Here is a 275,649-nt window from a genome sequence, read left to right as displayed (position 1 = left end):
ATTTTGTCTTGATCTTGTTACTGCAGCGTCTGCTTTACAGTATGCATATTCTTTAAAATGAGACCACATCATTTCTATCACATTTATATTTTAGTGCACAGTTAGCAATATATTATATTGTTTTCATAACCTGTGTGCATATACAGTGCGACACCTCACAATATATATATATAATGAGTCCCCATTGCCATTATATTAAAGCTACATGACTACTGTTGTGTGTTTATTATGCCGGGTCACATCACAAACCATAATCATTCCTATCATAACTTTAGTATTATTACCCTTTGATATTGTCAGCCATCCCTCTTTTAAAATGATATAACTTTAATCATTTTTTGAATATTTTATTCATTATTTAAATATTAGTATAAAACTTTGGGCTAACCTTTATTTGATTACCCACTGTCTCACTATCGGTTTGGGAAAACCCATTAAGGAGATTAATCCATGGCAACCACACCACATGCATTCTATGTTACATTATTAAATTTCATTGAATTATATTGTCACATACACATTTCACTAGGCATACTACATTATTGTATGTTTATATGATCTATGTATGACAGTACCCGCAATATGCACACTTTAATGATTGATTGCTTGTATACGATACTCATACAATTTATTGATTAACCAGGGACCAAAATTATGGTGGTCAACACTATGGATCAGCCTATGGATCACTGAGCCACATGCTTATGGTGACAAAGATTTAGTCCGAACGATAATCTCTTGTCCGACCGAACACCCACTTGCTCAGACACTCACTTATAATGAGCGCACGCTGACGTCGAGTGCATACTCGCAATGAGGAACGCCACAAGCCGAGTTGCCTTGCAATGAGCACCACCTCTAGCCGAGCAATCGTTTCGTCGAGAGCATTGCCTCTAGCCGAGCAGCCTCGCAACGTATGCTACCTCTAGCTGAGTATTGCTTGACGTTAAGCATCGTCTCATGTCGAGTACCAGATCTAGACGACATCTAGTCACTTCGGCCCGTACATGGATTGGATTTGAAGTCTCCAGCCAACACATAGACCCATATACAAACCCAACAAGCGGATCCAAGTCATGTCGAGAATTAACTCATAATGAGCTCATGCTGATGTCGAGTGCATACTCGCAACGAGGAATGCCACAAGCCAAGCTGTCTCGCAATGAGCACCACCTTCAGCTGAGCAACCGCGTCGCCGAGAGCATTGCCTTTAGCTGAGCAGCCTCGCAACGTGTGTTACCTCTAGCTGAGTATTGCTTGACGTTAAGCACCGTCTCATGTTGAGTACTAGTTCTGAACGACATCTAGTCATTTCGGTCCACACATAGATTGAATTTGAAGTCTCCAGCCAAAAGACTCTCTTAACAGAAAACTTGGGGGACTCCTGTTGTACCATATATTGGGCCTCGATATTTAGGCTTATATTTGTGCTTCACCAATAAGCCCATGATTTATGTAAGAGGGGAGGGAACCCTTACTTTATAAAAGGGATTATCCTCACCTTCACTTATAGGGGACTGAGCGGGAAAGGCAAACAGATAGAGAGGCAGAGAATAATACAGAGAGCAAATACTAAGCCTTTATAGCCTCCATGCATACTGTAACCTTCATCAACATTTATTGACATTAGTGTGGTAGCCCAACTTGAGGTGAACCACGATATATCTTTGTGTTCTCGTGCGTTTGTATGATTTACGGTCGGATTTACGTTGGTCCAAGATCCGTCGGATTTTGTGCATCAACACAAACATTTAAAATACTTGCAAGAGTATAAGGTAATCGTAGTATGGTTGGCACTAACAAGATTGTTCTCCACAAAGATTGAATGAATAATTTATGTAAAACCAAATCTTAATTAATTATTTGAAAACAAAGTTTGAAAAAGTATGATTTTATAAGCTAAAATATTAAAAATGAATTAAATTAAAAACAATTAAATAAATTGACAAAGTACATAAAAGAAAAGAAAATAGTTTTGAAAATCTATTTAAGCACTAGGGTTCCGCCGTCACCTTAACAATCCTATGTAGTTCTTCCAATTATTTATGAATTACAAATGCATATTTTGAAGTTTAGGTTTTCCTGAAGTATGTCCTACTTGGAACCTCCAACATAGAACGTATATCTAACATGCAACCCGTTCGTGGTGTCCGGATTGAATGTGAACATGCAAGACTAATTAAGTTTTGTGAAAACCTTTTGAAAAACCATGTAACCCTTAAGATGTGTTGTTCATCCTAAGAAATTGCACATATTAACCACAAGAAGCCTTAGTCAATTTTAGGGACAGCCCTCAGCCAAAATTGCATCAAATTACTTTTCTAAATATTCTAATGGTGGCCAATCATCAAGACAATTAGATAGTTTCAAACACAGTGATTAACAATTCAAAACTTGCATGCATAATATCATAAGCAAATTGAAAAGAAACTGCATATTCTTGGTACGGTTTGTGGCCTCACCCTAACAAACGAAATTAGTTACTAACAATCATAAAACAAAATATTATTCAAAACATAGATAGAAAATACATTGAAAATAAACTTGAATCGTCAAAAGCTCTCTACAGCCAAAGTATTGTGTTCTCCATCTCCCTTTCTTCAAACTCTAATAGCTAAAAAGCTTTATTTATACTAATACAAAATAAAACCCTACCTAAAAAAAGTCTTAGAATCAAACAAGGAAACATAATAGAATAAGATAACTAGAAAATAAAAGGTTTCCTATTTAAACTGAAATTCAGACTTCTAAAAAAATCAGACTTTTAACCGACCAAATCAACACCGATTTGGTCCCAAAAGGTCTCTTTTGAAAGCTTAAGTTGTTCCCAACAAATACTCTCGTTGATGCACAAAACCGAAGGGGTCTTGGAACAACGGAAATCCGACCGTGATCGTGGTTCACCCCAATGTTTGGGCTACGTCCACACTGATATTGTATTTCTGAGGGAGATAGAGCTCTGCATATGAGAGTGAGAGCTTTGAGAGAGCTTAGAGCTTAGGGGATGTGAGGAGGCTTAGGGTTTGTGAGGGTGATGATGCCCTTTTATAGAATAAGGGCTCTTCCCCTTTTTACATATTTGCCCCTCCATTTATTACATAATTACATTTGAGTCCTCCGAGTATTTATACGAGGTCTAAATACAGAGGCCCTAAGTATGGTATAAACAGTAGTCCCCCAAGTCTTCAGTCAAGAGAGTCTTTTGGCTGGAGACTTGAAATTCAGTCTATGTGTGTGCCGAAGTAACTAGATGTCGTCTAGAACTGATACTCGATATGAGGCGGTGCCCAATCTGAAATGATGCTCAACTAGAAGTAACATATGTTGCGAGGTTGTTCTGCTTGTGGCTTATGTTACCTTGGTTGGCTCGGCTTGTGGCGTTGAAGGTGAGGGAGTCCCTTTTATAGAATAATGGCTCGCTCCTCAATACATAAATATGGGCTAAGGTTGATGCTTGCGGCGAGGCGGTTGCTCAGTAGGCGGCGATGCTCTCTAATGATGGTGAGGGAGTCCCCTTTTATAGAATAAGGGCTCGGTTCTCAATACATAAGTGATGGGTTAGGAGTGATGCTCGCAACGAAGTGGTTGCTCAGCTGGCGGCGATGCTCTCTAATGAAGGTGAGGGAATCCCTTTTATAAAATAAAGGCTCGCTCCTCAGTACATGAATAATGGGTTATGAGTGATGCTCGCGGCGAGGCGGTTGCTCAGCTGGCGGCGATGCTCTCTAATGAAGGTGAGGGAGTCCCTTTTATAAAATAAGGGCTCGCTTCTCAATACATAAATGATAGGCTAGAGTTGATGCTCTCTAATGATGGTGAGAGAGTCTCTTTTATAAAATAAGGGCTCGCTCCTCAATACATAAATGATGGGCTAGAGTTGATGCTAGCGGCGAGGCGGTTGCTCAGCAGGCGGCGATGCTCTCTAATGAAGGTGAGGGAGTCCCTTTTATAGAATAAGGGCTCGCTCCTCAATACATAAATGATGGGTGCTTTCTAATGAAAGTGAGGGAGTCATTTTTATAGAATAATGGCTCGCTCCTCAGTACATAAATAATGGGCTAAGTCCCCCAAGTATTTTTCATGAGGCCCAATATATGGTACATAGTGTAGCCCCCCAAGTCTTCGGTCAATAGAGGCTGTTGGCTGGATACTTTAAATTCAATCCATGTATGGGCCGAAATAACGGTTATTCGGAGGCGGTCTTTGTAGACCATGCACTGAAGCTTTATAGGTGAAGCTTTGCAAGTTGAAGCTTTGAAGCTAGAGCTCTGTAAATGAAGTTTTTGAAGTTAGAGCTCTGTAAATGAAGCTTTTGAAGCTGATTGACATAAGTGATGCTCATGAATGTTTATGTTGATTAACATGAGTGATGCTCATGGATGTTGACATGAGTGATACTCATGAATGTTGACATGAGTGATGCTTATGAATGTTGACATGAATGATGGTCATGAATGTTTATGTATGATTGACATGAGTGATGCTTATGAAATGTTTATGTATGATTGACATGAGTAATGCTCATGTATAATTTTGGAGTACTGGGTGTACTTTTGATCACCTGGTTGGTGATAATAGCGGTAGGGTGCCAAATAATTTTGGAGTACTGGGCGTACTTTTGATCACCTGGTTGGTGATAACAGTGGCAGGCTGCTGAATAATTTTTTGTAGTATTGGATGTACTTTTGATCACCTGGTTGGTGATAATAGAGGGTCTGGCTCTTTTAGGCATATAGGTCTTCGCCCTCCACATAACCTTCTAGCCCATTATTCCTTTTTTTTACTCTCTGATGGGGTTTATACAGATGTCTCCGAAAGATAAGAAAAAAAAATTACATCATTCAAAAATAAATAAAGCAGTCGTTGGTCCGTACTGGGTTGTTGCAGATCTTTTTCCATGTGCGTCTTCCAGTGGCTTCTTCAGAAAAATGGGAACATACATGATGAAAGTTTTCTTTTTTTAAAAGTTGATGACATCTTCTGCTTTGGTGGTCGACAAAAGCAAAAGTATAATCCTGGATTTTCCTTTCTGTATTCATTTTCTTCCCTTTTTCTTTTTCTGCTGTCTGAACACCAGCTGGTGTACTCCAGCTGTAAAACCCCATTAGAGTGCTTTTATTGATCTCATCCAGCAGGTCGTTGTCCATGATCCTGGGTGCTGAGTGAAAGGCTGTTGTCCGATCTACTTCGAGCCAACCATAGGAGGGTTGATGTGGGACCTGGTGGAAGGTGTAGCGTTGCACAACTTTCGAGTGTCGCCAAGACCCGGTCCATGACCCGACCCATTCGTCTCATCCGTTAGGTTCGAGAGTGAATCCCCTATATCTTTTTCTCCTAGATTTCACTGTATTTACAGTTACTATTGTGGTCCTGCTCGAGATCGGCGAGACGTGGAGCTCTTCTCCTCATCCAGGCCAAGGGACTGCAGAGCTCTTCTTCTGCTATCAACAGTGTGACGGCGAAACCAGGGAGAGACTTGATGGGGTCGAAGCTCTCGACAGTGGAGAGGGGCTCGAGCTGGAGGTGGCCACTGTGATCGAAGAACCCGACCCGGAACGAGAGCCCGTTCGCTATTTCCTGAGCTTTCTGCTTGGCCAGTAAGATGCTGATGCTGCTGCTGTCTTCTAGTTTCTGCTTTTCGCTTTTGGCGCTGTGCCCTTTCCGATGAAGACTCAGATTTTGGTTCATCATCTGGGACAAAACCAGTACCACTAACTGATGGACCTTGGTATAAAATCTTGGTTCCTTGTAATGAGTTGGGTTGGATTTTCGTTTGGAGTCTCCAGATTGGTGGAAATAAGATTCTCTAAAAAAGATATATCCACCGACCTTCAACCATCCCATCATCTTTTCCACCAAATACTCTACCTCCTTATCTGACAGATACATAAGAAGCCAATTTGAGAATACCAAATCCACCGAGTTTTCAGAAATCTTCAGATCAGGTGATGTCACATCAGCCCATATGAACTTGACGTTCTTATGGTGTCCATTAATGCTTTCATTCTTCTTTATCACACTATCAATGAAGTCCAATGTGAAAAGCTGACTGGCATTTTCAGCTAATTCTCCAGTGAAACGACCAATCCCAGCCCTGAGTTCTACAACCGATTTGCCCTCATAGGGAGGGAGCAACGAAAGCACCTCAGGTCGTTCTTCCTTGTCGAGATCAGAGGCCTTGGAGTCGAGCATCATGGCCTCAACGGTCAAATCGGTGGAGTGCTCCACCCAATAATTCTTCTGCACCTCCCACTCTTGCCCATTAGCAAAAGCAGCCATTGTTGACAGAAATGGCGATCGAGAGAGTTGAGAATTCAAATTCGAACGAGAGCGAGTGAGATGAGGAGAGGAAGAAGACCCGGGCTAAGATCCCTCAACCGCAATGCGTGATCTCGAAAAGCTCCTGGATCTTCGGTTGTTCGCTCTGCCTCGCTGCTGCATATATATATATGCGTATATCTAGATAGAGAAACAGGGGAAAGAGAGAGATGAGAAGGAGTCGGGAAAGCGAGAGTTTGTAAGTTTCTGGGTTTTTTTTTTTTAGGAAAACTCTGGGTTCTTGATTTTTACAGATTCACGGTGGAGGTGAAAAAATGAAAGAGAACCGACATGATTTTTTTTATGTCGTTTCCCACAGACGGCGCCAAATGTTGATGCACAAAACTGGAGGGGTCTTGGAACAACGTAAATCCGACCGTGAATCTGCAAAAAAGTAAATAACACAAGATGTATCGTGGTTCACCCCAATGTTTGGACTACGTCCACACTAATATTGTATTTCTGAGGGAGATAGAGCTCTGCATATGAGAGTGAGAGCTTTTAGAGAGCTTAGAGCTTAGGGGATATGAGGAGGCTTAGGGTTTGTGAGGGTGAGGATGCCCTTTTATAGAATAAGGGCTCCTCCCCTTTTTACATATTTGCCCCTCCATTTATTACATAATTACATTTGAGTTCCCCGAGTATTTATACGAGATCTAAATACGGAGACCCTAAGTATGGTATAAACAACTCTGAAGGAATCTTCCTCAAAATATGCCATATTGACCTTGAAAATACCTAAAACGTCCAAAAACGTCAATATGGGAAAGCTGCGCGCTGTGCCATTATTTCATTGTCACGGTCAAAAGACATGGTAGAAAAATCTAAAACTTTGACACAATCATCTTGAAAGATCATGAACATCCTCCAATTGGAATCACTCGAAAATTCATCCATTTGGTCACTTTTTGCTTAAGAGGAAGTCGAATGTCTTACATTGAAAATACATAACGAAGTATCAAAGTTCACACAAAATAACCAATAGATTAACACTAAGTATAGGGTAAAATATATAGTATAATATTGACTTATCACAACCTTAAAATGAAATTAGTAAAAGAAACCTTTGGGAGGTTCCGAAGAAAGTTCTCAGATACTTGAAGAAGACACATCAGTATGTACTGTGTTACAGTCATGTTGATAACTTAAAATTGATTACACTGATGCTGATTGGGAGGTTGTGTAGATTATAGAATGTCTACCAGTGGCTACATTTTCATGTTTGTTGGAGGGGGCAATATCTTGGAGAAGTAAAAAGCAATAGGGCAGTGTTAACCATGGAATCAGAATCTATAGTATGTTTTGAAGCAATGAGACAAGGGAATTGGATGAAGGATTTGATCTATCACATGAAAATTGTAAGAAGTATAGAGAGACCAGTGAAGATTTTCTGTGATAACACTGCAGCAGTCTTCTTTGCAAAGAACAAGAAGAGGTCAGAGGCTTCGAAATTGATGGACATCAAATATTTGAAGGTGCAAGACAAAGTGAGGGGAGGAGTCATATAGATTGAACACATCAGTACTCATGACACGATTGCAGATCCATTAACTAAGCCCTGAATGTCATAGTCTTCAACAAACATGTCTTGAAAATGGGATTGCAGCCTTCACTGGATCATTATTAATGTGGGAGTAAGTTACTTAAGAATGAAAACCTTACTATTTTTTTTATATTACATGCTAAGAAATGTACTGAGTTGATTTGTTTCATCTATTATGCAATGCACAATTTCTGAACATGTTAATTATATGAAGTAAATCTTTGCAAGGTTAATATGAATGAGATATTCATGATATATTTGGACCAAAAATGTGGGAGTTTACATATTAGTATACTATTTTGATCCCAATTTATGTTTTCTCGATGACAATAGCTATAATATATTGTATGAGTATGTGACTATGGAAACTGATGCAAGAATTTGATATCATGGTTTCTTGAGTCCTGCAAGTATGATGTTTTGGTTAATTGTCGAAGTCGATTAGTTAAAGTAACTCAGTGATCACTTTTATCCAAGCAAATGCAATACTGTTGAGCATGTTTGATCTCACTCATGTGCGAGAATGTAGAGTTCCTTATGTGAGCTCATCAAACATTGTAAGAAGCATGAGCTAACTAAGATGAGTTATGATAACTATAGGACTTCACTAGGGTTATAATGTCTGGATATTAAATAACTATATTGGACGGAAATATCATTAATTAAGTATAATTTGAACTTAATAAGCAGATAATTGATAACAAACTGCAAGGCACTACCTCCTTAATTGGAGGAGGCAGTTGCCAAAAGATATAGACAAAAAGGTTCGTCCCTCCACTCGGTATAAATTGTGATTTTCCGTATAGAACACTTGCCCCTACAGGTTAGTATGCTTGTTCTTGTTTTGATTCTTAAAACTAACTGCAATAAACAATGCAGTGATTGTGCATTAGGGTTTACTCAAGCTGGTGTCATCATCATCCTGTTCCTGAGCAGTGAGAGAAATCCGAGCGACTTCATCGAGAATGACCATTTTTGTTCCGCAAGATAACAATGTCTGATCTAGCACGAAATCAATCAGATCCTCTATGTATCTTGGAGTTCTTCCAATCTAAATATTGGTGTACACCACAACTAATCACATTCCTAAAGAGGAAGCAATATCTACTTTTAGATATCTTCTAGAATTCTCCTGGCTTAGCACGAGGATTCTATCCTAAAAATGTCTCTCTCCCGACTGGTATAAATACACCCATCTAGAGTTTGTCTCTGGTAACACAATCATCGCACTCTAATTCTCTTACCCATTGCTTGAGTCTTATACTTGCTTACTAACTTTACTATCGGAGAACCTTTGACCAATACACCCTCGCATCTTAGGCTGTTGCTCACGGTTGTTTGCTGTTTTACATGTTACTTGGATTTTTGCCCCAACCACGGCAGTGCACTAATTTGGTTCCAACACCCAAATTGGCATTTTTCTTAAAATTTAAATATAAAAATATAGGTCTAAAATTTGCATTAAGAATGCTCTAAATCACAAAAATGATTTTAGATCACACTCGTTTGTTCTACTTTGTTGTCGTGGCTGTAATTTAAATTGATGAGTTTGCATGAGCTTTGTACGAAAAGCAAAGACTTCGCATTATTTCAGTTGAATTATTAAATTGTGTTTTTCTTTTTTTTCTTTTCAAACTTTGTAAATAAGAAAGTGAACATGTAGTGGTGGGATTTGTATGAAAAGCAAGACCGTCTGCATCAGCTTGGACGTTGATCCGACCCCTTTTCTTTTTCCAAAGGACAATAATGGAAGACTAACTTTATTTAAATATTTTTGTAGCAATTGTATGGTGAATGATAGTCCAGCACTTAAAAGGGCATTGTGTAGCTGCAAAACCATATGACTACAGAATAAGAGAACATAATTTATATCAAAATATAATTCAACATAAAAGAACTGAAATCCAAAACGAGACAGTATCACTTCCAAAATAACAATACATAACAGAACATAGTCCAAATCCAAAACCAAAGGTACAATAGATCTAGACAGGAACCTTCAAACAAAAGTCCTAGATTACATAACATCTAAAAAGTTTGAAACCCAAAACTACATAGGTCATTAATTACATTACATTACCAGGTAAGCAAAACAAAATATCATTCAGAAACAAACACAAACAAACACCTCGTAGAAAATTCAGACTGTTCATTCCATAATACTTGCAGTTGAAGTGCAAATAAAGTTGAGGTGTTCACGCTTCATTCTTATCAAGGAACACGGTGGTCAGAACCAAGTTTGACAGCAATGATACCCTCAGCAATTTGACACCCTACGTACAAGGTTTAGATCACACATTAGGTCGATTGCAAAATATGGACTCATAAAATTGAGAGAACAGTAAAAAAAAACGGGTGTGATTAGGTACTTTTCAGACCTCTTCCATGGTAAGATGGACCTCCTTCTCTTCAAGGGCACCGACATCCTTGACGTTGAACGTGTTGAGCATGGTTACGCTTGAAATGGTAGACATAGGCTTCACCTCCAGGTCATCCATAATCATATAAGTCACAACACCTTTCACATACCCTCCCTCGCCGGACGTTGTTCTTTCAGCAGCGGATCGATGGACAAAAGTCGCCGGTGAAGTTATGCTTGAACGGCAGTGCGGACAAGTGGCTTTAGGGTCGTCGGTTACAACGATTGGCCGGTTGCTGTAATTACAACAACAATTACGACAACCATAGATTGACTTTTCAGCAGAGGAGTCATCTATCGTCAGCATATGAAGGACATCAGCACCAACATCACTTGTTGCAGTTGCCTTAGGTTTCAGAAGGGATTCCTTGTTAAAGTGTGGTTGCATGTATGTGCTGCTTAGGCTTTCGACACTGCCATAAAGCTTGCCTAACGAGCCAACCATGCCATCTTTGGAGAGGAGGCGGATGACAGTGCCAAGAGGCAAAGACAGGATTGTGAGGAGAAAGTCCACAAAGTCTTTGCCAGCTTCAGCAAAGAGAACTCGTTTACCCTTTGTATCGATGAGGAGCTTCAAACAAACACTTGGATTGGAGGTTGCCATGTACACAGAGAGCTTTGAGTATATTTTTCAAGCAACGTAAGTTTAGTGCATCGTACTTGCAATAATGGATCTATTTATAGAATTTTAACCCTTCATTAAAAATACTTAGGCCACCAAAATGATTGATAAGTTTTAGTTGGTTTAGGGCTAGTTTGGTGTTATGTTTTTTCGAAAAAAATTTGTTTTTGTTGTGCAGTGAGAATAACCATCTCTAAAATAAAGTTATTGAGTGTTTGTTAAACTTTTGTTGTTGTTGTTGTTGTTTTGTTTTGGTGAAAGTGCTTTTAACAAAACAAAATAGTGTCTTAGTGTTTGATAAACTTTCATAAAAATGTTGTTAATATGTTTAATGACTAAAAAGGATGTGGTGTTGAATGTGATATAATAATTATCAAAGAGAATAATGCAGGGGTAAATATTGTAATTTTGTAAAATATGCATGGGTATACTTGCTATTTGAAATTTTCATTAAATGGGCACTGTTCACAATAACAACAACAACAACAACAAAGCCTTTTCCCACTAAGTGGGGTCGGCTATATGAATCCTAGAACGCCATTGCGCTCGGTTTTGTGTCATGTCCTCCGTTAGATCCAAGTACTCTAAGTCTTTTCTTAGAGTCTCTTCCAAAGTTTTCCTAGGTCTTCCTCTACCCCTTTGGCCCTGAACCTCTGTCCCGTAGTCACATCTTCGAACCGGAGCGTCAGTCGGCCTTCTTTGCCCATGTCCAAATCACCGGAACCGATTTTCTCTCATCTTTCCTTCAATTTCGGCTACTCCTACTTTACCTCGGATATCCTCATGCCCAATCTTATCCTTTCTCGTGTGCCCACACATCCCACGAAGCATCCTCATCTCCGCTACACCCATTTTGTGTACGTGTTGATGCTTCACCGTCCAACATTCGGTGCCATACAACATCGTTGGCCTTATTGTCGTCCTATAAAATTTTCCCTTGAGCTTCAGTGGCCTACGACGGTCACATAACACGCCGGATGCACTCTTACACTTCATCCATCCAGCTCGTATTCTATGGTTGAGATCTCCATCTAATTCTCCGTTCTCTTGCAAGATAGATCCTAGGCAGCAAAAACGGTCGCTTTTTGTGATCTTCGCTAGATTGCTCCGGTCATTAGTGTGGATAAGTATATAAATGAATAGAGATAGGAAAGCAAACACAAGATGTACGTGGTTCACCCAGATTGGCTACGTCCACGGAATAGAAGAGTTCTCATTAATTGTGAAGGGTTTACACAAGTACATAGGTTCAAGCTCTCCTTTAGTGAGTACAAGTGAATAATTTAGTACAAATGACATTAGGAAATATTGTGAGAGAATGATCTCGTAATCACGAAACTTCTAAGTATCGGAGTGTGGTATCGTCTTGACTTGCCTTATCTGTCTCATAGGTAGATGTGGCATCTTCTCTGGAAGTACTCTTCCTCCATCCAGGGGTGGTATCTTTAACTGGTGGAGATGCACAAGGTAATGTATCAATTTCACTTGAAGCTTACTTGTAGTTTCAGGCTTGGTCAAGCGCGATACAAACCATGTAGTAGGAGTCCCCCAAGTCGCCGAGCTAGGGGATCTGCTGAAAGAGGTGACAGACAAGGTAAGCAATCAGAGCTCCGGCTGATTGTTCACCTTCTCCCCATCTTGCAGCAGCATGAAGGATAAAGAGAAGAAAAATGAGAAGAGATGATATGGGATACTTTTGCTTTTGAAGAAGTAACTTTCCACAGGCTTATTCTTGAACTGAGCTGGAGGGTTTTCTGGTTTCCTCCAGAGCCGACTGAAGAATTTGAGGGTCAAAACAAGTCCATCAAATCTAGAGTACGTTCGACCCTGCTGATATGGGATACTTTTGCTTTTGACAGAGTAATGGATGTATCGGCACGTGTGCTGTTACGCTTGTCTCCACATGCTTCCTTGTATCCTTCGCACTTGCCCTATCTGTTCCTCAAGCAGATGCGGTATCTTCCCTGGAAACATAAGATGTTGAAGATGAGTACTCGAGAGCAATGCCAGGTAAGTAATCAGGTAAGGGGTTCCAGGCAGTCAGTTCCTGGCTGGAAGCTTGATTCCAAGTGCTGACTGATTGCTCTCTTTCTCCTTGTCTTGCAGGTACAAACAAGGCCAAAGGAAAAGACAGGGAAAAAGCATGATATGGGATACTCTTGCTTTTAACCCTGATGATATGAGATATTCTTGCTCTAGTATAGCTTGTTTGTAGAGGTATTATCGGGGGGAAAGAAAGCTGAATATTTCGAAAGGCTTCGTTGGGAGTGCCCTCTCAGATATGAGGAAGGGTTGAGCATTTTTGCAGGTCTGCCTGTCCGTTGGGGATGGAGGTCGACATATATAGGAGTCTCCCTAACAACAAGTAGTAATGCTATTCCTTTACCCTGCTTGGTCATAGCACGGTAGTGGGAGCTGTCAGCTTCACATGTTTTAACTCTGTCAGAGCACTTTGAAAAAGTGGTCTGTGGTATCTGGCTCTCGAGAAGTCTTCGACAGAATGCCCATAATTTCCGCAAAGCTGAGTGTGCGTGTGACAGGTGCTGACAAGGCTAGAAAAGTAGGTGTCTCTTCGATATCTGAGATCGGCCCTCGTGGTCTCTGAGCAGCCCAGCTTTTGAGAAAGCGAGCGTCTCTTCGATTGATTCGGAGAACGATGCATCTTCGAGTTTTAAGAAAGCAATCATGCTGGGGGTCTGGCTCTCGAGATTCGGGGAGCAGTGTCACTTCGATTTTTGAGAAAGTAATCATGTTGGGAGTCTGGCTCTCGAGATTCGGAGGGCGGTGCCTCTTCGATTTTGGAGCAAGCAATCTTGTTGGGAGTGTTTTCTCGAATGTGAGTAAAGGTTGGGCATGTTTGCTAGTCTACCTTGCCACGAAGCACAGAGGTTGACACACAGGGATTTTCCAATTATCCAGCAATGGTACTGTTCCTTTACCCTCTCTTCGATTTTTGAGAAAGTAGTCATGTTGGGAGTCTAGCTCTCGAGATTCGGAGGACGGTGCCTCTTCGATTTTGGAGCAAGCAATCTTATTGGTAGTGTTTTCTTGAGTGTGAGTAAAGGTTGGGCATGTTTGCTAGTCTACCTTGCCACGAAGCACAGAGGTTGACACACAGGGACTTTCCAATTATCCAGCAGTGGTACTGTTCCTTTACCATTGTGGGTAATAATATGGTAGCTAGACCTTCAAAATTTATGGATCTAAACTTTGTTAGTGCTGTTTCTTTGCTATTCTTTTACCTTTCTTGGTCAGAGCGATGTAGTGGGAGCTGCAAGCTTTACGTGCTCAATTTTGGCAGAGAACTTTGGCAAAGTTATCTGTGGTACCCATGAGCTATTGTTGCGTGTGGGAAGTGGGTGATTGAACAGTAAGATTCATGTGTTTTCTACTTCCTCAGAAGTCTTCGACAGAATGCCCATAATTTCCGCAAAGCTGAGTGTGCGTGTGACAGGTGCTGACAAGGCTGGAAAAGTAGGTGCATCTTCGATTTCTGAGATCGGCCCTCGTGGTCTCTGAGAAGCCCAGCTTTTGAGAAAGCGAGCGCCTCTTCGATTTCTGAGATCGGCCTTCGTGGTCTTTGAGCAGCCTAACTTTTGAGAAAGCAAACGCCTCTTTGATTTCTGAGATCAACCCTCGTGGTCTCTAAGCAGCCCAACTTTTGAGAAAGCAAACGCCTCTTCGATTTCTGAGCAGGCGCCTCTTCGATTTCTGGAGCTCCGTCGAGTGCAGATTTTTATAGGGGCTGGCATTAAGTTCCAAAGCACACTTGAATCTCCACCAGTAGAAGCTCCATTCTTGCACTTCTAAGATCTTGATTTGTCCAACCTCTTCTCTCTTCAACACCTTTGAAAATGTCTGGCCCCTCCGACCGTCGTTTTGACTTGAACCTTGTTGAAGAGGCAGCCCCGCCTTCTCCAGACAACATATGGCGCCCATCCTTCGTCTCCCCTACTGGTCCTCTTACCGTTGGGGATTCCGTGATGAAGAATGATATGACTGCTGCGGTGGTGGCCAGGAACCTTCTTACTCCCAAAGATAACAGACTACTTTCCAAACGGTCTGATGAGTTAGCTGTTAAGGATTCGCTGGCTCTCAGTGTTCAGTGTGCAGGTTCTGTGTCTAATATGGCCCAACGCCTATTTGCTCGAACCCGCCAAGTTGAATCATTGGCGGCTGAGGTGATGAGTCTCAAACAGGAGATTAGAGGGCTCAAGCATGAGAATAAACAGTTGCACCGGCTCGCACATGACTATGCTACAAACATGAAGAGGAAGCTTGACCAGATGAAGGAAACTGATGGTCAGGTTTTACTTGATCATCAGAGATTTGTGGGTTTGTTCCAAAGGAATTTATTGCCTTCGTCTTCTGGGGCTGTACCGCGTAATGAAGCTCCAAATGATCAACCTCTGATGCCTCCTCCTTCTAGGGTTCTGTCCAGTACTGAGGCTCCGAATGATCCCCCTCCGGTGCCTTCTCTTTCTGGGGCTCTACCGACTGCTGAGACTTCTCCTAAGCAACCCTTGTGAAGGCTCCCTCTTGTTTGTTTATTTTGACTCATGTATATGTACATATTTGTAGCTTATCGGGGATATCAATAAATAAATTTTCCTTCATTTCAACGTATTGTGTTAAATACACCAAAACCTTCTTCGCTAAGTTCTTTGAATTTTCTTTTGTTGAAGCTTGTATGTTGAAGCTTTCTGAGTGGAGCATGTAGGTTGGGGTAGTGTTCCCTTAATTTCCCGAGTGAGGAAAACTTCTCGGTTGGAGACTTGGAAAATCCAAGTCACTGAGTGGGATCGGCTATATGAATCTTAGAACGCCATTGTGCTCGGTCCTGTGTCATGTCCTTCGTTAGATCCAAGTACTTTAAGTCTTTTCTTAGAGTCTCTTCCAAAGTTTTCCTAGGTCTTCCTCTACCCCTTCGGCCCTGAACCTCTGTCCCATAGTCGCATCTTCTAATCGGAGCGTCAGTAGGCCTTCGTTGCACATGTCCAAACCACCGTAACCGATTTTCTCTCATCTTGCCTTCAATTTCGGCTACTCCTACTTTACCCCGGATATCCTCATTCTTAATCTTATCCTTTCTCGTGTGCCCACACATCCAACGAAGCATCCTCATCTCCGCTACACCCATTTTGTGTATGTGTTGATGTTTCACCGCCCAACATTCTGTGCCATACAGCATCGCTGGCCTTATTGCCGTCCTATAAAATTTTTCCCTTGAGCTTCAGTGGCATACGGCGGTCACACAACACGCCGGATGCACTCTTCCACTTCATCCATCCAGCTTGTATTCTATGGTTGAGATCTCCATCTAATTCTCCGTTCTTTTGCAAGATAGATCCTAGGTAACGAAAACGGTCGCTCTTTGGTATTTCTTGATCTCCGATCCTCACCCCTAACTCGTTTTGGCCTCCATTTGCACTGAACTTGCACTCCATATATTCTGTCTTTGATTGGCTTAGGCGAAGACCTTTAGATTCCAACACTTCTCTCCAAAGGTTAAGCTTTGCATTTACCCCTTCCTGAGTTTCATCTATCAACACTATATCGTCTGCGAAAAGCATACACCAAGGAATATCATCTTGAATATGTCCTGTTAACTCATCCATTACCAACGCAAAAAGGTAAGGACTTAAGGATGAGCCTTAATGTAATCCTACAGTTATGGGAAAGCTTTCGGTTTGTCCTTCATGAGTTCTTACGGCAGTCTTTGCTCCTTCATACATATCCTTTATAGCTTGGATATATGCTACTCGTACTCCTTTCTTCTCTAAAATCCTCCAAAGAATGTCTCTTGGGACCCTATCATACGCTTTTTCCAAATCTATAAAGACCATGTGTAAATCCTTTTTCCCATCTCTATATCTTTCCATCAATCTTCGTAAGAGATAGATTGCCTCCATGGTTGAGCGCCCTGACATGAACCCGAATTGGTTGTCCGAAACCCGTGTCTCTTGCCTCAATCTATGCTCAATGACTCTCTCCCAGAGCTTCATTGTATGACTCATTAGCTTAATACCCCTATAGTTCATGGAATTTTGTACGTCGCCCTTATTCTTGTAGATAGGCACCAAAGTGCTCGTTCGCCACTCATTTGGCATCTTCTTCATTTTCAAAATCCTATTGAAAAGGTCAGTGAGCCATGTTATACCTGTCTCTCCCAAAACTTTCCACACTTCGATTGGTATATCGTCTGGGCCTACTGCTTTTCTATACTTCATCTTCTTCAAAGCTACAACCACTTCTTCCTTCCGGATTCTACGATAAAAAGAGTAGTTTCTACACTCTTCTGAGTTACTCAACTCCCCTAAAGAAGCACTCATTTCATGTCCTTCATTGAAAAGATTATGAAAATAACCTTTCCATCTGTCTTTAACCGCGTTCTCTGTAGCAAGAACCTTTCCATCCTCATCCTTGATGCACCTCACTTGGTTTAGGTCCTTTGTCTTCTTTTCCCTTGCTCTAGCTAATTTATAGATATCCAACTCTCCTTCTTTGGTATCTAGTCGCTTATACATATCGTCATAAGCCGCTAACTTAGCTTCTCTCACAGCTTTCTTCGCTTCTTGCTTCGCTTTTCTATACCTTTCACTATTTTCATCGGTCCTATCCTTGTATAAGGCTTTACAACATTCCTTCTTAGCCTTCACCTTTGTTTGTACCTCCTCATTCCACCACCAAGATTCCTTTTGGTGTGGGGCAAAACCTTTGGACTCTCCTAATACCTCTTTTGCTACTTTTCGAATACAACTAGCCATGGAATCCCACATTTGGCTAGCTTCCCTCTCTCTATCCCACACACACTGGGTGATTACTTTCTCTTTGAAAATGGCTTGTTTTTCTTCTTTTAGATTCCACCATCTAGTCCTTGGGCACTTCCAAGTCTTGTTCTTTTGTCTCACTCTTTTGATATGTACATCCATCACCAACAAGCGATGTTGATTAGCCACGCTCTCTCCTGGTATAACTTTGCAATCCTTACAAGTTATACGATCCCCTTTCCTCATTAGGAGAAAATCTATTTGTGTTTTTGACGATCCACTCTTGTAGGTGATCACATGTTCTTCTCTCTTCTTATTATTATTTTTTGTTTATTCATTTTTCAATATATTAGTATTTTTTTTCCATGTAACATGAATTATTTAAGTAGATAGCCTAATTTACTACAAGATTAATTTGAGAGCACATATAAAAAGACCTCACAGATCCTCATTTTGAGGACCTTAGGAGAGCAGTTCTCATGGGCCGATAGTGCAAAATGAGCACTGGTGATCTTTTGGAATCAATTGGCAAAGGAACCTTGATAGTTGAGACAAAGAAAGGCACTAGGTACATCTAGAAGTCATGATTGTTATTGACCAAAAAAAAAAAAAGAAGTCATGATTGTACCTGATCTTAATGAGAACCTACTTAGTGTAAGAGAAATTGTTGAGCAAGGATATTGGCTACCATTTGGAGATTTCATGGTCTGCATATTTGGAGACAGGAATTTACAGGATCATACTGACATAGTATAAATGAAAGGAAACAAGTGCTTCCCACTTACATTTGAGTGTATGAAGCATTTGATGGCAAATAGAGTTACTGTTGTATGCTTTTCTTGGAGGTGGCACAAGAGATTTGGACATCTTAACTATGAAAGTTGAAGTTGATTCAGGCAAGGTGTTATAGCAGGCGGATTCATTGCAGCTCGGCTCTGGCTTGGTTTGACTTCAGATTTTTGTTACATTAGATTCAATTTTTCTACATGCCTCTCTCTCATTTTTCAACGGCAAAGCCCTGATTACGGGAAAACAAACTGATACTCAGAAAACACATATACGAACAATTTGATATACAACTTGGTACTCATTAAGAGCAAATTAAACTCCGAATGATCAAACTTGCTATGATACCAAGTTGAAAATAAACCGACGAACAGACAAACGAATTATAAGTATGAACATTATTTTATTAAATGGAAAACAAATAAACGAGATTGTGGAGACGACTCCAAACTCATAATTACATGTTGACTAATTTATTTCTCACAATAAACTAACAACTATATTAATAGAGAGCAAAACCTAAAAAAATCCCTAATTCAGATGGACTAACCCCAAACCCAAACAATTAAATAAACTTAAATATTATATTTTCCAAGAAGAGGTCGCACTTGGTGCGATGGCAAGTGTCTTCGCCCATGAGCGGTAGGTCTCGGGTTCGAGACTTGGGAGCAGCCTCTTCATAAAATGGGGGTAAGGCTAGCTGACATTCACCTCTCCCAGACCATGCGTAAAGCGAGAGTTTTGTGTACTGGGTACGACTTTTTTTATTATATTTTCCAAGACAATGTGCATCAATTATTACAACATATGTTCAAGGGTAAGGATGTATCCAAGGGAATTAATCTAGATAGATAATGATGTGGCATATGGTGTCGCTGGGGTCAAGATCCTTTCCGATCTTTCTTTGCGGATCCTGAACGACTAAGAATTTATTTTAGTTTTCTTTGTCGCCGAACGAGACACTTGCCTACCCATATCTTCTTCTTTCCTCTTCCTCCAACCTGCAGAAATCCTAAGTTCTAAATTCTCTTTTTTCATTCACTGATTTGCGAGATTGGAAGGCAAAGGGGGTAAAGGAAAAACGGGGGAACAAGATGCAACATACGCCTTCACCAGTCACCACTATTCTTTTAGGTCGCCTTCACCACGAGGGATGGGTCAAACTCGTCGGGGGTGACGGAGGCCCAGGTTACGCTATTGTCAAAGAAGATATAGGTGCAACGCCGCTCTCTCATTTCTTTCACTTTTTCCCATGTCGTTCTTGTTCTCTCCAATTTTTATTTTTAAATTTATAAAGAACCAAGGTTTTGTTATTTCCTCAAGGCAATTGCCAAACTTTTATTTCTCGAAATAAATGAAGAAAAAAAATTAATGATAGGAGTGATATGGAATCGAAAATTTTCCCATGTCCACTTCGTCTAGTCATCATTTTCTGTGATTGTTACTTCAATTTTTTATCTGGGAGAAAGGGGAGAAGGAGCGACAAAGCAGGTTGCAGAAGTGAGGATGAAGTGAGAATGGAAGAAAAAGATCTTGTTTTGCATAAAGGAGTAAACAAATTAAAGAAAATATGGCCGCACGATCTACGTCAACAGTCAAGATGCATTAGCGCGACGGATCTGCACAAAAAGATTTGAAGAGGATCCTGATCCGTTGTTTAAGCTGCAGTCTTGAGTAGTGGAAATAGAAATAGGAAGTAGGGGTGAGCACGGTGCTGTGCAGTTTTACCCTCAAACCCGAATAGAAACTGAGAAATATCAACCGTTCGGTTTGGTGCGGTTTCACTTAAATTTATTAATAAAATTGTACGATTCGATTCACATCAGTTCCAGTTCGATTCATGCCAGTTTACGGTTTCGAATATCAAATAATTTCAATACCAAATCAAAATGGTATTTAAAGTTTACTTGTTTTTTGCATGCTTGCATTCAAATACGACTTTTAAAATGGTTATACAAAGTTATAGACAAAACATATCATTTTCGATTCTCGTCAAAAGCAAATTTGAACCACATTATTGCTAACCCATTGTGAGACTAAGCCTACACTCCCCCATAGTGTAAATGATATTGTTTGTTAAAATTGTAAATGTCTTTGGCACGAAGCAAACAAAGGAAACACAATTCAAATGTACATACAAATATACATCCACTCGTACAAATATACCCACTATGCATAAGAATGTTAGTATGAATACAATAATTTAAGTTCAAAAGGGACTTATCAAGAGATTAAGAAAAAACCCCAGGAAAAAGGGAAGAAAAAAAAGGGATGTAACTTAACACCTTAGGATCATTTTATCCAAGAAAAATATGAAATCGAAACTTGAATGTCAAATTTGGAGATTTAGAAGAGAAAATGACCTCCTGTTTTTTAAATATGTGCCTTATCTCAATAGGTGAACCGTAAAAGCGAAAGACCTAATTGAGAAATGCTCCCATGCACTTGCACTAAGCAAAACTAGTTTGATTTTCGCCACTCATTTAGTGACACTTGTATATAGCTACTAAATTTAGTTAATTATTTATATTCACGGATTGGTTTGGTTTTAAGTGGTTCTACCAACATCAGAACCGAAACAGAAACTGATATGAACTGTTTGGTTCGGTTCTTGAACCTACGTTGACTTTTTTGGTCAACATGGTTTTTAACGGTTTATTTTGTCATAGTTCGTTTCGATTTTGCGGTTCCACAATTTTTATGCCCACCCCTAATGGGAATTTCAAGACTTCACTCTTTTTTATGTCACTCCTTGGTCACCTGGGGTGGATGTGGATGTTACTAGTGTGGATGGTAGTGATGAACATGTTATGGAAGTTGCGGTTCCAAGAAACAGCAGGCTTCCCACAAAAAAGAACATTAATTTGGTAAATGTTCATAAAATTAAATAAGGATAGTCTACATATTTTTTTTTAAGTTACTGTAAGAAAAAAATTATTTTAAATTTATTTTTTAATAATCTTGGGCTAAAAATTTAACCCAGAAGAATTAGAGTGGAAAAACTGCTTTTGAGTTAAAAAATTTAGGTTTTAACCCAAGAGTTGGGGATAGTCTGTTAGCACCATTCTATTTCAATTGAATTATTAAATTGCATTTCTTTTTCTTTTCAAACTTGTAAAATAAGAAAGTGAAGGGAAACGTAGTGGTAAATAAATAGTGGTGTGCAAGTGGCAACTTACTACAGTAATGGAAAGGATTGCATCATGTTGGTGGCTAATCTAACATTTAATCTAACAAAAATCTATTGTTTGAAAAAAAAAATAGTGGTGCGATTTGTATGTAAAGCAAAACGGAACGGATTGCATTAGCTTGGATGCTGATTTGACCTTTAAATCATCTCCAAATGAGATGTCAAGTTTTAAGTATAAAATTTAAATTTGAAGACTTATGTAGCACATTAATTTTTTTTTTAATTTTGTTCTCCAACCGATATGTCAAATTTAAACTATTATATATTACATTATTTACTTTTTATAGTTACAATTAGTATTTTAAAACAAAAGATAAGTATAATAATTACGAAAAGCATTTATTAATTACTGAAAATAGATTTGATGTAACATCCCACATCACCCAGAAGAGTGGATCCTGAAAGCCTTATATGTATATTCCCTTCTCTACCTAGCACGAGGCATTTTGGGAGTTCATTGGCTTCGGGTTCCATTGGAACTCCGAAGTTAAGCGAGTTCGGGTAAGAGCAATCCAAGGATGGGTGACCCACTGGGAAGTTCTTGTGTGAGTTCCCATAAACAAAACCGTGAGGGCGTGGTCGGGGCCCAAAGCGGACAATATCGTGCTACGGCAGAGTAGAGCCCGGGATGTGGTAGGGGATCGGGCCGGGATGTGACAATTTGGTATGAGAGCCAATCTCTGGTCGGAAGTGTGCCGACAAGGACGTCGGGCCCCTAAGGAGGGTGGATTGTAACATCCCACATCGCCCAGAGGAGTGGATCATGTAAGCCTTATATGTATATTCCCATCTCTACTTAGCACGAGGCCTTTTGGGAGCTCATTGGCTTCGGGTTCCATCGAAACTCTGAAGTTAAGCGAGTTCGCACGAGAGTAATCCTAGAATGGGTGACCCATTGAGAAGTTCTCGAGTGAGTTCCTAGAAACAAAACCGTGAAGGCGTGGTCGGGGCCCAAAACTGACAATATCGTGTTACGGCGGAGTCGAGCCCGGGATGTGGTGGGGGCCCGGGCCAGGATGTGACATTTGAAGCTACTGCTAAATTTGACAGTAACTTCCTTTGCTGCATTTCCATGTCATATCACATAGGAATTGACATTTTGGTTGGAAAACATAAATAATGTTTTTTTACCGTTATTGCTAATGTGAAATTTTTGACATCTCATTTGAAGACGTTCTTATCCACAACTTTTCTTTTTACAAAGGACATTAATTGAAGGCTCAAATTATGGTCTAGCTGATGATTTTCATTATATTTAGAATATGGGTAGTATATCACATGTCAACGTATTTATCAAGAAAAAATTTATTTTTAATACAAATATCTCACTACTTATATAGTGATACATAGTGTATTACTTTGTATTTCAAGTACAAAAAAAAATCTATTAATAACGCACTCAGTATTATATTTTTTTTATATTTTACATTATTACAGTTGTTTTATATAAAAATTTATCTATAACACTATCTTTTTTAGCTAAGAGCATCTTCAAAGGAGATGCCAAAATGTACACATCAGCTATAACAGTAAAAAAAGGCTACACTAATATTCTCCAACCGAAGTGCCAAATCCTATGTGGTGATGAGATGGATTGGCAGCAAAAGAGGTTGCTGTCAAATTTGACAGCAGTTTCAAATGTTTTTTTATTAATTATTAAATGTATTTTATTAATTTTTAATTGGTTTAATCATTTATTATAATTAATTTTGAGTTGACCAATGCAATTATCCTACTTTTTTCTTCTTTTCAATCAAGAAAGATGAATAGATTACTAATTAAACTTTAAATGTCCTTTAATAAATTGAATTACTTTAATAATTTATTTTATAAAATAATAAAATAATAATTTAATTTGACATATCGGTTGGAGAACAAAACCTTAAAATATGTCAAAATGCCATATAAGCTGTCAAAATTTAAATTTTATATTCAAAATTTGACATCTCTTTGAAGATGGTCTAAAATCATTAATAATGAAATTTGTACGAAAAGCAAGATTGATTGCATCAGCTTGGACGCTGATTCGACAACTTTTCTTTTTCTAAAGGACATAATGGAAGGGACAAGGATTGTTTGCCCTCCCACTTCTGGTGCCCTCCTGTGTCTTCCTGTTTGTATGGTTACGGTTAAGTCACGTCAACATTTTATATTACTATCCATTTTTGTCTTATTATCTCTATAAAAAAACAATATAAAATGTTGACGTGGTTTAACCGTGACCACACAAAACAGGAGGGCACGGGAGGGCACCGGAAGTAGGAGGGCAGACAATCCTTGTCCTAATGGAAGACTCACTTTACCTTATTGTCTAGCTGAAGACTTGTAGTTGAGAAGGTTCCAAGTTACTATTAAGTTTTAATCAAAGTTTAGTGTAAATAGTATAAAGTTAATTATAAAACAAGTCTTGTTCAAACATAATCATTTCGTGTGGCTATTTGAGCTTGAATTTGAATAAAGTACGCATTCGTATGTATTAGGTTTTGCGTCAAAACATAACCCAACCATGCATAATATCCTTAGTAACCATGTGTCGGCTAAGATTAGTGAAAGAAGCTTAAAATTAAATAGAAGAATCTTTGTTCAACTAAACCGACAAATTGGTGAGAACTGCCTTTGAATGCATGTTATCTTCCCTCTGAGGAACACATTGGTGATATTCCTTAAGCAATTACACACCCTAAAGATAATATTATCATCAACCTTGAACACATAAAATCGCATATCGTGTCAATTAAAAATTTAACGGTTAAAATAGTTAAAATAATTAAAAAAAATTCAACATTTAAAATAATAATAAAAAATTCAATGGCTAAATAGTTATAAAAAAATTCACGTATTTCATATTCTTTCATAGCGTTTCACGAGTTTCATGGTGTCAGTTTAATGATTTTTCAATATTTATCAGAATCTAAATATTTTTTAGTTAAAATGTTCATAAAATAGTCTACATAATTGTTTTTAAAGTTACTATAAAAAATATCCTAAATTTATTTTTTAACAATCTCGGATTATAAATTTAACCTCAAAGAGTTAGCAAAAAAATTATTTCTGACTTAAAAATCTTAGATTTTAACCAAAAATTGGAGATAATCTGATAGGACATTCTGTTTCAATTGAATTATTAAATTGCTTTTCTTTTTCTTTTCAAACTCGTAATATAAGAAGGTGAAGGAAACATGTAGTGGTAAATAAATAGTAGTGTGATTTGTACGTAAAGCAAAACGTTAAGGATTGCATCAGCTTGGACGCTGATTCGACCTTTATCCACAACTTTTCTTTTTCCAAAAAGGACATTAATTGAAGACTCACTATATGGTCTAGCTGAAGATTTTCATTGTTTTTAAGTTGTTAATTTTTTAACACAAGTATTTCACTACTTGTATAGTGGCACATAATGTCTCACTTCGTATATCAAGCACAATTAAAAATCTCTCGAAAACTTGTAGTTGTTATCATTTATCATAGGGAATTACCTAGAGCTCTCTCTCTATCTAACCCACTCATCTTCCTCAATTTTTACATTTTTATTTGTAGGTTTTGTGAATTGGGTTTGCTTAATTTTGCTTTTTGATTGATTAGTATTTGAAGTTAAAGTGATTGGTTTGGTGTTTCTTGGAGGAGACCAAAATCCTTCAATTTTTATTTTTTTATAATTTTTTTATCATTTCTTTGATTTATATGCGAGTTTTCATTTCTTCTGTCTTCTCCCTCCCTTTGCTCCCTCTCTCGATCCAAATTTACAAGCACTGAAATAGGGTTTCCCTTTTGCTGCAATTAAATGAAAAAAATGTATTAAAGGTCAGTTGCCTTTTGGAGAAGAGATAAATTTGAGGGAAAAGAGAGAAATCAGAGTGGAAATAAGGAAGAGAAAAGGATATGGAATAAATTGTTTCGTGTACTCATTTGCTCTCTTCGTATTAAGCTCACTCATACACTGTATGTACATGACATGTACACAACATGCATATGACGTGCACATGTTATGCTCACAGATCTGAGCTCAGCCCAAAAGCCCATAGCTCACAACTCTCTCTTCGAAATCAGAAAAATAACGCAATCAGATAAATGACCCTACGAAGAATCGAAGATTCATTCATTTGAATTTGGTATCGAATTTGATTGGTTTCAAATATTTCAAGGATTTTAAAATTGCAGTTTGAATGGGTACAAAAGAACCCAACTGAATCTAAGGAAATTGTTTCACGAATTTGTTCGTTTTTTTTTTCATATTTGTAGGGCTTGCCTTTGAATCAAAGGAAAATGTAGTAAACTACATTAATGCGAAGAGTATCAAAGATGTAAATACGCACCATGTACACTATATGCAAACCACATGCACATAATATGCATAGAACGGGAGAAACTTTAGCGGCAACATATTGGTATAGTGGATACAATTAAAACATAACTGTTACATATATAAGGTTACCGTGACAGTTTGAAAAGTCTTGTTACGTATATCAACAACCGCTTAACCGTGCATGTGGAAAACATGATACTCGTTGTCGTTATTTCATGGACACGAATGACCCTTAACGTCCTCTAACTTTTTCTTAATTTTTTTTTTCGCCAAGGCCAACTAGGTTGTGGTTATATTTGCTAAATTCCAGGGTACAATATACGTGCATCATAATTAGGGATGGGCAAAATACCCGCGGTTAAGGATAACCGTGGTTACCCGCCCATTTAAATTTCACGGTTACGGTTATGGGTAACCGTTTAGATAATTAAACGGTTATGGGTATAACCGTTTACCCGTGAAATTTAAATGAGTGGTTATGGGTATTAACCGTGGTTATAAACGGGTAACCATTTACCCATTTATTTTATATATGTAATGTTGAATATTTAAAATAAATAAATAAATATGTATATATATAGATATATATAGACACACACATACGGGGCTGTTTGACAGGGGATGAGAATATATATATATATATATACACACACAAACACATACGGGGCTGTTTGACAGGGGATGGAAAGTTGGGTTATTAACCCAACAATCATCTCTCTTCAATTTGAATACTACATCTTTCTATTTTTTTTTTTTTTTGAAAACTGGAACAACAGAACCTGGGCTAAGAAGCCAACCAAACAGAAAGCCAACACAAGGCAAACAACAAGCAGAAGCTAGAAAATCCTTGGAGGGATTAATATTATGACAATTTTTTTTTTAATTTTTAAATTGTTAAAAAACATGTAGACGGGTGAAAAATGGGTTATGGTAAAAAAAAAAAAGAATAAATGGGTTAAAAAGGATAAATGGGTTAAAAAGGAAAAATGGGTAAACGGGTATTAAACGGTTACGGTTAAATGGGTATGCGGTTATGGGTATGGTTAACCGTTTATAAATGGTTATGGGTATGGATATAACCGTTTAGGCAATTACCCAACGAGTAAACGGTTATGCGGGTATGAGCATAAACGGTTATGGGTAAATTAACCGCGGTTACCCGCCCGCATAACCATTGCCCATCCCTAATCATAACTAGTGAACATTCCCGCTTCTCATATTAAGATGTAACCATGCACACCATATGCACACCACATGCACATTACGAAAACAATTTCACAAATTTCTGCAATTGAATACTTGAATAAAAACTGTTCCATCCCAGTTTGCAACACGTCAAAATTTGAAATTTATTCCACAACTCGTACGCCTCAATGTGAAACACAAACCCTATTTTAACTTTTAATTTTTAATTCATCTTACAAACAATCCATTTATTCCATAAATCATTGATGAAGGAATTTAGAACTAAACACTCTACCTTACTAAGCCTGCCGAAACTTTAGTCGACGGAAAAAATGGAACTTTCCAGCCAAAATATAAAATATGGTACAAAACCCAGCTCACTCTTCTCACCTCTCTCTCTCTCATCCATTTGTTCGAAATCAGAGGTATGAGGTCAATAAAAAACCCAGCTCACTCTTCTCGCCTCTCTTTGAACTTCCCTCTCTTCAAAATCGAAGCTCAACCCAAAAACCTAGAGCTCACAAAGCTCTCTCGACATCCCTCTTCCAAAGAACAATGATGCAATAGGCTGTTGATTTTTAGTATTTATATGTGGGTATTTTAGTAACTTCAGTTTTGTACATAGTATGCATGGCTTGTGCATAGCTGATTTGTTCTATTTTTGTCTTAAGATTCAAAAATTGTCCCATTTTGAAGTATTTTCCTTTATCATATGGTTTTAGATGAAGGCTAGTACTTGTCATCATTAATAGCATATTCAATATTATTATTTTTTTTATATTTTACATTGTTGCTGTTGTTTTATATAAAGGTTCATCTATAACATTGTTTTCTTTTTCTTTTTTGCCAAAAGCGCTTATATAATTATATTTTACCAAACACTTTTCCTATTACTTAAGCCTTTCAGAGCAAAAATAGATTTTTATTTCGAAGCAAAGTAAATATCAACCTAGCCCTTAATAATGAAATTTGTACGAAAAGCAAGACTGATTGCATTAGCTTGGACTTGATTCGATCACTTTTCTTTGTCCACAACTTTTCTTTTTCCACAAATTTTCTTTTACCGAAGTACACAGTGGAAAACTCACTTTACCTTACGGTCTAGCTGAAACTTGTAGTTAGAAGAGGTTTCAAGTATGAAAAAATTGTTACTATCAAGGTTCTAAAAGATGCTAGGTACTAGTCGAGTTGCGGACTAAATCTAGCGTTTAGGCAGCTAGACAAGATTTAGATGGATTTAAGTAAATTTATTCTATATTATATAAATAAGTGCGTATTTATATTTAAAAACACACATAATTGTTTTGAGATACATAAATTGCAAAATAAAATAACATAAATTATAAAGTATTTGAAACATGGGAATAATTATATAAATTATAATGAGTGTTCATCCAAGTTGGATTTGGATCCCATCCGGATCCAAATTGTAGGGGTTATAGGATTCTCACATCCTAGCCATTCATTGTATATCGTGTGACCATAAATTATTTTGAATTTTTTTATTTAAAATTAAATGGAAATAGCACCTAACAAAAACTGGTCGCTCGATATACGATAAACGACTAAGATGTGAGGATCCGGATAGGATCCTCATCCCAATAAGTCTCCTACATTTTATTGAAAACTTAAAATGTAAAATGAAAGATTTCATTTTCTATTTAATTGAGTCTCGACCTAGTCGGGTGCCTAAGTGGATCTAGACACACTTTCTTAATTTTCAAAGGCTTAGGAACTAATCAGGACAATAGCCAGCCACCTAAAACCGAGAATTCTTAGAACAATGGTTACTATTAAGTTCTAATTAAAGTTGAGTGTGAATAGTATAAGGTTAATTATAAAACAAGTCTTGTTCAAATATGACCATTTCGTGGTAGGCCATCTGAGCTTGAATTCGAATAAAGCATGCATTCATATGTATTAAGTTTTGCGTCAAAACACAACCCAACCATGCACAATATCCTTAGTAACCATGTGTGGGCTAAGATTAGTGAAAGAAATTTAAAATTTAGCAAAAGAATTTTGTTCAACTAAACCGACAAATGCATGTGATCTTCCCTCCGAGGAACACATTGGTGATATTCCTTAAGCAATTTGACACCCTTAACATAGTATTATCATCAACCTTGAATACATAAAATCAAATTAGCTAGTTTACAAACTTGGAGTGTATATAGATCTGCTGTCTGCACCAACTCCCAGTCTAGAACATCCGTCCTATGTTACTATATTTTGTACCGATGATGTCTATAGTATATCCACAACAATCGATTGGTTTTGTTATTAATTTAACATTTATCAACAATGTAAGCAACGCATTATGCACCCCATATTGACAGTTAGACCTTTAATATTAAAAAAAGAAGAAGGTTTAATTATAAAGTCAATTGGTAATATGAAAAGTAGTTCAATTTACTTATAAGGATTCATTCTCAACAGACTCTCTCACATATGACGAATTTTCAAGTCTAATACATGAACAACACATATCGAGTGACGTGTCTGTAAGTATTATATACATACCTTGTCCCTGCTAAACTCAACGACTTTCTCTTGAAAGACACCGACCTCTGTAATATTAATGGTATGTTTACGTACCCGTAATCAGAAGCAAAACACGGAATTGAATTCCGATTACGGGACACTCCTTTGTTTATCTAATATGGAGGAATCAAAATTTATGTGGGTCCCATCCAAATTCTGGAATCCAATTCCTATTTTTGGAGAATTTCGATTCCCTATATGAGGGAAGGATTTGGATTCCGAAAGAAGTGGGTAATCGGAATGGACTTATTTACCAATTGTGTCCTCAGTTGATTTTTATTATTCCAACATGGCCCTTCATCTCTCCAGAGAGACATTGCCCAGCTCTAAAAAATTTTCATGTCCTCACCACCGCACCCTCCCCTCGCCCAGGGCCACATCTCATGCCCATTGCAACCACTCCCAACCATTGTGGATGCAAATTTTCTCCTCCTCGATCTTGGATGATTTTGCACCTACAAAACAACTAGCACCTTAGGTTAAGGCCAAAAGCCTCACGCGCCCACGATGAATGGGGGGGCTTTGGCCGAAGAACCTCCGATGCCAAAGTTATAATTTTAGAGAGAAATAGTGTTTAGAGTATTTGGGATTTTTTTGTAAGAGAATTGGAATCTATTTATAGGGATAGGGGTGGCCGGCCTAGCTAGGGTTTTTGTGTTTGATTTAGGTTTAATTAGCCAATTTATTTGGCTATTAAACATAAAATGAATGTTTTGGTGGTTTTTGGAATTAATTGGCTAGTTAATTAGGGCAATTAAAAAGGGAAAATAGTGGAAAAGGTGGAGAATAAGATGGTTTACTTTTCTTGATGGGATTGGCTGGCCACTTTAGTAGTTTTAGGTTTGGATGGGTGTTTCAATTGATAATTAAGGGATTGATTAGGTAATTAATCCCTTAATTAGTCAATTATTATGATTTTAGGAAATATGAAAGGAATAAGTATATTATTTAGCTAATTGATTAGCTAAATAATGAAATGGGAAATATATGAATAAATTAGGTTTTAAGTTGATACCTATTTTGGGCACTTTTGACTTGGTTGAGGGATAATTGCATACTGCTTGCGCATAGGAATCCCGGTATGCCTCAAGGGTAGTTTTGTCTTCTTTTGTCAAAAATCCACGTGTCGTCTTGTGATTATTTTTGGCTCCACAAATACCCCCACACTTGTTGGGCTGCTTGTAGGAAAGGGCAACAGGTGTAGAGATTTTCTTGCTTTAGGAAACTTAAGACTGCTTCCTATTTTGATGTTGATTCTCTCTTTAATAGGAAATTAGATCCTTCTAGGAAAGGGAAATAAATTTCTCCCAAAGCCTATTTAAGTCCACCTTAAGTGGGTTATTAAATCAACTTTGGAAAGCGATTTATTCTACCATACAAGAGAGAGAGAGCTTAGAGGATATTTGTTCCCCCTCTTCTAGCAATCTTCTACATCTTGCCCGTGCAAAGGACCGTTTTTCGTTGATTTCTTCGTCTTCTCCATGTCGTACCAATGTAAGAAAATTTTAAGTTTTCTTATCTTCTTTTTGGATAGTGCTGTAGCAGGGCAGTCATCGGGGTGGTGCAACACGTCGACTGGCAATGGCCAGGAGTCTGCTCGGCATGGGCCGATGAGGTGTTGTGGCAGGGACCACTGGTTGGGTTGTTCAATTTGGCTAAAGCCATAGGCATTTTATGTGGCTGGGGCCACAGATTGTGGCACTGGGGTGCAGTGTTAGGCGAGTCACAAGTCTCGTTTCCTTTGGGCTCTTGGATCTAACACGGGCTAGGCCGGTGATTGAGAGAAATGAGGAGGTCGCGGGCCTCATGGGCTGCTGGAATGTTGGGCATACAGGCCTCCTGCCTACTGGAATGCTGGGTTGAGTTCCCCTGCTGAGTACCATGAATGTCGTTGGCTGCTTAGTCCTCTTCGCTGAGAGAAAGGTAAGCTGCTCCCGAAAGAGGAGGTGAGTAGGATCAAGGTGGATGCATTGGCTCATCCAATCACTGTTGTGGATCTTGCTGCAAGTGTAGGTGGGAAAATGGATATTCCCTGCCTGCTCAAGACTTCTTTCGCTCGCGTGGGTTCGCCGACTGCCTCCAGGCTTGTGATTGACTTGACTTTTTTCAAGGGGACGAAAAATGAGGCTGCTAGATCTGAGCATGTGGCGCCTTCCATGTCAATAATGGCTAGTATGATTGCTGATAGGATTGTTCGGCATAAAGGTCCTATCATGTCCCTAGTGTTGAATTTTGTACCAAGACTTCTGTTGGGAGCAAAGTCCGGTTCACCTTTGGAGAGGCTTGCTATTATGAAGAGCGATAAGGTGGACTCTGCTGCTAAAGTGGCGCCAAGGCTCATTCCTTATGCTGCTGAGACTGATTCGCCTGCTGGAAATGAGGAGACTACTCGCGTAGGCAGCTGTGAGAAATCCACTAAGCCTGCTTTTAGGGAGGCTGCTAAGATATATATGCTTTTGAAACCAGATCTCTTGAAAACATGGACGCTTATGCCAAGTTTGTTGATGGCGTCAGAAAGGTGTTTGCCTAAGCTCGTTTGCGAAGCATACGACCCAATTATAGAAAGACTGCTCTGTTTGCTATGATGCAGATATAGCAAGGCTACTAAGGAGACGACAAATACTATGGCAGATTCTGAGCTCGTTGCTTTGAAGGGGTCTCATATGTCTGTCCTCACTCCTTTGCAGCTTGAGACTCAGATTCAAGATCTTGAGTTTGCAGTTTCTGAGCTTTGTTTCGCTGCTTATGCAAAGGATGAAAAGTTGATTGCTGCTTATAATCAAGTGATCCACTTCAAGAGAATCGTCGATAGACTTGAACTTCAAGTGTTGGAACTTTAAGGTGTATTGAAGATCAACGAAAGTCTTCTTTATTTCTCCGGAAGACTTGCTTGATTTTACTTTTGAAGCTTCCATTGGTGAATTAGTTGGAGAAGTTAGTGCCCAGGCTGGGGCAGCCGGGGGTGAAGCGCCGGATGATGCCGCTGCTAAGAGCGTTACGGCTGCTGAAGGTGTGGCGACCGAGTAGTTGTGGGATGTCCAAGCTGCTATAGTGTAGTATTCTAGGTAGCCTTTAGGATTTTCTTTGTTTTTCCTTGTAGCTCTTGTTTTGCTTGAACTCCTTCGGCCTTTACTAGTTGTTTATAAACATGTTTTCCTTCGTTTTTCTTCATCTTCGCTTATTTTGTTCATGCCCTAACCTTTAGACTTGATAGACTAGTGGCAGACATGCTACTTTTTTATAAGCAGACAAGCTCGCGTAGCCTATGCAGCAGTAGGTGTTGGTGTAGAACTTTGCAAAGTTGTTAGCCATAGGGTTGGCAGCCGGATGCCTTACTTACAGAAGCAGACAAGTCCGCGTAACCACTAGGCTGTTAACCTTGACTTTCTTCAATTCCGTAGGTTGCGTAGCAAGTATCACAACACTTTAGGACTTGGTGTAAGTTGTTCCGCTCTTGGCAGAGGTGAAGCTTATCGACTACGTAGCATGTCGGCAGTGGATAAAACTTCGTATATGCGCGCTAGCTTGTTTAACCTTTCACAAGAATGTGCAGTTGTATAAGTCTAGCGCGGCTTTACTGCTCGAAGGGCAAGCCGTAGGCAGTCTTCCGAAATCCGTAGGCTACCTTAGTGCATTCGGTAGAAGCTTTAGGGTTCCAGGGCAGCCGTCTATAAGGTGTACTGTATAATGTGCCCCTTCTGTCTCTATGGCCCGGTTTCCTGCGGATTAGGCCAAGAGACCCAAAATCCTTCAGTTAGCTAAGCCTTGAAAAAGACCATTGTGGCTAATTCTAGGAATTCTGGCGCAAGCCATCATGCATCTAGTTATGCTAGGGCAGCCAGGCTCATCCACGTCTGGATATTCGGAGTGTAAAGTTTACCCTCTCATCTTGGAGAGCTGACCCATATGGGTGTCGGGGAATTGGTTTACCCTCTCGCACTGGAGAGCAATTAGTTTACCCTCTCGCACTGGAGAGCATGGTTGGTCCGTCGGGGGGTGCAATTCCTGCGATGGGTCCCTAAGAAGGGAACAATCTTCTTTTGAAGTGCCGAAGTGATCAGTTGTTGTAAGCATGCAGCCGGGCCAAGTTGTGATTACTTCTAAATTCCTTATTGAAAAACGAGTGAAACGAACGAGAACTTAGCTGTAAGGTATGAACTGCATAACAACTGGATAGCCCTCGACTTGTGAGGTGGTGCCCGTCGAGCCTCTTAAGTCTTCGAGCTTTGATGTAGTGGGAGGTCACACATGGTACTTCTTCAGATTGTAAGTGTTCCACTACTTTTCGATCTTTTTATCGTTTCATGGTGGTGAGGGTGTAATTACTCTTGCTGCCTATTCTGCTGATCTTGTACGAACCTTCCCAAATGAGATCCATCTTTTTGGAGCCTTCTTTGTGGGCAATGATGAAGGCTTTTCTTAGGACTAGATCTTTGGGCTGGAAATGCCGGATCTTGGCCCTTTTGTTGTAGCTGGAAAGGAACTACTGCTGGTAAGCTGCGATGCGGATGATAGTCTGCTCGCACTTCTCCTCTGCCAGATTTAAGCTTGTGGCCATCTCTTTTTGGTTGCTCGTCTTTTGGTGGTGCAATATGCCCATAGACATCTAGGGAGTTCGTCTGGCCATTTCTTTTCTTACTGGCAGGGGATTTCTTGTGGCAGTCGAGGATCATCTTGGTGGATACTTTGGCCTACTTATTGCCTTGAGAATATCTTGGCGTAGACATGTGCTGCTTGATGCCATATTTTTGGAAGAACTTTGCTAAATCTTTGCCTACGAATTACGGGCTGTTGTTGGTGACGATGGATTAAGGGATGCCAAATCGGTAAATGATGTTCCTCCATATGAAGCGCTTTATGTCCATCTGAATCGTGGTCAACATGGGCTCTGCTTCTACCTATTTGGTGAAGTAGTCGGTTGCCACGATCATCATGCCTTTGATCCTAGTAGTCTGGCTGGTGATTAGCTGGGAATCGGAATGAATTGAAAGCTTTTTCACCGCCAAGTCTTTTGTCATTCGAAGGCCTGCTAGTGGGGCTTCGTACTCTACTTCGTTGTTAGATGCTTTGAAACCTAGAATGATCGCCTGCTCGGGCATCGAACCGCCTGGGGTGACAAGGACCACGTCTACTCTGAACCTTTGTAGTTGGATGCACTGTTGACATGCAAATGCCAAAAGTCTTCATCGGGTGGAGCAAGCGCGGCTGAAGTGTGCTCAGCTACCTTCGGGGCGTCATTGGGCCGCTCTGTTACGTTGTCAAGGCTAGGCGTGAAGGTGTTGTAGGGAGCCATGAAACTAGAGCCATGTTACATGTGGCAGGAAATGCTCAACTGCCAGTATTGGGCCACTCTAGAGCTGAATAATGGAGCAAGGGTCAGCTAGGGCCGTGTGACACGCAGCAGAATGTAGTGTTCAACTGCCGGTACATGTTGCTCTTATGTAGAATTTTCTGGGGCGACGAGGATAAAACTTGCTTATGAGTGTTCCTTCTAGTGTTCGTCTGCCCTTGGCGTGTCTTTTGGGCCGAGTTGTTGCGTTTCTCAGAAAACTTTGCATTTGCCAAGTTCTACGCCTTTATTGTCGTGCATCTGGATTCGGCGGAATAGTGTGTCATGATGATGACTGCGTGCGTTTGAAGGTAAAACTTGAACTTTCAGGTTACAACAAATATTGCCAAAGTTAACTTTTGAATTTCTAATAGCATCGATGAGAGCTTTTAAATTGTAAAATACAGGTAGTCGGGCCCTCAGCTCTTCTCGCATGATAATAGAGCTTATTGCTGCTCTAGATACCGTCAAACACGTGAATAAGTCCTCAGCTGCTTCCGCTTTGGATAGTAGGGATGTGACGTCGGGTACTTCTTCAAGTCTTTGAATGTGCATTGGCGAGCCTCGTTCCAAAGTGCATGCTTTTCTGCCAGAGCGAAAGAGTCTGCTAGAGTTAGATCTTCTTTCATGATCAATTTTCTGAATAACGGGTGGTCTACTGGAAGTCCTTTTTGGAAGGCTGCTCTAGCTATCGAGTCGTTGCATCCGACTATCCTTGCCTTCTCTACTTTGAACCTCCTCACATAGTCGCGAAGCGACTCCTTTAGGTTCTTCTTGACGTCGAACAAATGGTCAGACTTCTTTTTGATCGAGCGATAGGATGAATATTCTTTGGTGAAAACCAAAGAAAGTTAGTAGAAATTCCGGATGGATTGTGGCGGCAGGGTGTAGAACCAATCTTGCGTCTCGCCTTGTAAAGTGGTGGCGAATATCTTGCACATGAGATCATCATTGTTTCGATAAAGGATCATTGCGCTTCGGTAGCGTTTTAAGTGTCTCTCCGGGTCTTCATCCCCTTTGAAAGATGTGAAATGTGGCATGCTGAACTCGTGTGGAGGCTCTGCCTGCTCGATCTCGTCTGTGAAGGGTGACTTAGTTATGTTGGTCATGTTCCGTTGTAGTGCCTCGTCGGTGACCTCATTGCGTTGGAAATCATGCAATCGCTTGGTCAAGAGTCTCTCTACTTCTTCTTGAATTTGTCTTTGTTGGGGTAGCGGAGCTCTTGGCTGCCCCTAGCCATGACTTGCTGGTCTAGGCTGCTCTTCCATGTGTTTGGCTCGTCTATACCGCGAATGCAGTGCATGTGGTGCGTTCCTAGCAGGCGAGCGAGTTCTTCGCAGGCTGCTGATTGAACTTGAGCTGGATTGAGTGACTGCTTCTCTCCATTCGTCATGCTACCTACTCCAATGTGAGGTGGATGATACTTCTTGCGGGCTTAGCCACGAATGAACACTTTGCCTGGAAGGTTGCTCATGTTGACTATCGAAGTGTGACCCCAACCGTGAATGTATGCTCATCTGTGGGCCTCATCGAGAGTGCACGCTCATCCGCGCGCTAAAACAGGAATATATACTATCTAGGGGGCCCAATCAGGAATGTACACTGCCCGAACGCTCAGCTCGTGGCTGGTCGAGTGGCTACTTACCAGGACGCTGCTGGAAAGGTTCGTTTACCCTTGTTCTACTTCGGGATACCTCGTCCGGGGCACGTTGGATCTCGATGCGTTGCAAAAGTTGATTCACCAAGGTTGTCTGTTGTGCAAGGGCGCTCGTCAACTCTATGACTTGTCGAGACAAGTGTTGTTCGCCATTTGGATTGGAAGAGCTTGGAAGGAATGCGCCTCCTTGGGCAGTGGAAGGGTGGTAGACTCTGTGCGCGAGATTTGAGTTGGGAAATGTCAAATCCGCGAAAAAATATGGTGAGAATGCCCCCAGCTCGATGGTAGGTCTAGATGGTTGAGATAGTCTTGGGCCGACTTGGGCTGTTTGGAAAGCCACGAGAGTAGGCTAGGCCACGAGAGCAGGCTAGGCCGTGAGAATGGGCTGCTCGACGGGAGCAGGCTGAACCACATGAGTGGGTTGCTCGTCGTGAGCAGGCTGGGCCACGAGAGCAGGCTGCTCGGCGGGAGCAGGCTGCTCGGCGGGAGCAAGCTGAACAACGAGAGTGGGCTGCTCGTCGAAAGCAGGTTGCTCAGCGCGTGATGCATGCGAATGAGAGGCTTGGGCTCGGACGCGTGCAAGCTTGGATGGCACGGCTTGGGTCGTGGCCTTGGTGCCGTGAGCCTTGGATGGCACGGCTCGAGCCGTGGTGAAAGCACCATGGACCTCGCCACGGGTGGCTACCCACCGTGGTGGTTCCCATGGTGGAAACTCGTGGTGGTGGTGCTGCTCCACTTATTGTCACATTTAGCCTCACGGATCTCCGCAATCCCATTTCTTGAACATTAGAATTTTCACTTGTGGAATTTTCTAAATTTCTAGCCATTATATTTTGCTTATACGTTTTATCAAAGAACCTTTGCAAGTAAAAAATTCTAATAATAAGAACGTATGAAAAATATTCAAATGGACTAGAAAATAAAGAAAAAACATTTTCATCACCAAATATACAAAACAAAATATCATTCAGAAACAAACACATCTTAGAAAATTCAGATTGTTCATTCCACAATACTTGCAGTTGAAGTGCACGCTTCATTCTTTTTTTTGAAAGAAACACGATATTTTATAGAAAGAACCAACACATTACAAAAGATCCTGGTTGAGAAGGTCCTGAACGAAATCAGGAGTATCCTCTAACCATACAAATTCATTGCCAATTGAGATGGCAAACTTAGCTAATCTATGGGCAACTCCATGCACGTTTCATTCTTATCAAGGAACACGGTGGTCAGAACCAAGTTTGACTGCAACGATACCCTCAGCAATTTGACACCCTACGTACAAGGTTCAGATCACACATTAGGTCGACTGCAAAATATGGACTCACAAAATTGAGAGAACTAAAGAAAAAAAAAAAAACCAGATGTGATTAGGTACTTTTCAGACCTCTTCCATGGTAAGATGGACCTCCTTCTCTTCAAGGGCACCGACATCCTTGACGTTGAACCTGTTTAGCATGGTTATGCATGAAATGCTAGACAAGGGCTTCACTTCCAGGTCATCCGTAATCATATACGTCACAACACCTTTCACATACCCTCTCTCGCCGGACGTTGTTCTTTCAGCAGTGGATCGATGGACAAAAGTCGCCGGGGAAGTTATGCTTAAACGGCAGCGCGGACAAGTGGCTTTAGGGTCGTCGGTTACAACGATTGGCCAGCCGCTGTAGTTACAACAACAATTACGACAACCATAGATTGACTTTTCAGCAGAGGAGTCATCTATCGTCAGCATTTGAAGGACATCAGCACCAACATCAATTGTTGCTGTTGCCTTAGGTTTCAGGAGGGATTCCTTGTTAAAGTGTGGTTGCATGTATGTGCTGCTTAGGCTTTCGACACTGCCGTAAAGCTTGCCTAACGAGCCAACCATGCCATCTTTGGAGAGGAGGCGGATGACAGTGCCAAGAGGCAAAGACAGGATTGTGAGGAGAAAGTCCACAAAGTCTTGGCCAGCTTCAGCAAAGAGAACTCGTTGACCCTTTGTATCGATGAGGAGCTTCAAACAAACACTTGGATTGGAGGTTGCCATGTACACAGAGAGCTTTGAGTATATTTTTCAAGCAACGTAAGTTTAGTGCATCGTACTTGCAATAATGGATCTATTTATAGAATTTTAACCCTTCATTAAAAATACTTAGGCCACAAAAATGATTGATAAGTTTTAGTCGGTTTAGGGCTAGTTTGGTGTTGTGTTTTTTTGTTGTGTAGTGAGAATAACCATCTGTAAAATAAAATTGTTGGGTGTTTCGTAATTTTTTTTTTTGTAAAAGTGTTTTTAACAAAATAAAACAGTGTCTAAGTGTTTGATAAACTTTCATAAAACTGTTGTTAATATGGTAAATGATTAAAAAGGATATGGTGTTGAATGTGATATAATAATTATCAAAGATAATAATGCAGAGAAGCTGCCCGAGAAGCCTGCGGGCTAGTCACATCTGAGACCACAAGGATCTCAAGGACTACGGGCTCCCCAAAAGCAGATGCTGCTGGTTGATGAGATTTTTGTGTTGGGGATGGCTAAAAAGAAAAAGAAAAAATGGCAAAAGATGATAAGTATAGTAGAAAAAAGGAACTTTGAACATAAGAAGGACAAGATAAGTACTCACTGGGTTGCTACTGTCTTCTACAAAGTGTAGTATCTCTCTAGTGCTTGGATCAAATTGAGAAGTGGACTCTCCAACCTTAGCCTACAAAAGTAAAAGACAGGTGTTAAAGCTCTAAGATTGGTAAAGATACAAGTCTAAAGAATGAAAAAGAGATATACTTTTGAAGACTTAGCCCGATGAGGATAAGCTTATACCATTCGGGCTGGAGGTGAAGAGGCCTCGGGCGGAGAAATCCTTTCTTCCCTTATGGCCTATTTCAGAAATCGTGCGGAGAGTCAAGAAGAGAGTAGTAAAGAAGAAAAAGGAAGAACTCAAATGAGTGAAACTTAAGGTGCAAGCTATACCTCCAGTGCTTCCAAGGTGGAATCTTGCAGATTTTTGGCCTGTTGATACATCTCGGCCCCCAGGGGATCCTCCTTTGAGACGACAGTCGGCTTTTTGGTCGCTTGATGCCTTAGATTAGAAGAAAATGAAGTTGTTAGCTCTTAATCACAAAATGTAAGTAAGAAGGAAGGGTTGAAACATGATTCACTTACAGGAAGCCTTCTGCTTTTTTCTGCCCGCTTCAACGGGAAGAGCAGTGAAAGACTTGGAAGACTTTGAGGGTTTGGTGGTTTGTGCCCTTGTTCTTTTCTTTTGGGTTGCCCGCTGATTAGGTATAGAGATTTGAGCTCGAGGTTGCTCCTCAGGCTCAGACTCTGAAGAATTTATCACCAATGCATGAGTCCAACGAGTTGCCCGAGTTTCCATAACAGGCTCAACCTCGCCTTTTGAGTCCCCAAGCGATTCAAAAACATCCCCACCTACTCCAGCACATTCCCACCAAGAAGCAAAGCTTGAAGTACATTCGAAGTTAAACGCCATAGGTTTTCTGGCAACCTTGCTCATGACTTTAAGACTGTGTCGGGCAACTCGGAAAGTGACTTCTAGAGGAGAGTGGAGATGGTAGGAGGTGCCACATTGAACAGAGTCAAAAAATGAGATTGGAATAGCTTGTTTGAAGCCCAGCTACCTGCTACAGAAGTTTGGATGATAAACTTCTAGCCCACGCTCGTAGCGGTCGCTTCTCACACCCAAAGCCAGGTCTCTCGACTGGATGCATCTGATAAATTTCTCTACAGAATGGGTTGGTGTCTTCTCCAAAAGCATCTTGGAATGCTTGGTCAGAAAACCAAAGGTATCTCCTCAGCACTAAAGTTTCCCACTCCAAGTTTGCTCGAGTCTTGCAGGCTCTAAAGAAATAGAGACAAGCGAATGTAGAGTGATTGGTTGGAGAACCTTCAACTAGAATTCGGGCAGGAACAACACCTTCGGGGAATTCAAGGTTGGGAGCCCGAAGCTCGGGGAAATACCATTGAAGCCAAAGCTGAATCATCCAAGTTGGACCATTAAGGTTGGTTTCGAATGGTTTACCTTTGGTAATCTCATACAAGAGATGGTAGAAATGAGAGAGAAGGAATGGGCCAGTGGCTACATCATCGAAGTTGTGCAGTGCATCCACTAGGGGGATCCATTTAACCTTTACTCTCTTGGACTTGTTAGGGAAGACGTGCTTGTTGAGCCAGTATAGTAGAAAATACATGTGCTCTTGGTTTCTGTTAGCGTTAGGGGATGATGGGCCAAATTCCTTCTTGGAAAACGGGATAAAACTTGTGAAGGAAGTTCTATAACTTTTGAAAGTTGCAGAGTTATACTCTAATTGAATCATGGGACCAGAACTGCTCGATCTCTCAGCGGTCGGGCGAGAAGGAGGTTCTTGATCATGGGTAACATCTACGACCCTGCCTGAAGGCCTTAGCTCGAAGACCTGTGCCATATCGAGAATGGTCGGGGACATTGGGCCTATCCTGAAGCCAAAAGTGTTTGTTCTCGAATTCTAAAAGAGGAGTGCAGTTGTCAGTAGCTCAGGTTTGGCAATGACAGTAGTTTTCGAGAGCATTATCAACTCGTAGATACTGTTGTTCATCCACTTTTGTTTGAAGGTAGGCTCGAGCTCATTTATCCATTGTGTCCAGCCTTCATCTTTCATCAGAGGGAACCCACAATGGTGGTTTGACCATTTAGATGAAGAAATGCTCGACTTAGCCTGAAATGGGTTGGGAGTGAACCATTTTTCCTTGGGCATGTTGTTTTCAATAGCAATAGGAACATGAAAAGTCCATGTAGGCCCCAATGAGTGCGCTCATCCTTTCTCGAAGAAGAGTTCAGTGTGCAGGCCTGCCCGAGGGCGATGACGGCCATTGAGTAAACGGCACAAGGTGGTAATCCCATCACCAGTCTTATAGGGAAATTAAGTTCGAGCAACTTTGGGTGCCATTGAATGATTTGAAGGCTCGAAATTGCTAAGATACTTTGCCGAGGAGTTTAAGTGAGGATTATATAGTAAGTGGTTAATTAACGATGGAATTTGTGGGTTAGTGCAAGAGTTTTGTTAAACAACTACTTCTCTAAATGGTGCAAGTCCTGAGTAAAGGCGTGTGACGACTATTAATCATTATTAGCATCTTGGGTTGCAGACTCAACAATGATTAAAGGGGGTACTATTTGGGTTAATATTTGAACATTGGACTTAGATGAAGGAAAACCCAAGGGTACCAAATTAAAGGGGACTTGCCCGAGGCCCAACACCAAGCCTTAAGGCAAAGTAAAGCATTCTCAGCCAAGATACAAGCCACGTGCTTACCACTGAAGTGACAAGTGATGAAGACTAACTTACTACCAGCCAAAGAACACTTTCTAGTGGCATTCCAATTAAAAAGCTGATGACTCACTACCCTTCATATGATTTCGGGTAAGAACAAAGTTACACCAGTTGGGCTAATTTGTCTATAAAATGAGGAAGAGGCCCCAGAAACAAGGACACTCAACTAATCAAACAAACATACATACAAACTCTGCTTTCAAGCCAGATTTGCATCCAAAAGCTTAAATCAACCCGGATTCAGTCATTTTTACCGACAAGTTATCTCTTGTCCAGTTTAAAGCTTTGTTATCTCCCTTAGTGGCGTATTATCGATTTCCTTGTGTAAATTTGTTTACCATCCATCCCGTTTTAGCATATAAACCCCTGTTAAGTCAAAGAAAAGTGATTGCAAGAGGTTCAATCTTGACAGACAAGGTGAAATCTTGTCCGACGCTCTTTGTTTGTTTTCTAAATTTATAGATCTATTACTTAATGCATTCTCCAGTATGTATTCGAGTTATTTCCATCAGCAAGCAAGAGCCTCAAGGCTTACACCTAAGGCCCCACAAAGGCATCTTTCAGAACTAACTTTGTCCTCTTCTTGTAGCACATCAACAAGTAAAAGCCCGACTACACATCTAAAGTGCCAATCCCTTGGGGAGTTGTGCTAAGGTCAGAGGATCTCTCTCCAGAGAAATCTTCGCCTGAACATAATTTTGGCACGTCCTGTGGGACCCCATTTAGTCTTGTATGCCAAGAATGAGAAGGAATGATAAAACCTTTAGGTGGAACACAGAATATGGGCCACCCTTGTGTTTACCAAGATCGAGCATGAGAAATCATCCAAAGGATTTTCCTTCCCTTCAAGGACCAGCTATTCTGAAAGCCCGACTTCATCCGAAAAGTCAGGAAGGAATGTAACCAATGAAGATTTGCAAGCCACCTTAGTACAAGTGCCGAAAAGTATGGAGAAGATCACTCTGGAAACCAGATGAGAAGTAAGTAGATTATGTTCCTTAACAGGGAGTCTACAAAGAAGATTAGATCTGGAGTACTCTACTTCAAAGAATGGATATGCCAGGGAAATGATGAGGGAAACAAGCCTTGAGAAAGAACCAGTTATCCCCCTATTTCCTTTGCTTGAGGAAAAAAGGGATAAAGGAAAAAACAAGGAATGATCTACAGCCAGTGTTTGAGGAAATCCTAGAAGCAGAGTTGCCCGACCTTCTATTATTTTCACTGGATAGTAGGGGGCAGAGTGGGCAAGAAAGCAAGAAAGTATGGGATGCCCCAGTTAAACGAAGAATCCAGTGGAAAAGGCTAGCCTACCAAGGAAGACAAGTTTCCTCCTTATAGGCCCCCACCATTGGCCAGCAAGGGAGGGGATGCTAAGTGGAGAAAGCCCGAACCAAGAAAAGAGACTTTCTCGGGCAATGATCGTAGCTTGAAATGGGAACTTCCTCATACCCTCCTTAATTGCAGCTAACCAGCAACTCAGAGATGAATTGGCTGAGTTAAAAAGGATGATAGTCCAGAATGCTCAACCCCAAGCTCGCCCGCTGTTCAGAGTCACCTACCAGAAGCCATACCCGGAGTATATTGATGAACAGAATCTCTTTCCACTCAACTTCAAGATGCTCGCGTTTCTAACTTCCAGTGGAGAAAATGGCAGTGTGTCCTCTAGAGATCACATTTTCAAGTTTTCCAACCATTGCATGGCATTTGAAGACAATCCTAATTATAAGTTAAGATTGTTTGGAAACTCGTTGGTTGGCCTAGCATCTTAATGGTATTCTCTGTTGCCTTCCAATTCTATTGCTAACTGGGGGCAAATAGAGATGGTTTTTCATGAACAGTTCTATAGAATGGAGCCTGAGATGACTATCAATGATTTAGTTGAAGTGAAGCAATACGAACATGAGTCTACTGAGAACTTCATGATAAGGTTTAGGAAGACAAGGATGACGTGTCAATTCCTTATCAATCATGCCCAACTTATATCCATTGCTCAAAAGGCCTTGAGGCTGCTTTTAAGGAAGAAGTTTTGTGATGTACAGTTCAATGAGTTGCAAGAGTTGGTGATTGCTGCTACAAAGTATGAGAAACTGTTGCTTGAAGAACAATAAGCGAAACAAAACACTCATATAAGGTGCCTCATTTCTACAAAAGTAAAGCTGCAATTCACCAATTAGAGTTTGAAGGAGCAGAACCAGAACAAAATGATGGTCATGGAAGAGAAGGGATGGACATGTGTGCGGCAGAGATGACTAACCCCTTCAAACTTTTAATAGTGAAGGGGTTAGTCCAACCAGTCAATGAACAGAAAATGGTGATGAATGATGGTGGATTTGTCCCTATGAAACCCCATAAATACCAGAGTTATTCTTTTGATCTAACCAAGGCTTTGGAGATCTATGAAGAGTTGGTGTGGGCAAGAGTGATCATGCCCAACAGTACAAAAAAGATGCCTAAGCCAGAAGAGCTAAGAGAAAAGAAGTATTGCAAGCTGCACTATACCTTTAATCACTCTATAACCAACTGTGTTCAGTTCAGGGATTGGATACAATACCTCATAATGAAGGGGAAGTTGTTGTTGGAAAAACCCCAAACCAATATGATGATTGCCACGGATCCCTTCCCAAAAGCGCCAATAAACATGATCAACCTAACTTGGGCTGAAAAAAGGAAAGGAAATGCCATCTGGGAAGTGAAAGTAAAAAGAAGACAAGTTGACAGACCAACATAAGTAACTATCAAGCGGCCCGAGAAACCCAAAGCAGCCATAGTTAAAGGGCTGGTTTTGTGTAGCAAGTGTCAGTGTGAATGTGAGTTAGAAGTACCAGCATCAAGGGCGATTATTTATCAGGAGTTTATCATAAGAAATGAGAGTTATACTCTAATTGCATCATGGGACTAGAGCTGTCCGTGCTCTCAGCGGTCGGGCGAGAAAGAGGTGCCCGATCATATATAACATCTACGACCCTGCCCGAGGGCCTCAACCCGAAGACCTGCACCATATCGAGCATGATTGGGGACATTGGGCCCAGGTTTGGCAATGATAGTAGTCTTCGAGAGCATTATCAGCTCGTAGATACCGTTGTTCATCCACTTCTGTTTGAAAATGGGCTCGAGCTCATTTATCCATTGGGTCCAGCCTTCATCTTTCATCAAAGGGAACCCACGGCGATGGTTTGACCATTTGGAGGAAGAAATGCCCGACTTAGCCTGAAATGGGTTGAGAGGGAACCATTTTTTCTTGGGCATGTTGTTTTCAATAGCAATGGGGACTTAAGAAGTCCATGTAGGCCCCAAGGAGTGCGATCCTCCCTTTTCGAAAAAGAGTTCAGTAGGCTTGCCCGAGGGTGATGAAGGTCGTTGAGTAAACGGCGCATGGTGGTAATCCCCTCACCAGTCTTGCAGGGAAATTGAGTTCAAGTAACTTTGGGTGTCATTGGATGAAGAAAATCGGAACTAGGGGGCAAGAACTGAAGAACGAGAGAAGTTTCGGGAAAGATCTGAAGGCTCTGAGAATTCTGAGAAATTATGGGAATTTGAAGGCTCAAAATTGCTAAGATACTTTGCCGAGGAGTTTAAGTGAGGATTATATAGTAAGTGGTTAATTAACGATGGAATTCGTGAGTTAGTGCAAGGGTTTTGTTAAACAACAGCTGCTTTAAATGGTGCAAGTCCCGAGTGAAGGCGTGCGACGACTATTTAATCATTATTAGCATCTTGGGTTGCAGACTCAACAATGATTAAAGGGGGTACTATTTGGGTTAATTGGACTTAGATGAAAGAAAGCCCAAGGGTGCCAAATTAAAGGGGACTTGCCCGAAGCCTAACACCAAGCCCAAAGGCAAAGTGAAGCCTTCTTAGCCAAGATACAAGCCACGTGCTTACCACTAAAGTGACAAGTGATGAAGACTAACCTACTATCAGCCAAAGAACACTTTCTAGTGGCATTCCAAGTAAAAAGCTGATGACTCACTACCCTTCAGATGCTTTCGGGTAAGAACAAAGTTACACCAGTCGGGCTAATTTGCCTATAAAATGAGGAAAAGGCCCCAGAAACAGGGACACTCAACCAATCAAACAAACTTTGCTCTCAAGCCAAATTTGCATCCAAAAGCTGAAATCAACCCAGATTCAGTCATTTTTAGCGACAAGCTATCTCTTGTCCAATTTAAAGCTCTGCTATCTCCCTTAGTGGCGTAGAATCGATTCCCTTGTGTAAACTTGTTTACCATCTATCCTTTTTTAGCATATAAACCCCTGTTAATTCAAAGAGAAGTGATTACAAGAGATTCAACCTTGACAGATAAGGTGAAATCTTGCCCGACGTTCTTTGTTTGTTTTCTAAATTTGTAGATCTATTACTTAATGCATTCTCCAGTATGTATTCAAGTTATTTCCATCAGTTTTCCTACTTTGAGAGTTCCATTTGCATTTGGATCTTGTTAGTTTCATGGATATGTCATCATTAAAATCAATCAAGAACCAAGCAAACGGCTTAAAGGGATTTGGACTCCCTTCATTCAAACATACAAGACTATGACTAAAAGTCCTTGTTTACAAGGCAAGAAAAATAACTTAATGTGGACTAAACTCATCCACGACAATCCTTTGATAACAAGAACTTCGAGTAACTTGGGGCGCGAGTAATTGACTAAAAACACTCTTGTTCTACATCTGCTATACTGAGATAGCAATGGCACGCCTAGCTCTTGGGGAGCGAACAAACAAACGAATTATAAGTATGAACATTATTTTATTAAACGGAAAACAAATAAATGAGATTGCCGAGACGATTCCAAACTCATGATTACATATTGACTAACTTATTTCTCACACTAAACTAAATATTATATTAATGGAGAGCAAAATCTAAAAAAACCCCTAATTCGGATGGACTAACCCCCAAACCCAAACAATTAAATAAACCTAAATATTATATTTTCCAAGACAATGTGCATCAATTATTACGACATATGTTCAAGGGTAAGGATATATCCAAGGGAGTTAATCTAGATAACGATGACGTGGCATATGGTGTCGCTGGTGTCTATAACCTCTCCGGATCTTTCTTTGTTGATCCGTCAGGATAAGAATTTGGCTTATTGTATTTGCATCCCACAAATTATTGAATAAACATCACATACTTAATACACCACACATTTGCTTTTTCAATTAAAAATTATCTAAATACACCCCACATACTTCGTCATAATACACATCCCACATTCTCAACATACACCTTACATTTTCTACATACACCCCACATTCTCTATGCACCCCACATTTTCATACAAACACTGTTTTTTATATCTCATTTCGTTTTCTTTTTTCGAACAGAAATTTAGCAGAGTTGCTGCTTTCCATGGGGCGGAAAATGAGATTGAATCGTAACTTCAAATTTGTGGGTAAATTATAAGGTGTCTGGATTTGTAAATATCTTAAAGGCTCTCTGTCCAGGAGGGAGGATTACCTTCTATAAAGTGCATCCATTTTCATCTGTCTAAGCTTCTGTGTTATTTTTCTATTAACAAAGATTTCATAATTCTGATTGGAAATCATTCTCCTTCTACTTTTGTCATATTTTTTAGGTGTGTTATTGTGTCATTGTGTTCCCAATTTAACTAGTATATATGGCTGGAAAAGGCCAGATTCTTTGATTCTATTTCAATATATAATATTTGTCAATACTCGTCATTTTCTCGGGATGCATTCTCTAAATGATTCTTGCACGCTTTCAGTTTACCTCATGTGAAGCTTTTGAAACATCGATTTGGTGTTCCATTCGTCAAAAATAATTTTTCTCAAGCACCGTGTTGTAGTTTCGTTAGTTAGGGTTTTGTTCAACAATGGAAGGTGGAAAGAGGTTTTGATAGTTGAAGATAAATAATACATTAAGTGATTTAGGGTGTATTTAGAACCTAATAAGGTTGAAATTGTCATTCCACAATAAGGAACACAAGTGATTTAATATTAAATTTTAATGTGTAGTGCATTTAACATTATGTGGGATGCTAATAAAAAAAAAACTAAGAACTTATTTGAATTTATTTTTGTTTTCTTTCGCGCAAACGATACACTTGCCTACCCATATCTTCTTCTTTCCTCTTCCTATAACCTGCAGAAGTTCAAAATTTTCTTTTTTCATTCACTGATTTGCGAGATTGGGAGGCAAATGGTAAAGGAAAAACGGGGGAACAAGATGCAACATACGCCTTCACCAGTCACCACTATTCTTTTAGGTCGCCTTCATCACGAGGGATGCGGTCAAACTTGTCGGGGGTGACGGAGGCCCAGGTTACGATATTGTCAAAGAAGATACAGGTGCAACGCCGCTCTCTCATTTCTTCCACTTCTCCTTCGTCTCTGTCCCATGTCTTTCTTGTTCTCTCCAATTTTTATTTTTAAATTTATAAAGAACCAAAGTTTTGTTCTTTTCTCAAGGCAATTGCCAAACTTTTATTTCTCGAAATAAATGAAGAAAAAAAATTAATGAAAGGAGTGATATGGAATCGAAAATTTTCCCATGTCCACTTCGTCTAGTCATCATTTTCTGTGATTGTTACTTCAATTTTTTATCTGGGAGAAGGGGGAGAATGGGGAGAAGGAGCGACAAAGCAGGTTGCAGAAGTGAGGATGAAGTGAGAAAGGAAGAAAGAGATCTTGTTTTGCATACACGAGCTAAAAAATTAAAGAAATTATGGCCGCATGATCTACGTCAACAATCAAGATGCATTGGCCCGACGGATCTGCACAAAAAGATTCAAAGAGGATCCTAGTCCGTTGTTCAAGCTGCAGTCTTGAGTGGTGGAAATAGAAATAGGAAGTAGGTGTGAGCACGGTGCGGTTCTTGAACCTATGTTGACTTTTTTGGTCAACACTGTTTATAACAGTTTATTTTGTCACGGTTCAATTCGATTTTGCAGTTCCATAGTTTTTATGCACACACCTAATGGGAAGTTCAAGACTTCACTTTTTTTTTATGTCACTCCTTGGTCACTTGGGGTGGATGTGGATGGTAGTGATGAACATGATATGAAAGTTGCGGTTCCAAGAAACAACAGGCTTCCCACAAAAAAAAAAACATTAATTTGGTACTTCGGTTGACACCAAATTGGGATCTGATTCCGTATTTTTAAGGGTGAAAGTTTTTGACAAAAAAAAGGGTGAGAGTTCCATTTACTTTTGAACCAAGGATTTTGCCATACAACAATAATTGACGTTGAATGAACAAGAACTCCCTTGTATATGAAAGTGGTCCTTTGTGTTAGTGTGCTCTTCTTGCAAAAATAGAGCAAGTCACTTTAAACTTGAAGTCTTAATAAGGTTTAATGTCAATTCTAATGCATCAAAAATTTGGATTTCTTAAATATAAGTATAAACTTATGTAATGCACTCATACTCAAAACTCTTATAAGCTTCATGTCAAAGTGAGTCTCAAATTTGGATTTTAGTAATGATATTTGAGTTTGAGGTAGAGCTTACACCAACAAACAAAAATGTTATTCACTTAAAAAATATTAAGATTTGAGTTTGACTCCAATCATCTTCAATACCCATATCCAAATTGTTAAAACTCAAATTTTGAGTTAAGTTTTGACTTAAATAGGCTTTTTTTAATCAAAATGATCCTTGAAATTGGCATAACTCTTCACCATGGTCCTGAGATTTGAAATCGATAAAAGTGGTCCTTGAGTTTGTCCACTGTTAATCATTTTTGTCATTTCGTAAAAAATCTACAATAATGACCAAAATGATAAAAATGTCCTCATTTTTTGTTAAATCATTTTGGCTCACTCGTTACTAAATTGAGGGCATTTTTGTTGTTTTGATCCTTATTTAGCAGAGAATTTTTACGAATGACCAAAAATATTAACGGTGGACAAATACAGGGATCACTTCTATCAATTTCAAATCTTAGGAACCAAAGTGAGTAGTTATATCGGTCATACCTCGATTTCAAGATACATCCAAAATCGACATGTGTTGTCACAACGTACATGTACGTCTATTATGCCTCGCCTCCGAGACATGATCGAGAACACAAACAAATGGTTCCACAGTGCAATAACCTTTTCTTTATTTCATGGCTACATTTGACATTTGTGTTAGACTGGCTACGTATCCTAAGTAAGGATAAAATCATTCGTAGTTTACCATTAATAAGGTCCAACTTCTCTTGTGATGGTGAGTGGCAAGAAACATGATGTTTCTGAATCCCTGAAGGGAACTCATCGATCATGACCTACTGGATTCTAGATTATATAACGAAAACATATGACAACCAAAATTTTCATTCAACAATCATATATATCACTATGTTTTCATACACAACCCCGCAATCATTGACATATAACATTTCACATAACCAATGAAGCACAATATTATTCTCTAACCACATTAATCAACTAATTTGATTGTATTAATAACATTCAAAACCATACTTATAAAATCATGAACAATTCGCCGAAAATCTTGAATGAGTCACACAGACATCCATCGACCTTTCTAAATCAAACCATAAAGGTTTTCAAATCTTTTGTTATAAACATGAAGAAAATTAAGCTATAGTGATACAGATGGACCCTAAAGATTTCTAAAGGTCTAATTTCCAAACCAACTCCCAACTCAATGGAACCAAAGGGAAAGAAGGATCACATACCACTCAACAGAATCTCAATCAAGAATACGTATAGTTTCTCAATGTGGATTAACCAGGAGAAACCATAGGCATTCATCCGATAGCGTGGTCCCCCAATGCGGATTAACCAGGCGAAACCACCTATGGATATAATGTGATTAAGTAGGCAGTGACCCTCTAATGCGAATGAGTCACTCCTATGATGCATATGATGCCTCAATGAGGATTAACCAAGCAAGACCATAGGCAAGCGTTCAATAGTGTGGTCCCTTAATGTGGATTAACCAAACGGGACCACCTATGGAAGTAACTAACTGACTAGGCAGTGACCCCCTAATGAGAATTAATCAGGCGGAGTCACCCTTAGGGTGCACATGGTCTCATTAACCAGACGTCACCATCATTAGAGTGTGCATGGTCCCCTTAATGCGGATTAACCAGGCGGGACCACCCCTAGGCTGCGCATAGTTCCCCAATGTGATTAACAAGGCATGACCACATGTATGTATCCAACAGTGTGGTTCCTCAATGCAAGCGAAACCACATATGAGAGTACTATAACCAGGTAGGCAGTGATTCCCTAATGCAAATTAACTAGGCGGAGTCACCCTACAATGCGTATGGTCCCCCAATACAGATTAATCAGGCAGAACCATAGGCAAACACATAATAGTATGGTTCCCCAATGCGGATTAACTAGATGGGACCATCCATGTACCACTGGTACATGGTGTAGTCATATCATCACACAACATACATCAAATCAACATGAATTATAATTGCTAGCATACACATTATCGATTACATAAGACAAACGAACATCAGCCACACATGCATACAAGTTCTACGAAATAATTCTAAGATGGCCCACGACTTATTACTTCATACTAGTTGTCATTTATATCATTTAGAAGTCCAATACACACGTACACCGTATTAAGGTGCCATTTGTACGTAAACCAAGGTGCACATCTCCAGGATGGCTGTTGATTAAAATAAGCTCGCTAAACTCTATTGAGTCTCTAATAATACTAATTTCAGTATTTAAAAGCGATTGGGACATTTGAGCAAAAGTCAATCCTTGGTCAACGTGGTCAACTGTAGTGTTGACAACCCTACGTAACACGACCCAGAAGATTCGTCCATCGAATTTCATACCCATAACTTCCTAAGAATCTCAATATGTTTCTAAAACAACGTAATAAAGTTAGTGACGATCCAACGATCGGATATCCGTTAATCGCAAATATAAGTAGCGGTCAATAATCGATTCAACAAACTTAGAAATTCAATCCGAAAAGATTTGTATGTCGGATTTCCGATTTGTAAGTTTCTAATGTCCTCAAACAATACATGCAATAACACTTTGTAAATTGGTGAGGGTCCAACGATCAGATCATCGACTATTTACAAAGGACAATAATCTAAGATTCTTCAATCCTGAAGATCCGTGCATCAGATTTTCGATCCATGAATTCCCAAGATCCTCAAATATTATGTGCAACAGGATATAAATTTCGTGACCAACCAACGGTCAAATCGTCGTTTGTTATAAAAGGCCACGCAACAGACCTTTATAGAATTAGGATTACACGTCAAATCCTGGCAAACGGATGAAAAATTTAAGTTCAAGGCATCACATTTAGTCTAGGAAGGCAAGATAAGTCAATGGGCTTGCGCGCTGACATACGCAGCGGCCGGCTGCTAAAACTCACCAGAAATTCCAATCAGTGCCAAATTTGCTCAAATTATACCAATACTTAGCTTATGAGACGTAGAACAAGTTTTATACCTGTCACGACGGTCAAATCCGCTATAAATTTTGGGAAAACGGCGAAATAGCACCCAAAACCCTAGAATCTAGATTCGCCTTGAATGGAGCTCCACTTAAAAACCAGTTGGGTTTTGATGCCCAGGTTCAGGTGAGTCTGTGCCTAGTAATGGTCAACGACGTGGTGGCCGGAGTATGATAGTACTCGGCCTAGAACGTAGAAGGGGTGGGTTCCGTCCACCAAGAAACAATGACCCAATGGGGTTAAGTTTGTGTGAAAAATATTTATGGGGCGTCGCTGATTTGACTGATGGTGGTGGATCATCTCATTGTCATCGAGATTCGTCGAAGTTGGCATCGGATTGTCGTAGGAAAACGGATCGAAACCCTGGTCCTATAGGTAAATGGGTCTTCCCCGCTGACCCCTTATCCTCATTTTCTTTTCTTTTTTTCCCTTTCCTTCCTTTGCTTATGCCCATTTTCCCCACTCAGAAGCTGCCATTTGGCAGTTCTAGAATTCCCACTTTTGGAAATCCCAATTTATGTAAAAAAAATGGTAAGATACCAAAATGTCATCTAACTAAAACGCTTCTAATTTCCTCGTTTCACGAACGATTTTCGCCTATGCACTCGTGGAATCGAGCTTTATCTAAAAATACTAAGAGTGACTCCGAAATGTCTACGGATTTTAAATGATTAACTACGAAAATTCAAACTTTATAACCAAATAATTAAAATTCTAAAACTGATGAAATTAAAATAAAATAATAAGGTATATGAGAAATATGTAAGTTGATAATGAAATCCGGAGACAAGATTTGAACAATACAATCTCAAAAACTATTTTAACTAAAATGTCACTCAAATATCTTCTCTTGTAATGCAAAAACTCTGATTTTAAGCTTAAATATATAATAATTCTTTCCATTAAGACTTGAGAGAGAAAACCAAAAACCTCAAACTGGCCAATTTTTTAATTTAAATAAAAATATAGGTCTAAAATATAAATCTTGCATTGAGAATGCTCTAAATCAGAAAAAATTGGATGTTGGATCACACTCATTTATTCTACTTTGTTGCGGTCGTTTTAATTTTAATCGATGTTTAAGCATGAGCTTTATGAGAAAAGCAAATACTTTGCATTATTTTACGAGTTGTGTTTCCACACCCTTTATTTTTTTTTTTATATGTCTCTTAATTTTCGGTAATAAATTAAAGAGAATTAAATGAAAAAATTTATAAAACATGCGTAAGCGATAAATCTTGCATTGAGAATGCTCTAATTCTACTTTGTTGTGTTCGCTTTAATTTTAATCGATGAGTATGCATGAGCTTTATGCTAAAAGCAAATAATTTGTATTATTTTAAGAGTTGTTATCCACTCTTTATTACCTTTTACATTTCTTAATTTTCGATCTTCAGAACAAATTGAAGAGAATTAATTACAAAAATTAATAAAACATGTGTGAGAGATAGAAAGAATGTGCTAAGACCTATTACAACCCTTGGAGTAAAACTCACATTTTAGGTTCTAAATCTACCCCAACTTGCTCTAAACATTGGGCAAAATATGAGTTTTAACTCAAAACTAATTTTCAGGGCAAATTTATGCCAGAATTCCCCCTGAGTTAGTGGGATGGCCCACCATATATGTGTATTTTGTTTTAATTTTATATTTATAAATTTATTGAATCCAACGGTTAAGATCTAATATGATGAAATCCAACGGTAAAAAAAAAAATCTAACTATCCAAATTTAAAAATCCAACGCCAAAAATAATCTTTCATATGTTTCGTATTCTTTCATGGTGTCGGTTTAGTAATTTTTCAATATTTATCGGAATCTAAATATTTTAACTTAAAATGTTCATAAAATTACATTAGGATAGTCTACATAATTTTTTTTTAAGTTACTATAAGAAAAAAAAATTCTAAATTTATTTTTTAATAATATTGGGCTGAAAATTTAACTCAGAAGAATTAGAGTAGAAAAACTGTTTTTGAGTTAAAAAATTTAAATTTTAGCCCAAGGGTTGGAGATAGTCTGATAGCACCATTCGATTTCAATTGAATTATTAAATTGCATTTCTTTTTCTTTTCAAACTTGTAAAATAAGAAAGTGAAGGGAAACGTAGTGGTAAATAAATAGTGGTGTGCAAGTGGCCACTTACTACAATAATGGAAATGTGTCGAGCCGACGTGAATTCGAATCATGTCGATAGCTAATCTAACATTTAATCTAACAAAAATATATTGTTTGTAAAAATAAAAAATAAATAGTGGTGTGATTTGTGCGTAAAGCAAAACGGAACGGATTGCATCAGCTTGGATGCTGATTAGACCTTTAGACCATCTCCAAAAGAGATGTCAAGTTTTAAGTATAAAATTTAAATTTGAAGGCTTGTGTCATACCACATAGGAATTGACATTTCGGTTAGAAAACATTAGTAATATTTTTTTTACTGTTATTGCTCATGTTGACTTTTTGAAATCTCCTTTGAAGACGTTCTTATCCACAACTTTTCTTTTTCCAAAGGACATTAATTGAAGGCTCACATTATGGTCTAGCGGAGATTTTCATTGTATTCAAAATATGAGTAGTATATCACGTGTCAATTAAGAAAAAAATTATTTTTTAATACAAATATCTCACTACTTATATAGTGACACATAATATACCACTCTATATTTCAAGCACAATAAAAAAATATGTCGAAAATTTGTAGTTGTCATCATTTATCATATGGTCTAGATGAAGACTTGTACTTGTCATCATTAATAACGCACTCAATATTGTTTTTTTTATATTTTACATTATTACAGTTGTTTTATATAAAAATTTATCTATAACACTATCTTTTTTTAAAGTAGGATTCTCTCTCTTTTTCTTTCCCTCACATTTCCTTCCCTCCTATTTGAACGGTCACGATTTTTATAATCACTTAGTCTTCCATCTTTTTTAGTCCATCTTTTTTAGCTAAAGTCTTTTTTATAATTATATTTTAACAAACACTTTCACAATTACTTAGTCTTCCAGCAGAGCAAAAATGGTTTTTTTTTTTTTTTTAAAAGCAAAGTAAATATCAACCTACCCTTAATAATGAAATTTGAACGAAAAGATTGCATCAGCTTGGACGCTGATTCGAACACCTTTCTTTTTCCACAACTTTTCTTTTTCCGAAGGACATAATGGAAGACTCACTTTACCTTATGGTCTAGCTGAAGTCCCGTAGTTGAGAAGGTTTCAAGTTACTGTTAAGTTTTAATCAAAGTTTAGTGTGAATAGTATAAAGTTAATTATAAAACAAGTCTTGTTCAAACATAATCATTTCGTGTTAGGCTATTTGAGCTTTAATTTGAATAAAGTATGCATTCGTATGTGTTAGGTTTTGCGTCAAAACATAACCCAACCGTGCACAATATCCTTAGTAACCATGTGTGGACGAAGATTAGTGAAAGAAACTTAAAATTAAGTAGAAGAACCTTCGTTCAACTAAACCGACAAACTGGTGAGAAGTGCCTTTGAATGCATGTTATCTTCCCTCCGAGGAACACATTGGTGATATTCCTTAAGCAATTTCACACCCTAAAGATAATATTATCATCAACCTTGAACACATAAAATGACATAAATTCAACTGCTAAAATAATTAAAATAATTCAACGGTTAAAATAATAATAAAAATTCAATGGCTAAAATAATTATAAAAAATATTAAAAAAAATTATGTGTTTCATATTCTTTCATAATGTTTCACGAGTTCCATGATGTTGGTTTAGTGATTTTTCAATATTTATCGGAATCTAAATAATTTTTTGTTAAAATGTTCATAAAATAGTCTACATAATTTTTTTTTTTTAAAGTTACTATAAAAAAAATATCCTAAATTTATTTTTTTAACAATCTTGGATTATAAATTTAACCCGAAAGAATTAACGAAAAAACTGTTTCTGAGTTAAAAAATATTAGATTTTAACCAAAAATTGGAGATAGTTTGATACCACCATTCTGTTTCAATTGAATTATTAAATTGTGTTTCTTTTTCTTTTCAAACTCTTAAAATAAGAAAGTGAAGGGAAACATGTAGTGGTAAATAAATAGTAGTGTGATTTGTACGTAAAGCGAAACGGAACAGATTGCATCAGCTTGGATGCTGATTCGACCTTTATCCACTACTTTTCTTTTTCCAAAGGACATTAATTGAAGAGTCACTCTATGGTCTAGCCGAAGATTTTCATTGCATTCAGAATATGAATAATATATTATGTATCATTATATAAGTAAAAAAATACTTTATTTTTTAAGTTGTTAATTTTTTTAATACAAGTATTCGTATATCAAGCACAATAAAAAAATATCTCGAAAACTTGTAGTTGTTATCATTTACCATAGGAAAATACCTAGAAATAGGATAATTTCTTAATATTGGGAAATAAATAGGACATTTTGAATATGCACACACCATGCACAACAATCAGATAAAAAAAGGATTTTTCCTACACATTTAAATGACCATATTGCCCTCCTATATAAATGGTTATCTAAAAATTTCAACCCTTATTTCTCATTTTGTAGAGAGAGAAACAGAGAAGAGAGAGAGAGAGAGAGATAAAATCTCTCTCGCCCAATTCCAGTTCAAAGAACCCTAACCCACCCATCTTCTTCATCTAAGAGCTCTTTCTCAGCCACCCATCTTTTTTATCCAAGCTCTCTCTCTCTTTCTTTCTCTCTTTCTCTCTTTCTCTCTCCTCTCTCTACATCACCAAGAGCTCTCTCTCTCTAACCCACTCATCTTCTTCAATTTTTACATTTTCATTTGTAGGTTTTGTGAACTGAGTTTGCTTAATTTTGCTTTTTGATTTATCTATTTTTGAAGTTAAAGTAATTGGTTTGGTGTTTCTTAGAGAGACCAAAATCCTTCAATTTTTTTTTTTAATTTTTTATCATTTCTCTTATTTATATGTGGGTTTTCATTTCTTCTGTCTTCTCCCTCCCTCTGCTCCCTCTCTTGATTCAATTTACAAGCATTAAAATAGGGTTTGGCTTTTGCAGCAATTAAATGGAAAAAAAACGTATTAAAAATAAGTTGCCTTTTGGAGAAGAGATAAATTTGAGGGAAATCAGAGAAATCAGAGTGGAAAGAAGGAAGAGAGAAAGATATGGACGAAATTGTTTCGCATACTCGTTTGCTCTCTTTGTATTAAGCTCACTCATACACTGTATATACACAACATGTACACAACATGCGTATGACGTGCACATGACATGCGCATGTTATGCTCACATATCTGAGCTCAACCCAAAAACTCATAGCTCACAGCTCTCTCTTTGAAATCAGAAAAATAAAGCAATCAGATAAATGACACTATGAAGAATCAAAAATTTATTAAGTTGAATTTGGTATCAAATTTGATTGGGTTCAAATATTTCAAGGATTTGAAAATTGCAGTTTGAATGGGTACGAAAGAACCCAACTGAATCAAAGGAAATTGTTTCACGAACTCGTTCATTTTTTTTATATTTGCAATCTTGCCTTTGAATCAAAGGAAAATGTAGTAAACTACGTTAATGCGAAGAGTATCAAAGTTGTAAATACGCACCATATACACTATATGCACACCACATACACATAATATGTACAGTACATGCACATGATATGCACAAAATGGGAGAAACTTTAGCGGCAACATATTGGTATAGTGGATACAATGAAAACACAATTGTTACGTATATAAGGTTACAATTACAGTTTAAAAAGTCTTGTTACGTATATCAACCACCATTTAATCGTGCATGTGAAAAACATGATACTCGTTGTCGTTATTTCATAGACACACATGACCCTTAACGTCCTCTAACTTTTTCTTTATTTTGTTTTTCGCCGAGACCAACTAGGTTGTGGTCATACTCGCTAAATTCCAGGGCACAATATACATGCATCATAACTAGTGAACATTCCCGCTTCTCATATTAAGATGTATCCATATGCACACCACATGCACATTACAAAAATAATTTCACAAATTTCTGCAATTGAAACCAAATATTGTTCCATCCCAGTTTTGCAACACATCAAAACTTGAAATTTATTTCACAACTCATACGCCGCAACATGAAACACAAACCTTATTTTAAATTTTAAGTATTAATTCATCTTACAAACAATCCATTTATTCTATAAATCATTGATGAAGGAAGTTGGAACTAAACATCCTACCTTACTATGCCTGCTGAAGCTTTAGTCGCTGGAAAAAATGGAACTTTTTTGCCAAAACAGAAAATATGGTACAAAATCCAGCTCACTCTTCTCACCTCTCTCTCGCATCCATTTGTTCAAAATCAGAGGTATAAGGTTAATCCAAAACCCAGCTCACTCTTCTCGCCTTTCTTTGTACTTCCCTCTCTTCAAAATCAGAGCTCAGAGATCTGAGCTCAACCAAAAAATCCAGAGCTCACAGAGCTCTCTCGACATCCCTCTTCCAAATGAGAACAGTGATGCAATGAACCGATGACTTTTCGTATTTATATGTGGGTATTTTAATAATTTTATTTTTGTGCATGATGTGTATGACTTGTGCATGGTCAGTTTATCCTATTTTTATTCCAAGTTTAAGAAATTATCCTATTTTAGAGTATTTCCCTTTATCATATGGTCTAGATGTAGACTTGAACTTGTCATCATTAATAGCACATTCAATATTATTATCTTGTTTTTATATTTTACATTGTTGCAGTTATTTTCTATAAAAGTTTATCTGTAATACTATATTTTTTTTTTTTTGCCAAAAGCCCTTATATAATTATATTTTACCAAACATTTTTCCTGTTACTTCGTCGTTCAGAGCAAAAATAGTTTTTTTTGCAGTTATTTTATATTAAAGTTTCTCCATAACAGTGTCTTTTTTTTTTTTTTTTTTTTTTGCCAAAAGCCCTCATATAATTATATTTTACCAAACATTTTTCCTGTTACTTAGTCTTTCAGAGCAAAAATAATTTTTTTCAAAGCAAAGTAAATATCAACCGAGCCCTTAATAATGAAATTTGTACGAAAAGCAAGACTGATTGCATCAGCTTGGACCTGTTTCGACCACCTTTTTTTTTTTCCAAAGGACACCGTGGAAGACTCACTTTACCTTACGGTCTACCTGAAACTTGTAGTTAGAAAAGGTTTCAAGTAAGACAAAATTGTTACTATCAAGGTTCTAAAAGATGTTAGACATTAGTTGAGTTGCGGATTAGACTTAGTGCTTAGGCAGCTAGACGGAATTTAGGCGGATTTAAGTAAATTTATTTTTTTTATATAAATAATTGCCTATTTATACTTAAAAACACACACATAATTGTATTGATATACATAAATTTCAAAATAAAATAACATAAATTATAAAGTATTAGAAACATGGGGAACAAGCATATAAATTATAATGAGTGTTCATCCAAGTATTCGATAAGTTGGATTTGGATCCCATCCAGATGCAATTTGTAGGGATCCTAGGATTCTCACATCCTAACCGCTCATTATACATCGTGTTGCCAGAAATTATTTTGAATTTTTTTAATTTAAAATTAAACATAAATAGCACCTAACGAAAATTGACCTCACGATGTACGATAAACGATTAGAGTGTGAGGATCCGGATATGATCCTCATCCCAATAAGTCTCCTACATTTTATTGAAAACTTAAAATGTAAAATGAAAGTTTTTTATTTTCTATTTAAACGAGAGTCGCGACCTAGGCAGGCGCCTGAGCGGGTCTAGACACACTTTCTTAATTTTCAAACGCTTAGAAACTAATCGGGGCAGTGACCAACCACCTAACATCGAGGATTTTTAGAACAATGGTTACTATTAAGTTTTAATCAAAGTTGAGTGTGAATGGTATAAAGTTAAGAAAAGGGGTTTTTGAACATTAGTCCTTGCAAAAGATTAAAATTTAAAAAAAACCTGATGCTAGATTAAATATTCAATTTAATCCCTTGAGTGTACTTTTATCAAAATTTACATTCAATTTTTCTTATTTAATGTGTATTTTTATTTAATCTCTCCATATTAAATTTTAATTTTATTAATATGCACATATTTAATTTTTTAATTAGAAATGAACGTAAATGAGAAAATATTTAAAAAAAATTGTGATACAAAAATATATAGATACATAAGTGCACAGAAATGATTGTGCCAAAATATATAAAATTGACTTTTTTGTACCAAAATATTTGTACCTACATGATTGTACCGAAATATATTATAATGAACCTAAATGTATGTACTGAAATGTATTATATTGAATTAATGTACCTAAATGTCAATACCAAAATGTATGTACCAAAATGTACAAACCTAAATGTTAATACCGAAAACGCATGTACCTAAATATCAATACCAAAATGTATGTACCTAAATGTATTTACCGAAATAATAATTGAATTAATGTACCTAAAAGTCAATACTCAAATGTGTATATCAAAGTGTACGTAACAAAATGCATTATATTGAATCAATGTAACTACATGTTTGTACCGATAGATATACCAAAATATTCAAATGTATTAATGTACCTAAATGAAGAACATACAAAATTGTTATCGGAATATATATTATAAAAAATTTAGTTGCCTAAATGTAGACATTAAAATATATTATGATGAATGAAATAAAAATTAAATTTAAATGTAATTAATACATTAAAATAAAAATAAAAAGATAAAATAAAACATCAAAATACAACTAATAAATGATATGATTAAATGTGCTAGGGACTAAAATTGAATTTTAATATTACATATGGTTATAATCTAAAACTCATCTGTTTTAGGGATTAAAATGAAGTTTTCTAAAAGAAAATCTACAACTTCCTTTGTCGCTTCAGCAAACAGAACCTTGCGACCCCTTGAACTCACACTGGTGGCATTGGTGGTTGCTATTGATGCATTATTGAGGACGGTGGAGGAGCACCTCAATTTGTAGGCTTTGAAAACCATTTCAATTCATGCATCCACGGCTTTTGCAGAACGAAAGTGTTAATGAAACGGAAGAAGGCAGAGTGTTAACTAATAAATGGCCCATTTGTTTTGACCAGAAGATTCAGAACTGAAGGATCTTGATTCATGAACCAAGAAGACAGAGGGTTACCAAATTAATTCCTTGTTCGCCTCCCCGTTCTATATGATACTTGTGTTAATTAACTAGAAAACTTTTTTTTTTTCTTTTTTTTTTAATTTTATGTCGAGTAGATTGGTTCAAAGTCCAAAATTATCTTTGATGCAGCTATGTCTTCTGCTGAGTCTGAAAAAGGCTCAACAAATTGTCCTACGACCGCAAGACTTATTCCAATTTGGGCGATTAACCATAACTACTCGACATGTATGCATGAAACTTAGGGCTGGGGCGCAGTTTGGGTTAGCTCAGTTTTGGGTCTAAAGTATAAACAAACTACACTTTTGAGTTGCTTAAATTCTAAACCACAACCGAATTATAATGGCTTAAAACTGATGTAATCAGTTCATTAATGTTGCGGTTTGGTTGGATTCAATTTTCAGTTTAACATGCATCTACTACGAAATACAATTTAGAGCTATGCCAAAGTAATTATTAGAAATCATTTGTAAACCTATCAATTTATAAAAAGTGGTGTTAGGTCCATAATTTCCTAAGTAGAGTGCCCCGCAAGTTGCCCCAAAAGAGTTGCAAATTAAACAATAAATAAAGTTCTTAGGTGATAGAGACTGGAATGAAGCCAATGTTCTTACTAGCAATACCTAAAATTTCAAACTTCTTCTTTAAAGTTTTGGAGAGACTTTTTAGTATGTCTGGAACACAAAATGGTATATCACATATTATTTTATAATTGGAGGGACACTTGATAAAAAATATATATATAATAAAAAAAAAGGTTCCAATAGTATAATGATATGTCGTATACTACTTCGTGTTTCAGACACAATAAAAAATTTCTTCCTGCAATGGGGTGGGTGGATACAGGAGTCGAATTATCCACCTTTCAAATTATTTTTTTAATTTTAATTTTTGTTTTGTTTTGTTTTTTAGGTTGTGGGATGATTGAGTTTCCAAAGGTACCTTTTATATTTATTTTTAAATTGAAGTTTTATTTCTACTCCAAATTAGGCAATCTATCACTTGCAATTTTACCTTTTATACTTTACTTAAAAATGTATGAAGTTAATGAAAATAACAAAAATGCGAGAAACAGTTTGAGTACAATAGGAAAAAGAAAAGAAAAAAAGTTCAAGGACAAAAGCAAAACTTGCTGACAAGTTTGGAAACCATTGCAAGTACTTTTAAATGACTGAAAATGTTTTTTAGAAAAAATGTTTTAGAAATCAATCCTTAATAAAAATGCAAGTTAATCATGGAAAAGAACTTCAAGTGCTTTTGAAATCCAAAAACATTTTCTCTAAAAATGCTTTCAGTCGTTTAAAAGCACTTACCAAACAAGCTCGTAATTAGTCCCAATGGAATTCCTGTTTTTATTGACAAAGTAAATTGGAAGAAAACAACCAAAAACATAACAAAGACTGAATCCAAAGTGCAAAAGATAAGAAGAATTTAAAAGATTTGAACTGGGAACTGGGGTTCATAGTATTGTATCTTTACGCTTCACCCTTCAAGAATTTAGGGAACCACTTAGCGGAGTCTTTAGGAATGCGCTTAAGATTGTCTTTGTAATCGATGTAGTAAAGCCCGAATCTTGAGGTATAACCATCACCCCATTCAAAGTCATCAAACAAACTCCAGTAGAAATATCCTTTCAAATTCACACCATTCTTTCTTGCCTTATTGATCCAGTACAAATGCCGAAGAGTATTTTCGATTCTATGTTGATCCTTGAGCGCTTCACCAAGTCCGCGTTTATCATCCTTTGGCTCGGTAATTCCATTTTCTGTAATGTACATCTTCGGACTTTGATAGTGTTCCTTCATGAACTCCAACAATTTCTCCAGACCTTGCGGATAAATGTAGATGAAAGTACTCCCATTAGCCGGAGGTCCGATTAGGACTCCATTTCTTTGTTCTGTCAGTGAAGCTAAAGCATCGTTGTGGTAGCATGTTGGTTTCTTTGGACTTGCTGGATCGTTTTTACCATATCTTGATGTATAATAGTTGATGCCAATAAAATCAAAAGACCCCTTTAACAATATCTTTTCCTTCTGTCTGAACTTGGGTAGCCTTTCCTTGACCAAATCTCTCATACTCTTCGGATAGTTTCCGTATACTAATGGTTCCATGAACCACCCGAGGTTGAAGTCCAAACCTCGTTTTGCTGCAGCTCTATCGTCCACCGAGTCTGAAAAAGGCTCGACATACACTCCTACAAGACTTATTCCAATTTGTCCGCCTTGTTTTTCTTGGAACTTCTTTCGGTATAGCTTAACAACGGTGGCATGCGCGAGGAGAAGGTTATGGGTCACAATGTAAGGTTCAGTGGCTGAATTACCAGCCGTACATTTAAAAAATGAGTCTACAGAACACCTGCCTGGTGCAGAAATTCCAACATCATACCCCATGAAGGCAACAACATATGGTTCGTTGATCGTGATCCAATTTTTAACCCTGTCTCCAAATGTTTTAAAACAAATTTCACTGTAATCCTTCAAATCATTCACAAACGAACGGTTCAAAGGGCCTCCGTACTTGTCTTCCAACGCTTGTGGCCAGTCAAAGTGCAATATGGTCACATAGGGTGTAATGCCGTTCTTGATTAATTCATCGATGAGGCTGTTATAGTGATCGATACCCTCTTGGTTTATTCCGCCACTTAAGGTTCCCTTGGGCAGAATCCTTGTCCAGGCGATCGAAAATCTGTAGTGGTCAACTCCAGTGTCCTTGAGAAGCTTCACGTCATCCTTGTATCGCTTGTATGAATCCAGGGCAGTAGACAAGTTCGACCGGTCCACGATTCTTTCTGGGAATTGCTTTACAAACGTGTCCCAAACACTTGGTCCTTTTCCTGCTGATTGTGCTGATCCTTCCATTTGTGCTGCAGCAGTGGACACTCCAAACACAAAATCGCGTGGGAAGTCGGCCCTCTTAACTTGGAGTTCTTTCGGGTTAAATGCAACGACGTGAACTTGTGACAAACGGGCAAACAAACCGATGATACACATCCACTTTAAAAACCTTAAGAAAGGTGGCGAGGACGCCATGGTTAAATTTTTTCAGCAAGGATGCCTTGAAATTTCAGCAACAGAGAACTGAGCTTGGCTTGATTAAGGATGCCTGGAGCAACTCCAACTACTAATAGCAGTAGCATTAATGTGTCCAGCATTTGAGTTACAAGAATATCTAGACAGTTGCCCTTTCTTTGATCAAATTTATTTATTGAGTAGTAAAAGTAGTAAATGTTTGACAGTTTCAGTCGCTTAAATTGTTGTTAATGCTCCTATGCATTCGGTATTAAATTGTTGGAGCTGTTATTCGCACTCTAAAGTAACCATCAATTTATGATGAAAGAAAAGAAATAAAACAGGAAAGAGCGTTCATCAAAGTGATTATTATGACATCTTGTAGGACATGGTTTCACTCTGGCCTGGCAAAATCTCTTTAGGGCTGCTCGGGCTTTGGATTGCCGTTGGTAAAAATCGACCGGAGTAAGCTCCGGCAGCCAACATCCTAGGGTTCAGAAGGGTATCCTTTATAACAAGGTGTTTGTATGTGTCACTAGGGTCTCCTAATTAAGCTGCTTAGAAGGTGAGGAATGAGCATCCTCGTTCTTCCGCAACTACCGAGTCTCCATTTTGTTCGAGATATGACGAGTTGTAGTAGTTAAGTTAGCTCTACAATTTATTCGAGAACATACACATAGAACCAAATGGTTACAACTTACAGCCATTTCTTTGGAGAGAGAGAGAGAGAGAGAGAGAGAGAGAAAGAGAGAGAGAGAGAGAGAGAGAGAGAGAGAGCATTTCGAATGGAACGTTTAATATAAATTGCTTGTTTACCAGAAAAGACATCAAGGATTTGATCCTTGTATTAGTGAATATACAAGAAAAATCCTACGAGTAACCAGGGAGGGCGTTAAAGCGCTGTACAACCGGTAAAGATTAGCAACGAGGCAGTTAGGAGTTGAGAGGGCGGCCTACTGCACAGCATAGTACAAAACACACCATGTCAGGATTACAAAAACACCCATAAAAGAACACACTTGTAAACGTAGACAACAATGAACAGTCCTTAAATGGAATTCCTACGGACCTAGCTATGCAAAACCCTTGTTTTATGAAAACTTCATCTTCCCTTGGATCGACAGAAAAAGGCATCAAGAAAAGATCACAAAGTGCTTTAAAATGGAGCCTTTATCATATGTATGCATTTCACCGTTGTTTTACGGCAACTTTTAAAACTATTAGGATTAAAATGGACATCAGAATACATAAGGGACAGGCATATGCACAGTGTTTACGCCAACCATGCATAAATCTTCCTTTAGTTTTGTTTTCGTTTTGATTGATTTACTCGCAGTAGCAGAAGCTAGCATCCAATCAAAGTTCACTCCTCAAGGGAGATTTTTCAAGAAATGGGCATTAATAGACTCTTCGAGGGACAACTACTGCAGCTGCCCTACTTGCAAATAAGGTTTCTGTACATTTAGTACGTGATTCAGCAACTTCGAACAGAAAAGATGCATACACAAAAACATGTTTAAATGCAGGCAATGGAATAAAATCAAGTGAAACGGACCAAGGGTGCATGTGCTGTTTAGTAAAACCTTGTATTTAGTGCAGCAAAACAGCTCATACTAAGATGGTTGGTTCACTAGTGACATGCCACCCAAAGCCTCCAAGACAAAGCTACTATCCCAATCGCAGTACCAAAAAAATAGTTGACTAGCATGTCTTTAGATATGAAGGAATCAGTTTAATAATGGTTACCAACTACTTCATTACCTTAATGTTTTAGCCGCTGGCGTTTATCCTGATGCCTGGAAAATGTTGGACTGCAAATTAAGTCAGGAGAAACAGAAAATTGATTTGGGCAACATGTCCATAAAGAATCTCCCCTAATTGCACTGGCACTACAACCGACTCAATAATTCAAGAAACTCCACTGGTTCTTCATTTTCTTTAACAATCTGTTCATACAGCATTCAGTGTTCACAGTTAGAAACCCCATACATTTCACAACAATTGACAAGCATGCATTCACGGGCTTTAATCCAACAGAAAATTACACTTTGAATGAATGAACACAAACAAATCGACATAGATACCTTAAACCCCAAATGAGCCAAAAATGAACAGCTTATCGAAGAATATAATTAGTCACTGCTGAGTAATGACATCAGGCTAATAATCAAAGGAAAGTCAAAGACAATAATAGCACCATAGATCTTTTAGCTGAGGGTAGATTATGTTAAAAACATAAAAGGGAAAGAATCAAACAATGTTAGAAAATCAGATTATAACAGATAAAGGATCAGAAATCATAAACGTAAAAAGAGACAACCTAATGCAAAATGTAAGAAACTGCAACTAACCATGCCAAAAAATCAGATTTAAAAGAGGAAAATAAAAAACCCTAACAGCTGTCAAGTAACTCACTAATCAAAAGTCAAAGCCCCTGAGACCCAAAAATAGTTCGGATGCATAAGTAGATGGCAACAGAAATCTTATAGCAAACATACGTAATTTACAAGAAGCCACATTAACCGAGCCCTAGAGACACAAGCACCAAAAATAAAGACGAAATCACATAAAAAGTAGAGGTAAACACAGATTCATATTCCATACCTTAATGATTGTGTCCTTTGGCAGACCCATTTGAACAAGAACATGAAAACCAACTTGATCCCAGTCACTCTCTTCTACATCAGTTCTCTCTCTTCCACTATCTAGTTGAATGGAAAACTTATCACTGTTGAAAAATCTCCCCACCCAGAGGTACAAAACCCGGTCTTTACTTTTTCCAAAATCTGTATTTGGTGAGAAAATAGTGTAAGCAGCTTTAGAATCTAGTTCCCTCACACCAAATGTCGCAATCTTCTCTAAACTGGGCCAACGGCACACAAAAGGTTGGATAAAATTGCATTGCGCTGGACAACTTTCCACAATCTCCTTTGAGGCAGAAGATTCTGTACCTTCCTTCAAAGGGTTCCAAGCCTCAGTGGAATGTTTGATAAAAGAAGTTTCCTTCTGGCATGAGTCTATACTATCTTCCCTACACGGGGATTTGTTGCATTGATGTGTTGAATCTCCCCCTCCATTTTGAACATCATCCTTCGACTCTAAGGCATTGTCAATATTATCTACGTAACCTATAGAACAAGTACTGTCATTTATCCGAACACCATCTTCTTTACTGGGAAGAAATTTTGACGAAGGACTCATCAGCCTCATCTCATCACTCATTACAGGTAATTTAAGAGATAAATTACCTCTGCGCTTTGCAAGCGAAGATGAAATTCTTTTAGATGGTAATGAGATTGATTGTGAATAAGGCTGTGAACTACAACTGGAAACAGCATTTTCTAGTGTGTTAGACATGGGTTGATGAGTTGATTTAGCTGAGAGGAGTGACACATCAGAATCATCTGACGATGTTGAAGATACCGGAAGAGAGCATGAAGCTGCAGATGGCGAATCCGTAGAGGATTCTGAAAAGTACTTTGAATTAGTGCTTGATTCAGAAGAAATGGAATCTGGTGATAGATATGAAGGTGACGAAGAAGAAGCTGATGAAGATGAAGACGGCGCTGATACAGGTGATGACGAATTTTTAGCTGAATGAACTAACATCATAGAATCTGAATAGACCCTGGAGAGGGATATCCTGGGTGCTGACATAAAGTCCTTCATATTTTCAGAGGCAAACTTACGCCTGAGAGCACTCCAGCTGCTCTCTCTAGCAGGAAGATGGGTTTCGTGTTCGTTCTCTGAGGATGCAATTGGAGGTACAAAACCACCACTAATAGCTTTCTGGAAAATTTCATAATCAATATTATACATGTCTGTTTTTCTTTCACCTGGGCGAATCTTAACTACTGACTCCCCAACGTCCCCTTCATTGCCAGACCTATCCATCAAAGGTAAAATGTTTGAGAAAGCATCCCAAAAGTACGCTGGTTCTTCCCCTTCCTTGATTATTGTTATTGGACCTTGCACTCTCTCATACCGAACAATCTGACAAACAGCCCCTCTTGCATCCCTTTCCATGATGGCCTCACAATTCTTACCAATCCAAACATATATGGCAGAAGGTATATGAACAATAAATGCACCTCTAGAATCCAACGCAGACTGCGAAGGATCATTCAACATTTTTGGAACAAGATGCAAAGGATCATATGGTGAATGTGGGGCAATTCTGTACATCCTCAATAGTGAACTCGGGCTAAGAGGGAAAGCATGGACCCTCTTTTGGCACTGTAACAACTGACAAGCAAAACCCATATTTGGATCAGCAATACCTCTTGCTGCTTTCACATACTGAAACGCATCATCGAAACTCTGTCCTTCTCTCCACATAAGATACGCAATCACCAACGATGTGGACCGAGACACACCTTGACAACAATGAACCAAAACTCTTCCACGTTGTTCCCTAACGTCTTCAAAGTAATCAAAAACATCATATAAAATACTTGTAATATCCTCAGTCGGACTATCCTGCAACCACAGAGTTCTGTACACAAAATCCGCCTTGAAATACTCGGGACAAACAAAACCCACACAATTCAGAACATGGGTGATCCCGCTCTGCTTAAGTATGTCCCTATCCCTTGCAACAGCATCTCCGCCAAGATAAATGTGTTCAGCCACTTTGGAACACTCTTTATCAAAGAAAGCAATCTTATCCCTCCTCACAAGCCCGCCATTCTTTTCAGGATTTCGCTGAATCGCTGACAAATCAAGCTTCAACCTCTCCCCACCACTTCTTCCACTCGGGGTAGGAGGTTGTGACCACTCACCAATATCATCTGAACCTGCCTTGGGCCACTCATCTAAGCTACGCCGAGCAATGGGCAACTGCAAGGGGGGCAAACCAGATCTAGCCTTGCTATTCTGCTGGGACCGAGGGGTTAAGGGTACAGGAAACCTACGATGGTTTGGGACACTGTTTCCTACAATGGCATTTGGATCTGCTAGGTCTCTTTCCTCAGTCTCAGGGTTGGTCCGGGAAGCAGACCACGACGCTGAGCGCCAGAACATCTTCCGAGAGCTCGAAAGCTGGGCCGGAGGCCGTGAAGTAGCGGAGGCATCCTCCTTACTCACCATGCCCAACTGAAATTCTTAGTGAAAAAAAACCCAGAAATCCGAAACACCCCTTAATTCGATTCCATTTCGCTTCACTACGCTCCAAATAAAGAGAAGAGCGTGGGGTTTTGATTTACAAGAATGTCAGGAATCAAAACCCTATCAGATCAAGCGTCAGCAACAAACCCACTCTGAAGAAGAAGAACACAAAATCGTACTAATCTCATTAATTAACACCAAATCAAAATTCCCATATAAATTAGCGGTAAATCAGACCAATAAGGTGCTAAAAATAGAGAGAAATTAAACGGTAAAACTCATTAGGGTAGAATGGAAATCCCAATCTTAAGCTAAATCCTGAGTTTTTTTGTCGGCAATAAGAAATTGAATTAAAAACGTGCAATTTCTGAGTTTCTAGGGTTCTATGTGATGCAAAACTTACAGAGAGAGAGAGAAGATTTGTGACTTACAGATTGAGATGTGAGAGAGGCGGAGCAGAGCAGAGCTACGGAGGAGTGAGAAGGCTTGAGAGTGAAGAGAGAGAAGGCGGGAGGGGGGAGAGAGAGAGAGAGAGAGGGAAGGAGGGAGGCAAAAGCACAGGAGGGAAAAGGGGGAAGAAGAAAGATTCACAGTAGGAAAATGGCAGTGGGTTTCAATTTAATTCCTCGTTTTGTTTATTTGACTGCTTCAGAGAGACTGACATTTACATACCCATTCTCTAACCCGCCCAATATCCATATTCCCATGCCCATTTCTACCATACAATATTTGTCAATACAAGTGTGGGTGGAGAAAATTGAACTCGGGACCTCGGTGCAAAAATAATGTAAATAGTATATGAAGCAAGAAATTGCACCCGGAATTCAGATGCAAAGTGAATATTCTTAATCAATTGAATGAGAAAATTAAACTTTAGAGCTCAAGATGGGAGAATGATACAAACAGTTAAGGTAAGGAGATCGCACTCGAATGTCGAGTACAGTATTGTTTTGGTTATATTTTTATGGTGAAAATTTAGAATTGTAAATTTGGTAATTGGTTGGTCCAAAAGAATTGGTTATTGGTAGTCAAAAAACAAAAGTCCCAGGATTAGCAATGTTTGAATTTTGGCCACTGACTGACTAGTGAATATTCATATAATCAAATCCTTGCATTCCAAGTCAGAATGGAAACGACTTTGATTGGTACTTGGCAATATCATAAAACTTGGATTCAAAATATGGATTTGAAGTTTGAACGTCATTGTTACTTACCAAAGTGAAATTGCATATTCAAAATGGTTTGTTTAGAAACTAATTATTCAAACAATTGTGTTAGTATCAATCGCTCGCGCGTGCATGGATGTTTGCAAGTCATTTATTCATGTGGGACTTGCTTGCGTAACAATTACTGTGAATAGTTGACCACTATTTTTCTTTTAATGACAAAAAAATGAGGGATGAGAGTAGTCGATAGAGCTATATGTTTGTTGGCTCGTGCTGAACTGGATTAATCCATTAAATTGGATTAATGTTAGGGTTGGTTGTTTTTTATGAACTTTTAAACATTGGGCTTGACCTTATTTTTATAACAGTTCAACGTATTATATCTTAAACACACATTCCTGAAATTTAGCGACCACAATTTCAATCTTGTCCAATCACAACATCCAACGTAATAATTGAGAATATCGTCATAAGTTCTTAAAGGTTTTCCTATCATTAGGAAACAAGAGATTCGAACTAGGAGTAAGTTTACGAAGTTATTAAACTACAAATCTATAAGGTTGATGATTGATAGTTTTATAAAGTCCTAATTGCTTTGAATTTGGTAGTGCCAAATTCCCAACACAACAAAAGTCTCCCAATTTGGGTAAAATGCAGATTATTTCTACTTTTTACTAGTTTTCCACATTCAATTCAATGAGGAAAGGGACTTCATGAACCTAAAGTCCCCAAAAATCACACATTTCCTAAAGCTTAGAATATGACCCTTCAGAAACCCGTCTGTGATGAAAATTTGGGATTTGACGTCACATATATTCAGTGTTTAAAATACTTGTATAAGTGAAATTATCGATATGCAAATTTGTAGAAATATCAATACATTGACATCAGTTGCCTTCAAGGGAAATGATGGAAATTATCTCAAAAACCTGGAAATTTAAAATGAAACTTAATGTCAAACACTGGTTTAGAGAAAATATAAGAATTTCTCCGATCTTTAACCCATATGTTTGAAATATTGACAAATCTATCGATTTTAGCTAAAACTACGGAATAAAGTTTAGACTTCACCTCCCCTCCCCTTCCTCCATATCTTTCAATAATTTTTCGGATATTTCCATGGAAATTTAGAAGCTAATAGTGAGGAGTACAATGACATCCATAACACGAAAGAAGATCGGATGCTAACGCGAATCATATCGATTTGATTTCAATAAGAATAGTAACTACATTTACAACAAATCAACAACATCAAATGTTGCCAAATACAACGAGTCGTTCAAATCTGGCTCATCAAACTGACAGCAATAGCTACCATAAATAGGCAATGCATGTTCAAACAAGAGAAACACTGAATTCTGTAACGGTTCGTTTGTTTGTAGAAGAGTGGAAGGGAATCTTACGACGCATGAAATCACTTAATATAACAGTTGGAAGTGTTATTGATCGTAGCATGATCCAGACCAAGTTGGAGGACTTCGAGCATAGAAGTTCGTCACCGGAGCGGCTTGAACTCCACGTCTATTTAAGAGACATCTAAAGTATTGTAGCCGAGGCAGTGCTGTTGCGATATTCTTTCCACCAGATGTTGCCTCCCTCCTGCTCCACAAGCGTTCTACAGGGAAAACGAAATGCCATTAAATCAAATTAGACAGGCATCAAAAGATATCCACGGTGTAACAAGTTTACGTGTACGTTGTAATGGTGAACTATTTTTCACTGCTTACCTGCAGCAGCTGCTGCTCGAGGCCAAATTGTTTGCTGAACATCTGATGTATCGGCTTTCTCACCCCACATGCATACTTCTCCTCCAATGACAAGCTTCTGCTGAGAAATATCCGTAATTCCTTCAAGTGGTTCAGCATTGTAAGTAACATTCCAAGGGACATCTAGATGGTCAAGATACCAAACACCCTGATTGCTAAAAATACATCTGAAACCTTTGGCAACAGCCTTCGGACAAACTCCTGAGCCCAACCTGTTGCATTTAGAAAGTTAGAAAGTGCTTGAAACGATTAGAGCTTCACTTGATGCCATCACAAAAAAAAATGTGCATAGGGAAGAAAATCACCAGTTATGCACTACGGTCTTGGGATTGAGCTTCGTTGGGAAGGTATCGAAGGTTTCTTCCCTGCGTAGATAAAAATTACGTTTGTCAAATGATGCTTTACAGTATTGAGGAACAAAAACGATGATCATTCATTGATTTTAACCCCTTTATTTAACAACCAATGATTCATAACTGGAACCTGATGAAGATCCTAGCACGAACTTATGGGTGAGAAAGAAAAAAAACACTACCTTCAAATTTTCCATGAAAGCCAATGCAAGGGAAGGAAAAAAAAAACTTTAAAAGGACGGTAGCAAGTCAATGATATGATTTTTAGCATACCAGTTTACTGGGGACCAATTTTTTGAAACTGCTACTTCTTGGGCCTTGACAACGAAATACTGATATGCATCTTTAGTAGTCATGTTCCGCTCTTTAAGCCTACAGATATGAAGTCCAATAAACATATCAAACACAAATCAAGCTTGGCTAAACAAATCATCTGAGGTTGGCGTGATGGTTGTAATTAATTCAGTACATGCTCAATAGAAACATTAGCCAGTTTAAGATTGCGTGACTGTAAGACGAAGTTGTTTGAGTATTTTGTTGTGATTTTAAGTTATCATTGCTTGAAAGGTGCAAGAATTACATGCAAACAGTAATCAATCATATAAGATCTGAAAGATGATGAACAAAGCCAAACGAAGTAGGTACCATTGCTTCACATGTCGAGTGGTGCTCCAACAAGCTGCCAATATTGAAATAACATCAGATGGTATATAAGGATGGGGAGAGAGAGAGAGAGAGATTATGCACATGACATATAATTACAGGGGTGAGTAAGGGGAGAAAGGGGTGCCGGAAATCATTTCCTAAAAACAAATGCCCTTAAGGTGAAACCAATGTAACAGCAAAGAAGTTTTAAAAGAAGAGAGAACTATGTTCCCTTCGTATTAGTTCTTCGTAAACAACATGATTGCAGAATGTTAGTTTAGAACAAATGTTAGTTTTAACTTACTTGTATCAACTTCATCACCGCCCAAGTGGAACAGCTCGAAGGGAAAAATCTTTCTCATATCTGTATAATAGAAGTTAAATTTCATAGGTATATGCAAGATAAAGGCAAAACTTTCCCCAGTACTTACACAGAGAGAGAGAGAGAGAGAGAGAGATGTTATCACGAGGTTAACCTGTCAGAATTCCAGAAATCACATCTAAACTTAATTCCTTCGAAACATCAAGTGGCTCTTTGCAGGAAGGGGAAGGCCAAAGATCAGGATACCCGGTGCCCCTGCACATGGGGATCAAGAAAAGGTAGAAGTTACATGAATAAGTAGTTTTCAATAGTTAACCGAAAAGAATAATTCTTCAAGGATAATGAAATGTCAGCAAGTTCTGATTTTTTTTGCTAATTCTAGATTTAAGTTCCCAGAAAGCAAGGCACAAAAATAAATTACCGAAGACGAAAAGATTCAGTTCAGCCAGACCCAGTAATAAATGAGAAAGAATTTTCTCCATAAGATGAAACTATATAATGGTATGCAGTAAGCTCGTTCTCGTTCTCTCAAACTCATTTTAACTTTTAGCAAAGGGAGTTATTCAAGAATCAAGATTACAGTATGATCTCCATAGAAAAAAGTTTACCCTTTTACATAGAAATAATTGAATAAGAGATTGAAAGGGAAGTATCTTCTTCACACGTGAAGATCCTAGAAAGCCATGAGACTATAATTACTGAAGCAACCAAAGGCGAGTAAGCTAGGTCTTTTCATTTGGTACAACCACCACACTAATGAACCATCAACTTCTAGCTCAGAGAAAAAAGCTACTTGATAGGAAACGCTGAAATCCACTTCCTTAATTTTTACTTGCAATATTTTAGCCACAATGATACGCTCATAGCCTTAGTTTAAGACAACAGTTGATATTGAGAGAGGTTTTTACCAAGACGCTGCATGACCAGGGACATCTACTTCTGCCATAACATTGACGCCTGCCACAAAACATCCACAATGATTAAGTAAAATATGAAAAATCTTTTTACACCTTATGCAATAGGATGTCAATAGGATGTCCTGCATCCAGGCTATATAAACAGAAAGGAATAGTGAAGAACGTAAGCTTGTTTTCTGGCCCAGTAAGGAAACAAAGATTATGCGCACCTCTTGTTTTGGCAAAGCTTCACGTTAACATGTCAAAATGTGGAAAGAAAACACACTATTAGTCTCTGTAAGAGTAAGAAAGCATGAATTGCACATAAGAAATGTAGATAAAGGTTTTCTTTTCTTTTCTTTACAAAGCATTTACAGTTCAAAAGCTAACGAGGATTAGATAATCTACAGAAACCTTACTTGACGATTTCAATTGCATCCTCAACCGTGTAGCGCTCCCATTTTGTGTATGCTCCGTTCCACAACTTTGGATATGAAGGTACTTCTAGAGGAAAAGCCTCTCTATCTATGACGTGCCAATGAAGAACATTCTACTTAATGAAATTCTCAACATCAGTATTACATGAAAAATAATTAGAGAAACAGATCGGGATTCAAAATAAGTGAAAAATCCTTCGGATAGCATAGCTTACAAGTTTAGCATACGACATCGACTGAATTATTTGCTTAATCACTTCAATTGGTAAATAGTGCCTTGATGTATCTGGAAAAGTATCAACAAGATAGGCGCTCAGAAATATTATAGAACAGACTACTTAATGAACTTTGCATAGAATTTTATCTTCACAGGAAAAATTGCAGCTTACCAATCAAAAGCCCTCGGTATTGAAACCTTGGACTGTCCTTTATGTACCAGGGTGCCTTATATACTTGTACAGATTTACTCCCGTAATCAAAAGTACACAACTGGCTGAATGTCTAGAAAATGGAAGAAGAAAATGACGAATAAGGAAGAGACAGGAACAAGACAGGACCCCGCCTATTTGTGAAAAATCAGAGATTTTTTAAGCATCCTACAATGCATACAAATTTTAGCAGCTTATCCAACAGTTTGGTCTCAAGTACTAGTCCAGCTATGTCGATCTAGTTTCTCTATAACTAAAGCACTAAATATATCATCATTTCAAGCAAGTTTTTTTTTCTCAACCACCAGATTTAGAAGAGGATCATATGACATCATTCTACAATTTCTAAATGGCAACAGTTGAGCACCCATCATATGCATCCCGTTAGGTATTTCAGGAATCCAGTATTGTAATTACACCCATCTAGAATCATACCAAAAACTCTAACGTTACAGGAATGGATGTTAAGACAAGACACTGCCAAGCTGACGTAAGGAGAGACCAGTAAGAGGAAGACGTCATCACAATGCACGCATGACCCTTTACCCTAATTGCCGGACTAGAGCACCAGTACCACAGTAACATTTAACTGGCAGCTGCAAACCGAACAAAGGTTCAGGTATGCATTCGCTCATGTCATGCACCTCAGTTTGGGGGAGCAGAGATAGAGGAAACATGATTTCCATTTGTTCGGCGTCTATGCAAAGTTTAGTGTTATTGAATTGGAACGAGGATGGAAACCTCAACCACTTCCTCGCTTGCCTTAATGAAAGTAATGTTGCAGTCCTATGTCCTAACTGACTATTAAAGAAACCCTCTAAATTATGTACATGTGCTTATACATCCATGCCTAATTCGTAATGAAATTAGCAACAATCACACATACCTCCAAAGCCCGCAGAGCTCCATACACAGTGTTCGCCTGCAACCAAAAAGGGATAAAAAAAATCAACATCCATGGAACTACTGCACAACCATACCATTATCTTTGGCATGTAAGTCAAGATTAATTAATTATGATAACAATGCAACCTATGCTAGTCAAAGCCACAGGATCTACTACAGAACTGCAATACACAATGCTAGAATTGTTGCACTTATAGTCATAGAAAGCCGTTTCAGTGAAACGGAAGTAAATTCTGTTAGCTTGATTACATTGTTGATTCATTCAACAAAGCTTAAACTTTTCAGACAGAGTGATAGTCTAAAATGGTGCCAGAGCTCTAGTTCTTTGATTTGAAGCCTCTCGTCCCCATTTCGAGTTCTCTGTTAACCCCAAGCAGTGCAGTCAATGCAAGCTGGGACATCATATATATGTTCTGCTTTATATGCATTGCTCCCCATTCAAGCTTAAGCTTTTTGGGACACGGTACCGCAGAAAAATTAACCATTTAGACATCAAATGCACAACAAACAATCATCTGCTTCCGCACCAAATTGCCATCAATCACCAAAAAATGAAAAAACCATAACATCCAACCATCAATTTACCTCGATCGTCGCCTCCCCAACAACCGATGTCCCATCTTTCTTCGCCACAAACAAAGTATAGCTCTCATCCACACCAAGTTGCAGCTGCAAAAACACACAAAACCCACAATTATTTTCTCAGAAAACCAAAAACAAACTATAAATTTCAGCAAAAACCCAACTCACATCTTCGTTGCTCGATTGAACCACAATTCTCAGCTTATTAATATCAAAACTCTGTCTCTTTCCCCTCAGTGTATTCAAAGCTAAAACCTCATGACTGTTCTCGAATATAATCTCTCTGTACCGATCAAAACCCAGCTTCAGAATGCCGGAGCCGCCGCCACTCCCGCCAACAACCAGCGACAGCGCCGGGTCGACGGATAGGGTCTTGTTCCCGAAGGTGAACTTGGCCGGCAGCGGCCATAATAACGTCCGAGAGTCGTCAACTTTGCCGGCTGAAGTAACAAAAACACAGAGGGAGTGGGAGAGTAAGAACAGGATAAGGAACAAGGAGGACATGGTTTTCGGGGATTTTCAGAGGTTTTGGATTTGAGGTTTTTGAGTGTTCGACGAGAACTACGATGTTTTTGGTAACGGAAGAGTGGAGTAGGTCATGTGGAGCGTCTTACGATGTTGTGAGGAGAAAACAAAGTTGGTGATGATATTTACGATGATACAGTGTTTTATGATTGAATGTTTGTCTCCGTGACGCTGTATTTATGACGGAATTTCTGCAATTATTGCCGCCGTTAGACTTTTGGTGGCTGCAAAAAGGCAGGTAGCGGTTGACTTTTAAAAATAAAGTTTCAAAGAAGATAATATTTCGGGGAAAGGGATCGTCAAGTTCACCAAACCTACAAATCCGAGTTTTTAAAATTTAATTCAACGATTAAAGTTATTATAATTTTTAAAATGAATTTATGTTTATAGGCGTGGGATCAAATTTCAATAACTCGAATCGGTGAATTTGATGGAAGAGATAAAAAAATGATCACTTTCCATATTTCGGAACACTAGAGAATTTTTATTAATTTTTTTTTAAATTGCAATATAAAATTGTAAAATAGTTTATCATTCTTTACATTAACGAAAATCAATTACACAATTTAGTTTTATAGTAAAGTGTGGTTTTTATGTCAACATGCAAACGAGTCTCTTATCTTTCATAACGTTAAATAAGTGGGGAATTTAAGAACACTTCTTCATTGCTAAAAAAAATAGCAGCAGTTGCTGAACTTGCAACCACATATGGGCACGTGTTAATTTATAGTTTCCAATTTTAATTATTCATCGATAATTAAATCTAAAACCTCTCATTTATAAATATATAAAAAATCATTAAATTATAGTATTAAGTGACGAAAATCAATTACACAATTTAGTTTTATAGTAAAGTGTGGTTTTTATGTCAACATGCAAACGAGTCTCTTATCTTTCATAACGTTAAATAAGTGGGGAATTTAAGAACACTTCTTCATTGCTAAAAAAAATAGCAGCAGTTGCTGAACTTGCAACCACATATGGGCACGTGTTAATTTATAGTTTCCAATTTTAATTATTCATCGATAATTAAATCTAAAACCTCTCGTTTATAAATATAAAAAAAATCATTAAATTATAGTATTAAATGACAAATAATGTTCGAATTAAAAAACTATAATGCAATGTGAGAATATCACGTGGAATAGAAAAACTCAACCAAAGTAGCAATAGTGATAATAATGATAAGATTCGTTATCACCTTAAACAACTAAGCAGTGGGTGCGCAGATATCAGATATTGTGCAATCTACTGTTGTCACTTGTCATGCGTGCCACCATGAATAACCAACCCATAATTTGTTTTGTTGGGGAAAAAATCCCGCATCATCCGTTTTGAATTTTTCTTTAACAAACGATTACATCCATTTGACTATTTTGTTTAGCCATATAAACTTGTGTCTTATCTTCATTGATGTACACAATTCCGGTAGGGGAATACAATTCACACACCTTGTTTTAGCTCTCACACGCTCTTGTTAATTTTATTATTTGATCTTTTTCAATTTATTTCATATGCCCAATCAAAAATTAAGAGATGTGTGTAAAGAGTAAAAATGAGTATGTGAATAACACCATCTATTAAAGTATGTAAAATTATATAATGATGTGACATACTGTCTACTTAATTTTCTCATTTAACATTATGTCACACCATTCTAGAATGAACTAAATAGGTAAGGTTGTATCTGTTATAAAAATGTAAAAGTTATAGAGAGATAACCTTTATTCAGGACAAGAACGAAGCAGTTGCAGAGTATTATACCAACACAAGCTGTTGCAGAGGAAGTAATGTATATTATTACTATTAGATATTTTTCTCTTCCTTTTCTCTCCGTGCTTTGTTGAACATTCGTAAAGCTCTATTTATAGAGCATCACCGTGGAAACAAACAAAAACACTATTAAACATATGACATGTTCACTGTATGCATGTGGGCATACATATTATACTATTTACAACACTCCCCCTTGGATGCCCACATATCAACATCAGTTGCCTCATTAAAACCTTGCTTGGAAAAACCCTGTGGGAAAAAAAACATAGCGAAGGAAAAAGAGTACAACTTTATCCGGATGGTGTTGAGCATGCTTATTTTGCCTCGTTAAAACCTTGATAGGAAAAACCCAGTGGGAAAAATCCTACTGGATGCTCCCTCTGAATTGGATCTCCCCCTGATTCTGCATTCTTCAAATTTGTAAGCCGACGTAATCCGATTCCCTGCACCAGCTTCTGAAATATGCACTTTGGTAGAGATTTGGTGAACAAGTCTGCTAAATTTTCATTGGAACGGATTTGTCTGACTTCAATAACTTTAGCCTTCTGAAGCTTATGTGCGCTGAAAAATCTTGGAGATATGTGTTTAGTCTTATCACCTTTGATAAATCCTTCCTTCATCTGGGCGACACAGGCTGCATTATCTTCATGGATAACAGTTGGAGTGTCTGTCTTTGAAGGTAGACCACATGAATTCCGGATGTGATGGATCATTGATCTTAACCAAGAACATTCACGACTTGCTTCATGTAGAGCAATTATTTCCGAATAATTGGAAGATGTTGCAACTAGCGTTTGCTTCGTTGATCGCCATGAAATTGCAGTATCTCCATTAGTGAACACATATCCATTTTGTGAGCGGGCTTTATACGGATCTGACAGAAAACCAGCATCTGCGTATCCAACAAGGATTTGTTCATTTGTGGGCTTGTCTGAGTAGAAGAGACTCATATCTGTTGTCCCACGAAGGTATCGTAGAACATCTTTGACTCCCTTCCAATGACGAATTGTTGGAGCAGAGTTGTACCTGGCTAACAAGTTAACTGAAAAAGCTATATCTGATCTAGTACATTGTGCTAAATACAATAAAACACCTATTACGCTCAAATATGGTACTTCTGGACCAATGACCAGTTCATCATCTTCCTTTGGACGGAATGGATCTTTCTTAATGTCTAAAGAACAAACGACCATTGGGGTGCTAAGTGGATAAGCCTTGTCTATGCCAAATCGCTTCAGTATTTTTTCAATGTAAGCTGATTGATGGACCAAAATTCCACTAACACAATGCTCGATCTGCAGGCCTAGACAATATTTGGTTTTCCCAAGGTCTTTCATTTCAAATTCGCTTTTCAGATATTCAGCAGTTTTATGGAGCTCTTCAGGAGTCCCAACTAAGTTCATATCATCAACATATACTGCCACTATAGCAAATCCAGAGTTGGATTTCTTAATGAACACACAAGGGCAGATGACATTGTTGATATATCCTTCTTTAATCAAATACTCACTGAAACAATTATACCACATTCGCCCAGATTGTTTCAGCCCATATAGTGATCGCCTTAATTTGAATGAGAACATACCCCGTGGTTTGTTTGTTGCTTCAGGCAACTTAAGTCATTCTGGGACTTTCATATATATGTCAGTATCTAATTCTCCATATAGATACGCGGTGATGACATCCATAAGTCGCATGTCAAGTTTTTCTGAAATCACCAAACTTATTAAGTAACGGAACGTAATTGTGTCCATTACAGGAGAGTATGTCTCCTCATAATCAATTCCAGGTCTTTGTGAAAAGCCTTGTGCAACGAGTCGTGCTTTGTATCTAGCAATCTCGTTTTTCTCATTGCGTTTCCTTGTAAATACCCATTTGTAACCTACAGGGTTTACATCAGTTGGGGTTTGGACTACTGGTCCAAAAACACTTCGCCTTTCCAAGGAATTTAATTCTGCCTGGATTGCATCTTTCCACTTAGGCCAATCTTGTCTCTGTTTGCATTCATCAACAGAGCGGGGCTCAATATCATCACTTAATGTGATTTCAGTGGCTACTGCGAATGCAAACATATCGTCAATGATTATTTCATTCTGATCCCACAATTCATTAGTACATGCATAATTTATGGAGATTTCTTTGCTTTCATGTACTTCTGTCTCTTCAGGGCCATTTTCTTCTTCTGGAAGTCCAGAGTCATGAATTGTGGATTTGTCATTTACTCTCTCTTCCTGAATGATTTCATTTGGATTCAGTTGTGCCCTCGTCTTTCTCTTCCGATGGGATGAATCTTTTGAACCTGGTGGTCTACCACGCTTCAGGCGTGCACCAGATGAATCATTCGCTGCCATTTTATTTTGTCCAACAGGGACATCAATTCTGGCAGGTGCATTTGCAGCTGGTATATGCGATTTTGTCACTTTCATAGCGTCATTAAATGCATCTGGCATTTGATTGGCAATGCTTTGAAGATGAACGATCCTTTTCACTTCATTTTCACATTGAAGGGTTCGAGGATCAAAATGAGACAAGGTGGGAACAACCCATGTCAGCTCTTTCCGTTCTTCTGGAAAGGTCTTTTCTCCCCCTAACGATGGGAGGACTGTCTCATCAAAATGACAATCAGCAAAACGAGCTGTAAACATATCACCTGTCAAGGGTTCCAAATATCTAATAATAGATGGTGAATCAAAACCCACATAAATTCCCAGTCTACGCTGAAGTCCCATTTTAGTGCATTGCGGGGGTGCAATAGGCACATGAACAGCACAACCAAAAACTCGTAAATGTGAAATGTTTGGCTGATGTCCAAACACGAGTTGTATTGAGGAGTATTGGTGGTTGGCTATAGGTCTCAATCGAACCAATGATGCAGCATGTAGAATGGCATGTCCCCATGCAGAAACTGGCAATTTGGTTTTCATAAGCAAAGTGCGGGCTATTAACTGAAGCCGCTTGATCAATGCTTCTGCTAAACCATTTTGAGTATGGACATGAGGAACAGGGTGTTCAACATCAATGCCCAATGTCATGCAGTAATCATCAAAAGTTTGAGACGTAAATTCACCAGCGTTATCAAGTCGGATTGATTTAATGGGATAATCTGGGAATTGTGCTCGTAACTTAGTTATCTGAGCAAGAAGTCTCGCAAAAGCTACATTCCGAGTAGACAAGAGACAAACATGTGACCATCTGGTGGATGCATCAACCAAAACCATAAAATATCGAAATGGTCCACAAGATGGTTGAATAGGTCCACAGATATCCCCTTGAATTCTTTGTAGAAATGATGGGAATTCAGCATCAACCTTTAGTTGTGATGGTCTAATTACCAACTTCCCTTGAGAACAAGCCTTGCAAGGGTTATCATTTGAGATAGCAATGTCTCTGCTCAATAATGGATGTCCATTAGAGTTGGTAATGATCCTACGCATCATGGTGGATCCTGGATGACCCAGACGGTCATGCCAAAGCATGTAAACCTTTGAATCAATGAACTTCTGGTTCATGATAGTATGTGATTCAACTGTCCTTATGTATGTATAATATAATCCACTCGAAAAACCACGCAACTTCTCCAATATACGTTTCTGGGTATCATTGGAGGTAATGCATAGATACTCCACATTTTTTGCACTTTTCGTTTCAATGTGGTATCCATTTAGACGTATGTCTTTGAAACTCAACAAATTTCGAGTAGATCGAGTAGCATACAATGCATTTTGTATGGACAATATTGTTCCATTTGGTAACATAATCTGGGCTTTCCCTGAGCCTTCAATCACATCTGAAGGTCCTGATATTGTTGTTACCCCTATTTTTGTAAGCATTAAGCTTGAGAAATACTTTCGATCACGAAGTATTGTATGTGTTGTTGCACTGTCTGCAAGACAAATATCTCCGTCATTTCTCATGTTCTGAGAATAACCACAGTTTTTATCCATGCTTTCTGAGTAAATGGAATCACAGTTAACAAACAATTTATAACAGGAAATTTACATGCCATTTTTATTGAATTTGAAAAACTAGTTTTAGACAACAAGTTCAGCATAATAAAAGTACATCAAACATAAACGATTTAGTCGGACCGATATACTTCATTCCCCCTTTCCATAATGAAGTCTGAAACATCTAGGTGAGTTGCATCAAATTGCCCTGATAAATCAAACACTGGATCAGGTATATCCATTGGTTTAGCCTGGTCGAGAAAATTGGTCTCGACACCCTTCTTATTGAGGGAGGCTTGATACAACTCCACCAGATGTTTTGGGGTACGACAAGTTCGCACCCAATGCCCATTGCCACCACACCTATGGCAGACTCCTTCAGAGTTCCTGAGAGCATTGGTCATGTTAGCTTTGCCTTTGTGACGATTCACATTTTTGAAGCTCGGGCCAGAATTATGCCTCTGAACCTGGTTGTGAAACTGACCACCATGGTTTTTGCCTTTCCTATTCCATCGACTTCGTTTGTGGCCACGTCCTTGTTTATGATAATTACCACCAGAGGATGTGGCGTTCACTTCGAGGGAAGTAGCATTTACTTCTGGGAATGGTGCAGATCCAGTAGGTCGGGAATTATGGTTTTTCATCAGGAGCTCATTGTTCTGTTCAGCTACCAGGAGCACAGATATCAGCTGGTTGTATTCAGTGTAGCCTCGCGCTCTATACTGCTGCTGCAGGAGCACATTATTGGCATGAAATGTGTTGTAAGTCTTTTCCAGCAATATTTCATCAGTAATGGTATCCCCATAGAGCTTCATCTGAGAGGTAATCCTGAACAACGCAGAATTGTACTCCGCTACTGATTTGAAATCCTGAATTCTCAGGTGAGACCACTCATAGCGAGCTTTTGGAAGAATCATCGTTGTCTGGTGATTGTATCTGCTTCGCAAGGCCTCCCAGAGAGCTAACGGATCTTCAACCGTTAAATACTCACTCTTTAGTGCCTCATCAAGATGGCGGCGAATAAAGATCATAGCCTTCGCCCGATTTTGAGAAGATGAGCTGCTTTCTTCCCTGATGGCATCTCCAAGATTCCTTGCTTCCAGATGGATCTTGGTATCAAGTACCCAAGTAAGGTAATTCTTCCCGGTAATGTCCAGGGCAGCATATTCAAGCTTAGCCAAGTTCGTCATTTTCTTTTCTGAAAGAAAATGAGATGTGTAAGAACTTGCAGTAATATGTATTCCTAGAGGAATGTGATGTTAGAACTTCTGGTTCTTACAAATTTTTCATTTTGATCTTCAGGCCAAAATGATAAGCACTCGAAACTTCTGGCTCGAGATTTTCAGGGTGAATGAGAAGGGCGATTGTACCGCACAATTCTCATTGAAAGAATGTAACATGGAATGGGCGATTAGTCTACACCACTCAAGTAGCAAGAAAATTGAAATACGCATAGCAGGGTGGGCGATTATACCGCACCACCTAAAATTGTAATGAAATTAAACAACAGGTAAATTTAAATTTGGAGAGCAAGGAGGGCGATTATACCGCACCACCTAAAATTGCAATGAAATTAAATAACAGGTAAATTTAAATTTGGAGAGCAAGGATGGCGATTATACCGCTCCACCTGAAATTTGCAGTAAAAGTAGATCTGTAGTCCAAGATAGGCGATGATACCGCACCATCTTGGATCGCAGTAAAATCAATATAAATACTATGTTAGTAATCAATATCCAAACCAAACAAGTAATCAAAGATGTATGTAACCGCTAGTTGGAGAACTACGAGCAGGCATGGAGCAAATAGTTCGTCGCGAGGATATACCGCGCAGTTGAGGCAGATGAAGAAGATGAACAGGAAAAACCTTAGAGGAAACATTTTTTTTTTTTTTTCGTTCGGCGGAGAGAAATGAGAGAATGATTTCCTTTATTGTTTAGTGAATGTAAATGAGACATGGTTATACTTAGAGACTCGTGCTGATAACGTGTTATAAAAATGTAAAAGTTATAGAGAGATAACCTTTATTCAGGACAGGAACGAAGCAGTTGCAGAGTATTATACCAACACAAGCTGTTGCAGAGGAAGTAATGTATATTATTACTATTAGATATTTTTCTCTTCCTTTTCTCTCTGTGCTTTGTTGAACATTCGTAAAGCTCTATTTATAGAGTATCACCATGGAAACAAACAAAAACACTGTTAAACATATGACATGTTCACTGTATGCATGTGGGCATACATATTATACTATTTACAACAATATCTTATTATTTTGAATTTTCTCGCAATATAACAGTTTTTATTTTGTCACCTTTTTCACATAAAATTTATTATAAAAAGATTAATGGGGCTCGATTTGGCTATTCATGCTGAAGTAAGCAATATTGACTGCGTTGAGGGGGAGTAGGCAAATATTGTATACTATTGGTGTTAGTTTTTGCATAATTTTTTTGGTGAGGATTATGAAAATCTATGAATTGTATCCATTTATTGTATATTGTGCGATCAGTTTTTATCAAGTACTGTTTATGTTTATTTTTAAATAAAAATATTTAAAATGATTTATGACCGCATGATTTACGATGAACGGACACGATTCACAGATCTTCGGAATCCTCACAAAGAGGATCCGGACTCATATTATTATAGGAAAACTAATAAAAATGACTTGAAAACTTTGAGTTTTAATCAAAATGACAAAAATGTGTTGTAAGTGAATAGTATCATGAGTGACTTTTTAAAGTAAAAATATTATTTTTGTTAAAAATAAACAGTACTATAAGTGTTTCGTTAAAACGTCATATTATTATTAGAGCTACTCATAGTATATCGATTATCCTGTAGTCTACACGTGAATCGTGATGCATGAAACAAAAAATAAAAACTTGTTGCTTTGTTGTATGTTTTTGGATTTCATTTCAAGTTTAAATTATTTTTTGTTATTTGCATTTTATCTCCACTTTGCTAGAAAGAATAGTTTTCCGGAGTTAAAACCAGAAACTCCCTTAACTTTGCCTGTGTTTTTGTGAAGAACTTTAACGAAAATGTTTTACCACGTCATCAAACTAAATTAGTGATTATACTTTTAATACACTTACCAAATAAAACTCACATAAAAAAAGAAGGGAGTGACCAAGAAAAATAATTTCAACGCACCGTGATAAAGACGTTTTGAACATTCTTTTTTTTTTAGTATTTGAATTAAATAAATTAAGAAAATTATTATTAGCGTTCTAAAAATATTATCCTACACTCCTCGCAAGTGTATACTTTTTTTAATTTATAAAATTTGGAATGTAAAATAAAACTTTTAGAGTGCCAATAATGATTCTCTAAATTAAAAGATGGTTGTGAATGCGACTTGGGGTGGGTTCAAAAAATCGAAAACCAAAAAAAAGAGGACCAAACACTGAACCGAACCAAAAAAGAAAAAATCGAACCAAATTGAACCGAACTTTATTGGTTTGATTTTGATTTTGGAGGTTCAGAAACCAAACCGAACCAAACCGAATCCCTTTTACACTTTATGAGTGTATGCCCATGATGTTTCTTTTGTGAAACTTTGTTGCCAAGTTTGAAACTAAGCCTAAGGTTTTTTCAATAAGCATATTTGGTTCAATTATGGAGGATATTTCATTAGTTATAGAATAAAGTTTTGGAAGGCTTTGGAACTTGCAAGAGCTTCTCTATTTGTTTGCTTTTGGAATGGATACAGTGATGTTTATTTATTTATTTTGCAATTGATGTTATTTATAGAATAAAATTAGTTTATATGATCTTGTATATGTACAACTGTCTTCCCACTTTTCCCATTTTCTTATTATTAGTCTACCAATGCAAGCCTCTTTTCTAAATTCCATATTAAAAAATATCAAGTTTTATAAAATAAAAATAAAAATAAACGAAACCAAGCCGAAAAAAACCAAACTGAATAAAAACCAAACTGAACCAAATCGAACCCACCCCCAAATGCAACCATAGCCTAATTGGGCCATAATTTTTACGAGCTGAATTGGAATTTGGGTTACTCCTAAAATATGAGATTGAAAAGCCCATGTTCATTCTCTCTCTGAGAGTCAGATACATCATGTCCAGATACTGTCTTAGTCAAATAATGACAACCCATCATTTGTTTGATAGGACAAAAAAAACCCATCATTTATTTGAAAGCTACAAATTAAGAAATCGTTTGGATATGTTTTTAGTGAAAAATCTTTTTGGAAACAATCCTTAGTAAAAATGCTAATAAATTTTAGAAAAACAATTAAAGTGCTTCCTGAAAAAAGCACATAACTAGTGCTTATTGTAAAAAGCACTTAAAGTGCTTTTGGAATCCAAGAGCATTTTCTCTAAAGCAATTTCAGTCATTTTAAAAGCAAATTCAAACGAGCCTTAAAATCAAACAACTCTTCGTTGTAATATAATTATATTATAAGTGATTTTTTTTGTACAAACGATATTATTTACATTTAAGGGAGGAGGTGACTTAGTCTCACAATGAATTAATGATAATGCGATTCAAATTCTCTTTTGACAGAAATCTAATTTATTGACATTCAAATCTTCACTTCATTAGGAAAAATGATCATTTCCAGATCATTTTTCTAGGGATCCTAAGAATTTCGTGATCGTGGCCATTCATCGTACATCGTGTTATCAATTTTCATTCGATACTATTTATATTTAATTTTAAGTTTTAAATTTTAGAATGATTTCTGACCACACGATATACGATGAACGATCACGATCAAAGAATTCTTAAAATCCCTAAAAAAAAAGATTCGGCGAGAATCATTTTCCCTTTATTAGAGCATCTCTAACCAATGCTTTAAATTGCCCGGTTAACTTGTGATAGTAAAACAGGCATCTTATTTTATTTCATCTCAATCCGTCAACTAAAAGTTGATGTGAATTGAAGGCTAGGTGGTTGGGGTCAAAATTGCCTGCTAGAATATTCAGATGCCAATTGAATTATTTTAGTTTTTTTTAACTTTTTGGACCAGCACATTAAATGTATAAATGAAGCTATTTCTATTTCTCTTAGCATTTACTACGATTTGAAAAGGAAAAAAAATCAAAATATAAAATAATATATATTACACACATCGGTTGAAAATGAGTTTTAACATATTATCAAATTGTCACGTAGATTATCAAATTGAAATATGATGTGCAATGTTTGGAGATGCCCTTAGAATTTAAAACTTTAAACCTAACTCTCTCAGCATATCTGCGTTTAGTTAAGTTGGCCAAAAATTGAATTTTCATTTTTGTAAAAATAATATAATACAAGAGATTTGGGGGAGCAAGGGAAGCCTCATTAAAAACCTCCATGGAAGAGGGAAAAAAGAGTACTTCACCAAATTACTCCCCACTTACATTCAATTATCATTTGTTAAACCTACTTCCAAGAAAGGAGCAAAGCCAAATTGGCTCCTCCTCCGTCCATGTATGAAATCCTTCATTATAAAGTCCAAATTTTGTAACTCATGAGCCACCTTATTTTCTTCACATCGTTGTCACTGACATGAAAAGTAAGTGAACCTCTTCTTCAGGGTATCAATCTCCTCTAATATAGTGTGTTTTTGCTCACCACCCGAGTTAAAACGTAATCAATAAACTGGTGATTTAATAGGATGTGTTTTTTTTTTTTTGTAACAAAAGTTATAGAATAACATATTATTCAAACTTTTCACGACAACTATTAAGCGCTAGATGTAACACAACATTGACAAGCTACTAAAGGGATGGTTGTACATCAAATTCAACTGCATTGTTCTAAGTAAGTGAGACTCAGCATTCATCAAAATCTTATATATAAAGCCAATGGAAAAGGTGAATAGTGACTTTGGTGTCACCAAGCTTCAACTAAAAATTTTGGACAAAAATGCCCCCAAGACAAAGAACTTCAAAGGCATCCCAAAATAATGCATCAAATAAGGTAAGGGCATTTTCATCATTTTAATAGTATTTTTTTAATAATTATTTTTTTTGTGGTTTTTTTTTTAAATTAGTGCCTCATAATACTCTAGCAATAATGTGATTCAATTTCTCTATTTTTAAATATGTTCAAAACATCTTAAGAAGCGTGAAATGCCGGTTATAAAAAATGTCTTAAACCCTCACAATAGGCTAGCAATAATGTGATTCAATTTCTCTATTTTTAAACATGTTCAAAACATCTTAAAAGGCATGTAATGCCGGTTATAAAAAAAGGTCTTTTGCACGCGGATAATAATGTGATTAAATTAGTTGTCAAATGATTTTTTTTTAACAAACGATATTATATACACTAAGGGAGAGGGGGTGGGCTTAGCCTCACAATGGGTTAGCAATAATGTGATTCAATCAGTTGTTTATTAAATATTATTTTCTTTATTTTTAAACACATGCAAAACATCTTAAGAGACATGTAATGCCGGTTATAAAAAAATGTTTTTCTCACGCGGATAATAATGTGATTAAATTAGTTGTCAAGTGATATATTTTTTTTTAACAAACGATATTATCTACACTAAGGGGAGGGGGATGAGCTTAACCTCACATTATATAGGGACCGATTTTATTATGTGAATTCAACTACTTTAATTGGTTTATGAGGGCATTCTTTTAGCATGATCGAAGATTATTCACTTACTTTAAATATTTGACTTTCCTTTGTTAACTTAAGCTAAATATATTTAAAATATGTAAGTCGTGCGTAGCACACCGTGATTTAAAAAATACCTTCTGCACTTGTGTGAATGCATTCATGAAGGCTAGTATTAATAAAATGAAATGTTATTAAAATACGGATTTGGTGCACTTTTTTGACTTTGTATTAATCAGCTCTCAGTTTAGTGATGTCATTATTTTAAAATGTCTCAAGTTCCAATTGATAAAAGAAATAAGTATTGAAATATTTTTTTATTTGTTATAATTTTTTTTCATAAACAATATTATCTACATTAAGAGTTGGGGGAGTGAGTAATGTTTCATAATAGACTAACAATAATATGGTTTAAATCTACTTTCAACAAAAATCAAACATAAGTCCTCTTATAAAACTCACAAAAAAAATAGACGATCACAAAATTATTTATTTATTATGCTTCAAAATATAAGATACGTCAGAGCATATTAAAAAACTTGGGAGCAAAGGCCCAAATTATTGAGATATGTTAGTTAGATCTGAGTCAGCAAGTGGGCCCACGAATCCCACATATCGCGATCCACCCTTTCCCAAGCTCGCCATCATTGGTTAATCGCAACCCGATTACTCCATCTGACGATCCATAAGAGAAGGTCTATGTGCTCTTTCGTCGCACCGGATAACCCATATCTAGAATCTAATCCAGAATTGGTACAGACGCGGGCCCCACCGAATTCAACATCCATAATCTGTGGCCTAGACGAGAAATTTTCAATGTGACCGATACACAAGGTGGCACTACGTGTCATTATACAAATGGTGAGATATGTGTGCTAAAAAGTTAATAACTTAAAAAATAAAATTTTCTACCACTTATATAAAAACACGTGGTGTACCTTTCATATTTCGATCACAATTAAAAATTTCTCGGCCAGACATTGTCTGTTTCCTTCTACCTTCGCCATAACACCATCGTCACCATCCACGTGACATCAGTATCGATCAAAACTTTCGTTTAATTTCCCTGGTGTTCAACCGTCCGAGCGTCCTAATATAATTTCTGTATCCCCAAAAACCCTTCGGATTCTCATCGAATTTTCAGTCCCTGCCCCTCGAATGCTCATCTGTTCATCGTCCCACACACTCTCTCTTTTTACCTAGCCCACTCCATCTCTTTCTCTCTCTAGCTCACCGTGACCGGGAGAATGGTGGAGCCAGTGACGCCCGACTACGACGAGGAGCGCTCACTATTGCAGGAGTCAAGCATTGTCAAGGGGTCGTGGCGGTTGAATTTTGACGGATTCCAGGTGTCGCCGGAGCACAAGGAGAAAAAGCCTCCGCACGGAATCCATGACTGCCTTGGGGTTTTAGGTAATTTCCGCATTTTCTCCTCCATTGTTAACGTGATGGAATATTTGATAGTGATCTTTGTATTTTATTTTTTTTATTTTATATTTTATTTTGCATGGTCTGGAATGGGAATATTAGCTGAATGTTCTGGTGTCCGAGAATTTTTCTTTTTTTGGTTGATTAAAAATTCAGATTAATTTCTATGGTGGGATTTTAGTTTTCGCTTTCCTGCATATGTACATATGGATTTTTCAGTGGCCTATCTTGGCCGCTTTGCATAGTTTACAAACTTGGAGCACCTTCGTATAGTTTACGAACGTGGACTATCAAGACTTACGAAACTGGACTAACTCTTTCCATAACTTGCGAAAGTCAATTGACTCCTTCGCATAATTTACAAACATCACAACAAAATTTACGAACTTGGAGCACCTTCGCATAGTTTACGAACGTGGACTATCTTCGCATGACTTACGAACGTGAAACACTTTCACACAGTTTACGAACGTGGACTGACGCATAATTTACGCTGACACCTTCGCATGGTTTACAAAAGTTGACTAACACATTTGCATGACTTATGAAAGTGGAATGAAGCTTACGAAAGTGGACTGACAAAATTATCTATGCACACCTAGTTCCTATTCTGTACATCTAGACTGCATACTTGCACCTATGTTTGTTTATATATATATATATATACACACCGACATTGACAATTGTGCACATGCCTCTACATATACATATATATATATATATGTATATGTACGTTCTCGATGATGACACTTGCACACCTGCCTTTCTCTCTCTCTCTTTCTCTCTATATGTCTCTCTATATGTGTGTGTGTGTGTGTGTGTGCGTGTGTGTGTGCACACCGACATACTTACACACAACATATATATGCATATCTCTGCGTACCGACATGCGAATCTTTGCACGCTTTTTTCATATATTTATATATATCTCTATGCACACACACATATAAACATATTTATGTGTCATTAACTTGGGTTCAACGTGTTTCATAATTTCATGCCCAGTTAAATTTTGTCGTCACGTACGCTTCTCCACCTTTAAACATGTGCTTCAGAACAAGCTCTCTTCTTTCGCTCTTCTTGTCAAATCGTCGTCTCTCGTCACCTAGATTGTGACTACACATTGAAATACACATGAGAAAAAAATACTTTACTTACATGTCTTGTCCTATCCACTGGGCTGTCTATAGTCCCCATCTCCTCAATTGGAGTTTCATCCATCCTTCATAAGGATAAAGATTTACGTCCAAACTTCTCATGCACTCATTTCTCTTTTTATAAATTGAGTTTCTCCTTTCCCCGCTTTTCTTCACTTTTTCCGCTCAATTCTCCACCAAGCTTGTGATCTCTCGTTTCAAAGTGGCCTCTTGGCTTACAGGTAATTTTTCCATTTCGAACTCCTACTATGGGAAAATTTCAAACATTCCACTTACGTTTACAGGTCCAAATTCCTCTTCTTATCTTCTCGAATCAATTTCGGCTGGCAAATCTCCCATCCCGTTTCTCATGTCGATATGTACACATTGGACTAAATATGGTGGTACTCCAACACACTTTGACATCGTCAAGGCTCGTGACCAATGTCACGTTCTATATGACGTGCACCTCATCCTATCTCCAGACCACTTGGGGGCCATTAATTTCCCGCCCCACCCCATGATTCATCTCATCTTATCTTCATAAATACTCACCATATGCAACTGTACCCGAACTTTTACTTGGTTATGTCGACATGCCTGCAACTAATAATCATCATATTACCATATGTAAACTGTAGAAGTATTATAAGAGTGGAAGTATGAGCGCTTCTCTGTTTAATGTCTCAGCCGTGCCCCCATGGTGTAGCTGGGATGGATACTATTTCGTTCGCTTCTCAATTTGGCTTTTTGTTCAATTCCCCACAGACGGCGCCAACTGTTAGAGCGGAAAATTTTGGTTCCTCCAATCCTCCAACAACTAAATCTTGTAACCATGTTGAGAAGCCTACAACACCATCTTCACTCGCCATCAATGAGGGAGGAGGGGCCTGCAAGAAAACACTTCGATGCTCAAGTCAGTATTTGTTCAGAATGCTTATAAAATATAGAACGATCTCATTTCTCCATTTTCTTTCCCCGTACTGATGGGATTCTAGCCCTTTTATAAGCATAAAACGCTTAGACTCCAAGTCCCATTATCTCACTCCATGGTCTTTAGTAGTGGCTCACTCATGTTGCTTTATTTTAGCCCAACTCCTTTGTTTTTGGGATGCATGAGAAATCGCTAGTTTTTAGGATGCGTTGACCCTTAATTTTTGCACCCACAGAAACAGAACTGAACCAAACCGAATCCTTTTTACACTTTATGAATGTATGCCCATGATGTTTCTTTTGTTAAACTTTGTTGCCAAGTTTGAAACTAAGCCTTAGGCTTTTTCAATAAGCATACTTGATTCAATTAGAGAAGATATTCCATTGGTTATAGAATAAAGTTTTGGAAGGTTTTGGAACTTGCAAGAGCTTCTCTAGTTGTTTGCTTTTGGAATGGATACATGATTTTTTTTTGTTTTTGTTTTTGTTTTTTTTGCGATTGATGTTATTCATAGAATAAAATTGGTTTATATGATCTTGTATATGTACAACTATCTTCCCACTTTTCTTATTTTCTTATTATTAGTCTACCAATGCAAGCCTTTTTTCTAAATTCGATATTAAAAAAAATCAAGTTTTATAAAAAATAAAAAATAAAAATCGAAACTGAGCCGAAAAAAACCAAACCGAATGAAACTGAACCCACCCCTAAATGCAACCATAGCCTAATTAGGCCATAATTTTTATGAGTTGGATTGGAATTTGGGTTACTCTTAAAATATGAGATTGAAAGGCCCATGTTCAAACCCATACTCTTTTTCTCTCTCTCTCTCTCAGATACATCATATGCCGAGATATTGTCTTAGTCAAATAATGACAACCCATCATTTGTTTGTTTTTTTCTTTTTTGGAAAAACTGGAACAACAGAACCAGGGCTAAAAAGCCAACCAAACAGAAAGCCAACACAAGGCAAAAAACAAGCAAAAGCTAGAAAAGCTTTGCAATGAGCTAAGGACTAAGGTGGACACGGCAAACCATCATTGTGCAAGACAAACACCAAGGAGGATGGGGGTCTGTCAACCCACGAAACATCGCACATCTCCTTCGACTTCTGCAACGCTAATAGATCCGCCGCCTTGCTAGCTGATCTCGGAGTCCAAGACTAGCGACAGTCCTGAAAAGAATCCCTCAGCTGCCTGACTTTCGCTAAGATGAGATACGCCTTCCAGCTGCCATTATCCAACTTGTCATTCAAACAAGAGATCGACTCCTGAAAGTCCGATTCTAAAATAAGACAACGCAAACCCAGCGAGATACCAAACTCAGAGCCATGCAAAAGAACCAATGCTTCAGTAGGAAGCCTTAATAACCTGCCTATGAGCTGCCAAAAACCTTCATGTACAATCATGCACCACCAAGCTAACAAAACCCTTACCCGTGGATGGAGCCTAACTGGCGTCCATATTAACTTTAACAAAAGGATAGGTGGCATGGACCATCGGGATTCCCGTTCCCCGAGAAAAGAAACCCGCACTGGCTGCCCCAAGTCATCACGACGAGCTTTAAAAAAGGCACCCACTGGATTATTTATAGCAAAAAAAACCTTAGCTGGGTTAATACTAACACGATTAAAGAGGAAATTGCAACGCGCCTTCCATATATACCAACAAGTGAAAACAACGTAGGAGAGAAGCCATTGCCGAGCTGGAGCCTCCCAATTACTCGAACATAAAAGATCAACAAACCATTGCCTCCATGACGAAATAGGAACCATGTCAACCCTATAAGTAAGCGATCCTCCAAACCAAATAGCTTCTACCCAAAGGCATTGGAGAAGAAGATGTTCAATAGTTTCCTCGCAAGCATTACAAATCGGACACATCGGGGATTGCGCTGATTTCCTGCGAAACAGATTAACCATCGTGGGCACATGGAAAGACTTCCACATAAAGTGACGAAGTTTGGGGGGAACATTTATCTTCCATAAAGTTTTCCAAACCTGAGGAGAGAGTGAGGTAATATGAGAACTAGGCACGCCCACAAGATGAGACGCCCTTGCATGCGCCTAGTGATAGCCTGACTTCACCGTAAAGTTGCCCCGTTCATCATAAGGCCAAACTAGCTGATCAGATTTTGACACATCGCCAATATTAAGGTCACGAATGGCCCTCATATGCTCTCGAGAAATAACACCCTCCAAAAAGTCATTATTCCACGTTTTGGTATTGGGACATATTAGAGACTTAACGCAGGTATTCCGCGACACAGTTGCTCTCCCCATCAAAATCGGGTGTCCCTGCAGAAGAGACGGGATCCACTTATCAACCAAAACCCTAACATCACTGCCTCCCATTATCTACCAATGGGCACCTCTAAGCAATAACTCACGACCCACCAACAAACTAGACCATAAACAAGAAGCACGGCAACCTTTCTTAGCATCAAGGAGAGAACAATGAGGAAAACACCATGCCTTCAAGACCCTAGCCCAAAGGGAAGTGGAATTGTGAAGTAGCCTCCAACACTGCTTGACGAGAAAAACATTATTAAGCTCCTGAAAATTTCGAAAACCTAAAACGCCTTGATTCTTTGAAAGCCCAATAGTTTCCTTAGCGACCCAATGTATATTACACTCGCCAGTAGCCGTCCCCCACCAAAAGGCAGAGATCAAAGCATCCAACTCGTGATAAATCCCCACAAGAAATTTAAATAAATGCATCGAATAGGCTGTTATGGCTTGCACAACGACTTTAATCAATACCTCATCTCCAGTCTGAGATAAAGAACATCTTTTCCACCCTTGAAGCTTGCCCATAATTTTATCCTTAACAAAAACCAAACCCTGCCGCTTAGAGCATCCCAAAACTGCAGGAAACCCTAAATAGAACCCGGGATCCGATACCGGGTTCATACGAAGAATCAATCCCAACTCCACCGCGACATTTGAGGGAACATTAGCACTGAAAAACACATTAGATTTCTGAAAGTTTATCGCTTGCCTAGATAATGAAAACCCATCATTTATTTGAAAGCTACAAATTAAAATCAAACAACTCGTCATTGTTATATAATACCAAAGTCCATCAATCAATTAATTCGGGCTTTTAAAAATTGATCAAACGGTTACAAACATAGTATCCCTTAAAAAGTTATAATAATTTTAATTGTTTGATCAAATTTCAAAAGCCTGGATTAATTGATTGGTGAGCTTTGGTGGGAGAGATCCAGAGGTGATCTCTTCCCATTATAGTATACGTGATTTTTTTTTTGTACAAACGATATTATTTACATTAAAGGAATGAGATGACTTAGTCTCAAAATGAATTAATAATAATTGCCCTCTACCATTAACATGATGATCCTCCATAATTGGAATGTTGCTGCTCATTAGGTTCTAGGCTTTCCCGTCGTCTTCCCCTGTGTGGGTTAGGCTTTGTTTTGGGGTTGTTTCCCTTTTGTTTTTGGTACTGTGAGAGTTTCTCTCTGCTTGTTCCTTGTTCTCTTTGGGCTTTGCCCTGTTAATATATATCTTTATTTAACAAAAAAAAATGAATTAATAATAATGTAATTCAAATTCTGTTTTGACAAAAATCCAATTTATTGACATTTAAATCTTCACTTTATTAGACCATGGCTAACCGATGCTTTAAATTGCCCGGGTTGACGTGTGATAGTAAAACACGGCATCTTATTTTATTTCATCTCAATCGATCAACTAAAAGCTAATGTGAATTGAAGGCGTGGTGGTTAGGGTCAAAATTGCTGGCTAGACTATTCAGATGCCAAATGAATTATTTCAGTTTTTTAAACTTTTCGGACCAGCACATTAGATGTGTAAGTGAAGCTATTTCTATTTCTATCTCTCTTAGCATTTACTACGATTTGAAAAGAAAAAAAAATCAAAATACAAAATAATATATATTACAAACATCGATTGAAGATGAGTTTTAAAGTATTATCAAACTGTCATGTAGATTATCAAATTGAAATACGATGTGTAATGTGTAATGTTTAACATCTTCTTTGGAGATGCCATTAGAATTTAAAACTTTAAACCTGACTATCTCAACATATTTGCGTTTAGTTAAGTTGGCCGAAAATTGAATTTTCATTTTTGTAAAAATAATAGCATACAAGAGGTTTTGGGGAGCAAGGGAATCCTCATTAAAAACCTCCAGAGAAGAGGGAAAAAATAGTACTTCATCAAATTACACCCTACTTACATTCAATTATCATTTGCCAAACCTACTTCCAAGAAAGGAGCAAGCCAACTTGCCTCCTCCTCCATCCATGTATGAAACGATAATACGGAATGAGTTATGATTCACAATAAATTAATAATAATGTGATTTAAATTCACATTTAATGAGAATCAAACCGTCATCTCAAAAAACTCACAAAAAAAAAAAAAACAATTTCAAAATTATTTATTATGCTTCAGATACGTCAGAGCATATTAAAAAACTTAGGAACGAAGGCCCAAATTATTGAGATATGTTAGTTAGATCTGCGTCAGCAAGTGGGCCCACGAATCCCACATATTCCCAAGTACCAACACTGACTCTGCATATTTGAATCTGGTACTGACGCGGGCCCCACCGAATTCAACATCAAATCAGAATCTGCGGCCCAAGACACTGTCTGTTTCCTTCCACCTTCGCCATAACGCCATCGTCACCGTCCACGTGGCGTCTGTATCTATCAGAACTTCCGTTTTCGTAGCTCAACTGTCCGGGCGTCCTAATATAATTTCCGTATCCCCAAAAACCCCTCGGACTCTCATCGAATTTTCAGTCCCTGCCCCTCGAATGCTCCTCTGCTCATCGTCCCACACACTCTCTCCTTTTACCTAGCCCTTTCTCTCCATCTCTTTCTCTCTCTGGCTCACCGTGACCGGGAGAATGGTGGAGCCGGTGACGCCCGACTACGACGAGGAGCGCTCGCTGTTGCAGGAGTCGAGCATTGTCGAGGGGTCGTGGCGGTTGAACTTCGACGGATTCCAGGTGTCGCCGGAGCACAAGGAGAAAAAGCATCCGCGCGGAATCCATGACTGCCTTGGGGTTTTCGGTAATTTTCGCATCTTCTCCTCCATTGTTAACGTAATGGAATATTTGATTGTGATCTTTGTATTTTGTTTTTTTTTTTATTTTATATTTTATTTTGTATGGTCTGGAATGGGAATATTAGCTGGGTGTTCTGGTCTCCGAGAAATTTTCTTTTTTGGGTTGATTAAAAATTCGGATTAATTTCTGTGGTGGGAGTTTAGTTTTCTCCTTTCTGCATATCTACATATGATTCGAAATGGAGGGTTCAATTTGCTGTATATATTTTTGTAATCGAAAAGCTCGAAGGAGAGGCTAATTAGAAAGATTGGTGGGAGAGTGATGGAGTTGAGGAGTTTAGAGTTTGTGGGGTTTACTTGAATTTTTGTATGGTGTCCCTGGTATTGCTAGATCATTGAGACTGACTGTCACAGTGTAAGTTATCATTGAGGCTGACTGTCACAGTGTAAGTTCACCTATTACCCATTTGTTTATATGTTTCGACTTTGATCATCGGACAAATAAAGCGTTTTCGGGTTCTGGGTGGGAGTTTAAGTATTTGCTAGTTCATAGTTTCATCTTCTTTGTGTAGGGGTTTCATATTTTCGGGTTGTCGTCTATGCAAAGTGGTGAAAGGGGCAGACGGATGCATGAAATGTTGTCGAATATTTGTAGATGTTCTTTATGTTAAAATGATATATTCATTTAACATATGAGGAGGTTGCATGGGTACCAAGTTAAAGTTTTCTGCTTGATTGCCTCAGGTCCGGAGGATAATGTGGCAGAGTACTACCAACAGCAGGTAGAAATGCTTGAGGGCTTTACTGAAATGGATGCCTTAGCGGAGCGTGGTTCTATTCCTGGAATGTCGAAGGTTTGATGTTGCATCATGTTTTCTGCCTTGTTCTTAGTATACTCATATTAGTCTTAAACTGATATGTAATGATTTCTGTTGCAGGAAGAACAGGAAAAGTTGGCAAAAAGCGAGACATTTGCCATCAGAATATCCAATATTGCCAACATGGTTCTCTTTGCAGCTAAAGTTTATGCATCTGTCAGAAGTGGTTCATTGGCCATCATCGCATCCACATTAGACTCATTGCTTGATCTTTTGTCCGGCTTCATCCTGTGGTTTACTGCATTCTCCATGCAAACCCGTAGCCCATATCAGTATCCTATTGGGAAGAAACGAATGCAGCCGTTGGTACGTCTCTGTACTATTCTTGACCGTAGTTATAGCCATAGTTTCAAATTGTGTTACAGTGTTTAATATACAAGTTATGCTGCCTTCAATGTTCAAAGTCATACACCACGCCCTTTCTTTGTCTTTCTGCTCTTTGTGGGGATATACATTACTGTTATATGATATCGTAGGTCTAATCACCATAGCATGGTTGCTAGGCTTCGTCGTGCAACTTGAATAGTCATGCGGCTCTCCAGTCTAGATCATTAATGATTTCGGGGTTCACCCATACATGGCGCACTTGACTGTTGAGATTGGATACAATTTCTATCCTCTCTTCTCTTTTGGGAATGAAGATTGAAGTTATTTGTATAACTTGTACATGGTAGCGCTTTTTCCCACCTTTACAAATAGCCAAACATTTATTCTTAATTCAGGTTTATGTATTCCATCTAAGAACTAACAGCAAAGTTCTAACAATCGTTCTTGATTCATGCTGCCTCTTGTCAAATGGTTCAAATCGTTCTCTATATGCTTGACCATTATCTTATTTATACCCATATGGATTTTTCATTGGCATATCTTGGCCGCTTTGCTTTCTTCCATCAGCGCTTGCAAGGATTTTATCTGCCAGTCTGTAGTGCCTTTGGAATGTGTATGTGATGAATTGTTGTCATGTGTTAGGACTTAGACGTTGATCATATATTGTAAGTGTATGTGTAACTTAAACCAGCCAACTAGCAAGTCTCACGAGCTAATCCCAGTTAAGCTCGTTTGGGTGGTTTGTCAAACAAACTGGTTATCATGTGGCTCAACAAGCCCTCTTAGCTTTACGCCAAGCAGGCTCGCTAGGTGGATGGATTGTTATGTCATAGCTTGTTTTGTTTATTTGCCAGTGTTTTGAAGACATGGAGGTAGATGGATTCTTCTACACATAGCAGTCGTTATATCTCGTTTGAATTCTTGTATGGCATTTTTTTATCATCTGTTATTGAGGTGTTGGTGAAATGCCTTTGTCATAAACAAATCTGAAGCTTGGAAAAACCATGCAGGGAATCCTTGTTTTTGCCTCTGTCATGGCAACCCTGGGACTGCAGATCATCCTGGAGTCAATGCGCACACTAGTTTCTGATGTAAGTTGTTATGTGCTGTTATTTAAGCAGATAAAGATATTTGTTCACTTGGAGGCTTGAATAAATGATGTCTTCAATCGATTGTTCAAATAAACACTCTCATGTTGACTTTGAAATTTATGTTTGACTAGGAGGATGAGTTCAGCTTGACCAAGGATCAGGAGCGATGGGTCGTGGGCATTATGCTCTCGGTGACTTTGGTAAAATTCCTTCTGATGCTTTACTGCCGCAGTTTCAAGAACGAAATTGTTAAAGCTTATGCCCAGGATCACTTCTTTGATGTTATAACTAACATCATTGGTCTCGTTGCTGTGCTCCTTGCTAATTATTTTGATGATTGGATGGACCCCGTTGGAGCCATCATTGTAAGTGGCTTCCTGCTCTCTTCATTCCTCTACCCTTCCTTCCCACAAATAACTATAGGGAAATCTTTATGTTAAGAGTGTTGAAACTTTCATATTTGGTAGAGGGATGGTAAATCTTATGAAGTACATAGCAGTCGAACAAGATATTAGATGAGAGTTTGTCAAACATTTGTTCCCAAATAACCGACGTCTCCTGGGTGTTGATTATCTTATGATTTGTGTGTTAAACTCAAATGTCAGTTGATGCTATGTCCATTATTTTGCTAATGGGGTTTTGACCTTGGATTTTTGCAGCTGGCCTTGTACACAATTCGCACATGGTCGTTGACTGTGCTGGAAAATGTGAACTCGCTAGTTGGAAAATCAGCTGCTCCCGAATATCTACAAAAATTGACATACCTTTGCTGGAACCATCACAAGGCAATACGCCATATCGATACAGTCCGGGCTTACACCTTTGGCTCTCACTACTTCGTCGAGGTTGACATTGTCCTGCCGGCTGACATGCCCTTACAAGAGGCTCATGACATAGGGGAAAACCTGCAGGAGAAGCTTGAGCTCTTGCCCGAAATTGAGCGCGCCTTTGTTCATCTGGATTTCGAGTTCAGTCACAAGCCCGAGCATGCACAATCACACTCATAGAAGTCGGAATATTTTTATTCGGAATTATTATTAGCACTCCAAAAATCTCATTCTACACTCTAAATTTTCTACATTAGGAAAGAAAAATACACTTATGAGGAGTGTAGAATGAGATTTTTAAAATGCCAATAACACTTCCCTTTCTATTTATTATTTTCTTCAACTTTGTATGCTAGAATCGATTCCGAATGGAAGGCAATATTAAACTGAAAATGTGTAGTTATTTGGTAGGCGTCAAGAACAAGTTGGGATTCTTGTAACACTGGGAAAATAGCATGCGTATGGCTGGGTCTCAAGCACCTATAAAAGCACAACCTACTAGCTGACCTTATTCCCTTTCTGTAACGGATCCTGGATTATAATGTTGGGTCGTCCTAATATAAAAGTTTTCATGTTAATTTAGACAAAAAAACATTACAAACTGCAAAGGCTAAATTTGTCTATGATGAGGTTTCATAATCTAAAAACGTTTTATGACAATTTCATTATGCGTATGAGCAAAACTAGCACATGAACCGAGAAGGAAAAGCTCAGTTTTCAGTTAGTTTTGCAAATTCGTACATAAATCACCGTTCAATCTATTTATTTTTATCTTCGCTTCACTTTGAAGTTTTAAAAATTAAGGTAAGACTTTATGTTGAGATTATTGACTGTAGAACGCCATTTGACAACATTTGGGGCCTCACTTACTTTTTGGCTTAAATATTCTACTAAATATACACTTGTTGCTCAAAAAATCGTGAATTCGTTTCCAAATACATTATAAAGATTTGGGTCAATTTCAGTTTACATGAAGTTTCTTGGTTTTTAATGTTTCATACATCAAATTTTTTTCATCCTTGTCTGAGCATGCAAAACGAGGCGGGATATGTTGCACAAATCGAGGCCAGCACTGCAAACGAAAAATGAGGCTGGCTCTGTGTATGCCAAAACGACGCAAGCTCTGTGGACGCAAAAATGAGCGGGCTTCTGGCATGCAAAACGATGCGAACACCTCATATGCAGGACAAGGTGAACCCAGACACACAAGATGAGGCGGCGCTCACGCACTCACGCACGCAAAACGATGCGAACTCCCGGATGCTCAAAAAATAATTCGGACTTCACACACAGAAAAATATGTTTTGAAGAATATAATAGTTTGTTGTAGTGGTAAGAAAAAAAAACAAAACTAACAAAAAATTACAAAAATAGTTCAAATTTTTGGGATGCCAGAAAGTCACTGGCACCCCCCAAGAATTTGAATCTTTTGTTAATTTTCTTTTTGTTTCTTGCACCCTCTTTGCTCCCACTTCTCATTGTACGCTCTATAAGTGTTGTGCGTCCTCCAATCAACATTTTTGAGCCATTTCCTTGAAATTGTTTTTGTGCATCGAACCTCCTTCCTCAAGCCTCCTTTATCCAACCGTTGAATGCTAAATTGGAGAAATTTTTAATTATGATAGGAACACAGGGTTTTATGTAAGTGTGAAAAATTATATTTTTCAAGTTATTAACTTTTTGACACACATATCTCATTATTTATGTAATGACACATATTATATCATCCTGTGTGACAGTCACACTGAAAAATCTCTCGTCAAATTGCTTTGGAATTTTAACAGGGTAATGATATGCTCTCTTTTCAAAAGAGATAAAGATGGTTCGGGACCTTCCCTATTTTTCTTGCCCAACGAAGTTGTTTGGCAGAATTTTTAGGTAGCCTTTTGTATGGCTGGCATTCGATCCGCAATAAGTAATTGATATTAAAAAAAACACTTCAATTCGCCAAAAAAAAAAAAAAAATCAACCAAAATATAGTTACATCTCCATCCCCGATCTCACTGAAAACGTCAAACAATCTTACTAGATCATGGACAACTCCAAAATTGTTGCTAGTGGATTTCTTCAACAACTCCGTCCAACCCACTAGAAACGGAAAATCCATGAGAAGAGTTGGTTGTGCATTTACACCTAAAAATAGCGACGTAATCATATAAATGCGCTTCATTACAAAAAAAAAATCTACATTTAAAGACAAAAAACGATAAATAGTTAATCTAACGTATATGTACAAAGAAAAATATCACGTGAAATTAAATACTTACCATCAAGGAGAAAGTATGTCTCATCACACAGAATGACTCCACGTTTGAAATACCGATTTTGTAGTTTGCTATGCTTTTCTTGACATTTTCTATTGAAAAGTGTAGGTGCACTAATAAAGTAGCACCTAGGTATCAATCCCTTGGATACTCTCCAAGAGAGGAAGAAAAACACCTTGGGCTTTACATGTTTGGTCCAATTGAAAATAATATATATATATACTCTCTCCAAGAGAGGAAGAAAAACACTTTGGGCTTTACATGTTTGGTCCAAGTGAAAATAATATATATATATATATATATATATATATATATATATATATATATATAAGAGGTATGCCCTAACATAAGGTAACAACTGTGGACTATCTACACATATTTCACGTGGCGCTACCTCAAACTTTTCCTTGAGCAACTTGAATTTTATACTTCTCCCTTTAACTACAAAATCCTCTCCTAAATAGTTGAGAGACATATATTGTCCACCATAATCAATTCCAGAAACAGCTTTGCCATCAACTGGAAACCCAGCGATGTACAAAACATCTTCCAGGGTCAACACTAACTTGCACCCTCTAGGAAGCACGAAACATCAGTTTTTAATAGGGAACTTTAACGAAAAACTCCCGGTATTGTTCACTTTAACGAAAAACCACATTTTTACACTAATGAAGCAGAACAACAGAGTACTCTCTTATATTTCCAAGTCCTATGATTTATGTATCCTTTTTTATCTTTGCTTCGGCTTCGTGCAGGTTCCTTTTCTAGGTCAGCTGTGAATCATGAAACTGGAGCAAAAACTGGTTTACTTCCATGTTATAGCATTTGTCCTATTCATTTAGGAATGGAATCTTCTGCAGTCAAAGTTAATATCCTCAAAACATGTATCCGTATTACCTGCAATTTGAGTTTATGCATAAAGGTCGTACCTGTGCACAAGGCTCCCGCTTTACGCAGGGTCTGGGAGAGGTGAAGGTCTGCAATTTGAGTTTATGCATATTCATGGAAATTAAAAGTTCCATTCTGGCTAGTGGAGAGCAAAGAAAATGACACTATTGCTATCATTGACATGTCCATGTACTACATGTAAATGAAGTGGATTTCTTGTTTTCTATTTGTGGATTCTGCTTCTCTGACCGTGCGCTGATATTTCGAGATAATTGAACTGGTTACTACTCAGACAACAACTCTTTTCTATCGAAATTCAGGTGGACTACGAGGAGGCTATATTTTTATGGGGTGTAGATAGGAAAGATTTTCTTCTTTGGACCATTACTGCACTACAACATTGTTCCTTGGCATTGAGATTGGCGTCCTTATTGGGGTGAGTAGTTGAAGCAATGTTATTTTTGGGAGACCTTGTTCGAACTTTTACCCAAAAGAATCCGTATTTTCATATAGAAAGGCTGATTAGGGCATAAGAACTGTCATTTGTTGTGCTAAATACAACTTTGTCATGATAAGAATCCAATGTTGCCTCGGTACCTCAATCTCAGACGACAATTAATCTTATATGCATGCAAGACAAGTTTTCAAATTTAGTTCGCATTAGCTTGACATGTATATCGTTGTTGTGTTCTTATTAGCTCAACCTTCTGTGGCAATAAATTCCAAAGTAAATTTCATATAGATCATTGAATTTCCGGATGATCTCTCTCTCTCTCTCTCTCTCTGTTTCCTTTTTCAATTCATATAGTTTTAATGTGCTTGTGTGATTGCAGGCTGGTGTTTTGCTTTGCATTTGTCATCCATGAATCAGCAAACCCGCATATTGGTAAGTGCAATTTCAATTTATCCTAAAATTATGTGCACATTGTAGACATGTATAAGGATCGATAACAACTAAACCAATACGACAGTGCTTGCAACAATAATTAAAACCATGCATGATCATATTAAATGCAGTACACACATGATTAGTGTTCATGACAGTATAAGGAATATATTTACTTGGAGTGGAAGACAGTGAAGCCATGATCTTGTCTTCTCTTCTCTTGGATTCAGAAATAGTATCTCAATACTCTCAATAGGACTGGTATTCGATATGAGAACAAGTAGTACCCGATAAGAGAGACCAAAATCGACTTTATATGCTGCAACTGCATCTCCCTATCAGAGATGCAGTTGCTGTCAGTTTGTGTAGGTTACAACTGCCTTTTATTTGAATTGATAACCACCTTTAGTTTTCCCTCTAATATAGAATTAATCCGGTGTAATCCATATAATCGAGTCCTTACATAATACAAGCCTTTCACTTGTATATTTGCACCGTGGTTTAAATGACACTCACATATAAGTCATCCTTACACACATAAGTAGATGCACCTTGTTCATAGCTTCCTGAATTATGTGTTTAATTTGGTTCATGTTTCAACTTTCAATGATTCTAGTAATGAAGTTCAGTCTGTTCTCTTATTCTTTTCTTATTCTTTTCTTATTCTTTTCTCTAGTTTTCATCATCATCGTCATCTCTGCTAAAGGAGACGCGTAAAACAGCAGACCCTTCGTCTGAAGGGAGACTGAGTTCCTTCCATACATTGCTCGGGCAATGAGCAGAGGATTCATCGGTGTCCGAACTGCAGTCTGGCACCCAGATTGATCCCCAGTTGGAGCCGCTATTGTCATGAAAATCTTCTTGATATTGATGGCATGTAATATGTGATGCCTAAATTTTTGCTAGGCAGCTTTGTATTCAATCACATCAATCCCATTCTTTTAGCTGTTCAGGGTTTTGATTATTTCATGTAATTAGGCTCCTTTGTAGTTGTAAAATGTAATACACGAGCTTCCTTGAAAAAGCCAAATTGTAAGTAATGTACTTTGAATAAATGTAGAGAAACAAATGTTTACGTCACGTTCGATGTTATGAAGGCGTTGTTCTTCAATCGATCTAACTTCACCAGTACGTGCTCTTCTGATTTCTGTTTCTTGCTACCAGTACCGATATGGTTTCAGTGGTTCAATAAATCATGGAGGTGGAATGGCTTCCCACAAGACTTTTGTCTTTGCTGAATCTTGCGTGTCATCCGTTTATACACATAGATGAGTTACGTGATGAGAGATGTAGATGCACGGGTATAACCGATGAGAACAGAATCACTCCATGTATTTCTCAAAATATAGAAATGGATTCACCTATACATCGACACCAAGGAATCTAAAAATCGAACTGCCTAGAACGCTTCTTCTAAAAGTTAGAACTAGTTTTGGAAGCCTACAGGAAGAAGAGAAGGCAAACTTTCTTTTATAAACTATTTGTCCCACATCGGTCATTTAATACAAACTCGGTCCAAGTGGGGATGCATAAAACAAAGCTGGGTTGCTAGGTTGAAACTTGCCTTAAACTAATGAGTAAGGAAAACAAAGCGAGCGGTGAGAGCCGTTCGCCGCGCAAAGCACTTTAGTGCGCAAGAATTTATGGAGGGGTTATAGGCTGGCCGAGTGTTGACGCTGTTACTTTGCAGAACTCACTCGTGCGGGCCTCCCTATTACCCTCACCAAGCACAGTGTCAATCTAAAAATTAAATAATTAAAGTGTTATTTGTATATTAAAATCAATTAAGCAAAAGTAGAACAAAATTAAATAAAAATGTGCGCGCCAAAAAAGCTATTGAAAAACTTTAGGTCTTCATTTGATCTAATTTAGCAAATCTAAAGCACTTCTTACAATTTATTTTTTGTTGTAGAGGTGCATGTTATTATGGACTCTTTCATGTATAGACAAAGTCAAGAAAAGTGGGTCTCCACTCATTCAATTTCAAGGATTTCTACCAAATTCTCATAAGCAGCACGTCACAAGCAGTAAAAGAGAAGATACACAATCTATTGTCTCCATTGCTTTGTAATTTCAATTAGATAATGAGATAGACTACTGCTACTATCCTGAGGATGTATTTGTCGAAACCCGTAAATATTATGACACACCCCGACCGAAGTCGAGACGTGTTGGCCGTCACGTGAGCGTGACGTAGCCTTGTGCGCAAAGCGGAAGCGATAAAGAATAAGGAAAAACGAACAATTTGAAACCAAGCAACTAGCAATTCCAGTTAAGAAAGGATGCTAGTGAGGGTCTAAGTGTATAATTACACTTTCAGAGCAATAAGAAGATCTAGTTGCAGTCAAGTAGGACAATTACTAAGATACAACACCCTAAGGTAAATCCTACTTTTCAGATTCTGTTAGAACACCGTTGAATTCCTCGTGGCCACCAAACTCTGCTACCTAAAACTTGGAGGGGCGAAAAACAAAGTTGAGTGGGTCAGTAAAACACATTTACACAAAAACCTTATTTTCCTTTGAATATACTAACCCCTCGCCGTAAAACAAGTATATAGATATTTTCCTAGAAAATAGAATACATAAATATGTATATATCTCAAATCATGCTCAAAAATCAAGATTCATATTTGTATGTATGTCATACCTATATATAACAGAATAAGCAATTCAGGTAAGAATAGTTTCATACAAATATAACATGTTAGCCGGAACCCCTGTGGTAGTCTGTACGGCTGAATTCATAGCTCAAGAGTCAATCTAACCGGAGTCACTACAATGACCTATACGGCAATATACTGCACAAGAGTCGGAACCAAATGCAAAGGTCTGTACGACGATAATGGGTGTAATATAATTATGCTCAATACTACTCTCACATAATAGCAGGGCGATTAATTGCTAGTCACCTACGAGTCGAAACCATAAATAAGGTCTGTACGACAAGACTGTGCACCTAAATTGGATCCAATGTGAGCATATGGTGCAGGAGGTGACATAATAAACAGGCATGTGTCATGTCTTTGGCTATATCACAATCACCCTAAGTGCAGTTTTATGAGCTCAACAATATTCAATCACATATCACATCATCGACAATTCACATAACCAAACATAACTTACCTGAGCTTACCTGAACCTCCACAGCACCATGCAGCAATATGCATAATTATGATAATGCATATACTAAAATAAAATATAGGCATAGCATGGCATTTAAATCACATTTCCTAAATACGTTTTCTGGGAAAAAAACGTCAAGTATATATATATATACTGAAAATAACTGCTCACTCAATGAAATGAAGTCGGGTCGTAACCCCCATGCCTAGCCTGGCTACGCTAGTCCTCTGGATAGGTCTCGCCTATAGGAGAAGCAACTATATAAACGTCACTTTAATGCACATATACCAAACTATGTAATAACTTCTCATACATAGCTCAAATTGGGTATATGAATATACCACAGTGACCTACACAACGTCACAATCACCCATGAATTTTTAAAATACTTTTCTGACCCCGCACGCGAGGCCACGCGCAGGGAATCCTGACGGATTCTCTAACCCCGTTAGGAATATTCCGTTAAAAGCTAATGGATTCTGTTAAGTTTACCTGACGGCGTCAGAATATTCCGTCAACTCTGACGGAATATTCGCTCGTCTTCTCCGAATGCTCGCCGGACTCCTCGTCGTCGCCGGAAAACTGGGAAATAGAAAAACCTTCATATCTCAGCCAATTCAACACCATTTTCCATGAAATTTTCACCAATATGAAGCCCTAATCATGAAGAACACAACCTTACCAATTTGAAGCTCCAAAAGTCACAGGATCTCGCCGGAGAAATTCCACGAAATCCGGCCAAGCTTGAAACTCACGATCCCGAAGTCCAAAACACATCAACAAACTACTCCGAGCTTCTTGGAGACGTCTAGAAGCTCCCTATGATCTCCAAAATCACTGAAACCTTCGTTTTTACGTGTGCATGAACAATGCACATTTTTGGGTTCTCGGTTCTCGGGGAAAATGAAGGTTCTAATCCTAGAGAATAGTACCATTCAACTCGTAAGGTTACAAGGAACAAGATGGTGACCTTGAATCCCTCGATCTGTGAAGATTTGGCTTGGTTTAGGTGTGGTCCGTACGAAAAAGGAAGAGAGAGAGTCTGAGAGAAAGGGCATAGGAGTGAAAGAGAGAGAAAGTGGTACTTTTGTGTGTGTGTGGTTTACAACAACCAACCAATCACCACTAATTTCCTTTAGTTCCAATTGGTCCAAAAAACTTAGGAATTTAACATATTAGTCCACTTCTAATAGCATGTCACACACAACACATCTCAACGCCTAAGGGCATTTTAGTCTTTTCACACCGTCGATAATTAAATAATATACTTCTCCGGGATGGGCTGTGACAATTATGTCTTATTTACTTTATGTTCCTCAATTTCACAACATTATAAGTATTTTTTTCATTCTTGAAAATTTCGAAAATAGATAATATATGAATATTCTTATTGTTGACACATCTTTCGTTTAGGTGTTTACATATGAGCCCTTAACAAAATTACACTAGCTAAAGAACACTTCAAAATAGTTTGACAAAGCATCATTCTTGCTTTACAATGGAAGACTGGCGCCACAAGTAAAACATGACAAGTGGATGGTGGAGGGGTTTCTATCTACAATTGAGCTCTTGAATTGTTTATATATGAACCCTATGATTGTTAGGGTTTTTTTCTTTCCTAATTTACTACTTCGGTTACTTACAATGAAAGAATGCCCACGTTGAAACTCAATTTCAACAAGGTATCATTATCAGTGTTGGCTTGGTGAGGGTGTTCCGGCATAGTTAGAGTTTTACTTTAGAATTTGCCGTAGCCGGTCTCTTGTTTGGGACTCTTTACTGTAATTTTCTTATGTTGGGATGTAGTTTGACTTGTTATTTTGGGCTACCTTTCTATTGGGCTTTTCTTACTTTGTAATAGTCATCTTTTATTTTTTTTGAACAAACAATATTATTTATACTAAAGAGATGGACGAGTGGGCTAAGTTTCACAATAGCTAGCAATAATATGGTTCAAATTCGTTTTTAGTGATAATCGAACTTAAGATCTCTCACTTACAAATAAAGAGGAATATCACTAGACCATAATACTAAATGGCTAGCCGTCTTCATCATTGAATTTTGTAATTAATAGCCATCAAATCCAAATCTTTAATTTTCTTTAATTTTCCTCCGTCCAAAGGCAAAGGATGCTAAAACTGCACACGTACCTCCTCAAAATGTCTTGCAACAGCTAAAGCTTTCAACCCCGCATCCTGACCTTTTCTTGTAATTCACGAGGATGGAAATTTAGTTGGCAGAAAAATCATGTGCCGTTAGAAATCAAAGATCAAACGTCCAATCATGCATCCTGCTAAAGTCCACAATAATTTTGTTTCTTCCTCAAAAGTCTACTGAGTTACTATTTGTTGTTTGAGACGAGAAGTAAAGAGGCAGTTGATTTGATCGGCAAGTGAGCTCTCAAGTGATTTGATCGACTACGTACGTACTTGACAGTGTTGAAACTGAGCTATGCATGCACCTGTTGAACTAACCTTCATTTTCAGTTTCACCCTCTGTGATTTGAGCACGCAGAAGATGAAATATGGTCCTCCTTTTTTGGTCCTCGTAAACGATATGGTCCGCTAAAACTAGTACTTTAATTGGTCATTTCCTTCTGAACAGTGGAAAGTGATTTCAGCATACTTCTTACTTTCTATTAGGATGATTAATGGGTACTCATTTAGTTAAATAGAGGACTATTTAAGTATAGATATGTGTTATTTGTGGCGGGGAGTGATGGTGTTTTTGCTTGTGACGATGATGATAGGATATGGAGTATCCATGAGCATCCATTGACCATCCTTACTTTCTATATATGTACTTTGTTTATTTGTCCATCTTTTGATAATTAAAAGAGAATCAGAAGACACAAAATAACACGTAGTGCAAAAAAAAAAAGTGTGCAAAAAGCATTCCTTTACATGATCTCTCATGATCTCTGATGAATTTTTGGTAATTGTTTATGTTGCAGAACGTACAAAAAGAAAGAGTAAAGTTTAACTAGGCAATTGAATTAACTACAAACATGATATGAGCTCTTTGGATGAAAAGGTGCTCAGCACCCTTATAGGGTGTGGGAGGAAACATGTTTGTAGTCTTACTGACTGTACTGAAGATACACCCTTAATTGATGAGTGATATGATTTTTACCACCTGCAAAAGTAGAGATAAAAATATTTACAAATAAGAGTACAAGGATATCGTAGTATAGCAGCTCAAGCAAGATCGTTTTCTACAAGGATTGAATTAAACTAATTCTTAATTAATTATTTGAACAAGATTTTGGAAAAGGTTGATTTTGTGACTTAAAATATTAAAAACGAATTTAAAATAAAGACAATTAAATAAATCAACTAGAAACCAATTTAAAGAAAATCAATTTGTAAAAGCCCTAGGGTTCAACTGTCACCTTAACAATCATACGTAATTCTTCCAATTACTTATGAATTACCTATGCATATTTCGAAGGTTAGGTTTTCCTAATATATATTTTACTTTGAACCTCCAACATACAACGTATATCTAACATGCAACCCGTCAGGACGTTCGCATCAAATGTGAACATGAGACACTCATTATGCTTTATGAAAACCCTTTGAAAAACCATGCAACCCTTAAGACGTGATGTTCATCTTAAGTGAAATTACAATTATTAACCATAAGAAGCTAGCCCCAATTTCAGGGAACCTTCCGACTAAAATTGCATCAAATTACTTTTCTAAATATCCTAATGGTCGCGAATCACTAAGACACTTAGATAGTTTAAAATGGTGATTAATAATTCAAAACATGCATGCATTATATCATAAGTAAATTTGAAAGAAATTACATATTCTTGCTAAGGCTCAAGGCTTCGCCCTAGCAAAAGAAACTAGTTACGAAAAATCATAAAACAAATTATTATTGAGAATAAGGATAGAAAACACCTAAAAAATAAACTTGAAAAACCCTATAAATTGTGTGTGCGTTCTCCTCCTCTTTTCTCCTTCTCTGATGGCTAAAAAGCCTTATTTATACTAATCCAAATTAAAACCCTCATAGAAAAGGTTTTCTAAAAAACTAGAAAATAAAATAATAAAAGGATAACTAGGAATTACATTCCTATTCTGACTAGGAAATCTGTCCATCAAAGAGATAGCCACGTTTCTGGACCTTCAGGGCTTCAAAACAGGCCCAAAACGACTCGAATTAAAGATTAGGACCTCCTCTTTAAGTTCCAAGAAGAGCCCAAGTCCAAAATCCATCATCTTCCAGCCCAAAAGTCGCAAATAAGCTCTGCAGCCCAATCAGCCAGCACTGCACGCTGGGCATAAATTAATTCGCCACGATCTGATGCTTCGAGATAAAATTATAAAATTTTGATACAACCTTCTTGATAGATTCACGAACCCGTTCCAATTGGAATCACTCAAATTCCACCGTTTGATTATTTTTTGCTCAAAACAAGCTTGCATGTCCTACATTAAAAACACATAGCAAAGCATCAAAATCTCACCAAAATAATAACCAAAATATACCAAGAATAGGAAATAATATATAGTATAAAATCGACCCATCAATGAGCGTTACTTTTTTTTTCTTTTTTTTTTTAATATAGCATTACTGAATTAGTTTACTTAGTTTCTACATGTAAGGTGGCATTTTCTGTTTACTTAGCTTGCAAATACTCATTAATGTTATAAAAATAAAAATTGTTATGTGCATGTTAAATTGTAATTTATCTCCAAAAAGAATGACTCATGATTAGCGCTAAGAATATTTCTTTGATTTTTTATTTGATATGCATTTGCCCAAATTGCTCTTAATTTTTTGTTTATGTTGTTTTGTGTTAGCTTTTATTTGTTTAAGCCTCGGGGAGACTTTTGTAGTTGCTTTTTGTTGCTTTGGGATTAGATTACATTGGGTCGAGTCACAGATTCACTTCACAATTCTAATATTGGTAATTCTACATACACCCAAAAGTTCTCTCCAAACACCAACTATTGACTATAGAAGTTGATAGCTCTGTTGATATGTATGAGCAAGGCACTTAATCAACTGGCTCGATTATTGGTCCTTGCTCATTATTGAAATACTGCAGGTGTGCTTTGGGCCATCTGCTCCGTATATTTTGAACAATGAGTACATCACATACATAAATCGCATCCGGATTCTCTTTGTGAGGATCCTGTGAATCCATAAATCGTATATCGTGCGGTCAGTTTTTGTCATGTATTGTTTGTGTTCAATTTTAAATAATAAAATTTAAAATGATTTTTGACCGTACGATATACGATAAATGGACATGATTTACAGATCTCTTAGTTCCTCACAAAGAGGATCCGGAGAGGACCCTCATCCATGTAAATCATACAGTTGGCTGGACCATGTGTACTATTAATGAGAAAGATCAATCCACCATAAGTCAACATTCTAAGATGTTTGGTGTTAGCGAGATTTTCGCGTATCCACAAATCTCTCCGTAATTTTCAAGATATATTGTGTCAAAAATGAAAAGTTGTGTCACTAAATACTACGGTTTGGTGGTATTCTTCTGTACTTGGAAGTGAGAAGTCTTAGGTTCGGCCATTTAAGGCCGAACATACCCTTAAAACTTAAGAACTGTTGTCAACCTACTAAACATCATTAAAACACTAAAAGTCGCCATTAGTACCTAGCTAACTACGTACTGATTTCTTGTACCAGTCAGTGTTCAGCTGGTAACATTATGCATGAGCAATGTACTGTCTTCAATGGGTGAGTAGGAGATAAGGATAAATCCATTGATCATATAGCTAGGCCTTAGAGTCTAGTGGTGGAGACTGGATAGTTGGAAGGCAGTGATAAGGCTGAAGGTACGTAATAGTTATCGAATAGTTTAGAGAAGGGTAGGGCCTAGCTGATAAATAAATAAATTGAGGCCGTTCTTGTGTGTTTTTATAAAAATAAAAGTAAAGGAGAAAAACCCTTCGAACCATGAATTGTTGCTGCTAAACAAAAGCATCCAAATTTCAAGTCCAGTACTACTCTTATATAGATATGATGAATACTTGTCTCATATCTCTGCAATTAAGGAAGGAGCTAGGAGCTTTCTGCAGCCTAAGAATATACGGTGTACTACATGTATGTATGTATGTATGTATGCACTGAATTAGTTTCATTTATTGGTGCATGCAAAAGAAAGATGCATGGCTATTAAATATTCATACATATTTTTCAATGGGAGCTGCAAATTCTCGTTTGATTCATCTGATTTGATCGACTTTTATGTTTGCAAAAAACATAATGATATAGTGAACCAAAAGACGTACATCGTCAGAAAAAGAAAGCAGCCCCCAAAAGTTAAAGATTCTAAAATTGTTTTGGTGACCTCCACAAGTTTTGTGCTCTTTCTCTGTAAATTAAGCAAGACAAGACAGCGGATCTTTACATGTTCATCACTATTAGCATTTAGCTCGATAGTGCTGTCGAAGAGTAAATTCTTCGTCCGAAATTAAATTCCACTAAACTAATATAGTTAGTTGATAAAAAATAAACTCCATATTTAAGACATTGGATGTTATATCTTACCAGGTTGATATTATTATGGTTATAGATCCACCAATCAGCAGATGCCAGGTCTTGTTATGGGCAAAGTTTGTAGCATAGCAAGCACTGAAAAATCATGAGAAGTAGACATATATACAATTATCAAGATCGATAGAGAGTCCATTGGTTTATTGTTAATGAATCAATTATCGACCTAAGCTTAACCAACTAATAGCCAAGTATGGGTAAAGTAGTGAGATATTTCAACGCGCCCTTCATGTGATTGTGTCACACATGAAAGATCCACTTCCAACAACACCGATATTGTTCTAATTTGTTATTTACCACATACACAATCTGTCAGGTGTAAGGTTTTATCACAAAATGCCTCGATATTAGTTGTAGTAGAGTTATAATATTTAAACTCTTATTTTCTCAAAAATATGATCGATGTGGGATATTTCAATAATAACTTTTTACGGTACTCTTCAACAACAATCAAATTCACAAGGCAAACCAAACCCTCATTCATATATGATATATATGATCTCATGGAAGAAATTGAGAAATTTTCCTTTTAGGGCTGCCAAAGCCAAGCCAATGAAGATCGATTATTGCCATCTTCATCACTGATCTGTGTTAAAAAGTTGCTAATATGCCTTGTGGCTTTGTCTGTTTGGAAGAGATTTGACTAGGTTGGGACCCACTGATCACGTGGAAGGGTTGCCTAAATGCCACTGGGGAACAAACAACTGCAGAAAAGGAGGGTTAGAAGACAAAGAAATGGTCATTTACAAATCTCCTCTAATCGCCTCTCCACCAATTATAATCCATCTCCCACGTGGGACTCCTCCATTCCCGAACCCACTAATGCTTTGTAGTTTGGCATCCTTTGCTCTCTTTTTTTAACCCAGTTTTTTTTTCATTTGATCTCTATATATATCTCTCTCTCCCGATCATATGACTCTCAGCTCCCTGCGATCTCTAGCCTGCTAGCTAAGCTTTGTATATATATCTTATAAGCAAGTCCCAATCATATTATACTCTCTCTCTCTCTCTCTCTCTCTCTCTCTCTCTCTCTCTCTCTCGTTTGTGTGGTTAAGTTCCAGAAGAATTCGACCTACTTAAGATCATAGAAATAGAGATCATGGGAGATTCTTCATCAGCATCATATATACACATGGTAACTTATTCCACTTCGAGTATGCATACATATACGTATATAACAGCTATATGTACATGTTCATGCTTCAGTTTTTCGTTATTGGTTATGATATATTTGGGATGACGGTTGTGCCCTAATTTGAAATATTATAGGTGCAGCACCTGATAGAGAAGTGTTTGACCTACCACTTGACCAAAGAGGAGTGCATGGAAGCTCTTTCTAAACATGCAAACATCAAACCTGTTATCACCTCTACTGGTTATAACTCTCTCTCTCTCTCTCTCTCTCTCTCTCTCTCTCTCTCTCTGCAACATAGTCATACTATCACAATATGCATGCAAGTAAACGAACATCAAACCCACGCACCACAGAAGTTCTTGAGGCTGTGAGTAACCAAGAGATGCATGTTTGTAGGCTGATTATCACCCGTGAGTCGTTACTCAAAATTATTGTTCTAAAATTGACGAACACAAAAGTTAATGATTCTTCTAATAAAACTGTAACAGCCCCAGTAAAGAATCTGCCCAATTTTGGCTTAAATTAAACGAATTATATGGGCAGCCCCAAAATAAGATTAAGCAGTCGGAGGCTTGTAACTCTAGTGTTTAAGAGTGTTCATAAGTTAATAACATAATATGTTAGAGATTCTGAGTCGAAATTACGACTCTTTATATCTCTTGTTCAAATATAAAATTGAGCCAAAGTCGATCGACTACGGTACGTACCATCTTCAACAATCTCCCAAACTATTAATGTGCATATATGTAAATAACTGCAGTGATTATATATATATATATGAACTTAACCTAGTTGGTAAAAATTTTGACGTAAATTCTTAGTTAAAATACTGATAATAAAGTAGTGATGATCATATGTGTTGATATATGAATGATTGTGGTGAGTGCAGTATGGAATGAACTGGAGAAAGTGAACAAGGAATTCTTCGAGGCGTATGAAGAGTCTCAGAATAAAGGAGATCGAATGTCAGAGGAAGAGACAAGCCAATTGATACAAAAGATGATCTCGGATTCCAAAGATTCCGACGACTAGTTATTTACACACACATGCCAACCATCTATCGATCGAAGGCGATCTCACTTTGGCTTCTGCTTTCTGGTTGGTAGCTTCAGATATATGCAGCCAAACTACAATAGGCAATAAGATCAAATGATTATCGTCTTATTATCCGGCCCCATGCGCAAATATATATGTATTTATTATTCTGTATGAAAATAAATAATACAGAAGAGTACGGATTTATTTTATAACCGATTCGTTTTTAATTTTAATTTTTCTTATTAAATATAGTGAGAAAGTATATGGAAGAATACGTGAATTAAGATTGAGGAGCAAGTGTGGTTGGAGGAAGAGGGGAAAATACACTTGGAATATCATACAAATTAAAAACCCAAAACTCAGAAACCTATTAAGTTGTTTTCAATTTTTGATTTGTGGTTTTCATGTAACATTTCATGGGAGTTTTTTTCATCTTTCTCATCACTCTTTTTGTCCATATTCATTCCTCATTTCTTCCTTGTATTTCGTTATTCTAACGAAAATTAATAAGTAAAACATATCAAAACGAGGTCGTAAAGATGCCAAGTAATGCAATTTACAATTAGTAGTTGTAAACACAAATCCGTCATCCATGCACGTAGGTTTAGGTCGAACTTACTATATAAACACATGTAATTAGATAATAATTTGCGGTAATAATAATGTTGTAGAGAAAGTAGCACTGTCCGCAGCTGCTTTTCGGAAATTTGTCGTATGGTGGGGCCGGTGGGCGCAATCACACCATGCTAGAAGCTTCACGTGTCGACAGATGTCATTTGAATTGTCATTGTGCTTCGTCTTGTAGCAGTAGTAGTGTTTAAATAGAGTAGGATTCTTTTCTTCGTCATTTTCTTTTCTTTCCTCTCATTCTCTCTCATTTTCTTTTGTCCTTTTTTGAAGAAAAAAATCAACGTAAGATGTTGATGTGTTATAATCGCAACTGTTTAAATAAAAAGAAATTGTAAGAGACCAAAATTTGGAAGAAATAGAATCTAACTCTGCTTAAATAAATACATATTCATATGATGGCATGCAGTTGCATTTGCATTATACTAGTGTTGATTTTTTGGAAGATTGTAGTGATGTTATTTGTTTATAGAGTATACAATGAATGAAGCAAACAATGTGGGGACTCCAACTACGTTGCGGGGTCGTCGTAATCACATACTTTTATTTAATTCCCTTGTTTTGTGATCATTTGTTTGTTTCTTTGTTCTTTACCAGCTTATTTTTTGTGAAAAATCTCGAGTGCCCATGTGGTTTTACAATTTTTTTTACAAGAAGCGATAGTTTGATATTTTATTAGAGTAATGTGATACTAACTATATATGTGTCACCTTTCTAATAAATGTAGGGTCCGTCAACACATATAGATCATATTTTATATTAGAAATATGATACAAATATATGATAAGAGTAACATTTTTGTCATATTTTATATTAGAAGGATGATACAAATATGTGGTAAGAGTAACATTTTTATTTTATTAATCAATGTAAACAAATATAAAGGTGCCAATTGGGCACAATGCTCTACTGGTCAAGAAAATGATCTAGACCGAATTTGCTCAAATAGACAACTATAGTAAACCCCTAAACGGTTATCATATATACGAAAACTACAATGTCTCCAATATTAATCTGTTACAAAACGATACACAACAAGTATGTATCGACAACTACAACAGCCCATCACTGAATAGTGATGCCATATAAAGCCATCGTAGAAAAGTGAGACCACATAAAGTCATTGTTGGTATACGAGACCACAAAAGTAATTGCTCTAGATGAAGACCACACCACATAAATTATCCCTCAAGACGAAGACCACATCTAGTCGTCAATGTATATAGTGTAACCACAATACAACATAACTGCCGTACACCGAGAAGGGACCCACCAGTCATCTCATCAAGCCGCAGCTACTACTACCTCAACCCTCAACCAAATTTGAAGCTCGACATGGCAGAGCCACTATATCTGACACGCGTAAAGCGGTGGGATAAACGGAGCTGCTCACCTAAGGCGGTGCAAGCATCATATCCCCAAGCCTAGGGCGGCGCAGCCGTCACTTTCGATCACTGAGGCGGTCAGCCGAATGGTCAGTGCACACAAGGCGGTGGGGCTGCCTCCGAACGCCTAAGATGGTTGAAGAGTCAAAAACTGGTCGCCCAAGGCGACACAAATGCCAGGTCCCGATGCCTAGGGCGACACAGCCTTCAAAGGCGATCAACCATCCAATCTGAAAGCATAAGGCGACGTAGCCACAAAAACAGGTCGGTGAGGTTGCTGCATGCAGATTCAAGCGAACGAAGGTGGATCCGACCCACTAAAAGCATAAGGATCATTGATTAGTGCAAAAGTTGGACTGGTTGTAAGAATAGAAGTTAAAACTTCCGATTTTTATTTCTTTCTTTCTTTGAAATTGAAGCTGGAAGATGAATTGGTCTTGATACAAGCTTATATCTCTAATGTTTATTTATCAAGAATAGATAAGCATCGTATGACTATCATTTTTGTTTCTAATTATCATATTATATGTTTACTAACATAAAAAAAAATAAAAAATAAAAAAAGTAAGTGAACACTATGTTGAGATTAAATATGTGATGCCTAGACAACCAAGTATGTTATGGATATGAACAATATCTCATTGTTTATACCACACATTAACAATGAGATATCGTTCCTATCCATAATATCTTCCATTTCTAAGTAAGAAATCCTATAATTTTTGTGAGGATTGGAAAGAATAATGTAGTTGCATAACCAAATTCATTCCCATCCCACACAAGGACACTTGCAAAAGACAGAGAAAAATAAAGGGAACTTTAACGAAAAGCTCCCGGTACTGTTTACTTTAACGAAAAACCACATTTTTACACTAAAAAGTCAATTCTGGTACTATTCACTTTACCCTTTATTTTGTCCTTATCGTTAAAACTCAATGTTTTCAAACCATTTTCATTAGTTTCCTAAAAATAAGACAAAGAGGCTCAATCTCAATTCCAATAAAAGGGTCGAAAGTGAACGTAGCTCAATAGAAAGGTGCGTTTTGTAAGCGTGCTCAATGGTTGGAAGTCACATATGGCCCAGAAAAATCATTGATTGGTTCGGCTGCCATTAGTCGGTGGCATTGTTAGCATTGTTTTGGGCCACATGTGTGTTGAGTTGCCTGGATAGGTGCGTTTTGTAAGTGTGCTCGATGGTTGGAACTCATATGGCTCTGAAAAATAACTGATTGGTTCGGCTGCTATTAGTCGCACTGTTTTGGGCCCTAGGTTTTATTTTTATTTTGTTTGGTGTGTGTACGGTCGTACCCACGAATTTCTCTTTAAGAGAAGTTATCTCAATTGGGCAATTGAACTCCCCAAAATCTCAACATCCCTCTCCATCCCAGCCTAATCAGTCGGGCCATTGGTAGGCTTAAGACCGCCGAACAAAGGAGTCGGGCAGGAACAACCTGACCCTGCACCCGAGGCCATGTGACGTTAGCCTACCGTTATCCATGATATAATTTTTTTTGCGCTAGGCTCGTGCTTGAGGCGAGTGGTCCAACAAAATGCAGGTTGTGGAGCAAAAAATAATCAAAAAAATATGGAGGCGATACGTGGATTTTTGGGTGAAAACGACAAGATTACCCTCGAGGCACATCAGAACTCCTACACTCGAGCAGTTGACAATCATGACTCAATCATAACTCAATCAAGGTCAAAAATGCTCAAAATGGGTAATCATTCAAAACCTATTTCATCCATCCTCATCAAATCTACAAGGTAACCCCTAAATCATTCATTTCAAATTATATTAATTAGCTAATTAATTAATTTATTACTCAATTAATTAATTAATTACTTAATTAATTAATTAATTACTCAATTAATTTATTAATTAGCTAACAAATTATGAATCACACCCAAAAAACCATCTAAGTGGCCGGTCCCCATCCTCCCAAAGGGGCCGGCCATACCCCTATAAACACCACCTCATTTTCTCCAAAACTCAATTCCAACTTTTTTACAAAATTCTCTAAATTCTCCAACATTTTTCCCTCAAAATTCTTTGGCATCGGAGGTTCTTTGGCCAAAGCCCCCCCCCCCAATTCATTGTGGGAGCGTGAGGCTCTTGGCCTTGACCTAAGGTGTTATTTGTTTTGTAGGTGCAATTTTGTCCAAGAACAAGAAAGAAGAAATTTGCATCCACAAATTGGTGCTTTCATTGAGAGTCTTGATCAAACGCTCGTAGAAGACTCTCGCATTCAAGATTTTTCATTTTCTTGTTCACTTATAGATTTTTCGTACGTTCTTATTCTTGGAATTTTTATTTTTAAAAATTCTTTGATAAAACGTAAAAGAAAAGTACAATGGCAAGAGATTCGGAAACCTCAACTAACAAAAATTCCACCGTTCAAGAATTAGGACTGCGGCGATCTACGAGGCTCAACACAATGATGAGTGGAGTGCCACCACCCCCATAGGCCACCACGGGAGCCACCCTCGACAAGGCCCATGGCACCATAACCACGGCCCAAGCCATGCCATTCAAGCCCACACGGGCCCAAGCCCAAGGCGAGACGGTCCAAGCCACTCAAGCCCCACGCGAACCCAACGTGTTGCCAAGCCGAGCAGCCCATTCCCGTGGCCCAGCCTGCTCCCGCGGTATGGCCTGCTCCCGTGGCCTTCCAAGCAGCCCAAAGCGATCCAAGATTAGTTCAACCATCCCGGCTTCAAATTTCTGGGCCTACGATTGAACCAGGGGCATTTTCATCACATTTCTTTGTGGATTTGACATTTCCCAACTCAAATCTCGAGCCTAGAGTCTACCACACTTCCACTGATCAATGAGACGCATTCATTCTAAGTTTTTCCAACCCAAATGGAGAACATACCTTGTCTCGACAAGTTATAGAATTGACGAGAACCTTCACACAACAGACGACCTTAGTGAATCAGCTCTTACAGCGTACCGAGATGCAACGTGCCTCAGACGAAGTGTCCCAAAGTAGGACAAGGGCAGACAAAGAACCTCTCCAGCAATGTCCCGGTAAACAGCCATTCAACCAGCCACGAACCGAGCGTTTGGGCAATGTACATTCCCGATTGGGCCCCCGAGATAGCGTATACTCCCGTCTTAGTGTGCGGAGGAGCGTGCACTCTGGACTAGGCCCACTGACGAGCATACATTCACGGTTGGGGCCACACTCTGATAGTCAACATGAGCAACCTTACAGGCGAAGTGTTCATTCGCAGCTAGACCCACAAGGAGCATCATCCACCTTACATCGTAGTAGGCAGCATGAAGGACGGAGAGAAGCAGTCACTTAGTTCGGCTCAAGCTCAACCAGCAGCCTGTGAAGAATTCCCTCGCCTGCTAGAAACGAACCACATGCACTGCAACCGCAGCATAAAAGATCTGAGCATGTGGAATAGCAGCTTAGACCAGTAGGCCATGACCGGGAGTAGCCAAGAACTCCGTTACCCTAAACAAAGGCAAATTCATGAAGAAGTGGAAAAGCTCATGATCGAGCGATTACGCAATTTCCAACATAACAAAGTCACTAACGAGGCACTACGATGGGACATGACCAACATAAGCAGGTCACCCTTCAAGGATGAGATCGAGCAGGCAAAGCCTTTATGCAAGTTCAACATGCCACATTTCACATCCTTCAAAAGGGATGGAGACCCTGAAAGACACTTAAAGCACTTCCGAAGCGCAATGATCCTCTATCGAAACAACGACGATCTCATGTGCAAGATATTCGCCACCACTCTACAAAGCAAGGAGCATTATTGGTTCTACACCCTGTCGCCACAATCCATATGGAGTTTCGACGAATTTTCTTTGGTTTTCACCAAAGAATATTCATCATATTGCTCGATCAAGGAAAAGTCTTACCACTTGTTCAACATCAAGAAGAACCCAAATAAGTCGCTTTGTGACTATGTGAAGAGGTTCAAAGTAGAGAAGGCAAAGATAGTTGGATGCAATGACTCAATAGTTAGAGCAGCCTTCCAAAAAAAACTTCTAGCAGACCACCCGCTGTTCGGAGAATTGATTATGAAAGAAGATCTAACTCTGACAGACTCTTCGCTTTGGCAGGGAAACATGCACTTTGGGACGAGGTTTGCCGATGCACATGCAAGGCAAATATGAGCGATCTTGAATATGAAGTCCCTCACTACTCTGAAGGAGATTCAAGGTCTGACTTGACGAGCAGCCGCATCTGAAGCAGCAATAAGCTCTACCCTCATACAAGAAGAGCTGGGGGCCCAACTACCTGTATTCCACATTTCAAAAGCTCTCATCGTTTCGAAAACTAGCTACCAGAAATTCAAAAGCTAACTTTGGCGACAGTTGTTGCAACTCGAAAACTCAAGTTATACCATCAGACGCACACAGTCATCCTCATGACACACTATTTCTCCCAATCCAGACGTGCGACGATAAAGGTGCAGACACTGACGGTGCAAATTTTTTTGACAAATGCAAGAACTTAGCTCAAAAGGCACGCAAATGCAGACGAACACTAGAATGATGCTTGGAAGTAAGTTTTATCCTTGTCGCCCCATAAGATTCTACATAGGAGTAACATGTACCGTTAAGTTGAGCATTATCTCCTGCTACGTGTCACACGGCCCTAGCCGACACTTGCTCTATGATTCAGCTCTAGAGCGGCCCGATACCCGCAGTTTAGCATCTCCTGCTACGTGTAACATGTCCTCAGCTTCACGGCTTCCTACCGCGCCTTCATGCCTAGCCTAGGCGACCCAACAGAGCGAGCCAACGACGTTCCGGAGGCAGCCAAACATGCCTTAGCCATGCATGTTTTGCCTGATGGAGACTTCTGGCATTTGCACGTCAACGACGCATCCAACTACAAAGGCTCAAAGCAGGCATGGTCTTTGTCACCCTATACGGTTTGATGCTCGAGCAGGAGATTACTATAGGCTTCAAGGCATCCAACAACGAAGCAGAGTACGAAGCCCTACTAGCAGGCATCCGAATGGCAAAAGACTTAGTGGTGAAAAAGCTTGCAATTCATTCCGATTCCCAGCTAATCACCAGCCAGACTACTGGGAGTACAAGGCAAAACATCCAAAGATGGCACAATACTTAGAGAAAGTACGTAAGCAACTTGAGGCATTTTAGACTTACACCTTCACTCAAGTTCCGCGGGCAGATAACGCTCACGCTGACACACTAACCGGCCTAGTCTCTATCCTTGACCACCAACTCAAACGCTTTATCTCGGTGGAATATCTAGACAAGCCAAGCATAGAGGCGGAACCAACAGCCAAAGTGTCACAGGTTAATAAAACTCCAAACTGGCAAAGTTCTATTATAGACTACCTAGTCAATGACACACTCCTCACAAAAAGGTTGGAGTCTAGAAAGCTCCAAATAAAGGCAGCACGTTACTACATGTAGAACGACATTCTTACCCGACGATCCTACACTGGACCACATCTTCGCTACCTAGTGCCTCCCGACGACCTAAAGGTTCTAAGCTCAATCCACGAAGGGGTTTATGGAAATCACTCCGGAGGCCGATCCTTAGCGCAGAGAGTTCTTAACGTAGGCTACTACTGGCCTACCATAGATTTAGACGCTAAGGAGTTAGTGCAAAAGTGTGATCGCTGCCAACGCTACAAACTGGTACTAGCACTACCTGCCAGCGAGCTACACCCACGGTAAGTCCTTGGCAGTTTATGCAGTGGGCAATCGACTTGGCAGGGCCAATGTCGCTCGCTATTAGGGGCAGAGGCATGATGATCATGGCAACCGATTATTTCACCAAATAGGTAAAAAAAGAGCCCATGACAACCACAACTCAAGCAGATATAGAGCGCTTCATATGAAGGAACATTATTTGTCAATTTGGCATCCCCAATCCATTGTCACTGACAACAGCCCGTAATCTATGGTCACTGACAACGGCCCGTAATCCATGGTCACTGACAACAACCCGTAATCCATGGTCACTGACAACGGCCCGTAATCCATGGGTAAATATTTGGCGAAGTTTTTCCAAAAGTATGGCATCAAGCAGCACATGTCCACACCGAGATATCCTCAAGGCAATGGGTAGGCCGAAGCATCCAACAAGACAATTCTCAACTGCCTTAAGAAATCCCTCCCCGACAAAAAGAGAAAGTGGCCAGACAAACTCCCCAGATGTCTATGGCCACAAGCTTAGATCTGGCAGATGAGAAGTGCGAGCAAACCATCACCCGCATCGCAGCCTACCAGCAGTAGCTCATCTTCAGCTACAACAAAAGGGCTAAGATCCGGCAGTTCCAACTCGTGGATCTAGTCTTAATAAAAGCTTTCATCACTGTCCATATAGAAGGCTCCAAAAAGATGGATCCTATCTGGGAAGGTCAGTACAAGATCAACAAAGTAGGCGACAATGGTAGTTACACCCTTGCCACCATGAATGACAAAGAGATCGAAAAGCATTGGAACGCCTACAATCTGAGGAAGTACCATGTGTGACCTCCCACCATATCAAAGCTCGAAAACTCAAGCAGCTCGACGGGCACCACCTCGCAAGCTGAGGACTATCCAGTTGTTATGCAATTCCTACCTTACAGCTAAGTTCTCGTTTGTTTCACTTGTTTTTCAATGAGAATTCAGAAGTAATCTACAACTTGGCTCGACTGCATGCTTACAACAGCTGATCACTCATGCACTTCAAAAGAAGACCATACCCTTCTTAGGGACTTATCACATGAATTACGCCATCTGAGAGACCAACCATACTCTCTAGTGTGAGAGGGTAAACCAATTCCTAGACACCCATCTGAGTCTACTCTCTAATGTGAAAGGATAAACTAATTGTTTTATAGTGCGAGAGGGTAAACCAATTCCCCGACACCCACATAGGTCTGTTATCCAAGGTGAAAGGATAAACTTACACTCTGAATATCCATACGTGGATGAGTCGGGATGCCCTGGTATAACTAGGTGCACGATGGCTTGCGCTGAGATTCCTAGAAGTAGCCACAATGGTATTTTTCAAAGCTTAGCTAACTGAAAAATTTTGGGTCTTTTGGCCTAATCTATGAGGAACCGGGCCTCAAAGATGGAGGAGGTATATTACTCAGTACGCCCTATAGACGGCTGCCCTGGAACCCTAAAGTTGCTACCGAGTGCACTAAAGTAACCTACGGTTTCCAGAAGACTGTCTATGGCTTGCCCTTCGAGCAGTAAAGCTGTGCTAGACTTATACAACCACACATTCTTGTGAAAGATTAAACAAACTAGCGTGCATATATGAAGCTTTATCCACTGCAGACATGCTACGTAGTCAATAAGCTTCACCTCTGCTAAGCGCAGAATGACCTACACCAAGTCCTAAAGTGTTGTGATACTTGCTACGCAACTTACGGAATTGGAGAAAGCCAAGGTTAACAGCCTAGTGGTCATGCGGACTTGTCTGCTTCTGTAAATAAGGCGTCCAACTGCCGACCATATGGCTAACAACTTTGCAAAGTTCTACACCAACACCTACGACTGCATATGCTACGCGGCCTGTCTGCTTATAGAAAAGTAGCATGTCTGCCACTGGTTTATAAAGTCTAAAGGTCAGGGCACGAACAAAAGAAGCGAAGATGGAGAAAAACGAAGGAAGCAAGTTTATTAAATTTTCTAGCAAAATTGATAAACGACTAGCAAAGACTGAAAAAGTTCAAGCAAAGCAAAAGCAAAAAGGAAAACAAAGAAAATCCTAATGACTACATAGAAGGCTACTCTTCAGTAGCTTGGACGCTCTACGACTACTTGGTTGCCACACCTTCAGCAGTCGCGGCACCCTCAGCAGCGGCACCATCTAGCGCTTCATCCCCGGCTGCCCCAACTTGGGCACCAACTTCTTCGATTACTTTATCAATGGAAGCCTCAAAATAAAGGAAAGCAAGTCTTCCGAAGAAATAGAGAAGGCTTCGAAGTCTTTCCCATCAAACTCGAAGTCAGACGATCTACCAAAGAGATGATTTACATAACCCAACTTGTAGAAATAGGCATGACTCTGAATAAACAAAGCCTTGAACCCAGCCTTCTCATCATTCAGCTGCTCGTTCTCCTCGAGCAGACCAACACAGATGCCCTGCAGCTCATCCACTTATTTCTACAAACCTTCGTTGATCTTCAGCGTACCTTGGAGTTCCAACACTTGGGGTTCAAGCCTATCAACGACTTTCTTGAAGTGGATCACTTAGTTATAAGCAGCAATCAACTCTTCATCTTTTGCATAAGCAGCAGAACTAAACTCAGAAACGGCACGCTCAAGATCTTGAATCTGAGGTATGTAACATCTGAATCTTCTTCTTTGCACTTTCATATATAACTTGGATCGCGTCAAGCCTAGTCTTCAAGTCAACAATCTCTTGGTCAGCAGTTTCAAGCTGCAAAGAAGTGGGGGCAGAGATATTAGACCCCTTCAAAGCGACGAGCTGAGATTCTAATCATTTGATCTTCTCAGCTAAAGAATAAGTTTCGGCTGCCATATCCTTTGTCACCTCCTTAGCAGCCTTGGTATCCTTTTGGTCAATGAGCATAGACTCGGATGCTAGAATAACCATCTTCTGCATCATGGCAAGTAGGGTAATCTTCCTATACTCGGTCATTAGCTTCGCAAAGGAACTTGGGCAAACGACCCCTCTAACGCCATCGACAAACTTGGCATGTCAATGTCTTCAAGCAGATCTGGTTTCAAAAGCACATTAATCTCAGTAGCCTCCCCAGAAGCAGGCTTAGTGGATTTCTCACAACTGCCCACGCGAGCAGTCTCCTCCTTCCCAGCAGGCGAATCCGTCTCAGCAGCAGGGGGATTGGGTCTTGGCGCCACTTTAGCAGCAGAGTCCATTTTATCACTCTTCATAATAACAAGCCATTCCAAAGGTGAACCGGACTTAGCTTCTAACGGATGTCTTAGTATAGACTTCGGCACTAGGGGTATGACAAAACCTCTACGCTGAGCAATCCTATCATCAATCATATTAGCCATTCTTGACATGGCAGACGCCACATACTCAGATTTGGCAGCCTCCTTTTTCTTCCCATTGGAAGAAGTCATGTCAATCACAGGCCTTTCGGTAGCAGGCGGACCTTCACGAGCATCGGATGAAGTCTTCAGTTTTTTCTCAACCAGCATCTCTTGAGCAAGCAGGGAAGATCTTTTATTTCCACATTCATTTATACTAGGCTCCACGACAACGATTAGACGAGCCAATGCATCCATCTTGATCCTATTTACCTCATCTCTTGGGAGTAACCCACATTTCTCCCGGCAAAGAGGACTAAGCAGCTAACGCCATTCACGGTACTCAGCAAATGAGCTCAACCTATACTGGTTTTTCTCTTATTTTTTCTCTCAGACGAACAGGCAGGAAGCCTGCATGCCCAGCATTCCAGCAGCCCATGAGGCCCACGACCTCCAAATTTCTCTCAATCGCCGGCCTGGCCTGCGTCAGGTCCAAAAGCCCAAAAGATATAAGCCATGCGGCTCGCCTAGCACTGCTTCTCAGTGCCTCAATCTGCGGCCCCAGCCGCACAAGCTGCCCTTGGCTCTAGCCAAACCGAGCAGCCCAAGCAGTGGTCTCTGCCACAACACCTCATCGGCCCATGCCGAGTCGACTTCTGGGCCTTATCAGTCGACGTGCTGCACCACCCCGACGGTTGCCACGCGACAACACTATCCAAGAAGAAAACAAGGAAAATTAAAATTTTCCTCCCTTGATGAGGCTCGGAGAAGACGAAGAAAGCACGAAAGATGATCCTTTACACGAGCAAGTGTAGAAGATTGCTAGGGGAGGGGGAACAAATATCCTCTAGCTTTCTCTTTCTTGTAGGGTAGAATAAATTGCTCTCTAAAGTTGATTTAATCATCTACTTAAGGTAGACTTAAATAGACTTTAGAAGTGATTTATTTCCTTTTCCTAGAAGGTTCCAACTTCCAATTAAAGAGGGAATATACATCAAAATAGGAAACAGTCCTACGTTTCCTAAAGCAAGAAGATCTCTACATCTGCTGCCCTTTCCTGCGAACAGCCCAACATGTGTGGGGGCATTTGTGGAGCCAAAAATAATCAAGAAAAATATAGAGACGACATATGGATTTTTGGGTAAAAATGACAAGATTATCCTCGAGGCACATCGGAACTCCTACGCGTGAGCAATGGACAATCATGACTCAATCAAGGTCAAAAGTGATCAAAATAGGTGATCATTCAAAACCTATTTTATCAATCCTCATCAAATATTCTCCACAAGGTAACCCCCAAATCATTCCCTTCAAATTATATTAATTAGCTAACAAATTATGAATCATACCGAAAAAACCATCCAAGTGGTTGGTCCCCATCCTCCCAAAGGGGTCGGTCATACCCCTATAAATACCACCTCATTTTCTCCAAAACTTAATTCCAACTCTCTTGCAAAATTCTCTAAATTCTCCAAACATTTTTCCCTTAAAATTATAACTTTGGCATCGGAGGTTCTTCGGCCAAATCCCCCCCTTATTCATCGTGGGCACGTGAGGCTCTTAGCCTTGACCTAAGGTGTTATTTGTTTTGTAGGTGCAATTTTTTCCAAGAACAAGAAGGAAGAAATTTGCATCCACAAATTGGTGCTTTCATTGAGAGTCTTAATCAAACACTCGTAGAAGACTCTCGCATTCAAGATTTTTCGTTTTCTTGTTCACTTGTAGATTTTTTGTACGTTCTTATTCTTGGAATATTTATTTTTAAAAATTCTTTGATAAAATGTAAAAGAAAAGTACAATGGCAAGAGATTCGAAAACCTCAATGAACGGAAATTCCAACGTTGAAGGATTAGGACCGCGACAATCTATGAGGCTCAACACAACAATGAGTGGAGCGGCACCACCCTCACGGGGCACCACCGTAGCAACCACCACGGCAAGGCCCATGGCCTAAGTCGTGCCATTCAAGCCCACGCGAGCCCAAGCCAAAGGCAAGACAATCTGAGCCACTCAAGCCCGACGCGAACCCAACGTGTTGCCGAACGGAATTGTAATTTTGGATAATGATACGTGGTGTGGCTAGACTAGTTAGAACATCTCCAAAAGAGATGTCAAATTTTAAACATAAAATTTGAATTTGACAACCTATGTGGCATTTTGACATCTTTCAAAATTTTGCTCTCCACCTGGTATGTCAAATTAAATATTATTTTATTACACTATTTTTTTTATTAAACTATTTTTTTCTGGGTTTGAAACGAAGAGTTCGGAGGAACTCAGATTCTCTCATGAATCCGTGGAGAGGGCTCGACCAGCCTTCGCTGATCACAAAAATCATTACCATGTAACTTAATTGTCTCAACACACTAAAAATGGAGACGTTGAGCACGACAAAAGATCCGACCAATGATATGACCATACCTAATCCTCACCCTCACCACCGTCACCTCCACCACAAATCTCAAACCCTACCGCCCTCACCCACCCACTCTTTCCATTCCTCCTCATCCTCATCCAATTTTGAGTTCACCATCTCTCTCCCCTCGCAAATCCTCCAACTCCGTCTGCCCCGTAGACGAGCTCTTCTACAAAAGGCCACATCCTCCCTCTGCACTTCTCACCTCGCCTCTCCATGGTCCACACCCTCCTCCTCCCCTCCTCCGCGTCCTACTCTTTCTCTTCTGACACCACAACGTCGCGTGACTCCACCAGTAGCTCCTTTAACGAGTCACGTGATTCCACCTCCTCTTTTGCCAACGACCTCGTGCTCTTGGACCCGAGATGGGTTGAGAGCTTGAGGACATGGGCAAAATGGGCAGATGACGGCTTAGGGAAAGAGTGAGAAAGGTAAGGGGTGTTGACGAAAAGGGTGGCCATGGACGCCATTGAAGGAGAGAGGAGAGTTGCATATCTGATAAAAAAAATTAATAAAAAAATATTTGACGCTACTGTCAAATTTGACAGCAAGGGGAGAACTACTATTCCATGTTATGCCACATTAGATTTGGCTTCTCGGTTGGAAAATTAAAAATAATAGTTTTTTAGAATATAGTTTTTTAATTCTCATTCCCCCGTCAATTCATTCATGAGGTGGAAATGCTCTCAAACAATTACTATTCTTAAGGCAATAATTATTTTTGCCCAATTAACGGAGCAATTATTGTGTAGTGGGGTAGACTTGCCCTAATTAGGTAACGATGAATTTAACATATCCCAATCTTGTCTAAGATCGTCAAGATCAATAGTTCACTAGGGTTGCTCAATGGTTGATTAACATTTTGGAATGAGGTATATGTATGTATATATATATATATATTTATTTATTTATTTTTTATTTTTTATTTTTATTTATTTTTTTTATTTTTTATTTTTTATTATTATTTTTTTAACTAGGAAATCACAATCCAGGGCTAAGAAGCCGAACAGGAGCAAGAAAGCCTACACAGAGGCAAACACCATGAAAACTAAACAAGAGCAAAGCAGTGAGCGGGGATACAAGCCACAGACACTTAAACTAAGTTAAAGTGTCACCCCAAACCCACCACACCAAGTTAATGAGGACAAGGAAGACCATTATTACATAAAACATGAACTAACGAAGATGGGGGTCTGTCAACCCACACAAAATCACACATCTCCGTAAGACCAACCGACGCAAGGACATCCGCTGCCATATTGGCTGATCTTGGCACCTAAGACTAGTGACAGTTCTGGAAAGCCTCACCCAACCTTTGAGCCCTAGCCAAAATGGGGAAAGCCTCCCAACTGCCATTTTCAAGAGAACCGTTTAAACAAGAAATCGCTTGAAGAGAATCTGATTCAATAATAACAGAGCTGAAACCCAACGTGGCACCCAACTCATAACCTCGAAGAATCGCGAGAGACTCAGCCACTAAAGAAGAATGAGCCATAAGAGAGAACCTCACCGCAGCCGTAAAACTCCCTATTGCAGTCCTTGCAACCACCCCCGCAAAACCCATCTGAGAACATTTAGACTAGCTAGAATCAACATTAATTTTTACAAATGGAGGAGGAGGAGGACACCACTTGTTACTAACGGCCTCTCGAGGACCCACCATAGATCGAAGAGCTCCAAAATCCTTCACTGCATGCAAAAAATTTCGAACTCATTCAAAAGAGCAAAAACAACATTAAAGGGATTGATAGAGACCTGATTAAACACAAAATCAATCGAGCTTTCCAAATGAACCAGCAAGTAAAAGCGACATAAGATTGGAACCAATTCCTATCAGCCAAAAATCCCAGATTCGAAGACAACACTGCCTGCAACCACAAAGCCCACAAATCGATACTGGCTCTATCAACTTTATAATTAAGAGCACCACCAAACCATATAGCCTCCACCCAAGGACAACGAAGAAAAACAGGCTCAACAGATTCATCATCACAACGACAAAGCGGATAGGTAGGTGCACAGGATAATCGCCTTTTAAAAAGAGCCGCACAAGTTGGCAAGCCATGATGCAACGATAACCATAAGAAGTGACAAATTTTTGGAGGTACCTCTAACTGCCAAATAATTGTCCACAAATTTTTCAGAATCGAACGAACTACAGGCAGGCGATGATCCAAGAAATCTAAAGATCGAACCTGAAGCCACCGATAACCTGATTTAACAGAATATTGACCATTCCGGCTAGCAGCCCAAACAAGAAGGTCCTTCCTTCTCGGGTCTCCAATAAGCGTTTCCTGAATAGCCCTTTGATCCGCCATAGAAAGGAACGATCGCAAAAAATCAATATCCCACTGTCGGGAAGAGAAGCTAATGAGAGAGCTAACCCGTAAATTTTTCGTGACTTCAACCTCGCCAAGTGGCATAGGGTGCCCCGAAGGTAACGAGGGCAGCCACCTATCCACCCAAACACGCACATCTTCACCCCCCCCCCATTATCTGCCAATGGGAACCACCGGCAAGAAGCTCCCTGCCTGTGAGAAGATTAGACCAAGCCCACAACGCCCTAGCCCCTTTTTTGCAGAAGTAACGGGCCTTAATAACCCGAGCCCACAACGAATTTGGCTCCAAAATTAACCTCCACCACTGCATAGCTAGTAATGCATCATTGAATTCTTGAAAATCCCTGAAGCCCATTCCACCCATATCCTTAGAGAGGCCTAAGACCTCCTTTGACACCCAGTTTCTTAGTCATTTCACGTAAACAAAGGCTGTACAGAATTGCCAGTTTGTTTTAGGATGATGGAAAATTTTGTTTTCAAAGTTGGTAATAACCCACCCGTTATTGAGAGATCTTAAATACGAATCTCATGGATATGAGGTTGAAAACCATTTTATTATTTTACTACTTAGTGTAAATATATCATTATACATTAAATAAATAAAAAATAAATAAATAAAATGTTAGTAAAAACCCAAGAAAAGCTTCGAATGAGAAAGCATGAGGGTAACTGTTGAATGTTGAGGTTCAGCTGCTGCAATTAAGAAAGTGAAGCATTTACCACAAGAATTGTTGTATTTCACCGCTGAAGATTGAGCCTAATAACAGGTCGTGTCGTATCACAAAGGGATTGTTTGAAAATGAGTACGGAAATGGCCACAATCACTTCTAGAGAAGCACATGTGCTTCTGCACTGAGAGTCGTGCAGAAGGAAAAAAACGAAAATGTGAAAAACACTCCGAAATTAAAAGGATGAAAACACAGAAGACAACCTACATAAACAAGAAATAGCAACCAGCGGAGCTAATACAAAATAATAGACGATTTAGATTTAACACATTTATTAGACATGGGAAATAACCCAAAGTCAAGTTTAGCTTCCACAACTGACATGCATATGTCTTAAAACATATTACACAACTAAACTTGAACAAATGAGCTCATAATCTAGGACTATTTCATGGATTCACCTTCGGCTCCCATCCCGCAATCACATATTTCTCGTCAGCAGGAGCGGTCTTCACGAAGGATTCCCTTGAGAAAAGCAGCTGCAAAAGCATAAATTATAATTAGAAAAATCGGCTCCCATCACTGTTTAGATTTCGGATTTGTGAGCACTTGAAAGATTACCAAAAAATGTTAATGTATCGGGTTTTACACATTGGAACAAAAGAAAAAAGTACTGATTGCGTACCAACAAATGCTGGTCACAGGCAATCCCTTACAAGGAATGTAGGCTCTAGTTCTTACACATTAAGGCATTGCATTGATAATTATTCTATGCATCAGAGTGCACAACCACAACACATTGTAATTGACCAACTTTCCCAAACTTGCAGACTAGTTTTCACACACAAACATGGGGAGAGGGAGAGCGGGATACACATTCACACACACAGAGGTGGTGTTTGAAGGGAGAGGAGAATAGCAATCACCTAATCGCATGGTGGCTGAATTCAACAGCATAGCTTTTAGACAAATTGATTAACCAACAAACCTAACTATGCAGGAACCAAATCTTATTTTTTGCAGTAATCTAAATCACTATAGTCTACAGCATTTCATGGAAATCAAAATCTGCATCATGAATCAAGACAGGTAACGAACAGAAGTAAAAGGAGATTTAGAACTTAAACGCACTATAATACTTACTAGAACAAAAATGGTCTCCTATTTATAAAACATATACACTGAAAAATTGTTTACTGGAAGATACAAAATATACAGCTCCAAGTATGCAACATCATGCATGAAAAATTTCATACCTCGGTGTACTTATGGTAATGGGCCAAATCTGCTGGAACCGTCCACTTCTTGAAATGGCCGAGAGCCACCTTGAGATGGTACAGTTTTGGTGCCAAGCTTAGATCCGCAGCAGTGACCTTCTCCCCAGCAATGTATGGACCCTGGTTTCATTCGCAACATATTACAAGTTACAACATGTTCCAACGTAAATACAAAGAACACTAACTTTTGAAGAGAAAAGGTAACTGTTTCTTCGTATGACGTAAATTGACGTACATGTGCCTTAAGATGCTCATCTAATGCCTTCAGTTCGGTAAGCAAAGCCTGTTCTGATCCGTCACCGGGATCCTTGCTCTTCAGAAATGTCACAAATGATCCCAATATCTTTGATCCCCTGCAAGCACAACAAAAAGATCCCGAAATATTAAGCAATAAAGATATCCTCAAAAATTCAAGTTTAGCAAACCATGATCACAATACAACGGGCCATTTTAATATAAATTATTTGCTTGACAACCCGTACGAAAAAGAGAGAAATGTAAATATGAATTCCCTATAACGTTAGTACTCAGATGTTTACCAGGCCAACAAACATTAACCAAATCAAATTAAGAGAAACGGATCAAGGAGCCTACAGTTACAAAAATATAAACAACAAATAAAGGCCCGTTTGGGACTGCTTCTGGAAGCACTTCCAAGTGATTCTCAGGCTGTATTTGGATTTTTAATAAAACTATGAACTTGGTTATACTAAAGGCACTTCTAGAAAAAACGCTTATAATCATAAGTGCTTCCAACAGCAGTTTCCCACTAACGAGAGAGAGAGAGAGAGAGAGAGATCATACACAGAAGCAAATTCAGGAGGGGTTTTGAGAGAAGGCTCAGGGTATTTTTCCTCAATGATCCCAACAATCACATCGGAATCAGGCACCCATTTGTCATCAAACTTCACCACAGGCACCTTCCCCTCTGGATTCACTTCCGTAAACCTACAAATCACCAACCAAAACACATTAAATCCATTAAAACAAAAAAATCCAGCATTTTCCATCTCTGCCTGCACGTTGTTTCTGGCTCAAAAATCCAAAACACAAAGAAATACCATTTGGGTTTGTCGCTGAGATTGATGAGGTGCAGCTTGTAGGGTACTTTCTTCTCCTCCAAGGTTAGAGTAACCCTTTGGCAGAAAGGGCCTGTCAGAAACGAAATTTTACCAAATTAGCAAAATTTGATCAAAATCTAGGAAGGAAATCGAGGGAAAATAGAGAGAAATGTGAACGTACAGTCGCCGAGGAGATCAGGTGCGCCGGCAGCGGCCTTGGCAGCGACCTCGAGAGCCATTAGGGAGCAGAGGGGGTAGAGAGTGTGGAAGATGAAACTGAAAGGTAATGGGGCAGAACGGTTGGTTATGGAGCGAGAGTTGATGAGCTTTGAGGGTATATATGTATATATATTAAGGCATATGTCAGTGCTGACACAAACTTAATACACTTTGCATATAAAAGGCTTATTAATTAATTTTTCTCTAAAATTGTAGCCACCCACTCGTTGGTAGGTAATAGAGAATTGGGAGATGGGGTGTGTGAATCAATAGTGTTGGGTAATTCTCAGTCTGTTAGAGAGTCGATCTTGGTTGTCAACTTTCACGACGTGGGGGGTTTTTGGCTGTGCTGATATCAATGACGGATACCTCTTATATGGGTGGTCCGTGGCTATTGAGCTAACTTTTTTTCCTCATTTGTTTATGGGGATGGGGTGGCTTTAGAAAAATGGAGGACAAAGCTGAAATTTTAGGGGCACATTTTAGATGTCAAAGAAATGGTTTTTGAATGTCCTCAAAGAAGACATTAATTTTAAGGAAAACTAATGAAAATGGTTTGAAAATTTTGAGTTTTAACGATAAGGACAAAATAAAGGGTAAAATGCATAGTACCAAGTTTGACTTTTTAATGTAAAAATGTGATTTTTCGTTAAAATGAACAGTACCGCGGGCTTTTCGTTAAAACTTTCTTAATTTTATTTGTTTAATAAAGTAGAAATAGTTTTCATTATTTTAATAGCATGTTAGTGTTAATTACATCATTTACAATGCACATAACCAATTTTCAGAGACACATGCATCGGCAAAAACTGCGTTTACAAAGAAGATCAGTCAACTATTATTATTATTATTTTTTTTTTGTGTGTTCAAAGACAAATTAAGTTACAAGAAAATTAAAGAGAATTGAAACGTAACAAATTCAAAAGCCTCTGACTTTGAATAGGTATGTGATCTGTGGTTAGTTGATATATCATTCAAAGAAAATTGTAGAAATGGTCGATTATTTTTAACTGAATTTGAGCGATGATCGTTCAACTAAAAATCTACAATTATTGGTCTTTTAAAACATGCATCTATGTTCCTTTCATTAACTCTGTTAGAATTTGTCTAAATGAATCATACGTCAAGCACGTGATGCTTAATCAAGTGACAAATATGAAAATCAAATGAGAAAATTTTAGCAATGGTCTCTTAACTTTAATTCAAACGGAACAATGGTTTCTTAACTTTAACCAATTATAACAATAGTCCATCAACTTTAACCAATTATAACAATGATCATTCCACCATAACTTATTTTGATAGAAATTCTAACGGAGTTGACAAAAATGATCATAACTGCACATGTTTATATCTTGGCAAGGACATTTGATTAATCCATTTAGGTCGTTTACGTGTCAAGCATTCATCCACAAATTGTGGAGCTTCAAATTTCCATATCTTTACATTCTAATCACACTTTTTTAATCTTTTTTTTTTCCCTTCTTTTTCTACGTTACAAAACACTATGAACATGGTATGAATGCTGACTACATACATAATACCACGTGGCCCTTATTTCAACCGCCATTTACATAATTATCCGTTGGCAACGGCAACGGCGTCTTCGACGGTGGCTGACTTCAGGGTACGTGTGTGGATGATTGTAATTGGAATTAAGGTACCAAATATAACCCTAAAAGTTGTTTAAATAATCTTAGTAAACTTTAGATGCGGAAAAAATAAATAAAACCGAAGATGGGTTTAATGGATATCCATTAACAACTCAATAAATTCATTTACTTGTCATTTCTAACTGCATGTTGTCCTGGTTTTGAGTATATTGCTTTATGTGAGAATATATAACATTATTGTTGGGAACAAACCCATTGGATTCATTTACTTGTCAACATATTCAATAGAATTGGTACCTTTTTAATTTGTATGTTTCTAATCTCTACCTATATCCCCATTTTCTGCCACATATTTGATATTCCTTTCCATGTCATAACAAGATGAAAAGGCATATATTATGGAAGGAAAAAGGTGACTTGGTTTTCATGGTTTTCTCCACTTTTTCTAAAGCATTACATGAGAGATGATGTGATTGTTTGGTTTTATGGTTTTCTTTACTTACTACTATGGTCTAGTGTTATTTTTCTTCATTTGTAAGTGAAAATTCTTATATTCGATTTTCGTCAAAAATGAATTTGAACCACATTATTATGACTCGTCCATTGTGAGGTTAGCCCACCTCCCTCCCCTTTTAACCCCTTAACATAGATAATATCGCTTGTTAAAAATAAAAAGAAAAAAAATAAGTATTTGGATCACCACTCACCTGACAATTACTTCATGCAAGTGAGTACAATTGAATTGGGATCTAAAATTTCTAATTTTGAGCTGATCAAAAGGAGTTATATTGGCAAGTAAAAGAAGTACTTTTACTACTAGGGCGAATGTAGTTTGATGTGAAAATAAAAATGGGTTGAATTGAACGTTGACTTTTTGTTGACACTTGAGAATTTACATATCATGGATTAGAGGTGAAGCTAGAATGTTAGTTTATTGGGGACACAATTAAGTAGAGGCAGATGTAAGACTCTATACTTGTTGCATACCAACAATAAGCGCGTAATGCCAAAATTCTTTTGAGTGAGACATTTGGTGCAGTACAAGATATAGAGTTCTAGTACAAAATATATCTTGATTTGAAACGTATATCCACCCTTAAATGTCATCTATATGATCTAAGCATAAGTTTAACCTTACTTTTATCATCATGCTGATTTAAAATTGTACGTTATGAGGCTATTTCACGTAGTTGGCCTAGTTTGGTATTGTAGTATATGTAATGTAGTTGACCTAAAATTAGTCAAACCCATGCAAACTAGGTCAAGCCTGTGTGTAATGTTGAAGTACATGCAACCAATACATTACAATAACACCATATTTATCACGTATTGTCATGTGAGTAAACTAAAACATACTGTAATGCGTGATAAGCATGAAATGCCACCATCTTCTACACGTATCTCTCGTTGTTTTGATCAATAATCAACTTGCAAACAGTGTCATAAGCGCAATGATTAAGTGGACTAAAATCTTGTTCCACAAGCCACAGGCCCAAATCCTTGACAAATAAACCCAACCCACTATTTCTCAACCTCCAAAAACCCAGGAACACCTAAGACCGAACCGCCGCGGCCGCGGCCGCTACCGCCGCCCCCAACTAAAAGTCAAAATTTGAACCATAATCTCCCATGCAATCATATGAATCGGACATACCAAATACACACCCCAACATTCCTCTATTTCCAGTCCTAATTTCTTCACAGAATCCACTCCCACAAATCCCCCTCCGTGTCTGGACCAATAAAAAATTGGAAAGCTCCAATCAAATCCCCATTAAAAAACCATATCGTTGTGGCGGGAGTTACGCAAGCAAGACAATTAAATAATTTGGGTATATTACGACAAAACAAATAGAATAAAACGACCCCAACACAAAAGATTTTGGGCTAGTTTGGTATTACTGTGTTTAAAAAAAAAACGGCTTCTGTTGTACTATGAGAATAAGCTCATTTTAACTGCTTCACGTTTTCATTTTTTTTTCTTCATCTAAAACTATGAAAATAAGTTGTTTTTAAATGTTTAACAAACACCATTTCGAGCTCATTTTTTTATATCACTTTTTACAGTACCAAACTAGTACTTTGTATTGTATCTCTGTTTTTAATTAATTAATTTTTTAAAATTTTTTCTTCTTCCCCTTCCCAATCATTTTTTCATCATTCGATCCAATTTTTTCTTCAGATCCCAGAATTTAAATCCAAAACCCATTTCCCAGATTTTACTTTTCGCCCACTTCCGTGAGCAAATAAGCAAAAATTGTTGCGGTTTTGGATTACTGACTTTATTTTAAAATTTTTCAAAATATTTTGTTGACCAGATTTGCGGGTGTACCGCTGAGTCATTTTCTTGGATTGATGAAATTATTACGTTATTAAATTCTAGTCCAAAAATGAAGGGAGAGTTTTTATAAAGATTGTTGGTTTTGGTGAAGGAATTTAATTATGGTGGCCTGACCAATGGTAGAAAGGTAAGCCTTTGAGCCTTTCATTAATTCACAAATTTTAATTTTCTGGATTTTCTTTGTTCTTTAATTTATAGAGCGATTCATAATTTTATTGGGTTTTGATTCTTGCATGCTTGTGCTTTTGTTAATGATGGTTGTTCTTCTTAATGGGATTTCATAGTGGTGGCATAAATGATGATGTTCTTTTGTTGAGAAATATTTTAATCTAAACAAAATTAGCAAGAAGGAGATTCGAACTTGAGTACAGAATGATAGAGCACGTTGATATAACCAACTTGGCTACGTCCGGTATTGCGAAGATTTTGTTTCAGTGAAGTTGAGGTGGTTGTTGTAGTAGTTAGGATGACCATATCATATGATGGCAGTGTGGGTTCTTTGAGGTTTAAAGGTCTGAAATTGTCCCTTTGTTTTGTAATTATGATGTTGTGTTCAATTTACATAGATTCTTGTTGTTCCTTTTGTTGTTGTTTCATTGATTGCTTGACAAAAGTTGTGGTAATAATTTGGTTTCTACAAACTTTCAGTATTCTGTATCTCTACTAGGTTTCTTGGAACAGTAAAAATTTATGATCATTCGGAAACTCGAATGGGTTCACTGAATCCTTTTCTTTTTGTTGTTCTTCGGATTTTCACGTTGTATACTTTTCGCTTGTTCACCAAGCATCATCCGATTTTGTGCAGATCCGTTCCTGCATTTTCTAGAGAGTCAAGTGCTCACGGTGCCTGTATAGATGATATCGGAATACTTGGCAGAAATGGAAGCTACAAGTACACCAAGTGTTATGGAAAAGCTGATGGGCCTTAATGGCTTGCCGCCTCAGGTGCCTGTCCAAAAACAAAGAAGAGTGCCGTCTGAGAATTACCTACACAGAGTTGCTTCCATTGGTGCCAGAGAGTCTCGTCATTCATTCAGGTTGAGAGTACTGGAAATTATGGATTATGAGGGTGATCATGTCGCGGCATGTCTCCCGAGGGGCAGTTCTTTGATCAGCGAGCATCAGCATAATCTGCAAGTTTCCCCTTCGACATGTACTTCTGGCAGTGGAAATGTTTATATATGCAGGAAATCCGGGAGGAGATATGAGCTGCCAAATGCCACTTTACTTGAGACGTTTGAGAATGGAATTGGCACAGAATCCCTTGGAGAAGTTGGACTCTTAAATTTAGATGATTTTTCAAGATCGCAATTGGGGTTGAACAAAGAAGGATGCATTCTTAGTGGTAGATTTGTAGTCTTGAAACCAGGGCATGGAAAGGCTGAGAATTCTGCTAGATGTTTCCCTTCTTTTAGTTCCCTTGATGTTTCTCATTCCAGTGATCGAAAGTGCACGGAGTTTTCTAGTCCTGGTAGTGTGAAAATACATGTTGAAGTAAAAGAAGGGAAGAACTTGGCATTTGACATGGAACTAGTAAGCTTAAGGTCTACAGTTTTGAGGGAAATATTGGGTAAGCTAACTGAAAATACAAGTTGCAACAAAACCAACATTGGTACAAAGGTATCACGGTTAAGATCCAGAGGTGGCAACTCAGTTGCAATGAAAACTAAATCAATGAGGCTGTCTTCCTCAAGATACCAGTCCTTTTCTTATTCAGACGAGTCATATGAATCTCGGGAAGCCAAAAAGCAACTCTCAGAACGACGGAAGATGATTAATAAGCCGGAAGAAGCAGGAATGGCTCGTAGAGGCGCTACCCTCAGGAATTCGCTTGCCCTGTCTGCCCACGAAACAGGCTCAAGAACATTGGATCACAATCTTGTTAGGCATCTTCAACCGAAAAGAAAGCTCATTAGGAATGACCTGAAAGACCTAGACCTCAGTAAGTTTAGAGCACAACAAGATAAATATGCAGCTCTTTGCAATGAGTGGAGTTTCAAGCCAAAATGGTCTATTAATTTGGGGCAGCACAAGTCAAGGGAGTACAAATTCAACTAGAATGATGGTTTCGGACCTATAAAGTTGAGATCCAACCGTAAGAAACTCCACTCTTATCCAAGCCTAGAATTCAAAGGTGTTCACACTGTGGAAAAGACTTCCGGAAATTTCAAGAAGCAGCAATCTGGACGCAGAGCCGGCATTTTTGTAGACAAAAATGACAATTCTTCCAGTCATGGCACAGATGCTTCAGTTCAACAGGTTTGTTGTTTCTTTCTTTAGAAGACAGGTAGTCTTTTTATACATGGTTTGTTTTTTTTTAATCAGTTTACTGTGAAAATCCGTATTAAATGTTGCTTGGTTATTCATGTTTTCACTAGATTTACTATTGCCCTACGCCACTTTTCTAAACTATTGTGAAACTGCAGGAAACATCCACTGAAGACAAAAAAGAAAGTCCATTTCTTTTGCACTGCTCCACCACAGAATCAGATTGTATGGCGAGCTTGGAGGAGGCTGATAAGCCTAGTCCAGTTTCAGTTCTGGAACCAATATTTAGTGGAGAGTGGTCACCTACACCAGAATTCCCGCAAAGGATGAATGTTGACATCACCGGTGTGTTGAGTCTGTTGAATAGAAGTTTGATTTCTAAGATATTAACCCTTTTTATTTGTTCATGCTTTTGATTAATTATTTTTCGATTTATTCATGCTAAATTTGTATATTCTACTTGCATTTCTGAAATCAGACTACTCTGACATATACTCCGAATGATCTGGAATGATCGTTTTAAGTGACGACGATGATGATACTATTCAAGGATCTGCAAGCAGTTACAAAGAAAATGAAGATTCAATGAGATTGTTCAGGGTTGAAGAAAGTAGAGACTATTCCTAACTTGTTGATGTGTTAGCGGAGATAGGTTTTTATGGTAGGAACTTGACAATGGACTTGAGCACCTGGTGCCCTCCGGAATGGCCAGTAAGCCTTGCTGTCTTTGAGACCCTGGAGAAGAAGTTTGGTGATCAGGCATCATGGAAAAGGTCGGACATGAGGCTTTTGTTTGACCGTATAAATGCAGGGTTGATGGAGATTTTCGAGCCTTGTATGGGTGTTCCCACATGGACAAAGCCCGTGTCTAGAAGGATTAGATCCACGCCAAGTGAGGAGATGATAGAGGAAGATCTATGGATGTTGCTTGTTAGCCAAGAGAAGGAAACAGGATGGGACACCACTGAAAAGGCGCTAGGAAGGGAGATTGAGCTAGATTTAGGAGATGATATTGATGGTATTGGTAGAGAAATTGAGAGATTTTTGTTCGATAAGCTCATAGCGGAGTTTGTTACCGTGTAGAGTTTTTAAGACACTAGTGATTATTGTCTTGGTGGAGTAATTTTGTGAACAAGTTAGACAGAGGTACTTTTACGTAGATGTGGCCACAGTTTTGATTAAGTGATAGGGTTTGCAAGGGATATATGTATAGACTCAATTTTTATACATGATAAATGAAATTCAGATGTGTTGGAATTGGATGTTTTCTCTCTAGTTCAGTACTTGCAATTGTTTCTAGAAGGATGGCTAAGCGAAAACCAGGAAGGAAGCGTAAGGAAGCTCTGTATATAATTATAAACGGATTCATGAAAGTTCGAGGACTATTTGTTCATCCTCGTTTAAGAATTGACATCAGAAGCCAATTTCCCTGAAATATCGAACGATAATCCGAGCCTTGTGAAAGCTAGGATCTTTTGTTAGGTGACCTAAACCAATCTGTGTCCATATCCAAATCATTCCTCTTTTGGAGTCAAACTTTCCTTTAGGAGCCTAACCAATACACTAATTAGGAAAGATTAGCACTAACTCCATTTGACCAACTCCTTTCAGAAACTCAATCTATACATACACCATCATACATCCACACAAACGAAAACATCCCTTCGATCCTTGAATTGAAACCCGAAAGGAAAACAATTTCGACTCCTATATTTTATTTCGCTCTCAAAGTAACATGGAAGCTCACAAAATTTTCTCCATCTCTGTCAAGGCCACTGCCTACTTCCTATTTCTTACCCTCACCATTTTCTCTGCCGCTTCAGCACGAAATCTGGAGGAGCAGCCGCAAGTTCCGGTAGTTCCCCAGTGGTGTCCGACACGTTTGATACACCTGTCACAAATGCTGCACCAGTAGCTACACCTTCAGCTGCAACTAGTTTTGCAACAATTGCAAATGCTGCTAACCACCCTACCTTGATCTTCTTTATGCACGACATCCTCAGAGGATCGAACCCCCAATGCCCTAGCCATGACGGGGATAGTCAACAACCCTGCAGTCAACGGCCAAGTACAGTTCGCCAAGCCCAATGGGGCAGTCCTACCATTTAACAATAGAGTACCCCAGTACAACAACAACAACGGTCTCATAAACAAAAATAACATCCCATTTCTCACAGGGCTTAGTGGAACAACACCAAACGTGGGACAAAATAACAATGGAAATGGTGGTGGGTTTGGAAACTTTCCGATAAATGGTGGGCAGCTCCTGCCAGGCTCTTCCACGCTCCAAAATCTCATGTTCGGAACAATGAGCGTATTTGATGATGAGTTGACTGAAAGGCATGAGCTTGGCTCTGGCTTGGTTGGCAAAGCACACGGTTTCTATAAAGTGAGCTCTGAGGACGGTACCAGTCAGACTATGGCTTTCACTGCTATGTTCCAAAGTGGGAGTTACACCGACAGTCTTGGCTTATTTGGGGTTCACCGGACATCTGTGTCAGAGTCTCACTTGGCTGTGATGGGAGGCACCGGAAAGTATGTCAATGCCAAAGGTTTCGCGTTGGTTAAGACCTTTCCGGCTTCCAACCAGCAAACTAATGGGGCGGAGACGCTGTTGCAGTTCACTGTTTATGTCACTTACTAATTATATGTGATTGAGAGCATTTGTGTTTCAAGTTTATTTGTAAGGTCTTCAGAAAAAGCGATAAAGTTTGCTGATGCGGGCTTTCTGAAGAGAGATTTTCTTATTGTATTGCTTGTTATTTTAGAGAAACGAAATGATTACATTTTGTTTTCTGTAACATTGTTCAAATTGAAACGTCTGAACCAAACACAGGTCTGCAAGTTTAGATCCGAACTTCTTTCCTAATGGAACAAATCAGTTCATGTCCATATGAGCAATCAGCGCATGTCCTACAAAACGTTACCACACTATAATCTCCGATTATGTGTAACCTCTGTAGGTTTTGCCTAGCTATGCCAGCCGGTCTGTAACTCATCACGGATTAATTCCTCCCGTCAAGATTTAAATCTTGGTTGAGTGTTATTATTTTCTGTGAACAACTCTGCTCTCCATTTATCATCTTGTCGAAAATTGCAGAACCATATTGTGGACTTGTAAGTCGTCATCCATTAAACTTTAAGTCTGTCCAAACCAGAGATATTGGTAAGGAACAAATGTTACATATTGATAAGCTTTTATGATTCAACTAATACAAGATAATTTGACAAGCCAGTGATTTTGTTTCCGCGTTTCAGAAAAAGGGTAATCTACGAGTTATCCAATCAATTACGATATATCTGTCAAAAACATGAGACACCTACAGGTTGAAGGAATAGACTTAGGAATATATCACGACATGAACTTGAATGAATGAATTGTGAGAAAGTTAATGGTGTCTATTGATGTAAAACTAATAGGTTTGAACACAGAACGCAGCAGAAAAAAGTTGTGATATTGATACTTGGCTCTGCTTATGACATTTTTAATGGTTGGTTTTTCTTCTTTGATTAAACAAGAAACGAGTCTGCCTGCGGGGTAGTTAAGTTGGCTAGAGTGGATGTGCTCTCCCATAGTTTAGATTAAATTTAAGTAGAAAACTGCTCGAATAAAAGAACAAAAAGAAGTTTGATCGGACTTTTTAATGACAAAGATTTCATTTTTCATTCAATTAAAGATACACATAGAAAGTACATCAAATGCACATTGAAATTATGAAGCATCTCATAACCCCATACTGCTAAATAAAAAACACACGACCACTTTCTATTCAGAAAGGTAAAGGCCGATCTGCATAATAGTATCCACCCCATCAGTCGTGTACTGGTCCTCCTGATGCAGGCTCTCAATGGCGGTGTACCCGTTCGCATTCTCGTACTTCCCAGTCCCACCGATCACAACAATGTGGGACACCGGCGACGCTGTACGGTGGACCCCAAAGAGGCTAATGGTGTCCTCCACATCATGTTCACCTGCGTGCAGTAACACAGTAAATGCCATGGTGTGGCTGTTCCCGTCCAGCGAACTAACTAAGTAGAAACCCTGTGCCTTGCCGAGCACGGCAGAGCCCAACTCGTGTCCTTCGGTCAGGTTGTCATCGATCACAGTCACAGATCCGAACATGAGCTTCTTGAGGGTAGCTCCGTTAGGGAGCTGGCCGGCAGTGACGAAGGGTTGGTTGCTGCCATCGTTGACAATGTTGTTGTTGCCGCTATTCTGGATGACCGTGTTGGACTGGGAGTTGGTGAGGCCGCTGAGGCCGGCGATGTTAGGGATGTTGTTCTTGTTGTTATTGAGGAAGCTGTTGATGTTGTTGTTGGTTAGGGGGGCCCACCGCTGACGGGAAAGATATTGTTGTTGGGTTTGGAGAATGCAACGTTGAGGACTGTTGTGGCTACGAGGCCGGTCACCACTCTGATTGATGGGTGGGATCCTCCCAGGATGTCGTGCATGAAAAAGGACAAGTGTGGGGTTTCCGCGCCGGGTTTTGCCACGATGGCACTAGCGGCCACGGAAGTTGGGTTAGGGCCGATTGGTGTTGTGGCGACGGGACCTGCCACAGATGTGGCGACTGGAATGGCGGGTGTTGCTACAGGGGGCCATATCAGCAGTAGGTGTTGGCACTACGGAAGGTTCGTCGTCCGTCTCTGGTAATGGTGAGTTAGCTTGTGAGACCGTTGTGACAGAATGGACTACGGGAGACACCACCTCAGCTTTTGGCGGGGTATCATCCGTCTCTGGGATTGGTGAGTCAGCGTCGTCGACAGTGTCATCGACCGTTATGGTGGTAGGGGCAACGGCAGGGATCTGACCACTTGGCAGAGGGTTCATGGCGGGAACAGTTGTCGGAAGTGGATTGGACTCATCGGGTTTCACCTCGTCAAGTATCCTAGCTGAGCTGGAAAATCCAAGGGTGATGGCTACAAGCAAGATGTAGAGTGTGGCCTTCAGTGGTCTGATGGTCTTTGCCATTTTTAGGTTGTGAGCTTGTGAAGAAATGAAGGGTTTTGTATTGAATCTTTGTCTCTTGAGAGAATGTATTGGATTTGAGTGTGTGTTGTGTTTGAGAAATGAAATGATTTGTGTTGTTATATATAGGTTGTATTGGAGTTGTATGAAGTGATGGAGTTGGTGCACCCTTTTTTCTTATCGGAGTGTTTATGGTTGAAAAACCAACTCCCTCCATCAAATGGAATTGGTGCCTTTTTTTAGTAGTTTAAGATGGTGCTGGTATGAGCATATTAGGTGCTGCCCACTACAGCCCGGAGTTTTGGCTTGATCTTTAGGAGATTTACCCTGAGGTAATTTTGAGTAAGTAAAACCACATCATACACAAATGCTAAATAACTACAGCAACCGGTTAACTTCTAATTTTATGTCAAACTGTATATCTGCTATGAAGAGAATTTGTCATACAACCGGAGATATATCTCTTTTGTGATGGATAGTAATAAATAAATAAAATGACTCGAACATACTTGATCCTTGTCTATTTCAATTACTTAGGGTCAAATGGCTCAGCATCATTCCCTGTTTGATGATCCTTTGAGCGACAAGGACTGCATTATTTACTGCCTTAACAGTTGCATAGCCATTTGCACCATCATACATCCCAATCCCACCAATGAGAGCAACATGAGACCTGTCACGCTGGTGCACATCCGTCTAGATCTTGAAAAATCTCAATTCATTCTTTAAATTCGTTATCTGAGAAATGTGCGTAGTCATCATGTAACTGCTATGCTCTTATCTTCAGAGCTTGCAACAAAAATCCCTTGTGCTTTTCCAATGATTTGTGGACCATAATACCCTGAGCTTTCAAATATATATGTCCTCATCAATCAGGGTTACAATCCTAAGTTCCAGTTCTTGGAGTTAGCCCTAGCAGAAATAGTCCTCAAGTTGCTAACTAATGAAACTACAAGGACAAAAATGCAACAACAAAAAATACGTTGATGAAAGTGAAAACATCAATAAATAAGGGGACTATTGGTGCAATTAAGCATTTTTTTCTATATAAAAAACAAATCCCGATATCGACCGAAGATTCAGTGTCTCTGACTTCATTTTTCAAAACCCTAAACGGGCCTAAACCTCGCGAGGTCCCAACACTCCCCACTTCACCGTCCTCCCAAAGCCCTAGCTTTTTCCGGCAGCCCCAAATTTCCATGCCATGTACCTCTACAGCCTCACTCTCCAGCGCGCCACCGGCATAGTATGCGCCATCAACGGCAATTTCTCCGGCGGCAAGGCCCAGGAGATCGTCGTCGCCCGCGGCAAAGTTCTCGACCTTCTCCGTCCCGACGAAAATGGTAAGATCCAGACTCTCCTCTCTGTTGAAATTTTCGGCGCAATTAGGTCGTTAGCTCAGTTTAGGCTCACTGGCTCTCAGAAGGACTATATTGTTGTCGGGTCCGATTCGGGTCGGATTGTGATTCTAGAGTATAATAAGGAGAAGAATGTGTTTGATAAGATTCACCAGGAGACTTTCGGGAAATCGGGTTGTCGAAGGATAGTTCCGGGTCAGTATTTGGCCATTGACCCCAAGGGGAGGGCTGTTATGGTTGGGGCATGTGAGAAGCAGAAGCTTGTTTACGTTTTGAATAGGGATACTTCTGCTAGGTTGACGATTTCGTCTCCGTTGGAGGCTCACAAGTCGCATACGATTGTGTATTCAATTTGTGGGGTTGATTGTGGGTTTGATAATCCCATGTTTGCTGCCATTGAGTTGGATTATGCGGAAGCTGATCAGGACTCTACTGGGCAGGCGGCGAATGAGGCGCAGAAGCATTTGACTTTCTATGAGCTCGATCTTGGCCTCAATCACGTATCAAGGAAGTGGTCAGATCAGGTTGATAATGGTGCAAATATGCTGGTCACTGTTCCTGGAGGTGGGGATGGGCCAAGCGGTGTATTGGTCTGTGCGGAAAATTTTGTGATTTATAAGAACCAGGATAAACCGGATCTCAGGGCTGTGATTCCTAGGCGTGCAGATTTGCCTGCAGAGCGTGGGGTTCTTATAGTTTCAGCGGCTATGCACAAGCAGAAATCAATGTTCTTTTTTCTTTTGCAGACAGAGTATGGAGATATATTTAAGGTTACTCTGGATCATGATAACGACAAGGTCTCAGAATTAAAGATCAAGTATTTTGATACAATTCCGGTTACAACTTCAATGTGTGTGTTAAAATCTGGGTTTTTGTTTGCTGCGTCAGAGTTTGGGAATCACTCTTTGTACCAGTTCCAGGCAATAGGGGAAGAACCTGACGTGGAGTCTTCATCAGCCACATTGATGGAAACGGAAGAAGGTTTCCAGCCTTTGTTTTTCCAGCCCAGAAAACTAAAAAACCTTGTTAGGATTGATCAAGTTGAGAGCTTGATGCCGATAATGGATATGAAGGTCAATAATCTCTTTGAGGAAGAAACACCTCAAATATTTACACTTTGTGGGCGGGGTCCTCGTTCATCCCTCAGGATACTAAGACCTGGTTTAGCTATCAGTGAGATGGCCGTGTCAGAGCTTCCTGGTGTACCGAGTGCGGTCTGGACAGTGAAGAAGAATGTGTCCGATGAATTTGATGCATACATTGTGGTGTCATTTGCAAATGCTACTCTTGTGCTTTCAATTGGTGAGACAGTTGAAGAAGTTAGTGACAGTGGGTTTCTTGACACTACCCCATCACTTGCAGTTTCTTTAATAGGTGATGATTCTCTCATGCAAGTGCACCCAAATGGAATTAGGCATATTAGGGAAGATGGACGTATTAATGAATGGAGAACTCCTGGAAAGAGGACGATTGTAAAGGTTGGCTCTAATAGACTTCAGGTAGTTATTGCACTGAGCGGAGGAGAACTCATATATTTTGAGGTTGATATGACGGGTCAGTTAATGGAGGTGGAGAAACATGAAATGTCTGGAGATGTAGCCTGTCTAGACATTGCCCCTGTACCTGAAGGGAGACAGAGATCTCGTTTCCTTGCCGTTGGTTCATATGACAGCACCATTCGTATTTTGTCATTGGATCCTGATGACTGTATGCAAATTCTTAGTGTGCAAAGTCTTTCTGGAGTTCCAGAATCTCTCCTCTTTCTTGAGGTTCAAGCATCAATTGGTGGGGAGGATGGTGCTGATCATCCTGCTAGCCTTTTCCTTAATGCTGGTTTACGCTCTGGGATTTTGTTCAGAACAGTGGTGGATATGGTCACAGGTCAACTCTCTGATTCCCGTTCTCGATTCTTGGGACTAAGAGCACCAAAGCTATTTTCTATTAGTGTGAGAGGCAAGCATGCTATGCTTTGCTTGTCAAGTCGGCCCTGGCTTGGTTATATCCATCAAGGACATTTTCTCTTAACACCCCTATCGTATGAGACCCTTGAATATGCTGCCTCATTTTCATCCGATCAATGTTCGGAAGGTGTAGTTTCTGTTGCTGGAAATGCTTTGAGGGTTTTTACTATTGAAAGATTGGGAGAAACATTTAATGAAACTGTGATTCCACTGAGGTACACCCCTAGAAAGTTTATCATTCAGCTCAAACGAAAGCTTTTGGTAATTATTGAAAGTGATCAAGGAGCGTTCACAGCAGAAGAGCGTGAAGCTGCCAAAAAAGAGTGTTTTGAGGCTGCAGGTTTAGGTGACAATGGAAACGGTAATGTAGATCAGATGGAAAATGGCGGGGATGAGGAGGATCCCTTGGCTGATGAGCACTACGGGTATCCTAAGGCAGAGTCTGACAAATGGGTGTCTTGCATTAGAGTTCTTGACCCCAAGACAGCAACTACAACATGTCTGCTGGAGCTTCAGGATAATGAAGCTGCATTCAGTATCTGTACAGTGAATTTCCATGACAAGGAGTATGGTACGCTTTTAGCTGTTGGCACAGCGAAGGGACTGCAGTTTTGGCCAAAAAAGAGTGTAACAGCAGGCTATATACATATATATAGATTCCTAGATGATGGAAAGTCCCTTGAACTTTTGCACAAGACACAAGTGGATGGTGTTCCTCTTGCCTTGTGCCAGTTTCAAGGAAGGTTACTAGCTGGGATCGGACCAGTGCTCAGACTCTATGATTTGGGGAAGAAAAGATTACTCAGGAAGTGTGAGAATAAGCTGTTTCCCAACACAATTGCGTCAATCCAAACTTATCGTGATCGGATTTATGTAGGTGACATTCAAGAGGTATGTTTTCTTTGTCTGTGGTTGTATCTGGTTCCTGTTGTGTGGCACCTTCCCACGTTACATTTTTGTTATACATGGGTAACTGATATCCTATTGTTCGTCTAAAAAACCAAGTTATTTGACCTTGGATTATATAGGCTAAATAAGTAGATACATGCTTGGATTTTTATTTTTTATTTTTTGGTTAAAAATTCTTCGGGAAGGGTCCAATAGCTGAAATTTAGACTAAAATTTCTCTTCGTACAAAATGCAATGACATATCATATATTGTTTCCTGATGTATACTGGGTTCAGAGTTACTGTTATATGTAATCAATCACGTTTGGTTGCGTAGTCTTAGTCCGTGGTAATATTCCAATATCGGCTTTCTGCATACTGGATGTGAGGTACATTTTTGTGTGGTGGATTTCTTTGAAGTACATATTCTTGTTCTTCTTGCTTGCCGGTCTTTGTTCACTATAAGGGACTAACTATATTTCCCATGGTGTTAATTCTTTGGCAGTCATTCCACTACTGCAAGTATAGGCGGGATGAGAATCAATTGTATATCTTTGCTGATGATTGTGTTCCAAGATGGCTTACAGCATCCTTCCATATAGATTTTGACACCATGGCAGGTGCAGACAAGTTTGGGAATGTTTATTTTGTGCGGTTACCACAGGATGTTTCAGATGAGATAGAAGAAGATCCAACGGGTGGGAGGATAAAATGGGAGCAGGGAAAGTTGAATGGCGCTCCCAACAAAGTAGAGGAGATAGTGCAGTATCATGTTGGTGATGTTGTCAGCTGCTTGCAGAAGGCATCTCTAATTCCAGGTGGTGGGGAGTGCATCATCTATGGAACTGTGATGGGTAGCTTGGGTTCCTTACTTGCGTTCACCTCACGTGATGATGTTGACTTCTTTTCTCACTTGGAGATGTATATGAGGCAGGAGCATCCACCCTTGTGTGGTAGAGATCACATGGCTTATAGATCAGCGTATTTCCCGGTCAAGGTAATTCAGCTGTAAAATATAGGTTTATTTTTTTCCTTCGATTTTATTGTTATTTGTCATTTTAATTTGATCATGTTAGAAAGCTTAATTAATAATTTCTGTAATTAATTTTTCAGGATGTGATTGATGGAGATCTGTGTGAGCAGTTCCCAACATTGCCCATGGATCTGCAGAGAAAAATTGCAGATGAGTTGGATAGAACTCCTGGAGAGATACTGAAGAAGCTTGAGGAAATTCGAAACAAGATCATTTAAGAAAGAACAAGATCAAAAGTTCGTTCATGTTTTTACCGCACCATTTGGTTTTAGCATGCATTCATCGGATAACATCGCTGTGTTAGTCAAAGGTTGAAGTGGATGAGTGCTCGATACAACTGAGAATTTTGTTCATCTGTAGTTCGTCGCAGTGTCGATTTTGCTGGGATCGATGATGACTCTCGTTACACTAACTGGACAAGCATGCTAGTAATTATCTTTTCCTGATGTCGCTGGAATGAGTGAATGTTTCTGTTTCGATAAAATCGAAGTGTATCAGAAGCAGCATCATGCATCTTTGCACCTTATAGACTGCATTAACTGTTGTTGTAATTAGTAGTAATAGAGATTAATGTTTTCCCCTTTCGTGGTTCCCCCTTTGTTGAACAATGTTAGCAAGATTGATGTCTTTTCTCTGTAACCCTCTCTGAAATCTTGCACTGTGTTATGTATGGTTGTTTTTATGGCTACAGAGCCTCCATATGTTTATGGTATTTGAATTCATTGAGTCTATTTGCATCGTCGAGAATTCGAATCCAATTATCTCTTTTAGAGAGGTGGCAAATCAACTCATTAATTGAATTGTTACTGGGTAACTATTAAGATTCATTCAATTTGATTCACCATAATAATATGTACCATTATCACCATTACCAATAGCAACACCATACATATTAAGGTGAAATTGTGAAATCAAACTAAACGGGTCCAGTCCCTTAACAACCCAAGATTTCCCACCTTTGATTTCAGTAACCTAAAATTTGCGAGTTGGGGGTTGGTTCTGTGCGTTTGCTTAGATATGATTACTTACATATATAGCATCAGAATTCAAGAGTTATCCTTTGTGTTTACTAAAACATGAGTATTGAGAAAACTTCATGGCATTCTACTTGTGTTAAGTAACACTAGCAGAGAGCACACACTATTTGTGTGTGAACAACTGTTCACATCCTTTCACGTTCTCCTCAAGCGCAACCGCTTCAGTTCATTCAAACTATCCAAAAAACATTATGATTTCACTTATCTGTATGAAAAAATGATGGTGGGACAATTTCTCTTAATAAGTGCATATTTTTATCTTATGTAAATATTGATACAAAATTACCATTTTGCCCTCCATATGTAAATATTGTGTATCAAAAGTGAAGGCAAAATAAGAAAAATGGGAATATGATTGTCATTTTGTCAAAAGCTACAAAATTACTATTTTGCCCTCCTCATATCAACATTGTGTATTCAAAAGTGAGGGCAAAATTGAAAAAAAAAGGATAAAAAGTTAACAAGCCCTCTTCTCTTAATAATATAAATTAAGAGAATGTTTACTAAAACATAGGAAGTGAAATGTGTTTACTCATCGAAAATGAAAAATAAAGCATCAAAGAACTTACAAATAAGAGAAATGAAGACGGGTGATCATATCAATTGTCATGCTTATTTGACCTATTTAGTTACCAATTTCAAGATAAAACTTATAATTTTTCAATTCCCCTTATTATTTGTAAGTAAACATAAGAAAAAGAAAATTAAAAAGTAAAATGATTCTTATACATATACTTTAGTAAACGCGTTGAACTCAAGACCCAAATAATTAAAATTTATGTAATCAAGTACCATAAAATCACATCAATTAAGGGAAACGAAACTGAAAGCTTGAAGCTCTTTTTATTATAACTTTTGCTCTTTTGTATAAAGAATTTTACAACTGAAGGGTATTTGAATTTTAGAGGTCGCACTTGGTGCGATGGCAAGTGCCTTCGCCCATGAGCGGTAGGTCTCGGGTTCGAGACTTGGGAGCAGCCTCTCCATAAATGGGGGTAAGGCTAGCCGACATTCACCTCTCCCAGACCCTGCGTAAAGCGGGAGCCTTGTGCACTGGGTACGACCTTTAAGGGTATTTGAATTTTACATGGAACAAACCAGCCACCTCTCTTGAAGCCGAAGAAAGAAACCATGTTAATTATTAGGGATGTGCTATCCACACACCTCATTTTACTTCTCATACACCCTTGATAATTTATGTCCATTGATCTTCTTCAATTCATTCAATCCGACAGCTGAAAATTAAAAAAAGTGTGTGAGAAGTAAAATGGGGTGTGTGGATATCATACCCCTAATTATTATCGTTTTACTCCGTCGTTTTCACTTTTTAACTCTCCCTCCAGCCTTGCATTTCCAAAGCAACTCCTCTCATCCAACCAACTGATTATATCTGCAAAAACAACCTCAATGTTTTCTGGTGTTTCTCCATAGAGCAGTCCATGCCACATATCCGGGTACATCTTCAACGTCTTGTCATGGCTGGAGGCTACGTCATGGAGCTGTTTGCTGACGGATTTATCGGTAACCTTATCGTCTTCGCCATGGAGAACTATAAACGGCAAGGTGACCTAATCAAAGTAGACAAGAACAAAAAACAAATTATTATACGTGACGCAAGGTAATGTAACAGTAATGCCAAAGAGATTACGTTTTGGAACCGTACCTCGTCGAGTCTCTGTTCAAGGTCCGAACTGACCCTCAAAAGTTCGTAGCCGGTTTGGAGACGAGGCCGGCCTTTGTAGCAGTAAGGGTTTTCTCTGACCTGTGATTAGGTTAAAATTATTAGCAATGGCCTGCATTTTTTACTTGGATGATATATATATTTAAAATATATATAGTATAAATACAGAATTATATATGTACCTGTTTTCTTATTTCAGGCATTTTGAAAGCGACATCGATAATATCATTTGTTGGGATTATTTTCCAGGTCGGGATGAACTTACAGAGCTTTGTCAAAGCACTGATCACTAATGGAGATGGTTTTATATCATCTGCAATCTGTAAATAAAATGGTTTTATATAAAACAAAACCACAAAACGTGTTAGTTTAGCTTTTCATGATTTGGAGTTGAATGTAAAGTCCACTAACTAAACTTAAAAAAAATATTAAAAAAAAAAGTCTACTAACTAAATTGTATTATTTGTTTCAAAATAATGGGATTTCGAAAGTGAAAGACCACCCACACATTTTTGTATGGATGAAGATAAAATAGAATAATGAGTCATTTTAGTTTCGGTCCCTACTCAATCTAATTGTTAGACTGAAATCTTGTTTGTTTAAATATTTTGATCGAGGTCCTTAACATCATTTAAGAGATTTAATTCAGGCATTTAATGTCCCACAAATTATGAAATTTAAACAAATTCCAATAATAGTTTAAAATATAATAAATACATAAAAATAAATATTAGAGTAATATTGTTCTTCACAAAATTATAGCAAGAAAATAATGTACCCATATAATTATTTACATATTTAAAAAAAATAACTACTGATATATTTTAAAACATAAAATAAATACATATAATTAGCATGGGCACCTTTAGCAAAATTAAAAATGGGTACAAATATAAATAAAACTTTAAAAAATATGGGCACAAAAAGACATTAATATATGGGGTACAAATTAAAACTGAAAAGCAAATTGATACAAATTAAAAAAAAAAGGGTTGCAAATTAAAATGGGTACAAACTAAAAATAAAAATATATGATAAAAAATTTAGCCATAAATATAAATATACCAAATGTAACATTTCTAACACTAAATGAATATATTTAGAAATAAAAAATATTTTATTATTGAAATATTAATGATGTTTATTAATACCTAAGGACCTTAATAAAAATTTGAAAAGGAATAAGGTTTTAATCAATGAAGTAGCAAAAAGAAGGATAAAAAACCTAATTTCTCCTAAAATAATACATATTTTTCCGGTTCAAGACAGTGTAGTTTTTATAAATTTTTCTAAAGGAAAAACGTCATATTTGCATATAGTTTTCTTTTTGAGTAGTTCCAAATAAACCCAAAGGGCAAAAGCAGTTTGGAGAGGTGTGTGGATTTGGAAATTTGAGACGAGGTGGAAGCTCTTAGTAGGATGCATGGTTATTCGGATAACAAGGTTAGAAAGATTTAATCTGAAAGTGTTTTTTCTTTTTCACAATGAAAATACGTCAAAAATTCAAAAACCATACATATCAAACGCTAACTTAGAAATAATCCTAGGAGGAGCTATCATTGAAAGTTGGTTGTAGGGTCATCACATCAGTTGGTTAAAATTGTGTTTTTTAATTAAAAAATATTCAAAAGAAAGGTCAAATTCAACATTGTCACCCGATGAAAGGAAAGCTAATCTAGATTGATAATGTCACCTATTAATTTGTGCGGAAAGATTCAAAGTATGTGTTGTTAGGTTATTAAAAACACAGATTTAGCAGAAATTATCGCAAGGAATACAAATTTTACAGAAAGGGATGATCCTTTTTCACCTAAGGAAGCATTTTTGCTCACCACCATAAGCTATGGTGTATGATCACTATACACTTAATCAATTTTGAAAAATGATTAAGTGAAATGATACGTGTCAATTGATTAGGTGTATGGTGAGCATACACCATAGTTTATGGTGGTGAGCAAAAATGCTCCCTTCACCTAATCCATCAAGTTCGTGATTCGGACTATTGAAATTTGATTCAACGACTACAAATATGGAGGCCCTTTAAAAGTTATAGTAACTATAATAGTTGAATCAAATTTTAATAATCCATATCACGATTTTAATGGATTAAGTGGAAGGGGATCCGAAGAAGATCCCTTCCCAATTTTTACTATCACCACAGAGATTTGGTCAACAAATTAATTTCAAAATAATAAATAAAACTAAAAAAAAGGTGGAATCTTTTTGCTGGGGTCCAAAATCAATTTTGAATATGAATAAAATATCAAAAAAACCCCCACCTGAAGTAGGTGGCTGAAAAAACTCCAATGAGTTCCATAAAAAAAAAAAAGAAAGACTCCAATGAGAGAAGTCCAAAAAGAATGTGGAAGCAAATACCTTACACATGGGTGCAACCAAAACCGCACCATCCCAAAAATCTGGCTTTTTCCTGTGCACCAGCAGAGCCACAGCTCCTCCCATTGACTCCCCCATTAGATACCTCATCTTTCCCTTGTTCTCTTTGCTCTCTGAATTCATCAACAAATTATAACCAAGGACAAAAATACTGGCACTAACGAGAACGGAAATTCTCTGTAAAGGACATCTCATGTGCAGGTAAGAACGGTAGATTGAAGAGATTGAAAGGGTGCGAAAATCTAACCACATATGTTTGTGAAGTGGTTGGTACAGTCATCCACCACATCATCAAAGCTCTTCACGTAACCTTGTAGGCCTGCTGATTTTCCATGGCCTTCATAGTCTATTCCATATATGGCGAAGCCTGCTTTGGCTAGCCTCATTGCAGTGCCTGGTCAAAGTGGACAATTTTGAAAACCTGTTAATTTCAGGGGTGCATATATAATATAAATGATTTCTTTTGGGTATTTTAATTAGAATTATAATTTGATCGGGAAGAAAAGTTTGACACTGACTGTTCATGGTGATGCTGCATTCCATGGCGTACCCATGGCAGATGAAGATTAGGGCTTTGGGTTTGGTGTTCTTCGGGAGCCATCTGCATGTGAAAAGCTTCATGCCTCTAGGATTTAAGATGTACTCCTGCAAATTTATAAAAATTAATTAGAATTAAACACACAGAAAAATATTTTCTCAAAAAAGATCACAACCCAATACAGAACTAGGTCTTACCTCTTCATATTTGACAAAATCCATGTCAGAGGCCTGCAGAAAACCAAACAACTATAAGAAAACCAATACATAAACAAAGATGAACGATGAGAGAGAGAGAGAGAGAGAAACCAACCATGATGCGTAGAGTGCTTGATATCAGGAAGAAGCTGAGGTTTTTCTGGAAGACTGCTAATCGTATGATCAGTGAGAGAGAAATACGCAAAACTCTGATGGAATTTAACAAATTAGGATTTAGAGTGGAGAGTACAGGGGAGTCGATATTGTATATATAGAAACCAATGTATACATGTGATGCATATATATAGGCCTGCCTTGGAGCGATAAATGTGGTCAACTTGGACTCCCTCATATATTTGGACTTTTGATAAGGTTGAGATAAAAATTACAAAGTGGAAAATAGAAGAAGAATAATGGACGTGACCGAAATAGCTCAAGAAAATAAATAAATAAATAACCGAAACAACATTAGCGAATTAACAAAAGCTTGTTGCTATTTACACACACAAAATTAACTACTATTTTAGGTGAAACTCGCATATAAATTATATGTCAATAAATATGTTAATTTTGTGTATTTAAATATTCTTCTTAAAAAAAAATAACAATGAACTGATTTAACTTGCCAGACGCATCATAGTTGTAAAACTCATATTCGAACTTTTAAGTAACTTTCAAGAACCCCACATATATATATTATATAGATCCAACCCAATTGGAACAAGACTTTAACTTCTTTTCTTAAACAACGGATCTGCATCTTTTGAAACTTAAGCCAATTGGTAATATAATAGTAAAGGCTTCTAATAAACTAGTTGTACACACAAAGAATGTGAGACGTATTTTATTTAGGGTTGTTAGTCTTTCATATAATGTATTTATATATCATTATTAGAGGAAAATTATCTCTCATTAAACATCAAATATCATTAATTATGTACGCCCAAAAAATAACTAACCAAAAAGAGACATATTGTATGAGGAAATTTTAGCAACGGTTCCTTAACTTTAACCTAATTAGAGTAATGGTCATTCAACTAAAAATTCGTGATCATTGGTCCCTTAACTCATCAAAACGTGCAACTATGGTTATTTTCGCCAACTTGTTGGAATATCTGCCAAAACGAGTCACATGCCAGGTGTCACGCACGTGAGGTTGAATGCATGAGCAAATATGGAAAACCAAATGAGAAAAATTGTAGCAATAACCCCTCAACTTTAACCCATTGGAGAAATGGTGAGTCAACTTTAACTCAATTAGACCAATGGTCTCTCAACTCTTTCCAAAATAACTCATTTTGATGGATGTTCTAACAGAGTTGACGAAAATAACCATAACTATACATTTTGATGAGTTAATGGATCAATAGTCATGAATTTTTAGTTGAAAGACCATTATTCCAATTAAATTAAAATTAAGGGACCGTTGATACAAGTTTCTCCGTATTGTATTGTCTTTGTATATGCACTATTGATTTGGACCAAAATTTCCTCTCAATGTGACAAAAGGTTGACATGGGTTCTGGAGATCAGTTTTGTACAAGATGTCTTGATCACTTTTTCTTGTTATATATATATATATATATATATATATATATATATTATATTCGATGTTGATCACTTTTTCTAGATGTATTTGATTTCTTTGGTCAAGGGGAATGGAAGACAATAATGTGCGTATTGGAATTAAGAATTTAAGAGTAGTAATAAGCTCATTCAACGTGTACTTTGAATTTGTTTAAAATGTTCATTTGGGAACACCAGATAAGAAGAAGGAAAGACGAGTGGGCAGATAAGACTCCAAAGTCCAATCCATTGGCCAAGTGGATATAATTCTACTGTATATATTTGATTAGAAACGTTGGCTTGGAGATGGAGAGTCTAATTTCTAGAATATTTGAGGAAAAAAAAGAAGAAAAAAAATCTATTATTTGGGGTCTGATTCATGGAGGCAGATTCTCTGCCCTCCCGCTTCCCATGCCTTTCGTGCCCTCCTGTTTTGTTTTGTGTGGTCACAGTTAAGTCACGTCAATATTTTATATTTTTTTTATAAAGATAATAAGACAAAAATAAATAGTAATATAAAATATTGACGTGACTTAACCGTAACCACACAAATAGGAGAGTATGAAAAGTTGAAGGGCAGAGAATCTGCCTCCCTGATTCGTATAATGGACGGCGGTCTTTGGGGATTTGACTAGGCACATGGATCATGAGTTGCACGAGCTTTTCTTATTTTCATTTATTTATTTTAATTTTTGGGCCAACGCGCAACTATGTAATCTGTAAGCAAATGCAACCATGAACCCTTGACCTTTCTAAGGGTTATATTCTTCCATCTAACAATAAAACAGTATAGTAATTGGTAAGGAGATTGTAATTTAGTCTGTTAACACTTAAGAGCATGCATTCTTTTAAACGCTAAGTTTTGAATTCAATCTCTTTTTAATTACCACTTGTATTATGCGGATTATTTATATATTTAATACGTACAGCAGTTTCTGTTATAAGTTAATGTGACGATTCTTTAGTTTGACATATGAACAATATTTTAATTATTTAAAAAATATTTAGTTTGAAAAGTCAATTAGACACGTATCAAACTAAGGAGGATGTATTCAATTGAGAATTTGAGAGATTTTAATGGATTTATAAATCCATGGATTTTTATGGAGTTTAATTGATTTGTAGAGATTCCATGTAAAATTTTGATTCAATTCCCTCGAAATCTCTTGGGAAGAGGTGAGATTTGTGGATGCTCAAAATACACTACGAAATCTCTCCAATTTCCTCTAATTCCTCAACTTTCTCAAATTCTTTAAAATCAAATTCTAATTGAATACACCTGTAACGTGATAAACTTCTTTAAAATCCTAATTGAATACACCCAGATTTCTAAGGATTTTCATAAACTATCTTAAAATCCTTATTGAATACACATTGAATTTCAAAGAATCACTTAAATTCCTGATTGGATACCCCTAGATTCATTAAAAGAATTAAAATCCCTCAAAATCCCAATTGAATACACCCCCCTAAGTAGCAGTTACATTGACTTTTTAGTAGAAAATGCCGCTAATTGTTTCGAAGCCAAGCTTTGTACTATCATATCTCATATCGCCTTGGCGCCTGCATCGGGGGGCTTCTCTAGCTATATTACTTGTTCTCTTTCGTTGGTTATATTATCGATCTGTTTGCAAACCCTAGCTCGAAATTCGAATGTAGACATGTAAAAATGCAAGGATTTCTTGACTTTTACTCCAAAACCCTGCAATGGAGACATGGAGAAAAGGAGAAATCTTCTTGTTGTTGTTAGCTGTTACTTGGTCAAATCCTACAAATTCCTATGGATGAATGGGTGATGATAGTCAGATAGTGGCATCTTATTTAATTAAATAATTAGTTAGATGTCATCTTGTCAATATATTTAAGGATGAACAATTTGAAGGGTCGGCAATTTGGATAGAGGTGACCTCTCCCCAGCTTAATGGCTGTCTAAATCTATATTTCAATATCCCATTAGATCCAAGGAGCATTATAATCTATTTTCTTCAAAAGGATAATTTCTGATGAATGGCAATATTAGGTTTGGGGCAGGGAAACCAGACCTTGTTAAAGTTTTAGAGACAACGGCCAAAAAATCCAACAAGACTAACACGATATTGTCTTCAATTTAATTACTATATATTAAAAGATGTGGAGTTTCCAACAAACTTAATACTTTAGGTGCCTATAAATGCTTTTAGTCACTTGAGCTGCAAGTTTCTTACATATAATTGTTAATTCTTACAATTCACTATTAGGAGAGTTTTCAAATATATATTTATCTTACATACTTCCAAAGTGAATTTTTTGCTTATGTTTCGGTATATATATATTGCTAAGTGTTCGTGATGACTTTTTTAGATTGCCTACGAGTTAGTTTTGGTGGTAAAATGATGATTGCTGGTAATAACAAATAAATGAGGAAATGCTTACCTCACAAGAACCGCACTGCACCAGTACCAAATTCTAGTAACGATTCTGTTGAATCGAAATATGCGAGTAAGAACTTTTGCACAAGTTACGGAAGTTTAATTTTTTATTTGAGGAATTGTCGATGATCTTCCCAAATTTGTAAGGAGCTACTAATTTTCATTCTAAATTTTAATTTAGCCAGTTATCAATTGAACTTTTATAATTGGCCATTTTTTCCTGAATTCTAATTTTAGTTGATTAACCTCCTGAATTTTTTTAATTGGGCAGTTTCCCTGTTAGATTTTAGAAATTTTCATCCATTTTATAATTGGTGAATATTAATTTTTTATTTTGATGGCTTGAACTTTAGAAAAGTCTTTGAAATTGAAATTGAGACATTAAAGAGATAATATTATCTAATAACAACAATAATTTACCCTAATTATATAATTAATGGGTGATGAGTCGCTTTGAAAGATCTATTAAGAGATTTGAAATCAACAAAGATCTGTTAACATGTTGACGGTGGAGATTTGATCAAATTAACGTACTAGCTTTCGTCAAATGAATCAAATTTCCTTTCCACTGCTTTGATTTTTGACAAATATCACCACCGTTAATAATGTTTATATTGCCACTAGTTGGGGGTAAGCATTATTGTATCAGTGTCAATGCATGTGTCATATGTCATTGTCTGCAAAGTTAGGCCAATCGAGAAGGAGCTGTTGACATTATGAGAATGTGAGATCTCCAAACTTAACAGTTTTGGGGTATTTTAATCCATGGTATCGCTATCCTAATGCTATTGGGAGAGGGTATGGCGTATGGGTTTGGTTTATATCGTTGTCGAATGAGCGATATTTATTCACCAACTGCAGCTCCAAGTTACATTATCAATGATGGGACATATATAGGGCTTCAAATTGCGGACTTCTTATCCGGCATCTCACTATGTCAACTTCGTAGGTTGACATTGCGTGCAACTTTGCTGCATTTATATACTTTACAATGGTATTTGTTCATCCAAACTACCTAGAAACAACAGGCTACTGAACCAGCTGCAAAGAAGCTTCAAAGTTGATGCAAATTATGGAAGCAATGCGCAGTTATCAGTTTGGGCATATAATTGATGGATGCCATGAGTTCTGGATGGAACACTTTTGTTAGGAATACTTGTCAAGGAAACAATTCTGTTAAACAAGCGTCCTAAATATTTATTAGAACACAACTTTTTAATATTTATTAAAATTAAAAACTTCTTTGAAAAGTACTTGAAAGTGCTTGACGAAGAAGCCAATAAAAACTGCTTTGGTAAATCTAGAAGCATTATTAAGTCTTTCGGCCAAACGATGTCATAATTACTTATGATTATCTCAAAGTGTGTTGAGTCATTTTTCTGAAATATATGCAATATTTCTACTCTAAACTGCACTAAGGGAAGGAAAAGAGTTTGAATCTTGAACCCGGTGGGTTAAAGAGAAAAACCTTAACCATCATGATAATCTACCACTTGTGCGTGCTTTTGAGTTACTTTAAAGAACTTACCTTAAAAAAGAAATCATTATCATGTATGGATAAAAACTTTTGGTCCACGTCTTCCTCACCACAAGTTGTACATAATCGGTGCCAAGAAAACATTACTCCTGGTCCTAGTGATAATGGTAATTAATGATTGCACTATCACTCAAAGACAGAGTTACAAAATTTCCCCCTTCTCTTTCTTGATACAAAGATATGAGTAGAGGTGCAAGGTGCAAGGTGGAGTGGTGTTTCCGATTTCAAAAATAAAATTTTTCGAATTCAAAAATTCTGAAATCGAAATTTTTTGAAAGTTTATGATGCATTTAGGGATTCCGAATTTCCTATCCGAATTTTTCTGAAGTGTTCCGAACTTATTTTGACAAAAGAAGTTTTGAAATATTCCCATTTTTTAAAGTTATTTACTCAAATTATGTATTTTGTAATCAATTTTATATTATATTATTTGTGTTGGATACTTTTATTCATTGTTTTTATATTAGAAATACACTTATATATTAAAAAGGATAAGCATACTAGTGTACCAAAAAATTAATTAAATTTATACATAACCATAAAAAGAATAATAAATTGTATGTACGAAAAAGTTCATGAATATCCAAAACATATAATTTAAATGAATTTCCAACTTATGTTCCAAATTTTCGAGATTACTCTGATTCCGAAAATTTCAAATTTGAAAATTGTGATCCAATCAGATCCAATTCCGAAATTTTGAAATGGAAATTGGAAAAGTTTTTTATGATTTGATCCGTTTGAAAATCACCCCTAGATGTGAGCTTCAGTCCATATTTAAGTGTCAAACTTGTTACTTTGGGAGTCGAGGTTGAGATGTCTAACTTAAAAATAAACAAAATATGACTAGACTGTAGTACTAGAGACATCTTCCATTTTCATTTGGCATCAACTTTTACTAAAAGAATATGTGTGCTACAAATTGGGCTAAGTTCTCAAGACATGGGCTTCAAGTGGCATCCATAACTAATTGGGCCACTACACTATGACCCATGGGTTGGACCAAATCACCAATAGCCCAATCATACCAGCCTAAAGTCCATAAGCCCGCTCTATATATAGAACCCGCAAAACCCACAGCCACTCATAGTTTAGGGTTTCATTTTCCCGTCAAGCTAAAGAGAAAGCCGCCGTTGCAGAGCACGCACACCCGCAGCAGCAATGGGTACTTCCACCATCTCTCTGCGATTTCGTTTCCCCCAAAACGTTATCTTTTTTGCTGATGATTTTGTTCTTGTTGTTTGTAAAATGTGACAGCGAGAATCAAGGTACATGAGCTGAGGCACAAGACAAAGCCTGACCTTTTGGCCCAGCTCAAGGATCTCAAGGCGGAGCTCGCCCTCCTCCGCGTCGCCAAGGTCACCGGCGGAGCGCCCAACAAGCTCTCCAAGATGTAACAATCAAAACCCAATTTTTTATTTTTCTGAATTTTGTTCTGAAATCTCGGAAAACGAATAGAAATTTGATTTTTTGTATTGAAATTTTGGTTTTTGCAGCAAAGTTGTGAGGCTGTCGATTGCCCAGGTGTTGACGGTGATGTCACAGAAGCAGAAGGCTGCTCTCAGAGAAGTGTACAAGAAGAAGAAGCTGTTGCCTCTTGATCTCCGTCCCAAGAAGACCAGGGCCATCCGCCGGAGGCTCACCAAGCACCAGGTACTAAAGTTTTTACGATTTCGATTGCTTTTGTTTATAGCTGTGGACCGAAATTGAAATGATGAACTATTCTGTAATGGCATTTGATTCAACTGTTTGTTATCGCTTAGCTAAATTAATAGCATACGAAACACTAAACTCGCATAGATTGTGGACAATGTGTTGTATGTTTATATTCAGTTGATCGGCATTGTGCTTTTGTGAGTTTGATGGAAAGCTAGATTGCCTAATCCGTAGTTTTTTTCAGTTGGTTTGTATTGGAGTGTGATTTTGTTATGCATTTGTATTGCGCAGGCATCTTTGAAGACCGAGAGGGAGAAGAAGAAAGAGATGTACTATCCTTTGAGGAAGTATGCCATTAAGGCTTAGAGGATCGAATTGATTACGTTAGTTCGTCTTGTTACCTTTCTGTATTAGAATATTTTGTTCACAAGTTTTGGCTTTGAATTTATTTATGACATTAGACCTGAGGTTTTGGTCTTTAATTGTACTCCTCTAGGTTTGGGTAGGCATGCCTCACCCAAATTGACTTAAATTTTCTTCGGGTGCAATGATAGTTAAGATTCTGTTGATGTTTAGTTCTCTGCTTCTTGAATCCCTGAAGCATTTGGCCGTTTTTTATTAGTGCATTACTACATTTAATGGGTGTGTGTAGTCTTTTCGGAAACATTAAGTTGATTGCTTTGTTTTCGAATGCTTCGCACGACATCATGGTGTGTCTATTGGATTTGTCTTGTGCTCGTTGATTGAGAGTTGTTCCTAGGCTACTTTTATACTAGGTTTGTTTTAGAGGTCCCTTATTTAGTCCGCTCTTTCTGATGTGGAAATGTTTACAAGTGTCGCATGTACTCACAGAACACATTACTCTCTAGCACAAGCATGATTGTCAATGATGTACATAGCAAGAAAAAGCGAGCGTCTAATCAGATCCATTTGCGAGATAGGCAGTGTTGAAGCTGAATGTTTGTTATCTTCTTCTCATAAAAAAAGCTGAATGTTTGTTATCTGATGTGTGTTTGGGAATTACCAGTTATGATTAAGTGTTGAGCTGGTTTAGTGATTCTATGTCTCCAGCTTTGAAGCTGAAGGTCCTCTCTTCAGACACCAATATCAGAAGAGTTCGACACCTTTCCCCCCATTTTTAAGAGTTCGACATCCTTCCCGTCTCAATGATGCTCTCCGACACCCCGAAGAGTGGTTGTACTAGTTCAAAACCTTCCCATATCTCTTCTCTATCGACGATGAAGAAAACATTGAAAACGCTATCCATCGTCACCAAATGGGAACCAAACTCCTCCAGATACACTAAACCCACGTCTATCTTCCAGAGTAGCAGGAAAGAGGCCAAACAGCTTCTCAAATCCGTGAAGAACTTGCGCAGTGCTACGCATGTTCTGGTTCGTGAAAGCTGTCCATCCGGCAACCTCGTGCTTGCCCAAAACCTAAAGCAAACGGCTATGAAAAAGCTTGAAAGGGAGTTTATGAGACATTGTCTGCAAACCCCGATCACCTTGACCCTGAATTAGTTTCAAGTCGATCCTCAAGCAGATCATGCACATTTTATGAAGAAGACGAGGGCGGATCAGAAGAAGAGTTGGAAATTGTTGGCGAGTCGATCACTGAGGTGGTCAATGGCAGATGACGGTTCAACACCAGCAGTGTCAGTCCACCTAGCTTGCCTCATTCTAGTCCTTCTGTGCAAGCTCGACATGAAAGCTGATATTTATAAAGATGTGTCTCTGTCATATCTCTTCCTTGTCAACAATCTTCACTTCATTGTTGAGAATGCGCAGCAAACGCCGAACCTGAAACTCCTCCTCGGTGAAGATTGGGTCACTGAACACGCGAACAAGGTTAAACTGTACGCTTCAAACTACGAATCAACAACCCGGACAAAGGTGTTATCATCATTACCAGAGAAATCATCAGAAATATCTCCGGAAATGGCAAAGGAAATGCTTTAAAAGGTTCAATGCACGTTTGAAGAAGCAGACATCGTGGGCTGTAGAGGACGGGAAGTTGAGGGAATTACTTGAAGATGTCAATTGCACAGTATACAATCTATATGATTCATTTATTTTCCACTCCGTCCCTTCAGATCGATTCAGAAGTTTTCAAAGTTTTCAGTTCAAGCCAAATGATCATATACAAAGATGTATACATTTGAATGCAAAAGCTATTCTGTGATGGAACCTCTAAAATCCTGTTGCACATGTAGTGATAAAAAAAAAATTATACAGTTTCCGCCTGCTGGGCCAGCTGCTGAATGGATTGCCAGCCGGTAAGAATTTGGTGAATGGCTTTAAGGGAAGCTGAGGCTGCTTCCATAGTCCAATGTGGATAAAATTCGCTCGGATGGAACATGCATTCTTCACTGAACCCTGCAAACGTGCATGATTGAGCTCCATTGAGGAATACGTCGCCATCGGATCATATGAAGCCGGCCTTCGCCACTTCTCTGTCTGCTGCCTATTGGAAGATTACAAACATTTGAGAAAGAACATCTTTAGAGAAATGGGATGTAGTTGTACAAATAGCTTATAGTTCTTCACATTCATATGGAACTATCGAAAAAATGAACGACAGATGGTCATGTACCTTTTCTGTATGGTATTCGAAAGTCTTTTTCTTGTTTCCTGCTTCATAAATGTTGCACCGAGAGTATATCTGATATAAACAACTTAATTAGAACATGTAGTTCACATAAACTCCAAAGATCAAGGAGACAGTTATAACAAGTTTCATTTACCTGCGAAACAGCGTATATAGCCCCGTTTCGAGTGTAATTGTTGTAAAGATGAACTTTCCCAAATCTAAGACGAGGTTGTCTTTGCCTTGTTCCGTCAAAGAAACAATGATGAATTGTCACCCGAATGCATCTGTCACCACCGTGCGAGGGGTCTGCGCAAATTAACATTTGGTTCCAAGGGAAGAAGAAACCGTCAGATGGGTTGTATCAGTAAACACACTTATATCATATTACACGCACAAGTTTAAACACATCTAGAGATAGTTATGTCTGTACTTTGTCTGGTGATATATATGAGTCCATCATTGTAATCACGAAGGCTGCACCGGTCTATCCATATGTGCCTAGAGTTCGGTTTGATCTGAATGCCATCGACATCATGTCCTCTACCACCTTCAAACTCGAGGTTACATACAATTATATGCTCACATTCCTTCAGCCTAAGGCCTTTGCCCGTGAGCTTTATCCTCTGGCCTCGTCCATCAATTGTCTTGTAAGATGACACACTCAAGCAAGACGAAAGATGAATGGTGCCAGAAACCTCAAACACAATCCAGAGCGGTTCTTGTTTTCGGGACCCCTTACGAAGTGAGCCTGGACAATCATCTAAAAATCAAAGTCCAAAATAAGCTGTTTATAAATGTTCAACATTTTTCTTTTTCATAAAAGATCCTAAAAGATTAAGGGCATGTTCGGGAATGCTTCTATGAGGACTAAAAACACTTTTGACTTTTGGCAAAAGAAAGTTTAAAGTGTTTCTAGGTCGTACAAACTCTTTCTCGATAAGTACCTAGCTAGATGCTTCTTTAGGAAGATTCAAGTGTTTCTAACAAAATAACTTCTAGCAAAAGCGCTTATGAGCATAATTGCTTCTACATAAGCTGCCCCAAACGAAACCTAATATGAGAAGCAAAAAACAGATGCATAACTTTGGAGTATGGAATCCAGCCAATCTGGTCCCTCCTCCAGCAATGTGCTACTTGATTACAAATTCTTGGACAAAATGGGCACCTAACTTTCAAAAATGGTGTCAATTTGTTCTATCTTCTTAAAGCAATAACAGCTACGAAGAGCTATTATAGCTCTCAAATTTTCAGTCCTTATTTTGTTCGACAAGAAAATATCCAAAACTAATCTAATATACGGCCATATATTTGAATTTAGGTTCATTACGAGTAGACTGTCTAATTAACTGACCTAACTCACATCTCCAGTCTACCAATTCTCAGTTTCCTTCTAACCCCATATTCAATGTTGCTCAGAAACAAAACCCCACCACAATTCCCAAAGCATCTAATTGATCTAAATGACTAAACAAACGTGGGAAAATTTTAATTACTGATAAGAATCATAAAAGAACCCTCCAATGAGGTCACAGAATAGACCGGTCCGTTGAGGCCACCGATGGCGAACTGACCGAAGCCCTCGGCCCGACCGGCCATTGATCGCAGGCTGAAATCCACGTCGGCGTACGGTAGAGAAGCCATGTCCGTACCTGAAATTGGAATCTCTCTGTACCTTGTTTTTCTTTTACCGTTGTTTAGTTTGGTTTTTTTCATAATGTTTTAGGGAACTTTAACGAAAAGCACCCGGTACTGTTCACTTTAACGAAAAACCACATTTTTACACTAAAAAGTCAATCCTAGTACTATTCACTTTATCCTTTATTTTGTCCTTATCATTAAAACTCAAAGTTTTCAAGCCCTTTTCATTAGTTTTCCTAATGTTTTAACGAAATACTTCAAGTACTATTTATTTATAATGAAAAACCACATATTTTTGTTTTTTTTAGTACACCTTTATTTGGACTTTTTGTTAATTTTTATTTTTATTTTTTTACTTTCATTCACATTGCCTCTAAACTTTGATGCATACACCATTTTGCCCAACAAACATGCAATTTGATTTTGAGCCTCTAAAATTTCAACTTTGTGCCAACATCACCCCCAATTGTATACTTGCCACAAGTTTTTGTTAATTTTTTCATGTACACTAGCCTCTCTGTATGCGCTCATGAGACATTTTTTAATAACACGCACCGTGCTCGACTGACAAAATTTTAAGATAACAAAACAATAACAATTCACATAGATTTGTTCAAATATGACTGAACATTGACACAACTAAACCTAAAAATATAAACCCATCAAATTTGATGGTTGTGTGGAAACTAAGTATGTATTTTAATATCTTAATGGATAGAGTGTTAGGTTTTCATCCATGCGATCTCCGATTTGAAACTCTCACTTCTTCTAAATAATTGTAATAATTCCAAACCTTTTCCTCCCATTAATAATAAATTGAAAGAAAAAAAAAACCTAATGAAACAGGTAAACAACGGTAAAAGAAAAAATGGTTTAATTGGGTAGGATGATATAAATGGAGGGGATGGTCCATTGGTCCATTGGTTCAGTTCAGTGTGTGTGTTTTCTTGGCTTACAGGGTTTAACTAGTACAATTCATAAGCTTCGTCCTTCATTCACTCATACCAACCATAATTACAGGCTGGATCTTTTCGACATCATCAGGTATTATTGTGTGCAACATTAAGTATTTCCTATTTATTAACAAGGTTTTGTTAGGTTGATATATACTTACGTACCTTACTCCTCACATAACATTATTTTACTGTATAAACGTTATGATTATAATTTATTATTCTTTCTATCGTCTTCTAAATATTATATTTGTTATAATAACCATAGATTTGTTTGACACATCCATATAACCAAACGTGGATGATCTTTAGTGGATGTCGAGGATGACAAGAAGAAGGTGATAATGCTTGTGTTCTCCTATGGGAATCTACTAGTCCACCCACTTACAATTTAACGAATCTTTACTCCCGAACATTATAAACGGAACTGTTCGTATGATTTAGCACCTTCTAAAGATCACATATATATGCAAAAAAAAAAAAAAAAGAGTTTAATTTGGAGATCTTTTAGCCATCCATAATGCATAAAACAAATTGACGGTTCATCATGAGGATGTTATTTGTTACCAAAATCGTTGATTGGTATATGTATGGATGACTAAACGATCTCTAAAATGAATGATGTTTTGCAAATATAATTTTTAGATGATGATAAGGAAAATGAACGGTTCCGATTATGATATTTGGAAGATAAAGATTAGTTAATTGTAAGTGAGGGGACAAGTAGATTTAGCCATTGCAACAGGTAAAATTGAACGGAATCATTCGCGTGTTGACACATGATAATCAACTTATCTTCATTATGACATGCCAATGAAATTGGATAGGCATACCACGTGAATCCTATTAAATAGTATTCGTCATTAAAACTTGGCCTCAATTTACAACATAAGAATATAAGGAATTATATCATAACAAGATTAATTACTCAACAGTTTTAGTATAAAATCACCACAAAGCACTGAGTAGAAGTAGAACTACCAAACATTAGAAATCTCTCAATTTCTCTCTCTACCACCATGGAGCTCTTGTTAGCAATGTGTTTATTGCTTATATTCTTTGCTTGCATCTACCTGTGTGAGTTGCTGCTTCAATGGAGGCACCAACAATGCTACTTATTAGCCTATGAGTGCTACAAGGCCACAGACGAGCGGAAGCTGGACACCGAATCCTGCGTCAAGATCATCCGCCGCAACACAAATCTGGGGCTGGAAGAATACAGGTTTCTCCTCAAAACCATCGTTAACTCGGGCCTTGGAGAGGAAACCTACGGTCCAAGAAATGTCATCGCCGGCTGCGAAGACTGTCCTAGTTTGGAAGACTCACTGTGGGAGATGGACGACATAATGTTTGGCACGCTTGACAAGCTATTCCACAAAACAGGAATTTCACCTTCAAAAATTGACATACTAGTGGTCAACGTGTCGTTGTTCTCTCCTGCACCTTCTCTAACGGCTAGGATCATAAACCGTTACAAGATGAAGACGGACATCAAGGCGTTCAACCTCTCGGGGATGGGGTGCAGTGGAAGCCTCGTGGCCATTGATCTTGTGCAGAACTTGTTCAAGACGTACAAGAATGTAAATGCCGTCCTTGTCAGCACAGAATCGCTTGCTCCGAATTGGTACCGCGGCAAAGTTCAGCCCATGATGCTTGCTAACTGCCTGTATCGCTCAGGAGGGTGTTCTATGATCTTTACAAACAAAATGCATCTCAAGCATCGATCACTTTTGAAATTGCAATGCATCGTGCGAACGCATCTTGGTTCACTCGATGAAGGATATGGCTGCTCCATGCAAGTAGAAGATGAAAATGGATTCCGTGGTTTTAATCTCAGCAAAAGCATAGCCAAAGTAGCAGCCAAAGCTCTTACCATGAACCTTCGAATCCTACTGCGAAAAGTGTTACCGCTTACAGAATTACTTCGCTATGTTATAGTGTCAAGCCGTCAAAACAAAGTTGCAAATGCTGGCTTGAATCTCAAGGCAGGACTTGATCATTTTTGCATACCCCCAACAGAAGCTGCAGTTGTAAATGGGGTTGGAAAGAGCTTAGGACTCAACGACTATGATCTCGAGCCTGTGCGAATGGCGCTGCACCGATTTGGGAACACGTCTTCGGGTGGGCTTTGGTATGTTTTGGGGTACATGGAGGCTAAGAGGAGGCTTAAAAAGGGTGAGAAAATTCTTATGGTGAGCTTTGGAGCGGGCTATGAGTGCAACAATTGTGTGTGGGAGATTTTGAGGGACATGGAAAATGCCAATGTGTGGAAAGATTGCATAGAAACTTACCCTCCAGAAACCATAGTGAATCCTTTCATGGAGAAGTATAGCTGGATCAACGATGAATATTTGAGCTTTGTCAGATTTGAGGAGGTTATGAATGCAATTTGTGTTGATGGTCAACGCTTTCAGGAGAGGCATAGTTAGATCAGTGAGTAATTTTGGAAGTTTTTTATTTTAATTTTTCTGAGTAATCTGTTGTTTTTGTAAGGAAAAATTGCATTGATTTGATGTATTTCATAAAATGTGAAGTATATAGGTCAAAGGTCGTGATTTTTTCATGATATTGTTAATTAATTAGAAAAATAAAAAATTGTTTTGCTACAACTTGAACTGCAGAAAGGAGAATGATATATTGTTACGAAGAGAAATGTTAAGGGAACTCTCTCAAAACTGAAATTCTTCTTGAATTTTTTGTTATTTAACAGTTTTACGTTAATTCACGTTCAAACATTATAAGGCAAAGAATTCTTAAAAAATCCTACTTTTGAGAGAGTCCCTTTGACATTTCTCTTATTACGAAAAATTTGTTCTGCCACCCATATGAGACTTCCAGAAAGTAGCATGTAGTCTCTGTTTTGGAGATAGCAACCAAGTCTGCAACTACTTGGAATTTTCTGGAGGGGCAAGAAGTTCCCTTGTGGCCAACTCCTCAAAGGCTTGTACCCTATCACAAGTCATATTATATTTACCCAAATTCCAATTACTTCATAACAGAAATAAACCATATAAAGTGTCACTATTTGGACCACATTTATTAACGTAATCAATAAATATGATCTATACAACATTATTCATACCAAAGTAGGTCTTGCATACTTAGATAGGTTCACTTATATTGCAAGTTGACCAATAATGTAATCAATAAATATGATCCAAGCAACATTATTGATACATAGATAATTAAGAAGCTTCAAAAGAGAAACCCTCTCATTTTTTTAGAGAAGTACGATAATTCATTGCAAGCAAATTCAGTATACAAACAAACTGAGGATAGTGTGCATACTGGGCCTCGATAAAACCTTGCCATGAATTTCACTCCCGTCAAAGGGAAAAGAGTGTACCGCACAACATAAAGGACGTGTCCTCAAATGTCAATCCATAACAAATTCCGAACTATCTTTGAACAAAATATGCAACTCGGGGGGTCTTCAACCCACTAAACTGATTGGTTACAAAGCTTTCGACCATTTCATGCAGTGAGTGCCAATCGTGGGGCAAAGCTTTCGACCATTTCTTCCATAGTCCTTTCCACACGCTGCAACTTAGTCTAAACCACCGGTAGAAAATGTCTTCAACAAATTGGATTAATTGGACCAACATCCACATAGTATCAGTAGAAGACCTATGCCCGCAGAACTACGAACACAGAATCAAGGTAACTCGGTGCCATCGCCGTAGACGAAGCAGTCGCTTCTCCTAATGAAACCTAAGAAGACCTAGGAACCCTAGAGAGCAATTTTATAAGAAGACCAGGACTAAACTAAAATAATTAAAATAATTAAAACCAATCCATTGACCCATCACCACCTGCAACTATTGCAAGTCCGCTGCACCCACGAGCCAAGGTCGCCAGGGGAAGGCAGAGCCACCACTAAACAGTTGAGAAGGACCACATAACATAGAAAATCAAGCCATTGGGGGGGGGATCAGACTCCCCAATAACAAAAAATCACCAGCCCAAACCCGCAGATATAGTCCCAAAAACAGGGAAGAAGCCCTGTACTGGAATAAATATGGAGAAATGGATAGGAGGCGAGGCTGCCACCGGTCCCAAGCCGAAGCAAGGGACCGGCGGCTGGAGTTTGCAGGTTCTGGGGCTGAGTTTGGAGAGGAAGAGGATAGCGGCTAAGGTTTTAAACTGTGTAAAAACCCTCTCATTTTTTGCATAACACTGTAACTATTTGTGAGATTACCTTATGTTGTATTTTAATTACGATGTATAGTTCATAGACCATCGTTGCAACAAATTAATAATTTAGTCACTTAGTGGATAGGGTATTGGATTTCCAAACACGCGTCTCAGTTCGAAACTTTCTCTTATCCTGAATTATTATAATAATTTCGAACCCTCCCTCTCCTCTTAATAATAATAAAATAAAATAAAAAAAGAAATACTAGATTTCATGATAAGATTCAAAATGAGTAAATAGTATCAAATTAAGGTGATTTTTCCACGTTAAACTATGAATAGAAACAAAAACAGGTAATTCTGAGGATGGCTGTAAAACAATGCAGAATGAGCCTCGTGAATCAATCCCGGATTAAAATCACATATGCAAATGTCTTGAAATGGGTATTTATATTTTTAGTTGGCCTAAAATCTAGGGGTGGGTTCAAATAACCGAAAACCGAAAAAAACCGAAAACCAAACCGAACCGAGGCCGAAAAAAACCGAACCGAAACTGCCAAACCGAACCGAACCGAATCTGGCTGGTTCGGTTTCGGTTTTTAAGGTTCGGAAACCGAACCGAACCGAACCGAACAGATATATATATTTAATTTTGTTTTCAATATTATAAATAATTTAGTGATACAATCACAACAAGACATAACCTGTTACCAAGTTGGTTTGCTTGAAACTTTTCAAGTCCCTGTGCATGGGTTCGAATCCTCATGCCTCCAGGGTTTCAGAAAAGTTTTTTAGTTTTTTTGAGCAATCAACAACCTTTTTAACTTAATTAAATATAAATACTTAAAAAACCTGCTGCTGTGAGGAATCTTACCCCTTCCGTCCAGGGGGGATAATTCCTTCAAGCCAACTTGACTGTAGGCTTTGTGTTGTTATAATTGTACCAGTAATATATTTATAGGTTTCTAATATTTAATGCTTTATAAAATTTCTTAAGATTAAAAACCCTAGCCGTCACTCTCCCAATCCCATTTCGGTTTTCCCTTTTCTCAAGCACTCTCTCCCCTCCGCTATTTCCTCTCTGCCTCTCTCTCTCTCTCTTTCTCTCCCCTTCCTCTCTTCCTCCAAATCACTATCTCTCTTTGTGGATTTCGACGGTAGCAAAGAGGAGAGCCAAACCACAGTGGCAGTGGAGCAGTCCAGTGGCACAACATGGGACTGATGGGCAGTTGACGGCGGACGAGGGCAGTCATTAATCGTTGCAGATCCATGATCCATGGTTCTTTGTTTTTGTGTTGTGTTGTTGGTTAATTTTCGTTTGCAGATTTTTTTTTTCAATTTTGTTGGTTCTGAACTTCTGATGAATTTGATCTGTAGCTTCTAAATTTCATGGTTTTGCAATTTGTTTTGGGTATGCTGGATTTGGTTAGGTAACTTCATTTATGAACACTATTAGACTATTAGTTGAGGATTGATTAATTTGTGAGAGTACATACGGTTTGATTAATTTGTTTTGGGTATGCTGCTGCTGAAGCCTGGATTTGTTGTGGCTGTTTTGCATTTTTTGGAGGAAAAAAAAAAAAACCGAAAAAAAACCGAAACCGAACCGAAAAAACAGAACCGAAAAAAACTGAAAAAAATTTGAGCCGAACCGAACCGAAATTTCGGTTTGGTTTCGGTTTTGGCAAAAAACCGAACCGATAAGAACCGAACCCAGCCCTACTAAAATCTCTTCAATAATGAAAAAATGTAAATATATATATTTTTTTAAATTTTTTTGAAGGTGAGTCCCGCTGTCAAAGTGAGAAAAGCGAATATGATAACAAATTTACATTTTTTATTATAATAAAACTCACATTTACAATCTTAAAAATATAAAATAAGATGTAAATATGAATTTTACGTCTCAACTTTACATTTGTGTCGTTGAATATACTTCTTAGTTACCCATAAATAGAAACATGAAAAGGAAATTCATCATGTTGCTTTTCTCCCACCGACAATTTCATTGGCTTCTTCTTTCTCTTTTTCATTAATGACTTCAAGTCAATGTTTCAACGTGATCAGAACACGTATAGTACATCACGTGTTTTTATATAAATGATGAGAAATTTTATTTTTTAAGTTATTAATTTTCTAACACACATATTCCACTATTTGTAGAACACACGTGGTGTACCATTCCGTGTTCTAATTACACTGAAAAATCTCTTAACGACTTTTTTTGAGCATGTGCATTCATCATAATTCATTAGAACACAGTATCCGCTGATAAATAACACGATTTAAAGCGCCCTCTACCAACTTCTATTTCATGAGACCAACTGAAAGTAGGTTACCCATTAACCCAAATTGAAAAAAATTAAGGTTTTCCAATCTAAAATTCATCAAGCATGGAGAAAAACCATGGAAAAATATAAGCTAGGGCACGGGATATTAATAAATCTATCCACAGAACCAGCCAAGTGTAAATGAACTGCAGTTATAAAACAGCATTCAAGCTGCTCATAATTTTTACGAGCGGCCACCATATCAAAACTAAGGCTTATGTTTAAGATGAATGAAACGTTCCACACCGAAATCTGAACAAACTAAAATACAATATATAATGAGTGGTTTTACTACTATTGCATCGGGACCGATCATGTAAAAGCCCATAATATTGACCCTTAGCATAAAACCCTGCACCTGCTGAATTGTGCATATTAATCTCTGTGAAATCTTAAAAGACAATGGCATCTACCAAATCTATTGTCTGTTCTTTTATGACACGATATGACAGAAGACTTGAAACTGACATTTTTTTATAAATTTTGGGATGATACTCAAGGGTCTAGTATGAACAACTCTTAACTTTTTTTTTCCTTCGGGACAAAATGGTACCCAGAAATTTTTTCTATCACTGGAGGCACATGAGTAGATCTCACATTATCTGCAGTTAATTTCTAGGTCCATTTATCTTTCACCATTGTACCGTATAATCCTTTACCAGTCTTCTTTGCAAAATATCAGAGTTAAAGGACTGTATGACAACTTCTGGGTACTTGGCCCCCCACCGAATAAAAAGAACTTTGTGAAAGCCAAGTTACAAATAGGGTACGTAGTAATTAAAATCCTTTTACTTCTGAGTACCTTCCATATTTTATGTGTATATACCCCTTGAGCACTGAACATATATTGTGAAAATTTCCAACAGATATATCAATGGGTTCAAAAACACAGATTGCTTTGCTTTTGAACAATTAAGCGGGTGCCTATTAACAACCGACGAGAAGATGTCTGCATGTAGTACTTTGATTCCACTGCAAATTTGTTGTTTTGATCAAGGAGTTTTGTATTGATCAACGGAATATAAATTTGTTATGATCATTTTGCTTGTACTTATTTGCAGGTTAAAAGTCATGTTGGATTTCTCTGGTGATAGTGACAGACTAATTGGACCTTTTTATTTAACCAGATTAGTGTGGCTGGATACACAAATTTCTTCTGTAATCATTTGTTTAACCTACTAGCTAGAGATTTCCATCCAAAGATAACACATGGAATTAAATGGTAATTAAGCAGGAAGATTTCAAAACATGTCAATGCCTTGTTTAGTTACATTTGTATGTGCACGGTCTGATATACATGCACTGATGATGCACTTAATGATTTTAATCAGTCTTGCTTGCCATATGATCATCAATCATGATTAATCCCCATTACAAATAAAGCAATGAAATCATAGATAAGCCAACAAACTGTGTTGTGTACGAACCAGTGTAAGCGCCCTACTAAATCCGTTCTAACACTGCAATTATATTGTCCCAAACTTAATGAGGCCAGCACGATTTAAAGCCATATGGTTACGGCCCAATGAACACATTCAGATGTGAAGTCTTGTCTCGATAATTAGCATCAAACAACTGAGGTTTTATTTAAATTTATGATTTATATCGAACTACAACACCTCAATCATAACAAAGACTTTAAAAAACAAAACAACAACAACAACAACAACAACAAAGCCTTTTCCCACTAAGTGGGGTCGGCTATATGAATCCCAGAACGCCATTACGCTCGGTTTTGTATCATGTCCTCCGTTAGATCCAAGTACTCTAAGTCTTTTCTTAGGGTCTCTTCCAAAGTTTTCCTAGGTCTTCCTCTACCCCTTCGGCCCTGAACCTCTGTCCCGTGGTCAACCGGAGCGTCAGTAGGCCTTCTTTGCACATGTCCAAACCACCGTAACCGATTTTCTCTCATCTTTCCTTCAATTTCGGCTACTCCTACTTTACCTCGGATATCCTCATTCCTAATCTTATCATTTCTCGTGTGCCCACACATCCAACGAAGCATCCTCATCTCCACTACACCTACGTGTTGATGCTTCACCACCCAACATTCTATGCCATACAATATTGCCGGCCTTATTGTTGTCCTATAAAATTTTCCCTTGAGCTTCAGTGGCCTACGACGGTCACACAACACGCCGGATGCACTCTTCCACTTCATCCATCCAGCTTGTATTCTATGGGTGAGATCTCCATCAAATTCTCCGTTCTTTTGCAAGATAGATCCTAGGTAGCGAAAACGGTCGCTCTTTGGTATTTCCTAATCTCCGATCCTCACCCCTAACTCATTTTGGCCTCCGTTTGCACTGAACTTGCACTCCATATATTCTGTCTTTGATCGGCTTAGGCGAAGACCTTTAGATTCCAACACTTCTCTTTAAAGGTTAAGCTTCGCGTTTACCCCTTCCTGCGTTTCATCTATCAACACTATATCGTTTGCGAAAAACATACACCAAAGAATATCATCTTAAATATTAAGTTTGTGATCTTCGCTAGATTGCTCCGATCATTAGTGTGGATAAGTATGTAAATGGATAGAGACAGGAAGCAAACACAAGATGTACGTGGTTCACCCAGATTGGCTACGTCCACGGAGTAAAGGAGTTCTCATTAATTGTGAAGGGTTTACACAATATATAGGTTCAAGCTCTCCTTTAATGAGTACAAGTGAATGATTTAGTACAAATGACATTAGGAAATATTGTGGAAGAATGATCTCGTAATCACGAAACTTTTAAGTACCGAAGTGTGGTATCGTCTTCACTTGCCTTATCTGTCTCATAGGTAGATGTGGCATCTTCTTTGGAAGTACTCTTCCTCCCTCCATGGGTGGTATCTTTAACTGGTGGAGATGCACAAGGTAATGTATCAATTTCACTTGACGCTTACTTGTAGTTTCAGGCTTGGTCAAGCGCGATACAAACCATGTAGTAGGAGTCCCCCAAGTCGCCGAGCTAGGGGATCTGCTGAAAGAGGTGACAGACAAGGTAAGCAATCAGAGCTCCAAGCAATCAGTCCCAGATCAGAAGTTTGATTTTGAGTTCCGGCTGATTGTTATCCTTCTCCTTATCTTGCAGGTAGCATGAAGGATAAAGAGAAGAAAAGGAGAAAAGGTGATATGAGATACTTTTGCTTTTGAAGAAGTAACTTTCCACAGGCTTATTCTTGAACTGGCTGGAGGGTTTTCTTGTTTCTGCCAGAGTATAAGGCCGACTGAAGAATTTGAGGGTCAAAACAAATCCATCAAATCTAGAGTACGTTCGACCCTGCTGATATGGGATACTTTTGCTGTTGACAAAGTAGTGGATGTATCGGCACGTGTTCTGTTGCGCTTGTCTCCACATGCTTCCTTGTATCCTTCTCACTTGCCCTATTTGTTTCTCAGGCAGATGTGGTATTTTCTCGGGAAGCATAAGATGTTGAAGATGAGTACTCGAGAGTAATGGGGTTCCAGGCAGTCAGTTCCGGACTGGAAGCTTGATTCCAAGTGCTGATTGATTGCTCTATTTCTCCTTGTCTTGCAGGTAAGAACAAGGCCAAAGGAAAAGACAGGGAAAAAGCATGATATGGGATACTCTTGCTTTTAACCCTGATGATATGAGATATTCTTGCGCTGGTGTAGCTTGTTTGCAGAGGTATTCTCGGGGGGAAAGAAAGCTGAGTATTTCGAGAGGCTTCGTTGGGAGTGCCCTCTCAGATATGAGGAAGGGTTGAGCAATTTTGCAGGTCTGCCTGTCCGTTGAGGATGGAGGTCGACATATATAGGAGTATCCCTAACAAGAAGGAGTAATACTATTCTTTTACCCTGCTTGGTCATAGCACGGTAGTGGGAGCTGCCAGCTTCACGTGTTTTAACTCTGTCAGAGCACTTTGAAAAAGTGGTCTGTGGTATCTGGAAAGCTGATGTTACGTGTGAAGATTACAGACAAGCTTTATCCAATGAGATCTGGCTCTCGAAGTTGAGAAAGCGGTGTGAGGATTACAGACAAGCTTTATCTAAGGGGCTCTCGAAGTTGAGAAAGCGGTGTCTCTTCGGTTTTCGAACAAGCAATCCTGTCGGGGATCTGTCTCTCGAGATTCGGAGAACGGTGCCTCTTCGATTTTTGAGAAAGCAATCCTGCTCGGAGTCTGGCTCTCGAGATTCGGAGAGCGGTGTCTCGTCACTTTTTGAGAAAGTAATCATGTTGGGAGTCTGGCTCTCGAGATTCGGAGGACGGTGTCTCTTCGATCTTGAAGCAAGCAATCTTGTTGAGAGTGTTTTCTCGAATGTGAGTAAAGGTTAGGCCTGTTTGCTAGTCTACCTTGCCACGGAGCACAGAGGTTGACCCACAGGGACTTTCCAATTATCCAGCAGTGGTCCTGTTCCTTTACCCTTGTGGGTAATAATATGGTAGCTAGACCTTCAAAATTTATGTGTCTAAACTTTGTTAGTGCTGTTTCTTTGCTATTCTTTTACCCTTCTTGGTCATAGCGATGTAATGGGAGCTGCAAGCTTCACGTGTCTAAAGTTTGTCAGAGATTTTTGGCAAAGTTATCTGTGGTACCCGTGAGCTGATGTTGCATGTGGAAAGTGAATGATTGAACAGTAACATTCACGTGCTTTCTACTTCACTAGAAATCTTCGACAGAATGCTCGTAATTTCCGCAAAGTTGAGTGTGCATGTGACAGGTGCTGACAAGGCTGAAAAAGCAGGTGCCTCTTCGATTTCTGAGATCGGCCCTCGTGGTCTCTGAGCAGCCCAACTTTTGAGAAAGCGAGCGCCTCTTCGATTTCTGCGATCGACCTTCGTGGTCTTTGAGCAGCCCAGCTTTTGAGAAAGCAAACGCCTCTTCGATTCCTGAGATCGGCCCTCGTGGTCTCTGAGCAGCCCAACTTTTGAGAAAGCAAACGCCTTTTCGATTTCTGAGCAGGCGCCTCTTCGATTTCTGAAGCTCCATCGAGTGCAGATTTTTATAGAGGCTGGTATTAAGTTCCAAAGCACACTTGAGTCTCCACCAGTAGAAGCTCCCTTCTTGCATTTCTAAGATCTTGATTTGTCCGACCCCTTTTCTCTTCAACACCTTTGAAAATGTCTGGCCCCTCTGACCGTCGTTTTGATTTGAACCTTGTTGAAGAGGCAGCCACGCCTTCTCCAGACAACATATGGCGCCCATCCTTCTTATCCCCTACTGGTCCTCTTACCGTTGGGGATTCCGTGATGAAGAATGATATGACCGCTGCGGTGGTGGCCAGGAACCTTCTCACTCCCAAAGATAACAGACTACTTTCCAAACGGTCTGATGAGTTGGCTGTTAAGGATTCTTTGGCTCTCAGTGTTCAGTGTGCAGGTTCTGTGTCTAATATGGCCCAACGCCTATTTGCTCGAACCCGCCAAGTTGAATCATTGGCGGCTGAAGTGATGAGTCTCAAACAGGAGATTAGAGGGCTCAAGCATGAGAATAAACAATTGCACCGGCTTGCACATGACTATGCTACAAACATGAAGAGGAAGCTTGATCAGATGAAGGAATCTGATGGTCAGATTTTACATGATCATCAGAGGTTTGTGGGTTTGTTCTAAAGGCATTTATTGCCTTCGTCTTCTGGGGCTGTACTGCGTAATGAAGCTCCAAATGATCAACCTCCGATGCCTCCTCCCTCTAAGGTGCTGTCCAGTACTGAGGCTCCGAATGATCCTTCTCCGGTGCCTTCTCTTTCTGGGGCTTTGCCGACTGCTGAGACTTCTCCTAAGCAACCTTTGTGAAGGTTCCCTCTTGTTTGTTTATTTTGACTCGTGTATATGTACATATTTGTAACTTCTTAGAGATATCAATAAATAAGCTTTGTTTCATTTCAATGTATTGTGTTAAATACACCAAAGCCTTCTTCACTAAGTTCTTTGAATTTTTCTTTTGTTGAAGCTTGTATGTTGAAGCTTTGTGAGTGGAGCATGTAGGTTGAGATAATGTTCCCTTAATTTCCCGAGTGGGGAAAACTTCTTGATTGGAGACTTGAAAAATCCAAGTCACTGAGTCGGGTCGGCTATATGAATCTTAGAACGCCATTGTGCTCAATCCTGTGTCATGTCCTCCGTTAGATCCAAGTACTCTAAGTCTTTTCTTAGAGTCTTTTCCAAAGTTTTCCTAGGTCTTCCTTTACCCATTCGGCCCTGAACCTCTGTCCCGTAGTCGCATCTTCTAACCGGAGCGTCAGTAGGCCTTCTTTGCACATGTCCAAACCACCGTAACCGATTTTCTCTCAGTTTTCCTTCAATTTCGGCTACTCCTACTTTACCTCGGATATCCTCATTCCTAATCTTATCATTTCTCGTGTGCCCACACATCCAACGAAGCATCCTCATCTCCGCTACACCCATTTTGTGTACGTGTTGATGCTTCACCGCTCAACATTCTGTGCCATACAGCATCGCCGGCCTTATTGTCATCCTATAAAATTTTTCCTTAAGCTTCAGTGGCATACGACGATCACACAACACGCCGGATGCACTCTTCCACTTCATCCATCCAGCTTGTATTATATGGTTAAGATCTCCATCTAATTCTCCGTTCTTTTGCAAGATAGATCCTAGGTAGCGAAAACGGTCGCTCTTTGGTATTTCCTGATCTTCGATCCTCACCCCTAACTCATTTTGGCCTCCATTTACACTAAACTTGCACTCCATATATTCTGTCTTTGATCGGCTTAGGCGAAGACCTTTAGATTCCAACACTTCTCTCCAAAGGTTAAACTTCATATTTACCCCTTCCTGAGTTTCATCTATCAACACTATATCGTCTGCGAAAAGCATACACCAAGGAATATCATCTTGAATATGTCCTGTTAACTCATCCATTACCAACGTAAAAAGGTAAGGACTTAAGGATGAGCCTTGATGTAATCCTACAGTTATGAGGAAGCTTTCAGTTTGTCCTTCATGAGTTCTTACGGCAGTCTTTGCTCCTTTATACATATCCTTTATAGCTTGGATATATGCTACTCGTACTCCTTTATTCTCTAAAATCCTCCAAAGAATGTCTCTTGGGACCCTATTATACGCTTTTTCCAAATCTATAAAGACCATGTGTAAATCCTTTTTCCCATCTCTATATCTTTCCATCAATCTTCGTAAGAGATAGATTGCCTCCATGGTTGAGCGCCCTGGCATGAACCCGAATTGGTTGTCCGAAACCCGTGTCTCTTGCCTCAATCTATGCTCAATGACTCTCTCCCAGAGCTTCATTGTATGACTCATTAGCTTAATACCCCTATAGTTCATGCAATTTTGTACGTCGCCCTTATTCTTGTAAATAGGCACCAATGTGCTCTTTCGCCACTCGTTTGGCATCTTCTTCGTTTTCAAAATCCTATTGAAAAGGTCAGTGAGCCATGTTATACCTGTCTCTCCCAAGGCTTTCCACACTTCAATCGGTATATCGTCTGGGCCCACTGCTTTTCTATGCTTCATCTTCTTCAAAGCTACAACCACTTCTTCCTTCCTGATTCGACGATAAAATGAGTAGTTTCTACACTCTTCTGAGTTACTCAACTCCCCTAAAGGAGTACTCCTTTCATGTCCTTCATTGAAAAGATTATGAAAATAACATCTCCATCTGTCTTTGACTGCGTTCTCTGTAGCAAGAACCTTTCCATCCTCATCCTTGATACACCTCACTTGGTTTAGGTCCCTTGTCTTCTTTTCCCTTGCTCTAGCTAGTTTATAGATATCCAACTCTCATTCTTTGGTATCTAGTCGCTTATACATATCGTCATAAGCCGTTAACTTAGCTTCTCTCACAGCTTTCTTCGCCTCTTGCTTCGCTCTTCTATACCTTTCACCATTTTCATCGGTCATATCCTTGTATAAGGCTTTACAACATTCCTTCTTAGCCTTCACCTTTGTTTGTACCTCCTCATTCCACCACCAAGATTCCTTTTGGTGTGGAGCAAAGCCCTTGGACTCTCCTAATACCTCTTTTGCTACTTTTCGGATACAGCTAGCCATGGAATCCCACCTTTGGCTAGCTTCCCCCTCTCTATCCCACACACACTGGGTGATTACTTGCTCTTTGAAAATGACTTGTTTTTCTCCTTTTAGATTCCACCATCTAGTCTTTGGGCACTTCCAAGTCTTGTTCTTTTTTCTCACTCTTTTGATATGTACATCCATCACCAACAAACGATGTAGATTAGCCAAGCTCTCCCCCGGTATAACTTTGCAATCCTTACAAGTTATACGATCCCCTTTCCTCATTAGAAGAAAATCTATTTGTGGTTTTGACGACCCACTCTTGTAGGTGATTACATGTTCTTCTCTCTTCTTAAAGAAGGTGTTGGCTAAGAAGAGATCATATGCCATTGCAAAATCCAAGATAGCTTCCCCATCCTCATTTCTCTCCCCAAAACCATGGCCACCATGAAAACCTCCATAGTTGCTTGTCTCCCTGCCTACGTGTCCATTTAAATCTCCTCCTATAAATAACTTCTCCGTCTGAGCAATTCCTTGCACCAAGTCTCCAAGGTCTTCCCAAAATTTCTCATTCGAACTCGTATCCAACCCTACTTGAGGTGCGTACGCACTAATCACATTGATGAGTTCTTGTCATATTACAATCTTGATTGCCATGATTCTATCTCCTACCCTCTTGACATCTACAACATCTTGTGTCAAGGTCTTGTCCACAATGATGCCAACACCGTTTCTCGTTCTATTTGTGCCCGAATACCAAAGCTTAAACCGTGAGTTTTCTAGATCCTTTGCCTTAAGACCAACCCACTTAGTTTCTTGTAGGCACATAATATTTATCCTTCTCCTCACCATAACTTCCACTACTTTCTATAGATTTTACCGTTAAGGTTCCTATATTCCACGTTCCTAAACGCATTCTACTCTCTTGAACTCTACCCTTCTGTCCTAGCTTCTTCACCATCCCCCGTCTAATAGGATCAAGGTACTTCTTTTGTGTGTCCTGTGTAAAGTTGATAGGAGCATATGCTCCCAAACAACTTTGAGTGGAGTCGTTCGAAAAGAAGTTTCTATGGCCCCCTTGCTCATTTAACACTGCATCCGGGTGCCGATGGAGATACAGCGACCCTTGCTCACTTATCACTGTGCTCAGGCCACACAGCGCGCCACTTACGGGTGACGTCCTAGCTTTAGCGCGATTTCGTTCTGGATTCATTGTCATAAGGATTCGACGTAACTGTGGAGTGCCGGCTGTCGACTACCTGACGCCCTCCCCCTCCTCCTTTATCCGGGCTTGGGACCGGCAATGTAAGATAAACTTACACAGGCGGAGTTAAAGACTTTAAAAAACAAAAAACAAAATAAAATCCAAATTCATTTATAGAAAATTATAAAACAATACATATGAAGACATAACTCCCTCTCAATAAATTTGCCTGTTCTGGTTGTAACGAGAGATGGCAACTTGGCCAAGTGTAGATGTGAAGCATCATAACTTCCTCTTCCTCTCAATAATTAAACAAATTTTGGGAAATTTTGATCATTCATGCAGGCTACTAGTGACTATCTATATTTGTAGGTAAAAAGTAGAGTTGTTTGCAAAAATCCATTAATGTTCAAAAGTTTCACTAGTTCAAAACTATCAATTTATAAGAAAGAGATGACTCCAAAGTTACGTATATACTAACAGAAACAATGTTCAAGTTCTGCGTTCATTGAACAATTCACAATTCAAGTTCAAAACCCTAGGGCCATTGAGATCGTCATGACAATGTCTCTACTCATTCTTTTCGTCGGTTTCTTCTGCTTCTTGAAGTTGGTTTTCTGAATGAGAGACCAGTGCTGTTACCTGCTGGCTTACGAATGCTACAAGGCGAAAGAGGACATGAAGGTCGACTGTGATTCCTGTGCGAAGATCGTCATGCGGAACAGGAATCTGGGACTGGAGGGGTTCAGGTTTCTGTTAAAAACCATTGTCAATTTGGCATTGGAGAAGAGACTTCCTGCCCAAGAAACATAATCGAAGGCTTGAGAAGAAAATCCAACCAGGGCAGACGAGCTTAACGAGATGGATGGCATCATTTTCGACACCCTTGACAAGCTTTTTGCTAGGACTTCTGCAACTCCCCCGCACCTTCTCTAACATCACGCATAATAAACTGGTACAAGATGAGGGAGGACATCAAGAGCTTCAACCTCTCGGGAATGGGCTACAGTGCAAGCCTCGTTGCCGTTGATGTTGTGCACAAGTCGTATAAGAACGCAAATGTGGTCGTTGTCAGCACAGAATCCATAGCTCCAAACTGGTATTGCGGCAAAGAAAAATCCATGATGCTCACAAACTGTCTGTTCCGCTCAGGAGGGTGTTCGATGCTGTTCACAAACAACAGAACCCTACAACACCAAGCCAAGTTGAAGTTAAAGCATTTGATACGTACACACATTGGCTCGAGCGACAAAGCGTATGAATGCTGCATACAACTAGAAGGTGAGAGTGGATATCTAGGGTTTCGTCTCACCAAACACCTTACAAAAGCAGCAGCTATAGCTTTTACTATGAACCTCCAAGATCTAGCCCCAAAAGTAGTGCTTTCACTGAGAGAAATATTTCACTACCTAGTGGCCTCTAGGGTTCGGAATAGAACTAGTACTAAAAGCCAAAAGTTGGGAGCAGTTGGTATAGGGTTGTGTCTCAAGGCAGGAATAGAGCATTTCTGTATTCACCCTGGTGGAAGAGCAAATATAGATGGGATTGGGAAGAGCTTAGGGTTAAGTGATTATGATCTTGAGCTGTCTAGAATGGCGCTTCACCGGTTTGGCAACACGTCAGCAGCCAGATTTTGGTACGCTTTGGGATACATGCAGGCAAAGAAGAGGCTTAAGAAGGCCAACAAAATTCTGATGAGTGGATTTGGAGCAGGTTTTAAGTACAACAACATTGTGTGGGAAGTATTGAAGGACTTGGATGATGCCAATGTGTGGAAAGGCTGCATAGAAAGTTACCCTCCTAATAATACTTTGGGCAATCCTTTCATGGAGAAGTATAGTTGGCTCAATGATGAATGTCTAAGCTTCGTTAGGCTCGATTTCTCCCAAATTTTCGCTTAAACTTAGCTTTTTCCAGTTAATTTTGGGTCATTTTCTTTATTTGTATGCTCAATTGTGTGTGATTTTGGTTAATTTTGTGATCTTCTTGAAGGGTTTTGTATTATTTCGTCGACAGATTACCAAATTGTTGTTCACTGTGCTTGAAACTTGTGTGCTCTAATAATTGAAGCTGCAAATAAAAGCGCAAAGAGATATATGTTTAATTTTATGACTGAATATTGATCTACATATTTGTACAGTCAGATCTTTGGTATTTTTGACTTGCCTAATAAATTATGAAATAAAGTTGAACTGCTACAAGTCTATAAAGTTTGAAAAGCATGGGAAATTTATCTTAGAATGATACTTAAGTGCACCTCCTTGTTGGCTAAGTTGTCAATGATTTTTTGTTGTACACATGTCGCAATCAGAATTGCTTAATTTTGTAATCACTATTAAACATTTAAAAATATTTTTTTGTAAAAATATATCAAATTATGTATCATAAAAATTCATCAATCACAACTGAGCGAACAATAAAGTTCATGTATTTATATATGCACTATGCCTTAAAAAATTGTTCTTTACTTTTATATATTTGTGTGTATACCAAAAGAGCACATGGTATACCAAAAGAATGGCAAGTAAAAGGTAACTTTTGAAGTTATATTACATTTACCATATCTTTTTTTAGGGGCACATTTACCATATCTTGGCAATGTCTCTTTTGTTACATCTATATAGACTTGAAAGAGCAGCTTCTGAGGTTCACATTCAATATCTAGACATCTAGTTTAGAAATGGAATTTGGCTGAGTCCTAACCAAAAGGAGAAATTTGAGGAAGTAGGTGATCAAGAACTTGAGCAATTTAAATTTACAAACATCTTGCAGCACTGTATCTGCAGAACCATTGAATAACATGACTGCCACATTTCTGAAACATAATAAATTTCTCAATCAGAAGACTGCCTATGGTCTTCTGGCATGTGTTGCCCAATTCAAGTTTTGGTCCTGTCCTTGCCATCAAAGTAATAAATTGGGAAATAAAAGAGTCATAACATGATTGCCATGGTAGCAGCACAGCACGTGTAGCTGAGCTGTGTGCTGCAGCATTGTCTGGTTCTATCTTCATGAACCAAATTGGTAGAAAAAATAGCGACAAAATTAGGCCTTAATTAAACTTCTTTTTCAACACTTAAAACTATTTCCATAGTTCCATCTTGATTCTTCAGTACAAGCATAGCAAGAATATATCAAAACCCTGGTTTGCCAAATACACATTGAATATTTTCCAAGCAAAGTCTCAGCTTACATCTATAAACCAAGTGTTTTCTCTCTCTTCCTCACTCTGCTTCTTCTCCCTCTTCCTCTCCCCTTCTCTACGCGCCTTCCATTTTCGTGCAATGTTGCCATATGTGCAGATCCGTGAGTACATTAAGTTTGAAGAAATTCAGTTCCATTTTCGTGCAAATAAGTTCATTTCATTTTTAAGTTAAAGGTGATAAATTTGGACACGACACGTTACACAACTCGAAACCTGCATGAATATAAAACAGGTTGTGTACACAATTAAATCATTACATCAATAAATGACGGCTTTTTTTATATTTTTTTTTAAAGAATGTATTGACACAAACACAACATAGATGTGAACGGCAAACTTTAACGTGACCCATTGCTACCCATTAAGGTATGGAGTTTATAAAAGGGACTGGCAAGCTTAGAGTTTTGCATGTTGATCAACTTTGAGTTCAAACATGACGCATATATAAATGATGAACTCAAACACAACCTATTGCTACCTGGTATGGTATGGAGTTTGAACAAAGAACTAGCAAGCTCAGAGTTTATTCAAACTGAATGAAATACACTTGAGCAACCATCATCACTGTTCAAAATGAATGCCTTAGTGGCAGATTACAACGTTTCTCATTAGTCTGGGGAGCTGATGTGAAAACAGATGAGGATTTTGATGGGGATAAAGATAAAACAAGCAAAAGGTACAAGTGGATTTAACCTGAAGGGGACCAGAGGAAATGAAAAATGTGATGGAATCATGGACACGTACGAATGCTTTTGTAGGTTGACCGTTCAAATAAAACCACGAGTCGTGAGCTGAGCGCTGTGCTGCATAATTCCCACATCGACAGAGGAGCGAGGTATTGTAGTAGCGGTAGCATAAACAAAGGCAGCATGTGATTGTTATAATTCACGGAGCCATGCGTTGAGCACAAAGCGAACTATTCTTTCGCCTTTTACTAAAGAATACCGTGTGTTCGTCGCTTTAAATGGCATACGCTTAATTTTTGAAGGGGCTTCCTTTTGTGGGTGCCCCTAACAAATCAAGTACCATGTCTTTATATATCTGACTCACTGCGGGCCCTTTTCGTCCCACAACCTAACAGCCTTGAGCCGAGTGGAATTATCAAATCAAATACCAGGTTTAAAATGGACGCATACACTAGTTTTCAGGAAATCTCCTTCATTTTGAATCCCTTGAAAAATTCAATTTTCAGATAACATAGTGACATATTAATGTTTAGAAGTGCTTTTAAAATAATTAAAAGCATTTTTAAAAGTGTTTTCTGAAGAAGCATTTTCAAATGGGCTTTAAGTCTTCTACGTAATACTTGTCAACTAATTTCCACTTAGGTTGGCAATCAAGGCTTGATTTCATATAAGAATTGACAAAGGGACTTGCAAGCTTAGAGCCCGTTTGAAAATGTATTTTTAGCAGACATGATCTTTGAGGTAAGATATAGAAAATAGTTTGGTTGGATCGTTGAAATATATTAAGGACTGAGCTCCACAAAAACGTGTGTCAAAATCTATGTTCCCGATCCTAACCCTGTATATCCTAATCCATTATATATATATCAATAAGAGAGTTTTTCCAGGTCCAGTTCATACAGGTGATGCTTCCAATCATGTCAGGAAAGCCTCACCTCTCACCCTTCTTCAAAAGCCTTCGCAGGTCCATTGTCGTGGATTTCTGGAGGTAGTCATTGCTGTAGAGGGCTTCGATTGTGGAGCAAAACCTCATATGGGACTTTAGAACAGTGGATTTTCTCATCCTCGCTATCTCATCCACTTGATCTGCAGATGCACCATATGCAAGCATTCGCAAGGCAGCATTAATTTTTTGCTCAGAAAGAAGACCTTGAACATGAAAAGCATTTTTTTTTTTTTTTTGCACAAAGTATGGATCATGGTTGCAAATAGAAATCATGATTTTGTTGAACAAACTTCGTTGCATTCTAAAACAACGTCTAAAAATATGATCAGGGAATAAACTATTGGGGATGAAATAATCTTCCAAGAGATCTTTACCTCTTCTTTCCTTCTTTCTATCCAAGTTTGCGGTACGTCTGGGTTTAGAGATCTAACCCACAGCTTCCATGACACGACTGGAATGTGAGGCTATCTGCCTTCTATGTTCATCATCCTCATCCTCATCCTCTTCCATGAAGAACGCTTCATCTCCACCATCCTCGAGATTGAACAATTATTCTTGTTATGCCAACAATTTTTTCTGTTGCTCATCGATTTCATACAATCTCCTTGAAGAAGACATTGTAAAATTTTAAGATTTACAAATTATGCAGAAGGATTCTGAGCTAGTTTGAGTTTGGTGTATGAATTAGGATGGATTTAGGGTTTATATGGACAAAGAAAGAAAGGATGAGGTTGTGGATAATGCCACGTGGCACAACATGATTGGTTAAAAATCTTATCGAAATATATTCTAAATGGTTGTAAATAGATAGTGACACATGGTGTGTCGGGATTGGTTCAAAATGACACACCCCGATCGAAGTCAAGACGTGCTGGCTGTCATATGAGGGTGACGTAGCTAAGTGCACAACAGAAGTGATGATAGTAATAGGTAAATGTGAATAAATAAAAAATCACCTAAGCTAATTTAACTAGTGATAATAAATAAGTGTGTGAAAGTTATCAAGTACCAAATACAAGTATTCATAGCATAGGCAATCCAACAATGTAGTCAAACCAACTAAGTGCTAATTATACAAACAGGGAAAAGATCCCTACTTATTTATGGATATGTCAGAACCACCGTGAAGTCCTCGTGAGCCACCAAAGATGATCAGCTACCTAGAACCTGGAGGGGCGCAAAACAGAGGGGTGAGTGGGCAAAAACAAACGCTTGAAAACACATTTATCTTTTCTGAACATAATAACCCCTCACTGTAAAACTCGTATAGTTTTCAGAAAATAGTACTACATATATATATAATCAACGCACAAGGGCAGTGAAACCCAAAATATGCCATGTCCTAACGTATATATCATGTAAGCCAGGTGTAGAATCAATGTAAAATAACATGCCAGTCAGAGTCACCTAATGTGACCTGTACGACTGGACTATAGCTCATCAACCTAGGCTAGCACACGAGTCAGATTCACCTGATGTGACTTGTACGACAGACTAGATATAAATATGTACGCTCAAGTGCTACGATCACGTGAAGGCTGTGCGATAAATCACAGGTCACTTACGAGTCGGAACCACCTATTGTGGTCTGTACGACAAGCTGGCACCAAACTTGGATCCAAGGTGAACGTGCGGTGCAAGATGTGAACGATCACGTGAAGGTTGTGCCCTAATCCCCGGGCATGAGCACTAATACCGGATGCAGCCCTAATGAGCTCTAAATAAATATATGCATACCAATGCAACACAACCCATTCAATCACATCATACTTAACTGAAGCTTACCCGAGTCTCCACAACATCACACAATATAATTCACAAGTATAACAGTGCAATACTCAAAGTGCAACTCATTACGACATGACATTCAAAGCATAAATCATTTAAGAAAATATTCTGGAAACCATATTATATATATAGAAAGAAAATGCACACTCACTGATATGTAGCAGAATCGTAGCCACATAGCCTCACTTGTCCACGCTCGTCCTCAAGGTATGTCTCACCTATATGCGAAATAACTAATTTTACATTAATTTTAAAGCACATACACAAACCTTAGGAATAAATTCTCATACTTTACTCAAATGGGGTGTTTGAATATACCAACGTGATCTACTCAACAACACGAACACCCCCATATTTTTAGAATAATTTTTGGACGTCACACGCGCCCTCATGCTCCAACCATGCGCAGGCATGTGTCTGGCACACTGACGAAATCCCTAACGGTGTTAGGGAATATTCCGTTAAATAACAGAATATTTTGTTTAAAAAATAACGGAGTTAACTGACGTCATTAGTATATTTCATCAAAGTTGATGGAATATTCTCTTCCTTCTCTGTTGGCTTCGCCGGAGCAGCAGCCAGCTGCCGTCTGTTTCGTCGGAAACTAGAAAAATTTCACAGTTCAATATCTTCTTCAATTCTCAACAAAAATCCATGAAATTTATATGGATTTGAAGGTCTTGAAGAATAGAACATAATCGTACCTATTGGAGGTCCAAAATCCTACGAAAAATGGTCGGAAAAATCCTTGGAAAATCTGGCCACCCCTGCAACTTCTCGAAACCACACATCCCGACGTCAACTTTGTCCCAAAGCTAGTCTAGGGTCTTTAAGAAGTTGAATAAGAGCTTCCTAGAGCCTTAAAACCTTGTGAATCGCCCGCGATTCATAAGTCTCAAATTCCCACCGTGCCGGAGTTCATGAAACAATTCCTAAATCTCACCAAAACTAAAACCTATGGGTATGGTTAGGTTCGAGAGCTTGAGATGAGTGTGATGGTGATTTCCAAAAGCTCGATCTGTGACGTTTTTGTGATGATTGCGTGTATGGGTGCTACAGTGTACATATGAGGAAAGGTCGAGAAGGTGAGGGAGAGAAGAAGGATGCGTACGCGTGTGGGTGTTTGTGTTTGTGTGCACGGGATTGGTCAGAAGAAGATGACCACAAGCTCTGATTGGGCTGCCGTGAGGAAGAGAGAGAGAGAGTTATGTTAAGTGGCCCATAGAAAAATGAAATCAAACCCAAAATCTGATTGGGCCCAATAAAGTAGGAATTAAGGTGATTGGTGGATAAGAATAGATATAATCCACCCTAAAATATTTCCATCCATTCTCGTTCTTTAATTGTCGTAACTTTTCTGTTAGAAAACCGATTCGACCCTAATTCGCGTCAACACGCTCGTGACGTCTAGTACAATTTAATTACATCAGCAAGTCAATCAATTTAAATATGAATATGTACATCCACGTCACTAAACCACGAGGGCATTATCGTCATCTCACATACTCGAGGAGAAAATTATAATTAAAATTGGGACGGGTCGTCACACAAAATCTTATCGGAAATCTATCCACAAAATAGTACTTTCGGATAATGACACGTGGCGTGACAAGATTGGTTAAAAATCTTATCCGAAATTATAAATAAAATTATTTTTTTATTATTTATAAAAAAATTAATAATATTTTAATACAAATTGACTAGGCTAGGTGCCAACGCGTTTTTTAGAGATGGAGGTGCATTTGGCCAATTACTATTCATTGGGGTCAATTACTATGCATTTGAGTGGATTAAATGGACTGGGTGCCAGCACATTTTTAGGGGTGGACTTTCTCTAATTGAAGCGGCAAATCACAACACAAATAGATATATGTTTAATTTTATGACTGAATTTTGATCTACATATTCGTACAGTTAGATCTTTGGTATTTTTGACTTGCCTAATAAATTCTGAAATGAATTTGAACTGCTACAAGTCTATTAAGTTTGAAAAGCATGAGAAATTTATCTTAGAACGATACTTAAGTGCACCTCCTTGTTGGCTAAGTTGTCAAACGATTTTTCATTGTACACATGTAGCAATCATAATTGCTCAATTTTGTAATCACTGTTAAACATTTAAAAATATTTTTTTATAAAAACATATCAAATTATGTATCATAAAAATTCATCAATCACAACTGAGTGAACAATAAAGTTCACGTATTTGAAATTTTGGCTACGTGGCACTTTTTGCTGAGTTGGCCTTCCATTTTCGTGCAATGTTGCCATATATGTGTAGATCTATGAGTATTTTAATTTTGAAGAAATTCAGTTTCATTTTTGTGGAAAATCAGCTCTATATATAGACTACATGTGGGTAATTTCATAAGATTGAAGAAATTCAGTTCCACTTTCGTGCAAATAAGTTCATTTCATTTTTAAGTTAGAGGTGATAAATTTGGACACGACACGTTACACAACTCTCTGCATGAATTTAAAACAGGTTGTGTACACAATTAAATTATTACATCAATAAATGACGGCTTTTTTTATATATTTTTTAAGAATGTATTGACACAAACACAACATGGATGTAAACGGCAAACTTTAACGTGACCCATTGCTACCCATTAAGGTATAGAGTTTGTAAAAGGGACTGGCAAGCTTAGAGTTTTGCATGTTGATCAACTTTGAGTTCAAACATGACGCATATATAAATGATGAACTCAAACACAACCTATTGCTACCTGGTATGGTATGGAGTTTGAACAAAGAACTAGCAAGCTCAGAGTTTATTCAAACTGAATGAAATACACTTGAGCAACCATCATCACTGTTCAAAATGAATGCCTTAGTGGCAGATTACAACGTTTCTCATTAGTCTGGGGAGCTGATGTGAAAACAGATGAGGATTTTGATGGGGATAAAGATAAAACAAGCAAAAGGTACAAGTGGATTTAACCTGAAGGGGACCAGAGGAAATGAAAAATGTGATGGAATCATGGACACGTACGAATGCTTTTGTAGGTTGACCGTTCAAATAAAACCACGAGTCGTGAGCTGAGCGCTGTGCTGCATAATTCCCACATCGACAGAGGAGCGAGGTATTGTAGTAGCGGTAGCATAAACAAAGGCAGCATGTGATTGTTATAATTCACGGAGCCATGCGTTGAGCACAAAGCGAACTATTCTTTCGCCTTTTACTAAAGAATACCGTGTGTTCGTCGCTTTAAATGGCATACGCTTAATTTTTGAAGGGGCTTCCTTTTGTGGGTGCCCCTAACAAATCAAGTACCATGTCTTTATATATCTGACTCACTGCGGGCCCTTTTCGTCCCACAACCTAACAGCCTTGAGCCGAGTGGAATTATCAAATCAAATACCAGGTTTAAAATGAACGCATACACTAGTTTTCAGGAAATCTCCTTCATTTTGAATCCCTTGAAAATTTCAATTTTCAGATAATATAGTGACACATTAATGTTTAGAAGTGCTTTTAAAATAATTAAAAGCATTTTTAAAAGTGTTTTCTGAAGAAGCATTTTCAAACGGGCTTTAAGTCTTCTATGTAATACTTGTCAACTAATTCCCACTAAGGTTGGCAATCAAGGCTTGATTTCATATAAGAATTGACAAAGGGACTTGCAAGCTTAGTGCCCGTTTGAAAATGTATTTTTAGTAGACATGATCTTTGAGGTAAGATATAGAAAATAGTTTGGTTGGATCGTTGAAATATATTAAGGACTGAGCTACACAAAAACGTGTGTCAAAATCTATGTTCCCGATCCTAACCCTATATATCCTAATCCATTATATATATATCAATAAGAGAGTTTGCTAGCAAAGGATCATGGGCTGACATCTAGCAAAGGAACTCTGATTTTGATCAAAGAAATCCAGGAACACCTGATCTGGTTTTATTTATGAGATATATCCATAGTACAGGGTTTGAGAAACTTCATACAAACTTCAAACAACCATAAAAATTAGGAGAAAAAACGCAAACTTAGTAAGTGCTGAAAAGTCAATTAACAGCTAATAGGGAAAAATCAAACTTAACAAAGCCTAGATAATCATCATTGATCCAGCCATACTTCTCCATGAAGTATTGACTAGGGTTTGATCCGTAGGGTAACTATCTACGCAGTCTTTCCACACATTGACATCATCCAAGTCCTTCATCACTTCCCACACAATATTGTTGCACTTGAAACGAGCTCCAAATCTGCTCATCAGAATCCTATTTCTTCAGCCTCTTCTTTGCCCCGATGTATCTCAAAGCGTACCAAAATCCAGCTGCCGACGTGTTTCCAAACCGGTGAAGCGCCATTCTTGACAGCTCGACATCATAATGACTAAGCCCTAAACTCTCCCCAATCCCATCTATGATTGCTTTTCCCCCAGGACGAATACGGAAGTGCTCTATTCTTGTCTTGAGATTCAACCCTACTCCCTCAGCTACTTTTGGCTTTTAGTACTAGTTATTGTATTATTAAACCTAGAGGCCACCGGAACCGGATCCCCTCCTGAGCTTAGGAGGCTGAGCCTCCTGAGCAAAGGATCTGGGCCGTTGAAATATGATCAAACCGCTACAAATAGGAGGTCCTCTAAAAGTTATAATAATTGCAACCGTTGGATCAAATTTCAAGTTTGATCCGTGAGTATTTTAAGTTTGAAGAAATTTAGTTCCATTTTCGTGCAAATAAGTTCATTTCATTTTAAGTTAGAAGTGATAAATTTGGACACGACATATTACATGACTCGAAACCTGCATGGATATAAAACATGTTGTGTACCCAATTAAATTATTATATCAATTAAATGACGGCTTTTCTTATATATATATATTAAGAATGTATTGACACAAACGCAACATAGATGTAAACAACAAACTTAAATGTGACCCATTGCTACCCATTAAGGTATGGAGTTTGTAAAAGGGACTGGCAAGCTTAGAGTTTTGCATGTTGATCAACTTTGAGTTCAAATAAACATGACGCATATATAAATGATGAACTCAAACACAACCTATTGCTACCTGGTATGGTATGGAGTTTGAACAAAGAACTAGCAAGCTCAGAGTTTATTTAAACTGAATGAAATACACTTGAGCAACCATCATCACTGTTCAAAATGAATGCCTTAGTGGCAGATTACAACGTTTCTCATTAGTCTGTGGAGCTGATGTGAAAACAGATGAGGATTTTGATGGGGGTAAAGATAAAACAAGCAAAAGATACAAGTGGATTTAGCCTGAAGGGGACCAGAGGAAATGAAAAATGTGATGGAATCATGGACAAGTATGAACGCTTTTGTAGGTTGACCGTTCAAATAAAACCACGAGTCGTGAGCTGAGCGCTGTGCTGCATAATTCCCACATCGCGACCAGAGGCGCGAGGTATGTAGTGGCGGTAGTATAAACAAAGGCAGCATGTGATAGTTAAATTTCACGGAGCCATGCGTTGAGCACAAAGCGAACTATTCTTTCGCCTTTTACTAAAGAATACCGTGTGTTCATCGCTTAAACTGGCATACGCCTATTTTTGAAGGGATGCACCTCTGTGGGTGCCCCTAACAATTCAAGTACAACGTCTTTATGTATCTGAGGCACTGCGGCCTTTTTTGTACCACAACATTACAGCCTTGAGCCCAGAACTTGTTTTTCATCCTAAACCTCGCTAGCGAGTGGAATTATTAAATCAAAAACCAGGCTTAAATGAACGCATACACTAGTTTTCAGGAAATCTCCTTCATTTTGAATCCTGAAATTTTCAGATAACATACATAGTGATATTAATTCAGATAACATACATAGTAACATTTAATGTTTAGAAGTGCTTTCTGAAGAAGCATTTTCAAACGGGCTTTAAGTCTTCTACGTAATACTTGTCAACTAATTTCCAATCAGGTTGACAATCAAGGCTTGATTTCATATAAGAATTGACAAAGGGACTTGCAAGCTTAGAGCCCATTTGAAAATGTATTTTTAGTTGACATGATATTTGAGGTAAGATATAGAAAATAGTTTGGTTGGATTGTTGAAATATATTAAAGACTGAGCTCCACAAAAAACGTGTTTCAAAATGTGTTAACCCTATATATATCAAAAAGAGAGTTTGCTAGCGAAGGATCATGGGCTGACATCTAGCAAAGGAACTCTGAATTTGATAAACGACATCCAGGAACACCTTATCTGGTTTTATTTATGAGATATATCTAGAGTACAGGGCTTGAGAAGCTTCATACAAACTTCAAACAACCATAAAAATTAGGAGAAAAAAACACAAATTTAATAAGTGCTGAAAAGTCAATTAACAGCTAATAGGGAGAAATCAAACTTAACAAAGCCTAGATAATCATCATTGATCCAGCCATACTTCTCCATGAAAGGATTGACTAGGGTTTGATCCGTAGGGTAACTGTCTATGCAGTCTTTCCACACATTGACATCATCCAAGTCCTTCATCACTTCCCACACAATATTGTTGCACTTGAAACCAGCTCCAAATCCACTCATCAGAATCCTATTCCCCTTCTTCAGCCTCTTCTTTGCCTCCATGTCTCCCAAAGCGTACCAAAATCCAGCCGCCGACGTGTTTCCAAACCGGTGAAGCGCCGTTCTTGACGGCTCAACATCATAATCACTTAGCTCTAAGCTCTCCCCAATCCCATCTATGATTGCTCTTCCCCCAGGCTGAATACAGAAGTGCTCTATTCTTGTCTTGAGATTCAACCCTACTCCCTCAGCTACTTTTGACTTTTGGCTTTTGGCTTTTAGTACTAGTCATTGTAAAACCCTGAGTTGCTGCTTTTAATAGGTATTTGGTAAGGCGGAAACCTCGATGTCCACTCTCATCGTCTACCTGTACAGTTATATGCGTCGTCGTTCGAGCCAATGTGGATTCGTACCAAATGGTTTAATTTCAGCTTGGCTTGGTGCTTTAGGTCTTGGTTGTTCGTGAACAGCATCGCGCACCCTCCCGAGCGGAAGAGACAGTTTTTGAGCATCATGGATTTTTCTATGCCACAATACCAATGAGGAGCTAAGGATTCCGTGCTTACAATGATGGCATTCGCGTTCTTGTGAGACTTGAACAAGTTTTGTACAACGTCAACGGCAATAAGGGTCGCGCTGCAACCCATTCCCGAGAGGTTGAAGCTGTTGATGTTGCCCCTCATCTTGTAACAATTCACTATACGCGACGATAGGGAGGGTGCAGGGGAGAACATCGACACATTGACGACAAGAATGTCAATTTGTGACGGAGAAATTGAGGTGGCCCTAGTGAAAAGCTTGTCCAGCGTGTCGAAGATGATGCCATCCACCTCCGCATGTTCATCTTCTAGGGTTGCATTTTCTTCTCGGCCTTTGATGATATTTCTTGCGCAGTAAGTTTCCTCGCCTATACCCGAATTGGTAATAGTTTTTCAAGAGAAACCTGAACTCATCCAGTCCCAGATTCCTATTCCGCAAGACGATTTTCACGCATGAATCAGTGCTGAGCTTCATGTCGTCTGGAGGCATGTGGCACTCGTATGCCAGCAGATAGCATGACTGGTCTCTCCTTCTGAGAAGTAAGTTATAGAGGCAGTAAAAACCATGGAAAAGAGCCAGCAAACACGTTGCCATCAAGATCTCCATGAGAGAGAGGGAGAGGGAGAGAGAGATGTTAGAATTGGGCAGTGTCAATGATCAGTTGCACGATATCTTTCTCTTATAAATAGATGCTTATGCAAGAGCTAGAGTCAAATAATTATTAAATAGTATGCTCGGTAGACTAAATTTTAAACCACATTTATAATTATGTGATGTGTCACTAAGAGAAAATAAACACGTTAATCAACATTTAAATAATAATTTAATCATCAACAATCACATCATATGATTTACGAAATATAATCCAAATAGATTGATATAGTCTCTCTAATATTACTTATTGATAAATATAATACAGTTGGCCTCATTAAGATGTATGGTTAAGGGTAGTTAGGCACAACAACAACCACATATAATAATTAGTTGGATAATTAAGAGTGCCCTGACAATTAGTTGGATAATTAAAAGTTTATCTGAGTTAAATGTAGAAGATGAATTAGTATAAAAAGAAAATTATGACTGTTACTTCTACTTCTTTTGTGAGAATTAGAATGGACAAGTTTCATGACTAATTCATTTTTTTACCTTTAACTTGAGTAAAATTTAGTAGTTGCATCCATTTTTTCATCAAACACGCACTAAATTGATATACACAAAATGGAGAAATAAATCTGACTATTGACATCATAATTAAAGATCCCTCTCCTATGCTGAGGCTTTGTTTGTACTAGAATAAGAGCTGAACTTGGGAAGTAGAGTATGATTCTGATAAGTCAACAACAATATCAAATAGAGATCCAAGATTTTGTATGTCGAATGTTGGATTGGACTGAACCTATTAGTCATAAGGGGAGGAGTAACGCTCGATGTCCCACACCGACGGGCAGAGAAACTCTAGCTAGTGTCCTTGGTATACAAGCAAAGCAGCATGCTTATCAGATGGCTTCGGAGCCATGCGTTGAGCACAGAGCGAACTATTCTTTCACCTTTTACTAAAGAATACCATGTGCACATCATGGCAAATGGCTTACGCACATTTTTGGAGGGGCACACCTCTGTGGGTGTCATTGTTTGTTTGTTTCACTGTAAAAGTCAATCAAAGCTGCTAATGCATCTTATCTTTGACGCTGCTAATGCAACTGGTTTCATAACTTTTAGCAGCAAACCTCTTTAGGTCCGATGTGTCAATTTTTACCAGCGAACCTCCTTCGGCCTAATGTGAAGTCCTTGGTCATTGGGGTACGGTGGATGCTTATTACGTGTTCAAAAAGTGAATTGAACGATTTTATTGACCAATAAATGTTGTTTTGTTGTGAGTTTAGTGGCATGAGATCATCTCTTTTTGGTGTTCTTAAAATGGTAGTGGAGTTTTTTATTCGATACTCCTAAATAATAATGTATGAGAGCATTTGCAATTGAAAGATGTAAATTAGAGATGTAAAGTTACATTTAAATTCTATTTTAAATTTTTCTGAGATGTAAATATAAGTTGTACTCTAACTGGAGGATAAAAAACAGGAGAGATGTAAACTGCAGATCCCATTTTTCTCTGTTTATTTGACGGGAAAAAAAAAAACTACCGAAAAGTTCAAAAAAAACTTTTCTTTTAACCAAAAACCCTTTTTAAAGGTATAGTGAATAGTGTCAGTAAACGGTAAAAATGTGATTTTTCGTTAAAAGTGATTAGTACTGGGAGTGTTTAGTTAAAACTCCCAAAAAAACATGCATATTCGCATTTATATATATATATATATATATGTATATATATTGTCAAGATTAGAATTGATATCTTTCTATTGGAGAACTAACCGGTTAACTGAAAGTGTAAAATTTTTATTTTGAAAATATTATGCATATCGAAGTAGAGATGCCCTAAGCAGCGTAGTGTCGGGTAGCTCTAAAATCCCTTGACTTTGATTGGCTTGGATGATATGCCTAGAAAGAATCAGTCACATAAATTACATAAGTCCAAAAAAATTCATATAAATTAGATATATACTATAACAACGTGTGGCTATAAAGTTATAAATCATACAAGTTGAGGAAAATTTTAAACTCTCGTAAAATTGAAAACAAAGTTATAAAGTCACGAAAAACTGAGTAAAGTTATAAATTAAGGTTGAGAGATTGTAAAGCACATAAAGTTAAGATAATTGGAAGGGAAAATCACCCATGGAGGTGATGTCTGTAAGTCAATCTTCCGCACTTTCGCTTGTATAGAAATAAAAATTTAAAGCAAATTCATGTGTCTTTTACGAATATGTTATGAATTAAAAACAAAAAACGTAAAAGCAATGAGCTACCGTATGATTAACAAGCTTTGGAGAACTGAATTATGAACCCCAATCCATCTCTTCCCTGTGCCCCAACACTCTCCCATCGAGTCCATACTCCCGAAATTGATGAACACCATAGTAGAACCGACAGTTTGTGAGCATCAGGGACTGACACTGTTCTTATGAGGAGCCAAGGGTATGGCGGGCGAAATGGTTGGGGATTGGAATTGGTCGAGCATTCTACCAATTTACCTATTAGTTACATACCGTGATTTGCACGAATCTTGACTTAGTGCTGAACATCTTATACTCCAGAGTCTAATCGGGGAGTAAGAGTTTCGGCGGGGAATATGGGTTCTTCATGGTTCTTAGCTCGGGAATTGGAAGTTTACTCATGGAGCTTTAGTTGCTTGAAACAAGTTGGAAATTGTTCAGAAGAGTAGAAATTTAAAGAATGGCATCATACGAGTCATCAGTCATCTGCTCACGAACCTCGTTTGGTGCCATTGGGCATCACAGACTAGGAGTTGAAACGCTGGTATGGGTTTTGTTGAGCTTATAAGTTTTTCTATGTTGGCCGTTCAACTAAGCGGTGAGTTTCTCCCACATCGACGAGTCCAAAAGAAGCAGCTAGCCTCTGGGATATAAAACGCAGCAGCAGAATGTAGATAAACTCACGGAGCCATGCATTGAGCACAAAGCGAACTATTCTTTCGCCTTTTACTAAAGAATACCGTGTGCTCATCGCTATAAGTGGCATACGCCTATTTTTGGAGGGGCGCACCTCTGTGGGTGCCCCTATCAATACAAGTACCATCTTTTTACGTATCTGTCAAAATGGTTAATGTTCTCGGTCGCTTGGGTCAAGAGTTTTCACATTTGTATTCGTGACTTACTAATCGTCACCAAGTAAATTCTTGTTTTGTTCCTTTGATTCGGGAAAATTGTTCAAATGGTACAAAAACTCTCTTGAACTTAGTACAAATAATCGTATGAAATTTATGTTGTGTTGTGGTTCGACACCAACAAAATTCACGAGGCCCGTTTTTCGAAGGCATTCACCAAAACTCACGAGGCCTTTTTTCGAAGGCATTGTAGTCATTTATCATGACTAGAGTACTTGAACCCATTTATTTTATCGACATTCACTCTCTTGCCAACAAAACAACATATGTTTGTGCGGCCTTCTTGTTGAGGAAAAATGAATGATAATTTCTTTGTAAAATAGTATTTGTATTTGTCATGTCCAGTATTTGACGAAAATGCAGATGGAAGTAGACATAGACGCAAAATTATAACACACTATTTGAAGTTTAAGTGGTAAATTGTTAATTTTTCTAATTTACATGGTAATCGCACAAAAATGAAAAAGTTCAAATGCCATTCATGCAAATTCCCCTTCAGTTTTTCAACCCAAATCCATTCTCTTTATGGCTCAAGCATTCTTGGTGGGTATAGCTGATAGTGGGCCCTCTTTGAGCCCACAAGCCCTGTCGCAGGAGAATCCCAAAGCCTATGATTTCTTATCTCTCTGTTTTCCCCAAATCTTTAGATCTACAGGTCCAATTTTTTGTTTGTTTCTTAGGCTGTCTGCTGGATTGTTGGCTTGTAACTAGATTTATATCAAGTTTTCTTTTGAATTTTAACCTTACAAAAGCAAGTATCGATTCGAATTGTTGGCTTGTAACTAGATTCATATCCACGTTGTCTCGTATTCATATATTAGATTTAGTGGCAACCCATCTTGTGTTCCTCCACCCCAAACGGAAGCATCGATTCGGTTCATCTGTTTTTAATGACGACGATGCGCCATGAAGATACATGCGGCGTTACACAACCCTATTAAAAAGAGTGAAGCAATTTTCAAAACTTAGCAATCCCAATATTTTCTTGGTCTATTGGGTTTTGAATTTCATTGAATTTGTGGAAATGGATTGCGTGAATTTGAAACTTGTTGAATTTGTGTAATTAGGTTGTCTAGGTCTTCAAAAAAAAAGAATGGGTTGAATCGAGTCTGCAAAGTTATTGAGTTTTATGGAATTGGGATTGTTGGGATTTTACACTCTGTTTCATTAGTTCAAGTTTGTTAGACACACAAACGAAGATTTAAGCCAATAAGTCTAACTACCTTTAAATTAATCTAAAAGTTTATATGAAATCCAACAGGATTCTCTCCGGATCCTTTTGATGAGAATTTTCGAGATTTGTAAATCGTGTTCGTTTATCATAAATCGTACGGTTAGTTTTTATCAGAGATTGTTTATGTTTAATTTTAAATAAAAATATTTAAAATGATTTCTGACCACCTGATGTACGATGAACAGACACGATTCAGAAATCATCGAAATTTTTATAAAGATAATCCAACAAGAATCCGGATTCATATGAGAGAGGTCATTCTCCTCATTTTGAAGACCTTAAGTGAGCATTGCTCAGTTCGAGGAAGGAGCCCCTCGTACTAGCAATGGATAAGTTTGGGAATGGAAGACCCACAAACCAGAATTCCAGGGAGGATAAAGCAAAAGCCAAAAGTGATTAAATTATGTCCTTAGAAGTCACGGACTCGTACGCATTTTGCCACTTCCAAATATGGACGGAGTCAATCAAGGCTCACTAAGGGCATATGTCTTCATTCAAGTAATTCATTTATTTAGTTGTAAACTACAATTATATGATATACATGGGTTATTTTTAAAGAAAATATATGTATTTAATATCTAACGTACATTCATTCTACTTATACTCCATATCAAATACTATATGAGTAATAGTGCTCTTGTTTTGTCATTCAAATCGAAAAAACCCTCTCCCGCCTATTATGTACTTATATTTTTCTCATTACTTTGCCACTTTCCACTACTATATTGAAATTTTTGTAACATTGGAATTGTGATATCATCATTTGAAACCATTATTAATATCATATTGCGTATAACCATACTATAATAAGATTTTCTTAGTTGTTTTCGATTGCCCTCATTAGAAGAAATTTCTAATTCCGTCTTTGCTCCCAAAATCTGTATCTTGTTTCAAATTGGCTTTTTCACCAAGTGCCTTTTTTGTAAAGTAATAATTACAAGGAAGTTTCCTTTCGCTTGAAATGTTGATATCACCAAAGTGTTAGTGTGCAAGTGCGTTACGCATCTAAATTCTAAAGCCCATTGCCATTCGTAACCCATTATTAGCTTCAAAATCAAACGATGGGTTCGGTTATAAACTACTACGAGTGGATCAATAGTTAGATGAATTATAAACCTGTATTCTACACAATATATTCTGATTTCGATTTTTAGGGTTGGTAAACCATACGGTAGTTGCTATAAAGAGACTAAAATACCCATGTTAGTATTCATGTTAGCAACAGTTCCACACAGAAGAAAAAAAAAAAAAGTAAAACAAAGAACGTCGTGGCATCAGCTACTGCTACTGCTACAACATCATACGTAATTCTTCGGACCAATGACCTTCAGGGCACATATATGCTCCTCCTACATGGCAGACTTGACAGTCACTACAAGATCCTTCATTAAACTCGTCTGGGTAAGCTGGCTGTCACAAGTGAGAAGCCTCCTTGGTGTTTCCATTTTCAGTCAAAAGATTCACAAATGGTGACCGCGGAGGAAGTTTGGTTGTTGAGTGTGAAGCCATGGTTAATGGGGTTAACGGAGAATTAACAGAGATTTTATTTTTGAGTTTAAATTCTAACAGACTTTACCAGTAAGGTTTCAATATGAATTTGTTATCCTTGATGCTACCTTCCAACAACTCTATTATAAAGATCACCATTTATCCAATTAGGCCATTACTTTTACTTCATGCGCATCTCTCTTTACGATCATCGAATCAAATGAATTAAAAAAGTTTCGCGCGCCACACAAAATTTAATAAACAGGCACAATATGGGAAAAATAGAAGGGTAATTTGGTATTTTCAGATGATGACATGGAAAGCCAGAGAGAGCACTAGACAGAGGAAAGCAAAATTCCAAAACAGTCAGCCAACCATGACTAACGACTGATGGCGACCCCTATTTCCTCCCTCCTTCCTCCCTTTCCTCGTCATCTTCTTGTCCTCCAATCCTTGCCCCTTTTCGTCTTTTCATTACCCTCCACAGCAACCCAGCACCCTCGGCTAAATAAACTCATAGCTCTGAGCTCTCTTCCCACTCCCAGACTGTCTGTCTCTCTCTCTCTCTCATGGCGTCCCCAATCGAACAAGGTTCCTTCTCTCTCTAGATTTTTTTTATATTTTTAATCCGATTGGTTTGATTATTCCGGGAAAATATACCTCAGAAAAAGAAAACAAGATTCTCTGTCGCTCAGCTCCGAAAATAATTGAATAAACAATCCAATAAAATATCATCATCAATCAACAACTTGTCTTTTGTTTATTACTTTTGTCACATGCTTAATTTCATCGTTCCTGATTGAACCCATATTTTATTTTCCCGGAAAGTTGCCTCCTTTATTTTCCTCCGAGCCAAACAGGTTTTTTTATTTTTCTGAATATTTGTGTATTTTTTGTGATTATGATCGAACTTGTAGGAGGTGATGGAGACTTAGAGAAGGGTCCGATGACTGCACAGCCTAACGCGGAACCATCGCCGTCGCCGTCTCCGTCTTCCACGGCGTCGGCGCCGGCTTTGGTGCTTTCCAACTCTGGAAAGCGGATGGACCAGGCGGGGAAGAAGAAGTACGTGAAGCAGGTCACTGGGCGGCACAACGACACGGAGCTCCACTTGGCGGCTCAGCGCGCGGATCTAGCCGCCGTGAAGAAGATTCTCGGCGATATCGATTCGCAGATTGTGGGGACAGTTAGCGGTGCGGAGTTTGATACGGAGGTGGCTGAGGTCCGGGCGGCGGTGGTGAATGAGGTCAATGAGCTCGGAGAGACGGCTTTGTTCACGGCGGCGGATAAAGGGCACCTTGATGTGGTTAAGGAGCTGTTGAAATATTCGAATCAGGAGACCGTTACGAAGAAGAACCGGTCCGGGTTTGATCCCTTGCATGCTGCTGCAAGTCAAGGACACCATGGTAATGATCTTCAGCATTTGTGCTAATTTGGATTTAGAATCTCTTTATCTAATTCTAATTGTGTGATTTGTTAGTTTGGGTGTTTTGGTGAAAGATGGTAAGAGGACTATTAGGATAAAAGTTTGCTTCTTTGAGATGTTGGGATCTCGCTATATCATTTCTTGTGTTCTTTGAATCATGTCGAATATAGTGTACGATATAGCGTACTTATTCTCGGAAATCGAATAGGAAGTAAGATGTATTTGATCTTCGAGGTTTATGATTCGAAAGAGTGATGAATTTTGGTTGGATGAGTATCCAAGCCTGTGTTTTTTGAGGGATAGGATTTGGTGGTATTATAAGCTATGCTCTTGTGTGGACAAGGCACAAATGTTAACCATTCCATGTGACAATTATCTTCTAGTTTTGGTGCTTGATCTGTCTGTTGTTTCGAGAGTTTAAGATGCACTGATGATACTGTTGAATCGACAGTTATGTGAGAGAAATTGCATCATGTTGTGAAACAAATATTGATTTCCGTTGACAGGGGTTTCGTAAAACTACTGATACCTTTCCTAGTTGCTTCTTTCCTGGTTCTTTTGTCCATCCTCAAATAATGATTTCTGATTGTAGTGAGTATATGAAGGCTACAGCTTACTTGTTCTGATTGCGTCTGTGCCGTTGGACAATGCATTCATACTTCTACTTTTCTTGCAGCCATTGTCCAGGTGCTCCTAGATCATGACCCTGGGCTAAGCAAAACAATTGGTCCGTCGAATTCAACCCCACTTATATCTGCAGCTCATAAAGGGCATATAGCAGTAGTTGATGAACTGCTCTCGAAAGATTCTACCTTGTTGGAGATTTCTAAATCAAATGGGAAGAATGCATTGCATCTGGCTGCAAGACAGGGGCATACAGAGATTGTAAGCGCATTGCTAACTAAGGATCCACAGTTGGCACGAAGAACTGACAAGAAAGGGCAAACTGCATTGCATATGGCTGTAAAAGGGACGAACTGTGAGGTGGTGAAATTGCTTCTTGAGGCAGACCCCGCAATTGTAATGCTGCCAGACAAATTTGGTAACACAGCATTACATATTGCCACCAGGAAGAGGCGAGCAGAGGTATGTCTGGGTTATGCTTTATCTTTCCCAGTGTTTCTTTTAGTGATATATGGCTGTGAATTCCAATTCTTCTAATATAGTAACGACGGCTTTAATCCCACCAATATCGTGAGTCAGTGCTTTAAGTAATTGCTCTTGGTATGTAATGCTAATTTCTTTATCTGCCCATAGTGTATAATTTCTTAAAGATTGACTCACGCCATTTGTAAAATCCTTACCTGGGCATCTGATCCATGCACATGGCTGCGATGATATGTGCTATTCTTCTTTAGCAATTTCCTTTTGTGATCTAATTTTATTTGCACGGTTAAATATAGTTGTGATGAACTAGGATTCTTATTTGCTAGTCTGGTGTGAACAAAAAGGTTTAGTTGGCTAAAAACCAGTATCAGTTTTAACATCGTTGCTCTCAAACATAGGGTTTATGGACGTTTGTTGTATTTCCTGCACTGGATTTAGCTTTGGCTCAAGCTGAACTAGTATAGCCATTGATTCTTCCTTTCATGATTGTACATCTCTACAACAAACATAGATCTGTACTGATTATTGTAACTTTCATTGCAGATAGTGAATGAGTTGTTACTCCTCCCAGACACCAATGTTAATGCACTGAACAGGGACACAAAAACGGCTCTTGACATTGCTGATGCACTTCCACTTTCCGAAGAATCCTCAGAAATAAGGGGTTGTCTTTATCGCTATGGTGCAGTCAAGGCAAATGAACTGAACCAACCAAGGGATGAATTGAGGAAAACGGTGACTCAGATCAAGAACGATGTTCATATCCAGCTTGAACAAACAAAGAAAACCAACAAAAATGTTCACAATATATCCAAAGAACTGAGAAAGCTCCACAGGGAAGGAATCAACAACGCCACCAACTCAGTCACTGTGGTGGCTGTTCTATTCGCAACAGTTGCGTTTGCGGCTATCTTTACTGTGCCCGGTGGTGATAATGATGACGGGACTGCCGTGGTAGTTAAGAGCACTCCTTTCAAAATCTTCTTCATTTTCAATGCCATTGCCCTTTTTACGTCGCTGGCTGTTGTGGTTGTCCAAATTACCTTGGTCAGAGGCGAGACAAAGGCAGAGAAACGGGTGGTGGAGATAATCAACAAGTTGATGTGGCTGGCTTCTGTCTGCACTTCAGTGGCATTCATGGCCTCCTCTTACATAGTGGTTGGCCGGCACCATAAGTGGGCCGCCATTCTGGTAACAGTCGTTGGGGGAATGATAATGGCTGCTGTTCTCGGCACCATGACATACTACGTAGTGAAGTCGAAGCGGATACGTTCCATGAGGAAGAAGCACCCGAAGAGGAGCGGTTCCAACTCGTGGATGCACTCTGACCATTCAAATTCGGAAATTGAACGGATTTATGCCCTTTGATCTGAAGTTTGTAGAGGAATTGTAGAGGTTAAAACCACTGCAACAATGGATGTTCAGTGGGTGCAGAGGCGTGTAGATATATCCCTGACCTCCAGGAAACAGGAATGATCCCCTGGAGTTAAATAACAGCAATATATTTCTGTGTCCTCCGTTGTACTCTGCCTGTTTCTACTCAAAGTGGAAAAATTGCACTTGTCTTGTAATCTATATGCGAAGACAAGTAACCTTTTTTTTTTTTTCCAGGCTTTTCAGTCAAAATGTATTGGTATAACTCTTCACTTTGATTGTTGCGATTCTCACCTTGGTCTCTTAGATTTAAAATCGATAGAATTGTTTATTTAGTTTGTTCATTTCCCTTTGCAAAAATTAGCAATATAGCAGTTTGTTATAGGGAAATAGGAGAAAAGGGTGAAAATGTTATAAATATGTCAAAGTTAGAGAGATAACCTTTTTAGTGAATGGAACGGAGCATGTGTAAAATGTCACATTGAAAACAATAGGAAGAAATTTCTTTCTTTCTGTATGTTTTGATTGCAGTCGAGTGCTCTATTTATAGAGCAACTCGTATTACTACATTTGAAATTTACAACATTCTTTTTGACAATATGATATCCTGCATTCCCAAAGTCAAGTTCAATTTGCATGGGTATTGAAAGTCTCTGTGTGTGGCATTGAAAACTCTACCAAAGTACTGTGGGCATTCACTACCCACCAGTATTTTCAACACTCCCCCTTGGATGCCCACGTATCAACATCAGTTGCCTCATTAAAACCTTGCTTGGAAAAATCCAATGGGAAAAAACCATAGCGAAGGAAAAAAAGTACAACTTTTCCTGAATTGTTGATATAGTGTTAGATATGCTTATGTTGCCTCGTTAAAACCTTGATAGGAAAAATCCAATGGGAAAAATCCTAATCGAAGGAAAAAGAGTACAACAAGCATGTATCATGGATGCTCCTCCTGATATGTATCTCCCCTGATTTCGTATTCTCCAAATTTAGTTGTTTGGTAAGTCGACGTAATCCGATACTTTGCACTAACTTCTGAAACGTGCATTTGGTAGAGACTTTGTGAACAAGTCTGCCGGATTTTCATTAGAACGGATTTGTCTGACTTCAATAACTTTAGCCTTCTGGAGCTCATGTGCACTGAAAAACTTTGGAGATATGTGTTTAGCTTTATTGCCCTTGATGAATCCTTCCTTCATTTGGGCAACACAGGCTGCATTATCTTCATGAATGATAGTTGGAATGTCTGTCTTTGAAGGTAGACCACATGAATTCTGAATATGATGGATCATTGATCTTAACCAAGAACATTCACAACTTGCTTTATGTAAAACAAGTATTTCTGAATGATTTGAAGATGTAGCAACTAATGTTTGCTTTGTTGAGCGCCATGAGATTGCTGTATCTCCATTCTTGAACAAATATCCAGTTTGTGAGCGGGCTTTATGTGGATCAGAGAGGAAATCAGCATCTGCATATCCAACAAAAACTTGGTCATTTGTGGAGTTCTTTGAGTAAAAAAAACCCATGTCTGTTGTCCTACGAAGGTATCGCAATACATCTTTGACACCATTCCAATGACGGATTGTTGGAGCAGAGTTATACCTGGCTAACAAGTTGACTGAAAAAACTATATCTGGTTTAGTACATTGTGCTAAATACAACAAAGCACCTACTGCACTCAGATATGGTACTTCTGGACCAATGACCATTTCATCACCTTCTTTTGGACGGAATGGATATTTCTTAATGTCTAGAGAACGAACGACCATTGACGTGCTGAGTGGATAAGATTTGTCCATACCAAATCGCTTTAGGATTTTTTCAATGTAAGCTGATTGGTGGACCAAAATTCCATTAGCACAATGCTCGATTTGCAGGCCGAGACAATATTTTGTTTTTCCAAGGTCTTTCATTTTAAATTGGTTTTTCAGATATTCAGCATTTTTATGGAGCTCTTCAGGAGTTCCAACTAGGTTCATATCATCAACATATACTGCCACTATAGCAAATCCAGAGTTGGATTTCCTAATGAACACACAAGGGTAAATGACATTGTTGATGCATCCTTCTTTGATCAAATACTTATTGAGACGATTATACCACATTCGTCTAGATTGTTTCAGCCCATACAATGATCGCCTTAATTTGATCGAGAGCATACCTCGTGATTTGTTAGCTATTTCAGGCGACTTAAGTCCTTCTGGGACTTTCATATATATGTTAGTATCTAATTCTCCATATAGATACGCGGTGATGACATCCATAAGTTGCATGTCAAGTTTTTCTGAAACCGCTAAACTTATTAAGTAACGGAACGTAATTGCGTCCATTACAGGAGAGTATGTCTCCTCATAATTAATTCCAAGTCTTTGTGAAAAACCTTGTGCAACGAGTCGTGCTTTATATCTTGCAATCTCGTTTTTCTCATTGCGTTTTCTTATGAATACCCATTTGTAACCCACGGGGTTTACACCAGGCGGGGTTTGGACTATTGGTCTAAAAACACTTCGCCTTTCCAAGAAATTTAATTATGCCTGGATTGCATTTTTCCACTTAGGCCAATCTTGTCTCTGTTTGCACTCATCAACAAAACGGGGCTCAAGATCATCACTTAATATGATTTCAGTGGCTACTGCGAATGCGAACATATCGTCGATGATTATTTCATTCCAATCCCACAATTCATTAGTACATGCATAATTTATGGAGATTTCTTTGCTTTCATGTACTTCTGTCTCTTCAGGGAAATGTGTTTCATCAAAGACATTTTCTTCTTCTGGAAGTCCAGAATCATGAATTGTATATTTGTCATTTGTTTTCTCTTCCTGAATGATTTCATTTGGATTCAGCTGTGCCCTTGTCTTTCTCTTTCGAGGAGCTGAATCTTTTGAACCTGGGGGTCTACCACGCTTCAGGTGTGCACTAGATGAATCATTCGCTGCCACTTTATTTTGTCCAACAGGGACATCAATTCTGGCAGGTGCATTTGCAGCTGGTATATGTGATTTTGTCACTTTCATAACATCATTAAATGCATCTGGCATTTGATTGGCAATGCTTTGAAGATGAACGATCATTTTTACTTCATTTTCACATTGAATGCTTCGAGGATCAAAATGAGACAAGGTGGGAACAACACATGTTAGCTCTTTCTGTTCTTCTGGAACGATCTTTTCTCCCCCTAATGACAGGAAGATTGTCTCATCAAATTGACAATCAGCAAAACGAGCTATAAACACATCACCTATCAAGGGTTCCAAATATCTAATGATAAATGGTGAATCAAAACCCACATAAATTCCCATTCTACGCTGAGGTCCCATTTTAGTGCGTTGTGGGGTGCAACAGGCACATAAACAGCACAACAAAAAACTAGTAAATGTGAAATGTTTGGCTGATGTCCAAACACTAGTTGTATTGAGGAGTATTAGTGGTTGACTATAGGTCTCAATCGAATCAATGATGTAGCATGTAGGATGACATGTCCCCATGCAAAAACTGGCAATTTTGTTTTCATAAGTAGAGTGCGGGCTATTAACTGAAGCCGTTTGATCAATGCTTCTGCCAATCCATTTTGAGTATGGACATGAGGAACAGGGTGTTCAACATCAATGGTCAATGTCATGCAATAATCATAAAAAATTTGAGACGTAAATTCACCAGCATTATCAAGTCGGATTGACTTAATGGGATAATCTGGGAACTGTGCTCGTAACTTAGTTATCTGAGCAAGAAGTCTCGCAAAAGCTACATTTCGAGTAAATAAGAGACAAACATGAAGTCATCTGGTAGATGCATCAACCAAAACCATAAAATATCAAAATGGTCCACAAGATGGTTTAATAGGCCCACAAATATCCCCTTGAATTCTTTGCAGAAATGATGGGGATTCAACATCAACCTTTAGTTGTCATGGTCTGATTACCAACTTCCTTTTAGAATAAGCTTTGTAAGGGTTATCATTTGTGATAGCAATGTCCCTACTCAATAATGAATGTCCATTAGAGTTGGTAATGATTCTATGCATCATGGTAGATCCTGGGTGACCCAGACGATCATTCCAAATCATGTAAACTTTTGAATCAATGAACTTCTGGTTCATGACAGTATGTGATTCAACTGTCTTTATGAATGTATAATACAATCCACTCGACAAACAACGCAACTTCTCCAATATACGTTTCTGGGTATCATTAGAGGTAATGCATAGATACTCCACATTTTCTGCATTTTCCGTTTCAATGTAATATTCATTTAAACGTATGTCTTTGAAACTCAACAAATTTTGAGTGGATCGAGTAGCATACAATGCATTCTGTATAGGCAATATTTTTCCATTTGGTAACATAATCTGGGCTTTCCATGAGCCTTCAATTACATCTGATTTGCCTGATATTGTTGTTACCCTCATTCTTGTAAGCACCAAGCTTAAGAAATACTTTTGATCACGAAGTATTGTATGCGTAGTTGCGTAGTCTACAAGACAAATGTCTCCGCCATTTCTCATGTTTTGAGAATGACCATAGTTTTTATCCATGCTTTCTAAGTAAGGAAATCAGAGTTAAAAGCAAGTTATAACAAGAAATTTATATGCCACTTTTATTGAATCTGAAATGCTAGTTTTGAATTACAAGTTCAACATAATAAAAGTACATCAAACATAAACGATTTAGTCAGACCAATACACTTCATTCCTCATTTCCATAATGAAGTCTGAAACATCTGGGTGAGTTGTGTTCAACTGTCCTGATAAGTCACACACTTGATAAGGTATATCCATTGGTTTAGCCTGGTCGAGAAAATTGGTCTCGACACCCTTCTCCTTGAGGGAGGCTTAATACAGATCCACCAGAATGTTTTGGGGTACGACAAGTACCCGCCCAATGCCCATTGCCACCACACCTATGGCAGGTTCCTTCAGAGTTCCTGTGAGCATTGTTCATGTGAGCTTTGCCTTTGTGGCGATTCATATGTTTGAAGCTCGGGGGGCCTGAATTATGCCTGGTTGTGAAACTGACTACCATGGTTCTTGCCTTTCCTGTTCTACTGACCTCGCTTGTGGCCACGTCCTTGTTTATGATTATCGCCACCAGAGGATGTGGTGTTCACTTCGAGGGAAGCAGCATTCACTTCTGGGAATGGTGCAGATCCAGTAGGTCAGGAATTATGGTTTTTCATCAGGAGCTCATTGTTCTGTTCAGCTACTAGGAGCACAGATATTAGCTGCTTGTATACAGTGAAGCCTCGTGTTTTATATTGTTGTTGCAGGAGCACGTTAGAGGCATGAAATGTGCTGAAAGTCTTTTCCAGCAAATTTTCCTTAGTAATAGTATCCCCATAGAGCTTCAGCTGAGAGGTAATTCTGAACAACGCATAATTGTATTCTGCCACTGACTTAAAATCATGGATCCTTAGGTGAGTCCATTCATAGCGAGCTCTTGGAATAATCACCATTGTCTGGTGATTGTATCTGCTTCTCAATGCATTCCAAAGAGTTAACGGATCTTCAATCGTTAAGTACTTGCTCTTTAGTGCCTCATCAAGATGGCGACGAATAAAAATCATAGCTTTCACCCGCTCTTGAAAGGATGAGCTGCTCTCTTCCCTGATGGTATCTCTAAGATTCTCTGCTTCCAGATGGATCTTGGTATCTAGTACCCAAGTAAGTTAATTCTTCCCGATAATGTCCAGGGCAGCATAATCAAGCTTCGCCAAGTTCGCCATTTTCTTTTCTGAAAGAAAATGAGATGTGTAAGAACTTGCAATAATATGTTTTCCTGGAGGAATATAGTATTAGAACTTCTGTTTCTTACAAATTTTTCATTTTGATCTTCAGGCCAAAATGATAAGCACTCGAAACTTTTGGCTCGAGATTTTCGGGGTGAATGAGGATGACGATTGTACTGCACCATTCTCATTGAAATAATGTAACATAAAATGGGCGATTATTCCGCACCACTCAAATAGCAGGAAAATTTAAATACGCATACCAGTGTGGGCGATTATACCGCACCACCTAAAATTGTAATGAAATTAAACTGCAGGCAAATTAAATATGCAGGATAAGGTGAGCGATTATACCGCTCCACCTAAAATTTGCAGTAAAATTAAATCTGTAGTCCAAGATAGACGATGATACCGCACCATCTTGGATCGAGTAAGATGAAATTTGTAGTTCAAGATGGGCGATTGTACCACACCATCTTGGATTGCAGTAAAATCAACATAAATAAATACTAGGTTAGTAATCAATATCTATACCAAACAAGAAATCAAAGATGTATGTAACCGTTAGGTTGAGAACTAGAAGCAGGCATGGAGCAAACAGTTCGTCGCGAGGGTATACCGCGCAGTTGAGCCAGAGGAAGAAGATGAACAGTAAAAACCTTAGAGGGAACATTTTTTCTTTCGTTCGACAAAGATAAATGATTTTCATTCGGTGAAGAGGAATGAGAAATAATTATATTTAAGGACTCGTGCTGATAACGTGTTATAAATATGTCAAAGATAGAGAGATAACATTTTTAGTGAATGAAACGAAGCAAGTGTAAAATGTCACACTGAGAACGATAGCACAAGAGAATAACAAATAAAAGATGGAGGAAGAGATTTCTTTCTTTATGTATGTTTTGATTGCAATCGAGTCGATTGCTCCATTTATAGAGCAAGTCGTATTACTACATTTGAAATTTACAACATCCTTTTTGACAATATGATATCTTGCATTCCCAAAGTCAAGTTCAATTTGCATGGGTATTGAAAGTCTCTGTGTGTGGCATTGAAAACTCTACCAAAGCACTCTGGGCATTCACTGCTCACCAGTATTTTCACCAGAAAAAACAACGTAACGGAGATTTTTATAGGATGTCCAAAATGATTGACAGTCGATAGTTTCAAAAAATACTTTTATTTATTTTAAATATTGAGGTTCAAAGTGGAAATTTATAGCAATTTAAGGGATGAATTTAACTAAAAAACTTATTTTTAATAACAATTTAAGGGTAATAATTGTATAATGCCACGTAAAACAACACAACAAGAGTTTTCTCGATCGTGATTCGTGATCATTTTGAAACTTGACCGCTCCCAGCCGGAAATGGTTCGAATCCACGTGAAGCACGGCGAGGGCTCCGAACAGAAGGAGTTCCTCTACGACTGCGCAAGCACTTCGCCAATTGACGAGATTGCCCCCGAAATCTCCCGAATTTCCAATCTCCAAACCAAGATCGACCGCCTGATTCTCGAGCTCGAACCTCGTCTGGACCTCCTCCATGGCGACGCAAAAGGTTCAAACTTCTAACAAAACCCAAAAAACCCTAATCACTTTGCCTACAACCCACTAATCCGAATCTTAATCCTTAATCTCTGAACCACTCACTTGTTTAACTACTAATGCAGCTGCTTCTCTCCTCAGAGCTCTATCCGAAGCCAAATCCTACGCTTCCAAGGTATAAACCAAAGAATTTGAATTTGAATTGTTTTCAAGAACGAAAACGCACTGATAAATTCTGGGTTTTTGAAAACAGGACCAGGTTGTATACAATAAGCCTTTGTCTTACCATGTACTGAGAAACCACATACAAGCTTTGGAGAGAGAGCTCAAAGCGGTTTCTGAGTTTCAGGAACTATTGGGAGGTAACCCTGTTTTTGTTTTTTGAGTTTTTGAATTGTGTATTGTAATTGGGAAGTCTTGGTTTTTTTATTGCAATGTGAAAAGTTACAGGCATTGAATTTGGCGGGGAGGATTCGAGTCGGCTTTGTTGGGCCGGGAAAGTGCTTGATGGGAGTAAACGGTTGTGTGATTATATTGGAAGCAATGAGAAAACTAAGGTGATTAATTTGATACCTTGTATGGATTGCAATTGGTTTCGACATGTTACTGAAAGCGAAGTTCTGAACTTTTTAGTTGTAGAGACGCATATAGTAGTTTATGATTTTGATGTTTTGTGGGAAAGATATAGCTTGTTAATTGGTCCTGTTTGTTTTGTGGCAGATTGTTATCAAGCTGCAGTCAACTGACTCGTGTCCTGCATAATAGCGGTAAGTGGCAAATGAATCGACTTTGTTCTCTACATAGCGTGTGTAGATATTTGTCTAGATACATGTTTGTGTACGTGCGTGTACATGTTTTGACTGTGGGTACGAATGTTTGTGTTCATGTGTACGATTGAATTTGTTTGTGTTCAGGAAATGGCAAGATCCGTCAGGATGAACGCAACTGCCTATCAAGATGGATGCCGAGAAATCAAAGCACTTGATTTTTGAACAAGTTACAGGTCTGCAGTGCATTTAAATTCTTCCTCATCTGGTTTGTGTGTTATTATGTTTTGGTTATCAGTCGGATGTGCATCCCAAATAAAATGATAAGAGATGTTGAGTTAGTAAGCTGCAATGGTCATACATGGCAGGCTTAGTTTACCTCTTTTTTTAGTACAGTTTGTTGCTATATGGAGATTTTGATTTATTTAGCGGTTTAAAAAAGATAAATGAAGAGTAGGAATTGTCTTTATTTCTGTATGTTTGCGAATATTTATATTTGTGCTTATGGTATAATCATTATCCTAGCACAATAAAAGGATATGCAAGGGATTGGAGATATCCAAATCTCTCAGGTCATAGGGACAGCCTGGTGATAAATCCACTACCTTCCATAGGCCCGTTCTTAGTTCAAGCCAAAAGAACTTGATAAGAAAGATCATTTGCGCTATTGACCTTTTCAACCATAGGCTCGAAGATAAAAATATACCTTAGTTTTTAGGGGTAACTTTGCGGCTGCTGTGCTGATGTAACAATGTAGCTGGTCTGCAAGGCCTACCATTTCTTTATTTTTTCCTAGTTAACATTAAAATTTGAGTGGGGAAAAAGGTCTGTTGTTAGATGGGTATCTGGTAACCCATAGTGCTCAACAACATCAATTAGACCTTTTAGTTGCTTTCTTTTGCTCTTATCCTGTCAAATTTTTGGCTGACATGTTCACTTAATTTAAGGTTTATATTTCCCACTGGGAAGTATCTGGAAAAAGAAAAGGGGAAGGAAACAAGAGCCAAAGTAAAGGCTGTTTTCTTTTCTTGCACTTGAAGAACTCCTGTTATATTAAATTGTTGAACGTGTACCCTTTTTCTTTGTCGAGTTCGTAATTTTGTTCATTTATACCGTGCTTTAGGATTAATCTTGTGTGATGCAGTAAGAATGAGTAAATACGTTTTCTTTGTTGATCCAAGGACCATTTTCTTCTGTTAATGTATATAATGGAGGCTGGTGTCTTCTGGCTACTCTTGAGGGGCAGATACGTGGGCTTTTCGGAACTTGGTTTGGTGATTGGCTGGGACATAATGATGTTGATCTTAGCCTAATCTAAGGTACTTTGCAGTTAACTATCATCAAGGAATGATGCCGGCTCATCGAGTTGATGGCTGTTGAATTTAATTAGCTATCCATATATGATGCTGGGAAGATCTTTTTTTTCTCGTTTGTTCATTCATAGTCATTTGAGGAAGTGAAACTGATCCCGAGAGTTCATCAGGCGACTCCTTGAATAACATCAGGGTTAATTTACGAATCTCAGACCCTTGACATGGATTATTACCAATCTTTTCTTTCATAATTCACTTGATTATGACGTCTTAAAAGATGGTCAGTATCGAACCCAGGACGCATGGGTGGAAACCCAACACCCTTTCCATTAGGATTTTGGACCACATGCTCGTAAATTGAAAACTTGTTAGCTAGTTGAATTCTAGAGCCACGGAATTTGCTGGAAGTGAAGCAGTTGTCAGGAAAAAAGGGGAAGAACATGATGTCTTGTCTTAGAAGTGAAACGGAGTTTCTTACAGCCATGCACTGAACCGAACCATATTCATTAACAAATTTGTGAAAGAAGGAAAAAAACAACACATCATTAACCCAAGTCAAAAGTTGTACTTTCCCCTCCCTCCCTCCCATTCACTGAGAGCCCTTCAGCCCCTACAAAGCTCTGGTCTTCTTTGGTCCTCACAAGCTGCTATCCTCGAAGATGACAATGAGTAGAACCCAACTTCACTGACGGTCTTTCTTGAACGAAAAGGTTGCTGAGACTGCTTGCAATGTGCAATTGCCCCCTGAATTGAACTCTCAATTTCTGAACTTGCACTGTTGCATCTCTTCAGAAACTGCAGCTCCTGAGTCCCATTGGAATGATTTGAAGATGAAGAAGAGCCCGAAGATGATGAAGAGGATGTTGAGATCTTTGTTGAATTCCGTTTGATGGCCAGTGAGAACGATCTCCTGTGGAGACCAGGACCATCGTCAATGACCTTGGCTTTGCTGAAGCTCCTCGCGCCAGAAGCAGACATCCGGTATTTCTCTCTCTGAATTTGTCCAAATGGGGTTTTCTTGGATGTCTTCACATATTTACTTAAATCCTCAGATTTGAAAACCATTCCTCCATCTGCATTCCTGGCAGCAGCTGCACTGGACTCGTCCGAGCAACTAGATTTGCCAAACAGAGACTTGAAGTATGCCCGGGAAGCCTTCAGCTTTGAACCAAGCAATGACTGCCTGAACTTTTTGGTCCAAGACTTTTTCGGGTTTTCATTCATGAAGCCGCTCCCTTCAGTTGAGTACTCCAAAATATACTCTTCTGGGTTCAGCTCTCTGCTAACCTGGCAAGAGTCCGAAGGCGAGATATTGCAGGACTCAAATGGGGTGCTAGTTGTGGTTGGAGTTGGGGCAGTGGTGGCCAATGGAGTGCTATAGAATTCTTCAAACATATCTTTTCGGTGATCGAAACCAGAGTGGGAATTTTGCAGTAGTTTTTCGACCATTTGTAAGCGCGGGGGGAGTTGGAGGGGAAGGAGCTTCCCTTTGTAAAAGAGCTCATCAGCTGGAGAGGTTGAGGGGGAATACCTCTCCAAAGAAGTGGATGACATTTGAAACTCAAACTCTCTGGGGTGTGGAGGGGAGCTCATGGAATGGCTGAGGAAGGCGGAGTACGAACCGACATCCATGTCGATGTAGTCATCGTCTGCATGGTCACAGGATAGGTGGTCTACAGCCATAGCCTGTGTGCTGCTTGAAGATGAGCTTGGTCAGGTTTATGAAAGGTGTTGTGCAACCTTTAGAGAATGTCGATGATGCCAACTTATAGAGAGAAATAAACTGTTTTTAGAATATTTTTTAATTGCTCCCAAAATTCCAAATATAAAATATGATGTGGACTTTTTCTGTTGGCTCATTTAGAAATGTTTTCTTCTCCCCATCTATCATTAAAAATTTTGTGGTTCTCTTTTTTTATTTATGGGACGGATCCGGTGTGCCATTCTTTTTACATAACTTTTCACACAAATTTTTGTGAAGTATATTTTGCAATGTATTTTAACAATTTTAATAGTCTTTTAGGTTTTTTCTTAAAGATTATGTCCACTAAAATCACCCAATGTATGAAACCATATGACTGTTGGATTCAAGGTTGTTTGTCAATTTTCTTCACTAGAAATTAATGTCTTAATGATTTTGGATTTTTCTAATTTTTTTGCAAGGATGATCTATGGATGATGTTCTAAAAGATAGATAGTTCGGGTCGTTAAATACATTATGAATTGGGTCCAACAAAAGTTGTGTAAAAAAAAGGTGTCACAGATCAACCCATATATATTTATATATATATATTTTTTTTTTTATATCACAAATGATATTTTATATTAGTTTACACTAAAGAAGAAGATGAGCGTTTGAATTGATTAGAATGCACGTCGGTTTTATGTATTTTTTTTCCTGGACTCGGGACAAGTTTAAGACTTTAATTTGTTGGGACCATGCATTTTCCAATCAAAGTTCCTAAGTAGTGAAAAACAAAGATGAACATTTTGGTTAATAATATCTAAAAAGTGCTAAATTAAGCAAGAACCATGATTAAAAGGATTAATATCTATAGATGATATGCTTTAGCCTCTTAATACAGTCATCAACTTGGCCCAGGCCGGCTCTTGTTCAGTGAATTGGTCATTGTTAGACAAAAAATTGTTTGAATTTACTTGTGAAGTTGACACATCTCACAATAAACAATGCTTGAATCGTTCAAAGTTGAAACTTACTAGAATATCTTATAAAATATTTAACAAATGCTGTCGGAAACTGATAATATTGTTAGTGAGAATACTTGGTGCAATAACATTTGAGTGCATGATTTTGTTTTTTAGCCTAACTAAACGAAGCTACTTTAACTCAAAACTCGGAAGAATGTTACTTGTATCTCTCGCGACGTCACTATGGTATTTCAGATCAAAAATACAATGTCGATGCTTTAAGTTTTTCGCACAATGTTTCATAATTGGTTTGAAACATTATCACATCCAAGGGCGGACCCATTCATGGACCTGGGTGGTCCCGGGATCACCCAGGGTCCGAAGAAGTCGCCTGTGAGGACCTCTGAGGACCACCCAACACTTTGGGAAGGTGGTGGAAGAGAGAAGACCATTATGGCTATGAAGATGATGTGCAACAAAAACTTTGAACCAAGAAGAAATATCTAATTTGAGATGAAGAGGAACACAGAGAAGACTACCCATGGCCTTGCTGTCCTTGGACCTTGGTTCCAACGAAGAAGAAAGACTTTCTTTCCATTTCCCACCTGACCAACTCTCCATTTTTCTTTTTCTTTTTCTTTTTTTTTAATTATTACCCAATCAGATTGTGCCACTTAGCATTTTAATTAGTGTTATTCAACTAATACCTTTTATACTATATGTTTGACACCATTAATTTTTTTTTATTTTTAAATTCACTATAAATTCATGCAACTTCTGAAACATTTTGTAAAGCCTCATTTAGGCGCATAGACGCTAAGCTCCAGCCTGCTGTTCGACTAGCCCCTAGCATATCTTGATTATTATAATCACCAGTATTAAAATTTTGAATCCTTCACTGATCACATCCGTTTCATGCTCACCACCTTTGTAGCTAAATTTAAATTCGTGACCAACCGCACGTCTCAAAACCTGGCTTTTTATGCAGCCAAGAATGTAAACAATACCTCTCTCTCTCTCTCAAAGACAACGAAAAAGCTTTTTTAAACAGTGGAGTAATGGTGGGAGCTATAGGTTGAAAAAGCTCTTGTAATCCAATAGAGTAGTAATTAGAACTAAAAATAATCACTTTGTAGTACACTTCACCTGGTCATCTTACTTTTACTGGATTCCTGGGCTTGTTTTTCACTTTCATTTCATATTTGTACGTGCACACATCTTTGATCATTCTTTAACTTATCTCTAATTTTATTATATGCACCATATTTGATATTTTATCTTACACATAGGTCACATCTTGATATGTATGTATGCGGAAATTTTTTTTTGGGAATTTTAACTAATTATTTTTGTATATGTATCGTATTAGAGTGGCGACACATGCTATGTACGTGAGTTAGTTACTACAGTAGAGTCGAGCGAGATGAAGAGCAAAAGAGTGTGGAGAAAGGAAGTGATAAATCAATACTACTGTATTAACCTTATTGAGTAAAGTTATATTTAAACTGATTTAGAGTACTAGGAATTTTTTGTGGGATGTTTGATTAGGACGGCTGTCACACCGGTGAGTCTAACATAGTGTTAGTCCGGATTAAAAAGATACAAACATATCTCATGCGTTTATGAGAGATATCATATGAATGATGTGGTCGAACACCCATACATAAGTTTTTCTCGTATCAAATAATATTTCACATGTAAAAGGATCAAACAATATTCTTTTTGAAAGGTTAATAAATATCTTGAACATGTTTCTCTCAGTTTCTATAAAATGAGAGAAAAGGTAGAGAGGAGATTGTATTGTTTATAGTGAAATGGAGGGAGGGGAGAATTTGTCGACCTCAAAAAGGAGCCAAGACAGAAGCCGACAGTTGGTGGTGGGTGGGAAAGGGAACTTCCGGAAGGAATGCCTGCCAGTCTCGAGAGACTTTTCATTTGTCTTCTCCTTTTAACACCCTCCCCATCTTTGCGTTCCATCTTTTTCTCTCTGTTTTCTTTCCTCGAACAATTTTTAAACACTAAAACACAGAAATGGGATTCCCTCCTTTTTCAAAACCCAAACCAAATGGTTGGCCATGGCTCTTCTGTCACCCTATTCTATTCCCTCACACTTCATCATCATCATCACTCACTAGCTAAGTTGATCATACATGTTTTGGCCAGGTAGTTAGGCATATGTTGCGCATCTAAATTCACTCAAATTATAACGTGCATACTAAGTTTTGAGTTTAGAATTTAGGATTTGAATATTGATAATAGTACTTGTGTTGTAGACTTGTAGTGAAAATGTTATATGCTGATGTATACGATGCTTCTCACATAAAAAGAAACCCTATATCAGCTTCACATATAGAATCAACACTTTGTGTGAGAGGTGTCACAAGAATGTGTTAAGAGTTTCTCGTTATAGCATGGTGAACTCCAAACACCACTTAAGCACACAAGGATTATATCATGTGGCTTCTCCCACCTTCTAAAATATCCATATTTTGGCATCAAGTTGTTAAATGTTTTGAAAAAAAAAATTAAAAAAAAATTGTATTGTTATGTTCTTTCTGTGTTTTTTCTTGAGACAAACGGCACTGAGTAGTAGCGCACGATTGTCCTCCTACAGCAAGCATTCATAAATGTGCTTTCGTTAGCTTAGATTTTAAGGGTTTGAATTTGATTAGTAACAAGTCACTCGACTCACTCTCACCCTACTCCACAATATCTAATCCTCCATCATACTTTACCATATCAATACCTTCTCATGCTTTTAACCCTTGCATCGCCAGAAAGGAGTTGTTCTTAGGTGCAGGAGTCCGGATCACGAGGCTGTCCAACTACACATAAAGCATCTCACTCTTTTGTATTTTGATCTCGTCCACCTTCTTCAGTTCTATTCATTTGTGTCTGCACTGTCTGGTGCCTTACACAAGCGTCTGAACATAAGAATATCTCCTTAATAATAAGGGTCGAACAACCAATACATATTACATTTACTTTTATGAGAAATGTTACTAATAAGCCATTAGTTGTTGATTAAGGTGGGTTCCGCAGCGCATCAATGGTTGATGGTTACCCGCTCTCATGGACGACAATCCTAGCACAACTCTTACATTATATGCAATAACCAATTACGAAACCAAATTATATTAAAAATCATTCTAGCAAAGGATGGCCACAATTTCATACAAATGACCCACGACCCCCAAATCCAGGATACTTGAGCTATCCGATTGGTTCAAGGACTGATAAGTCTGGATCGACTAATTGAGGCAAGAGAATTGCAACAACGGCTTCAAACAACTTCTTTTGGAAGTCGTTTTAGAAGCTGCTTTTTGGAGGAAGCACTTTTGGGTGGAGATATGTTTAATGTCCAGGCCACTAGCTTCTGTTCCCTTTGTGCTAAAAACATAGGGGTCCTGCATAATTATGGTACTCTTGAAACATAAAACAAAAATTTTACTTGCATATCTGGAAACCTTTTCAAATCCACATAAACAAAAAAATCTCGAAACCCCACGTTCTCTTCTGGACTCCTTCCGTGGGTGGGGAAACACGAGATGCCCGCTTAAACATCTGGTGGGCATCCGGCGTCCCCCCACTTCACAGAAGAGAAGCAATGTGGCCACATTCTCAACCGTATCGAACAGTTATATGAAACATGGTGCCATGAAGCTAAACTGTCGTAGAGATTGTTGTGGCTCACCGGCTACATCCAAATGATACCATTCATTCATTCATTCATTTAAATCCATATTAGAACACACGCGTTCGAGAATTTAAGGAAGAATTAACAAATTGATAATCCGTCACTTGTTGCACTGAAATTACAAAATTATGTGTAGGTTTTCAGAGGTCAGGCAGTCATATCCCTTATAGTACACAGGTGACGATCACCTAGCCAGCATAAGTATTTGGCTATTTGGTTGATGACTCACCAGATTGTAATTCCCTTTCAAGTTCATCGAATTCCCAGTCATTAATCTCCTCTCCTGAGTAGTCTTGACCGACCTTGCCAAACTCGGATTCCAACTTAGCTAGTTCTGCTTCCGTGCCATGCGTTTGCTGTGCCTTGACTGCACCTGATCCAGGCTGCTTATCAGTCCCTGCTTCCTGTGCTCCTGTGCTTTCTGTCGGGAGATGAGATGGACCGCTCTGCGGCTTTTCACTAGATGAAGTTTCTGCTTTAGGGGATGGATTCTCCAGTTGTAGATTTGGTCTCTCAATAGCTTCAAATTGCTCTCTTAATTTTTCAATATCAATAAACAGCTCCTTAACCCTCGGGTCATCTTTCCTGGAATAGGCAAGACACATCACATTCGGGGTCTTTGGTGAACATCTTCAAACATAAGTGTACAAAGGAAAAGAAACAAGTTTATACACCCCCACAAGTTGATACCTGGAAACTTCGGCTCGCTGGCCATAAAATTGCTCTTTGGTGTAATCTACTACACTGAAGGTGGTAATAATCTGAAACAAAAGGACAACATCAATGTTTGTACTTGCTAGTAGATAAATCTTGCACAACAAAAATAATAGGTACATTATGGAACCGAGAAACCATTAGACACATAATTTGAAGCATTCCTAATGCGATACTATAAAAGACTACTTGCAAAAGAAACATTGGATCATAGATGATACAGAAAAATAAGACTTTGACACATGATTCCTAATGCGATACTAAAACACAATACTTTCACCTTGGTTTCAAGGTCCATATATTCCTCCTCAAGATTATTTATTGGATTTAATACTTTGGAAGCCTCATTCTCTGCACTAGCTGCCATCTTTGACCTGTCTCATCAAGTCAAAATACATTAAAAACTGCGCAAACAAAATGAAGGTACAACCATCACAGTTTCACAAACATTACCCCTCACTCAATTTCTTAAGGTTCTCTACAAATGTCCCAATACGGCTGACAGAAGGCCCCAACTCTTTCTGCATATAAGAGAAAAGGTGTGCATCAAGAACACTGAAAGAAATATCAACATATATATATATGTGTGTGTGTGTGTGTGTGTGTGTGTGAGAGAGAGAGAGAGAGAGAGAGAGAGAGAGAGAGAGAGAGAGAGAGAGAGAGAGAGAGAGAGAGAGAGGGAGTCAACACCTTGTAAACAGAGAGATGAACAATGACCAAGTTCAAGAAATAGTCCTCATGCTTCTCCAATTCATCACTTGAAAGTGCAGAAAACAATAGTTGTGTAAAAAACAATGCATAAATTTCAAGAAAGAAAAGAATCCAATTGCATAGATTTGAAGAACATACTTGACCAGCTTCTCCTTCTTATCTGCGTACGAGCGTTGGAGAACCCAAGTATCTTCGAGAAAATTAATCCATGTCTTTAGAATATCAGCCTCTACCTTACACGTTGCAATGGATTTCGAGAGCTCAACTTCCTGTTAACAAAACAAAGAAAGATTTGAATTATGCAAATGGCCAAAAGGGAGTAATACCCTGAAATAATCCAGAAGGTGAGAAACAATCAAAACCCTTGTTTCGCAGTGAGAAACAATCTTATTGTTAGCTTCCTCAAATTGTTCTCTCTCTTCCCTGGTATTGCGAAGGCGAGCATTAGCTGCAGCCAAGGAGATATTAACCTAGAAAAGATGGCTAGTGTTTAGAAATTAGCAATCAATGAAGACCAAATTGATTTAATAGAAAAGGGGAAATATCAAAGCAGAAAAACCTTTTTCAATTTAGCCTCAAGATCATCCCTTTCTTTTTCAAGCTCTGAAATCTCAGCTGTTATTTCCTGAAAATGGTCATAAGACAAAAACTAAAATTCCCTTTCCAAGGCTCGTGGTATACTTGAACATCTCTACCACATCTATAAGCAGGCCTAGCATGAACCAAAAAAGAACGTTTTACCCACGGGAGAAGAAAAAAAAAGGGAGATGGTTTATGAACTCCAAAATTTGCTTCTGATACTCCTCCAGGCACTTATATATGGATTGCAAGAAGCTTCTTTTGGCGTTCAAACAATAATTCCCACAAAAATCAAGATGCTAATAATTAAAATACCAACATATTTCAAACTTGATAACAATGCAAGTACCTAATAATAATCTCTCTAGATAAATGTGTTTGGATCGAGTACAAACTTCATGTTGTTATTAAATAAGGTTGAAGAACCCTACCTTCTCCCTTTCAGTCACTTCACTTGCTCTGGCTACACGAACCTTTATTGCCTCCTCTTTTTGAAGTCTGTCATTTAAAAAGAACTAAGAAAGTGATTTTGTTTTCCCTATTCCTGGTATCTAATATAATAATACAACCACAGACTACATGCCATTACTGTTAATTAAACCAATAATTCTTCACTGGAACTGCAGTTACAAAATCAAGGTTTAATAAATCTCTGTATGGATACAAAACATCAAGCCAAGTCATATTAAGTTTTGACTTTTGAGTTAATGTTTAGTAGTTGATAGCCTAACATTTGACTTAAAAACAAAACAACAGAATATATAATGAACACACATGTATTAGAAGAAAAAAGACAAATTGTAACAACGTGATTCAACACTATCGAATAGCAACACAAGCACAAATGGTTCCTAAAGGGTTGTTATACCTGTGATCTAAAATACGATTTTCAGCTTTTGCAGAGGAGCTAGCAAGAGATTCTGATAGAACCTTCAATTTATCAACCTGAGTATATAGCCAAAATAATGTTGATAACAAGGGTTTATAATCATGAAAGAAAATTGCCATTTTGTTGGTGCAAAAGTAACAATCAAGGCATCGAGCTGCATTCAATTCAGAAACTATATAAATAAAGGCAAGATGCTGCCTACACAAGACATACTTTTTGAGCATGGATCTCTGGAGAATCTCCATTGTTCAATAATTTCTTCTTCAGTAAAAGCGCTTCTATTGTGGAACATGCTCGAATTTGTGCAAGTGCTTCTTTTAATGCCTACCAGAAAGAAACATAGGGCAGTCAGATCCATTATTTTCTTGACTTTTCACTCAAAACTCCATCAAACCGGACCTTATAAAGAAGGAACAAAAGAAGAACTTGTACATGTACAGAATGTACACTGTATATATAGTAACAATTTATTTGCACCTTGTGCAGGATATTTTACTCAATCCTGACTAAGCAGCCAGTTGTCTCTTTTTTCCTGTACATGGAGTTCTTAAATGGTTTCTTTCACTGAATGCTGTAAACTTTTAATTGTTACAGCTTCAATGGAAAACTTTTATATTGAAGCCTCCCATATAAATAATATTATAATTATTATTACATCCAGAAAACTAGAAGTTTAAATTGCACATATGGTAACAGTTATCTATCAGGTCGCCCATGACTAAAATTGCATCATTAAGCCACTAGTCTTCCACTTTATAAAATTTGATATGTCTTTGGAACTTATGAATATGATTAAATACAAAAAAAATAATGAGGCAGTAAAACCACAAAAATCAATAATAACAATCATTCTCACCTTTATTGTTTCCAATTTTGTTTCTTCTGATGCTTTGTCATGACCTTCATTTGAGGGCTTCAGAGGTGATTTCGTTACATCAAGCTTCCTCTTTAGACTAGAGGCTTCCTCGTCTATTCTGTGGCAGGACACATATAAATACACAGGTAAGCAAATGTTTACAAGCAACACCTCACCCCTTTAGTTCACGACTGAGGCCTAGCGTCATACTTTTACATTCTATCTTACCAGTATGATAATTAAATGCCTAAGGTCACCATCCCAAACAACCTATCGGTAAAAGTTTCTAAAAATATAAACAAACAAATTTATTTGCATATCCATACATCTAGTGAGTGGCAGGACTAGCCCATATCCATACAAGAACAAAATCCCACTGCCTATTCTCAAAAAAGAAAAATCCGAAAGAGATTACTAACTGTTAAGATCAGGATTTCTCATAATCAATCGTCAACTGCCTAGGTGATAATTCTTTTCACATTAATTTTTTGGGTGTGAATGCGTGATAATAAAAATAGGGTTATTCATACATAAGAAGTTATTCATGAAATTGCTATATCAAGTGGAGAGAGGGAGAGTTCTGTTATCTTTTGCACACCTTACGACATCAGCATTTATCTTTAACCCTGTAATTGCACCTTGTGCAAATTGGAGCAATTCGTCCCGTTTTACCTGAATACAGAAGAATATGAACTAGTATGCTTCACTTAAGCAAAAAGAAGTACAAGTCTTGCATGAATTATATCTATATAAGCTTGATGGAAAATATATATCAAGTTTTCTCTACAATTCATATTTGTTGATATGATCTTCAAGTGCACTCTTAGTTTTATATCTTTACCAATACTTCATCATCGTAGCTTGAAAAAGCTGTTGCCAAGTCCTTTATACTGCTCACTGTCGCATGATGAACTTCTGTTCCTCCAGTAAGACAGAGCCTGCAGTTTCATGTAATAATAAGATTAAAAAAATCAGGCCATAGTTTTGCTAACCCGAATAAATAATACTGGCACTTAACAGGCCATGAACTGCATTACACACTAGTGAAAATTCCTGGTTCTCACCTAAACATCTCCATGAGCAGGGCAACCTCTTCATCGTTTGGAGCTTCAAGAATCTGAGGCATAGAAAAGAGTTAACCAGCGGTTAACTTCTAGAATCAGAAATTCCAAAAAAATATAAGATCATATAGGATAATCCCAGTTTTAGAAGTTTTAGGCATTTGATGAAAACGATAAGTTTCCTAATCATTCTTTTCCTTAAATAAAAAAAGCCACCGTTTCCTATTACAAAAGAAAACTCCATGAAGTTCATAAACCAAGTGCATATGTGGCAATGCCTGAGCAAAAACAGAGAGCATACGGTTCAACAAAATCATCTCGACTTAAATAATTTTCCATCATGCTTCCATTAAGTGCTTCCCCTAACTAACGAAATAAGTAATTTCTTCGCGTAGCACATTTAGTCATCCATCTTAGCATTCATCTGTTTGGCTGAACTATTTCTTAGATCATTAGCTAAATAAAAAAGCCCATTCCTTTCAAAGAAATGTCTTTAATTTCATAGATATATGCAGCATTAATTTCTCAAATACATACCATAGACAGTGTTATGCCCTCCAGAGCCTGACTTTGAAGAAAAACTTCGTGGAAATTCATCGGTTCACCACCAACATCAGAGTCATAATACAAAACCTAATCACATTACCAAAATTCACAAGTTTCAACAGCAAACAATACTCCCAACAAAACCAAAAAAAAAAAAAAAAAAAAAAAAAAAACACAAATGGAATGAAATAAAACTGCAAAAACAAAACAAAATCGAACCAGAGATATTCTCTTTCGAATCTCGTCCGTGTCATCGGCAGCAACAGGCTGCCCCGGCGCGTTCTCCTTCTCTTCCACAGAACCCTGAGACAGCTTCAGCCTCTCCACCTCTTTAAGCAGCAAGACCCACCTTCTCAATATCTCAAGTCTCTCGGGCCCCCTGCAGGACACAGCTGCTTCCTCCAATCTCTGTATACTCTTCTTCGCACTCCTAAAGCTCCGACCTCCCTGTAAACAAATGCGAATGAGAAAAAATGTCGGAAAATGTGAAAAATGGTGAATTGTGAAATTACCATTCGGTCCTGCAACCGTTTGGCGCCCTCTGCGACGGCTTGGCCGGCTTGCTGGACGACGGAGTCGGCGTAGTTCTTGACGGTGCGGGTGAGGTTGTTATTGTTGCCAGCCTCCACCGCCTTGCTCACAGCCGATCTCAGCCACGACATTTTCTCCGACTTTTTTCGCTCCAGCCGAGAAATTATTCAGAAAATTTTTACGAAAAAGCTGAAATTTTTTAAATTTTGATGCGTTGGGGGAGGGATCGAGTAGGTGAGAGGTTTAGGGTTTGGGGTTTAGGGGAAATGGGGGTAGGATTTGGGGAAGCCATTGCCAATTGAGATGGGAAGGAGAAGAGAGGATGAAACGACGACGTTTTGGGGGGTTTGGGTGATGTGGCCTTGCCACTGACAGACTACCAGTCTACTTCTAGCTTAACCGATCCTATTTTTGGAAAGATAGATTTAGGGTAAATTGCTAAAATGGTCCCTAAGATTTGCATAACTCATCACTTTGGTTTTTGAGATTCCAAATCGATAAAAGTGGTCCCTAAGATTGTCCACCATCCATCATTTTGGTCATTCCATTAAAAACTCCGTTAAGTGTCCCGGAGCTCTTGGTCGGAAGTTTGGACAATTTTCAAAGCTTCGTAACGCAATCAATTCTTAACCAAATTCGACCCATAATATATCAAAATGAAGATAGGAAAGTGTAAAATAAGATTATATCTATTTTGAAGCCCAATGGTTGCCAGAGATTGCCGGAAAATAGCCTCAAAATTGACTGATCTGAGTGAAAACTTGAAAACTCGCCGGAAACTGGGTAAACTTTAAATGTTCATAACTTCTTCAATACTTAACGAAATCAAGTGATTCAAAAACTAAAATCATACTTCTCAACGAGACAAAGAGAATGATACCTTTTTTTTTTTACAACTAACTCGCCGTGGTCCATCAACTAAAAATTTATTACCATTGGTCCCTCAACTTATCAAAATGTGTAGTTATAGTTATTTTCATCAATTTCATCAAAAATTTGTCAAAATAAGTTATGTTGGAATAACCATTTATATAATTAGGATCCCTCAACTCATCAAAATGTGTAATTATGGCCCTTTTCGTCAACTACGTCAAAAATTTTGTCAAAACGAGTTATGTTGGAATGACCATTGCTACAATTGGGTTAAAGTTAAGGGACCATTTCTCCAGTTGAATTAAAGTTTAGGGACCAATGTTAATGGATTTTTAGTTGAGGGACCATAGTTACACGTTTTGATGAGTTGAGGGACCAATGGTAATGGATTTTTAGTTGAGGGAATATTTTTCTAATTGAGTTAAAGTTAAGGGACTATAGCTACAATTTACTTTATATTGTAACTTAATATTTATTTTGGTCTCATCTTAGAGCAACTTCATCCCTAAAAATGCGCTGGCACAAATGCATCTTCATCCCTAAAAAATGCGCTGGCACCCAGCCTATTTAAAATATTATTAATATTTTTTATAAAATAATAATAATAAAAAATTAGTTTTAATTTCATATAGGTTTTTTAACCAATCTTGTCACGCCACATGTCATTATTCAAAAGTACTATTTTGTGAATAGATTTCCGATAAGATTTTCAACCAGTTCTGACGCGTCGCGTGTTACTATTTGTTTACAATAATTTACACAAGACGTTGATCAAATTTTCAACTAATCTTGTCACGCCACGTGTCAATATCCGAATGTACTATTTTGTGGATAAATTTTCGATAAGATTTTCAACCAATCATGTAGTACCACGTGGCATTATCCAGAACCTCATCTTTTCTCTTTTTGTCCATATAAACCCTACATCCATCCTAATTCATACACCAAACTCAATTCTTCTTTTTTAGCTCAAAATCCTTCTTCATCGTTTTTAAATCTTGAGTTCTTATAATGTCTTCTTCAAGGAGATTGTATGAAATCGATGAGCAACAAAAAGAATTGTTCAATCTCGAGGAAGGTGGAGATGAGGCTTTCGCAATGGAAGATGATGAGGATGATAAACATAGAAGGCAGAGAGTAGGGGTGGGCAAATTGGCCTAGACCCGAAGTCCGGGGGCGAGGCGGGTCTAAGTATATGGCGGGGCGGGACGGGTCCAATTTCTGAGGTCATCTCCAATCGAAGGGTCCAGAGGACCAAAGGGCCTGAAAACGCTTGAAAATCGTCTCTAACTGAGGGCTAGGCTAGATGGCTCGTGGACCCTACGGAATCTGAAAGGGTCAAAAGGTTGGCCCAATCCAGCCAGCCTCAGGTTGGCAAGAAATGTGAGCATTTCTATTGGTTATATCCGACAGGAATACTAGGCCAAATTTTCAAATGTAACAGCTAGTTGATGTCAGCTAGCCGTTATTTTTGAATTTTTTTTAACAGTTTTATTTACAAATTTTTTTTCCTATAACTTATATTTTAAAATTCTATATTTTTCTATAACTTCCCATAACTTCTATTTTACAAATTTGTTTCATATTTTTTTCCTATAACTTCTATTTTACAAAATTTGTTTCATATTTTTTTTTAAATTCCATTTTTCCTATAAATTTGTTTCATATTTTTTTAACTTCTATTTTTTTCGTATAACTTCCTAAGCCATTATAAAACATTAAATTAAATTAAGTAACATAAAACAACATTAAACAATATGAAACATTAAATAACATTAACCAACATAAAAATTATACAACATAAAAAAACATTTAACAACATGAAACTTAAACAATATTTTTAAAAACATTTAACAACATAAATTATGTTGTAGGTTTTAAATAATAAATTATGTTTGGCCCTATGGCCCTTTGGTCCTCGGTTGGAAACGGTTTTTTGTGATAGGGCTAAAACGAGCCATATGCCCCTTTGGCCATCGGTTGGAGATGGAGGCAAATATGGCCATGTACTATTCATTAAAATATTAATATCTTGGAGGGCCAGAGGGCTAAAACGAGCCCTCGGTTGGAGATGGCCTGAGTATACACGGGCCCTGGCTCGGACCGTATACACTTGCATTCATCCATTCTCTCTCACAAACACATACACGTGGCTATGCAATTCCTTTCTTGGTTTCTCCGATTCTCCTCAATCCTCAATCTTCTTTGTTGAATCTTGATCGACTTCGTCGATTCTTAAACTCGGAGACTTTCCTCCCTTTCGATCTCTCTCTCCCAGATCGTTGTCGTTGATTCTTAAACTCAGAGACTTTCCTCCTCACCATCTGCTCATCTCGACTCCGAGTCTTCGACGACCACCATCTGCTCCTCTCAACTTCGGCCACCACCTTACAGTCCTGAGTCTCCTGACTTCTGAGTTCCGACCAATCCATTTTGAAGCCACAAGGCATTCAATTTTAGCCTTTGGGGAATTAAGGAATTAGGGTTTTTCTAGATTTAGGGATTTTGATTTATTCTGTTCTATTTTGGTTTCAATAATTTTGAATTATTTTATATCAGAAATTATGTTTTGGGTTCTATTTATTCGGTTGCGATTTTGTAATTTAGATCATAATCTAAGCTTTGAGAATTAACTACATGTGTCATGTATGGAACCCTTCTCATCATTGGCATGTAGGGCTTGTTATTGTTATTATCCAAATTCTTTCAAAACTTGAGCTTCAAGTAATTATTATCATATTCTGCATTTTAGGGATTTATATATTAAACCGTTAATTTTTTGCGATACAAGGTTCTGAAAAATGGGGTTGAAGTTAAGCTGCAAAAGAATGCATTAAGTGTGCTCGAACATCCTACAAGGAATGAGGAAGATTCCGATCTTGAGTACTCTAGCAGGCTCAACAGCAAACGGAGTAAAGAGGAGAAGTTGAAGCACTGAGAGTCTAAGAGTGGGACTTGAAGGCTTTTCTAAGTTCCAAATCAACCAACACAAATTCAAATCTCTTAAGTATCATACCCAAACAACTTTTATTACATGTTAATTACCAATTATAGTATAATTTGCACTCTGTTAGGAACCATGGATAGATTACAACAATGTTCTATATTTTGGATTTGGATAATAATATTAATATGCTCTGCTAGGCATAATCTCTACTCCAATACTCATCTAATATGTGTTGATGCAGTGCTGTTGTGCATTCTCAAGCCTATAGCCTTCTAGATTATTGCAGAAAAAACTTCCCATATTTGTTTTTCATCAAGAACTTTGCTGCATTTCAAAGGAAAATTCAACAACAACAAAATTAAGGAAAAAAAAAAAGTAAATGGACCCATGGACTTGCCTCGAATCGGCCCGTTTTAAACGGGCCAGGTTAGGTCCAGTTCCAAAACTTAGAATTCCTATACCTGCCCTGCCCCACCCAGTTAGATTTTTAAACGGGTATGTTCCATCCCTCCAAATTTAGGCCCGCCCCGACCTGTGCCCACCCCTAACAGAGAGTTTCACATTCCCGTCGTGTTGGAAGTTGTGGGTCAGATATCCAAACCTAGACATGCCGCAAACTTGGATAGAAAGAGAGAAAGACAAGGCAAACTTAGTGTGTTTTTTTTTTTTTTAAGTTTATTTGGTGAGTTTATGTAATTTTATTTGGTATGTTTTTTTTAAGTTTATTTGGTGAGTTTATGTAATTTTATTTGGTGTGTTTACATAAAGTACTACAAATAAATAAGAAATTACATCATATATACTAAAACTCAGTTTGGGGGCACTATTGATGACCAGTAGTCAGACGATTTTGCCCCTCGATTTTTGCTTTGTTTGGCTTGCTTTTTTCTCTTTTCTGCAGTGAAAGGTCGATTTTGCCCATTTGATCCACACGTCCATCATCCTTAATATGTCCCTTTCCTCCGTGAGTTTTCTTTTCGGTTTAACACTTTGCTTCTGTTGCTCTCTCTCTCTCTCTCTCTCTCTCTCTCTCTCACACACACACACACACACACACACATCTATACCTTATTCTCACTGCTCCCGACTAATTGTTTGGTGTTCTTAAATATTGTGTTCACTGGCTCAAAAAATATTGGGGGGGGGGGGTGTTTTTGATTTTCGTCTTTTAAGCGATCTTATTTCTGCTATCTGATTTGAGGTGGGTTTTCAGACCTAGGGTTCTAAGTATTTTCTCCGATCCCATAAAATTGGTTTTCGAGATTTATAGACTTGCGATCCATGGTCGACCATTTTGGGATTCTTGCGTTTGTTTCTATTTGGTATTGACGAATTTTGGCCGAATCTGTTTCCTGTTTTCTTCTCTGTTTGAGCGGTCGTTGCCTTTCGGTCGTTCAACGCCTAATATCCTTCGAACGTTGGGAAATAAATTTAATACAACCGAGGTATGTTTTATAATTGATGGCTTTCAGTTTTTGTTCTGTATTTTTGTTGATTTGGATGAAGCTCTAATAATTTTGTTTTCGATTAGTTATGGTCCTTTGTTAGGATTTTCCTGGTTGAGAGGGTGTTTTGCATTTTCGTTGCTCGGTGAGAACAGCTCTGGTGGTCCTTGTTGAAGTTCATTTCGAGTGCAAATATAAGGATAATATAACGGCACAAGTAAGGGTGTCGAACCACAGGGGCTGATAAACAACTTAGTAAAACCTTTGACTCTTACAAATGAGCATTAGTTAAAGACTCCTATGACTTAAAATGGGGGGTTTGAGTAATTTTGGAAAAGAAATAAAGACAGAAAGAAAAGGGAAAAATTAGAACTATCTAAAAAATAAACCTAAGACAAGGATTAGGTTAGAAACGTTTTTAGGACATAAATCTGACTTCAAATAAATAAAGGTCTTCCGCTAAACATTCATGAATCAGTGATATGATCTTTTAACTTATCCATTTCAAATGCACAACTAAGATGTTCACATATCTAGCATTGCATATAACTATATTGTATGAATCATCTCTTACTTTGCATGTTAGATGCATGACATATACATAAAACTTATATTTGTAGGTGTAACCTAGCATGACATATACTTAGATTTAGCACCTAGAAACTCGTTAAGAACGAAGAGGATTATGAACATCACATGAACCCTAGAACATGACATTTATCCTAGAACTTCATGGAAGCAATTTACATGATTAGTTCTGAACCTAACCACATGTTGCTAATGAATGAAAGAAGATATGGCAATCATCCTTATCATTCTCAACAGAAAGCAAACATAAACAACGTAGCTAAACTTGAAAATATGTGCTTGAAATAATTAAGACAAAAAATTGATTCTAGCTTGCAAATGAAATTGATAAACTAAAATTGCATCATAACAATAATTCAATCATGTCTAGGGCTTCAAAGTAGCCCTAAGTATCCATAAACTAAATTTAAAACATAACAAAATACATAAGAACAAAATACAAAAAAAGTTAGGAAAGCCAGAACCTAGAAATTGCTCAAGGCTGAAGACTCCTGCCATAACGACCCAAAATTTCTAATTCAGAAGCTAAACACACAGGTAGGCCTCAATAAAATAATGGTTAATTATAATTCTAACTAACCACACAAAAAAAAAAATGTTGAGTTTATGGCTGCATCTAACATCTTGGTTAGACTGCCTATATACCCTAAAAGAAGGGATCAAGTCATTCGTAGTTCACCTTATGCTTCTAGAACAACATACTAAAATTTCATTTCGATCCAACGGTCGGATCTCCACCAATCATGAAATCAAGTGGCGGCCAACGTTTTATTTTACAAACTTGCGAATCCAATTTAGGACGATCCGTACGTCGGATTTCCGATCCGTAAGTTCCTAAAGTCCTCAAATATTACGTACGATAAGGTCTCAAAGTTTGGTGACGATCCAATGGTCGGATCATCGATTCACAAATTGATCAAGTAAGGTATCGTAGTAAATTTAGGTTCAAACGATCAACCTACGTCATACGAATATCAAAACTGAAATCAAGGCATCTAATTTAGCCTAAAAATAGCATCGACAACCCTATGGGCAGCGTCGCCGTGGGTGGCGATCGGCGGCCCCGACTCGCCGGAAAATTTCAACTATTTCAAAAAATTTCCAAATTTCACAGAAATGTAGAACAAATCAAGGGACACAAACTTTATACATGTGGCCAAGTCCAATTTGGCGGGGAAAATTCTTAAATCGCCATAAACCCGCTGAAACCCTAGAATTTGGGTAGTTGTCGATTCACCACCAAAATGAACTCCGACGCCTCATCCAAGGCTTGGACCTTGCTCCTGGGGTTGAGGGAAGTCTTTTGGTGGTGGTGATTGATGGTATTTGTTGACGGATTCACCGAAAAAAGCATAAAGCTGTCGGAACACCCGCGAGTGTTGTGGCTTCGATTTGTGAATTTGGGTTAGAAGCTTAGAAATCTAACTCCACAAGGATGTTGGGCTCGACGAGAGCTTTCCATAGACACTGGAATCACCTCAAATAGAGGTCGGACAAAGAAGTTAGGACTAGGTCAAGGAATCGGGTCAAGTGGAGAAACCGGGTTGGCAGGTTTCCTCCTTCTCCCTTCCCTTCTTTTCCTCCTTGCTCTCTCCTCTAATTTGTCCTTCCCCTCCTCCTTTTCTCTCCCACATCCCACATTTCCTCTCTCTCTTGCTGCCACCTGGCAGCGTCTAACCTCATTTTTTTTTCCAACAACGAAAAGCATCTCTAATTTTTTTTCTTATAACTTCGTTTCATGAACGGTTTGTGCCTACGCGTTCGTGAGATCGAGCTCTATCCAAATATGTCAAGAAACATGACAAAATATATGAGAATAAAATACATCCTCCTAACATTACATTTAGCCACCCAAGGCATTTTAGTCATTTCATTTTCTGAGAAAAAAAATTCTGTTTATACCATATTTAGGGCCTCGTATATTTGGGCATCGGGCCTTGTATTTAGGCCTCACACTAAAGCCCATACTTTGTAAAAGAGGAGGAGCCCCTTATTCTATAAAAGGGGACTCCTACCCTCATTCTAGGGGAGGCAAAAGAACCAAGCCTAAGAAGGCTAAGAGAAGCTATCATTACATTCAGGAGAGACCTCACACCACCGAGGCTCTCCTCTCCCTTCTCTTCTTTCTCCTCCGGGGACTTCCCCCAAACACTTGTATCCATACACTTACAGAGAAACAGAATCAACTACAGTGTGGACGTAGCCCAAACATTGGGGTGAACCACGATAAAATCCTTGTGTTCTTTGTGTCATTTACATTTCATGCAGATTCACGGTCGGATTTACGTTGTTCCAAGACCATCCGGTTTTATGCATCAACATTTGGCGCCGTCTGTGGGAAACGATACTAAAAGTTGTGTCGGTTATCTTTCATTTTTTCACCTCCACCGTGAATCTGCAAAAACCCAAACAAACCAATGTTTCCCAGAAAACCCATGGCGCTACTTCCTCTCTCAGTCAGTCGCACACAAACCAAAACAAAAAAGAAATCCTCAAATTTCGAACTCCCTTTCTCTCTCTACAGATCACTTTCTCTTTTTTAATTACTCTATCTATCTCTCAATTCAACCCAGAAATATCCCTCAAAAGCCGATCCACTGTTGACTCACTGGCTGTGCAGGACGTCGACTAAAACAGCAATATTTTTGCCCCACCACAGATAAATGGAACATTTGCAGATTGATTTCATGGCACAGACACTCAATGCTTTCCCAGAACTTTTCCTCCGCCGCTGCTATCGGGTCTTCCACGACGTCGTCTTCGGGGACGTACGGCGAGTCGAAAAAGGTGTGGGTGTGGACGGAGAGCAAGCAGGTCATGACGGCCGCCATCAAGAGAGGCTGGAACACCTTCGTCTTCCCCTTTCAAAGCCGTGAACTTGCCGATGAGTGGTCCTATCTGAAAACTGGAGGTGGAGAAAACAAACAGCTCTTGTCAAACTGGCACTTTTCAGAGAGCTTCGTTTCTGAGTTGAAGAGATAAACAGAGCAGCACAGAGACCTTCCCGCGACCGCACGGAGACACTCGTACAAACGCCCGCAGGGAATTCATACACCGCACAACGCGATGGTTTCGACTCACGACCACTCAAAGCCACTCTTACTCGACTCGGACCGAGACCTTCCCGAGGCGGCCTACGACGAGGCCGATAAGGTCCACGTGGTGGGGATCAATGAGGCCAGAGACGATAATTGCCAAACGCCGACGTTTTCATGGAAGAATCTGTGACTGTTAACCGGACCCGGGTTCTTGATGAGTATCGTGTTTCTGGACCTGGGGAATTTGGAGGGTGATCTTCAGGCAGGGGCGATAGCTAGGAACTCGCTGCTGTGGCTGCTGATGTGGGCGACGGCGATGAGGCTGTTGGTGCAGCTGCTGTCGGTTCGGCTCGGGGTGGCGATTGAGCGACACCTAGCGGAGCTGTGTAAGGAGGAGTACCCGACGTGGGCGTGGATGATGCTGTGGGTGATGGCGGAGCTTAAGAAATGGCCTACCCAAGGCCGGACTTCCTCCTCCAAACCTTCAGCAGATGCTGATGGAGATACCAAGAAAAGCAAAAGATGAGATCACCGTCCGCTGCCAATGATGAAAATAGAGATACAGATAAGTTGTCTTACAACAATACCATTATTATTCCACTTTGGCGTTGTCTGCCATCTGAAAGAGGAGAAAGAAAAGTAGTGGGAAACAAAGAGAAAGGAAAAAGCAAAAGAGAGAGATGCAAGCTATCACCAAGTTGGTTCAAGCAAGGCTAGAGCAACAAAGGTGCAGAGATCAAGAAAAAAGCAAAAAAGCAAGGGGGAACAAAGCAGAAAAGAGAAAGCAAAAGGAAAAACAGAAAAGGAAAAGAGAAAAGGAGAAAAGCAAAAAATCTTCCTATTATTATGATTTCTTATGTCTGTCAGATGAAGAGACAGAGAGTGCAGCAGAAAAACACTGCAAAAGCATGGAATAAACACCCCACCAGAATGATGTAATTTATTTTTCTTATCTTTCGGACACATATGTATAAACCCCATCCGAGGGTAATATGTATAAACCCCATCAGAGGGTAAAAAAAAAAAAAAAAAAAAAAAAAAAAAAAAAAGAACAACGACAAGCCCAAAATAAATGGGTTGGACTGGAATGTTGTGGAGGGCGAAGGCCCATAAGCCCAAAAAAACACCAACCAGGTGATCAAAAGTACGCCTAGTACTCCAAATCATACATGAGCACTACTCATTCATACATAAACATTCATGAGCATCACTCATGACAATCATACATAAACATTCATGACCATCATTCATGTCAACATTCATGAGCATCACTCATGTTAACATTCATGAGCATCACTCATGACAACATCCATGAGCATCACTCATGTCAATCAACATAAACATTCATGAGCATCACTCATGTCAATCAGCTTCAAAAAGCTTCATTTACAGAGCTTTAGCTTCAAAAGCTTAATTTACAGAGCTCTAGCTTCAAAAGCTTCATTTATAAAAGCTCCAACTTCGAAAGCTTCATTTACAGAGCTCTAGCTTCAAAGCTTCACTTGCAAAGCTTCACCTACAAAGCTTCAGTGCAGGGTATACAAATACCGCCTCCGAACAACCGCCACTTCGGCCCATACATGGATTCAATTTGAAGTCTCCAGCCAACAGACTCTATTGACCGAAGACTTGGGGGACTACATTATGTACCATATATTGGGTCTCAACTGGGCCTCATGAAAAATACTTGGGGGACTCTAGCCCATCACTTATGTATTGAGGAGAGAGGCCTTATTCTATAAAAGGGACTCCCTCACCTTCAAACGCCAGAAGCCGAGCCAGCCAAGGCAACATAAACCACGAGCCGAGCAGCCTCGCAGCGTGTGCTACTTCTAGTTGAGCATCATTTCAGATTGAGCACCGCCTCATATCAAACATCAGTTCAAGACAACATCTAGTTACTTCGGCCCACACATGGACTGAATTTCAAGTCTCCAGCCAAAAGACTCTCTTGACTGAAGACTTGGGGGACTACTGTTTATACCATATTTAGGGCCTCGTATATTTGGGCATCGGGCCTTGTATTTAGGCCTCACACTAAAGCCCATACTTTGTAAAAGAGGAGGAGCCCCTTATTCTATAAAAGGGGACTCCTACCCTCATTCTAGGGGAGGCAAAAGAACCAAGCCTAAGAAGGCTAAGAGAAGCTATCATTACATTCAGGAGAGACCTCACACCACCGAGGCTCTCCTCTCCCTTCTCTTCTTTCTCCTCCGGGGACTTCCCCCAAACACTTGTATCCATACACTTACAGAGAAACAGAATCAACTACAGTGTGGACGTAGCCCAAACATTGGGGTGAACCACGATAAAATCCTTGTGTTCTTTGTGTCATTTACATTTCATGCAGATTCACGGTCGGATTTACGTTGTTCCAAGACCATCCGGTTTTATGCATCAACAAATTCCACATAATCATATATTTTAAAATTTTCAGGGCATTACACCTGCTCTCTCCAGATTCTATGTTTTTCTGTTTTGTTCTCCTCTTCTCCCCTCATGTTGTGTATTTGTCTCCTATTAAAAGGCTTAGGAGTTTTCTAACATTTGACACATTTACATCCTTGAATTGACTCTCATTTATAGCTCATTACAATAAGCTTTTAGTATAGGAGTAACTGAAAACTAGTTGTTATCAAAATTTGTAACTGAACAGCTCCTCTTTATTATGTCATAATTTCTTGTCAAAACCTCCAAATCACAAGATGTAAAGACCATTAGACATAAGACTTCCAGGGCTTTCCAACCACATATGGCCCATTATCTAATTCGTTCTGAGCACTTTAGGGAAAAACTCGCAAGTTGGCTGTTTTGCAAGGGCCTTTTCTGGCAGATCTTGGGTCACTTGTGGGCTATGGTCTGGTTTTGGGCGAGTTGGGCTTTAAACTATCAATTCTAGGTTCTTAAAATATTCAAAATAAAATGATTTCTTCAAGCCCTTATGATTTCTTCAAGCCCTTACTTTCATCCTGAAATACAATATAAACAACAAAATACTTTGTGATGCATAGAGATTTTAAGTCAAAAACCTAAGTACAAGAGGGCATAAAAGTATAACTTTATGCACTCAACAGTCCTGTTATTTTTTTGGTATGTTTTTTCTCCTTTGGTTTTTTTCCCGGTTTGAGCACCCATTCATGAATGTTGAATTAAAATGCGTTTATAGTTTTTCGAGATAGATTAGAAAAGTGGTTCGAATTTGGGAAAATTTAGTGTTGGTTAAAATTTGTTTATGATTTTTGGGAAGGAATGAGAGGACCGGTTGAGTATGTGTTGTGAATAATTTTTTATTTTTTTTCCATATTTTTAGCAAATTGGGAGCTTGAATTTGTGCTGGTAATTGATCTTTGCTAAAAAAGGTTCCATCTTTCATTTCACTCATCTTACAATCTACAAGATTATGAATTTTGGATCTAAGTAAAGATTAGGGATTTTTTATTTAATCTCAACTATAATGCTGGTTCAATGTTGTCATTGTTAAAGGTCAAACTGTTTGGATTCTGGGTTCTGTTGTTTGGTAATGAAAGTTAATTGACATTGAAATTTTTGGCCTAGGGTCGAAACGCTGGAGTAAAATTTTGGTTAGTTGGGGTTTTATCACCATGGATGGTTCTAAAAATTTTGTACAGGTTGTTTGGCCATTATTTGTACCTCTTGATTCTGTTGTGTTTGCCTAGGCTTCAGCATAAGATATAAATTGGTTGGGAAAGTATTGCGGGGTAATAAATTATTAATAGATTATACAGGCTGTTTCAATAGGAGATGAAAATGTCTTTCCTTTTAGGTGATCGTATAGTTTTCATTTGTTTAATTCTTCTGGTTGTTTCGTTTCCTGTTCTAATCTCAGGTTAAAATGCTTATACAAATACTTAACAACAGATGTAAAAGATAGTGATGGGGCGTCCAAGTACATTATTCATGGACTTCTAAATGGTTGTTTAGCTTAGTTTATAAATTTATAATGCATGTGCTGTCTAAGCTTAAGCATTTCTCCATCATGACCACAGAGAGCCATAATCCTCTTGGATACATGCTGGTTGCATGTTTTCTTATATTTAGAATTGTCGTGTAGGATGCCTTTGGTAGATGTTCCCCTTATATTTCTTAGTTTAGTAGGATGTGCAACTGTTAACAATGGCTTACTTGCTTGAGCTCTTTAGTTTCTCTGATAATATTTTGAGAATATGAATAAGCAAAGGTATTTAATTTATCAAATTGGGGGTCAAAAATCAAATTTTGGGGGGAAATGTAGGCATGTAAGGTGTCTCCAATTCACATAAATTAAACAATTTGGTGATATATTAACAAATGTTTATTGATTTAGGGGAAACAGAGTCAAAATTTTGTATTGGAAAAGGAGCTAGGATATGTGGTGCTTGGATCTTTGTTGGTAAGATCTGTGTAGTTAGAACCCCCTCGACTTGTTTCCTCGTCTCTTGCATGCCTCCTTTGCACCATGTCTCTTTTTTCCGATGTCCAAAAATATTTAGAATTCAGAGACATTCCTACTAGAAGCTTGTTTATAGTGTCACGATCTACTTAAGTCATCCTTTCTTCTCTAAGCATCTGGCCTTCTCGATTATGTACTTCTCTTTGTCTCTCATTAGCCGCATCACGTTTCTCACTAGCCATTGGACCGTTGATCTTGGGATTGGACGGCCCAGAACACGCCACGTCACTAGCCATTGGGTTTGAATTTGAAAATTTTTTTATCATTCGAAATTCAACTGTCCTGAAAACTAGCCGTTAGAAATCCAACAGCCCAAAACGAGCCATGTGGCTTCTCCCCGGTCCAAGTTAGTGCATAACTGATGCTGCATACATATGGGGTGACTAATGCTGCATATGACTGATGCTACATACTGACTGATTTTTAGATGATATGGGGTGACTGATGAAGAAGCATATAAGGTAAGAGCTAGAATGCAAGAGTTATAACTAGAGACACTGTGTTCGAAGAACACGACAAGTCACAATTTCACATTGGAAAATTAAGCAGACGACAACCAAAATGAAAATGAAGCATAAAAGGTTAGAGGTTCTGACTATAAAAATTGAATTTGTAGAACACGACAAGAAGTCTTCATGTTGAAAGAATTGGTTTCTAACTTGGATTTATACTAGAAAAGATTGCATAGAATACATACCAAAAAGAGTGTAGTATTGTAAACATTATCACATAACCAATCCCAATGACTCTTTGGTCTCTCATTCCATATCATATCATTTGGAAGCTTAGCTCGTCCTCTCACAGGTGTTCCACATGACAAGTAGTGTAGATGCAACCGGTGCCGAAACTGAGAGTACAACTTTGCCATCTTCTTGTCAACATATTCAATAATCTTCGGATAGGATAAGTCCACAACAAATAATACCTATTGTTAAACATAAATATATGCAAGTAAGTGCTTGAAATTACAATGAATAAATTGAATTAAATTCAAAACTCACAAGCAACTTCTCTTGCAGTTTCTTCTTTTCTGAAGCTGGGACCTTAAACCATCTCTCATAGCAAACCGGTGAATAAGTCCAAACAATATTCCCTATCTCGGACATGAAAAAACCTGACATAACTAGATCACTTGGAACATGATGTTTAAAATCAAAGATGATTGGCATCTTCAGCCCGTTATTGGCCTTTGAAATATCATGGACTCTCCCACATGACTTCCATGAGTAATCTTTTTTTGCAAAAAAATCAAAATCTGTCTCTAGAAAAATATATGTATCTCTAATCAATGTAATGTATTGTTTAAAACTACATTAATAAGGAAAAAGTAAATAATTGTAACTACCTTTCTTACCTGGGTTAGTGTTTGTTGGCGAATGTGCAAATGGTGATGGAAGAGGTGTTGGTGGAGGAGGTGGTGGATGAGGTGCAAGTGCATCATTTGGAGGAGGAGGTGGTAAGGGATCCTTCACCCTCTTTACCCTTTTTCCTCGCAGAGGTGCAAGTGGTGGTGGAGGTGGTGGTGGTGAAGGATGAGGTGGTGGTGGTGGTGGTGCAAATGCATCATTTGGATGAGGAGGTAAGGGATCCCTCACCCGCTTCACCCTCTTTCCTCGTTGTGTAGAAGTTGTCATCTAAATATGAAACATAAAAGTAAATAACATAACCAAAATATTAATATATACAAACACAAACCATTATAATCATAGTGACTATTTGTAAAATGACAAGCAAATATATTTACTATTGTAGGATAATAAACATTCATTTATAATGCATAGATCTCACCATAGTCATCAATTGTAATCATCATTAGTATCATTGGTTCCAACATTCTCCTCCTCATCATCCTCTTCCTCCTCCTCTTCCTCGTCATTTTCTTCCTCCTCCTCCTCGTCCCTCTGTAGCCCTAGCATTCTTCGAACCTCCTCGTTGTTAATATCAAAAGATTCAGGATCAATATCATATATACATAATGATATATCAACTTCATCGTCATTATGGACCCGCCTTGTAGAATTTTCAGTTTCATCTACAGACTTATCATCGTCTTCGTTAGTGGCATTGTCCTCCTCCTTATCATCATCTTTCTCATGAACATCCCAAATGTGTCTATGTTGTATCTTTTGCACAACTTTCCATGGATGACCTAATTTTAAGTCATCAATATAAAATACTTGATGTGCTTGTTTAGCTAACACATACGGATCACCATCGTACCAACGATTATTTACATTCAATGATGTAAGATGATAATCCCGTATAACTTTTTTACCTCTTATATCTGTATTGTACCAATGACATTTGAAAAGAATCACCTTAAAACCTCTAGTAAATTTTACTTTAATGACATTAACTAAGATGCCATAAAAGTAACATGTTTCACCATTATGCGACCCCGGTGTCATAACCCCACTGTTCTGTGTTGTATGGTTTTGATCAACTTGTCTGACCAAATATCGAATGTCGTTCACAATACAACCTTTGTATTGGACAATACGTTGATCTGGACCTTGGGCTAATGAAAAAATCTCTTCACTAACCAATCTAAACTTTTGATAATACAATGACATGACTCGCTGCCTAAACCATTCCGAAAATAATTGTCTATGCCTTTGTTGTACATTAGCATGACTATCTCTTTCCAAAATCTCAATATGCTCATTGCATAAATAAATAAAATGTAAGTGAAAGTTGTGGAATTATAATGATTTAAATAAATGTTCAGCTATTACCATCACATACTTTCTGAAGTCTTCTATTTCGTCGCAATTATGTAAGATATACCAATAAACCACTTCTATATCTTCCCTTGAAAGTTGAACCATTACATGAGCACCAAATGGACGTGCTTTTTGAGCTTACATTGAAATGAGCGCATTGAGGTTACTACCATCGTCATTTCTTTCTGGTCGGGAGAATTTAGTCTTAACTTCACATAAATACATTGAGCAAAAAGTTGAAGACTTGTATGCCAAGTGTGCTTCCACAATAGAGCCTTCAGGACGAGCTTTGTTATGAACAGATTTCTTGTACGAACTCAACAATCTAGATAAATGAACAATTGTTAGTACATAGAAATAAAAAAATTAAGCAACTAACAAAAACATCATGGCTATTTTCCTTTCTACATGATACATCCATCGATATCCGATTGGTCCTGCCAATTTTGCTTCGCGTGGTAAGTGCTAAGTAAACCATGGGAATGAAGAATGCAGACGGGAATTTTTTTTGTCTAGTTTGCACAATATGAGGACAATGTCTTCTTCCAACTTGTCAAGATCAGTAACAGTCAGAGTCTTTGCACATATTTGTTGAAAAAAAAACTAGAAAACTCAACAACTGGACCATAGATATGCTTTTTAAAATATTTTCGAACTCCCACAGGAAGCACACGTTGCATCAACACATGACAATCATGGCTCTTTAAACCAAATATACTCCTTTCATCCACATTCACTTTATGTAATATATTTGCTGCATAACCATCTGAAAATTTAATTGATTTCAACCAATGCAAGAAATCTTTACACTCATATGGCTTAAATACATAATGAGCCAAAGGCTTATCCAATGTGTTACGTGCATTTAGTTTCAAATGCAAACTCTCTAATATTCATGTCTTGCAAATCCATTCGTGCCTTAAAGGTATCTTTCGACTTCCCCGTATTCAACAATGTCCCAATCAAACAGTCAAATATATTCTTCTCAATATGCATAACATCAAGATTATGCCGAATCTTCAATTTGGACCAGTATTCCAACTCGAAAAAAATACTCTTCCTTGTCCAATTTAATTCTTTAGCATTCTACTTCCTCTTCTTATCTTTATTAGTATGATGCTTGCCAAATGTATGAGGTAAAAGGGAATCAAGTTGATCAAGTATGTCATCACTTGAGAATTCTCTGGGACGATGTCTCATCTCTCAGCGACCATTAAAGAGTTGAGAATTTTTACGCCATGAGTGATTCATAGGTAAGTAACGACAGTGCCCAATATGACAACACTTGTCTCTCAACTTAGTATAAGATCCATCCTCATTGCACACTGGACATGCCAACTTGCCATGAGTGCTCCAACCTGATAAATTTCCATAAGCCAGGAAGTCGTTAATGGTCCACATAACAGCTGCACATAAATTAAATGTACTCCCAATCATCTTATCATGAGTTGGAACACCATTTTCCCACAGTTCCTTAAACTCATCAACCAATGGACGCAAATAAACATCAATCTCATTTCCAGGTGCTTTTGGTCCAAGAATTAATAAGGTCAGAAAAGAAAAAGGTTTTTTCATGTATTTCCATAGGGTCAAATTATATGGAAATACAACAACTGGTCACATACTATACTGCTTACTTATATCTGAATAAGGAGTAAACCCATCACTCGCAAGGCCCAATCGGACATTTTGTGGGTCTCGAGCAAAATTAGGGTACATTTGGTCAAATTCTTTCCAAGCACTCGAGTCTGTTGGATGCCTCATTATGTTCCCATCATTGATTCTTTTCTTCTTGTGCCACCTCATGTCTTCGCTCGTATGTCTCGATATGAACAACCTCTGATGCCTTAACTTAAGTGGAAAGTATCGCAACACTTTTCTTGGAACTTTCTTCCTCTGCTCATAATGACTATCCTTATACCTTGACTCATTACAGACTGGACATCTATCTTTCTTTTCGTGTTCTTTATAAAATAGTGCACAATCATAGTAGCAAGCATGTATACTTTCACACCCCAATCCAAGACTTTTCAATATCTTCTTGCACTCACGAAATGAGTTAGGAACATTGTTAGGCTGGGGACATATCTTCTTCATCATTGCTAACATCTTATCAATTGCCTTGTTTGTCATGTGGTTGTCAACTTTGGTGTGAATCAACTCCACGACGTATGTCAAAACTATATATTGCTTACATCCAAGGTATAGTTCCTTTTGAGCTTTACCAAGCAACATCTCATAAGTATCAACATCTGTCTACGCATAGGTCATATCACCACCCCACATGGTATCTTGGTTCCCCATTGTATCATCATCATCATCATCATCATCCATCATCTATTCCTTCAAAGACATCCTCAATCATATTAAACATGTTGACATTAGAGTTACTAGTTGGCTCATTGTTCGTAGATACCAAAGATTCTCCTTACACTTGTTGGATATGCTTCCCATGATATATTCATCTATCATAATTCATATCCATACCGGAATTCAACAAATGGAGATGAACATCTTCAACTAAGTGAAAAAATGTGTTATGGAAAACTCTACAAGGACATGGTATTTGATTATCCTCATTCACATGATGATAAGCAATGTCAATAAATGACTTGATCCCTTTTCTATATTCGGAACTAAGGCGATCCCAACTACGAATCCATTATCGATCCATGAAATCAGATCACTTCAATCCTAGTATTGAGTTGCATACTCTGACATATTTCAATAGGTTGCCATAATAGAAAATATATATATATATATATATATATATATGAATATATATGTAAAATTGTTAAGATAAACGTATAATATAACAACAAAAAACGTCAAGAAGCTCAATTAAAAAATTCACATATCCCAACTCAACAACAACTAGATGCTAAAACACACGTACTAGAAAATAGAGAAATCATACAAAAATCACCATGCTAGATACTAAATTTCCAATAATCTAACAGAAAAACCACCATGCTTTCAGCATATACATGCACAATACTTCGTATTCATCATTACTATTCAAATGTAATGATTATTTGGCTAGCGGTAGCATTAATAATATGTCATTGTAAATTGCAAGCATTAAAGACAACATAACAACTTGGAGCTTTGGTCTTGTACTTAAGTAATCTTGACCTTGAGCACCTTCAATCCTGAAAATCATGAAAGTATAAAAATTTCATATATGTACAAAGATAAATGTGCATTAGAGTATAGTTAAATGAGAATGCAATCGTAAGGTGCTATATGGAGTCCACTCTGCGGCTCTTAATCTATCATCTCAAACTATCATATTCACCTTTTCCCACATTTCCTCTTCATGTCATATAAACACTCTTGTTTTCTCGAATCACAATGAAAAACTGATGTTGCATACATATGGGGTGACTGATGCTGCATACATATGGTGTGACTGATGCTGCATAACTGATGTTGCATACATATAGGGTGACTGATGTTGCATCACTACTACAAAAGGGACTTATAGTGTCAGTGGGTGGTGTCGGTTTAATATAATGTAGTGGCGCATAAGAGAGTTGCGACACTAATTGAACATGACGTCGGATTTAGTATCGCTTATAAGCGTCATAAAATGTCTACGTCGCTTTTAAACCGACGTAAACATTTAATGTCGCTTATAACCGACATATAATTTAATGATTTTAAATATTGGCGTCGCTTTAAACAAAACAGTGTCGCTTTTAAGCGACATAAAGTATTAGTGTCGCTTCTAGGCGACACTAATTAATTTAATCATTTTATAACCCTAAAAAATACTATAATAATTATATATATTAATTTAACAATTTTATACCCCTAAAAATTATAATAATTATATATATATATATATTAAATTAAATACTAAAAATTAGTGACTATTGGATCAACTTAAATATACATATCATTCAACTTGATGGGATACGAATTCTACGAAACTAATTTCAACGATCAAACTATCAAACTTGTTTGTATATGCTTCGAGATCGCATCAGCAAAAAATCAGAAAAAAAAAAAAAACATTCAGAGATTAAGTAACAGGACAAAACTTTTCGACGGTTATCAACGAAAAATCACGATTTAATGGCTATTTTAACTTCAATTTTATTGATTTTTTACAGCTACACTCTTTGACCCTATATGAATATAATGAATTAACTCGATCTTCAATTTCAAATATTTACACCAATGGATACCAATAAATCTTATGTTATACTTAATAAAAGTATGAATAAACTCTTAAGTGTTAATGAATCTATTGTTTTGATGGGATACACATTCTACGAAACTAGTTTCAACGATCCAACCATCAAACATATTTGTATATACTTCAAGATCGCATACACAAAAAATTACAAAAAACAAACATTCAGAGATCAAGTAACGGGATAAAACTTTTCGACGATTATCAACGAAAAATCATGATTTAACGGTTATTTTAACTTCAATTTTGATGATTTTTTACAGCTACACTCATTGACCATATATGAATACAATGAATTAACTCGATCTTCAATTTCAAATATTTACACTAGTGGATACCAATAAATTATGTTATACTTAATACAAGTATGAATACACTCTTTAGTGTTAGTGAATCTATTGTTTTGATGAGATACGCATTCTACGAAACTAGTTTCAACGATCCAACCGTCAAACATGTTTGTATAAACTTCGAGATCGCATACGCCAAAAATTACAAAAAACAAACATTCTGAGATCAAGTAACAGGATAAAACTTTTCGACGGTTATCAACGAAAAATCACGATTTAACGGTTGTTTTAACTCCGATTTTGATGATTTTCTACAGCTACACTCCTTGACCCTATATCAATACAATGAATGAATTTGATCTTCAATTTAAAATATTTACACAAGTGGATACCAATAAATCTTATGTTATACTTAATAAAAGTATGAATAAATTCTTAAGTGTTAGTGAATTTATTGTTTTGATGGGATACGCATTCTATGAAACTAGTTTCAATGATCCAACCGTCAAACATGTTTGTATAAACTTCGAGATCGCATACGCCAAAAATTACAAAAAACAAACATTCAGAGATCAAGTAACGGGATAAAAAATTTCGACGGTTATCAATGAAAAATCACAATTTAACGGTTATTTTAACTCCGATTTTGATGATTTTTTACAGCTACACTCCTTGACCCTATATGAATACAATGAATGAATTCGATCTTCAATTTAAAATATTTACACTAGTGGATAAACGATAGATTCACTAACACTTAGAGTTTGTTTATACTTTCATTAAGTATAACAAAGATTTTGTGGTATCCACTAGTGTAAATATTTTAAATTGAAGATCGAATTCATTCATTGTATTCATATAGGGTCAAGGAGTGTAGCTGTAAAACATAATCAAAATCAGAGTTAAAATAACCGTTAAATCGTGATTTTTCATTTTATAACCGTCGGAAAGTTTTGTCATGTTACTCGATCTTTGAATGTTTGTTTTTTTACAATTTATGGCATATACGATCTCGAAGTATATACAAACATGTTTGACGGTTGGATCGTTGAAACTAGTTTTATGTGTTTAAGTATTAATTAGACTATATTTTTGTTTTTTTTTATTACTCATTTTATTTAAGTTCAATTTTATTTAATAAAATCTTAAAATGTTATATGAGGTAACCCAAAAAAAAAAAAAAAATCGTTATTTTTTTTGTATGGTGACATTTTTTTTTTTTACAAAACTATTTTTCTGTCAGCTAATTTGAAATACGGTACGCGGGAACTTTCCCGCTTGTTCTGATATGGTGTCGATTTGAATCGACACAAGGGTTAACTAAACTGACGCCATTTGAATTTAAAAAAAACTATGTCAGAAAGTGGTTGTTTGATTTAATGTATCAATAAAGTGTGTCAGTGGTGGTGTCGGTTTAAACCGACACCAACTTTAACGAAACCGACGCTACGTTTGGTCCAATAAATGTTGTCATAAAGTGGGTGGATTTAATTGGACATAATGCATGTCAGAAGTGGATGGCGGTTTTAACCGACACTAAGCCTCACTTATTGCGACGCCAGTGTATTTTAATACGCCGTTAGGAACTTAATGTTGGTTTAAACCGACGCTAACTCAACATCCCTATTTAAACCCCTTTTCCCCCCATTTCATCCGAGCTTTCATTTTTTTTCCCTAATTTCAGTCTTTCATTCTCCTTCCCAATTTCGTCCGTACTTCCATTTCATCTCCCTTTCACTTTTTAGTTTTTGTTCTTCTTCTTGCATATTGTTTTGCTATGGATCATGAGAAGATGAGCATGCTGACGAAATCCAATTCGAAGAGGAAGAAGTCGAAGGTGGTCGATTTTTAATTTATTATGGTTATTAGTTGAGTAATCAAACTATAAGATTGAGAGTTCTTTTTTCTCTAGCATTAGAGCAAACGAATAGTGGTTTTGTAATTTTATTTTCGCTGTTGTTGATGTTCTGTTGACCTGAAATTTTACTGCTCAGGTTCTTTGACAAAGCGGTGGTGGAGGTACAAGGTGACCAAATAAAGAACTCGAAAAACCCATGGAGACTTAGTACAGTTACCCAAGTAGAGGAGCTAAAATCAATCATAAGGCTGTTTCCCATATGGGCCACTGGTATCATCTTTGCCGTAGTCTACAGTCAGAGGAGCAACTTCTTTGTGTTGCAAGGCACCCTCATGGATATTCATGTTGGCCGCTCTATCTTTGAAATCCCGGCAGCATCTCTTTAAATCTTTGACACCCTAAGTGTCATTTTTTGGGTCCTAATATATGATCGAATCATTGTGCCAGCAGCTAGAAAATACACCGGTCACAAGAATGGCCTAACTACACTCCAAAGGATGGGCATTGGCCTCTTCATCTCCATATTTTCCATGGTCTGTGTTGCAGTTTTGGAACTCATCATGATGGTGCAAAAGAAAAATTCTACACAACTAGTGCAAAACCACACAACTATAAAAATATTGTTGAAATTATTTTTATATAATTTTTTGTAAATATTATTAACTAAAAACTGAGGAAGTTTTATTAAAATTTATTATTTTTAATATATCTGGTGTCGCTTATGGACGACAGCAGTGTAATTATTTAATATTGAAGACATTAGTTAATGTCGGTTAAGACCGACAGTATCTTGAGTATTTTATTTATTTTACTTACTTGATGTCGGTTTGGATCGACAGAAGGTGTGATAATTTATTGTTTATTTCTTACGTAATGTCGGTTTTAAGCGACAGAAAGTGTGATATTTTTATTGTTTATTTCTTATGTAATGTCGGTCTTCATGTCGCTTATAAGCGACGTAAGAGCCAATGTCGCTTTTAAGCGACGCTGTTGTTCATTTATATTTTATATTACTTTGCTTCTTGGTGGCGAATTAAGAGGGTTAAGCAACGCCATTACCCTTTTGTGATGATAGTATTGGTGTCGGTTTTTCTATGCGACATTGCACGATTTAATGTCGGATTTTTACCAAAAATCCGACATTAATGGGTGTTTCTTGTCGGTTTTTCACCGCCACTGATGTGCCATTTTGTAGTAGTGATGACTGATGCTGCATATGAATATTAGACGATATGGGGTGACTGATGCTGCCAGATTTTATGTTTCATTTTTCCATGAGTTTCTCTATTAAGTCTAATCCCTTAATTTGAGGAAAATTGACATCTAGATGACTTGTTGATATTTGTATGCTATCTAGTTGCTACACTCCCTTAATTTAAGGAGTGACAACTTTAGGGTTTACCGGGTTAGTAGGATTTGCCAAGGTAGGGTTGCTTGTAACCTTCTACCTCATTATATATCCCCTCTTGTACATTTAATCAATCTATGAAAAATACATTCAAACAAACTTAAAATTTACAGAGAACTCTACGAGTGATTTGCAAAGCTCTACTGGAGAGATGTAAGTAGTTTTAATCATTTCTTATATTTATGTGCTACCAGATCTCTTACCATCACCCCTTTTCAGCCAGCCAAAACACAAGAAAGTACACATCTAAAGAATTCCCAGCATAAGTAGTAGTAAGAAACGGCATTAAGATCATTGTAGGCCCTACCTAAAAAATTTCAAGGCGAACCTAGTCTTGACTCTTGACAACACCTCTCTCAAGAAAGACAACTTAATGGTTTCAACATTTGAACAAAAACAAAAAACAAAAAGATAACACTTAGTCAGGGGACTAAGAAAAAAAATATAAAAACATATATTAACCACCAAGACCAAAATTTTGACTCCAAAGAGAAAAGAAGAATCAAGACTGGAACAAAAAACTCACTACTAGTATAACTCTCCCTGAAGTAGAGAACAATTTACCAGCAATAGGATCTTTAGTGAAAGAAAATCAGAATCTGGGGAACAATTAAAGAAAAAAAATACAAAAACAATTAAAGAAATATAGAGAAACAAAGTACCTTGTTGTTAACTGAAAGAACTTGAGAAAAAATAGAACTTCTCTTTCCCCAATTTGATCTTGTTATGTCAAAGAGATAAGAGAATTAGTGAACGAGAATCAAAGGGTGGGAGAATGGCTGAGGGAGGGAGACGAAAGAGAGGTGGTAGTCGCCGTCGCTGGCAACCACCAAGTAACCAGTCGTCAAAGTTAGGATGAAGGAGTAGACGAAAGGGTGCTGAAGACTAGGAAGGAATGAAAATAAATGGATAGGTTTTGTTATTTGGGGGTTTTGATAATTACATCTATATTTTTTATTTTTAATTCAATATTATATGTGAGGAATGGCCAGGTGGCCTTCCCTCTTCTTATGTGATGAATTTAATATTGAGTCACTTATTAAAGTTTCGTTTGGCGGTAAACTTTCCTGCCCACTTTTTTGTGGCGAATCCAAAAGTATAAGTAACGCAAAATATTTTGGTGTCCTACAAAAATCTTAAAGTGACGATTTTTAAAAAAGCGTCACTTGTTTTACCCATATGTGATGAATTTTCACGCGCCACAAAAATTCGGTCACTTAATCCATGTTTTCTTGTAGTGTGTAAACCAAGGTTCTAAAAAACGTTACGCACTAGACGGGCGATGGGCTGGTGTCTAGCGCCTAGGCGGGCGCCTAGACGATCTAGGCGGATTTAAGTAAATTTCTTATTTATTATATGAATTAATTAAATTTACTATATCAGGTGTAGAGGCGGATTTACTAAGGGTCTCGGTGGTCTCGGGACTACCCAGAAGCTTGGATAAATAGTTGTGAGAACCTCCTAGGACCACCCAAGTCTAGGCAGTGGTAGAGAAGAGCAGTAGCCATGGCTGCTGAGCTGTGCAAAACTAAAGGAGGAAGAAGAAAGGTTTTTTTTTTTTTTAAATGACTTGATCAAAACAACATCGTTTTGAACAAAGTCATTGAGAAATTTTTCTAGGTGACGGAAACACACACCTCACCATTAGAGGTGGTGTTCCCGATAAATAAAAAGCAACCAAATGTTTCTCTATTTTTTTAATTAAAAAAATTTCAACTGTCAACACAAAATCCAATAAACCTTTTATGTTCTGCTGCCTTTCTGAATTTCTTTTCCACTTGGTCATATTTGTTTTATTTATGAATTCCTCTTTTCCTTTTTCATCGAAAGATCAAGAGAAGGATGAAGATTGTTCCCTTTGTAAGTTTTCGATTCGTCTTCTTCTTTTTCGTTTGAAAAGGGAAAAATCCCTTTGCTCGAACTTCGAAGGAATCGTTCAGGTTGCTTGAGAAGGGCAATGGCCTCCTCCTCCCACGTGAACTGGATTCTGGGTTTCTTTTTCTTGGCTTGTACTTTAGTGGTGTTTCAGTTTCAGATAAGTTTCAATCTCTTGAGGATGATGGGTCTCATCGGCGGATTGGATTTAGGAATTTATTTGTTCAATCAAAGAACCGAAGATCAAATTTGTTTCTTGTAATGAATACTAGCATAACTGAATTTTAGTAGAAAATAATTCTGGGCAGATTTACAAATTTACAGAGATGAACCGGTCACCACCTTTACGTCTTTCACATCCCCCAAGATGGACCCGTCACCACCTTTTGATCTTAGAAAAGTTCGTTTCTTCTTTTTGGACAAGGATTTTTGCCCTTCCACATTCGATGCCCTTCCGTACTTTTCAGTTTATGTGATCACGATTCAACTACGTCAACCTTTTATATTACAATTCATTTATGTTTTTTTATCTTTATTAAAAAATAATAAAAAATATTAACATACCTGTTTGGGCCCAAAATAATAGTTTGGGCCGAGGGTAGGATCACTCTCGGCCCAGGAGGCCGGGCGGCAAAAGGGTCATGGATCGGTCAACCCGTGGGAGTCCAAACCTAGAGCGGTTAGGACAAGTCCTAGTGCAATGAGGAGTCTCGACGGGATCGGATATCCAGAAAACGAATCCAGCTTAGCTAAGGACTAGATTCATAGTCCTAGTAAATATAGGACTGGTCGAGGTGATCCGGAGAGGGAAACCTAGTCCGAGTAGGATTTAAACTCGGACTCAAGGATCAGTACTATAAATAGGGGACGCTGTGCATCAGGAAAAGCCTCCCTGCAAATCAATACAAAATTGCCCTGCGCAAATTCTCACAACTTGTGATTTTTCTTTTTCCTTTTTTCGCTGACACATCTTCCGTTGACATCAACAGCACTGTGGAAGCAACCGGTGATATCTTAAGTCGGCATAGATAGCTCTGTCACCGTAGAATCAGTCGATCTCGCAGTATCTTCCGTTGGCATCAACAGCACTGCGGCGAGAACGATTGATTATCTATCCAAGTCTCGGTCAAGAAGGATTTCTAAATCCTTATTGGTCGAGGTCATCTCATCAGCCTTCTCGGCGAAGTGAGGTGTTACAGTTATTACATTCGGCACATTGAAAGCCGAATTTAATATTGAACTTCGTAAGAATAGTAACCTTGTCTTCAGGTTCGAGAGCCCAAGAGGCCGAGACGTGTTCCTTTCTCGGCCGCAATCGCAAGACGCAGAAGTCAGTAGCGCGACCCAACGCAACATCAACAAATTTACTCCTCGGCCGAGCTCGGCCGACGAGTTGGCACGCCCCGCATTCACCGAAGGACGTAGTTAGCTCATTAATTACTCGGCCTGCGCGCCACGTAGGCTTGGTAGTTTCTAGGGTCAACATTTTGGCACGCCCAGTGGGACCCAGTGCTAAACTACGAAGTTCATGCCAATTGAAACACGATCGGTAAAAAAGAAAACAGTTATGGGAAAGTCGACAGCCGATTTGCCGAGTCAGAGCATAGGACAGAGTGTGCCACAGGCGCAGAATCCCCTTAGCGTTGGTACGCCTGAGTCCACGAGCGCGACTCGCCGAGAGAGAGAAGTTAATCTCGGCGGTCAACTCCGTGGTTCAGAGATCCCCAACAGGAACACATGCGTTCTCAATGAAGGGATAGTAGAGGAGTGTGACGAGGATGGTGGTGAAGGATCTGACCCACCAACGAGGTCGTTTCTCCGAAAGTGACTAGACGAGCAATCTCGGTCAGTCGAGCAGACGTTCAGTCGAGGCATTGACAAGCTGCATGATGCAATACTCAGTTCCAATGACCGACAAACCAGGTTGCTCGAGATGCTGGTTAGTAAAGTTGGGGGCAACAGACCTTTCGAGCTTCTCCAACATTGCCCCCCAGGAAACAACCTGGTACCGATTGTACCGGCCGAGCCTATTCCTGTTCTGCTCAAACCAATTAACTTGGAAAAAGGAGGAGGGTCGAATAGTAGGTCGGACGGAACCGACCAGAGGATCGAAGCAACACCTGTTGATATGACCGAAGTTCAGCGGATGATCGACTCGGCCATGAAGAAAGGGCCGAAGTTTCCCAAGTTTATTCATTCGTACCCAGCTTACGTGGAAACGTTTGGATACCCGAAGGGTTTCAAGATCCCAGATTTTAGTCTTTTTACCGGTGAATCGTCCCTGTCTTCGTTGGAGCACGTGGCTCGTTTCACCGCGCAATGCGGAGATGTTAATAGTGATTTCCACAAGTTACGGCTGTTCAATTTTTCATTGACCGGCTCGGCATTTGCTTGGTACATCAATCTCCCTCCTAATTCCGTCCAAAACTGGGAGGAGTTGGTCGAGAAGTTCCACGAGCAGTTTTATCGGCCTGGGATGGAGATGTCAGTTTCTTCATTGGCACGGATGGCTCAGGCATCTGATGAGTCACCAATGGATTATCTTACTAGGTTTAAATCAGCTAGGAATTGGTGCCGAGTGCCTTTACCCGAAGTCGAATTTGTCAGGCTTGCTTTGAACGGCTTCGACGTCGAATACAAAAAGAAATTCCTGGGGGCAAATTTTCGTGATATGTACGAATTAGCCCAACATGTCGAGCAGTACGATTATTTGCTCCGTGAGGAAAAGATTTCGAAGACTCCAACTCGGGGGACGATTTACAAGAATCCTACTGTTAATTATGCATCGACCGAGGATGAATGCGTTAGTGTGGATGCGGCTGAGATAGTGATAGATAAGCCATACGTTTGCAAGGCATTGACTCAGGTTGATTCTAGAGAAGCCAAAAGTCGCTCGGCCACTGAAGGAACATTGAAACCGTCAAAGGTTTATACTTTTGATATTACCAAGGCTGACGCAATTTTTGACCAACTGTTATCAGCAAGAATCATCAAGCTTCGGCCTGGTCATAACATTCCTAAGGCCGAAAAACTTAAAGGAAAGGTGTATTGCAAATACCACAATTCGAGCAAACATACGACAAACAATTGCGTTGTATTTCGCGATAACGTCCAAAGCTGGATTGATAATGGCAAACTGAAGTTTCCTGAGAAGAAGATGAGTGTTGATACTGATCCGTTCCCCACGGCAACAGTAAATATGGTTGACGCGTATCTACCCAAGGACAAAGGGAAAGGCAAGGCCGAAGTGGTTGAGACGTAACGCCCGCGGAGTCAGAATTGTCGGCCACGGTTCATGGCCGATTTTCGTTCAAACAAGCCACCTACGGTTTTAACGGGGCCTGCTATTGTCAAACCTATGATGGATTATAGCACCGATGAAGATAGTGGGGCGGCGATTTTGTGCGGGAAATGTAGAGCGAAGGTCGACAGTGAACCAGAGGAGAAGCCCTCTTCGCAACTTGTGGCCACAACTCGGCCAAAGGTAGCCAATGAAGGCCAACATCATGGGGTTTTTGAGAGGCTCGGTCCTAAAGTATGGATGGAAGATACACCCCCGGTCAGGCGACGCCTCGATTTTGATGCTTCATTCTATGACGATGATTACTATAAGCGTAATTCTAGCAGTTCAGAATCATCGCAGAGCCAAAAGACCTTCAAGCCTCCCGAGCTTAGAGATCAACGTTGGTATACATACCATTCTTCGAAGGGCGTCTACACCGCGCTATCCAAATCTCAGAAACGCCGGCATCAACGGATAGATTGCATGGCTCGCCGACGAGCAGCCCAGGAAACTTCGGCCCCTAAGTGGCAGCCAAAGGACACAGCTGCCACTGATGATGAGCGACCACCTCCAGCAATTATGACAGAGTTGGCTCAGGGGAAACAGCTGGTCGATCAAGATGTCGAGACCATGTTTGAAGACGCTGATAAACGGATCAAACTTCTCATTCGACCAGGGGAGATGAAGGCACGCCTTGAACATTTTAGGCAAGAGGCCGAAAGCAAATTATACCCACCGGCTATACCAGAACCTTTGGTCAAAATTTGACGGAATTTGCATCCCCCATTCCTTGGGGAGTCTTTGGAGTATATGCGAGAATTTCATAAGAAACATTCAGCCAACGATCTGTATGGTTTGCCGAAGGCATGCCAGGACACCATTGATCTGGTCCTGAATTGCCCGGATGCTGAGCGGATCATCCAGAAGACCTCAGATCCAGGATTGAAAGCAAGGTTCCAGCACATCCGAGAAGCTCGTGTCCTTGGATTTGAAGTCGACCCATACACCGATATCAATGCAGCCGACCTTCCTTTCTCGCTGGAGGACCTTCAACATTTGCGATATCACTTTGAAGTATTTTCAGCAGTTTCTCTCTTCGACCTTACGACCGATGAAATCGCACGTATTGCCCGTCTGGATGCTTATCTCGACACTAGGGATGCTCGGCTACACTACCAGGATCAGGCTCAGGTCTTGATCCCAAGTACATTGTCAATCTCACCTGAGGCGGTCACGCAGAACCAACCTGTCGCCGAAGCAGCTCCGCCGGTTGACGTCGTTGAAGAAGGGACAGAAGAGTCTCGTTGTCCGACTTTGACAACAACTGAATCCGTAGTCGCCGACCAACCAAATGAGAAGGGTCTTGACCAAATGGACCCGTCAGTCCTGGATAATATGGAAATTAGTATGGTTCATGTGTTACCTGCCGATTTTCAATCAAGCACGGCTCAACCAAATTTCCTCGATGGAGATGTGGTTGCCGAAGAACCCGGCCATATTGATTTTGTGTCGATTGCTGAAGGTGAGTCAGCAACGAAAGATGATGGTTTAAAGGCTGCCTTGGCCGAATTGTTCCCTCGTTCATCGTCGGCCAAGCTTCACCATTTAAAGCCATTGTATGTGACGGCCCACATTGAGGGATATCCAATTTCTAAATTTTTTGTCGACTGTGGGGCTACCGTCAATATCATGCCTCTGAACATCATGAAGGCCTTACGCCGTTCGAATGACGAGCTTATTCCGTCAGGAATCACAATGAGTAGTTTCGTCGGCGACAAATCCCAAACCAAAGGTGTACTTCCGTTAACTGTGAATATTGCTGGTCGCACCCACATGACCGCCTTTTTCGTGGTTGATTCCAAAACCGAGTATAATGCATTGCTTGGCCGAGATTGGATCCATCAAACCAGTTGTATTCCTTCGTCGTTGTATCAAGTGCTTGTCTTTTGGGACGGCAAATTGGTCACTGTTCACCCGGCCGATAGCCAGCCCTTCGAAGCGAACATGATCCAAGCCCGGTATTATGATGACCACGTCGGCTATATTACGTTGCAAGGCTTCAATGAAGACGGACGGCCGACTCGGATTTCAGTTCAGAAAGCTATCGAGGTTGGCGCCGAGACTGTCCATCAGGATTCGGCGAGACTCGGATTGGCCAATTTTCTCCCCGAATCTGATGTCTGACACAGATCAGGACAAACGTAGGGCCGCGGTTTCATCTACGATGGAACGACTGCTGGCCCATTGGTATGTCTCGGCAACCGAATTCCGGCGTTAACCTCGTTGAGTTCCTTGCCGAAGAGGATCATGGTCCTGCCTTATCTTTTGATAAAGTCCGAGCCGCCCCGGCTGAGCTCGAGGATCATCGACCCCAAGTTAAGGACCCCCTAGAAGAAATTAATGTTGGGACGGCCGATGACCCACGACCTTTGTTTGTTAGCGCTTTACTTCCTCAACAAATGAAGGACGAGTTGCGTGCCTTGCTTACGGAATTCAAAGATTGCTTTGCTTGGAGTTATCATGAAATGCCCAGTTTAGATCGTGCTCTGGTCGAGCATGAACTACGTATTAAGCCCGAATTTAAGCCTTTCCGTCAGCCACCTCACCGATTCTCGACCGAAGTACAACTCAGTGTCAAGGACGAACTAGTTCGGCTTTTGAAAGCCGGATTCATTCGGACAGCTCGATATGTCGAATGGTTGGCGAATATTGTTCCTGTATTAAAGAAAAATGGTGCACTGCGCATCTGTACCGATTTTCGAAATCTGAATCTGGCAACTCCTAAAGATGAGTATACAATGCCGATTTCAGATCTGTTAATCGATGCTGCGGCCAATCATGCGATCTTATCCTTTATGGATGGACATGCCGGGTACAACCAAATATTTATTGCCAAAGCCAACGTGCACAAAACTGCTTTCCGTTACCCGGGGGCACTCGGCACTTACGAATGGGTTGTCATGCCATTCGGCCTCAAGAATGCCGGCGCCACGTACCAACGGACGATGAACACCATCTTCCATGATTTAATTGGCACCATCGTCGAAGTTTATATCGACGATGTTGTCGTCAAATCTAAACGCCGACAGACACATCTAGACGATCTCCGACAGGCTTTCCTCCGCATGCGTCAGCACAACCTCAAGATGAATCCTGCCAAGTGTGCCTTCGGTGTATCGGCCGGGAATTTTCTTGGTTTCCTCGTACATCATTGTGGGATTGAAGTCGATGAGAATAAGGCACGCGCAATCATCACTGCCCCACCCCCAACAATGAAGAAACAATTACAGTCCTTACTCGGCCAGATCAATTTTTTACGCCGATTTATTGCTAATTCGGCAGGAAAAATGAAAGCATTTTCCACACTTTTGAAACTCAAGGACTCAGATAAGTTCGTGTGGAATGAGGAGCATCAGGCGGCGTTTACGCAGATCAAGGTTTCTCTTACAAACCCACCTGTCCTGGTCCCTCCTCAGCGCGGTAAGCCTCTCAAGCTATACATTTCGGCGGCCGAAGAGTCCATCGGTTGCCTCCTCGCGCAAGACAACGATGCCGGACGGGAACAGGCTATCTTCTACCTCAGCCGTAATCTGAGTCACCCGGAGATCAATTATTCCGCCGTTGAGAAGCTCTGTCTCGCCGTGTTCTTTGCTGCATCCAAGCTTCGGCATTACATGCTCCCGTCGGTCACCCAAGTCATTGCCCAGACCGACGTTATCCGGTACATGCTTACCCGGCCAATTGTGAAAGGCCGAATTGGGAAATGGACAATGGCGTTATCCAAGTTCAGTTTGCAATACGTGCCGCAAAAAGCTGTGAAAGGACAGGCGTTGGCCGATTTCCTTGCCCAGCACCCTTCGCCTTACGGTTTCGAGGGTGCTGACGTCGAAATCGGCATGGTGTTGACCCGCGACAACTATTGGACGATGTATTTCGATGGTTCCAGTACTTCGTCCTCGGCCGGCGCAGGCATCGTCATTCAATCTCCTCACAACGATCGTTGGTATTTTTCGCTCAAATTGGATTTCGACTGCACCAATAACCAGGACGAATACGAGGCTCTGGTCATTAGTCTGGGCCTCCTTCTTGACCTACGCGCCACTCGTGTCCTCGTCCTCGGGGATTCTGAACTGGTGATTAACCAAATTAATGGGTCTTTTCGTTGCATGAGTTGTACTCTAGCGCCTTACCACATGATCGCCAGCTATTTGGCTGAGTCCTTTGACGGTATTACATTCGAGCATGTTTCTCGGGTTCATAATACCGACGCAAACGAGTTGGCTCAAATCGCCTCCGGTGCACAACTCCTGAGGGGCAAGCTAGGCCGGGAGATACAAATATTACGACAACTATACCCGGCCTTGGTTAATCAGCAAATCCTCCGTCGAGATAATGTGATACGCACCAGGGTCATGTCCCTGCCTTCGTTGTTAGATCGGCAGGACTCTATAGAAATTTACGCGGTCGAGGCAGTACCAGATGATTGGAGAAAACCCATTATGCAGTACCTTGACAATCCTAACGGAAAACATAGTCGCAGGACACGGGTTCATGCCACGAACTATGTCACGTACCAGAACGAGTTGTACCGAAAGGGCGAAGATGGTTTGTTATTGCTATGCCTCGGCCCCCAAGAGAGTGCTCGGGCGATCGCAGAGGTCCATGAAGGGGTATGCGGAGCTTACCAGTCTGGACGGCAAATGCGATGGCTACTCCGACGACACGGCTATTTTTGGCCGAGAATACTGAAAGATTGTATCGAGTTTGCACGAGGATGCGTGCAGTGCCAAATCCATGGGCCTATACAAAGGGCCCCGGCCGAATCACTACATTCGGTCATTAAGCCGTGGCCGTTTAGAGGATGGGCCATGGACGTAATCGGCAAAATCACGCCGACTTCTGGAGCTGCTAAGCATGCATGGATAATAGTCGCAACTGATTACTTTACTAAGTGGGTCGAAGCAAAATCATATGCCGAGTTAACATCTAAAGAAGTTTGCGATTTCGTGGAGGAACACATTGTGACCCGGTTCGGTGTGCCAGAAACGATCATAACCGACAATTGAACAATCTTCACAGCCGAAAGGTTTAAGGAATACACGGCCAATTTGAAAATTCGGCTGGAGCAGTCCACATCGTATTATCCGCAGGCGAATGGGCAGGCCGAGGCAAGTAATAAAGTGTTGATCGGTATCCTCGAAAAAATAATAAAAGAAAGGCCTGGGATGTGGCATTTGAAGTTGAACGAGGCATTATGGGCATACCGAACGTCGCCCCGGTAGGCGACTGCGACAACCCCATACGCATTAACCTACGGACACGATGCAATGCTACCAGTCGAGTTGAGCATAAATTCGTTGCGATTAATTGAACAAAGTAGTTTGTTTAGCGCTGAATATAGTCAGTCCATGAGACAGGAATTAGAAGATTTGGAAGAAGCGCGATTTGACGCTTATAACTTACTAGTGGCGAAAAAACAGATTGCCGAGCGAGCCTATAATCAAAAGGTGCGACAGAAAACATTCGGCGAGGGTGAGTTGGTGTGGCAAACGGTGTTGCCCGTAGGAATGAAAGATCCTAGGTTCGGCAAGTGGTCGCCGAATTGGGAAGGGCCGTTTATTGTGCATAAAGTATACGGAAAAGGGGCGTATCATCTTAAAGACCGAACCAGCGTGGTCCACAGATTACCGATTAATGGGAAGTTTTTGAAGAAATATTATCCGGTCACATGGGAAATGCGGGAATAGTAAACCAGTCCATTAAAATTGATAAGTATTTACAAAATGAGTAGGTCGGTTGGTTTACATTCAGATACATTTAAGGAGAAGAGGGAAGAAGAGTGCTGAGCAGAGCCTTCAACTCCAACCACCGCACGTCGGCCATGAGGACTTCGGCTTGCCGATTCTTTTTGTCCAGCTTCAGCCGCTCGACCCGTTTTTTGGCTGCTGCATACTCTGTTAGGCGATTCTTCCCGCCTGACTCGAAGTCTCTAGCAAGCTCGGAAGCAATGGCCGACCGACGCTTTGCTAGTTCGGCCATCTGACGGTAAAGCTCGGCTAACGCGTCTCCTTTTGCCCGTAGATCGTCAATCTTCGGACGGAGGGTGTCTTGAACGGCCGTGGCGGCTTGCAGGTCTTGTTCGGCCTTTAGAGCGGTTTGGAAGATACTAAATGTCTCCCGAACGCGCTCCAAGGCAGACGATTCCCGAACAATGGCATCTCCGCTCAGGCGACCGTCGGCTCCAAGGTCGTTCAGACACACGCCGAGCAGATCAAGACCGTTGCGCTCAAGTACTTGCGATGATGAGAGCGACAGGACTTCTCGCAACTGGGTTAGGGCGCTGGGATCGGCAGCTTCGGTCGTAGCGGCCGAAGGACCAGACTCTGCAATAGTACTGGAGAGGAGGGCTTTGAATTCGACCTCTCAGGAAGCCTGCACATACAAATCAGGTTAAGTTTAAAAGAAGTCATGACAGGAGTAGCAAGAAGGTTTCATTTTTTTAACCTGCCGAGAGGAGACCTCGGCCATGTCTCCAGGATCGTTGGTCGAACCTAAAGAACTCAATGGCCGAGCCCAGTGTTTCAGGTTGCTTCTCAGTTCACGCGGCCGATGGAGGTTATCTACGTTTGATGGCCACTGAGGCGGCCACGAAATATAGATAACGCCCTTCGGCGCATAGAATTCTCGGTGAAAAGAATGTACAGGCACCTGACATTTATTGTTTTCCTTGTTTAGAATTCTAAAGAAAAAAAGCAATCAAGGAAAGATGGTCGAAGGTACTTACGAAGGCCGAAGTAACCTCCTGTGGAGGAATGTGGAAGCCCTGGTCTTGGGGATGAACGGGCGAGTCTGCCGTTGCCTCGGGTTCTTCGAGCGGGCGTTTGCCACGGTCGGCTGCAGATGGGCCGACCGGAACAGCCGTTTCGGAGGAGGCAGGGACATCCTGGTCCTGAGAGGGAGCGAGAGGTTCGGCCACTGCCGTGGGTTCCTCGACCGGACGCTTGCCACGGTCAGCCGTGGAGGGGCCGGCTTGAACCACCATCTCGGACCTTGGGGGAGGTTACCGGCGAAGGTGCGGACGATCTGCCAGCGGGACCTCGTCGCTCCCCTCACTCTCTTCCAGAATGAAGACCGAGGGCTTTGGATTTTCAGGGGTTTTTCCCTCGGTCACAGAAACCACCTTTTTTGGAGCGGGTGCTTTCTCGGCGGAGGGAGGCGCAACTGGTATACCAGTCCCAGAGACAGGCCGTGTTCGAATTGTCTCTGCGGCCGGGGCCGGCTGTTTCTCGACTGAGGTTTCAACAACGGCAGGAGAAGGGGAAACACTGGGAGTAGTCGCCCCTGTAGTTTGACTGGAGATGACGTGGATCTCCCGTGCGCCTTTCTTTGCCAGCTGTTTTACCCGCTTGGCAGGCTGTGGAGGTTCAACGACCGGCTCGGCCTCTTGACGAGGTCGTTTGGTCAGCACGGCCCGACCGGCGATTTTATCCTTTTTAGCCACGACCGATTTTTTCTCGGTCGTGACCGCGGCAACAGCCTCCATTTTTCTCGAAGGCCGACTACCTAAGAAGATAAAAACGGGTCAGTAAGGCAAAGCAATATGCAAGGTTGAAGAAAAAAAAAAGAGAAATGAACAATTACCTTGAGTTTGGGGGACCGAGGCCTTCTTAGGTCGGTCACCGAAGAGTCTGTTCAGTACCTCTTCGACCGGAGCACCAAAGAACTCCTGGGTGTAATTTTCCCACCACTCACCGAAGGTGTCGGTGCAATGGGTTTCTGGGGTGGCCGGTCGAAGGCGGAATTTTTGGCAGGACTCCTGGAACTCCCTCGCGGCCGTGTTACATTCCTTCTCCGAGGAACGAGGTTCACGGCCACGGCTTAGGACTGTTCGGGAGGAGAGAAGGGGGACAGGGCAGCCCTGAAGATAGCCGAGTTGTCGGGCTAGGAAGTTCGGATGATATACTTCCCAACCCGACTGTTTCCCATCACAGCCGAGAGGTAGGTCGCGAGCAAGCACGAACGACCCCCAGGTCTGACGAAGATCGGCGTCCTCCTCTGCGCCCCATGTAGAGGTAGGCAACCTGATGAAGGAAGGATAGCTCCGACGACGACATATCAAGAACTCGTCGTTGGAGAAGTCGTCAAGAGCGAAGAGGTACCGAAATACCTCTTCGGCTTGATGGGGAGGTATCGGTCGAGAGGCCAGCTGAGGTCCAAGCGCCTCCGTTGGTGTGAAGTCAGCTATGGCCGGCCGAAGGGAGGTAAAATACACCTGTAACCAGAGCTGGAAGACCCAGAGGGGACCATTCTGGTGCGGGTCGACCTTGTGGAGGGTTGCCTCGGCCAGGCAACGGAAGAGTTGGGCGAGAATGTTGGAACTCAGTGCCAGGACGTGACCACTAGCCAGGGCTTCGGCTACCGGCATGTTCTCGACCAAACACTTGTTTGACTTGGTACAACAAATGTATTTGTTGTACCAATAGAAGAGGAAGGCTTCATGCTCTCCTTCTCGCAGGTCCTCTTCTCCTCTGCCGGCGAAGTGAAGATAAAGGGTGTTGTAATTACAGAAGTTCTTGTGGAGCTTCTGAATGTCTTCCTTCGACGGGATGTGACCGTCACGGTTCAGGGTCTCGAAGGTTCGACGGTCGAAAAGCGTCTTCAGATCGATATTCGACGGGTGCCTAGAGAGGGTCGCGTCGACAGGGATCCCGGTTGCCGAAGTCCCCAGAATGGCGGTGATATCCAGGGTGGTGGGACCAATGGGACCAAGAGGAAGAACCATTGTGTTAGTGGCCGAGCACCAGAAGCACAGAGCGGCTAGGAGGAGCTCCTTGTCGAGGACGACATCCATGGACGAGAGGAGGATGGCATCGTAGATGCCGAGGGTTTTCCATTGCTCGCCGAAGAGCCGTTCCATTCGCACAACCCAGGATGCCCAGGTTGTGGTCGTCGAAGGCCAGGATCCCTGGGGTTTCGCCACATCCCATCGCGACCATTCAAACCCTTGAAGCAAGGGTGTTAGGCAGTGCTCCTGGAGAAGGTTGGTGATGGTCGGCGGTATCGCAGCCTTGAAGAGAGGACCCAGGATCTGGTGCTGAGTACTCATATCGTTTTCAAAACGTATAGTCTTGATCGAACTCCGATCAAGAATCTTCTGATGTTGGTCACATTCCCTGGTAAGCTTGGAGATGAAGGACGCCATTGTAAGAATGAAGCAAGGCGTAAAAGGATTTTCTAGGGTGGGGATTTGAAGACGGAGACCTGGAATGGAGAAATGCACTAGAAGGCAATGGCAAGGGATTTCAGAAAATTTTGGGAGCGTAAAGTACAAATGAGAGAATGTCGGTATTTATAGAGTTGTGGAGGGAAGAGCAATCGTTCGAAATTCAAAACAAAGGGCAAAATCGATCGAAGGAATCGTTGATCATGATGAACCTTTGGGAAATGCGGTTGGGAAGACTGAAGGTTTTAGGTTTTGGGGGCGCACGATCGCGTGTGACGGCGAAATTGATGATGAAAGACGGTTCGACGCCCGCACGATGACAAGTGGCTCACGGATTGAGGTAGTGGCTCGCGGATTGAGGTAGTGTTTAAGTTCAGCCATAAGATCATGATGGCAAGACGGTTCAGGCTGCCGCACGCTTTGGACGTCATTCTTGGGGATTGGCCATGTTAGGGGACGCCACGTGGCGAATGGTTTAGCAATATTAAGATCGTGTGATCGTGTTCAATAAATGCGCCTCGGAACTCGGGTATTAGGACTCTGAGTGGTAGATTCGCTTCTTCAAGGCCGAAACTCGGCCGAAGGTTTCAGGCCGAGGACCTCAGAAGCGAGGGGGCAATGTTTGGGCCCAAAATAATAGTTTGGGCCGAGGTTAGGATCACTCTCGGCCCAGGAGGCCGGGCGGCAAAAGGGCCATGGATCGGTCAACCCGTGGGAGTCCAAACCTAGAGCGGTTAGGACAAGTCCTAGTGCAATGAGGAGTCTCGACGGGATCGGATATCCAGAAAACGAATCCAGCTTAGCTAAGGACTAGATTCATAGTCCTAGTAAATATAGGACTGGTCGAGGTGATCCGGAGAGGGAAACCTAGTCCGAGTAGGATTTAAACTCGGACTCAAGGATCAGTACTATAAATAGGGGACGCTGTGCATTAGGAAAAGCCTCTCTGCAAATCAATACAAAATTGCCCTGCGCAAATTCTCACAACTTGTGATTTTTCTTTTTCCTTTTTTCGCTGACACATCTTCCGTTGGCATCAACAGCACTGTGGAAGCAACCGGTGATATCTTAAGTCGGCATAGATAGCTCTGTCACCGTAGAATCAGTCGGTCTCGCAGTATCTTCCGTTGGCATCAACAGCACTGCGGCGAGAACGATTGATTATCTATCCAAGTCTCGGTCGAGAAGGATTTCTAAATCCTTATTGGTCGAGGTCATCTCATCAGCCTTCTCGGCGAAGTGAGGTGTTACAGTTATTACATTCGGCACATTGAAAGCCGAATTTAATATTGAACTTCATAAGAATAGTAACCTTGTCTTCAGGTTCGAGAGCCCAAGAGGCCGAGACGTGTTCCTTTCTCGGCCGCAATCGCAAGACGCAGAAGTCAGTAGCGCGACCCAACGCAACATCAACAAATTTACTCCTCGGCCGACGAGTTGGCACGCCCTGCATTCACCGAAGGACGTAGTTAGCTCATTAATTACTCGGCATGCGCGCCACGTAGGCTTGGTAGTTTCTAAGGTCAACAATACATTAACCGTGACTACACAAAACAGAAAAACATAAAAAAGACACTGAAAGTGAAAGGGCAGACAATCATAATCCCTTCTTTTTTGCTCTTTCAGAACCGCAAAATTAAATCATTGTTTTCACAATTAAAATCATTTGATGACCGTTTAAGTAGTAGCTGTCCAAATTACCTCTTTGCCCTTTAACCTTAAAATGAATATTTTACTCTCTCTCTCTCTCTCTCTCTCTCTCTCTCTCTCTCTCTCTCTCTCTCTCTCTCTCTCTCTCTCTCTGTCTGTGGGGTAGGTAGTTCCAGAATATCAGTTTGTGGACACTTCCCCCGCACCGCCCGCTTGATTGATGACCGTTTAAGTAGTAGCTGTCCACGTTACCTCTTTGCCCTTTAACCTTAAAATGAATCTTTTACTCTCTCTCTGTCTCTTTCTTGGGTAGGTAGTTCCAGAATATCAGTTTGTGGACACTTCCCCCGCGCCGCCCGCATGTCTTTAAGGCTCTCACGCAACCGCCTCTTCTTACTCATCAAACCCTCTCCCGTCACACAATGGACCCACCACTTTCCATCTCCATTTAAACCCACCGTTTCCGAAACCAAACCCCATCTTTCTCTCTACACAATAACAACAAAATTGTCAAATGGCTCCAACGCCATCGCTCGCCGGACTCCAGGTCGAGACGACTGCGTTTCCACCGTCCGCCAAACCTCCGGGCTCCTCTAACACTCTGTTCCTCGGCGGCGCAGGTTTGTAAACTTCGCATCTCCGGCGCTTTTATCTGCGATTCTGATTGTTTGAATGTTTGTTGCTTGCTTTTGCTTCCGCTTGACGGTATTTTGGTTGCTAACGTGCGCAGGGGTGAGGGGGCTGGAGATTCAGGGGAACTTCGTGAAGTTCACGGCGATCGGAGTGTACTTGGAGGAAAACGCCGTGCCTCTGCTCGCCGTTAAGTGGAAGGGTAAGACGGCCGAGGAGTTGACGGAGTCCGTTGAGTTCTTCAGGGACATCGTTACAGGTAACACGGATTTCTTCGCTGTTTTTAACGACTGGTTGAATTTTGTTACATCATTCATGCCCTGCATCTTCGGGCTGAGCAGTTTTAGAATGATCGGTAGTCATGCCAAACCTAGGCAATCCTATAGCCCGCCCTTCCTCAGTTGCCGATATAGATCTGTACGTTCAACAAATGTCGTAGATTTCTTGAGTTATACTCTCATTTTTAAATTTATGTATGCTCATGGTTATGGTGGTAATTTAGTCCTGACCAGCCAATTAGAATGAATGAATCTCTCAAAATGTAGTGCTATCTTCTGGTTATGGTGATTACTTGAGGCATAGGAAACAGTTACTAAAGATATGACTAAAGTTTTGTAGCACGGTTTATGATCTTCGCTATCCTTTTGTAGGTCCGTTTGAGAAATTCATTCAAGTGACAATGATACTGCCACTGACAGGCCAGCAATACTCTGACAAAGTTTCGGAGAATTGCGTTGCCTTTTGGAAGTCAATCGGAATTTACACTGATGCAGAAGGCAAAGCCATTGAAAAGTTCCTTGAAGTCTTCAAAGATCAAAACTTCCCACCCGGCGCCTCCATTCTTTTCACGCAATCTCCCAAAGGATCACTAACGGTTAGTAATCCTACTTTTGGATGGTTACTTCTGTAGTTTACATCGGATTTTGACATCTTTCCCCCTCGTTTTCGCCACAGATCAGCTTCTCTAGAGATGCATCCGTACCTAAAGCTGCAAACACGGTGATAGAAAACAAACTACTTTCCGAGGCAGTTCTAGAATCGATCGTTGGAAAGCACGGTGTTTCTCCTGCAGCAAAGCAAAGTTTGGCCACAAGGTTATCTAAATTGTTGAATGGGTGCAAGGAATCTTATGGTGCTAAAGCCCGAAATGAAAAAGTGGAGGCATGAAAACTAAGAGAGGAGAAATAAAACTTGAGAGGGATTCCTGTTCTGTGCTTAGTGAATTATTTACATACAATCTATGAAGTTATAGGAAAGTGCTATGTCTTATTTAATTTAAAGAAAAATGATCATGTTTTATGAGGAATATTAGTGTTGTTTTGTTATGTTTAATTCAAATCAACAAATATGGATGTCAATTGGTAAATATGCCTAATCTGATATGCATGTATCATTGCTTTTGAACCCAACCAAACCCCAAATTTTGGACCAAATCTCTGGCTTTGTGTCAACCAGTTGGGAGGGTCTAACCATTTGCACCCAAGTTCGATTCCCTTTTCACATAAAACGAGTACTTTAAAATATATTTTGTCTTGTCAAACAAAGAATATAAACTATTCAAATTAAAAAAAAAAAAAAAAAAAAAAAGAGTTTCAAACTTGAATGCTAAGGGTTGACACCCTGCTCTAGTTAACTGCCTAAGGCCCCTAACCCATATTTTTACTTTAACACGTTGATGAGTCTATATTATACTATATATTTTACCTTATTCTTAATTTTAATTTATTGGTTATTTTGGTAGAATTTTAATACTTTGATTTATATTCTTAATATAGGACATTCGACTTCCTCTGGAGCCAAAAGTGATCAAACAGATGAATTTTGGAGTGATTCCAATTGGAGGATGTTCGTGAGTCTGTTGAATTGATTGTATCAAAGTTTCATAATTCAATACGTAGCGCTTTATCTATGGCGATCAAATAAATGAGCAGTGCGCAGTGCTGTCAATGAAACGTTTTGGGCTTCTTTGGGTTTTTTGGCATCCAATGTGGTGTCTTTCAGGTTTGAGGCCTTATACAATTATGCTCAGAACATCTCAAGCTTTAATTCTAGCCGTTTTGGGCCTGTTTTGGAGCCCTGAAGATCTAGAAACGTGGCTGTTTTGAGACTCTGCAGATTTTGGGAGAATTTTATTAATCGGATTTTGTTTTCTAATTTATTTGGTTTCCTAGTTTTATTCCAAGACCTTTTCTAGGTAGGGTTTTATTTTATAGTAGTATAAATAAGGCTTTTTAGCCATTAGGGTTTTTTTAGAGAAGATAGGGGGATAGGAAAAAAACGCATGCACACTTTAGAGAGCCTTTGGATTCAAGTTTATTTTCAAGGTGATTTCTATCCTTATTTTTAATAATATTTCGTTGTATGATTGTTTGTAACTAAATTCCGTTTGCTAGGGTGATGCCACGAGCCTTAGCAAGAATATGTAGTTTCTTTTCAATTTGGTTATGATATTATGCATGCAAGTTTGAATTATTAATCACTGGTTTAAACTATCTATTTGTCTTAATGCTAAGCTCCCATTAGGATCTTTAGAAAAATAATTTGATGCAATTTTGGTCGGAGGCCAGTCCTTGAAATTGACAAAGGCTTCTTGTGATTAATATGTGCAAGTTCACTTAGGATGAATACCACGTCTTAAGGGTTGTATGGTTTTTTAAAAGGTTTCACAAAGCTTAATAAGTCATGCATGTTTAGATTTGATTTGAATAACACAGACGGGTTGCATTTTTTATATATGCTCTATGTTGGGGGTCCAAGTAGGCATATATTAGGAAAACCTAGGCTTCAAAATATGCATATGTAATTCATAAGTAATTGGA

The 275,649-nt window shown here is 38.8% G+C and overlaps 24 protein-coding genes, 6 non-coding genes and 3 pseudogenes across 36 annotated transcripts; 19 read left to right on the top strand and 14 right to left on the bottom strand.

Moving 5' to 3' along the window:
• Positions 1-9,759: 9,759 nt before the first annotated feature.
• On the bottom strand, positions 9,760-10,988 carry LOC103434522 (uncharacterized). The gene is made up of 2 exons (XM_008372891.4): positions 10,240-10,988; positions 9,760-10,134 (listed from the first exon to the last, which is right to left on the bottom strand). Exons 1-2 carry the CDS (start codon positions 10,882-10,884, stop codon positions 10,057-10,059), a joined length of 723 nt encoding a protein of 240 aa, XP_008371113.3. The 5' UTR covers positions 10,885-10,988; the 3' UTR covers positions 9,760-10,056.
• A 26,717-nt stretch (positions 10,989-37,705) lies between these two features.
• Positions 37,706-38,777, bottom strand: LOC139194355 (uncharacterized). Its single transcript, XM_070818691.1, has 2 exons — positions 38,057-38,777; positions 37,706-37,944 (listed from the first exon to the last, which is right to left on the bottom strand). The coding sequence occupies exons 1-2, from the start codon at positions 38,699-38,701 to the stop codon at positions 37,846-37,848; spliced, it is 744 nt and encodes a 247-aa protein (XP_070674792.1). The 5' UTR covers positions 38,702-38,777; the 3' UTR covers positions 37,706-37,845.
• A 24,211-nt stretch (positions 38,778-62,988) lies between these two features.
• LOC103433555 (beta-glucosidase 24-like) lies at positions 62,989-64,668 on the bottom strand. The gene has a single exon (XM_008371823.4). The coding sequence runs from the start codon at positions 64,549-64,551 to the stop codon at positions 62,998-63,000; it is 1,554 nt and encodes a 517-aa protein (XP_008370045.2). The 5' UTR covers positions 64,552-64,668; the 3' UTR covers positions 62,989-62,997.
• Positions 64,669-65,309: 641 nt separating this feature from the next.
• Positions 65,310-70,513, bottom strand: LOC103433485 (protein-tyrosine-phosphatase MKP1-like). The gene is made up of 4 exons (XM_029100894.2): positions 70,068-70,513; positions 67,135-69,788; positions 66,292-66,476; positions 65,310-65,486 (listed from the first exon to the last, which is right to left on the bottom strand). The coding sequence occupies exons 2-3, from the start codon at positions 69,616-69,618 to the stop codon at positions 66,420-66,422; spliced, it is 2,541 nt and encodes an 846-aa protein (XP_028956727.2). The 5' UTR covers positions 69,619-69,788; positions 70,068-70,513; the 3' UTR covers positions 65,310-65,486; positions 66,292-66,419.
• Positions 70,514-71,987: 1,474 nt separating this feature from the next.
• Positions 71,988-77,884, bottom strand: LOC103433494 (beta-hexosaminidase 1-like). Its single transcript, XM_008371758.4, has 15 exons — positions 77,306-77,884; positions 77,141-77,224; positions 76,536-76,571; positions 75,611-75,722; positions 75,437-75,507; positions 75,204-75,334; positions 75,015-75,031; positions 74,797-74,845; positions 74,043-74,143; positions 73,871-73,930; positions 73,567-73,600; positions 73,195-73,293; positions 72,874-72,933; positions 72,530-72,780; positions 71,988-72,417 (listed from the first exon to the last, which is right to left on the bottom strand). Exons 1-15 carry the CDS (start codon positions 77,639-77,641, stop codon positions 72,242-72,244), a joined length of 1,617 nt encoding a protein of 538 aa, XP_008369980.2. The 5' UTR covers positions 77,642-77,884; the 3' UTR covers positions 71,988-72,241.
• A 5,632-nt stretch (positions 77,885-83,516) lies between these two features.
• LOC103417860 (uncharacterized) lies at positions 83,517-84,575 on the bottom strand. Its single transcript, XM_070807714.1, has one exon. It carries the CDS (start codon positions 84,573-84,575, stop codon positions 83,517-83,519), a length of 1,059 nt encoding a protein of 352 aa, XP_070663815.1.
• Positions 84,576-98,169: 13,594 nt separating this feature from the next.
• On the top strand, positions 98,170-102,238 carry LOC103433471 (metal tolerance protein 11). Of its 3 annotated transcripts, none has more exons than XM_008371737.4 (6): positions 98,170-98,542; positions 99,282-99,391; positions 99,476-99,721; positions 100,753-100,833; positions 100,965-101,198; positions 101,493-102,238. In XM_008371737.4, the coding sequence occupies exons 1-6, from the start codon at positions 98,377-98,379 to the stop codon at positions 101,838-101,840; spliced, it is 1,185 nt and encodes a 394-aa protein (XP_008369959.1). In that variant the 5' UTR covers positions 98,170-98,376; the 3' UTR covers positions 101,841-102,238. The 3 variants fall into 3 exon arrangements, with proteins under 3 accessions (XP_008369959.1, XP_070674774.1, XP_028956720.1); XM_070818673.1 differs by lacking the exon at positions 98,170-98,542 and adding an exon at positions 98,628-98,983 and having other exon boundaries at positions 99,110-99,391; XM_029100887.2 differs by lacking the exon at positions 98,170-98,542 and adding an exon at positions 98,804-98,983.
• A 5,020-nt stretch (positions 102,239-107,258) lies between these two features.
• LOC114826826 (U12 minor spliceosomal RNA) lies at positions 107,259-107,412 on the top strand. The gene has a single exon (XR_003775837.1). It is a non-coding gene; the product is annotated as a U12 minor spliceosomal RNA (small nuclear RNA).
• Positions 107,413-116,271: 8,859 nt separating this feature from the next.
• LOC103426379 (uncharacterized) lies at positions 116,272-117,745 on the top strand. The gene is made up of 3 exons (XM_008364475.4): positions 116,272-116,495; positions 116,630-116,735; positions 117,385-117,745. The coding sequence occupies exons 1-3, from the start codon at positions 116,460-116,462 to the stop codon at positions 117,525-117,527; spliced, it is 285 nt and encodes a 94-aa protein (XP_008362697.1). The 5' UTR covers positions 116,272-116,459; the 3' UTR covers positions 117,528-117,745.
• Positions 117,746-122,981: 5,236 nt separating this feature from the next.
• LOC139189204 (uncharacterized) lies at positions 122,982-123,689 on the top strand. The gene has a single exon (XM_070807670.1). The coding sequence runs from the start codon at positions 122,982-122,984 to the stop codon at positions 123,687-123,689; it is 708 nt and encodes a 235-aa protein (XP_070663771.1).
• Positions 123,690-134,214: 10,525 nt separating this feature from the next.
• On the bottom strand, positions 134,215-136,601 carry DHAR (glutathione S-transferase DHAR2-like). Its single transcript, NM_001294126.1, is given in 6 exon segments — positions 134,215-134,482; positions 135,200-135,340; positions 135,456-135,573; positions 136,025-136,168; positions 136,282-136,372; positions 136,463-136,601. Coding segments are annotated over 6 exon segments (642 nt in total). The 5' UTR covers positions 136,521-136,601; the 3' UTR covers positions 134,215-134,392.
• A 4,708-nt stretch (positions 136,602-141,309) lies between these two features.
• Positions 141,310-142,512, top strand: LOC103433534 (uncharacterized). Its single transcript, XM_008371801.1, has one exon. It carries the CDS (start codon positions 141,310-141,312, stop codon positions 142,510-142,512), a length of 1,203 nt encoding a protein of 400 aa, XP_008370023.1.
• A 157-nt stretch (positions 142,513-142,669) lies between these two features.
• LOC103433524 (uncharacterized) lies at positions 142,670-143,805 on the top strand. The gene is made up of 3 exons (XM_017336301.1): positions 142,670-142,741; positions 142,881-143,067; positions 143,366-143,805. Exons 1-3 carry the CDS (start codon positions 142,670-142,672, stop codon positions 143,803-143,805), a joined length of 699 nt encoding a protein of 232 aa, XP_017191790.1.
• Positions 143,806-144,457: 652 nt separating this feature from the next.
• On the top strand, positions 144,458-145,366 carry LOC108169228 (dirigent protein 10-like; annotated as a pseudogene).
• A 1,122-nt stretch (positions 145,367-146,488) lies between these two features.
• On the bottom strand, positions 146,489-147,694 carry LOC103433455 (dirigent protein 9). Its single transcript, XM_008371722.3, is given in 3 exon segments — positions 146,489-147,051; positions 147,054-147,345; positions 147,431-147,694. Coding segments are annotated over 3 exon segments (1,119 nt in total).
• Positions 147,695-148,743: 1,049 nt separating this feature from the next.
• On the top strand, positions 148,744-153,662 carry LOC103433519 (spliceosome-associated protein 130 A). Its single transcript, XM_029100873.2, has 3 exons — positions 148,744-151,901; positions 152,404-152,895; positions 153,012-153,662. The coding sequence occupies exons 1-3, from the start codon at positions 148,896-148,898 to the stop codon at positions 153,147-153,149; spliced, it is 3,636 nt and encodes a 1,211-aa protein (XP_028956706.1). The 5' UTR covers positions 148,744-148,895; the 3' UTR covers positions 153,150-153,662.
• Positions 153,663-155,033: 1,371 nt separating this feature from the next.
• Positions 155,034-159,145, bottom strand: LOC103433510 (caffeoylshikimate esterase-like). The gene is made up of 8 exons (XM_070825155.1): positions 158,894-159,145; positions 158,779-158,811; positions 158,562-158,688; positions 158,291-158,437; positions 158,026-158,156; positions 155,832-155,969; positions 155,632-155,730; positions 155,034-155,536 (listed from the first exon to the last, which is right to left on the bottom strand). The coding sequence occupies exons 1-8, from the start codon at positions 159,128-159,130 to the stop codon at positions 155,267-155,269; spliced, it is 1,182 nt and encodes a 393-aa protein (XP_070681256.1). The 5' UTR covers positions 159,131-159,145; the 3' UTR covers positions 155,034-155,266.
• Positions 159,146-165,332: 6,187 nt separating this feature from the next.
• LOC103406298 (large ribosomal subunit protein uL29-like) lies at positions 165,333-166,520 on the top strand. Its single transcript, XM_008345297.4, has 4 exons — positions 165,333-165,454; positions 165,547-165,682; positions 165,786-165,942; positions 166,237-166,520. The coding sequence occupies exons 1-4, from the start codon at positions 165,451-165,453 to the stop codon at positions 166,309-166,311; spliced, it is 372 nt and encodes a 123-aa protein (XP_008343519.1). The 5' UTR covers positions 165,333-165,450; the 3' UTR covers positions 166,312-166,520.
• A 1,524-nt stretch (positions 166,521-168,044) lies between these two features.
• On the bottom strand, positions 168,045-170,205 carry LOC103406299 (uncharacterized). 2 transcript variants are annotated; one of them, XR_011579077.1, is made up of 4 exons: positions 168,968-170,205; positions 168,692-168,843; positions 168,541-168,609; positions 168,045-168,411 (listed from the first exon to the last, which is right to left on the bottom strand). XR_011579077.1 is itself a non-coding variant. In XM_029100870.2 (3 exons), the coding sequence occupies exons 1-3, from the start codon at positions 168,857-168,859 to the stop codon at positions 168,373-168,375; spliced, it is 276 nt and encodes a 91-aa protein (XP_028956703.1). In that variant the 5' UTR covers positions 168,860-170,205; the 3' UTR covers positions 168,045-168,372. The 2 variants fall into 2 exon arrangements, 1 of the variants encoding a protein (XP_028956703.1); XM_029100870.2 differs by having other exon boundaries at positions 168,692-170,205.
• Positions 170,206-172,118: 1,913 nt separating this feature from the next.
• Positions 172,119-173,762, top strand: LOC103433444 (3-ketoacyl-CoA synthase 19-like). The gene has a single exon (XM_008371711.4). The coding sequence runs from the start codon at positions 172,148-172,150 to the stop codon at positions 173,555-173,557; it is 1,410 nt and encodes a 469-aa protein (XP_008369933.1). The 5' UTR covers positions 172,119-172,147; the 3' UTR covers positions 173,558-173,762.
• A 13,400-nt stretch (positions 173,763-187,162) lies between these two features.
• On the top strand, positions 187,163-188,789 carry LOC103433434 (3-ketoacyl-CoA synthase 19-like; annotated as a pseudogene).
• A 2,049-nt stretch (positions 188,790-190,838) lies between these two features.
• LOC114826834 (U5 spliceosomal RNA) lies at positions 190,839-190,956 on the top strand. Its single transcript, XR_003775843.1, has one exon. It is a non-coding gene; the product is annotated as a U5 spliceosomal RNA (small nuclear RNA).
• Positions 190,957-196,509: 5,553 nt separating this feature from the next.
• On the top strand, positions 196,510-196,627 carry LOC114826832 (U5 spliceosomal RNA). Its single transcript, XR_003775840.1, has one exon. It is a non-coding gene; the product is annotated as a U5 spliceosomal RNA (small nuclear RNA).
• A 2,174-nt stretch (positions 196,628-198,801) lies between these two features.
• On the top strand, positions 198,802-198,920 carry LOC114826840 (U5 spliceosomal RNA). The gene has a single exon (XR_003775850.1). It is a non-coding gene; the product is annotated as a U5 spliceosomal RNA (small nuclear RNA).
• Positions 198,921-199,526: 606 nt separating this feature from the next.
• LOC103433837 (3-ketoacyl-CoA synthase 19-like) lies at positions 199,527-201,032 on the bottom strand (annotated as a pseudogene).
• An 863-nt stretch (positions 201,033-201,895) lies between these two features.
• Positions 201,896-202,012, top strand: LOC114826841 (U5 spliceosomal RNA). The gene has a single exon (XR_003775851.1). It is a non-coding gene; the product is annotated as a U5 spliceosomal RNA (small nuclear RNA).
• A 1,890-nt stretch (positions 202,013-203,902) lies between these two features.
• Positions 203,903-204,019, top strand: LOC114826838 (U5 spliceosomal RNA). The gene has a single exon (XR_003775848.1). It is a non-coding gene; the product is annotated as a U5 spliceosomal RNA (small nuclear RNA).
• A 3,189-nt stretch (positions 204,020-207,208) lies between these two features.
• LOC103433710 (ankyrin repeat-containing protein ITN1) lies at positions 207,209-211,049 on the top strand. The gene is made up of 4 exons (XM_008371982.4): positions 207,209-207,440; positions 207,767-208,255; positions 208,952-209,361; positions 209,926-211,049. Exons 1-4 carry the CDS (start codon positions 207,419-207,421, stop codon positions 210,748-210,750), a joined length of 1,746 nt encoding a protein of 581 aa, XP_008370204.2. The 5' UTR covers positions 207,209-207,418; the 3' UTR covers positions 210,751-211,049.
• A 738-nt stretch (positions 211,050-211,787) lies between these two features.
• On the bottom strand, positions 211,788-212,531 carry LOC139189158 (secreted RxLR effector protein 161-like). Its single transcript, XM_070807499.1, has one exon. The coding sequence runs from the start codon at positions 212,529-212,531 to the stop codon at positions 211,788-211,790; it is 744 nt and encodes a 247-aa protein (XP_070663600.1).
• A 5,258-nt stretch (positions 212,532-217,789) lies between these two features.
• On the top strand, positions 217,790-221,974 carry LOC103417727 (uncharacterized). Of its 3 annotated transcripts, XR_011582968.1 has the most exons (8): positions 217,790-218,048; positions 218,161-218,210; positions 218,289-218,397; positions 218,486-218,592; positions 218,756-218,802; positions 218,950-219,038; positions 219,984-221,096; positions 221,168-221,974. XR_011582968.1 is itself a non-coding variant. In XM_008355885.4 (6 exons), exons 1-5 carry the CDS (start codon positions 217,859-217,861, stop codon positions 218,795-218,797), a joined length of 498 nt encoding a protein of 165 aa, XP_008354107.2. In that variant the 5' UTR covers positions 217,790-217,858; the 3' UTR covers positions 218,798-218,802; positions 218,950-219,271. The 3 variants fall into 3 exon arrangements, 2 of the variants coding, with proteins under 2 accessions (XP_008354107.2, XP_070681236.1); XM_008355885.4 differs by lacking the exons at positions 219,984-221,096; positions 221,168-221,974 and having other exon boundaries at positions 218,950-219,271; XM_070825135.1 differs by lacking the exons at positions 218,486-218,592; positions 219,984-221,096; positions 221,168-221,974 and having other exon boundaries at positions 218,950-219,041.
• On the bottom strand, positions 220,547-221,798 carry LOC103417726 (probable membrane-associated kinase regulator 4). The gene has a single exon (XM_008355884.4). The coding sequence runs from the start codon at positions 221,796-221,798 to the stop codon at positions 220,719-220,721; it is 1,080 nt and encodes a 359-aa protein (XP_008354106.2). The 3' UTR covers positions 220,547-220,718.
• A 4,488-nt stretch (positions 221,975-226,462) lies between the features above and the next one.
• Positions 226,463-232,734, bottom strand: LOC103433699 (uncharacterized). The gene is made up of 18 exons (XM_008371971.4): positions 232,330-232,734; positions 232,037-232,264; positions 231,809-231,904; positions 231,275-231,327; positions 231,052-231,148; positions 230,809-230,882; positions 230,211-230,328; positions 229,568-229,678; positions 229,334-229,410; positions 228,897-228,963; positions 228,446-228,511; positions 228,249-228,356; positions 228,025-228,155; positions 227,866-227,932; positions 227,629-227,696; positions 227,456-227,549; positions 227,152-227,222; positions 226,463-227,046 (listed from the first exon to the last, which is right to left on the bottom strand). Exons 1-18 carry the CDS (start codon positions 232,477-232,479, stop codon positions 226,671-226,673), a joined length of 2,052 nt encoding a protein of 683 aa, XP_008370193.2. The 5' UTR covers positions 232,480-232,734; the 3' UTR covers positions 226,463-226,670.
• A 39,724-nt stretch (positions 232,735-272,458) lies between these two features.
• LOC103421113 (chalcone--flavanone isomerase) lies at positions 272,459-274,136 on the top strand. 2 transcript variants are annotated; one of them, XM_029100826.2, is made up of 4 exons: positions 272,459-272,820; positions 272,931-273,089; positions 273,481-273,704; positions 273,785-274,136. In XM_029100826.2, the coding sequence occupies exons 1-4, from the start codon at positions 272,715-272,717 to the stop codon at positions 273,995-273,997; spliced, it is 702 nt and encodes a 233-aa protein (XP_028956659.1). In that variant the 5' UTR covers positions 272,459-272,714; the 3' UTR covers positions 273,998-274,136. The 2 variants fall into 2 exon arrangements, with proteins under 2 accessions (XP_028956659.1, XP_070681227.1); XM_070825126.1 differs by having other exon boundaries at positions 272,525-272,820; positions 273,790-274,136.
• The last annotated feature ends 1,513 nt before the right edge of the window (positions 274,137-275,649 follow it).

Source organism: Malus domestica, chromosome 01 (genome assembly GCF_042453785.1).
Source record: "Malus domestica chromosome 01, GDT2T_hap1".
Lineage (NCBI taxonomy): Eukaryota > Viridiplantae > Streptophyta > Magnoliopsida > Rosales > Rosaceae > Malus > Malus domestica.
This window is presented reverse-complemented; position numbering and strand designations above follow the sequence as displayed.

Coding starts and splice junctions, on each gene's coding strand:
- LOC103433534 (XM_008371801.1), top strand. CDS start 141,310: ATGATATCGGAATACTTGGCAGAAATGGAAGCTACAAGTACACCAAGT.
- LOC103433471 (XM_008371737.4), top strand. CDS start 98,377: ATGGTGGAGCCGGTGACGCCCGACTACGACGAGGAGCGCTCGCTGTTG. Junction 99,392..99,475: donor CTATTCCTGGAATGTCGAAG/GTTTGATGTTGC, acceptor TTTCTGTTGCAG/GAAGAACAGGAAAAGTTGGC. Junction 101,199..101,492: donor ACCCCGTTGGAGCCATCATT/GTAAGTGGCTTC, acceptor GGATTTTTGCAG/CTGGCCTTGTACACAATTCG.
- LOC103433510 (XM_070825155.1), bottom strand. CDS start 159,130: ATGAGGGAGTCCAAGTTGACCACATTTATCGCTCCAAGGCAGGCCTAT. Junction 158,438..158,561: donor ATGCAGCATCACCATGAACA/GTCAGTGTCAAA, acceptor CACTTTGACCAG/GCACTGCAATGAGGCTAGCC. Junction 155,970..158,025: donor TGGTTGCACCCATGTGTAAG/GTATTTGCTTCC, acceptor TTTTATTTACAG/ATTGCAGATGATATAAAACC.
- LOC103433444 (XM_008371711.4), top strand. CDS start 172,148: ATGGAGCTCTTGTTAGCAATGTGTTTATTGCTTATATTCTTTGCTTGC.
- LOC139194355 (XM_070818691.1), bottom strand. CDS start 38,701: ATGGCAACCTCCAATCCAAGTGTTTGTTTGAAGCTCCTCATCGATACA. Junction 37,945..38,056: donor TCCATCTTACCATGGAAGAG/GTCTGAAAAGTA, acceptor CCTTGTACGTAG/GGTGTCAAATTGCTGAGGGT.
- LOC103434522 (XM_008372891.4), bottom strand. CDS start 10,884: ATGGCAACCTCCAATCCAAGTGTTTGTTTGAAGCTCCTCATCGATACA. Junction 10,135..10,239: donor TCCATCTTACCATGGAAGAG/GTCTGAAAAGTA, acceptor CCTTGTACGTAG/GGTGTCAAATTGCTGAGGGT.
- LOC103433699 (XM_008371971.4), bottom strand. CDS start 232,479: ATGTCGTGGCTGAGATCGGCTGTGAGCAAGGCGGTGGAGGCTGGCAAC. Junction 231,905..232,036: donor TTCGAAAGAGAATATCTCTG/GTTCGATTTTGT, acceptor TAATGTGATTAG/GTTTTGTATTATGACTCTGA. Junction 229,679..230,210: donor CAAAATTGGAAACAATAAAG/GTGAGAATGATT, acceptor TCTTTCTGGTAG/GCATTAAAAGAAGCACTTGC.
- LOC103433494 (XM_008371758.4), bottom strand. CDS start 77,641: ATGTCCTCCTTGTTCCTTATCCTGTTCTTACTCTCCCACTCCCTCTGT. Junction 73,931..74,042: donor GATTTCTGGAATTCTGACAG/GTTAACCTCGTG, acceptor TCTATTATACAG/ATATGAGAAAGATTTTTCCC. Junction 72,781..72,873: donor AAGACCGTAGTGCATAACTG/GTGATTTTCTTC, acceptor TAAATGCAACAG/GTTGGGCTCAGGAGTTTGTC.
- LOC103417860 (XM_070807714.1), bottom strand. CDS start 84,575: ATGACGAACTTGGCTAAGCTTGAATATGCTGCCCTGGACATTACCGGG.
- LOC103417726 (XM_008355884.4), bottom strand. CDS start 221,798: ATGGCTGTAGACCACCTATCCTGTGACCATGCAGACGATGACTACATC.
- LOC103433524 (XM_017336301.1), top strand. CDS start 142,670: ATGACAATTCTTCCAGTCATGGCACAGATGCTTCAGTTCAACAGGTTT. Junction 142,742..142,880: donor TTTCTTTCTTTAGAAGACAG/GTAGTCTTTTTA, acceptor GTGAAACTGCAG/GAAACATCCACTGAAGACAA. Junction 143,068..143,365: donor GATGAATGTTGACATCACCG/GTGTGTTGAGTC, acceptor TTGATGTGTTAG/CGGAGATAGGTTTTTATGGT.
- LOC103426379 (XM_008364475.4), top strand. CDS start 116,460: ATGGGAGATTCTTCATCAGCATCATATATACACATG. Junction 116,496..116,629: donor CAGCATCATATATACACATG/GTAACTTATTCC, acceptor GAAATATTATAG/GTGCAGCACCTGATAGAGAA. Junction 116,736..117,384: donor ACCTGTTATCACCTCTACTG/GTTATAACTCTC, acceptor TGGTGAGTGCAG/TATGGAATGAACTGGAGAAA.
- LOC103433485 (XM_029100894.2), bottom strand. CDS start 69,618: ATGGTGAGTAAGGAGGATGCCTCCGCTACTTCACGGCCTCCGGCCCAG. Junction 66,477..67,134: donor CAAAGGACACAATCATTAAG/GTATGGAATATG, acceptor CTGTATGAACAG/ATTGTTAAAGAAAATGAAGA.
- LOC103421113 (XM_029100826.2), top strand. CDS start 272,715: ATGGCTCCAACGCCATCGCTCGCCGGACTCCAGGTCGAGACGACTGCG. Junction 273,090..273,480: donor CTTCAGGGACATCGTTACAG/GTAACACGGATT, acceptor ATCCTTTTGTAG/GTCCGTTTGAGAAATTCATT. Junction 273,705..273,784: donor CTCCCAAAGGATCACTAACG/GTTAGTAATCCT, acceptor TTTTCGCCACAG/ATCAGCTTCTCTAGAGATGC.
- LOC139189158 (XM_070807499.1), bottom strand. CDS start 212,531: ATGGTCGTTCGTTCTCTAGACATTAAGAAATATCCATTCCGTCCAAAA.
- LOC103417727 (XM_008355885.4), top strand. CDS start 217,859: ATGGTTCGAATCCACGTGAAGCACGGCGAGGGCTCCGAACAGAAGGAG. Junction 218,211..218,288: donor CCAAATCCTACGCTTCCAAG/GTATAAACCAAA, acceptor TTTTGAAAACAG/GACCAGGTTGTATACAATAA. Junction 218,398..218,485: donor GTTTCAGGAACTATTGGGAG/GTAACCCTGTTT, acceptor GAAAAGTTACAG/GCATTGAATTTGGCGGGGAG.
- LOC103433519 (XM_029100873.2), top strand. CDS start 148,896: ATGTACCTCTACAGCCTCACTCTCCAGCGCGCCACCGGCATAGTATGC. Junction 151,902..152,403: donor ATGTAGGTGACATTCAAGAG/GTATGTTTTCTT, acceptor ATTCTTTGGCAG/TCATTCCACTACTGCAAGTA. Junction 152,896..153,011: donor CAGCGTATTTCCCGGTCAAG/GTAATTCAGCTG, acceptor TTAATTTTTCAG/GATGTGATTGATGGAGATCT.
- LOC103433710 (XM_008371982.4), top strand. CDS start 207,419: ATGGCGTCCCCAATCGAACAAG. Junction 207,441..207,766: donor GGCGTCCCCAATCGAACAAG/GTTCCTTCTCTC, acceptor TCGAACTTGTAG/GAGGTGATGGAGACTTAGAG. Junction 208,256..208,951: donor TGCAAGTCAAGGACACCATG/GTAATGATCTTC, acceptor CTTTTCTTGCAG/CCATTGTCCAGGTGCTCCTA.
- LOC103406299 (XM_029100870.2), bottom strand. CDS start 168,859: ATGTTAATTTGCGCAGACCCCTCGCACGGTGGTGACAGATGCATTCGG. Junction 168,610..168,691: donor CTATATACGCTGTTTCGCAG/GTAAATGAAACT, acceptor TGTTTATATCAG/ATATACTCTCGGTGCAACAT. Junction 168,412..168,540: donor TCGAATACCATACAGAAAAG/GTACATGACCAT, acceptor ATCTTCCAATAG/GCAGCAGACAGAGAAGTGGC.
- LOC139189204 (XM_070807670.1), top strand. CDS start 122,982: ATGACCGGGAGTAGCCAAGAACTCCGTTACCCTAAACAAAGGCAAATT.
- LOC103406298 (XM_008345297.4), top strand. Junction 165,683..165,785: donor CCCAACAAGCTCTCCAAGAT/GTAACAATCAAA, acceptor TGGTTTTTGCAG/CAAAGTTGTGAGGCTGTCGA. Junction 165,943..166,236: donor GGAGGCTCACCAAGCACCAG/GTACTAAAGTTT, acceptor TGTATTGCGCAG/GCATCTTTGAAGACCGAGAG.
- LOC103433555 (XM_008371823.4), bottom strand. CDS start 64,551: ATGGCGTCCTCGCCACCTTTCTTAAGGTTTTTAAAGTGGATGTGTATC.